This window comes from Podarcis filfolensis (assembly GCF_964270895.1).
Source record: "Podarcis filfolensis genome assembly, chromosome: 1".
Classification (NCBI taxonomy): domain Eukaryota; kingdom Metazoa; phylum Chordata; class Lepidosauria; order Squamata; family Lacertidae; genus Podarcis; species Podarcis filfolensis.
Window position 1 is genome coordinate 52,308,613 of NC_139604.1, and position 268,243 is coordinate 52,576,855.

The 268,243-nt window shown below is 46.9% G+C and overlaps 5 protein-coding genes and 2 long non-coding RNA genes across 18 annotated transcripts in view; 5 read left to right on the top strand and 2 right to left on the bottom strand.

Moving 5' to 3' along the window:
* The first annotated feature begins 17,397 nt into the window (after nt 1-17,397).
* Nucleotides 17,398-31,953, top strand: DES (desmin). Its single transcript, XM_083591100.1, has 9 exons — nt 17,398-19,564; nt 23,870-23,930; nt 25,253-25,348; nt 25,584-25,745; nt 25,897-26,022; nt 26,823-27,043; nt 27,831-27,874; nt 29,836-29,918; nt 30,612-31,953. Exons 1-9 carry the CDS (start codon nt 19,014-19,016, stop codon nt 30,651-30,653), a joined length of 1,386 nt encoding a protein of 461 aa, XP_083447226.1. The 5' UTR covers nt 17,398-19,013; the 3' UTR covers nt 30,654-31,953.
* A 2,295-nt stretch (nt 31,954-34,248) lies between these two features.
* On the bottom strand, nt 34,249-46,665 carry LOC310751728. The gene is made up of 3 exons (XR_014542652.1): nt 46,545-46,665; nt 45,771-45,959; nt 34,249-36,161 (listed from the first exon to the last, which is right to left on the bottom strand). It is a non-coding gene; the product is annotated as an uncharacterized lncRNA (long non-coding RNA).
* Nucleotides 42,637-147,835, top strand: SPEG (striated muscle enriched protein kinase). Of its 6 annotated transcripts, XM_083590769.1 has the most exons (43): nt 72,259-72,454; nt 75,551-75,590; nt 77,375-77,404; nt 79,936-80,025; nt 81,938-82,112; nt 85,988-87,381; nt 89,051-89,194; nt 90,315-90,497; nt 94,179-94,387; nt 94,684-94,772; nt 95,416-95,591; nt 103,579-103,839; nt 108,014-108,172; nt 109,007-109,196; nt 111,314-111,543; nt 112,562-112,681; nt 113,927-114,031; nt 115,025-115,231; nt 116,201-116,324; nt 117,969-118,141; nt 118,547-118,659; nt 119,284-119,452; nt 120,969-121,062; nt 122,007-122,207; nt 122,395-122,455; nt 122,866-122,943; nt 125,542-125,714; nt 126,885-126,911; nt 127,266-127,418; nt 128,890-128,932; nt 129,227-129,295; nt 129,682-131,905; nt 132,716-132,871; nt 133,572-133,688; nt 134,238-134,405; nt 134,939-135,061; nt 136,010-136,174; nt 136,711-137,482; nt 138,587-138,826; nt 142,262-142,485; nt 143,685-143,760; nt 144,032-144,181; nt 145,750-147,835. In XM_083590769.1, the coding sequence occupies exons 1-43, from the start codon at nt 72,422-72,424 to the stop codon at nt 145,952-145,954; spliced, it is 9,933 nt and encodes a 3,310-aa protein (XP_083446895.1). In that variant the 5' UTR covers nt 72,259-72,421; the 3' UTR covers nt 145,955-147,835. The 6 variants fall into 6 exon arrangements, with proteins under 6 accessions (XP_083446893.1, XP_083446892.1, XP_083446897.1 ...); XM_083590770.1 differs by lacking the exon at nt 77,375-77,404; XM_083590767.1 differs by lacking the exons at nt 72,259-72,454; nt 75,551-75,590; nt 77,375-77,404 and adding an exon at nt 42,637-44,437.
* LOC310751734 lies at nt 63,749-73,139 on the bottom strand. Its single transcript, XR_014542653.1, has 3 exons — nt 72,702-73,139; nt 68,742-68,854; nt 63,749-66,058 (listed from the first exon to the last, which is right to left on the bottom strand). It is a non-coding gene; the product is annotated as an uncharacterized lncRNA (long non-coding RNA).
* A 1,751-nt stretch (nt 147,836-149,586) lies between the features above and the next one.
* SPEGNB (SPEG neighbor) lies at nt 149,587-162,039 on the top strand. 2 transcript variants are annotated; one of them, XM_083591266.1, is made up of 5 exons: nt 149,587-149,874; nt 155,114-155,247; nt 158,527-158,834; nt 159,795-159,936; nt 161,865-162,039. In XM_083591266.1, the coding sequence occupies exons 2-5, from the start codon at nt 155,114-155,116 to the stop codon at nt 162,001-162,003; spliced, it is 723 nt and encodes a 240-aa protein (XP_083447392.1). In that variant the 5' UTR covers nt 149,587-149,874; the 3' UTR covers nt 162,004-162,039. The 2 variants fall into 2 exon arrangements, with proteins under 2 accessions (XP_083447392.1, XP_083447391.1); XM_083591265.1 differs by lacking the exon at nt 149,587-149,874 and adding an exon at nt 154,315-154,425.
* A 2,399-nt stretch (nt 162,040-164,438) lies between these two features.
* GMPPA (GDP-mannose pyrophosphorylase A) lies at nt 164,439-178,779 on the top strand. Of its 4 annotated transcripts, XM_083591056.1 has the most exons (13): nt 164,461-165,007; nt 165,780-165,877; nt 166,638-166,741; nt 167,419-167,611; nt 168,224-168,283; nt 168,613-168,743; nt 168,885-168,899; nt 169,281-169,415; nt 171,709-171,806; nt 173,371-173,417; nt 173,605-173,697; nt 175,996-176,164; nt 176,316-178,779. In XM_083591056.1, the coding sequence occupies exons 1-13, from the start codon at nt 164,590-164,592 to the stop codon at nt 176,414-176,416; spliced, it is 1,662 nt and encodes a 553-aa protein (XP_083447182.1). In that variant the 5' UTR covers nt 164,461-164,589; the 3' UTR covers nt 176,417-178,779. The 4 variants fall into 4 exon arrangements, with proteins under 4 accessions (XP_083447184.1, XP_083447185.1, XP_083447182.1 ...); XM_083591058.1 differs by lacking the exon at nt 173,605-173,697 and having other exon boundaries at nt 164,439-165,007; XM_083591057.1 differs by lacking the exon at nt 168,885-168,899 and having other exon boundaries at nt 164,468-165,007.
* A 41,784-nt stretch (nt 178,780-220,563) lies between these two features.
* ASIC4 (acid sensing ion channel subunit family member 4) overlaps nt 220,564-268,243 on the top strand; it is a 212,603-nt gene continuing 164,923 nt past the window's right edge. For all 3 annotated transcript variants that reach the window (XM_083590949.1, XM_083590952.1, XM_083590954.1), the window contains exon 1: nt 220,564-221,211. In XM_083590949.1, coding sequence (XP_083447075.1) covers nt 220,579-221,211 — 633 coding nt within the window. In that variant the 5' untranslated portion in view covers nt 220,564-220,578. The remainder of the gene's footprint in view (nt 221,212-268,243) is intronic.

The window sequence follows — 268,243 nt, forward strand, 5'->3', positions numbered from 1 at the left end:
GCTTTTTTCTAGGGGGGCGCATACTCCTAAACATTTTGTGACTCAGTTTGGCCTCATTGAGGGGCAGTATTTCAATATCAGTAGGAAAATGAGAGTACCCCTAAACAATTTTAAAAAAACAAAAAAAACACTGGTCCTACCCATGACTTTTAAGGCTCCGTTTTCAGCCCGTCTTTGAGTGTTCCACCACTGTAAGGTACGTGTGTCGCCGTCAGCATCGCCAGCGTAGAGAGTCTTGCACCATATCCTATGGCGCAGGAATGGGGAACCTGAAGCCTAGGGTTCATATGCAGCCCTCCAGGTCTCTCAGGCTGGACCCTTTTCACCAATGCCCTCAAGTGCTTTTGCCTTCCAGGAATGTGTCTTTGAATCGTGGTTGCCTAGAGGGAGGATGCAGAGAAAAATTTGGGGAGTGAGGAAACCTCTGGTTTTTGCATTACTGGAATGTACCCTCCTACACAAAGGTAAGAATCACATCTGTTGCCCCACATGTGGTCCCCAGAAAGTTGTCGATAAGAGAATATGGCCCTCCAGCTGAAGATTTCCCATCCCTGCTGCAGCCCATAAGCCAGCACAGCTTCAGTGTAGGATTCTGCCCTAAAGCATAGGACAGGCAATAATCACATTTGCAGGTGAGATCAAACTCTGTGATTCTATATTCTCTGCATAATGAGGCGTTTGTGCCAGGGCAGGGAATTAGAATGTCTGTTTTCACGAGCAGGCTGCAATCCTATGCCCACTTACTTGGGAGAAAGCTCTTTTGAACAAGATGGGGCTTACTTCTGAGTAAATATGCATTGGCTTGCTAGGTCAGATTCTCACTTTGCAATTCTTGTGGTTGTAAGCAGACCTGAATCTGGTGTGGGAACTTGCTTCCTGACACACTCAGTTTTTTGCTGTTTTTCTTTAAGATAGAAATCAATTTTCCAGTTGTCACGGTTGCAGAAATAGTGCAGCACAGTATGTGCGAAAGGCTGGGGAAACAATACAGAGATGTTAGACATGGTGTACCTACATAATGGCAAGTGGCCTGCCTGACTTTTGTTCTAAACGCGGCTCTCTGTTTAGTTTTGCCTTATCTTAATATCTGTTCCCTCTACTTCAGCACGTATTCCTCTGGCCTTTATAAGCTCATATGAACCTCTCTTTCCTTGTTTACTATCTCGGCATTTGTGAAAACATTGTGCACCCTGCTGTCAGAATAAAATTCATGTGCTTTACCAATTAAGTCTATTTCTGAGAAAATGATTCAGCGCCACAGGTTGAAGTGAAGATGAATACTGGATTGAAAATACATGCAAATTACTTCAGAGCCCTTATTTTATTATCACTGTTGCATATAGCAATTGAATCTAGATGTGATGTACAGTATATTGTTTTTACCCCCCTTGTTTCTCACAACATTCCTATGAGGTAGATCCTTTTCAAAATCCCTATTTTGCAAATAAATAACTTGTTTTGAGCAAGTTGGTGCCTAGAGTAGAACTGAAATCCAGGTTTCTCCAAGGTTTTCATCTAGCTCATATCTGCCAGCTCTCCAGCTTTAATGAAGTCACAACACATGTAAGACACGCATGGGTTTCCTTCCCTAAGCAAATGTGCTGGATAGAGGGAGTACCCTTCCCTCAAAGATTTTGACTGATATTGTGGGGCTGAATACTTAGGACATTCTGCAGCTATTCCAGGGGACTTTTCCTATGATGCGCTTTAGTTTACAGTCCCTCTGAATTGTGTTCTAATAGATCTCTGAAGACCTGGCATAGCTCAGTCGGCAGAGCATGAGACTCTTATTCTCAAGGTTGTGGGTTCAAGCCTCACATTGGGCAAAAGATTCCTGCCTTGCAGAGGGTTGGATTTAGATGACCCTCATCGTCCCTTCCAACTCTATGATTCTGTGGTCACAACTACAAGTACCTGATTTAACTCTTTACAGCTATTGCATATTGTTTCCTCTATGACTCTTGGTTCAGAGCCTCGGACTGAGCAAAAAATTTTCATATCCTGCCTTTCTTTCAAAGAGCTCAAGGCGGTGTGCATGCAGCCTCACAAAAACCCTGTGAGGTAGATTAAGGTGTGTGAGAGAGAAAATAAACAGCTGAAGACAGCCCTGTTCAAGGAAGTTTTTAATGGTTGATGTTTTATTGTGGTTTTTAATATTTTGTTGGGAGCTGCCCAGAGTGGCTGGGACAAACAAACAAACAAATAAAAAAAAAAGTCTGGGTCCGTGGTGACTCATTGAGCTTTGTGGCTGTGTGTGGATCTGAACCTGGCTCTCCAAGACCTAGGGATTCTTAGCCACTGGATTGCCTCTTACAATGGTCAAGTGAACTGCAAGCCATGGCGCTGCAGAGTGCTCTTGAAGAAAAACTCCTGCTGCATACAGGCTCCTGCTCTTCTGCAGCTTTGCTGCTGGTGTTGGTTGTTCTCCCACTTGGGGGAGCTCCTGCAGCAGGAATCTCTTGCTAATAAACTCCAGGGACACTACCCTCTTGCCTGCTCTCTAAATCAACCTAATTTTGATTTCAGATATGTTATTTGTCTAACACACACACATACACACAAAACCTATGGAAGGACACATCAATGACCAACTCAGGCAGACAGAGCACTGTCAGTGGCCAGAGCAGAGGAAGGGAGCAGATTTACACCAGTGGATCCTGCAAAAACAGAAACAAACAAAAGTCAACAGCAAAGTAATTAAAAAGAAGAAGAAAAACAGCCAGCAGGGCTCATACTTTTCATAGCATCATAGATTGTAGAGTTGGAAGGGATCGTGCGGGTCATCTAGTCCAACCCTCTGCAAAGCAGGAATGTCAGCTGTTGTTCTCTTGTGAAACTGATGTTGCATATGGAGTCAAAACTTACTATGCTTGTGTCCAGTGCTTTGGTCAAAAGTGTGGCAAGCTTCAAAGGGTGGGCTGCACAGATGGAGGCTAACAGCAGTTTCCATATGGCTTGGGTTTTCTACACGGTGCAAGGCAATTCAGCCATTACTATAGGTACATTGGTTTCTCTTCAAAACCCTTTCTGATATCTTCAGCATCTGTCCAATTCCCTTTTTGCCAGGCCACTTCAACAGTGTCTCTTTTACATTTCCTTAAAGTATCCTCATAAAACAGGGAAAATCCGGATGTTCATGGACATAGGCGTAGACAGGATTTTTGTTAGGGGGGACAGAAACTCTGTTTGCTATGTATTTTTATTGATTTTTATTGATTTAGGGGGAGGGCAGCTGCCCCCCTACTCCCCCCTGGCTACCCCCATGATCATGGATGTTGCTGCCATGGCCTCCACCCCAGCATAAGATGATAAAAGTTACTACAGTGGCCTTGTGCAAAGCCTTTATCGCTTTTGCAGTAGATCTCAGTTTTAAGAGAAATAAATAAATAAATGCACCCCCCTAAAAAAACCACAACCCTCTGTTTTTCCTCATTTTAACGCAAGATAACTGTCGTGACTGCTGAAAGGAACAGAAAAACACAGCCCAAATACAGTCTACCAAACTTCACCCACTGGTGTGTGACGGCCAGCGGCAAAATAACAATGAATATTATAAATGAAGAAGCTGGAATGTGACGAAGCTAACTTGTCAAATGGTCACACAGAAAAATCAGATCTGAATGACCCACCATTTGTGGAAGCCGCCTCTGTTCACTATGACTTGCCCTATCTAAGTGGTTCTTTCTGTAGCTTACAGGAAAAAATATTTGCTCAGCCAACAGATCAGTGCTTCCCCCGCCCCCAGCCAACAAGATCAATGCTTTAAAAGCTCATGGTAACAGTTTTTTGCTACCAGCTAATTTTAAATGATATGCATGTACTCTCTGTAAAACAGTGTATAAAATAAGAAAGTACAAAATGTGTTTTTAAGCTGATAAGACAAAGATATTATAAAGTAGGATCCTTGCAAATATATACAGAGTACCGTATTTTTTGCTGTATAAGACTCACTTTTTCCCTCCTAAAAAGTAAGGGGAAACGTGTGTGCGTCTTATGGAGCGAATGCAGGCTGCACAGCTATCCCAGAAGCCAGAAGAGCAAGAGGGATTGCTGCTTTCACAGCACAGCGATCCCTCTTGCTGTTCTGGCTTCTGAGATTCAGAATATTTTTTTTCTTGTTTTCCTCCTCCAAAAACTAGGTGCGTCTTGTGGTCTGGTGCGTCTTATAGAGCGAAAAATACGGTAGTTTTGTACCTTTGCCCAGTATCCTAATGCAGCCATATTAATCCTTTGCAGCCATACAAACTCTTTGTTTGTATAGACAAAAAAGCCTTTTTCCTATATGAGGCTACATTTCGGGAAATTAGTAAATTTTGCCCTATTTCATATTCTCAGATTATGTGATGCCCATCTAATGTATCATTTGTATGGATATGTTGTATTTTTTATTTTTTTTAAGATTGCAGATATGACAGGAAAAGAAATATGTAACATCAGCTGACATTAGTGATAAGATTAACAAAAATTATATCTTAAAGGTATAGCTTAGTATAGGAACTCCATGTGTCCAAACAGGTATCTAAATGAGAAAGCAATGCATTTGAATGCATAAAAACTAGTGAGATCTTCAGACCACTTAGTAGGAGATGGTGGGTGTTTATCTTTCAATTCTTGTAGTAGAAGCATCTTTGGAACCATAACGGCTTGCTGGATTCACTTTTGTTGTTCATCAATCCCCACACCACAAAAATATAACTAGAGAGTGTGTGGATATCTGCAAACACCAAGGATTTTGCAAAAGCAAAGTTAATTTCTGACCAGAAAGAAGACACCATAGGGCATGGCCGCATCATATGCCTCAAAGTGGTGTTTTCAGCATTACATTTTATAATTATTTTGAACTACAATCTGTTCCCAAAATTATACAGTGGTACCTCTGATTGCGAATGGGATCCATTCCGGAGGCCCGTTCGCAACATGAGCAGAACGCAACCCACGTCTGTGCATGCACGGGTCGCAATTCACTGCTTCTTCACATGCATGTGATGTCATTTTGTACGTCTGCACATGCGCGAGCGGCAAAACCCTTTCCGGTACTTCCGGGTCGCTGCAGGACGCAACCTGAAAATGTTCAACCTGAAGCAAACGTATCATGAGGTTTGACTGTATTGAGATGAACTATTCTTCTTTTATACAATTCTGTGGCTTCGTTGAATTCTTTTGCACTTGGTTACTGTTGTAGAATACGTGGATTATGGCCTGATATAGGTATACCCTAAAAGCAAAAGCTAGGAATATTTTCAACAAGAAAACTGCCTATTTGGGAGAAAATATGATATAAATTCAGCCATAGGAGTAAACAATCAACTATTGTGCTTCTATTTTAAGCACTTGAATTTTCATCAACCTGAGCGGAAGGTGGCATTGAGTTTCCACTTGGAAATTAGTGTCACTGCTAAAAAGAAACATTTATCATAATTGTCCTTGATAACTTTGTTATTAGGTGGCCTAAAAATGCAGCAAAATGAATAGTTATTTCATCACTTTTCTGATCCCACTTAAGGCTGTGTATACATAACACAGCTAGGTTGTTCTTTTTCTCAATTCAGATTGAACCAGTTTGGGGAAAATGCATCAAAATGTAGACAGGGTAGATATGACTTATGACTAATGGTGTGTGTATGTCCCACATTACTTCCCAATCCAGTGGTGGGAGCACATTAGGTGCAGGGTAAATAGGCCTAAGAATCATGTGTTGGGTACATTAGACTACAAGGGGATTAGTCACTTTACTAAGGCTACATCCTTTTGTGGTGGTATGGCCTATCCAATATGGTAGAACTGCACTATGAGGACACCCAATTCAATTATATGTGTGACTAGCTCAGAAAGGCTAAAACGCAATTGCCCACTTTGATCCTCTGTCGACAGTGAAAACTGCAATTTGGGATGGGTGCCAATGACAAAATGCTAGAGAATATGGAGAACCTTTGTCCATTGGCATTAACTGGGAGCAGCTTACATGGAGCCAGCAATGCTTTTCTGTACCCAGTAGTAAAGGAAGGTTTCATGTGACATTATTCAAGGGCTTATCATCTGGCTTTACCTCCCAGTTCCCTGGCTAGGTTGAAAGAGGCAGGCTGCAGCAGGAAAAGACCAGCAGGACCCTGGACCTAGGAGCAATGCAAGGGGCAGATGAACTAGTTTCAGTTCATCTGCCCCTCTCCATCTCCAAGCGCCAGTGACATGTTGTGTGCCACACAGAGGGGAGCGATGCTCAAAAGTGCTTGAACACCCCATCAAGAATTCAGACTATCAGACCCACCCTGAAATCCAAGCCCTTTCAAGCGGAGAACTGTGAATTCTCACATCAAATGCTGGAGACAGTACCCCCACCAGTACCTCTCAATCTCTGGGACACCCCCTGCTGCCACTCAAAACATCAGTTCAGCTGCCAGATCTCCATGACAACCATAGACAGTCAGGGCAAACATCAAACACCGACAGGAATAGGTCAAGTTACCGTCATTACCCAAGCAACAACTGATATCTCCTCCCTTTCTAAGAAGTAGGGGTGACAGTGGCAGAAGCCAGAGCTCTTGATAGTAACGTGGTAAGCACTGAAGGGTAGAAAGGCACACCTTATTTCTTCCTCCCCTCCTCTTTGAGCATTTTTGCAGGTGAAGCTAAGAACTGTTTTTAAGTCTTATACTACTTGTAATGAAGACTCATTTTAAATCTGAGGGCCCAGTTGTAAGGTGAATTTACACACAAAGTATAAATGTTCTCAACCACATGCCAAGCACACAGTGAAGAGTTCTGCTCAACTGTGAATGAATGGTACCTTGAAGAGATGTTTTAGGTTCAATACAGGAAGTGATGCACCTGGGGTTAAGAACTTAAGAAGAGCCCTGCTTGGCCAGACCAGTGACCTACCTCACTGAGAATTTTGTTCCTATGGTGGCCAACCAGATGCCTAGAAGAAGCTCACAAGCAGAACATGTGGAGTCCACCAACTAGTATTCAGAGGCATAGTGACTCCAATATTGTATGTAATATACAGGGGTACCTCAGGTTAAGAACTTAATTAGTTCTGGAGGTCCGTTCTTAACCTGAAACTGTTCTTAACCTGAGGTACCACTTTAGCTAATGGGGCCTCCCACTGCTGCCGCGCCACCATTGTGCGATTTCTGTTCTCATCCTGAAGCAAAGTTCTTAACCCGAGGTACTATTTCCGGGTTAGCAGAGTCTGTAACCTGAAGCGTCTGTAACTCGAGGTACCACTGTATAGCCATCATGACTAACAGCCATTGATTTGCACCCTTGATGGCATGGCCTCTTTTGAGTTATTAAAAAAGGCGAGAGGTAGCTGGGGGATGGCCATGCCAGCTGAGGAAAATGGGAAACAGGCTCCTCTGCTGACAAGAATTGGGTTGTCATGCTAACTACCCCTCCTCTGCGGAGATGATAATCAGATGGTTTTCTTGTACAGCTGGAATATTATTTTTTTTTTAAATCTTTAAAAATCCATTTTGCATGCATTTTTCCTAAACTGCTTTGGAAACCCCAATGGGACGAATGGTAGATTTAAACAAAAAAAAGCAACTTTTAAAAATGTGTGTCTTTCCCCCATGCTTCAGTTCCAACCTTTGAGTGAGAGGTTAAATCCATTTGGGCTGTGTCAGTGGCAGCACCCATACTAGAAGCAGTTGTCATCTAAAATGTCCTTGAAACTGATCGCTCTGTGCGGGAGGGGACTGGAAGGGTGGGAGAGGCCTCCCGTGGACCTTCGAGAGAGAAAGGGGGACCGAGATCTCTCTAAAGGTCTATTCAGTGAAAAGATGGACTGATTCCCCAAGTGTAACAATCCCGATGGGAAATTCTATTTCCGGGACCGTCTCCCATCGTTGTAGGGTGATTGGCAGCAGCTGCTGCAGCCCCTCCCTAGACGCCCACACGAGAAGGCCAGGGTGGTCACGGCAGCAGCTATTCTGAGCGCAGGCAACGACAGAGGGGCTGCCAAAAACAGATCATCCCACCCTCACTATCTACGGCTGTTTCCCATCTGTCACTGGTCCAGAATCAGCTACAGGCACTATCACCACCCCACGTTGCGATTGTCTGAAGAAACTAAGTTATCCAAAAAAGAAAAAAGGGAGTGTGTGCAGGGGGAGACACTTCAGAGCTTTAATACGCCTGGAATAAAATAAGCAGCTTCCATTCTAATCTATGGACTTGGTGAAATGAAGAGCACCCGCTACAGTCAATAGGAAGGCAATGTCCTGAAATAAGGGGATGAGCCTGAAAAATCAAGTGGCAACTCCGACTGCTTATGTAACAATCCCACATAATATATTAAGCAACCCGCTTCCCCACGCCATTGAGTCACAACTTTCCCCTGCTCTCCCCACCCCCCATAGGCATTATGCTTCCAGGAGTTCTATACACCATTCCCCTAAAATAAATATATCATTGTTTCGTTTTGCTAATGCGTCACTGCCTGCTGGCTGCGGCTGCTTCACCGCCTGATGTCTGTCAACATGAGGAGAGAAAATGTGGTTGACACCCCGCCTTCCCAGACATAATGTGGAATGAATGACAGATATGAAACCTGTATAATTTCTCCCTTCTTGCCAACTACTCACCCTGCCCATAGTCTGCCTCTTGTACTAACTGGGGCAGTGGGGGAGCATTAAACTCACTTGCCATTGATTGCCTAGTAATCAGTAGTTCAGCTAGTTCATTTTAGACCTTTGGTATCATAATGGAGTTACAGAAAGGGGGGGGGCTCCTTTAGAGGGCCATGTGTGTTACTTCAAATATGAAGCACACAATTAACATTTTCCCTCTCATCGCCACCACTCCCTGCATTACTAATGCTTCCACATTCCCAGTGCGCTGGCACAAAAATGTTTTGCCAGCCCTCTTCTATCTATCTATCTATCTATCTATCTATCTATCTATCAATTCATAGTGCCATAAACAGGAGCAAAAGGGGGATTGCTTCTGTTGTCTTGGTGGTAAACACATTTACTTGGGAATAAGCCCCATTTTGTTGTAGAAAAGGATATTCCCTCCCTTCCTTTCTGAATGAACAACATTTTTAAAAGTAAAAATAATGAAATTACTGCCTATAGTCATGTAGATGCCTGGGCAGCCAGTCCAGTTTATAAAATGTTATTAAGAAAAAAATGATTCTGCAGAGCATCATGCCTGTGCTGGTGTAGATGCTGATAGGAAGCCTGCTTGCCACTGAGCTCATCCTTTGCCACTCTCTGCCTGGACTTTGGCCTGAAGATCCAGCTCTAACTGCCCCACTACTGGCACTAAAAGCCTCCATCTGTCCTTGCAGCTTCTACATATCTGAGGGGCACACATCCTTCCCTTCTCATCTCAAATAGCATTGCTGAGCCCTGGAGATGCTTCTCTGCCTGCCGAAACCTTGACTCCCTCCACACCTTGCAAATCTTCCAAGGAATGAATGGTTTTTCTCTCAGACCAGACCCATCCAGGTTTCCCTGGAAGCAACATTCCTAAGACCTGTCAGAAATATTTAGGATTTATTGATATCTTGCAGGTCTTGGAGAAAGCAGATTAGAGCTTAAAGCACAGAGGAAGTGGGGTTTAATATATAAAGTAAAAGCCAATAGTTGCACTGAGGAAATACAAGCTGTAGATCACCACTGATCAGAGAATCTGGTCCAAATGGAGTAATTTCTGCTACTTTGATCAAGCCTGGCTGTGACAGCATAAAGCAGCAGGTAGAAAAGACAGAGTTGAGAGCATTTCTTCCGTAAAGGGCCACATTCCCTTAGGGGTAATCTTTTGAAGGCCACACCAGCAAGGAGCAGGGCCAGAACCACACCATAGTCCTCTCATCCATGTGCAAACACCCACTCACCATTCATTCTCTCACACACCCAGGCAACAACTATTATGGAATTATATTTTTAAACAGCGTCCATCTGGGACCAAAAACGAAACCCAACCCTTCCTCATCATGGGAGGTGGCTGTGGCTGATGGGAGTTGTAGTCCAAAACTTCTGGTGGGCATCAGTTTGGGGGAAGGCTGTGTCAAACCATGGGGACGTCACTCGCACAAGTGCCTCACTGTGTGGAGTTCCATGTTGCCTACTTGCACTGAAGGGCCCTGTTCCTATGGCTGCTTGCATGTAGAAAATGAACCTGTATGTCAGGTGGAAGACAGAATTAAAGATCTGTTTCTGCAGTGGAGTTTCGCTGTGGATTCTCCCGAGGATCTTCACTGGGATTGGCGCTGTTTAGTTTGTTCATAAATGATCTGGAGTCAAGAGGTGCTATTGGTGAGGTGACATCCAGTTCTCCAGGGTGCTGAAATCCTAAGCAAAATTCAAAGAGATTTAAATGTACCCCTCCAAGCAGTGTGATGGCAGCTAAACATCCCATGAGAGTCAATAATAAAGTGAGAATCCTGTTCCTTCTTGGCTTCTGACCACTTGGTTAATATCAATAATATTATGATATATTTATTTATACCCTGCTTTTTTCCTTGATGGGACTCAAGGCAGCTTACAGATAAGAACAAGAACTGGTAAAAACACAAGATAAAAACAATTATTTTAAAACAATTAAACATGGATAGAATTATATACATGTATTAAAGTTATATGCTTTGTTACTCAAAAAGAGGCTGCTGGTGTTACCCAAGGGCCTAGGCATTAGCCTGAAGAGCCAAAAGGTTTCAATGTCCCATCCCTGGCCATATTCCCTGATGGGGCTTCCTCTGCCTCATTCAAGCTGTATGCATAAGATCAGAGAGGAACACGGGGCATCACTTGCCTCCTTTTCAGCTTCTGACTCCCGCTCCTTTTACAGACATGAAACTCCAAAGAAAATTTCCCTAAGTTGGAAGTGTCTCTGCTGCCTTGCTCCCTTGCACTCATTGTCTAAATATGAGATTGTTTGGGGCTAGGCTAGGCCAAGCAGGCAACGTAGAACATGGCCTGGCCATTCTTCCCTGCTGGGATAGTCATAAAGGATACCAACCCCACATAGAGCTAAGTGAATGAAAGCAGTAACCACCTTGGAGGAGCCAATAAACACAGTCGTTGAGGAGTGACGTGGGAAAGGCATGCTATAGTCCTGGTTTAGAAAAGGATGGTGGCACTGAATATTGTACAAATTATGAAGGCAGTTGCGTTCCCCCCTCCCCAATAGTTTCTGTTATTGTAACCTTTTATGTCGTGCATTGCTTTGAACTATTTGGGAAATGTGTGCATTTTATACAAATCAGATTTATATTACTGTACTTGGTTTGATGCCAGACTGTCAGTATTTTGTAGGAGGGGAGCTAATGCATATTGGAGATTTAGCTTTGCACAATTGAAGTGAATTAAAGCACTCTCTCTTCCTGGCACAACAAATACACTTAGGAAAGCGATAAGGTAATGCACTGAAAAGTATGGGGTGAACAGATGAGAACCAGAAAGACATATAACCACCACGGCACAAGCAAATCAGGACAAATGCTCATTTTCATATAACCTCCCTGCAAACGAATCAGAATGAATTCACAATGAAGATCAGACTTCTTTGTATAAGCAAATCAGGATGAATGCTCAATAAACAGGGCATCTGGAGGAGCCCATTGTCACTTCTATATTCTTTGCACATTAAACAGTTCATACACGTGGCTTAAATCACAGAAGATGTTGCAATGTGAAATACTGCAGCAGGGTCTGTAGAAGGGTGTAGCAGCTGCTGCCAGAGATTGCAGCGGGACCCCCAAGTTCCACTGCTTATGAGAGTGAGTGCTTGAGTAACCACTAGAGTGAACAGCTAGATGCACACACAAAATCAGAGAAATGTTTCATAAGAGACTCATTCTTATTCTCTGCCCTGCACAGATGAAATGACACTTTAGACAGATGCTGCCATGGACTCCCTCTTCTTCCTTGTATGTGAGTATTATCAGGAACTTGCCAAGGGGCAACTTGGTTGTGTAGGAAGTCCTTTTATATATTTCTCACATCACATTTGTATCCTCCAATGAGCTCATGGCAGGCTGGTTTGTCCCATTTTATCCACAGGGGGAATATTTAGGATTGCCATACGCCCGGAATTTCCCAGACATATCCGGAATACTGCAGTCAGAAGCAGTGTCCAGGAAAATCCGGACATATGGCAACCCATGTTGGCAGTGTAGTTTTTGGTGATTTCACATAAAATTAGCTCAAATAAATATGAAGTATTTATTTTACACACACGCGTATGCGCGCGCACACACACACACACACACACACAGGGTTTCAGCTGTTTTAAGCATACTTTCTCTTACATTCATATGCTGGCTATGACTCTCCCTCCAGATGGCTCCCTTCCTGGTGCACCCATCCATCCACATTGGGGGGGGGTGCGGAGATGGAATGATGGGAGTCAGGAGAAGTGACATGAGTGTAATTAGGGCCCAATTTGGGTCTGCCTTAGGGGAGAAGTCAGTTCTCTTGAGTACATAGAATAGGCTTCTGTCTGGCAGGAAGATAGAGAAATCTTGCAGCAGTTAACACCACAATAGCCCATGTCCCAACTTCCAAAAGACATCAAGCCATCTTCCTGATGGAGGTGACTGACTTGTGACTGGCTGGCCACAGTCTCCTGTCAATCAAGGCACAGCTGGGTCAGATACTCTAAAAGATGGCTGTTGCCCAACAGTTCTATGTCCCTCAAATCGCCTGCCCCCCCATTGACCATGTGCAGTGGTGTAGATGGTGAAATGAAACAATTTCTTTCTTTTTAAAGTACCATTCTGGTTTTACCTTTGTCTTTTTATTCTAAATAGACATAACTATGGTGTTTGGGGGTCTTGGGTGCATTTCTGCCAGACTGAAAGCAATTTCCCCCTATATCAATTTGGTCCATGGTGTGTGTGTGTAAAATAGGTTTGGCAGAGAAAAGAAAGCTACCTTGGTCTCTGGGGAGGGACGGGTAAGCAGGATGCTCTCTCTCCTTCCCATCCTAAGGATTTGCCACAGAAAGCACTCTTGAGGTGAGTGTGGAGGCAGCCTATTTGAGAGCCCCTGGTGTGACTGGCCTACCCAGCTGGCAAGACCTATTCCTTACAAGAAGGCTGAAATGAAAGCCATGTAGGCTCTTAGGAGATGCTAGTGCTCCACACCCAGGCAGTATTGGCCACCTCTCATTTCATTCCCTTCCCCCCACCTGACCATCCCCAAGATGAACATATGTGGTTTAATCCTTCTCCATAAATCACCCCCCACCCAAACTCCTGGCAGAAACCAGCTTGTCTGCCCCATGTCTCCTTGGCACTGGGATGTACTGCTTGGATGGGGTGTGGCTGACGCCAGCTGTAATTTCAATTCCCCCTTCCCTTCCCCCTGCTCATAACTTGCCCTTTGCCACATATTGAGGTCTCAGCTTTCTAAAACCCAGCAGACAAGGGTGTTGGTAGGGGGTGGCCCATGGCTCCCAAGCCCCAGACCTTTTTGGAACTTAGAAGCTGCCTTTATACTGAATTAGACCATTGGGCTAGATGATACTGAACTATCATCTAGCCCAGTATAGATGATCAGACACTTTCAGATGTAAAGTAGCAGCTTGCAAGTCTGCTGAAGTCCATATTAGACAATGCAATTAATTCCAAGAAACCAAGTCAAAGTCTCCCTTCATGTTCTCAGTACAGTGGTACCTCGGGTTACATACGTTTCAGGTTACATACGCTTCAGGTTACAGACTCCACCAACCCAGAAATAGTACCTCGGGTTAAGAACTTTGCTTCAGGATGAGAACAGAGATCGGGCTCCGGCGGCGCGGCAGCAGCGGGAGGCCCCATTAGCTCAAGTGGTGCTTCAGGTTAAGAACAGTTTCAGGTTAAGAACAAACCTCTGGAACGCATTAAGTACTTAACCTGAGGTACCACTGTATATTAAATTCTGTACTTACAATTAAACTATTTTTCCTTTAGTCTGTAGGTCAGATTGGCCTCCATGGCCTGAACATTTGCAAAGTTTCTCATATAATTAAACAAATACAAGAGTGTGCCATCATCCAGAAGCTTGTGCATGCAGAGCAACGGCGCTCAGTAACATCACAGACAGTTCTTATTCTGCCACTCAATCACCAGCCAACACTGTCATGCATAAATCATAGTGAGAGCTGCAGCAGACGCAAATTACCACCCATCAACAGTATCTCCCTTGCTTTAGTTACATCTCTTTTGCGTCTACAGGCTCCATTTATGAAAAACACAAGGGAACAAGATTGCTTGTAACTATATAAGGATGCATTTTATTCTAAAGCAAGCAATAAAAAACCCCATCCTTTCTTCAGCTCCCACGTCTTTAACTAGAACCCGAGCTGGCAGGTCTTCTGAAGGATCCATTTTGTTGTCAAAAGCCGTATTAAAAACAGTGTCAGTACACTATCTGGTCATTCAGCCCTATACTTCCTTATTAGGGGGGCTTGTGTTTTGGAGGCTAGAAGTGGGAAGGAGAGGAGAGGAAGGGTTAGGAAGGGAGCAAGAAGAGGTCAAGGCTGGAAGAAGGCTGTGGAGGAGGAGGCAGGCATCATGGATGAATGGGAAGGAGGAGGGGAGAGGGAGGGGGGAACGGTGGTTGCTTTGGAGCCTGTGCTTTGTTTTCTTCTCCATCCCCATTATTTCCACCTCCCGCACAGCATTGGGATGAGACAATCCCCATCTGGAAATACCTTCCCTTTTACAGTCAGGCAAGAAGGCGCAGGCTGCAGCAGTGGGATGAGCCCCAGACTTACCCTCTCCTTGGAGGTGCTCCATTTGTGAGGGAGTGGAGGAAGGGAGATCCAGGATGTGAGGAGGCACTGGCAGTCGCAGAGAGGGTCATTGCCTCCAGGGCCACAGCTCCAGGGATGGGGGAAGAATGTGAACCATGCTACCAAGGTCAGGCTGATGCACAGCAGCTTCACTCCAGACTTTTCTCCTCCTTGTGAAAACGGCAGCTTGCAAGACAGAAATGATGGCTGCTCCACCATTGACTGTTCCACTATTACAGTCCGTTCCCTTTCCCTCTCACTTCTGATTGTTGGTTTTATTGGGCAGGGCAGCATGCTTATCCACTTCCTCTGGTCCCGCTGCTTTCCCCTAGGGAAATCTGCTCTTTGGTGCTCAATTGGAGCAAATGGCAATTGTATCAGCTTGTGATTATTCCTTAGTCAATGTGACAGAGATAATCGAGGTGCTTCCCCATGACTCATGGAGAACCTAGTGCCACTCCACATTCTGTTATTTACCATGGGCATTCACTTCTGTACTTACAAAGCGAGAATGAATACTCAGCATCTCTTAACATTAGAGGCATAAGAAAGCTGTGTTGAGCAATCTGGTGTATGTACTCTTTCTTAAGAGCATGGGGGCCTTGCTGGATCAAGCCAAAGTGAACCTCATCTAATTTTCTTTCCAAGAATCCCAGCAACCAGAAATCGAGCAACGGATCAAGCTCTACCTTTTGCTTAACCCTGGTCCACCATACCTCTTGCAGCATAGGTTGTGGGCTGTGGCTGGCCTTCCTAATCTGTTTCCATCCACTCCCTAAAGACATGCAAAGGGCTTCTCCATCCCAGGCATCCCCTCTCTAATTGCAAGTATTTGGATTCTCATGAGCTTCCTGCTGTGCCAAGTACTGGAATGCACTGTGATGTCATTGAGGGGAGGAGGAGTGTAACACAAAGGTAGAACTGAGTTTGGAAAGACAATGAAATATTACGCTGTCACTTGGGTAAAGGAGGGTGATCACCCAGAAAGGAAATCAGGGCCCCTACAGTGGTTCAGAATATTGCAGGGGTAGCATTGCACTGTGTGGAAACCTGAACCACACAGTTGGATCCTTGTCCATTGATGTCAGATGATTGTAGGTTTTGTGGGTATGTAAGGAACTGCTTTTCAAGTGTATGTGTGAAACACACTTACACACATATTTTAGTGTTACAGTGGTACCTCGGGATGCGAACAGGATCCGTTCCGGAGCTCCGTTCGCATCCCAAACAGAACGTAAGACACGACAGCACGTCTGCGCTTGCGCGGGTTGCGTTTTGCCACTTCCGCACATGCACGTGATGTCATTTTGACCGTCTGCGCATGCACAAGCGGCGAAACCCAGAAGTAACGCACACCGTTACTTCAAGGTCGCCGTGGAGCGCAACCCGAAAGCGCTCAACCTGAAGCGTATTTATCCCGAGGTATGACTGTATTCTGACTCTTCATGCTTCTCTCTCATATGAATTTCTTTGCATGTTTAACTTTGGGCTTGTCCACATTGCCACTTGTCCTGTGCCTAGAAAGCGTGGGTCCAAGCGGTTATTGTGTCAAGCAAATATTCTCCTCTATTTTTTCTAGTGCATTTCCCCATCACTTTCCTTATCGTAAAAAGTCCAGTCTTATGGGAGGGTAAAACAGGTTTGTTGAGCAAAAGCACCAAATCAGCTTTAATGACACAACCTGAATCAGCTGGCATGTGATTGCATCTCACCTGAAAATGGCAATACCATATATTCCAGTAGTTCTCATAACCTTTTCACCCCTGACTGTGCATTGAGAGATATGAATAGATGCTAGGAGGGGATTTATTTATTAGATATCCTTCCTTCCTCACATTTGTGAGTTCAGCAGAGTGCCATCCCTTTTGCAGCTTAAAAGGGAAGCTTAGATAGGCTAGTTTTAGACATTTAGCTTAAGTAATTTAAGATGTTTTAAAGCAGACTGTATTCTCCTGGTATTTCCCCCTTTTCTCCCCCTTAAAGCAATAATCACATAGTCTTGTAAAAGGTAAAATAATATTTGCACACTCAGAATACTTGCTGAAGAGTAACACATACAGCAGCTTTGTTCAGTTAGGCTTAAAATGGTAATTCAGTTATAATGAATACTTAAGTCTTGCTTAAGATGGAGTCTGAGCGTTGGAGCTCAGCAGATGTTCTCACATTTCTGGCAGAGGGGAAAAAGATGGAAAGAGAGGAAGAGGGTGTGCCCAGGCAGGTAGGAAAATAAACAGCTTCCCCTGTCAGGGCACAGTGGGAATGTCTCTCACAGAGTTCTCTCTAGCAAGTTTACAGGAAAACCTTGTGAGCTTCAGTTCCTGTCTTGTGCCTATCTAGCAAAAACATGAATTGTTGGTTTGACTGCATTTTAAATACCACGTGAAAATTGCTGAGGGTCATTAAGTAGTCTACTAACTTTTTATTAATTCAGCAGTGGCATTGAAATCATCATCTTCAGAACCATGGCATCACAGGCCTATAGGTCAGGGCCTTGTTAGCAAGGAAGGGGACATGACAGAGGTGCATTAAATTATGCACAGTGTGAAGTTTCCCTATTCCTCAGGTCACTTTAAAAGGGGATTGGCCAAATTCATGGAGGATAAAGCAATCACTGTTTCGCCATTCTGGCAATATTCTACCACCAAGATCAGAGGCATTGTGCCTCTAGATATGAGTCACATGGGAGAAGGCTATTGGGCTTATGTCCTCTTTGTGGATTTCCCATAAGCATCTGGTTAGCCATTGTAGGAAACAGGATGCTAGACTAGATTAGGGCTTTGGCCTGGCCCAGCAGGACTCTTCTAATACTCTTATGTCCGCAAGGGCAGAAAGGGTTAATTTCACTTTCACCAGCCCCTCCTCTTCCCCCTGGCTCTGAATAGCACTCTGACAGGCAGGCAGCATAGCAGCAGGGCTATTTAGGTTTAGTGGCTGCCACCTGGGGAATGCAAAGGGGGAGGAGATTCAGGGAGCATAGGTTCTGACATCACTGGCTGGCTCCATTCTGGGCACATGGACAAACAGGGTGATTCACTGCAGGCTGGTATTATCTTGCAAGGAGGTTGCCAGTGACTCAGCCCCCAAAGTGGGAGGCAAAGGAGTACAGGCCAGGATACCCCAGTCTTGTTGGGCATATAGCTTGTTTTTGGTTTCATAATCTAAGCCCAGGAGATTGCAATGCCCTTTGGATTTTTAGTTTTGGTTTCAAAATCTAAGCCTAGGAGACCGTAATTCCCTTTGGGTTTTGTATGAGGTGAGATGAAGGGCACTAGAAGCCTGTGGACATTACAGGCAGTGCTTTTTTTCTGGGGGTACACATACCCCTAAAAATTCTGTGAATCTTTGTACTTTTGTCCATTTACTATTTATTTTTCCCGATTTGAACTATAAAACGGTGATTTTCTTGAGTCAAAATGAGAGTATCGCTAAACATTTTTAGGAAAAAAAGCAAACAGGCTTATTGACTCCCCTCACTCTCCACAGCTTGGAACTTGCCTGAGGAAATATATAAAGACTAATCCCTGGCATGATAACTGGCTGCACTAAAACCCATAAGTAGGAAATGGTATCCAGAACCCATCTAGTCCATTAGCTAGGAATAAATATCAGGTTAAATATGCTTCAACTACTCTGGGAAAGATTCCTTTTTGCCTCTTTTTGCAAGTTATTTGGCTTCATTCCAAGAACTTGCTTCTCTGCCAAAACCTTTAGGGTTGTGTGTGTCTGTGTGTGGTTTTGTACTGAATGTTTGCATTGTTATGTTTCTCATTGTGGTGGGATTTCAATGTCCTAATATAGCGTTTGCTTCTTTCCCCCTATTCCCAAACCATGGTCCTGGCATAGCTGTTTACATATCCGAAAGTTTTCCCCCGTCATCAAGCCTGACCTATTCTTTCAGTGATCTCACATCCCCTTTCACTTTCCAAAGCTGGTACTTTCCACTTCACCCCCTCCTTCACAGTATCCCTTGACCATCGTCCTCAGGGCCCACGGGCATGATCTGGGCCCACTCCCAGATGAGGCCTAGCCGTTGCCTAGCAGAACGGAACTGTTGCATCCCATGACTGGCTTGTTCCCGCCCCACAAGAGATTTCTCACTGACAAGAGGAATCCACAGCTGTTCCAAAATGGGAGCTGGAGGAGGGCAAGGGGGAAACGGGGAGGGAACAGTGGGATGATGTCAACACTCAGGGATACAAATAGCCAGAGCTCAGATTCCCGTCCCGACTCTGACTTGCTCACCCAGAGCAGCTGTTCTCTCTCTGCCTCCGTCCTGTCCAGCCGCCACCATGAGCCAATCCTACTCCTCCAGCCAGAGACTCTCTTCATACCGCCGCACCTTTGGTGCTGGCTCAGCCTCACCTTCCTTCCCGCGCGCCTCCTTCGGTAGCAAGGGCTCTTCTTCCAGCTCCGTCTCCTCTCGGGTCTACCAAGTGTCCCGCAGCGCCGCACCACCCAGCCTGTCCAGCTTCCGAGCCAGCTACTCGGCCCCACTGCGCTCAGCCTACCAGGGTGCCGGCGAGCTCCTCGACTTCTCCCTGGCCGATGCCATGAACCAGGAGTTCCTGCAGACACGCACCAACGAGAAGGTGGAGCTGCAGGAGCTCAACGACCGCTTCGCCAACTACATTGAGAAGGTGCGTTACCTGGAGCAGCAGAATGCGCTCATGGTGGCCGAAGTCAACCGGCTCAAGGGCAAGGAACCCACGAGGGTGGCCGAGATCTACGAAGAGGAGCTGCGGGAGCTGAGGCGCCAGGTGGAGATGCTGACCAACCAGAGAGCACGTGTTGATGTGGAGAGGGACAATCTGCTGGATGACCTCCAGAAGCTGAAGCAGAGGTGAGATTAAGGTGCCAGCAGCCCTTGCTGCCATGGGCTGGTTGCTAAGCTCATCCCCTCCCCATGCTTGCTTGAGTAGCTGGGGCTCTTTCCTTGTCCTGAGCAAGAGGCCTTCCTTGACCAGAAGCAGAGTGAACAGGGCAAGGCAGGGCATATTCACTTTGCGGTTGTCATCATCTCCCATCCCTGGCCTTTCAAAAAGAAATACAGAGGCTCGGCTACCTTTTGCCACCCTTGACCAGGGCCTTGGCCGGTGAGAGTGCCTTGCCTATGCACTGGGCATCCTTCACCCTGATGCTGTCCTTTTCTCCATACTACCCTACTCTGGCCCAAACTGCCATGAACACTCACCCCAGTCCTTGCCCAAGACTCCAATCCCTTTCATGGAAGGTATCTAGGTGTTCTCCTTCTTTGTAAAGTTGATCTTAAAGGCCTTGACACCCGAGGGCTTCTAGATAACTGATGCCCCAGGACTGTGCTCTATCTCAGACAAGTGGGTCATTTTCCTAAGGCACAGCAAAACCAAGCATCTCTTCCCCATATAGGCTCCAAGCCCCCATGCCAAGTTGCTTATTCTTAGAACAGGGTTTAGGGTGTGTCCAGTGATGGTCCAGACTTCTCTGCCGCACCAGCCCTGCCTCTCACTTTTAAGCTTCTTTTAAATCTTTATAAACACAAGAAGCCCAGATGGTTTGGTAAAACGTAGACATTTGTTGTAAAGAGGCACAATCAGGTTTAAGTGCAACTATTTCTGTCTAAGATGAAAGGGTCTTCAGAAATTTTTACACTCGTTTAGAGAGTTATATATTTTAAAGACACAGTGTGCTGATGAGACTGTGCCATCTGTTCCCAAGCCAAGAAACCCCACCACTGCTTTTATTGAGCTAAGGGGACTAAATTGTGTTCGTTAAACACTTGTTTTGATTTGGAAGATGTGGATAACTGAACACATGTATGCCTGTACCAGATGCACACACATGCAGGTAGTGTTTAATGCTTCAGTATTAGACACTGAGGTTTGTTCTCTCATGAGAATAAATCTTGCGTAAATTCCCAACCAAAAGTGACTGTTATGCCCTCACTATTTGAGATGAAAACCATTTGACACTTGGCCTGCAAATAGCTGCTTACACTTCTTATCAGATCACCTCTTGTCCTCTCTTTTGATAAGCTGAAGAGACTGAGCACCTTACTCCTAAGCTTATCTCTCATTCCTAAGGTCACTCTTAAGCCTTTTCTCTGTCTGTTGCAAACTGTCCATTTACATCCCAGCTCCAGACAGGATCTACCAATCACAGGCCTATAAAATGGCCATAATAGTAGCCTACCTCAAATGATTGGTGTAAGGACTAATTGAGATAAGAAAACATTGCAACCTTTATCCTGGTCCTTAGGAATAGGGTAGGCTTTAAAAATAACCAACTCCAAGCTACGTGCCCCAAACATGTGCACAGATATTTGTGGGATGGTCATAAGATCTTGTTTCCAGATTTTGCTCTCGTCCTTCAATTATTATGCTGAAGTGCTGCAGCAGGTACAGTGGTGAGGATGCTAACTTACCCAGCACATCATTAATTGTCTAAGCCAGGGATGGAAAACCTGTAGCCCCCCAAATGAGTTTTTTCTTTCATAGAATTGTAGAGTTGGAAGGTACCACAAGGGTCATCTAGTCCAACCCCCTGCAAGACAGGGATCTTTTGCCCCACATGGGGCTTGAACCCACAACCCTGAGGTTAAGAGTCTCATGTTGTACACCCTGAGCTATATGGGTTGTTGGACTCCAGTTTCTCAGTCAGTATGGCCCATGATAAGGAGTGATGGGAGAATTTCAACAACATCCAGAGGACCACAGGTCTTCATCCGGTGCCAAAGCTGATTTATTTCCTTCTCAGCAATCTCTCTCCTAGCGCTTCAGTGGCAAAGCATTACTAGTTATTGGGAAGGGCACCGTTCCCTGCAGCTCATCCTATTTATTCGGCCTAGTTCCCATCCGTACCAGCCCCCAATACCAAGGGTTGGCTTTGCAAGTACAGGAGCAGCTGCCCCTGGTGGGACTTCCACCTTTTTCTCCTGAGGGAAGCTCCATGCCAGCATTCACCAACACCTTTCAGATGTTTGGACTACAATTCTCATCTGCCCCAGGGAGGGTAGTCATGCTGGCTGTGCCTAATAGGAGTTGTAGTTCAAAAATTCTGGTGAAGGATGCACTGTTTTAATTCAAGACCTCTGGTGAAGGTTGCACTATATCTTTAGCAGCTACATAGGACACAAGAAATGCAGCTGTTTCGGTGGAGAGATGCAATCACTGAGAAAGCCAGACTTGCTCAGTTTCTGCCTGCCATGCCGGTTTTACACTGTTGCAACCACAAACCATAAATTCCAGGTCAGGGCAAGAAGAAGCCTATAGATCACTAGGTACAGGACTTCTGAGCATGAGACACAGTGAAGAAGAATAAAGTCAACTTCAGGCCTGCAAGTGAGTCACAAGCAGCACCAAACAGTGAAACAAGGACTCCTTCAACACTGCCCCCCCATTAAAGCAGCCTTCTAGGTAGCAATGGATTCTGGGTAATAATTCAGGGCCTGAATTATTAATAATTCTGGGTAAAACTGGGTAATAATTCAGGGCCTGAAGTTTAAGCAGCCTCTTAGAAATGTAGGCCCTTGAGGGGGAAGCATCTTAGTGTCTTCCTTTCATGAAGGATGAGGCCTAGTCCCCCGAAACCATGGCCAGCTTGAGGGAATCGGACACTCTAGATTTTCTCCTCCTGATTTAGCTCCCTTATGACAGACAGGGCACAACTGGGCACAGCCGGAAACAGGGAATGCTGAGCCATCAAAGCTGGGCACGTTGACAGGAAATCCTGGCATTTTAGAAGGATAAAGAAAGGAGAAATCATGATAGAGAGTCCCGGGGAGCAAAGACCTCTCCCAGGCCACACCGGGGGAAGTCTGCATGACAAAGCTATGCCCGCTGAACTGCCCTCTTTTGCGCAACTTTGAAAGTTGCAAGAGCCCTGCTCGTTTTGGTGCCCCAGTTGTGGTCACATCCACACATATTTAGAGCACACATACCACTTTTAACAGTCATGGCTTCCCCCAAGGAATCCTGGGAACTGTAGTCTGTGAAGGGTGCTGGGAACTGCACCTCTGTGAGGAGGTCTCTTAACAACTTTCAGCACCCTTAGCAAACTACAGTTGGGGGAAGTAAGACCTGCTAAAGTAGTATGAGAGTGCTTTAAATATATGTTGCAGGTGTGGCCCGCGATGGAGCACTTTTGCAGTGAACTGTGAACTCCATGGCCCTTTGTAACCACAGGGAAGAAGCTGGTCCCTCTGCTTGAGGGTTAAATGCTCTAACAGAGCACCCACTCTAGTTGGAAGTATAGTAAATCAGCCACATTAGGATAGTACTACACAAAAAAGAGTACTACTTACCAAGAGTACTACACAAACACTGATGCTGTAGTAGTCTTAGGTAGCTTTTTCCAGTCTGGTCCTGGATGTCAGAAGCTTAGAACAGTCTGGGGCCAGGGCCTTGCAGCCGCCACTGTAGAGTATGTGGGGGCTTAGTGTGTGGAGTTCAATAGTAAAGGGGTCAGTATTTGCCAGAAAGTGGATCCCAGTGCTGTCTGTGATCAGAGTTTCAGATGCCCACAGTCGGCCCTTAGTGTCCAAATCCCCCCTAGGTGATGTCACGCATCTTCCATGTCAAAATGCCTGGAAGACCATCCCTGGCATTCTGGCACCTCAATGGCATTCCACCTGTCCCCATATCTTTATAGCTTGTGCCATGCCTTTGCCATTTCCCAGTACCCCAGGCTGGGGGTCCACATTATTCCCTGGAATCCCAGGCTGGAGACCCCTCCCCTCTCAGCACTTGTTCCATGATTCTTCTTTGTAGTCTGTCCTGTCCCATGCTCCAGGCCCGCCTCTGTGCAGCCAAGCACTGCTACCCTAAAAGGGAAGGGGGAGTGAGCATTATCCACGAGTGAGCTCATGCCTTATGTGCCTGGGCCTTTGACTATAACAGGCAATGAGAGGACATGTTCCAGCTCCTATCCCTGCCTGGCTCCCAGCCAGATCCCACTCCACCCCCTGGAATGCAAGAGAATAGCTCATTCCAGACGCACACATTACTCCTGCTGCTTGGATGGAGTCACAGGTCACGGGCTCTGAGGGAGCCACGCACAGGCTTTAGCCCCCTGGGATGTGTGTGTGCAATGCAGTGTTATATATCCAGGCCTTGGAGGGCCTGGTTCATCTGTCAGTCTGACACCCCTCCTTTCTGCCTCACTCTCCCAGGCTGCAGGAGGAAATTCATCTCAAGGAAGAAGCGGAGAACAACTTGGCTGCTTTCCGAGCTGTAAGTCCAGATCTTACCTGGGTTGCCTCTAGTGTGGTCAGTTGGGGGTGGGGGGTAAGTGGGTGTGAATGAGAAAAATGCTCATGAAATAACAGAGCGAGTCTTGCTCCGTCGAAAGTCAATGGTCCCACTGTCTGACAGAGGCTGTTTGGGCACCATATTCCAAAGAGCAAAGTTTTCCTTGTAGGAGCATTCACAAGGTCTGGGAAGAATGTATTGTTTCTCTCGCCCCTTCTGCTCAGCTTCTTCCTAAAGTTTAGTGCCACCATTAAATTGATGCAGCGCCCTCTACTGTTTTACATTCTCTCTCTCTCTCTCTCTCTCACACACACACACACTGTGTAGTGCAACATCAGTTAACAATCCAATATGTATAACCTTTGGGCATGAAGTTTCGTTCTGGACTGATATTTTCAGTCACTCTGGGGTACCTATAGCAAAATGGGTGTTGAGGGGCTCCCTCATTGGTATAGATCATCAGATTAAGGGAGGTATAATAATAATAATAATAATAATAATAATAATAATAATAATAATAAGAAGAAGAAGAAGAAGAAGAAGAAGAAGAAGAATGTATCAGCTCCCTTTAAGTGGTGTTCAGCAGGGTCAGGCATGAGTGCCAGAAAATGAGTGTCCTGCTCCTAGTTCAGGGATCGTGGATTGGCCCTGAGGGACAGCTCGTCCCACACATTTCCTAAACTTACTTATTGGCTAAATTCCCAGATGATGTTAGTTAGCGATTGGAGGGGCAGCTTCATGGTCTTTTCATAAGCAAATAGTTAAACATAAGCATCATTTCTCCTTAACATATTTGTGCCACAGTAACAGTGAAAAATGACCATGAAACTGGGAAAGTATCACTGAGAGGAAGGAACTCCAAGTGCTTGAATAAAGATTTATTTCAAGCTCAACACATTTTGGAATAATCCTTTTGGAGATTTGCACTCCTGATCAAGTACATAAACCACTTTAATAACTTGTATTGGGGAAAAACATCCAAAATGACACCTACACAAATTACTAGAACCAGTAGCCTTTGCAGTTGGGTGTTGCTTCTATGCAGGCACCTGACTGCACAGGCAACTAGTTCTAGTTTATAAAAAAGATGCTTTTTGGAAGAGCTACTATGGTGGTTTGATGCACTTCATCAGATTCAGAATGTGCCTCCAAATAAGCATTATTCCAAAACATGTCAGGCCTGAAATAAATGTTTCTTAAGGACCTGGAGTTCCTTCCTCTCCACCTCACCCCCTAAAATAGTGGCCAGCCTCTACTGCATTTATTACCCTTGAAACCAAGTCTCCTTTTTTCTGCCATCGCAGGATGTTGATGCAGCCACTCTGGCCCGCATTGACTTGGAGAGACGTATTGAGTCACTGCAGGAAGAAATTGCATTCCTCAAAAAGGTGCACGAAGAGGTAAGTGTGTACCTTTGTAAGGGCCCTTGCAGCTCCTTCCTTAAAATGACGGCTGCCATAAGGGGAGTGGCAGATGGAAAGAGGGGGAGTCATTGAAGGGGATGGTGACTAAGTAGGAGTGGATAGGGATGTGGGTGGAACATGGGGTTGTATGGGAACATTACTATGCTATAAGACTTTCAGTCTAGCCCTACTTGCACTGGTCCTGATCTTCTGCTGCCATTGGTTCCTCCAGGAAATCAGAGAACTGCAATCACAGCTACAAGAGCAGCAAGTCCAGGTGGAGATGGATGTGTCCAAGCCAGACCTGACAGCAGCACTGCGTGATATCCGTGCCCAGTATGAGACCATTGCTGCAAAGAATATCTCTGAAGCTGAGGAATGGTACAAGTCCAAGGTATGGGACACCCACTCTCCTAGGAAACAAGTTGCATTGGCAGTGGGGTCAGGGGAGCTTTGTGCGGGCTGTTGCTTATGGTATGGTAAAGGTTTGTTTCTTATATTAATCTGCACACACACCTTATCTTATCCCTTCTCTCTGCATACAGGTGTCTGACCTGACCCAGGCGGCAAATAAGAACAATGATGCCCTGCGCCAAGCCAAGCAGGAGATGATGGAATATCGGCACCAGATACAGTCATACACCTGTGAGATTGACGCGCTCAAGGGCACGGTGAGGTGCCATGCCAAGTTGGTGGCAGAGTCAGATCACATATTCAAGTATTTCCCATTGAGCAACATTTGCCCCCACGTCAAATGATGTTAATCACTCTTTCCTAATGTCACTAATTAGTGATAGTGAGGCGTAAGAGGCGTAAGAGATCTGTGCAAGACACAAAAAGGACTCTTGATTTTACCAGGCTGCATTTCTGTGTTGATGGCTGATGTGATTGCCATTCGCAGCCCTTTTGAGAGGGCCTGTAGCTCAGTGATCAAACACATATTATGCACAACTGCAGTCCCAGCTTCAATCTCGGGCATCTACAGCTAAAGGATCTCATGTGGAAGGACTAGTAAACACCTCTGGATGAGATACTAAAGTCCCTGCCAGTCAAAATAGAGATCGGGGTAGCCAATATGGAGCCCTCCAGATGTTGGAATCTACCTCCCATGTCCAATGGGATATGTCATCCCACAAAATCTGGAGGGTCTGTTTTGCACTTCCTTGAAATTCAGCATACTGGAGGTGGAACAGAGTTGTTCTTTTCTGGGCTTTTGTGGAAGCTCTGGCTTCTTGAGTCCTGCCTCCTTTCTTGATTGCCAGTCCTGTCCTCCCACTCTGCAATTTCCCCTCATTCATCAAGTTTAGTTCTTGCTCCTCTAAAATGCTGTAACCCATCCTCATCCTGCTGCCATGATTTTCATCGGATAACTGTAGCTAGAGAACAAAGAATCTGAGACGTGACTATTGTTCTCCTACGCAGACACATACAGAGGTTCTGAAGTGCTTATTTCCCCATTTTATGCTTCCAGAATGACTCCTTGATGAGACAGATGAGGGAGATGGAGGAACGTTTTGCTGGCGAGGCCGGCACTTATCAGGACACCATCCAGAGGCTTGAAGAGGAGATCCGACACTTGAAGGATGAGATGGCAAGGCACCTGCGCGAGTACCAGGACCTGCTCAATGTCAAGATGGCCCTTGATGTTGAGATTGCCACTTACCGCAAGCTGCTGGAGGGTGAAGAAAGCAGGTGAGTGCTCCCCCCCACCTGCAATTTTTCAGGCCTGGGACGTGCATTTGGGCACTGTCTGACAGTTTAATCCCAGATATATTTGCTCTGAGGAACTGCAAGCAGCAGATTTTGAGCAGCTGACCCTGTGGTCCTAGTGTGGTGGTGAGGCAAAGGCCCATTATATTCCTTGTGTTTCCTAACAGCAAAGAGGTACTGTAGTTGGGAAGAAAATTTGCTCTTCTATGGTGACATATGATTTAATGCTCATCCAGACTTCTACTTGTCCCACCACGTCCCCTGGGAAAACTTGATCTTTACTGTTGAATCAAAGCAAACGTCAGTTGGGTTTTCCTCTGATTCAATGCCAAAGACAGGTATTCCTGGAGAAAGCTGTGGGGCAAACAGAAAACCATTCGGACCCGTGTTTTCTAGGCATAGGGCAAGTGGACATGTGGACAAGCCATAAGCTAACCTTCAGCTGTGAAAGAAAGAGGCTAGCTAGTATCTCAAAGGTCAAATTGCACCTTGTTTCCCTCCCCCCTTTTGCTAAATATGTTGGTGTACTGATGACCATGTTTTAGAATGAAGCTGGATGATGTGAGAAGGAGCAGGTTTAGAAACCATGACAAGAGAACTGGAAACGATCTTCTAGTAAATGAGCAAAAGGCACACAATCTGTTCAACTTCATAAAGAGAAGTGGAAGGTGGAGCATAGTGATTGTTGGTTCAGGGCTGTTAGACCAAAGGGAATCTGAGTAGGAAGAAGTCTGTGGCTGAACTGACTCTCCTCTCCTTTTCTGTGTAGAATTTCACTGCCCATTCAGACTTTTTCTGCAATCAACTTCCGAGGTAAGTTAAATAATCCCTGTGTGCATTATGCATTTGGTAAAAGAAAGAGGGGGATGGGGAATGTTAATATGTTCACTTAAAAAGAAAAAAAGAGAGGAGCAGCAGTTGAAGAATCAGTCCCAATTTAGGGAGCATCAAATGGTGGTGAGTTACATGCTAAATATCCCTGCTAGCACCAGCATATGCAAGGGAATGGAGCCATTTGGAGGGCAAAGTGGGGAGGGAGGGGTGTTTTTCTGTTAAAAATTGTGCCTCTCCCAACATAACCCCCCCCAAGTTCCAGACATGCATTTGCAAGGGTAAATGTGGCTGTACCCAGCAGATGGACTGAAAGAAGTACCTTGGTTAAGGCTAGGCGTTAAGTTTCAGCGGAAGAGAAGGAGGTGGAGGAAGGATGAAGCATTTCCTTCCACCCTCCACTTCTGGATTTCAAATACACCTCCAAAACGGATTTGCCCTACAGCTGAAAATCCTACAACTAACACTTGGGTTATGTTACATGCATTTGTACACAACAAGTAGTTCCACCTGGAGATGTTCTGACTGCCTCCTGAGCTGAACAGACCCCATCTCTCCCTCTGAGCGTGTCCTTCTGACGCATTTGTTCTGCACTGATCCCAGCTGAGATGACCACTGCTTTTCAAATAATATATCAAAGTAACAACAACTCCGCATGTATAAAACTAAATTATAAAGGCTGAAATTCAATGCAATACAATATTTACTCAATACCATGACACGTTATTTTAGCTATGTAACAAACTGTTGCAAGTCCATCACATATCATCATCCAGTTCTGTTGGATTCTGTTGGAAGACTTCTGCTTTTCACCCAAATGCATGTTCCCTTAGAAGATTATTCAATCAATAATAGGTTATTCAAACAGTTCATTTGGCAAAAGTTCAAAGTCAAATCAGTATCATTGTTGTTGTTTCCAATTCTGACTCCGACCTTGGCTTGGAGCTGCTGCTGCAGCTGAGCCAGCAAGCTGGGTTTGGAGATGGCTTGCTTTGCCACAAGTGCGTAGTGTTATATTTGGTTGGGAAGGGAAAGAGGAGGTGCACAATGTGGGGGTGACGTACGTTCATGCCAGATTTTTGGACAGTCATGACTTACCCCTGCAGTCCCAGACTTCTGGAGAGGACATCCTTGGGGAAGACTGTGCTAGAGCAATGCCAAAGGTGGTCTGTGGTTAAATGAATAAATGCACTGTGTGCCAAGGTGGCAAAAGAGTGTTTGCATCTGTGCGTGTGCATCCATAAGATGAAGCTGGGAGAGAACAGGGAAGGAAAGGGACTCCTTTTTGTTCTGCAGTTTCCATAATGTGACCATCTTCTAAGTTAATATACAGTGGTACCTTTGTTCTTGAACTTAATCCGTTCTGGGAGTCTGTTCGACTCCTGAAACCGTTCAGAACCGTGCAGCTTCCAATTGGCTGCAAGAGCTTCCTGCACTCAAGCGGAAGCCATGTCGGACATTCAGCTTCCAAAAAACATTCGCAAACCGGAACACTTACTTCCGGGTTTGCAGCATTCAGGAGTCAATTTGTTTGGCAACCAAGCCGTTCGGGAACCCAGGTTTGACTGTACGGGATGAGTGAAAACAAAGGCAGGGTTAAATGGGAGAACATGCACACATTCACAGCTGAATGTGCCTATGCCTACAGAGGCATGTGCCCATGTGGACCGGAGGAAGGTGTGCCTCTCTTAGTGACTTTTGAAACCACAGTGGGAGATGGAACTTGTAGAAAGTTGAGCTGGTCTAGGGATGGAAGCTGATACTACCGCCAGGAAGAGGAGGCTTGTGCAAGGACTGGCATGTTATGAAAGAGGGAAAGGTGTTCTAGGAAGAAGAGGCTCTCAGCCACAGCCTGACGCTTTTTATTGACCGTGCTCTATCTTGATACACCAACCTGAGCACAACCACCACCAGCTGATACCTCTTTTCTCTCCTATGTACAGAGACCAGCCCAGAGCAGCGAGGCTCTGAGGTCCACACCAAAAAAACAGTGACCATCAAAACCATTGAGACACGCGATGGGGAGGTGAGTGGGCAGACCTGGAAAAGCCAGGGAGGTAGAATGGGGGAGACATGCAAACCAATGGTCAAAATGGGCTTGCATTCTTGTTCTCTCTTCCTCCTCCCTCTGGAATTGGGACAGCTGAAGTGAAATCTGCTGAGGGTGCAATATAGGGTAGGGATGGAGAACATATGGCCCTCCATAGGATGTTGAACTCCCAATACCCATTAGTGCCCTCAGCCAGCATGGCCTGTTCTTAGGAATGCTGCTGCAGTTCAGCAACATATAGCCATTCCCAACATAGGGAGATATGGGAGTTAGCAGGGACATACCTCTAGCTAGCTTTCTCTTTCCCCAGGAGCTATGGATGCCTAGGCTTGCAGGGAGAGGGAGGTCTGTATGCCAAGGACTCGGTGGGGGTGGGGGGAGCGGGCTCAGGACCTAACTGACTATAAGAAACATGTGAGGTAGCCAGGCTTTTCCTTTGGGCAGATCCACACCATACATTTAAGGCACACCGAGTGCACATTTAAAGTGCACGACTTCCCCTAAAGAATCCTGGGAACTGTAGTTTAAGGATGCAGGGAATTGCAACCCTGTTAGGGGAATACTACAGTTCTCAGGATTCCTTGGGGGAAGTCGCGTTGAATGTGCTTTAAATATATGATGTGCATCAGGACTGAATTCCTCTCTCTTTCTTTCTGTTCCTTTGTCTAGGTGGTGAGCGAAGCCCTCCAGCAGCAACATGAAATGCTGTAGATCTTTTCGTCCCCAGAGAGGCAACTGGCCCATCTCAAAACCCTCTCCCCTACCGCGTGCAAAGGCCCGGGGTTGCTAGCTCCCACGCAGTCTCCCATTCACCCATTCTGTGACGGCACCACTTGGAAAACCTCACACACCCAGCCGCACACATACACATGTGTGTGTGTGTGTGTGTGTGTGTGCGCGCATAGCTCTCCCTGCACCCCGTTTCCCAACGCCTCTCTCTTTCTGCTCCCCTTCTGTTTTTCCTGTCCCAGAAGCTGCAGGTGGATGTGGTTAGGAAGACTGAAAGAGAGGGGCAGCTGTGTATGTGTGTGTGCATCAATGCATATGTTCCTGTGCCCTTCCTGTGTTGGGGGTGGGGAGGCTTCTTGCTACAATAGGGTCTGAAGCTCCGGCCGCCGCCTGCAGTGTCGATCTCTCACCCACACACCATGCAGCCACTGACTCCCCAGCCTAGACGACAGCCATGTGTGAAGCTTCACCCCCAGCCTGAGTGCCGCCACAGGCCCCCTGTCCCCTCAAGGCCCGTCTGCTGCAGCGGAAATGTCTGCAGGCTATGAGGGGACAGGGGAAGGAGGCAGGGGAAGCTGGCACAGCCTAGAGGACGGAGATGAGCCAATTGCCCAGCCTTGCCTCTGAGACCAAAGCCACAGTGCGCCTCTCCTCACCCCACCTCCTGCAGTGGAGCAGGACTCCTTGCCTGGAGGGTTGTGGGGAGGGGCTTGTTATCTCTAGCTTCAGTGAATGCCAGTCCCTCCAAGGAAGCAGCTCTCCTGATATTCTTAGCTTGCAGTTTTGGCTTCAGACAAGCGCTTACCCTCCCACCCATGCTGGGATTTCCTGCCACGGCAGCGGGCAGAAGGTTGGGAGGGTTGGGCCCCCTTAAAGGAGGAAATGAGTGGGACTGCTTAGGGTAAATGAACCCACACCTGCTGCAAAGCAAAGCTCCTAGCCTTGGGGTGTGAGCTATGGGAAACACCGAGGAGGGGAAGAACAGCACGGACAGGTGCCAGCTAGAGGCATCCCTGTCTTGAGTGTTATCCCCATCCTAGATCCCAATCTCTCTTGTAGGGGCTGCTGCATACAAGGGGCCATTTACAGGATCTGGAGAAGATAAGAGAAGGAACTGGCAGGTGATGGATTTGGGGGGGGAGAGAGTGAGAGTGTGAAAAAAATGGTGGGTGAGTGAGTGAAAGAGGAGGGAGGAGATGGAGAGATGCTGTGTGTCCCTGACCCTCCCACCCCAGCACGCCCCTGGCTCTGCCAAGTGATTAATAAACTATGGAGCACAAAATTGGTGGTCTGTGTCTTTTCCCACCCTGTTGCATGCCTTTGGCTGGGCAAGTTTTTTCCCATGTGATCACACACAATTCTTTATCAATAATGATGATAAAAGCCTTGTCTGGTCAATGTTCAATCAAAACTGGGCTTCTGTGCCTTCGAGAGCTGTGTGACACACAATGGCTTGATCGAACCATCTCCTCCGTTGGGAGTGCTACAGAGATGGGAGAAGCAGCACCCAGCTAGACTTCTCTCTGCCATGCAGCTGTTACAAGCACATGAATGTGCCTCAAAGTCAGACAGGAGCAACCGTACATGAACCTACACTCTGTACTGCAGCCCAAGGTCTCCTGGATATCCCCATGCCCAGGAAGAAAGGGGTCCATCCACCCATCAGCCCCACAATACTGGCTTACTTTACAGCAGGGATGGGGAACCTGTGGTCCTCCAGGTGTTGTTGGACTCCAGCTCCCATCAGCCCCAGCCAGCAGGGCCAATGGTTAGGGGAGATGGGAGTTGTAGTCCCGGAACCTAGGGAGGGCCACAGTCTCCCTGTCCTTGCTTTACAAGGCTGTTGGAAGGATTGCTGCTAAGATAATGCATGGGAAGCACTTCCATTCTTCAAAGTGCTATGCAAATCTTAAGGACTGTTATTTATAACTTCAGGTTTGAGGGTGCTTCATGGCATTCCTGAAATGGGCTCTCCTGTGTGACAAAAGGAATAGTTGGAATACTTCTGTGCATAAAAGATTAATTTAGACGTAACCCTTCCCCTCCTGAGTAATCTATTTGCTGATTTTAAAATACGAATGCAGCCCAAGCAGTGGGAGATTTGACTTCTATCTGCAAACAAAAGAAAAGTGGGCTTCACCAAAAGCAGGGAAAACGCAACAGGCAAAGCCAATGGATGCAGTTACAATGTAATGAATAATAATTCCCAGGCTGCTTTGAACATCTTTGTAAGACATATGTACTGACAACCATATAATTAAAAAAACAACCTTCCAGCATTAATCATCAACAATAAAAGCACCAAATACTTATCATACTGTAGTATCGCTACATTCCTGTAACAAACATGTTCGTTTCTGAAATTGGTCTTGCAATCAACAAGTTACCCTTTCACGACTAACACATAAATATACATCTGTGACAGAAGGCTGTCTCTGCACAGAAATTGTCTTCCTAAGTATTTAGGCAGTACAAAAATTCATTTTGACAGTTGAAATATTATCAGTTGCCACTCTGAGAATATTAATAACATGTAATGTTTGTTGATGCATAATATAGTTGCAAAAACTAATGTGACTTTACTTTTGGTGAGACTTCTGGAAATTCAAGAGCAAACTATAAGCTTGTCCACTGGCCTGTTGCAGGCCAATGATTCACGGAAGGCGGCCGTCACTGACCATGAGCTGAAAATACTCAACAAGTATATGTACATGTGTCAGAGCTACCCTAGGTCCCAGCTCACAAAGGACCAACGCTGCTTCGTTGTTAAGTATATAAGTCTTTATTGAAGTTCAGATTCACTTCCACAGCCGCAGCGCGCAGCTCCACGTCTTAAGTGTCAGACCACTGATGCTCCGTCTGAGTCTCCTCCCCCTTGACACCAATTTAAGATTCTAGCCTTGCTCCACCTTCTCCGCTGCTCCTTCCTCCTCTGGGTCCGCCTGCCCGCCGGGGTTCCGCCCTTTCTAGCCTCTTCTCCCGCTGATTCCCCTGAGCCTTCTCCCTCCCTCCGGCGGGCTTTAGGAGCTGGTTCCCCATCCGGGTCTCCTGCTGTTCCGCGCGCCTGCACATTTGAACTTGGCGCGCGCGCGCCCAGCCAGCAGCTTTCCTCCTGACCGTTCCACTGCTGCTGTCACTGCTTCCCCCTTCGGGGGGGCTAGCTGCAACTGACCTCCCCTCCGTTGGAGGCGTGGTCAGCCCTGACTCCCTCTCTGGAGGAGGCACTGCCCCTGACACATGTGACTCTTCCCCCCCACTACGCTCTGGTGGGGAAACTGGTCCCGATCCTCCACTGCTGCTTTGGGGTTCCCCTCTGGCTCCTTGTTTCTGGTGCGTCCCCCCTGGGACCCCCCTTGCCCTGACCATCGGCACCCCCTTCTGGGAATCTTCTGATTCACTGGAGAAGCTCATGGAATCTCTCGGGCCACTGTCATACTCCCCTACGCTGCCCTCGGATTCTTCCCCTTCGCTCTCCCAATCCTCTCTCCCCAGTGCTCCTGCTCCTGATTCCCTGATGTGTTTATGCATATATATATATATGGATACATGTGTATGCATATGCTCTCTGTCTCACTCACACACACACACGGGGCCAGAAGAGCCACAGTTTTAAAATCAATAGATCACCTGGATTTTGAATCAATAAGAGTCCTTGTATCCATAACTCTCCTGTCTTGGATCAACATTAATTTGATTATATGAAATACTACAGATGTTGGGATGCTGCATGGGCTGAGCAGATAATGTTTAATAATCTCTCATATTCTTTATTAAAATGGGTGTATCTTTTGATGAAGCTTTCTTCCCTCCACTTAATATTGTCCGCTATGTACATGAACTAATATATGTACTGACAGCTGTGTTGTCTTCTGGATCGCTCACCAGATACTTTATAAGCACAAAACGTCCACTTTGTACCCAGGAATTCTACATCTCCCCTCCCAGCCCAATGTTGTGCACAAAGATGTACCACCGGCAATTGTCGGGTGAATTACACAACCGCATTGGTACCCAAAGAAGAATTCTGAGTTCACACACTTGATATTTGCCTTCCCTGCTCTCTTTTGTTCTCTGAGTATGCCAGCTTTCCATGAATGAACTTCCCCACGCTCTGGGGATTTTCACTAGCATCCGTTAAGATGGCAATGGCTCTCTAGGGGTTCAGGCTAGGAGTTTTTCCCAGCCCTACTTGAGATGGGTAGAGATTGAGCCAGGGATGCAAAGCAGAAGATCCACCGCTGAGCGATGACCCTTCTCCATACACCAATGGGCTTTGTCTGCAATGAGGGAAGTGTTGGGGAAATGCACCAGAAGTATGAAATGATACTGCTTTGGTGCAAAGTCAATTAACCTCCCCACAAACAAATCAGAGTGAATGCTAATTAAATAGCTAACATTTTCTAATATACCTGCAAGCAAATCAGAACGAACGCTCAATAAACAGCTTGTCGGGAAGGGCTGATGTTCTGTGGATTCCCTGTAAACGAAAGGAATGAACCACAGAGAAAAGCTATAAAAGGTCCATCTGGCGACACCCTTAGGCACATTGATCTTTTATGCTGCTGCTTTTCTGTAAGAGAAGATTTGTCATTCTTCCCAGAATTGTTGGTTTATAAGATTAAACACACACACACCCATTTATACTTCTATACTTCTGCACACTGCCTGCATGGGAGAATACTGGGTAATGACACAAACTTTTGTGTGCCTCGCACTATGCATAGGTGTCTTTATTACGAGCATGTGTGGAAGTGTGGCTTCCTTTCAGAGTAATTGTATCATGTGAACCAGCACGTGGTTCATTGCTCAGGGCTAAAAAAGAATATTTGGTAGTTTTTCGTCCATAATAGAATTGCACAGAAACAGAGAATTGTAGAGTTGGCAGGGTCCCTGAGAGTCATCGAGTCCACCCCCTGCAATCATAGGATCGCTTTATTAGCTAAGCTTCCTTTGCTGGTGCAATAACAGCCCCACCAAACACAAACTCTCATTAGCCCTGCATGTAAGCCCGTGATTTCTATCATCTTTATCTAATTTGCCAGAAGGCTCTTTTTCCTCATGTGGAATATTAGCTGCTCTTTGTTAAGAAAAAATAGGAGGGGTGGCTTTGCTCTTAGCATTTCTTGTGGGGGTGTTTGGAATTCTGAAGCACTGTTCAGTTTCACCATGGTTCCCTGGGCCCTACATAGAACTAGAGATGGAGAAATGCATTCATCATTATATTATTCCTTGCTCTCTCTCTTTTTATTTGCTACACCATCTTCAAAGGCTTAAAGCCCCTGAGATGTGCTCATTTCCTTGACAAGGCTCAATAACAACTTTATTATATAGCACCTTTTGAGTGTTCAAAGCCCTTCACATACATTAGCTCAGAAACCCTTACAAGTCTACAAGGTAGGGTCCTATTGTTGGCATCCGTCTGTTTCAAGAGACAATGGAAGAGTGAGCCATCAAGGTTAAAGTCAAACTACTGGAGAGTTACAGCGCCTGCTGTGGAGACCAATATGGGAGAGACATGTTTTATCACAGGTAGAGTAGATGAAGGTTTCACTGCTACAGATGCACCCAGGACATTTCTTCATTCTGTGCTCCTCCCAGCAGTCCTTCCTCCTGTGGCCACTGCTGTGGACGCACAATCTGACTGTTTCAAGGCGCTGTGGTTGTCTGAAAGGGATGTTGTCAGCCTTCATGCCATGTTTGCAGACATCTTTGTAATGCAGAGTTGGTCTGCCAACTCAGCTCCCTGTAAAGCACCTCCCCATTACTTGTTAAAGTTTTTGTTAGCCTACTGTACAAAAGTAAAATTCACCCTTTGCTTGTGGCCCTGCTCGCCACAGGCATGTGGCCCCCAGAAGGTTGCCCAGGTCAGAATGTGGCCCTTGGGCTGAGAAATGTTCCTTGCTCCTGCCCTAAATAGATTGCAGGAAGGGCTTTCACCAAGAACAGAGATGGGAAGTCATTCTGCCCCCCCCCCCCCGCAAGTCTCTTTGACAGAGACAAGGTTCTTTTTGGGCCCAAGCGAATAACTTTTAATGCAAAAGGAGTGCAACATATTCAAAGGATCTGCTTGATCCAATGCAGCACATCCTTTTTCCTTCTTTCATGAGATCAACTGAACTACCTGGCACTCTACTTTGCAGTGAAAAAGGCAACCGATATCCAGCAGGTGGCAGCATAGTTCAACCCTTCCCCGGGCCTGGCACCAGGCTATGCAATAGTTCTCCACAATGGATTGAATCCCAGAGCAGGAGGGGCCTTATTTTGATCCTTTGCTTTCATTGCGTTTTATGATTGTTGATTATTGTTATCCATCAATTTCTCTCGGGCTGGTTTTTTACAATTATCCTACATAAGGCTGTGGGCTGCTCCTGGCTCCTCCACCTGTCAGAGCCTTCTGTAGCAAATAATGTAGCTGGAACCTACACTGATTTTACCACTCTGCCAATGTTCCTCCAGTGCAGAGTTTATCCTTCCTGTTTTCTTGGCCCTGGGCTCCCCAGATTTAGCAGATGTCCCCAAAACCTTGAGCCAGCACTATTTGGCTCTATGCCTCCCCTATTCTGTCTCTCTCCCTGCCTCCTTTTTCTTGCACTGTCAGGTCTCTGATCTGGCTTCATCGGCCTGTACATCCATAACCTTCCTCTTCCTCCCTCCCTCCCGCCTCTCTTCCCATCCTCTTTACCAGCTCTTGCCAGCCTCCCTCTCTTAACTCATTATGTTTATGTCATGCCCTTCCTCCAAGGAGCTCATAGTGATGTGCATTGTTTTGCCCCCTCCAATTTAATCTGAACAAAAACCCTTTCAGCTAGACTGAAAGATGACAGCTGCCCCAGGTGAGCATTATGGCCGAGTGGGGACTTGCACGTTCTCTCCATTCCTTCTCCAATGCCCTAATTCTTTTTTTATCTTCCCTGGCTGTGTTTCTTATTTCTCCTCTCCCCACCCACTCCACAAACACAAAACCAGTGCTATCTTCCTTTCTGCCTCCTGCTACAAACCAGATCATATTACCTCCCACTTTTGCTTCTGGCAGTGGTGTAATAGTAAATGCTGACGTGCAAGCGTCCTGAGTCATTTGTAAACCACCTTGCGATTTCTGGATGAACGGTGGTATAGAAGTTTAATAAATAATAACAATATCAGTAATGATGATGAGGATGATGATGATGATAATGACAGACCCCTCCATAGCCACCTACATCCTCAAGAAGAACCCCAAAATGCAGAGAGATGTGTTGATCAGTTATTATAGGTGTATATAATCACACTCACCCCCCCACAAAGAGCAGCAGCACTCAGCATGAGGCTCCATTTATTAAGATCAGCATGGTTGCACTCAAATGCATAGTTTCCTAGGAGTAAGGAACCCAATGGTACTTATTTCTGACGGCAAAGGTTTAACTCTTAAAACATACTGAGCTTTGACAAAAAATTGTCAGCCATGGCAAACTAAAATGCAATTTTGCAAGGACAATATGTGTTATTGTTTAAACTGCTAGTGTGAAGTAGGAACCCTATCTAAGAAAAGGAAGACCATATCTAGCATCTAATTTTGTTCTGCATTCACTTTCTTCTTCTGTGCTAATCTGTTACAAAACTCTAACACCCTGGGTCCACCCATCATCCAGGCACTCTTACATCATTGTTCTTGGATTTTGAATAACTTTACAGACAGCTTTTGGAATATTTCTTTTTTTTAAAAGTAATATTTATTGAAATTTCAAAGAATTACAAAAATAATAAAAAATAATAAAACAAAAAATACAAAATACTGAAAAATAAAAACAATTAAAAACAAATCAATTTTTCCATATCTTATCTTTCATTTACTTGTTTCCTTGACCTCCTCACACCTCCCTTTTTTGTATTCCAGTTCAGTTAGTTAATTCAGCAAATCCTTTCCATCTTTGTTTTTATCTTAATCATTTATCTTAATATATTGTAACTTTACATTCTCACCTGTTAACAACCCATTTTTACATACTCCTTTATAACATTACTGCTAAAACCACATAACTTCATTCCAGCATCCTTCTAACATTCCTTAATTTTACAATGTTTCTGTAGATAGTCTTTAAATTTCTTCCAACCTTCTTCTACCAATTCTTCTCCCTGGTCTCGGATTCTGCCAGTCATTTCCGCCAGTTCCATATAATCCATCACCTTCATCTGCCATTCTTCCCAGGTGGGTAGATCTTGTGTCTTCCAATACTTTGCGATCAGTAGTCTTGCTGCTGCTGTAGCATACATAAAAAAAATTTCTATCCTTCTTTAACACCGATTGGCCGACCATGCCCAGGAGAAAGGCCTCTGGTTTCTTCAAAAAGGTATATTTAAATACCTTTTTCATTTCATTATAGATCATCTCCCAGAAAGCCTTAATCCTTTGGCACGTCCACCAAAGGTGAAAGAATGTACCTTCGGTCTCTTTACATTTCCAGCATTTATTATCAGGCAAATGATATATTTTTGCAAGCTTGACTGGTGTCATGTACCACCTGTATATCATTTTCATAATATTCTCTCTTAAGGCATTACATGCCGTAAACTTCATACCTGTGGTCCATAACTGTTCCCAGTCAGCCAACATAATGTTGTGTCCAACATCTTGTGCCCATTTATTCATAGCAGATTTCACCGTTTCATCCTGAGTATTCCATTTCAACAGCAGATTATATATACATCCTTGACAGAGTCTTAGTTTTGGGATCTAACAGTTCTGTTTCCAATTTTGATTTTTCCACCTAGAAGCCAATTTTCTTGTCCAAATTGTATGCCTCCATTATTTGATAATAATGAAGCCAATCTCTCACTTTGTTTTTTAGTTTTTCAAAGCTCTGCAATTTCAATTTATCTCCCTCTTGTTCCAAAATTTCCCAATATTTCGGCCATTTGGCCTCCATATTGAGCTTTATCTGAGCCTTCGCTTCCATCGGTGACAACCACCTTGGGGTTTTATTTTCGAGTAGGTCCTTATATCTTGTCCAGACATTAAACAATGCTTTCCTGACAATATGGTTTTTAAATGCTTTATGTGCTTTAGCCTTATCATACCACAGATATGCATGCCACCCAAATACATTGTTGAAACCTTCTAAGTCCAAAATGTCTGTGTTTTCAAGAAGCAGCCAGCTTTTGGAATATTTCAGTGATATCCCTTACAATATCAAATAAGAGTTTGAAGACAATGTGAATGATAAATCGTACTGTTTATGTAGTATGTTTTTAGTGAGATAGTTCATTGGTATTTCAACTTAATTCACTGGGATGCTCATTGTAGATTGATAAAAACCATATTACGGATGTTACGTTATGTTATGTTGTTATGTTATAACATTGTGCAATAAAAAATTCAATATACGGGGAAGTGCAATCTATGGAATTAATGGGCAGAATTCAACATTGCACTGTGATGGACGTTCTCTCTGTACAAGCATTGCAGCTTGCAAGCTGGAACGATAATCTCCCTCTTCTCCCTGTGCTTTATTTGTGGGGTCCCCCTACCCCGCAGCCAATTTTGGGGGGCATGAGGGTGTGCAGGGGGAGAAGTGGGAAGCCCTGTTGCATGGGGCTCATTAGCTAGGGTTGCCATATTTCAAAAAGTTAAAATCAGAACACCCCCAAAAATTGTTGAGCTTTTTTTTACAAAAGCGCCAATTTTTCGATTGACTTGCCCTAAGATCCAGGACGTATGGCAAAATCCAGATGTATAGAAGCCCTACATTAGCTGAATTCCCCCCCCCCCCATACCCAGTGTGGCTGGGGAAACCCAGTCAGATGAGCGGGGTATAAACAACAACAACAACAAGTATTGCAATGTATTTTAGAAATATTGGAAGCAGATTAAATGAATTTATATAAATTATTAAAGTGAGATTTTGGTGATTTTGGGGGTATATGACTATGTCTAAATAGTAGTGGGTTATATAGATTAAGAAGAGTACTATGCATACATGGTTAAGTAAGTGTGAAGCGTTATTATATAGAATCATAGAATCATAGAGTTGGAAGAGACCACAAGGGCCATCGAGTCCAACCCCCTGCCAAGCAGGAAACACCATCAGAGCACTCCTGACATATGGTTGTCAAGCCTCTGCTTAAAGACCTCCAAAGTAGGAGACTCCACCACACTCCTTGGCAGCAAATTCCACTGTCGAACAACTCTTACTGTCAGGAAGTTCTTCCTAATGTTTAGGTGGAATCTTCTTTCTTGTAGTTTGGAACCATTGCTCCGTGTCTGCTTCTCTGGAGCAGCAGAAAACAACCTTTCTCCCTCCTCTATGTGACATCCTTTTATATATTTGAACATGGCTATCATATCACCCCTTAACCTCCTCTTCTCCAGGCTAAACATGCCCAGCTCCCTTAGCCGTTCCTCATAAGGCATCGTTTCCAGGCCTTTGACCATTTTGGTTGCCCTCCTCTGGACACGTTCCAGTTTGTCAGTGTCCTTCTTGAACTGTGGTGCCCAGAACTGGACACAGTACTCCAGGTGAGGTCTGACCAGAGCAGAATACAGTGGCACTATTACTTCCCTTGATCTAGATGCTATACTCCTATTGATGCAGCCCAGAATTGCATTGGCTTTTTTAGCTGCCGCGTCACACTGTTGGCTCATGTCAAGTTTGTGGTCAACCAAGACTCCTAGATCCTTTTCACATGTACTGCTCTCAAGCCAGGTGTCACCCATCTTGTATTTGTGCCTCTCATTTTTTTTGCCCAAGTGCAATACTTTACATTTCTCCCTGTTAAAATTCATCTTGTTTGTTTTGGCCCAGTTCTCTAATCTGTCAAGGTCGTTTTGAAGTGTGATCCTGTCCTCTGGGGTGTTAGCCACCCCTCCCAGTTTGGTGTCATCTGCAAATTTGATCAGGATGCCCTTGAGTCCATCATCCAAGTCGTTGATAAAGATGTTGAATAAGACCGGGCCCAAGACAGAACCCTGTGGCACCCCACTAGTCACTCTTCTCCAGGATGAAGAGGAACCATTGATGAGCACCCTTTGGGTTCAGTCAGTCAGCCAGTTACAAATCCACTGAGTGGTAGCATAGTCAAGACCGCATTTTACCAGCTTCTTTACAAGAATATCATGGGGCACCTTGTCAAATGCCTTGCTGAAATCAAGGTAGGCTACATCCACTGCGTTCCCTTCATCTACCAGGCTTGTAATTCTGTCAAAAAACGAGATCAGGTTAGTCTGACATGACTTATTTTTCAGAAATCCATGCTGACTTTTAGTGATCACAGCATTCCTTTCTAGGTGCTCACAGACTGTTTGCTTAATGATCTGCTCCAGAATCTTCCCTGGTATTGATGTCAGACTGACTGGGCGGTAATTATTTGGGTCCTCTCTTTTCCCCTTTTTGAAAATAGGGACAACATTTGCCCTCCTCCAGTCTGCCGGGACTTCGCCTGTTCTCCAGGAATTCTCAAAGATGACTGCCAGTGGTTCTGAAATCACATCTGCCAGTTCTTTTAATACTCTTGGATGCAGTTCATCTGGCCCTGGAGACTTGAATACATCTAGACTAGCCAAGTATTCTTGTACTATCTCCTTAGTTATTCTGGGCTGTGTTTCCTCTGCCGAATCATTTGCTCCAAATTCTTCAGGTCAGACATTGTTTTCTTTATCAGAGAAGACTGAGGCAAAGAAGGCATTGAGGAGTTCAGCCCTTTCTGTGTCCCCTGTTTGCATTTCACCATCTTCTCCTCTGAGTGACCCCACTGTTTCTTCCTTTTGCTACGAACATACCCATAAAAGCCTTTTTTGTTGCTTTTAACTTCTCTAGCAAGCCTGAGTTCATTCTGTGCTTTAGCTTTTCTGACTTTGTGTCTACACGTAGTGGCTATTTGTTTGAATTCCTCTTTGGTGGTTTCCCCCCTTTTCCATTTTTTGTACACATCCATATGTAGATATGGATTCTGCAGAGGATGTGAAAAAACTGTTACCAAAGGTTTTCTATTTTGGGGAGTGGGGGTGGATAATGTTTTAAAAGATGTGTACTTCAATATTCTTGTGGCCACTGGGCTACATGGGGAAAACACACTTCCAAATTGTCACTATTTTGAGGGTGAGATCCCACCATATAATCAAGTTGCACCATTAGAGTGAATGGGGAGCTCTTGCACTACAAACCCATTTCCCCCAAAGATTGGATTTTTTTTTACAGCAGGGAAAGTGGCTGGGGGAAATGCACTGGAATACGTGTGGGATCAAATGCCAGTGATAGCCATCAACCTAGATGGCTTTAAAAGAAGAATAGACAAATTCAGGGAGGAAAGCGCTACTGAGGGCTGCCAGCCACGACGGCTATGTTGTGCCTCCACTAGTTTCCAAATGCTAGTTGCTGGAGACCACAGTGGAGGAGAGAGTGCTCCTGCGCTCGGATCCTGCTTGCACTTTCACCACAAGCATCTGGTCAGCCACTGTGAGAACAGGAAGTTGGACCAGGTGGGTCATTGGTCTGATCCAGCTGGGCTCTGCTTCTGTTCTTAAATCAGGACAAACGCTCAAGGAGCAGGCTGGGCCTGGAATCTCCCATTGTCTCCCCAGCCAGTCTTCCAGGTGTCCCCAGCATGGTTTGCGTTGGGACAGGTAAGGGAGGGCTGGGCCTGAGAAGCCCCCAAGGCCTTAATATGGAAAGCCCCATCCTCCCATGTCTATCTTTGCGAGGAAAGCTAAGCCGCCCCAGTCATGCGCTCTGCTCTTCTCAGCTTTGGTCAAGGAATGTGACACATCAGATGGCAGCTGCTATTTGGGAGGAGGAGGAGCAGGGGGAGATGGGGGGGGGGCGCATGTTAGAAACTGCATAGGGGCTGGGGACTCATTGGTCCTGGGCTCCACAGAAAGGAAAAAATAGGGGGATCCTTTTGGATAGGGGAGGCACCAAGTTTGCTAAGAGGTAGGGAAAGTTTTAGGAGTTGTGGGTTGGGGAGAAGTGAGTGCTGGTGAGCAAACTCAGGAGGGCCGTCTCAGCCTGCACCAACCAGCCCGGCTCTCTTGAAGTGCTGGGATGGGCTGGCTGCAACCTGAGAGCATCCTAAAAATAACCCCCTGCCCGGCAGAGGAATGACCTTCTGGGACTTTGTCCGGCTGGGTGGGCAGGCACCTGGGGCTGCAGCGTCCATGCCCCCTGGCAGGTACCCAGCAGCCGGGGGTGGGAGGTCACACGCGCGCAGAGGGTGAACATCAAGCAAGGGGGACGGCTGCTTGGGGAGCGCTGCCAGGGCCCAGGTGGCCGGTGGGATTCCCAGCCTGCTAGAAGAGGGGCTTTTGTTATGGACTAGATCTGCAAGCCCAGGCAGTACTTGACGTGACAGGGTGTGCAGGCCCCACCGAGCCATGCAGAGATCTCAGGGGCAGAGCAACCTCCATCCGGCTGGGGGGACAGGACGGGGCTCAGGGAGAGCCCCCCCAAGCCCTGCCATCCCTCCCAAAAGAGCCAAAGTTGCGACGACTGAGCAGGGAAGCCCTGCTGCTGCTGCGCCGGTCTTCCTGCAGGAGCTGACGGACACAACGGTCAGCATCGGCCACAGCATCCTGCTGAAGGTTGTGGTGGCAGGCAGCCCCCAGCCGCACCTGAGCTGGTACAAGGAGAAAGTGCCCATCGCATCCACCAAGGAGCAGGACGGCCAAGAGGAGGAGTATGGCAGCCTCCGGATCTGCAGCTGCAAAGCAGCCGACGCCGGGGTCTACAAATGCATGGCCAAGAATGAACATGGCGAAGCGGTCAGCAGCGCCACCGTGACTGTCGCAGATATGGAAGGTACGGGCAAAGTGAGAGGTGGTGGTGGCGGTGGGCAAAGGTGCTCTGCCTGGTCTCTGTACCGGCAGCAAGAAGGTTTGTGAAAGGATCCATGATTGCTGCTCTTCTCAGAGATGGGTGGCTGCAGGTCTTCAGACCTGTTGAGGGTTGAACCACAGCTAGGGCTTCTCCCTCTTTCCAGCACAGCCCTAGAAGTGGTGAAATTATGCCTCAGACCATTCACAGAGTGAGTCAACACAGCAATTTCCAAGGAATGCCTCTGGGATTAGTAGTGCAAGGGGTCCACTCTGCTTGTTGGCTCTTGGGCAGGCTTGAGCCCCTGCACCTCTTTAGAAGTGTATCAGAGGCATGGAACAGCCCTCTGCCGCAGGTAGAGGCATTGCAGGAAGAATGGGGGCTTCCTGCAGGCCGTGTTGAAGACTTGTCACCCCGTAAGCATCTGGGCCTTTTTCCTTGGATAGAACTGGGTAAAGCAGTGCTGTAGCAGCAGCAGCTATTAGATAGATAGATAGATAGATAGATAGATAGATAGATAGATAGATGATAGATAGATGATAGATAGATAGACAGACAGACAGACAGATATTAGGACTAAATTGGAAGCAGGCGCCCCAGAATCTGTGCACTCCCCATACTTTTTGTCATTGCTGGGGTGCAAATTAAACATAAGGAAGTGAGTGTCTCTGAGCACATACAGAGCGGCAATCCCTATTTACAGAAGGGCCGTAGCTCAGTGGAATTGCACTTGCTTTGCATGCATAAGGTATCTCCATGTAGGAAAGCCCAGCCTGAAATCCCGAAGAGCTGCTGCCAATCAGTGTAGACTATACTGAGCAAGATAGACCACTGGCCTGACTTGTTATAAGGCAGCTCCATGTCGTTCCTAATAACCACAGCTTTCTCTTACATGTCTGCGATAAGGCTTCCCAGCAGCTCTGAATCTGGCTGCTGGTGGAATTTTGATGTTGAAATTAGGTAGCAGACCCCTGGAGGACCCATTAGGGTGCTTTGAAACCTTGCAGGAGAATTCAGCTTGTGGCGCAGATAGTATCAAAGGCTGTGTTTTTAACTGCAACGCAAACCTGGCAAAGATAAGGGGCTCTAGACAGGCACATCCTTCCTCCCCACTACGTGAGCACAGCAATCCGTAGCATCTGAAAGCTGAGTCCTTTCAGGAAATTAAAAATGCCTCACACTCTGCCGGCACCCTGCCACGTAGGTTGCTTCTGGCACCATCTTCTGAATCATCCTTCCCTCCCAGCATCCTCCATAAACTTAATATGATCTGTGGTTCTGCAGTGGTGCTGGGTGCGTAATAGAAGCTGAAGCTTACCAACCGAAGATTCCTTCATCGCGGCTTGCGTCAGAGATAGGGGAAGGTGGCGGTTTGGGTTGAAGTGGGCCCACTGGGAAGGTGGTGGCAGTACATAGGCCAGGACTGGCGTGTGCAGAAGCGATACATCCTGTTTTTGCATCGCAGTTCTGTGATCTCTGCTCAGATTTAGGGTTAAAGTTGGGGTTCCTGGGTTAGAAAACACAGAGAAAACACCCTTTTCCCTTTAACAGTATTAAGAGAGGTGTAGAAGGGAAAACACTGCTAGGTGTGGTTTGTTTTTCTGAATCGGCGTCAAGGACAGGAGAGGCAGAGAACAACTCTTTCAGGCTTGGCAACTCTACTGTTAATGTGTTAGGGAGGCTCCTGCCATCTTTGCAGCCTTGGGGTCCCCACATTCCTGAAAAATCCCATATTTGTGTTACAAACGCATTTGGCGCCATCTCTGGGTTGTGTATTCTGAGCATCGTCCAAACCACCAGAGAATCACATGGCAGCTGTTCCTCTTGGGGAATTGATGGCACTGGCACCCATTTTGTCAGGGAGGTGAAGGTCATAACCTGGATGGATACAAATACATCTGGGCCAGGGGGAAAACAACCCTGGCCCTAATATGGCCCAAAAGTTTCACGGGGAATGTGTGGACGGGAGCCTTGTAAATTTACCCCCCCTCCCCCTGTCCCTTGCCCTGTTCCACATTCAGTGTCTGCAGAGAAAACAAATAGGTTCAAATCCTCAACCTTTGTATAATTTAGACAGTCTGGGGAGGCCTACCTTCTTCCTGGGCCTCCTTTGTTAGACACAGGGCCAGAATGAGCATCTGGAACACTTAGGTAAATGCCAAGCTAAAAAGGCCATGGTAGGATCTGACCATGCTGAGGCAGATGCCCCTTCCCTGAGTCTGGGAAGCCACCGGCCATGTTAAACTGCCCAAAATGCACCAGTCCACTCCAAGGCATTCTGGGAAATTCAATAGGGCAAGGGATTCCTCAGAGCCAGGTAAGCTGCAGCTTAAGAAGCCGACTGACCAGGGGTGGGGATGATGGCACTCAACTTTGCAGCTGGCCTGGATAGGTGAGTAGCAAATGTTTGTAACAAGGCCTAACGGTTTCGGTTCCAGAGATACTGGTAACAGAGAAGAAGCATAGAGGAGTTCAGTCTTACCTGGTTGAGGCAGCCATTTTTCTTATGCTGAAGGGTTCCCCACTCACCACCATATACTATGATGTGAGGCTAACCGAGCATAATGTTGCTTTCCTCCATGTAAGAGGGAAGGATCGCATGGATTAGGCCTCGGGGTGGAGGGCCCATCTTTAATGTTACCTTATGTGCTTGGTGATGGAGGGTATGAAACCTTTTCCTCCATCACAGGGAGACAACTCCTGCTACTCCTCTGGCTCCCACCCATTATGTTCATTTGTTTGTGAACTTGAATGCAGTGTGCAAGGAACAAATGAATGGTTCTTATGGGGAAGAACCTACAGCAGGGAAGGGGAACCTGTCGTCCTCCAGACACTGTGACTATAATTCCCATCAGTCCTAGCCAGTACAGCCAATGCCCAGGGTTAATGGGAATTGTAAGCTAACAGCCTCTTGGAGACACTGCAGACCCCAGGGCTGGTGAGATTCTGCCCACCCACCATCCACATCTCTACATACAATTCGGCATATAGGTGTTTGTTGTTGTTTGCATATGTGTGTCATGGGCCTGTGCCCTGAGTCTTTTAAATACCGCCTAGCAATGCCCCTGCTTTCAATGTTGCTTAGCAATTATCCCATTCAGGTATTCTCTATGTGTAGAGAACCTACACACAGAGGAAGAGAGCAACAGGACTGCACTGCTGGCCTCAGCCCCAACATATTGCGTGGCTCTGGCCATGCCCTCTGGATACTCGTTCATGGGCTGTCTGCATGGGGAAAGTTCCACACCGTAAGAAACCCTGCGCAACCAGGGTCTCTGATCACGTGGGAGCCTATGTGTGAACAGCTGTTTGCACATAGACTTTCCCTAGGCAGGTGTCTGGACTTCCAAGACACATAGAAGGTGCCACATGGATGCTGGGCGTGAGGCCAGCAATGTCGTCATTCTCTGACCTCCATGTATATGTTCCTGCATGCAGGCTTCCTATAGGCATCTGGTTGGCTACTGTGAGCCTTTGGCCTGATCCGGCAGGGCTCTACTTAAGCACGCACAACGTCTGAGGGGGGACAATAAAAAGCAAAAGTGTTGTTGTTGCTGTTAGTATGTGGGTCAATTCAATTCCCACCTCATGCACAATCCTCCCAGGACTGGCCCTGGACATCTTGCCAATTGCAAGTTGCATGAGGTGGAGTGCATGAGGTGGAGGCGGTGCTGCCACTCAGCAGGACCAAGGTGGGGTGGGGTGGGGTGGATTGATGGTGGTGGCAGGCATAAGTGTGCACATACCTGGACCCACAGCTGTCAACTTGGGACATGCCTACCCCTACTGCTGCCCTGCCACATCCTGGTCCCAGCAAGCAGCATAGAATCGTAGAATCATAGAATTGGAAGGGTCATCTTGTTCAATCCCCTGCAATGCAGGAAGATTTTGCAGGCAGTGGTGGCTGCTGTCTATTGGGACTGCAGGAGGCCAGCAGTAGGTGGAGCTAGAGCCAATGACAGGCAGAGCCAGTTAATTCTGTTTTGGACTCCACCTGCTGATTTCTACAAGGGGCAACCATAAGACCAAGGAAGAGGATGGCGATAACCAGACCCCTGGACTGGTTGCAAGTAAACGCAGGCGAGTGCGAGCTCGATAAGGGCAGGCTGAGGTTGGGGGCAGTTGCCCATTTGACCTAATCATGGACCGGCTTCCACTGGCACCAGGCTAGCTTTTGGGTGCAGGGCAGGACGCAAGGTACACACAGCTCTAATACCTAACCTCTGCTCCCTGCCCTCAGCATCCACTGCTTGGGTAAACCACCCCACTTTCCCACATCTAATCCTCAAAGTTAGAAGTTGCCCTTTCCTGCCTATTTTCCTTAAGAACAATTATTGTTCAGTGCAGAAGTAGTAATGTAGAACTAGGTGGTGTGGTGCAATGGGTCCGTGCATCTGGCTATTAACCAGAAAGCTGGCAGTTCAAGCCCACCCAGGGATGGCTGTGGGCTGGATTCCAGCATTGCAGGGGGCTGGACCAAATAATGACCCTGAGAATCCCTTCCATGATTCTATGATACTAATCCAGGGCTTCTACTAAGAGTATCCCACGGTATGAGGTAGGGGTCTGGTTGATACTGATAAAACAAGAGTCTTCTGGGGGTGGGGGGAATCCTACTGCTGATGTCAATTAGACCACCTTTAACCAAAATGTACGAGTTACCTTTCTGGATCAGAACCTTTTTCGTTCCTAACCATGACCAGCCAGATGCTATGGATTGTAATAGTCTGAGGAAGAAGAGGATGGACATCTCATTTTGTTTATGCCACCAACCTCACCCCATTTTCAACCCAAAGGCAGGACCCAAGCATGAGGAGGAAAGAAGCACTTTATTGGGGATCAGAGATCCAGGGGACCCCAGCCCAGGAAGCTGAAGCTAAATTGTAGATAACGCTTGGCAATGTTTGTGCAAGCTTATTTTCCTGTAGCTGTGCACCTACTGTCCAGATCTTTTGGGGTTTTTACTGGAGCCAATCAGAAGCAGTGCTTGAGCAAAACAAGTAATATTCTGAACAGCAAGTCATGGCCCCATCCCTTCTTTAGAACCGAGTGTCTGCTTGTGCAGTTAAACTAGGAATTCTCATTTGCGAGACAGAGAGATCTGTGCCCTGTGTGAAATGCGCTCCCAGGGACTCCCAGTCCCAGAATTTCTTGTTTATCAGCAGAAGGAAGGTGCAGCAGAAAGGAAAGACCAACAGCTATCATGATCAGGGACTACATTGGTCACATTCGCACCGTACAGTTTAGGGACACTAATAATTCCACATTTGAAGTGATACAATTAAGCTTCTTCATCATGATTTGGGCTGGGTGGGAATGAGTTTTCATCTAATCTGCCTGCTTGAAAACCTCCCACAAAATACTGACAGTCTGGAGGCAGCCCCTGTTTTCCCAAAACACAATGCCTCCCCCCCAATGCAATTGTTCTGCAGTACAGTGGGGCAGAAGAAGAAAATTATCTGATGGCCACCATGTGCTCTTTACCTGGAATGCCACAGAATGACAAAACACTTGGGGCATCGCGATTTGGGAAAATTGCTATGGTGGCTGCCATTGTAGGTGCAGAAACAAAGGTACTCTTGGGCCTCGGCTGGCATCATTTGCTGTGATGTGGTGTCTCCAGGTGGAGAGAGATGATGGCTTAGGGAGACATAGGAAGCTGCCTTCGACCAAGGCAGGCTATTTGTCCACCCAGCCTGTCTATGTCTGATAATGACTCAGGGTCTCAGATGGAGGCCCTTCCACCACTACCTACCCCCTGATCCTTTCCAATGGCGATAACAGGGCCTGGACCTAGGACCTTCTGCATGCAAACCAGGTGTCCTGCCATGGAGCTGTGAGGCCTCCTCTTGATTCAAGCCACATAAACAAGATCACTGCCTGCCCTGAAATTCAAGCCATGGCCTGCTTGGCTCCAGCTGACACTCCTCACCACATTGCTACGCCACCTCTATTCAATGTGGCCAATACCTTATTGGAGTTTTCAGCCAAAGTCCCTCTCTGGAGCCTGGTTTTAATTTTTATTTTAAGCCAGCCCTTTGTGTCCTTGCTATGTGCACCCTTCTCCTTCTGCCCCTTCCCTTTGGCAGCCGTCAACAGTGCTCTCATTCTACTGCCCTTCGCTCTCCTCCTCCTCCTGCAGCCTTTCCGCACTAACTCTTCATTTGCCAAGGACTCACCTGGTCCTTTTCATCTCTCTCTCTCTCTCTCTCTCTCTCTCTCTCTTTCTGACTTGGTGCCCAGCCTTTTTGTATCCATGCTGCAGTGCCATCCTTGGGGACAAACCTTGCAAGAACACCTAGTCCTGTGCTCTGCTCTGCCTTGCCAACCTTCACAGGTGCTGACTTCAGGGCTGATTAGCTTAACAAGGGCGGCAGGGAGGGGTTGGCATGCTGGCACGACTGTCCCCTTCATAATTATAGGATTGAGGGCCCACTTCCAGTGCCCCTATACATGGGACAAGACTGCACCATGGCTCTGCAGGAGCAGAGAAGAAAACGTAGCAGTGAGCAACATTGCTGGTGAGGCTCAGAGTTTCTGTGCCAGGTGATGATTGATCTCCCGGTACCTTTGCCATTGTCCTACGTAGTTATATTGGGTGGGTGGAGATCCCGCATCTGAGATAGTTACTCTTTTAAGGAGGGTGACATAAGGACCTGAATTTTTCAGGTGTCAGCACTGGGAGAGCATTTTTTTGGGAGCACAGCATCATAGGCAAGTCATTTGCCTGCCTCAAGAGGCTCTACGGAAAGAAGAGGTTTGAAACTGGACAGCTGCCAGGCTGTGGACCACAGCCAGCACAATAAACTGTGCAGGTATTTGCCTGGAAACAAAGGATCAAAACCACAATGCTTTAACAAACCCGTACGCACATTTGCAAATCCATACATATCTATGCACTTGTATTTTATGGCTAGCCATCTTTATTTGTTCAAATGTACATGTGAAAACAGGGACAGAAGGGCAGAAAAGGGGCCTTAGGTTGCATTAGAACAGGTGCCAAGTTCTCATTTGGAAAAAAGTGCCTCTGCCTTTCAGTGTTCTGAGGCACCAAAACAGGATGCAGCTGCAGGGCCTTCTGCCCTTTTCCCTCCGCAATCCACATTGCCTATGCCCTGCTCTTCCCTTTCTTGATGTGAGGTAGAATTAGGGTTGAAGCAAATGTGGAAGATCTGTGTGACTAGGTTTCTCAAGCTTTCCCTTTAAAGCAAATGTGTATGTACAGGGGTATGTACACATGCACACATGCATAGTCTGACTGGAGCAGTTTTAATGCTCCCCTTTCCACTGTTTCCCTAGCCTAATGACTCCTCAAAACCCGTAATTGACTCTACAGGGTGGGGGAGGCACACAGCCAACCAGGGATTGCTGTAGCAGCAGATTTTCCGCATTGGCCGGGGTTGGACCTTTGATGTCCCTGCCAACTCCATGATTCCATCATACAGGTACTTGCCTTGTTTCCTTCTGTAGCAAGGGAGGGGGGTGAGGTACATATGGGAAATAAGACCAGGGAAGAGCTTAAAGATCCCCACCACTGCGCTGATTGAAAACAGTCCCCCACCTAGCTGTTTTAAAGAGGGTGTGTGTGGAGTGGGAGATCCAATTTCAGATCCTTCTCGCCACAGGTGAGAAGATGACCAGTAGGGGAATCCTGTGAGAGGTACCATGGTTGGCACCTGTCTCAAGCATCTTAAGGCAAGTTTTCTGGTCAAATGGAAACTGGTTTGAAGAAAAGTGCTTTGAGCTAGAGGATTCATAGGGCTTGTGGCTAAGGTCTTGTAAGTGCAGCTTCACAAACTAGCAGTCGGAGTACAATGGAGGCAGAGTAATATTAACATGCTCTCAGAAAGGAGGAGAAGGAGCTGGCCAAGACATTCGCTGAAAAGATGAGACAAGGGGCTCACCCACACATTTGCTTGACCTGTATTTTGACTGTATTGTGTATTGATCACTTCTCCCAGCTCGGAGCGCGTTTCTCATTGTTCTGAAGCTATGCGTTGTGAAAATCCAATCTTGCCCGCTAAAGTGGATCTTATCAGATGCATAGAAAATCTGAAGATTTTGCTTAACTGAGCTTCAGTTCAGCAGCTAAGGTAGGATTTTAACAAGGAACAGCTGTGGAAGAATGAGAAAAGCTTTTATACCTAGGAGAATTGATCAGTACACAAGATGGTCAATATATGAGTCAAGTGATAGTGTGAATAAGTCAGATCATAACGGGGGGAGGGGGGGAGAGATAAGAGTACCATATAGTGAATGTGAGGCTAGTATGGCTAAGGAGCGAAGTCTATAAGGTGCAAGAAGTCTGCACTCTGCTAAAGAATGGAAAGATTATTTAAAGACCAAAAGGGGAGTGACCAATGTCTAATCCACAATGGGTGGAGCAAGACTAAGTGCCAGTAAAACTACCTGGACAGCCTATTTATGTTGTCCCCCTCCAGGAATGTGGTGAGTCCTCAGATCCTCAGCTTTGAGTTCTCCACACCTGCTTGTTCTGAGGCTTTGACATGAATCACTCACCCACTCTCTCTGCAACAAGAGAGCTGCTAATTGTGAGGAGAAAGTTGAGATTTGCAGGTTTCTGAAAAGGTAGGTCTATTCCATGGTAGGCATGGTGTGCTTTTCTAAGCAGAGACCCCCTCAATTGCTTGGGGGCAATTAACATCAGAATAATGAAAACAATGGAATAATCCAGTCTAATTAGTGTTTCGGTCAAAAGTTAGGTGCTGATACAGATCATGATAAAAGGGTTGTAGGCGCCAGCACAAAATGACTGCCAGAAGCAGGGGGGCGGGGGAGTGGCAGCCTTCACAGAAAAGCATTGAGTTTAATCCAGTGCAGGTCATGCCTTCTCTAGGGCAAACTGAGACAGTGGGCCTCTAATGTAGAATGACCATGTGAAAAAGAGAAGAGGACAGTGGCACTCTTTAACATTTAACTTGTCAATCAAGCTACACCTGTTGAAGATCCCTATGCCTATTTAAGGTGTAGGAGCCCCACCCTCTTTTGCATCTGGCCACTCTGGCATCATGTGATGTTGGAAAATCCAGTGCTTGCTTTTAAATCCCAGTCTCCTGCTTCCTGATTTGCCCTTATGGATAAACCAACAAGTGTGATTTACAGGGCAATTCTATATATGCGTGTTCTCAGAAGTAAGTCCCTTTGAGTTCAGTGGTGCTTACTCTTGGTTGGGAAGGTATAGGATTGCAAAATATCTGTAATCGACCAATTTGAGCTCTGCTTTGTGGGTAATAGCACCAGCCATACCATCCATTAAGTTACATTCAGTGGACATTTAAAGCACATGACTATTATTATTAATTTATTGTTTAGGCACCTTCTAAACAACTGTCTCAAGGTGAAATACCCTGAAGATAATTAACAACACAAATAAAGGAAATACATTTAAAGCAAAACTAAAACTTCCTCCAAAGAATCCTGGGAACTGTAGTTTCGCCCTCAAGGAGCTACAATTCCGCACACCCTTAACAAACTACAGTTCCCAGGATTCTTTGGGGGAAAGCTTTGTTCTTTAAACATGTATTGAATGTGCTTTAAATGTGTGGTGTGGCTCTGCCTGAGTTCACCCTGCTCCCTTGCTGACAAATAACCCCCACCAAACTGTCACTAGAGAATTAAAAGAGAAAATTGGAGGGGTACGAGGTGACAAACTTTCCTTTTCCATCAGAAGGGCCTATCTAATAGTAAAGGGACCCCTGACCATTAGGTCCAGTCGTGGCTGACTCTGGGGTTGCGGCGCTCATCTCGCTTTATTGGCCGAGGGAGCTGGCATACAGCTTCCAGATCATGTGGCCAGCATGACTAAGCCGCTTCTGGTGAACCAGAGCAGTGCACAGAAACACTGTTTACCTTCCTGCCAGAGCGGTACCTATTTATCTACTTGCACTTTGGCATGCTTTTGAACTGCAAGGTTGGCAGAACAGTAGATCTCAGTAAATGTGTACCCCAATGGGTGTGTGTTTGTGCCTGACCAGGATGTAGGGATCGGGTGGGGGAAGAACATGTGTTTATGTGTGGATATCCTGGCATATGTGCACTGTAATTTTGTGCAAGAGTGAGCGAGTTGTGTGCGCATGTGTTGAAGAAAGGATTAGATACAATGAAAAAGAGGTGGTGGGTTTGTTGCCGTTTCTGTTACCAAATTTGTGTGTGTGTGAAGATTCCCAAATGTAACATCCTCTGCCCTTAGAGGCCATGTTTCCTAATCCTAAATGTGTATGGGCTTGTTATAATTATTTATTATATGAAAGATGCCATATATGCTATTTCACATCCCATTGCAGACTGTATTCCAGTGTTGACCCATGCTGGCAGTCTCTACATTCTTCTCGGTTAAATATTTTTTTTTTATTTTAGTACCCAGGACTAGCTGCCTAGACAGGAGATTAGGGTTAGCTCTTCTTTGATCTGCTTTTCCATTCTACAAACACAGATAGGCTTCCCACACGCCTTAGATTATCATTGATCCTCTCTGCACCTGCTGTGCTTGATCACTTTTCTTTGTTTCATATGGCTCGTACTGTTAAATGCCAACTCAACCTCTGAGCAGTAAGAGACTCCAGGAGTTCCACCACTTATCCAGTGTTCAGTTTCCATGGAATGAAGGTCAACTGTGGTGTTTTTAGGCTATATGGTTTTATTTGCACGTAGGTGCAACCTGAGCATAAGATGGAGGAGCTCACAGCATTCACACTTGCTTCTCAATTAGTTACAGCTCTGAATCCAACACAGAGCAAAAACATGTCTCTCTCTCTGCCTCCAGCTCCCAGCTCAGCTCTCACACATTTCTCTGGCTTTTGTTCTTCTTTGTTTATGGCACTTACCTTGACAAAGCTTGCTCTTATGCATTCCACCGAATCGCTGCACCCAGATCCCAAGATTTGGAAGGAGCCCAGACCGATCCCCCAAACTACTAATAATATGATTCATTATGTGTTCCCAGCATTGTCCCTACTCATATAATCAGCTCAATTTTGCTTTTGTTGACTAACCAGCATCAGGATGTTTTTCTAGACTGGGTGCTCACAAGTGTCAAAACTCCCCTTGTGGAGACCTCTACTAATAACATGCTGACTTTGATCGAAGGTGGGCAGGAGTATGTATGGGCAAACTACACTTACGCCCCTGCTGCAGATGTAGCCTCACTTCTAATGCCCCAGAGGTGTTGCATGTGATGTTGTGTTGAAACAGTTCGCTTTCCTTCTTCCCCAAGAGAAAGGAAGCTCCAACCACAATTGGGTGGTATTTAACCTGCTTCACAGGTTTGATGTGAGGATAAAATGGGATAACTCCAAGGTTTCCATTCTCTTTCTTTTAAAAAAAGAAATCAACTTATTACCAAGATGCACAAGGAAATGACATAACAAGAGTGATGATAGATAGATGTAGACAGACACACACACACGTATGCACACCCCTTCCCTCTGAGTGTTGTAGACTATAATAAAATCTGCTATTTTTCCCCCTCTTAGATATCCGCAAATTAAAAATAGCAATTTAAATCCTAAACACTTTGGGGAAAGAGTCTGGATTAGAAGGGACTGAGCCCCAGCTTTTTGCATTGTGCCCTGAATCGTCTGCCTCTTCCTCCTCTTTTAAAAAGCCAGCAATTCATGTTTTTACTTTGCTTACAGGGAAGCTGGGTGCACTGTGAAGCACAATGCTGGGGATGCCTGAGCAGACAGAGGTAGTTATGCATATGCAAAGGTTTCGGATCCATCAAGATTCATAGTTCAAAAGGCACAACCTCTTTCCAAACAAGTCACTGACAGAACTTCTATTCTACAGATGCGCATGACTGCCAGGGAGCTATTAACATAGCTGGGGAGCAGGGTTCGGATAGCCTGTTTATTGCATCCTATTGGACACTGAACCCATTTGAGTTCCCACCCTATCAGTTAGGGATCTAATAGCATGGCTGCACCTCAAGACCAAGACAGTCAGAAAGCATGTGTTTTACATTATTGCTCTTTCTCTGCTTTTAAAACATCTTTATGCCATAGTGCAACCCCCATTTCTCCTCCTCATCAGAAGCACAAGCGGATAAGTGCACTAAAATCTGGCATAAGTGGTATTCAAAATGGTTTCCTTGCCCCCCAAATGTGTCAAGCTGAGTGACTTTGGCGCTGTCCAACTGGAAGCACCCCTGGGCCAAGAACAACCCCTCCACATGCTGCCGGGGGGAGGGGGCGGCACGTCCCAAATGCATTGCTAGTCCCAGTTTCTGTGTGACGGCTCTGTCTGTTGCAGCTGTCCAGTCAGTCAGCCTCTCGCTTGGGGTTTGGTGGCTATTTTTGCGACGGAATGTGCCAGCCCCTCAGATTCTAGCGGGGCAGCCAGAGCTTGTGTTACACACCAGGCAGAGGGCAAGTGCCAGGCCCACAAGGGGAGTAAATATAGTGCTTACACTAGAACATTGCACTGAACTTCCTCAGGCATCTAGGCTTTTCTCCGAGTGTTGCCGTCTCATGCCTGAGAACATGGCCGGCTTCTTCTCTCTCCCCACTCCCACTGGCTCCTGACATGTTTCACCACCTTCAGGGCAAGGAGGGGGGGAAAGACGAGGAAGGGTGTCTCCACCAAACACACCCAGTGAAGCTGGCAATACTCAGAGCCAGATATTATTATTATTATTATCATTAGTCAACTTTCACACGAGTCTCAAGGCGTCTTACAAACATATACTAAAAACAATTCAGTGCAGTTTGAATGGGATTTCAATCACATGTTGGCAAATCCAGGTTGCACAATTCTAGTTGATTGAGAGGCCTTGACCCAGAAATCCGCTTGCCCTAAAGATAAGAGTTTTTCCATCAGAAAAATTGTGGGGGGGAGCCCTGGAAAGTGTTGTGTATCCCTTGTTTTGATGCAGAGTTGCCTAACCTCCCTGTAAACAAATTTTAATGAATGTTTATTAAATGGCCAACATTGCCTAATATGCCTGCAAACAAATCAGGATGTGTGCTCAATAAACAGGTTGTCTGAAAGTGCCTTTAAAATGGTTTTTAAAACTATGCAAAAAGCATAGATAAGTTTAAAAACAATGCAAAATGAACACCTTAGACCGAGAACTTTTCACGAAAACGCTGTGCAGTCAATTGACAGGGTAAAATAAAGTTACATCTCTTGAGTTTCTGAAAAGGAGAATCTGGAGAGATTTTGAATAGCAGACAGGGAAAGTGAGAGCTGAATGAGATTCTTGTTATAACTAATTATACTCAGAGCATTTCAGAAGTGCAGCACAGCACTCTGGGGATAATCCTTCCCATTCTGCTCTCCAACTCCAAGGTTAGAAAGGTTTTGGTGCTTTGCTTCCTGGGAGTGGAAAAAAAAGGCTTCCTCTCTGGCTCAGAAAAGAAAAATATTGGGGCTTGTAGTTCTGGTTCACAAAGCATATTAGAAGCAGAGCAACCAGATGTGGAAGGGGAAGGTGATCCTGCACATTTAGTAGTTGTGTAGAAGAGGAAAATTCAGCAGTACCAGTCAAGATGCAGGAGCCCTGTCCTATTTTTCCATCCAGGGCCAGTCCAAGACATTTTGCTGCCTGAGGCAAAGGACAAGATAGTTCCAACTGCCCATTCACAGCTGACTCATAGCAGTCTGGCATTGAATTCTACCTCAGCACTGGTGATGAGAGAGAGAGCGTCCTTCACTGCTCCTGAGAGCAACAGGCTAGTTTCTGGGCCGTGGGGTACACCACATGGCATACATACAGCTTAGCCCTCCAGCATCTTGCCATCATTCTCCCCACTCTCTCAGCATCCACTGTCTGAAATGGCTGCTTTTCTCAGCCTAATGGCAGGGCAGGCGCTGCTTCCCACTGGCCACTCTGCTCAGAGGTGGAGCTTTCAAATAAGCTCCAGGACTTGAAAGGGAGGTGGGGATTGTCCAGAGGCCCTCTGAGTACCTCCAGGGAAGAGAACAACTGCGAGGAAAGGAAGCTGCAAATGGTCCCTTCATCTGAAATTACACTTCAGAAGGGCAGTATGAGGTCAGGGGCAAGACTCCAACCCTGGGAGGAGGAACAAGGTCCTTGCAGCTAGACATTTTAACTAGCTAACAAAGCAAGTCAAAATTTGCCGACTGGGGTCGCCCCTACAAAGGTAGCAGAAATGAGTTGGGGGCATTGAAAATCTATTTTTTTTTTAAGTAATTTTTTATTAAAGGTTTTTATAATAATAACAAACATATAACAAATACATAAACAGACAAAAACAAAAACAAAACAAAAAACATGTACCATTTCATTTCTTAATTTCTTATACCTTTCTTCCCCGACTTCCTCATGCCTCCCTTTTCTGTATTCCAAATTCTTATCAATTACTCAGCAGATCTTCCCTTATTTTAATTTAAATTTAATCTAATCTTCCTTATTCTCCTTGTCTTAACCCTTGCTAATAGTAACCGTTTACTTTCCAGTCCAACATCATTCTAACTTTCATTAATTTTGTAGTATTTCTTTAAATAGTCCTTGAACTTTTTCCATTCTTCTTGCGCTGCTTCTCTTCCCTGGTTTCGGATTCTGCTCGTCATTTCTGCCAGGCCCATGTAGTCTATCACCTTCATCTGCCATTCTTCCAGTGTGGGTAGTTCTTGTGTCTTCCAGTACTTCGCAATAAGTATTCTAGCTGCTGTTGTAGCGTACAAAAAGAAAGTTATATCCGTCTTTAACACCCCCTGTCCGACAATACCCAAGAGAAAGGCCTCTGGTTTCTTAGGGAAAGTATATTTAAATACCTTTTTAAGTTCATTATAGATCATTTCCCAGAATGCCTTAATCTTCGGGCACGTCCACCAAAGGTGAAAGAATGTACCTTCCTTTTCTTTACATTTCCAACATTTATTATCAGGCAAATGGTAAATCTTTGCAAGCTTGACTGGGGTTATGTACCACCTATATATCATTTTCATAATGTTTTCTCTTAGAGCATTACATGCCGTAAATTTCATCCCGGTGGTCCACAACTTTTCCCAATCAGCAAACAAAATATTATGACCAATGTCCTGAGCCCATTTAATCATAGCTGATTTAACCGTTTCATCTTGTGTATTCCATTTCAGCAGCAAGTTGTACATTTTTGACAAATTCTTAGTACTGGGTTCTAACAATTCTGTCTCCAATTTTGATTTTTCCACCTGGAAGCCAATTTTACTGTCCAATTTAAACGCTTCATTTATTTGATGATAGTGCAGCCAATCTCTCACCTTCCATTTTAGTTTCTCAAAACTCTGCAATCTCAATTTATCCCCTTCCTTTTCCAAAATTTCCCAGTATCTTGGCCACTTCGATTCCATGTTTAGCTTTTTAACTGCCTTAGCTTCCATTGGCGACAACCACCTTGGAGTTTTATTTTCCAGCAGATCTTTATATCTAATCCAAACATTTAATAATGCTTTTCTGACAATATGGTTTTTAAAACTTTTGTGTGCTTTAACCTTGTCATACCACAAATATGCATGCCACCCAAAAATGTTATTAAAACCTTCCAAATCCAAAATGTCTGTGTTTTCAAGAAGTAGCCATTCTTTCAGCCAGCAGAAAGCTGCCGCTTCATAATAGAGTTTAAAGTCTGGCAGGGCAAACCCCCCTGGGGGCATTGAAAATCTATTGACAGGAAAGAAAAGCTGCTCCATTCTTATATTCTATACGCAGCCAGTGCGTCATATCTGTTGTGATTCTACATAGGTCCAAAAAAAAGAGGAAAAACTACAAAATGTGGAATTGATCCAAAAGAATCTTGAGGGCCACAGGTTCCCCTTCCCTTTACTAAGGAAAACCTTCCCTCAGCCTTAGGTCAGATGCAACAAAGAAGGACAGGGTCCCTGCACCTTTAATAATTGTGCAGAAGAGAGAATTCAGTAGATGTAAGCTTCCACGATAAACCATGGCCACTGAAATTTCGTCTTGTATAGCACTATTAAAGGTGCAGGAACACTGTTTTTCTTGAACAGAGTTTTAGAGATCACGGAAAAATGGTATGAGGGCAAGGCTCCTTAAAGAGATGGCTTCAAAGTAACAACCAGTAATATATAAGAAATGAAGGGGTGTGACTAGCAGTAGAAAACAAGTTGAAAAGATAACACAGATGCAGTGGTCTTGCACTACATCAAGGGTGGGGAACTTTTTCAGTTTGAGGGCCGCATTCCTTTCTGAATGACCTTTCAAGGGGCCACATGTCACTGGTGGGCCGGGCCCGAGGCAAACATGGGTGGACCAATGTTTTTATTTTTTTACCTTTGTATAGTAGGCTACTTTCAACACACACTTGCCTGCCCTGCTCTGCCTAAGCAAGTAAGAGTACCTTCAGTCTTCAAAGATGCATGACAGCCAGGCAAAAACACACACCAAGGATGTGCATCAAGACTGGTGAGGGGTGTGTCTTTTGGAAAGGGGGTGTGGCTGGAGAAGGGACGTGGCCTGGGGAGAGTCTCTGTGGCTAGATGGCAAGGCCTAGAGGAGTGAGTGCAATTAGACCTGAGCCTCCATCCCTGTGCTATTTGTTTAAGCATTGGCAGGGCGTTTTTTTTCAGCCGGAATTCTTCAGAACCCAGTTCCGGCACTCTCAGGTGGGCGCCATTGCCCTTATAAGAGAACAAGGGAGGCGCTCATGGTAAGTTCTGGCATCTCGCGTTGGTATTCTGCCACTCACAGCATTTGAAGACAATGTTCATTGCAGCTAAAGCAGTAAAACAACAGGAAAGTGTTATAGCAACAAGGGACGGTGCAAGCGCTAAAAGTCCCCTTCCCCACTGCACCACTTGCTGGGGGGCTGCTGTATTGTACCATGATATGCAGCACCAACTCAAGGTAGCTTTGATCCTGAATGTATGGAACAGCCAGTACTGTGCTCTCAGGATGGGGGTGGGTGGATGTCATGACCACCTTTTTGGGCTGGGCAGGTCCCACTTGACAGGAAAGGAGAGATGCCGCCTAGCTGCTCAGCTGTTCTTTTGTGTATTGTGTTTCACTGATGTTGTCTTGGTGGTTAGTAATGGTTTGATGATGGTGTTTTTTGTTTTATTGCTGATATTAACACAATATGCGAAATGGAGGGCATTTCTGTGGTGGTTAAACTGCATCGAGCACAGTCAGTGTAGAAAATGGCCTGGATAGTTAAATGCTCCCTAACAAAGAAAAGGAAAAAAATGGCTCTGCACACAGAAAATATGTTTGTTTGTTTGGGAAGCAGGCTATAGGCTGAACACTTCTCCTCCAGTATTTTCCTTCGCTATGTGCAAAAATTGAAGTATTTTAACAGGAGGTAGTGAGTTATTAAACATGTGATTTCTCCGCTTGCACCCTGTATGTTCCTGGAAAAAGAGAGAGAGAAAAGATTTACCATTTGATTATGCCGAAATCAAATGTATAAATTGGCCCCAACACAAACCCCATGGCAGTAGTTTGTGGCAGAGGCTGGCTGAGTATGCTCAGGCAGCAATCGGCGCTCCTGCTGGTTTGATTGAATGAGAGCACTTAGCTTCGCATTCAAAATTAATGAATTTTTTAAAAGCCTTTAAAAGCCATTCAGAACTTTGTGTGTGTGTGGCCTCTGGTAGCTTGAACTGTTTTGTAAGTTGCAGGCTTGCAGCTGATGAAATTGGTCTTGGTTATGGAATAATAGATATAGGCCATAATAGATGTAGGCTGGGCACACGGCAAAGAGGACAAGCTGCCTGCACATTTGTGCATAAAAATCTCACTGAAATTCACTCTTCTGCATAGTAATTAATGCTGGGGAAATCTTGCCCATTCTTTCACCTGGCCACCCTGTGAGATGTATTGGTCTTTAGTGTGTTGAAAGACAACTTGTTTAGAATGTGTAGTCTTATGTGCACTGTGGCTAATCTTCTGGTTCTAGTGTTTTGTGACTGGTTTGCATATTATATTAAACCATAGTCTAAAACAAACTATGGTTTTATGGGAATAAGGAGCATGATGTTGCATACTGTTCAGAAGCTCCCACGGAGCTCCTTCCCTGCTGTTACTGCTGCAAAGCCATGAATGAAACAGGCCAGAGTCTGCTTTTTTGTGTCATCTGAACCCAGGCTCATGGTTTGTTTCTCTCCAAACAAACCATAGGTGGTAACCAAGGTTTGTTCTTCACTTACTGACAGTTGTTTGTTTGGGAGAAACAAACCATGAGCCCAGGTTTGGACGATGTGATGAGCCATATTGTGACTTGTTTCATTCATGGTGTGGCAGCAGCTGGAGTGGGAGAGTAGCGCCATGGGAACTTCTGAGCATCATGTACCAGCATGCTGTTCATTCACATTAAAATTATGGTTCATTTTAAGGTTGCCTCTTGTGCAGGTGTTTGTGGCTGGGGATCATTAGTAAATGATACATGCTGGTATCAGGGCTGTCCAATTTCCCCACCCCTTGTGATTTTTTAACTGCTGCATGACAGCCAGTAAACCAGCACGTAAAAGTTTTTACCTGAACGGGCTGAGCTTTTACTAGCTGAATTTTCACCTACCTGCAGCTGCTAAAGCAGGGATGGGGAGTCCCAACAACAGCTGGAGGGCTTCAAGTTCCCACCCCTGTGTTAAAAGCTCAGGAGCTCTGCCAGAAAAAACACACACAGAGGTGAGCATTAGTTGGCACACTCCATCACCCTGGTTCTTGTAAAAGCAGCAGGACAGCAGGCTGTTTCTTATAGGCTTGTCTGTTGAACGAAATCTGGTGCCTCCCGGTATTTTTTGTACTTCTACTGTGCTAATGGCTTTCACCTTTTGTTCAGCTTGCGCATATACATGTGTTATCCATGGAGCTTATGCCTTTCTGGGACTCTGGCTCACTCCTACGCTTCAGTGTTTGACAGATGCAAATATGTACACTTTCTTTTACATTACGCAAACCATGAATGAAGCAGCAAGCAAGTGGCATGAGCAAGTACCTAGGCGGTTCTGGGGATGCTGCATGCGCTGCATGCTGAGGAATTTTGGGTACCTTTTCATAATAACATAACCATTTTTGCATTTTCAAAGTGGCATTCAGACCTTAACACCATAGGCTGTGATTGGAGCAGGAGGTACATTTCAAGGCACACTGTTCATTGTAGGTACACATTTGGTAAATGTACACTAGGCATTATTTATATATAGTCTTTAAGTGCAGATAGGAAGTATGCAGACACTTTGCTACACGTGAGGCTTGGGACTCAAAGAGACTCTCCCTTAATGATTGTTGTTGTTATGTCATTTATTGACTTATATAGTGCTTATATTCCAAAATGGCTTCTAAGTGGTTTACAGCTATAAACTCAATACATAATTAAAATGCACAATAACAAAGCCATTGGGGGTATTAAAGCTTCCTCAGTTAAAATATAGAATAAAACAAACAATTGAAAAGCATAACAGTTAAAGAGTTAAAACAATAAAGTCAGGAGCTTGCTGCAGTTCCCCTTCCATGTTATTGTTAAACTGCGGCTGGGAAAATGCCAGGCCAGGCCCGTGTCCCTTGAAGGTCATGGCACTGCAGGGAGGAGAAGAGGCTGTGCTGTGAATGACACAGCCTATCTTAAGCAACTTAGCCTTGTGGACAGACACCCAGAGAGCTAAACAAGGGGGGTCAGGTTGCAGTTTGGTCGCTCCCTTCTCCCCTCAAGGCTTCCTTGGCACAAATAAAGCTGGTGATGTCATAGTCAGCACCCTGGCCGGATCTTTCTCCCCAAGGTGCAGGCCTGGGTACAAGGTGGGACAGGCCACAGCCAGTCTGGGGTCCTTGCCATGATGATGATATCAAAGGAAATCCTGGTGAAGGGAGTGTTCTCCCCGACACTAGTGCTCTCTGCATTAGGGCCTTTTAAAATTCCTGTCAGCTTAGAAAATGTCAGCTGCTTCCTTTTTTAGATGAAAAAACCATGTTCCCCAAAATGTGGAAGGGTGGAGGAAATGAATATCTGCATCCTGTGCACGAATGTGTGAAATATACAGCAAATGTTCCAACTGTTCTTATTTATCAAGAGCAATCTCTGTTTTCAGGTCCCTGGTAAATCGTTGTCACTATTTTGACTGTTTCTGGAGACTGAGGGATGTTTCCCCCCCCTTAAGAATTGAATAAAGGGGTTTGTGACTAACAGGTTTGTTATGGCACCAGCCTTCGTGGATCGGAGCCCACGTTTGACAGCTGTATAAAATATCTACGGGTATAGACGGGGCGTGGGGGAGGTGTCTTGTGAACAGCACAACAGCGGGGTAATAAAATACAAAAAGTACAATCTATGTAAAGCTTAAATTATGCAAAATGACCACATTCACAACAGCCGTGACTGGTGATAATTCCATCATCATAGCCGAAGAATAAAAATGTAGTCCATGTACGTTGGCCTACCTTCCATTCTGTAGGGTTCAGCTCTCCTCAGGTCACTGAAGGTTAAGCTCTGGCTACATACACACTCTACATTTAAAGCACATTACTTTCTCCAAAGAATCCTGCCCATGTACGTGGGGCTGCCCTTGAAGACGACTCAGAAACTTGAGTTGGTCCACAGTGCAGCAGCCAGATGCCGGCTGGGGTTCCTTCTAGATGCTGTGTTTTAAAACAGCTGCATTGGTTGCCGGTTCATTTCCAGGCCTGCTTCAAGGTGCCAGTGTTGGTGTTGAAAGCCCTAAAATGACTCAGGCTCCAAATAATCTGATATTAACTGTTACAGCTTTTGCACCCATAGATCCTGGGGTTCGATTAAAAAACCCAAAGTGGTTCCAGAAAGTCTGGCATCTGCCCACTCCTACTCTAGGGGGAAGGAGTGTCATTGATGGGGCGCCACCACAAATAAGGCCCTTCCCCACATCACTACCCCATACGCTATGCTTGGTGATGGGATCATGAAGAGGGCTTCCTCTGCAGGCTGCAGCTAATAGAGAAGAGTTTTAAGTGTTTGGGACCAAAGTCATTCAGGGATTTGTAAGTGAGTGACAAAAACCTTGAACTGGTCCCAGTAGCATATTGGCAAACCAGTGCAGTTTGAACAGGACCACTCACAAAAGTGGCAGCCACCTTCCACGCTAGCTGCAGGTAGCCGTGCATGGAATGTGTTGCAGCCATCTAAATATGAGGTTACCAGAGCACAGGTAACTGTTGCTGAGCTATTCTAATCCAGGAATGCTGGAATGGTGCTGGAATGCTGACTGAGCATTGAGGGAGGAACAAAACTGGGGAGATGAGAAATGGAATGGCTGGAATGCCAAACAGGAAAATCTCCAGGCTGCACCATTTTGTTGTACTTGTTAACCCACAAAATGCCAGTGCGCTTATTTCTTTGCGCACCCAGCCTCCGCGACTGGGTAGCAAGTGTGTCCGGATGTGCTGCTGCTATTTTATAAATTCAACCAGACATATTCTGAAACTTAATATTTCATTCCAACCTCTTTCAGTTTTCAAAACTATTTCTGGTTATGTACTACAGCATATAAAATCTTCTGGCTGGTTTAGTTTCTGATTTTCTGTGGCTTCTCTTTACTGGATAACCTGGAATCTTTCTTTTTTCTTTGGTGTGCTATATAACGTTGCTCCATTTGGTGCTGCATTGTGGTTATTATTGTGGGAGGGGTTCTTTTGTCGAATTTGTGATGTTGCATAACCTGAAAGAAGAAAAGCGATCAAATGAAAATAAAATGAGAAACTATTTATAGTCAGTAAACTCTTACAATTGGGAAACTGTTGTGTTCAGTTTCTGAAGCTCATGCTCTGCTTCAAAAACCAGTACCAGGAAGTTGTTTTCAGGGTAAATGAGTCCAGCAAGTCAATGTGTAATGGGGGGAGCACGGGGGGGGGGGCTGTGAGAAGAGAGGTGTTAGTAGGTGCTCCTGCCTTCCTCTGTGAAAGACTGGGTAGTACAAAACAGGGCAAATGAGGGTTGCTTGGATCTGACGCTGCGCCCATATTGACGTCTGTGTGGAATTGAAGTGAGCAAGGAGTAGCACAGAGAAGAACTAATGGGGTCTAGACAAACATTGATCATTTGGCTTTATCCCCTTTCCAATTAGTCTGAAAGTGTTGCATCTTCAGCCCCACTGAGCATTCTCTTGACGGTAGTTTCATCCAGCCCACATTTCTCTTGTGAACATATAAAAATGTCTTATGCAAATGGTCCCCTAAAAGCTTTTCAGCCTGCACCGTTGCTTTCGCCTTCTCCAGTATACTAACTGCCCACAGTTAGGAAAAAACAATGAATGCGAAAAGGATTAGTTTTGCGGATGTTTTCTTTTTAACAAGTCCGTAGGGATTCCACTGTATGTTATGCTATCTCCTTCCACCCCCATTGCTCCTTAAGAATGCTTCTAGCATCAAGACACTGGCCCAATAGCAACCCAACATGGAGATTTCTGAGACATTTACTGTTATCTTTAAAAGGCAGCAGCAACTGCAAATTTAGCTTCCCAGAAAAGAAAAATCACCCACAACCTAGCCTAACTAGAAGATCGGTGAGCATTACTGCCCCGGCATTTCCTGGTTTCCTTTAGCTTGGAATGAACTTGAGTTGGGTATCAATCCACTTGCTAGATTTGTGTAAGTGTGTGCCCCCCGTTTTTTGCAGTTCTTTTTATTTTTAATAAACCAAAATTGGCTCGGGCATCTGCTGTCATTGTGCAGATGACAGCTTCATTGAATAATAATTTGGGTGCATGTTAGTGGTGGGGGCAGATGGAGAAATAAACCAGGTCATGATGTGTACAGCAATTTAAAAATGCTACTTTGAACACAAAGGGTGGGAAGGGGGAACCAACTGCTGTGTTTTAAGCTGCTAATCTGTATATGCCTTGAGCCTAATGAGAAGGAAGCTGGCAGGCAGTGCCCCCACCCCCTGGTCTGGCTGTAGGTAAGGAGGCAAGCAGGTGGGGGCTGGCTGAGAGCAGACTGAGGTTGGTGGGGCAGTGCCCCATCTGCCCTAATAGAGCAGACACCACTGGGAATGCACTTGGATTTAGAGGCTTCATCAGCTCATAAATGACCTCTTTTAAAAAGGGTCGCTTTCAGACCTCGGAGTGGATCCATTGTTAATGGACCAGTTATGAATTGGACCCAGGGGAGCCTATGCAGCCATTGGTTTTCCCCACCTCTGCTTATTCCCATTTCTAGCTTCAGAAATGCATGTTTTATATGAATTGCCTGCGTTCTTCCATGAAATATTTTTAAAGAAATGCATATCCATTTAAATTATAGTATTTTTTTCCTAGCTTTGCATCTCTCTCTATAAATGAGCATATGCAAAATGTATGCAAATCTGCCCCTCCTTTCTCTATTTTTTGTGATGTAGTTCCGCTCTTTTGGTGTTTGCAGAGCTGAAATTCCCTCTTCAGTGCAACTATTAAAGGTGCAGGAGTTCTGTCCTCTCTTTTTCTGGTGCTAGAAAGGCTCAGAAAGTATGTTTTTAGCTAGATCTTGGCCTATCTTATATCTTGCCAACATGACACTTTCAGATAGGGATCCCATGTGTCCAGGCTCTGGACTGATGTGAAATAACTATTCCTTCTTTTCTTTTGGAAAGTACAAATTCCTTTTCATTCCCTGTGAGGACTGCACAATCAGCTTATCAAAAGCTTGAAGCTGTCGCTGTCTGTCTGCACAAAAGTATCTGAAACGAGGAAGATATGTTTACCCCCCTGTGTGAAATGACGCAGTCAGCCCTCAGATTCTCATATCCCACAGAGTGAAGCCTTGTTTATATTTTCAAGTAGAATTTCCACCTTAAGTGTGCACCGTTTGATCCATTTCAAACTAATGTTCCTTTTCTTTATCTGCTAGTACCCAATTCACACTATTTTTTATTTTTTTACTGATGAGAGGAACCATGTTGTGTGACTATGTGCAGCAGGCATATTGTTTCATGCAGACTGCCACTCGCTCCATGCAATTTCAACCCCCCACATCTAATTATGGCCTGCTTTGGTCCTGCAAATCTACAAGAATATTTATTTATATGAAGCTCCCAGAATGTCTTAGTAAGGCCACCTCCTGCCCTCAGGCTTATGAGACCCAGTGTGGTATAGTGGTTAGAGTGCTGGACAAGGACCAGGGAGACCAGGGTTCAAATTCCCACTCAGCCATGAAGCCTAACTCACAGGGTTGTTGTGAAGATAAAATGGGGAGGAGGAAGAATATGCACATCACCACCGCCTCTCTTTAAAGCAAATACATCTAAGTGGATCCATTTTTGGAAGCAGCCTTTCACACACTTGCAACATGCTAAATATGTAACTGAGGGTACACATTAGATGTGTGTAAAGAATACATTTGAGGGTGGAAGCAGTCTATCCACATTACCTTGCCTTCAATAGTGCAAACAACAAAGATTCTTGAGGCATCTTAAAGACTATGGTAACTTTTGTAGGCTTCTTGTAGACCATTGTCCACTTCATCAGATGCAGGAATCTTTGCTGTTTTTGAAATGTTGAGAGAAAGAGAGAGTCATTTGAGGGAAAAGTAAGTTGGTTGGTAGGCTAGAGGGACAACCGAGGGAGAATGAGATGAAGGTGACACTTGAGTATACTTGTCAGGGCTACCCTAGGTCCCAGCTCACAAAGGACCAACGCTGCTTCGTTGTTAAGTATAAAAGCCTTTATTGAAGTTCAGTTCCACTTCCAGAGCCGCAGCGCGCAGCCCCACGTCTAAAGTGTCAGACCACTGATGCTCCGTCTGAGTCTCCTCCCCCTTGACACCAATTTAAGAGTCTAGCCTTGCTCCACCTTCTCCGCTGCTCCTTCCTCCTCTGGGTCCGCCTGCCCGCCGGGGTTCCGCCCTTTCTAGCCTCTTCTCCCGCTGATTCCCCTGAGCCTTCTCCCTCCCTCCGGCGGGCTTTAGGAGCTGGTTCCCCATCCGGGTCTCCTGCTGTTCCGCGCGCCTGCACATTTGAACTTGGCGCGCGCGCCCAGCCAGCAACTTTCCTCCTGACCGTTCCACTGCTGCTGTCACTGCTTCCCCCATCGGGGGGGCTAGCTGCAACTGACCTCCCCTCCGTTGGAGGCGTGGTCAGCCCTGACTCCCTCTCTGGAGGAGACACTGCTCCTGACACATGTGACTCCTCCCCCCCACTACGCTCTGGTGGGGAAACTGGTCCTGATCCTCCACTGCTGCTTTGGGGTTCCCCTCTGGCTCCTTGTTTCTGGTGCGTCCCCCCTGGGACCCCCCTTGCCCTGACCATCGGCGCCCCCTTCTGGGAATCTTCTGATTCGCTGGAGAAGCTCATGGAATCTCTCGGGCCACTGTCATACTCCCCTACGCTGCCCTCGGATTCTTCCCCTTCGCTCTCCCAATCCTCTCTCCCCAGTGCTCCTGCTCCTGATTCCCTGACAATACTTATAAGAGAGTTGATAGTTGTTAGATAAGCTAGAGTGGACACACTGGCCACATTTACACCATTCATTTAAAAGCACTAATATACCACTGCAAACATCCATGGTTCCCTCCCAAAGAATCCTATGAACTGTAATCTTTTAAGAGTGCTGAGTGGTAAGGAACACCCCCCCACACACACTCCCACAATCCCCAGATTTCCATGGGAAGAAGGATTGATTGTTTAACCACTTTGGGATGACCCATAGCTCAGTGATCCATGCCTTGCACAGACAGATCACAGGTTCAGCATCTCCAGGGGGAGCTAGGAAAGAAACCTTGGAGAGTGACTGTTAGCCCATGCAAGCAATTCCAAGCTAGATTGACGAATGGTCTGATTCAGCACAAGGCATGACAACCAGAGATCCTCATTCAGGGGAGCTCACAGGTTGGGTATTGCCATTCTGTACTGCTTGTAAGCTTATAAACTTCTCATCTGGAGTCTGTCATTGCACAAGGCAAAATGCTGACCAAGGTGAACCAGCATGAAGTAGTCTGAGTCAGCATGGTGATCCTTCTGTAACAATCCTGAAGTGCTCCCATTTCTCCCTAAGTTTATGCATCTTATGCTGGAGTTAGAGTGTCCTGATTTGACCTTCATTGCACTGCTTGAGCTGAGCGGCTGTGTTGGTAAAGGCTATCGCTGGAAAGAGGGCCAGGAGTGTCGGCAGAGTTCTGTGTGGTTCTGCTGGGCCCCCGAAGAGGTTGCACGAAGTACCCTCTATGGTGGGATCTTGGTCCGCTATGTTTGGTTCACCATTTCTGTTTGGAGGGATTGCTAGGAATGAATGGTTTAGTGGATATGAGGAGTACAATTGACTGAAAGTGGGGATTCAAGGTGTGGAAATTTTGAGCAGGAGGCAGTGAGAGGAGGCATTGTTTGTGAAGCTGGTAGCCTTATATTAGCTGCCATCTGATAGTTAGCCTCTAACCCACACGCTGGCAAACTAAAGGCAAGGGGCTGTGTACAGCCCCCAGCCCCATTTTATGTGCTCCCCACCCCATGTCTTCTGAAACTGTTACTCTTCCACTCCATCACAGATGCAATCTTCCTATTCGTTTCCTTCTTATCTTTCCTGGATTGTTAAAGGGTCAGTATTTTGTTTGATAAATGTACTTGCTTTCTCCCCTTGTTGCATACCTTGGAGCAAAGAAGGTTTCTCTTACCCCTTCCAGAGGTCAAAGAACAAATTTGTAGTCTTCTGTTCTATGTATCAAACCTTGTGGGGTTTACTTCTGCATAAATCTGCACAGGACTGGGCATTTTAATTTGAGGTAGCCATTGTGAAAATTGAAAAGGGTGTTTTCTTGATTCTGGAGTAGATAATCCCAAACACCTTTGTCTCTGGCTCATGAGGGCTCCAACTGATGACCCCTCCACCAAGGGAATGCAGCCCTTGCCCGCAACCTGCTTTAGCCCTTCTACCCATAAGTATTGTGTGTGTGCGCGCACGCAAGCGCATTGCACACAAACACACCTTCCTGGTCTTTCCCACTCAACCTAAATTGAGCAGAAGTTTTGCTTTTTCTGTGTTGTTCTGTGCTGCACCTAGAGCAAAACTCTTACTACACCCACCCACAAAATGGGGAAGCGTAGTCCTGCTCAGAGTAGTGGGCAGTGTAGTGTGTTTGCATGTGAATGTCACGCTGTGTACTGGCAGATTTTATCCATGGATGGGGAAGGGAGAGAGGGGATGTTGAACCTCAGAACTTCAGACAGGAGGAAACAAGGACTGCCTTGTAGAACAGAGGAAAACTGCATCTGGTCCAGCATCCTGCTTTTAACACTGGTTATCTGGATGTCTGTGGGAAGCTCTCAAGCAGGGCAGGAACAAGGCAACAGCCTTTCCTTGTTACCTGTCCCTCGCCCCCCCCCGCCACTTCCTCACTGGGGGTATGCTGCCTTTGAACGTGGAGGTTCTCTTTAGGTACCGTGGGAAACTCCTGCCGAGAGACGCCTCCCTCTGCAAGGGGCTTTCCTCAGGGCGCTCTTGGGATGTAGCCGGGAAGCACCGGGGCAGTGCCGATGCCCACTAGACGGGACCCACGTCCCGATGCCGAGCCTTGGCTTTGCACCGCGGCGCCCTTTCGCCCGTCCCTGCCTCGATCCTTCCCACGAGGCCACCTCGCCATCTTCCAAGATGGGCAGAAACCCTCGCCTACCTCCAAGCCCTCCATGGCAACCGTGGATTGATGGGCGCTGTCGAGGGTGGCTCTGGGAGGGGTAAGCTCCCCACCCCGCCAGGCTTAGAGGGGAGGCAGCCCTTCTGCGGGGTGGGGGGCCACCCCCTCTCATTTCTCTCCCCCCAGCTCCTCCCTCCAACCCCTCCCTCCCTCCGGCCCCTCCTTCCTCCCAGCCCCCCCCCCACCTCCCCGCCTGCGCTGTCATTGTCTCGGGCGGGCGGGCGGCGGGCGAGGCTCCGGGCTGGCTGGCAGCTCTGCCAGCGCAGGCGAGGCAAGGAGCGGAGAGAGGCCGGCGTCCGCTTCCCGCGGAGGGATGCTCCTTCTGCCCCGGCCGCCCCTGCGCTCCAAGTCCGGCCCCGCCGCATCGCGCTGACCGCCGGGGGGTGGGGTGGGGTGGAGGGCGCCCAGGGGGCGACGGAGGGGCGGACATGAAGAAGATCTGGGTGAAGAAGCGTCTCCAGGTAACGGGTCCGGGCGTGGGACGGGGGAGGGGAGGAACGGGGTGCCCAGGCGGGGTGCCCAGCAGGCATCAGCAGGGCGTTGTGGGCGCCGGAGGGGAAAGTGAGAACGCGCACCCCTCGCGGAGCCCCACCCGGCTTTCCCGGAGTAGGATTCCCCGCTGGTCTCGGGATGTGTGCCACCTTGTTGCCGGGGTGGGGTTGGCCACGTCAGGATGGTGGTTGTAGATCGGTGGTCCTCTGCGCTCACCTTCCAAGCCCCTGGGCTCGAGGTGATGATGAGCAAGGTGCTGTCTGGGGCTTTTAAGAAATGCCCGGGATGGGATGGGGGGCGATTAGAAGAGCCGTGCCTCTTCTTCCCCTAAGATGCCCGAGGCGATGGATCCTGGGGGTCGTGGCTCTTTTTACTCTCCATCGCCAAGCCCGGTGGCCACGGAGGCTGAGCGCCTCTGCGTCATGATCCGGCACTGCGCGTCAGCACCTGGCAGGAGCGCAGCTCCTCGTGGCCTGGACGTCACTCGGGGGCCTCCAAGCAGGGATGATCGAAAGGGGGGGGGGAGGCTCCCCGGTTCAACTAATAGGGGGGCGGGAATCATTCACAGCAGGCATAGCTAGGGCATGTCATCACCCCATCACTGCCTGCTCCAGTAATAACGTACCCCACCACTTTTCCACCCCATCCCACCCTACCCCTCCAGCGCTGATCTTCCAGCCAGGATGCCCCACCAGCTTCCCTCTCTGCAGGGGCCAGACTGGGAAGCAAGGGCACCAGATGAAATAAGGAAGGGGGGTGGGGGTGGGGGTTGTCATCCTTCCTGCCTGGTAGCTGTCCAGAAGCATCTGTCTGGGCATCCTTGGAAACAGGATGTTTCATCTTTGATCAGATGGCTCAAGGCTTTCCTCCTCTGTTTCTACAGAGGCCTGCGGCCTTGGCAGCCTGAGGGGAGATGAGCTTTCTAGACCTGAGGACAGGGATGCCAGTCTCTCACCTCTGCAGAGCAGAGAGCAGTTGCATCCCAAACCAGGCAGGCAGGAAACAGACTGACACACATGGTGGAGTGGAGAGCATACAGCCATCCAAAACATCTCTCCCTCTCCTCCTATATGCAGTTAAGAATGGAGAGCGGCAGAAAAAGAAGGACCCTGGCCGGTAAAGAAGGCTGGAGTCCGGTTAGGCCGTACACCCTAGTCAAGGCTATTGTATCCCCATTCATTGCCAAGGCAACAAATCCCCATTGCTAAGAAGGGATTTGCCTCCTGGCAGCCTCCAGCTGCAACACCATTCTTGCTTGGTACTTACCTCTTTGTCCAAATGCCATTTCCCCTTTTTCCTACCATCCTAGTGCAACTCATATTAAGCAGGATGTCCAGCAAGGTGGCCACCTTAAATTTTGGGCTGCTTGTGCTATTGGCCACGGAGCAGGGATGCACTTTGCCTGCCCAGATGCCTCTTTGCCCAACGTGCCACAGTAGGAAGCTGCTGGGTATGTGATCCTGGAGCCAGGGCTTGCCCATTGCCATGTGCCCGACAGGGGGGATGCCAGCCAGGTATCCATTACTGCCGTTTTATTGCATTTCCGTTTTCTTAATGGGGGAATTATCCACCAACAGCATAGCTAATCTATTCATACATCTTTCTGGCCTGGCACATGGGCTGCCCGCCAGCGCCAGTCTTGTTTGGGCAAGCTGGCTTGGCTGGAATACAAATCCACCTGGATCAGTTGCTGTTGGGAGCATTTGTTTCTTCTGGCTGGAGTTTATGCCTCTGATACCTCCCACCTCAATGATGTCCAGTACAAAAGAGAAAAGGCCAAACTGGGTGGTGTGGGTGTGTACATCACCCTCTCTCTTGTGCCAGCACCCTGCATCACCACATCTCTTACTTATCACAGAATGATCCTGTCACCTCCATTTATTGCTGCACAAGGTGTTTCACCTCACTATTAGCATTGTGGAAATCTAGCTGGTAGAGCAAATTTTCCGGGAGATGGGACAGCAGGAAATCTGGGAGTGAGGGGTGGGCGACTTTGTGCATCAGATGCTCTGTGTGTGCGCGCGCACGTATCAACTTACACACATACACAAGTGCATCTGTTTCACTGGTCCTGAATTCAGAGAACCGTCCTTCCCTGATGGATAGTATGACTGGCCTGTTCTTGGGCAACCTGTCACCTAGGAAGCCAGTTGTAGCTGGATGCATGTGCCAGGAATGATTTCCCACATGGATCCCATAAGTCTTGATAGCTGCTCAGAACCACATAGAAGAGCATGACGGAGACGAGAGAGTGAGCAGAGGGGAAAGCCATTGCCAGTGGCAGCACTTCAGCCTGTTACTGTTAGGTTGCTGCGCCGGCGTGTGCCTGCGCATTTGGGGCAACTGGACTGGATCTTCATCTGTGATGAAATGCGCAAGATGTGCCTCTTCTGAGGGGACTCACCAAATGTTGCAGACTCCCAGCTGCCCAGGGCTCACCAGAGGGCAGCAAGATGAGAATTTAAACAGTGGAACACTTATCTTTGGGTGGGGGGCAATCTCTCTGAGGATTTCCTCCCAGGAAAGGGGCAGAAAGTCAGCCTCTTCTTTCTTCTGATCTGCTTGGATCACCACAAGCACTCAGGCTCCTGTCCTTCTGACTTTTCCTGACTTTTGGTGGAGCCGGCAGCACATGACCTTGGGTCGCACCCACGCCTTATGTTACATTGCTTCCTCCAGAGACTCCTGAAAGCTGCAGTCTACCTCTCAGAGTGCTACAGTTCCCAGTACCCTGATCAAACTACAGTTCCCAGGAGCCATGCACACTAATTGTATGGTGTGGATGTGACCATTGTGCTTGGCTCTGGTGGATCCCATGCCTTGCAAGGCTTGGTGTAGATGGTAGAGTAGGGGGCTGATACCCTTTTTGCCCTGGTGGCAAGTTCAGGAGTAGGTGGAAGGCCTTTCCTCTGAAGCCTTTCCCCTGGTCTCCTGCTGGGGTTCTGGTCTCTGTGGTGACTGATGACTATATCCCGTGAGCACTGCCCCGTCACCATATTTCCACTATCTCCCTCTCTCCATCTCAATCGGAGGTAATGCTTTTTCCTTTTCTTTTTCCTTTGCAGAAAGGTGGCCACTCGCGGCGTTTTGGGCGCTTCACGCATGGTGCGTTGTATTACTTCTGCCCCTTCCTGCCAGAGACTTTCCTGATATGTTGGGGGCTGGGGGGGTGCGAGGGAAGAGAACAGGCAAATAGAAAAAGAGTCTAGCTGGGGTTGAGGGGGGTATGACTAGCCTATCCCAGGTGTGGGGAACCTTTGGCCCTACAGATGTGCTGAACTACAGCTCCCGTTATCAATAGCCTAGGGCTGATGGGAGTTGTAATTCAGCTGCATCTGGTGGGCCAAAGATTCCCTATGCCTGTCCATAGCATCTCCTCCTGCACCCACTTTGGGAGGTAGATTGTGGGGGTGCGAGGAGCTTAGCTGATAGAAGTTAGAGCTCAGTTTGTAGACCTTGGGAGCCGTACATATTCTACAAAGGCAAAGGTTTCTGTTCCGTTAACAAGTGACATTTTACATGTATAGTTTCTCCTACAAGGTTGCAATGATGGGAGAAACTACACCTTCGCAAAGTTGACCTGTCTCAGATCTCTACAAGGGATATAAGCCCTGCCCTTTTCAGAATAAGGAGGCAACATTGCCAAAAGGGGGGATCCAAAGGGAAGCTGTGCACTGTGATACGGTGGCATGTTGTGTGTGTTTTATATAAAGAAGGATCAAAAGACAGATATTTCAGACAGGTTGAATTGCTTTGTGCAGAATCACATTTATGACATTTATGACATTTGGATTACCCTGTCTCAGCTGAATCCTATCTCTTGCTCACACACACAGCCTCTTGGCCTCTCCCTTTATGTTTGAGCAAACAAGCTCGCTACTTAAAGCATTGTTTCCTATTTTGTCCAAACCAGGAAACAATGGTTACCAGCTTTGGAACAAGTCAGGATATTAAACCATAGTTTGAAGTTGGTTTAATTGCCTGCATTCTTCTGACGCTGGAAACTTGATGCCACCCATTGGTAATATATTTAGGACAGGCAAGATGATGTCCATATAGAATTCCCTAGGATGGTACATAGTGCTGGTCCGTAGCTTAGGTGGCTTTAAGATGCATTCCATAAATTCAGAGAGGGTAGGCCTATCTGTTGCCATTAACTATAATAACTAAATATAAAATGTGCTTGTTCAGAGGCAGTGTATCTTTTATTACCAGATGCTAGGGACAAAATACAGAGGTTGGCCCTCAAGTTAATGTCCTGATTGTGAGTTTGCTGGGGGTGGGTGGTGGAAGGGGGGGATTTATGGTTAGCTACCATTTGAGAACCATAAATGCTGGTGTAGGTGGATCTTGATCTGATCCTGCAAGTTAAGCTCTACATAGTCACATAATAGGGGGCTTTTGTTGCCACCCAGCAAGGTTTCCTTTCATCATCTGGCACTTCAGTTGCTGTGACATAGGTGGAGGCTGCAGCTTGGGGGAAAGGGAATGAGAGGGTCGTGGCTTGGGGGAGTGGAGAAGATATTACTGGTGCTGGGTGTTTTGAACCCAGGTCTTGAGACACGTGGGGATTATTAGAGAAATGGCTGTTGCAACCCCACCCACCCCAGCCCAAGTTTTTAATTTAGTTCCCTGCTAGATTTCACTCCCCAGGCAGGTCCTTATGAGTTTCAATGGCAGAGCGGCACTTTCTACCATTTAGGTTATGTCCGTATGCCTTGCCTTCTTGTCCACTTGCATTCTCCCAAATTTCAATGGGTTTCATGGGCCAGAGGCTATAAATCCCCCCTTCCATCACATGTTGGAATATTTGAGGGCCTGGGCTGATTTGGGCGGTAACGCTTTGTTGACGTGTGTCTCTCTTTCTTGCTGCCCCTATGGAAGCGAAGTTTTCCGCTCCTGCAGAAAGCAAAGTTACGGTAGGAAATTGTGCTGCCTCATGCTTTTCTCTTCCCAAGCTGCGTCTCATCCCACACCCCCTCCCAGCCTACCCTCCTGGCTCTCTCCATGCCTCGTCTTCATCCTGCTGCTGCTTCTGCTCTCTTCCTTTGCGGGGCTCATCCTATTCTAGCAGAATTTGGTGGGCATCCTTTTGCTTCTCTGTATGACTGGCCTGAGCATCTTCCCTTCCCACGCTGCTGCCAGCCCTTCCCTGCGCTACTAGTACATGGTGGAAGGTTCTCTCTGCCTCTCCCTGCGAATCTTGCTCTTATGGGCTGACTCGATTTCCCATGGAGATGGACATGCAACGCTGTACATGGATCCCCTCCTGCCCCCAACATTCTCTCTTTTTAACAGAAAGCAGACTTTGAGGAGGTACAGTTGTGGGAGCAGCTTGACACATTCCCTTCCAGCTATTATTCTGCTAAAATAAAAATAAAATAAATCTCACACACGCACCAGCACTTCAAGTCCTCCCCCAAAAGGAGCAGGGCTCTCAAAGGCCCAATTTTTTTGTTTGACTTCCGTTCACCTGGCATGGCTGTGTTGTTGGCCTTTCTTCAACCTGCCAGTCGATTTGCTGCCACACTGATCTGTCAAGCGTCACTCACGACTCTCCCTGTGGTTTTCTTAGCTGTGGGGTAAAGGCTCCTACGGAGAGCTGCAGCTGCCAGAAAAATGAGCTTCTTTCTGTCTCTGTCTCTCTCTCTGTCTCTCTCTCTGTCTCTCTCCCTTTCCTTTCCTTTTTTTATGGAGGAGCCCCCATGCCCAAGAGGGGCAGACTCCTGGAGTCTCAGTATTTGACTCCAAAGACTTACTAATTTATGTATATTTTTAGCCAGTCCTTCTTTGGGGATGTGCAATCCAGGCTGTACTTGGGAGCAATCTGTCATGCTTCCATGGAATCTCTCTGAGGTTGCTGTTGAACCAAGGGGGGCAGAATGATAACCTACATGTTAATATGTAGTGGCATGTAACTTTTTCAGATATATATATATTTAAAAAGCAATTTCAGGAGGCTGTAATTGGGCGTAAAGGAATGGTGGCTTGGGAAGGCTTAAGGTATTCCCACCAGCGTGTTTTCCCACTCAGATTAGTTCCCATTAAACTCCTCTTTCCACCTGCAGGGAAGAAGATACGGCCCCCCTCCCATATCTTTCTCCCTGTGGAGAGGAAAGCAGCAGGGGGAGGGGAAAGGCAATCATAAGCAGAAAAATGGCTGCCGGGAAAAAGCACCTCCTTCCCACCCACAGGTCTTCTGATCCAGATTGCAGCCTGACTTTCATTTTTTAAAAGAGAAAATATGTCTATAATATGAAGTTTTGCCATGAAAGCCCATTTTCCCTTGCAAAGTGTGGCTTCTGAGGCAGTAATTTGCGTCTAAGGAAATGCAAGAAGAAAGGGAGGGAACCCCCCCCCCCCCCGTTCCACTTGCCTCTTCCAATGTTCAGGGCCCTTGTTTACCTAGCAGACAAAGTTCTGGAATTCCGCAGAGGTAGAATCACAGAGATACAAATCACCTCCTCCCTTGGGCTCTTTTCAAGGGAGAAGGAATGGGCCTTCCAGGCTTCCTTACTTGCAGCTTTGGTATTTGTTTTCCTCTAGGCACTATGGCAGCCCTGAGTATCTAGATCCTGAGAGGGTGGCAAATTATTGAGAGTTGAAACCTGCACTGCAAGGATGCCACTGGTTGTGCAGGGCCCTGGATAATCTGCATATGTTCTTGCACATGGCTGAGTCAACACAGTTTGCCATTTGATGCCTTTCCCTGAGTATGGTAGACTCCAGGTCATTGCTGTTGGGCATATTGCAAATTAGGGGAGCCCTGAAAGAAAATGGAAACTCCACAAAGAGAATGCTTCTTAGAATCAGATTCATTTCATTGTATTTAGTGACCAGCCATCATGTCTTTCATTACATTCAGAGCATTCAAAATGATCCGTGATAAGCCTTAGCCCAAAATAAAACCATACTAATGTATAAAATGACCTAGAATGCCACAAATACAACCCTAAAACAAATATTGTTCAATGCTTTTCCAATGCTACAACAATAAAACTGTGAGCATAACAGAGCTCTGCTTCAGGATTCTCTAAAATTGGGCATTGACGGTGGTTTAAGAGCATCTCTGCTGGAGCAGCACATCTGATACTATTTTGTATGTTTTTCCTCTGTGCCCCCCATACTTTAGTAAACACTTATGAAAAAAGAATCACCAAAAATATAGACAATTATTTCCAATAATGAGTAATTATTTTATACAATTCAATTTTTATATTGTACCTTCTCTTCATAACACCAATAAAAGAGTCAATTTTGTCACAATCCGGCCACCCCTTTACTGAGAGCTGAATTTTCAAGATCTTACTTGGGACTTCTGAGTCATGCAGGATCTGTTTGTGACTCTGCCATACAGTTTTGATGGATGGGTACAAGCACCCAAGGCGAAGGTGTGGACTGACCTGTCGATCAAGGTCCTCCCCTCACCTTGTCCTTTCTCTTGCTTCAGACTCGGAGACGGGAGAAGATGATGCCAGCAGCACACAGGTGACCCAACGCAGCCAGCTCCAGGATGAGACCACCTATAGCTCCCCGACAGGTGAGGAGAAGGCGGCAGGTGAATGGAGAGGTTTGGCAAACATTCTGAGCAGAATGGGCAGGAAACTATATTTCAAACCAAAGATGTTGCTGCTGGTGCCCCAGCAATTCTGCCCCCAAATCCCCTCATAATCCTGAGACTGTAGCCTCCCTGCTGCCTGGCCCTTTCTGAGGCAAGAGTGGTATGTCACATATACCATGCCAACACAAATAGCCCTCCCCCCGTGATTTGTTCACCATGAATCCTATGAGCAGGGTCTTCTTCTGTCCCTGAGTGTCCAGCTTTTTTGGATCATTGGCCAAAGAGTTTAACTCTCTCTTCAGAGTTCCTTTTTGCAGGCAGCTACCATTGGAGCATGAGAATTACTGCTCCCCGGAGACATAGCCAACCTGACATCACCTTTTCCTGGAAGAAGGGCACATATTAACCGACGCAGAACATTAATTTAATAAAGAGGGCAACTTTATATCAGAGGAGGACTCAGCAAAGCATAAAGGTCATTAGATTCCACAGAAATAAAACTGAAAAATCGCAGGCTTTAACTATAGCCTCCTCATACTAGGTTCCTTCAGTACCCGGTCACTTCAGACGGTGCTCATGCACCTTCCACAGAATGACTAGGCAAATGGGGCAGGGGGAGATAGAGCCCTTGGTTGATCATGCATCCCAGTTAGCAAATTGTGCTTAATTGGGGCTGTATTCTGAATTGAGCAGCACTTGGAATCTTTAATGAGCAGGGTTTAAGTGTCGATGGGCACATATATATCTATCGTTCTGCATAACATTATACTGTATAAAAAAGCCAGTCACACTCCCGGGTGACAAAGAAACAGAACTCAGGATGGAGCTGTGCACATGTTTATGCAGATAGGAGCAAGCTGGATTCTCAGAAGTCAGCAGTGTGGGGAGTCAGGTTTATTTCCCTGAGAGCACCCACCTAAGCAGGTGAATAGTTTCCATTCATTCTTTTGAGTAAATGTATGAGATTATTCCCCATGCACTTTTCACTGTTAGCAACCTTCTTTGGCTTTCCAACCTCAGTTTTTCATTGGGCAACTTTTAGCCACCTGTTTGCCTTTCCACAATCTCCTTTAGTTTAAATCGTTCTTTCCTCTCGAAGAGTCTCTTTAAAAAAATGCAGTCCTATTCTCTCACATTCTTTTTACTGAACAAAAAAACAGGTCCGAGTTTTCCATCACAAAAGAGGTTTCCCATTGTTTTGATCATCCCAGTGCCTCTTTTCTGGTGGTTCCGGGGACAACAACACAAGGCATAAGCTCCCATTTTCAGTTTGGGCAACTTTATCCCCAATGAACTTGTCTTCAGTGCCTGGCACAGAGCACTGCGGTTCTGGCCTTCCATCGCTGCTCTTCCTTCAGTAGGTAGTCTTGGGTAAGCTAGTCTCTAAAAAGTTGGGGGAACAATGATCTACCTTGCAAAGCAGGATAAACAAGTCAATGATTGCAATGCACTGTGCATGTTAAAAGAGCTACATGAATATTCATTTATATCATTGCAATAAGAAATTGTTCGTCTCTCCTTCCTTCACTGCAAATGCCTGACCTTGTGCGTTGCATAATTGTGTTTCCCTTCACTCTGGCCGCATCATCTTGGTGGCTGAGTTGAGTTATTAAGTGACCAACCTGGCCTTGTCTTCTTTTCCTTCTTCGCCCCTCTTCTTTGTCCTTTCCAGCTGAGAGAAAAATGCTTATTCTTAGCCCTCAAGAACACGACCTGACGCTAACCCATGATATATGCAGTGGCACTGCACGCTCCAAGAAACTGATACTTTACAGCCTCCTAAATTAAACAATATCGATAGAATCTTGGGTTACCAGGCCCCGATCTGATGCAAGGGAGATGGGGGGCTTCCCAGCCCCCTCGATCAGTCCATGTCTGTCTTTCCTTGCAGGGGAGTCGGACACGCTGGTGGATGCCTCCATGAAGACCACGCCGACCTCAGTGCCAGGCCTGTCCCAGACAGATGAGCACTCCAACTGGTCAGGGAGCCAGACCACGGTGTTGGAGAAGGACCCAGAGGCTGGCCCCACGGTGAGGGGACCCTACCTGCACCCCAGCATTCCAAGGCAAGCACCTGCCGAGGCCCGGCACCTGGGGGTGGAGCCGCTGGTGCGGGCATCACGGGCGGAGCTGATTGGCGTGGCCCCGGGGTCCGAGGACAGCCTGTCTCTGGGGAGCGACCCCTACGGCAGTGCCTTCAGCCTGTACCGGGGCCGTGCCCTCTCCTTGCACGTGTAAGTAGCCGTGGGGCCGTGGAGTGGGGTGCAAGGGCCATTATGCTGGGACCATCTCTTCCCCCCTACTCTCCAGTCATAATCCCTCGCTGAACCCTCAACCTCTTAAGTCATTGATTCCGAGGCACCACTGAAACTTCCCCGAGCCCCATCATCACAGTCCCGATCCCTGATGTCATGGCACCCTCCATCCACAGCCCCCACTGCACTCTCTATACCCTCTGAAGCCACCCACACTATCCTGCCATTGTCTCTCCTACTGCTTCCTCTGCTGCAGTATCTTCCCCCTCCCCATCGCCTCCTGCCTTCGCTCTCCTAAAATGTTGCTATGAGGACAATGGGCTGCATAGGTAGGTATCTGCTGCTGCCCCAAGCTTCCCACTCCCCAATCAGCATAGAGAGCAGAGTCTCCATAGCTCCTCCCCTCCCCGGGGTTTGCTGTTTTCCTTTGGCCTGGAGCTGACCCTGTTTCGCATAAAGCCAATGGCATCAGTAATGGGCCCTCCAACACCAAACTCTGAGAGATGCCCATTTAATTGGGACATCAATTGTGGCACTTAAAAAAAACACAACCCAAGCACAGTGGGCTGCACTCACTCTTCTGACGCATGGCAATATTATTTAAATTGTTATTAAAATAATGCCTATATCACCTTTCATTTCAAAAGGAATATCAGTCCTGGTATGGGCTTGCGAAGAAATTGCCATGACCAAGCGAGTCATTTAAGCCCTCCGAATCCTGGATAACCCAAATCCAAATTTATAACTTATGGGTGCAACTAAGCTAATATTAAGTACTTCTGAGTTCCATTTACTTCAAGGGAAGATTAAGCACCTGCTTAAAACGAATCCTTTTGAGATTAGTGGGACATAAAAGTGCTCTACTGAGGCTTGATTGCGTTTTATGTAAATTAGCCAAACCGAGACAGGACCATTGGATGGGAAATTGCCGTTTCATCTGAATGTTTGATTTCACCCACACAGAGACGAGACCCCCATGGCTGTCTTGGTGTAGGTAAAGGTGGAGACAGTCACAGGAGGTTGTGATTGTCATATAGACAGGGGCCTATATTGTTCCCACCAAGGCTTAGATTAATGGGGAGAAATAGCAGGGTTTCAATGCCACCATCCGCGTTTGGGGATTTTAGTTTAGAAAAGTAAAGTAAAGGGAGTGCATCATTCAGGAATATATAATTATGCATGGTGTAGAGTAAGTGGATACAAAGATTTTTTCTCTCTAGCTGGCTACTGTGGAGACAGAGTGCTGGACTAGATAGGCCATTGGTCTGACCCAGTTGGGGTCTTCATATGTTCTTATATTCCCCTATTCCTGAGGTCAGTGCATCTGACTGTTAACCAGAAGATCGGGGGCTCAAGACCTCCCAGGGACGGCTGTGGGCAGGATTCCTTCATTGCAGGGGGTTGGACTAGATGACCCTCAGGATCCTTTCCAACTCTATGATTCTATGATTATTAAACAACTTCAGGCAGGCAAATCTGGAGAAACTATAGGATACGGAAGCACAATCGGAGGTAGGTAGTTGCCCTCATCCATAAGGATTAAAGCAGGGATTTTGGGGTTGTTTCCCCTCCTCCCCACTCCGATCAGTGTGAAGTCACAAGTTAGAAACTAGGCAAAACTTAGAAACCAGGAGAAACTTTTTGTCAGGAAGCCAAGGAATATAATATGTAATTTGTTATGCACTGCCTCAGCTATGTTAGCCCCATCCCATCATAGCCTGATGTTCAGAGATGATGGAATTTGTAGTCCAGCATCATCTGGAGGGCCACAGGTCCCCCAGCCCTGATATCTGGGAAGGAATGCTACTATTTTTAAAAGAAAGCTTCCATGACGTGAAAGAGAGACTGGTTGCTGGTGATAAGGGAATGGTAATTAAGAACCCAGAAATGATGTAAGGATGGTGATGTGATTATCTCTTTGGTAGTGGTGCTTTTGGCTACACTAATGCGACTTTTGTTAAATTCAACACACACACATATTTTAAAACCCCCCGTTAAGAACCCCTTTTATTCTAGAAATGTAGCGATGCAGGGAGGCAAACAGGGAGAGATGATAAGCCGTGTTGAGTGCCAAATCTCTTCCTCATACCATATATAGATCCATTTCAGTTTCTGAGCCATTAGCAGGCACTGCCCACACATTTTTATTATTTCCCCCCTGTAATAATGGGAAACTGGATACCAGCGGTTTTTCTTAAAAGCGAAAGCTGAAACCCGTCATGCTGTGAAAATGGCAGCACACTCCATGTTAACTGCAGAGGCAGTGAGTGTAGTAAGGATCTTTGAGAAGGGTGGGTGCAGAGCTACGTTAGATCACTTGAGACTCCCTCATCTCCCTTTTCTTTCCTCCTGAGTTTGCTTTTCCAACTTTATCCTCACGCTTATCATCCTCCGGCTATGGTAGCTAACTAAGTATACACTTGCATAATTCTCACTGTGTGCGTGTGTGCATGCAGCTGGACACGCATGCCCATTTGTTGTAAGGAACTGAGTTGGCCTTGGAATTAATGTATGTGTGCCAAGTATGTATCTGTTCATATGTACACATGAATTAGTGTTTGTACCTGTGGGAAACAGCATGTCTGTGTACAGGATGCAGCTCTCTATTCCCCTATCCTCTGCCTTCTGTTGCGTTTCTGGCTGCACCAGGGCCTCCCCTTGTCTTCCCCTGCTTCCTCAAGCCAGGCCAGCCTATACTCATCTACCACTGATGCACAGCCCGATGAACTCCCCCCAATCTCTTCCTTTGCCCTAGTGCAGCATCTGGCATGGCTCATTCAGCAGATAAGACCAAGAGTTGGATCTTGCCAGGAAGAGTGGGTATTTTCCCTGGACTTTTGGCGGAGAATCCCAGTTCACCCATCTGGCCAGTCTTGGAATCAAATATGATGATGATTTATTTATATATATGCCACCCATCTGACTGGGTTGACCCCCAGCCACTCTGGGCAGCTTCCAACAAATTAAAACCCAAGTAAGACATCAAACATTTAAAAAATTCCCACATTTTTATGAGGCAAGACCCATCGCAATGCAATCCAGACCACAGTATGCCACACCGCAGAGCAGGGGCACTGTAGAAAGGTCTAGGTGGGGCAAACAGCTTGAGGAGATTCAGATAGTAAGCCAAGCCACACACTGCTGGAGAAGGCAAAAACAAACACATGCCCCTGTACACATGCACACACATCTTCATCTAAGGACAGAAGTACACGACTGTTGCTCCTTCTCATTGCCTCACCTCTCTCTTCCATGGGTAATTTAAACCCCAGGTCTGCCACTAGGAGGAGTTGGCCACGTGCTTGTTTAACCGGGGGTACTCAAGGGTACGCAGTACCGGCACCCCTTTTGTTGTGAGGCACTTACGGTAACAACTTCATGGTGAGTACCAGCACCTATTTTTCTAGAAAAAGAGCACTGGTTCTCCTTATTTATTTATTTATTTATTTATGTATAATCCACACTTTCATAAAAACGTAGCAAGACGGAGTAGGAGGATAAAATCAACAAAAGGATAAAATCAGCAAATATAAGGATAAAAATCAACAAAAGTTCCGTAAATCAGCATTCAAAACATCAATAAGACATCAGCATAGGCACCTGCTCCCTTGCCGCTCACCTTCTTTTGAGTTTTTCAGGCTGTCCTGCCTTAGCAAACTATGCCATGTCTTGCCTTCCAACTGCAGCAACCTCCCCCATGGTGGGTACCGGAGGGATGATGCCAACAGCAGCAGCAAAACCAGCACAGATACCCTCCACCCACCAGCACAGAAGCCTCCTCTCCAGCGCCCAGTGTCCCCCAGAGCAGGGCAGTGCCCCGTCCAGCCGCCTGGGGCTGGACGTGGCCCCACCCCACCCGTGGCTCCCCGCAGGAAGCTGCTGATGCCCCCCGAGTTCCAAGATACGGCATCCGAGGAACTGGACGAGAAGCTGAAGCGCCCCAAGTCATCTGGCTACTCTCAGGCTTGCACAGGAGAGTCCCGGCCCCAGACGCCGCTGAGCGAGGCCTCCAGCCGCGTCTCCGTCCTCCGCCCATCGCCCAAGCTGCCGCGGACGGGCTCCAAGATCTTTGACAAGCTGAAGTTCTTTGAGGAGCGGCGCAAAAGCCTGGAGCAGAACGAGAACCCTTTCGCGGGGCACACGTGGCTGCCGCTACGCAAGACGCGCTCTTTCGACCAGCCCGGCTTTGACGATGCCAGCCCCTTCCTCTCGGCCGTCTCCCACGAGGACCTGCAAGAGGACACCCGCTCCGAGCTGGGCGGCGTGGCGTTCCGGCGCCGGGCCTTCCACCAGAAGGCAGCCTCCTTGGATGAGCGCGGTCGCTTCTCCAGCCGTGTGCACGACATGGAGCACAAGTTCACGGAGGAGCTGGGCCGCATCAAGTGCACCGTGTCTCAGCAGCAGCTGCGGCGGTCGCAAGAGCTCTTCAGGTCACCATCGCCACGTTCCTCCACCGAGCCATCTGCTCCCAGGGTCCCACCACCACGGAAACTCAAGCCCCTTAAGGCTTTGCCCCTGGCAGAGAATGCCCACGGCGTGCAGCAGCTGGTGTTGTCCAGCGTGGTCCTGGTGGGGCCCCGAGACGAGACCAAGGGGACGCAAAAGCCTCTGGCGAGGAGCGTGGCCACATCTGAGCAGGTGGCAGAGCCCAGCAGGGGTCAGAAGGAAAGCGAGCTGAATGGGCAGGATCTGCGGAGGAAGGTGGAGCAGTGCCCGCTGACTCTGGCAGCCCCCTTGGGAAGGAGAGACCTCCTGCAGGCTGGGCGTCCAGAGAGCAATGACTGCATGGATGGAGAGTCTGTGAACGCGGCAAAAGGGAGCCATGAGCCCAAGGGTCCAAGTGCAGCCTCGCATGCCCGGAAACGGGAATCTGGCCAGAACGGACATTCCCTGCCCTGGGCCAAGACGGAACCAGGAGCAGATAGAAGCAGGGCAGGGACCCATGGTGCAAGCAGAGAGTTGGAAAGAAAGACTGGGAAAGTGGCAGAGAAAAAGGACAACGCATTGCAGCCTCAGGAAGGGAAGAGCACTCGGAGCAGAGGCAAAGGGCGCCGGACGCGGCGAACGTCGCCTGAATCAGGTATGGAATCAGGGCAAGTGCTGCTGTCTCCTTGGGGAGGAAGCTGGCAAGCTAGGCTGTGCTGTATGCCGTGGGGAGAACTCCACCCAACTTCCCACAGAAATGGAGAGGCCTGTAATGTCCTTTCCTCCACTGTAGGCAAGACCCTTAGGATTCAGGCCAGAGCATCATGCATGCCTGGGATTGTATGAGCTCCTCGAGAGGGTTGGTAAGTGCTCAGTCTTGGCTTGTCCTTATCTGTTCTGACTGCTTCTCACATTTCTGCCCATGTCATCAGCATCTGGGATGTAATCTCAGCCAGGCCTTGCCTGGAAGAGTCGTTGGTGCATTAGCTTAGCGTAGGGCAGGTGTGGGGATCCTTTGGACCTCCAGATGTTGCTGAACTACAACTCCCATCAGCCCCAGCAAGCATGGGGAAGATGGGAATTGTAGTACAGAAACATCTGGAGGACCAAAGGGTTTCCACACCTGGCACAGGGTGTGGGGAAGAGCAGGTTTTTGCAGGGAAAGCTCTGGAGCAAATACAAACAAATGGTTGGACATGGAGCTTTTAAGCCCAGATCTGTGCCTGGAAAAAGTGGGGCAAAAGCTAAGTGTGGATAAACCCCTCCTCACTGTCCTTGGCCCTCTGTCCTTTTTGTTCCTTTCCATAAAACAAAGGGACAGCCTCTGATCAATGGGAGTTGGAAAGAGGAGCATGAACTTGAGATCCAGTTTCTGAGGCAGCCGAGTGAGTGTGGCAACTTCATCAGGGCCTCCAAGTAGCTGGCAGATACAAGACATGGTGCTACATGTACAACAGTTAATTGGTTCACAGTTCACTGTGGTTATGTGTACGTTACAGAGAACTGTAGTCTCCTAATGGCTAACACAGGTTTTGTGACAGGATTTTCAGTGCTTCGGAGTCAAGAATGGAAATATGTGCTCTTTAGTGCAGGTTTTGTTCATTTGCTTAGCATTTAGGTACATTCCTCATGCATTCTTGCTACTGTGTTGTAAGGTAAGTAGGCTGGCCTTAGTATCCCCATTTTACAGACTGGAAGTGAGGCTGAGAAATGCACGCATCTTGAATGCACAGAAGTAGTGTATATACCAAGGGGCTGCTGTACTGGGTCTACCAAATTACTGACAGAAAAATAAGTCCTCCAACTTCCTTCCCAGGTAGCCTGACTCAATAAGTGATCATAAATTTAGACACATTTATGACTAGTGTCAGCTTTGAATGCATTGAGCTGTAACAGTAGTTTTATGAGGGTTCTAAATTTCCCCCCTCTCTAAACAAGTGAAATGAAGCTCATCCTCTTTAGTTATTCTTAGAGACCTGTGAAGGTGGCTATCTGCGTCAAGGCAGAGTGAACTGTGCCACTCAGGAGGCTCCTCTAATCCTTTGGACTCAGCTAGGTAGCAATAGATCAAGAATCCACACTGTGCTAGAGAGAGACTTGGGGAGATTAAGGATTTTGAGCAAACTGTAATCATCAGCACATAAAAGGGCTCTCACTCTCTCGGGGCATAACAGAACCAGTGCATGTGAAAAAGAGAGCTAAGATTTAAACACATTCCTTCCCAGAAGGCAATGCAGAGTTTTATATCCATGCAAGTTATGGACCTTTCCCCCTTCTCCACATCACCTCTTTTGCAGCTGCTCTTTCTCCCTCTCTCTGCACAGAATCTTCTGATGATTCCTACATCTCGGCGGGTGAGGACCCACTGGAACGCCCCATCTTTGAGATCCCTATCCAGGATGTAACGGTTGTAGCTGGAACAGAAGTGCTGTTCAAATGCATCATCACAGGCAACCCTTCCCCAGAAGGCAAGTGCATGGAGTACCAGGAAGAGTGTAGGATGAGTGAGGATGAGCATGCATAGGCAAACCTGTGGGGTGCCCAGTGCAAGTCAGAGTGAGAGGGGCCAGGAGATGGATGGGGGCCATCTACTCTACCTTTGCTGTTGTCTCTTGGATAACACAGGTGTCTTCGTTTCCACAGATCTCTAGGGATCATTGGTTTTATTTGGTTTTGTGTATGTTGCCAAGCTCACATCAGTAAGGATTCTGCTTTGAATATGGTCCAGAGCCATGTGGTCCTGGTGGCAACACTAGGAGGAAAAACACAAGGCTGGGGGAGAGAAATGGTTGTAATTCCAGCTGCCCAATAGTACCAAGTAATGTGACTGGCAAGTAATGTTGCAATTAACTAGAATGGGTGGGGGGTGGCCTAACCAGGTTTTTTGCTTTTGTTGCAAGAAAAACAAAGGGCAATGCTATTTTATTTTTAGCTGCAAACCTTTGATAGGCAGGCAACAATCCTGCTAGACTTTCCCTCCCTTCGCCTACCAGGTGTTTGGGCTTCACCACCAGCTCTGCTTTCATGCAAATAATTCAACCCTTACCCCTGCACCAGAATGTTCTATTTCAAAAGTTGATAACTTTTACTGTGATGCAGTTTTCCAGCAGTAACACCTGTGGTGCTGCCAAACTGTAGTCCTGTATTAGGGCTGGGAAATAACCCAGGGGAAATAACCACCGTCCTAGGGCAATTACCCTCAGTGGCCCTGTTGCATACCCTCTTCAAGTGTTTTTGCCTGGCTGAAATGTGTCCTTGAATTCTGATCTTGCTTCTTATCTGGATGGAGGCCAGAGAGGGGAGTGTGAATGTGTGTAGAAACTAGCCTACTGTACAAAGTGGGGGAGATGCATTTGTTTGGCTGTGGCCCTGCCCACCACTGCCATGTGGCCTCCGGAAGGTTGCTCAGAAGGGAATGTGGCTCTCAGGTTGCAAAAGGTTCCTCACCCCTCCTCTCTGAAAAGGACACAGTTCCAGCAGTCAGTGGATAAAGTGGAAAGTGCCATGTATGGGGGGAGGTGCTGTATGTACAGAAGTGAGATGTCCCCACGTGCTCTGATCTCCTACCCACTTGCCCCTTCCCCACAGTGTCATGGCGAAAGGATGGCGTCCCCTTTCGGAGCAGCACCACTCGCCCTATCAAAGCAGAGGGAGAACGCCACACCCTGCTGGTCAGGAGTGCCCGTGCGGCTGATGCCGGCCTCTACACAGTTTGTGCCACCAATGAAGTGGGCGAGGCCTGCTGCAGTGCCATCTTGACTGTGCGGCCAGGTAAGTGGCCGGGGAAAGCCAGCCAGATGGGTGGGGTACAAATAATAAATTATTATTATATTATTATAAGTGTGTGATGAAAGCAGTGGAGACAGCCCAGAGAGGACCAGCCAAATCCCTGAAGGCCAAGGGAGGGTTGTAGAGTCATATTCCTTCCCAGGCCAAGTTTGGGGAGAAGCAGCTTCCTGCCTTGGGGCTTAGTTAGCATCCTAGGCTAGGTCTTTTTCTGTCAACCTTGTGGTGCCTCAGGCTGCTGCCGCTGCTACTGCTGAAAGAGAGATGAGGCTGCCTTTACCCTACAAGGCTTGGTTTAGGCCAGCCTGGCTGACAAACAGCCAGCAGCAGTCTTGAATGCGGGGAAGAAGGGAGAGACGGCCTGGACTGCTGGGCTCTCAGCACCAACCCCACGAGGTGGCGGCGGGGGAGGTCGAGCTGGCTGGCGGACCGACTCCGATTCCTGATCCGTGTTCCGGACCACAAACTCCGCAGGGAAACCCGTGTCAGCGGCGCCTGCAGTTTGCAAGCGTTCCTGGGCACGTGCAAATGAATTATCCGAAAGGATGCAAATGAGGTCGCCCGTCTGTTGATCTGAAATGTGAGCCCTGGAGGGGCTGGGGTCGGCGTCTGTCTGGAGCGCAGATGCCTTCCTCGGCTGTGGCTCAAGGGAAGGCGGTTCCGAAGAGGCTCCTGGATTCTGCCCAGCCTCTGGCGCCTCCGTTGAGGATCCGTTTGCCCACTCGTCTCCTCCGTGTCGGACGCTGTGTTTGAAAAGAATCGGGGATTGAGAGAGAGAGATCATCCTCGGGAAATGGCTGTAGAATCCTCTTTGCCGCGCGGATTGCAGGCTCGGGAGGGGCGCGCCGTTTGTTCCCTGCGTTCTTGCGCTGCAATCCTATGCATGTTTACTCGCAAGTAAGTCCCGCTGCGTTCAATGGAACTTAAACCCAGGTAAGTGTGCATAGGATTGCAGCTTTAGTGGGTTTGGAATTGGGAACTCGGCAGGGAGAGGAAACGCAACTTTTCAACTCCTAGGTGGGCGTTTTGAGGGGAACAGAGATGGGTGAAGCGGAGAAGGGAGCGTGTCTCTTGCTCCCATTAACCCTTTGTTTGTACAACTGAATGGTGTGAAGGGATGAGGACCCTCCAACTTCACCACATCTGCCCTATAGGTAGGAAGAAATGGGATTCTGCTTTGGGTGCCCCTCTGGGGGCTGAGAATTTATTGGTCTATAACCTCCCAAAGCAATGGGGCTGCAGAAAGGGAAGCCAGCCTCAAATTCTCTCTAGGCCTCTTACCTTGTTGTCCAGAAACTTGGAGGTGAGAGAGACTCTTATACTAAGGTGTTTTACCTTGTCTTTGGGGATAGGGGGAAGCAAGGAACTACAGGGCAGGCCATTCCCATCCACACAGGATAATCTTTCCCTGCCTGCAGCAGAGCATGATGGAGGCCTTTGAAAGACTCACCCTTTTGTCTGGATCGAACACACCTCTGCTTCTTCCTCCTATTTTCTGCAAAGGGCTAAGAAACCTATTCTGTCTCTTTAGATTTTCTTGTAAACACCCCACCCACTCCTACTCAGCTTGAAGGGCAGCATTGCCACAGAAATTGCCACAAGACTATTTCCACTAACTGGCCCCACAACAAGGCCTGCTCTTCTCACAATGCATACACTGCAAGTTGTAGTCGTCCCAGCTACTAATGTCACCTTGGCCCCTTTCAGGGAGAGCAAGCCAGGAACGATGCTGCCAGCGAGAAAAAGAGTAGTGGTGCCCATGATTGGAGTTGCCTGATTCATGACTGTTTAAAGTCTTTCTTTTTCCCAGATGGAGATGGCATAGATATATATCAGCAGTGGGCTTCCCATGGGACTTGGCAGGGTTACAGGCAGTGTTGGATTTGATATCTTCTAAAGCAGTACTGGGAAATTGACTTGTTGTTTCTGTTTCTTCACTCTGCCTCTTTCTGGGTAAGAGGATTGGATATAGACTAACTGCAAGAAGGGTTTCACAACCCAGATGATCAAATTATTTACATTTATTTATTATAAACAATGCACTATGCAGATTACACACTAATAAAAATGTTGTTTGTGCAGATTCATATATGCATATTTGAGGTGCCAAACTTTTCACCTCATGACTTTGCCACAACAGATTTACACAAAGAGCTGTTTCTCTGAAATGGCCCCACTATACACACATGCATGAAAACCAGTTAAAGAATTGTAGGTCATTACTACATTTATTTATTTGTTAATACACTTTAATCTCACCCCTCCTCCAAGGATTTCAGGAAAACATAATGGTCTCCCCTCACCCCCAATTTTATTTTATTTTGTCCTCACAATGACCCTTTGGAGTAGGTAAGACTTGAAAGATAATGACTTCCCCAAAGTGAGCTTCATGGCTGCTGAATATCTGAAAACTAACATACTATCTTGAACTGATAGTTGTCATATGGGGGTGAGTTTGGATACAAGCCTCTCCATAGAAAACTGAATTAATAAAATCCTTGCAGAAGGATATTACTATCTCAGTTATGAAGACAAACATAATTCAGAAATGTCACATGGTACAGTCTACCTCTTCAGAATGCAAGAGGAGGAAAGTTCACATGTTTGTCATTAAAAGAAAAAAAAAAACAAAACAACCTCCATGTCTGTAGAAAGCATGTCAGGAAGAAGGAGGGTTCTGACTTAGTCCCTCTTACTTTTCTACTTTCAGAGATAGTTAATTTAATTAAACGGGTAGCATTCAAACATGTGATCCTTCAATTGCATTTGGAATGATACAGGCCTAGGAGGGCTGTCTACCATGTGATGTTTCTGATTGTGTGGTTCTGTTCTAAATCAGCCTCTAGGCTCCATTCCACAGAAGCAGCAAAGGTCTATTTGAGATAACAATGTTCATGCTAGGCTAAGTGCAGTGTCCTAATTGCAAAATAGGGCATAGTGGAACAGTCAAGAGGAAGGATGGAAAGAACTAATGGGGTGTTAGTTGGCTTAGGTAGGGGCAGGAAACTGGAAACTTGCATACATAAGAAGGAGCAGGGAAAGCAAAGAATGAAAACACTCTAACCATTGCACACCCTTAGGGCCAGTGTTTTTGTTTCAGGGCCAGGTCCACTGTTACATTATATGCTTGCCACTTTCCCAAGTTTCCATCTGGGGCTGCTCTAGTAACATTTGAATGATGAAAATCACGTAGGAAGAGTTGACAATGTGTTACGTCCCACATCAGCAGAGTGGGATGGAGCCTGCTAGGAAGCTGGTAGCCATAATGCCCCAGTAAGGGTATCTAAAGATAGCATAAGCAACCAAACATTTCCTGCTGCAATGCATTTCTATTACTATTTTGAAGGAACCAATGTATTCCAATGGTCAATTTGTGTTACTACTTTTTGTATGTGCCCCCTCTTCATGTGCTATTTTTTTAAAAGCAAATGGAAACCTCATCCCTTAGAATACACTGTAGGTGCACTGGGCTATCATGCAGAAAGCTTGATTATATCATTTACCCTGTGCTTGTGGCTAAACCGTCAACTAAAATCCCTGTATATGAGCCCTGCCTGCTAGGTGGGCGGCTATGTCCTGGTGCTGCTTTCCCCCTTGAGCTGGAGAGCTTTGCTGCTTCGATGTGATGTTCACAAGCCATGCCCTAACCCTCTTCTGCCTGTCTAGCTCCTGCAGAGTCCCACAGCCGATTGGTACCCCATCACGAGCTCAGCAGCCCTGTCACATCAGATGAAGAGTACCTGAGCCCCTTGGAAGAGTTCCCTGAGTCTGGCACCCCGCGGCACCACCCTGTCATGAAAGTGCAACCCCGATCTGAGATTGGCCCACCCCCGGTGCATGTGGGCATCAACTTCAAGGCTGCCCCATCCTTTGAGGTGAGCAGGTGGTGAGACTAGCGCAGGAGGGCATGACAGTGGAAAGTAGCCTATGGCTTTTGCATACTTGAATAAGGATTCAGGTTATAAGTCGGCACTTCCTTGGATTGGGGTTGGGGGCCCTGGGCTTTTGACATGCTCAGACCTTTGAGGCAAAAGTAAATTCCAGCTTTTACTCTGTTGAAGGTATTGCACCTAGCAGAGCTTGCCCTGCACTCTGCTTACCCCTGCCTTAAAGAGAACTTGCTTCCCATATCCCTTTGCAGTTGGCATGATCCTGATGCCCTCTCTTGCAGGTGACACTGAGTGACCAGGAAGTACTGGAGGGGCAGGATGTGGTCCTGCGCATTCGGGTACAGGGAGAGCCAAAGCCCATTGTACACTGGTGAGTGGGTTTTATGATACAGCATAACTTCACAAGTAGCCATGTTGTCCTGGGATGAGATGGGTGGCAAAGCTTTCCCAGTTTTGCAAAATAAGAATCTCTCTCAGGCAACCAGTACTTTTGTACATCAAGAAGAGAGTTGGGTTTATTTTATTTTTCCTGTCTGGCCTTCACTACTCCACAACTAACAACTGTGTGATATGTAGACTGGCAAAATATTAAACAGACAAGGCTGGTCTTTGATTTCCAAAGGGCACAAGACCCATCCAACCTGAGAATGGTTTGTTTTGTGTGTAAGTGGTGGGATGGCAAAAAGAAAGCAGGTCCTCAGCCAGAATGTATCAAGAATCAGACCTGAGACTGATAGGCCTAGATGTAATGGCAAAAAAAAAAAAAAGGGATCTCTGATCTTATGGTTTGAACTGCCTTGACTATATTGTACCAAAAGCTATGTTTGTAGTAGCAACAAGGTTGGGGGAAGGCCAATGCAGAATTGACCACCCAGATGAAGTATGTAGCCTCTTCCTGAGGCATGCTGCTGTGGAGGAGGGATGGTGAGATGAGATGACAGAAGAAGCATTTTGTGAAGTTGGATGGAGTTGCAAGCACTGCAGGCTCTCAGACCCTCTCCTCTGTCCTCTAGGTTGAAGAACAGGCATCCCATAAAGTATGGGCGGCGCATTTCTGCTGTGGAGGAGGACGATGGATCTTTCTGCCTACATATCCGCATGGTGGAGTGCACTGATGCTGGCTATTATGCCTGCAAGGCCATCAATGAGTATGGCACCAAGCAGTGTGAGGCCAAGCTTGATGTACAAGGTACCTTTGGAAGCCACAGAGCATGAAGATTAATGCTTGCCTGCCATGGGCTGTCCCCAGAATATCCTGCTTGCATGCCTATTTCCTTGGTTTACTCACTCATGTAAGCATGCTTCTGACTCCCCCCCCCCCCACATCCTGTGACCTATATCAATCCTCTGCCCACGAGTAGCCTGTGGCTCTATGGCTGCTTGTTTCTGGTTGTATTGTAACTCTGTCTCCTGCCCCTAGAATTCATGACAGCCCTTGACTGAATTTTGCCCTTTTTTCATCATGAGTCTAAGAAATTTAGAGCTCCAGTTTAGAACTTCAGCCTAACACCAGATTATTGAGAGACACAAGCAATCAGGTTTCTGTGGACTACTATGGTAAATGGGGCAAGGAGAGGAGAGAGGTTCAGCTGAAAGCAAGAAGGTATCATGAGTTCCTGAACATAAATACTACTTGGGATATCTTTAACACTTTTTGAGTGTTGAAAGCATTTCAGAAATCCTTACTGCAGACTTGTATGGTGGTTATATTATACCCATGTTGCCAAGGTGGGCTTGAGGTTAAGAAGATAGTGGCTTGCTGAGGGCCTCCAGAGTAGTGTAGCAAAAGGCAGATTGGAACTGGGGACTTGGCTATTTATTTATTTTATTTAGCAAAATTTACATACAGCTTTATAGTAATAAAACCACAAAGCTGTTTGACAAAAAAAAACATTAAAAGTATAAATAAAAGACAGTTAAACAGGTACTTAGAAAACATTCAGAACTAATTAAAATCTACAGTAAACTAAACCATTATTCTATGCTACAAGCTTATATTGGTTTTTCTTTCAATTTAAGTGGAATGGACAGGGTGAGGTGTGCCACCTCTGGTAGCAGCTATTAAGTAATGTTAAAAAGCAACAAATTAATTAATCAATAGATTTGGATTTCCTGCCTCAGGCACCAAAATGTTTTGGACTGTCACTATTCATGACTTTCATTAGAGAATCCTGGGAATTTTACTTGCCTCCTTAGAACTGGGGACCCCTGGAAGGAGGGAATGGGGCCAAGCTAGATGAGATACTTCGTTTTGGAATAGTGGATGCTTATGATGCTGGGATTGAGATCAGCCTTTGATGCTGGGATTAGGGGTGCTCCCAGTCCATGTTTGGGTGGGATTCAGTCACATACTGGGAAATTCAGGTTGCACAATTATAGTTGGTTGGGAGGTCTCTACACCCCCAAAAGATAGGATTCTTTCCAATAAGGAAAGTGATGGGAAAACACACTGGATAGTAAAGGGTAACACTTGCTTAAATGATGCAACATCATTTAACCTCCCACAAACAAATCAGGATGAATGTTCATTAAATAGCCAACATCCTCTAATCTTCCTGTAAACAAATGAGAGTGAATGCTAATTAGCACCAGTCATCTGAAAGCACCCTAGTAAGAGCAGCAACAGGAAGGGGATGCTTCTTCATTCTTCTCCATTCCATTTATTTGTACACTCAAAATTTCACCCACCCACGGGTGGGAAAGCTGTGGGTGGGGACAGTGTGTGTGAATAAACAAAGAGGAAAGGGCTAAGTGGGCCACCCACTTCTCTACTCTTCAGCTCTGTGGGCATGCTCTGAGCCACTAGCCACTAGGGCAGTCCAACACAAGGCCGTTTTTTGGCAATCCTCGGCAACATTTGACACCCTCTCACCCTTCCAGCCCTTGCACTGCCTTCCCAAAGGCTCTGGGCTTTGGGAAGGAGGTGTGAGGGCTCTGACAGGGTCAGAAAGTTAGCACTTTCTCAGCTCTGAGAAGAAGCTGGAAGGGCCTTAGGACACTGCCCAAAGCATTGCACCTCCTTCCCAAAGCCCAGGCAGCATGAGGTTGTGGGGGGAGGTGTCAAATTTTGGCCTGTCGCTCTCCCCACCCTGGCGCAGCATGCGGCCCACGGGTTCCGTATTGAAGTAGGTAGGAAAAGTTGGACCGTCCCTGCACTAGGCTAGGCTCGTTCTCCTGGATAGCCCTCCATAGGTAGCTGCCTTCTCCTGAGCATGGCAAGCGCAACTGCCTTGAAACCCTTTGGAGGCCTGTTCCAGATGGGAAGAAGAGCATTCAGCTGTTGCTTAGCAACCGAGCACCAACTGCCAGTGTGCTCCCAATCCTCCCCCGTCCCACCTTGAGCTGAAACAGTGGCAGCTGCTGTGGAATTTTGGAGAAAGGAACCGTGAGCCTCAGAAAGGAAAGAGATGAGAGAGATAGCCATTGAGGGGGCCTGATGGCTGTGTATACCAATGTACTGCTCCCACATTCCCATAAAAACAGCCTCTGTCTCTGCCAGTGGCTTCCATGCTAATCATTGGGGCAATGAGCAGCAGCAAGTTTTACCGCCAGCTCTCAGTACACTCCTCCCTGACCCCTCAATCCTACTATGCCTTTTTCTTCTTGGCTTGGTTCCGCCTTTCCCCCCACCCTGTGGTACCCAGAACTGGGTCCCAGTGGTGCCACCTTCTTTCCAGTTCATTTCCAGCAGAAACTAGGGCCCATCTGCATTATACATTCAAAACACTTTAAACAGCCATGGCTTCCCTCAGAGTATCCTGGGAACTGTAGTTTGTCAAGGTTGCTGAGAGGTATTCGGAAAATCTTACTCTCAAGTGAAATACGATTCCCAGAGTTTGCCAGGAAGAGGACTCAATTGTTAAGCCACTCTGGGAACTGTTGCTTTGTGAAGGGAATAGAGGTAACAACTTTGAGCACCCTTAATAAATGACACTTCCCGGGATTTTGTTTAGGGAAGCTAAGGCTTAAGTGTTATGATACTGCTTTAAATGTATAGTGCAGATGGGGCATGCGCCAGGCATCGTCACTACCACCAGGTGAAGGAGCAACCCAAGGCATTTTGCTGCCTGAGACAAAAGGCAGGATGTGCCTCCCCATTCCATGTACAGAATCTGACCACTTACAGTAAAATTACTTCTTCAGTACTGATGCCGGGGCAGCATCCTCCACTGTACCTGAGGGCTGCAGGTTGCTTTACAGGGCGCAGAGCAGGTTAGTTGATAGAACTCAGGCAGAATGGTTGTAGTGGGGTTGTTGCCACCCCAGCATTTCCTGCCTGACGTAGCTGCCTCACTTTGCTTAATGGTAGGACTGGAGCAACCAGCTCCTGTCCACATGGGCATCTCTTTACAGTGCCTGTGAGCCTAAATGGGATGCTATCCCCATGCTGGTTACATCTAGTAAAAGGAGAGGCTCGCTTCTCAGCTTCTGTTACCTGACCCCATAATGCCTAATATAGGCCTGAGTGGGATTTGTGTAGGGAGGAACTGGAGCAGGCTGGAAGGAACCAGCACTGTATTTTTCCCTGTCATTGATAGCTGAGGGTATATGCTAGTATTGGCTCACCTCAGTCTGGCGGGACTTTTGGTTCTTTCCCCTATACCCTTTTAAAAGGTGCCCTTTCCACTTTGATCAGCCTCTCTTGCTGCCTCCTTGTGCTGAATGCAAATCCCTCTGATTGGCCCATTGCATCACCTTTTAGGGAAATAGAGGCAGGGCTGTTTTCAGGTCCTGAGTGAACAGGACTTGCAGGGTCTGTTCCTAGGATCACTGGATCTGCAGAATGTTCCCAGGTGGCATGTTTTACCTAGATAGGAAGAAGAGTCTGAGACTTCCTATAATGGGTTCTGCCTGGCTTCAGTGTTGGACTGGTTGGCTTGGGAAGAAGGGGACACTGTCAGGCAAATGGGAGTGTGTGTCTGTGTGTAAATGCACTGTGCTTGCTCTTTTGCTTTGCCAGACAGTGTCTACATCTGTGTATCTGCCAGGCAAACCCTTTGCTTTGACCAGGCATGTGTGAATTTGTCTGTGCTTTGCCTCTGTGTCCACCATGCTACACTAACCCTTTGCTTGCTGACTGTGTTTTTGTCTGTACAGGGGGAGTGAGCTAAGGTACTGCTTGGCCCCTGGGCCGCTCTAGCCAGACAACTTGGGCAGTTGCCTCTGCTCCCAGCGTTGACTGAACAAACCAGACTGGCAAGGCTTGGCTCCTGCCCCCACCCACTGGATGGCCAGCGCCGAGACTCACCTGGACCCACAGGGCCTGGCTGCAGCTGGAGGAGTGAGCCACTGTGGGTGGGAGAGTAGTTCTGGGCTGCCCTTAGTTGCGTGAGCTGAACCAATCTGTGGCATCTCCTTAGTGCGTGGGCAGGAAGCCTCTCTGTACAATCGAGTCTCCATGTGATCCACTCTAGGGCATATAATCTCAGTGGTGGGCACTGTGCCTGTACCCAGGCGTTACACCTCTAGGTGCTGATGGTGTTTAATCCCCGTGCCGGCATCCATTTCTGTCTGGCCTGAACTGTGGCCAATGTGTGGTGCTCTCTGTTTCTTCCATGTGTCCATGTCTTCTTGCCCCTGTTTGCACACTCCTGTTTCCAGGGGCCTGGGGCAGAGCACTAACTTGTGTGTTCCCTGGCCAGCTTCTCTAGAGCCTTGTGCTGCTCACCCACGGACCACACACACTAAAATGAGGCAGCTTTGGAAGGAGGAGGCCCAATCTAGGCCTTGCTTTCCCTCAAATCCAAGAAGGTGTCTGTGGGCAGAAGACTACATGCTCAGCTTTACGCAAGGCAGCGTCCTTATCTGCACGAAGTCTGGACAGCACAAGCTCACTGGGAAGGGACCTTTGCCCCTGAGTTGTGTGGGATGGAGGAGGGCTCAGGGAAATAATGGCACCCCACTAGACTTGAGCCTGCTGGGCTATGGAGCATCTTTAATGAAGGAGGCCAGAGATGCAGTCTCTTACTACCATTGTGCCCACCCCACTCTGGGAAGGTCTCACAGGGGCTGGGCTACAGTGAACCCCTTTTTTGTAGAAGAAATAAAGTCTGTTTCGTTTGGTAAAAGTGCTGTGTGGTTTGTTCCTAGCGCAGACCCCTGTCTCCCTCTTCCCCACGTCCCCTTCTTACCCCAATATCCTGCTCTTGTGTTCTCCACACCCCATCATTCTTTCATTCACATTTAATTTGCTTCTGAATATGGCTGCCTTCCTCTCTCCTGCTACTCATTCCTGGTTGCAGTGGTTAACGGGTTGCCAGCCTCAAGTAGTATTTTGTTGAAGTATTAAACACAGTACACACAGAAGTATTTGCTCGGATTTGTCTTAACTTGGTAGTTTGAAGTGTGCAAAATTTACAGGCCGTTGGTTCCCTGATGTGTGGAGGAAAGATGACACTGGGCCATGGGGGAAGCAACTTATTCCTTCTCCTTAGTTCTTTGTCTTGCATCCTGGTTTAGCACTAGAACTAGAGTTATTGCATCAGGTTTTTCCATTCAGCATTTATCGTGGCTTTGGGTGTTTGAGATGTAGGGGAGGAACAGGCAGTGCAAGATACATATGCTTCCTCCTCCTCTGCATCTTGAGCAGCTTAAAGTTATTTCTCTTTTTTAAAAAATAATATTTATTAAAGATTTTTTAAAATTATAAAAAAGAAAAAACAGAAAAAAAGACAAAACAGAAAAATAGAAAGAAAAAATACATCCATCGTTCTCAAATTTCTAACTTTCATTACCTTCTTTCTTTGACCTCCTCCTCCTCCCCTTTCTTGTATCCTGGTTAATAATTATCACAGCAAATCCTTTCCATAGTTCATAATATTTTGTCCTTACATTATCTTAATCTATTTTCATCTTCTCTTATAGCAAACCTTAAAACTTAAAACTTAAATCTTATTTTTACCAACTTCTCATAACCATATCATTAACCTAATTCTTTAAACATTTTTACTAGAACCAAGTAGTTCCATTTCAACATTTTTCTAACATTCATCCATTATTTTAAAACAGTCCTAATGATAAAAGAAAGAAAAGTAAAACAATCCAATCTTCATCCAGCGTCCCTTCCTCCTGGTCCCAGATTTTGTCAGTCCTTTTTGTCCCATTAATCTAGCGCATTAACCTGGTATCCTTATATCCGAGGCCCTCAAGTCTCTTCCATGTCCCTTCCGTGGCTCTTCTTCATATTTTCCTTTCACTTGTGGGAACTCCAGCTTAGTAATATTTTTGACCCTTTTCAGCAGATCAGCCCCATTTCTATAGTCCAGACTAAACTCCATGTGATATTTAAACACCTGTTTCAGATTCCCTCCAAAATTAAAAGCCCCCACAGCTCCAAACATCTGACGGCCCATTACCAGACTCAGAAAGTCCAAACATCCCTGCATGGGAGGGTCAGTCCAACCCCCCATTTCCAAACCAAACCAGACTTTATCTTTCTAAATCTGGTTTTTTCCAAATTCATTTATCAAATCCAAAGGCTCATGATCCTGCAGGGCCGCAACTCCCTCCATTTCTGGCACCCAGGATTCAGCAGTATCCTCTTCTCTCATCTGTGCTGTCATAGCACACTCCTGTTTTAGTTCCTGGGTAGGCTCCATGTAGTTTCCTGCTGCCTGTTCAAAATTTCTGGTCGCATTAGTCATCAAATCCATCTTCTGGCTTAGCTGATCCAATAAGGCATTTATTTTACAGAAAGCACCCAACAGAGCTTCTGAAAACATTGTCCTACAAGGTCACAAGTCCTTTCCCACGATTGTAATCTGTAACAGCTGCAAGCTCCTGAAGTTGGTTACAATTTCACAGTCTCCCTCTAGGGGGAAAACTTCTGTTTATTCTTTCTTTTAAGAACAATAGCAACAAAGTTTCTTTTTTAAGATATTCAGTCAATATTTGTTCCTTTGAAATGTGAAAGGAAACAATGGAGTCACTATGTTACTTTTCTTTTAGCTGTCTGTCAAAAACATTTGTCTCTGGTCAATGAGCTTCAAACGTCAGTCCTGACACTCCGCTCCAGGATCAGGACGGTGGAAAGTTACTTTACTTTAAACTCACTTCTGCAGGTTTAAACAGTCCAAAAAGAGATCCCCCTTCTTCTCCTGCTACCGAAGGGGGGTTCCACGATTTTAAATGATGAAAGCCAATCCTTTAAAAGTAATTTTCTAAGCTCTAGTTACGTTGTCTTTGCTTTATGCTGACTACAAAGAAACGGAAGGCTGACTTCCTGTTTAGACCTTCCCGTTTCAGTACCAAATTGAAGTAAATTTTAAGTCCAATTCCTCTCTATTGGCCAGTCCTTATTTAAAGTCCAATTGTTCGAGTTTTAAGTACTCACGGGTGATTCTTTAGATGCCAAATTGTCCCAGGAAAAAGGCAGCGCTCTCTGGCAACGGCTATGCGGCTTCGCTCCACGGAAAAAGCAGTAGACTCACAGCACCGCGCCACTTCCCCCTCTTCGCTTCGGAGCCCGTTAATGGGTTCCTTTGCGGGTTGGGGGGGCGCTAAAGGTGCCCGCTGAGTCCCATGGTCACAGGCTTCATCCGCCTGTGATTTTTTAAAGGGTCCCCGCTTCGCCGTAGCGGAAACGACCCGTTTCGCGCGGAGCTGGTCCCTCCGGTTCAGAAGGAGTCCGCCATTGCCGATGGCGCCACCCCGGAAGTCCCTTAAAGTTATTTCTCAAGGTGATGGTATTAGTTACCCCCAGTGAGTTGTGCAGCTCTTGTAGAAAGTTAGCCATGCCTCAGAGCTACTCTGGGAGAGTGCAGAAGCCCTAGGTTTTTTTGTTCATTATACTTATACAATTGAAGAAACTAATAGACATTGAACATAGCCAGAAATGCAATGAGTGAAGTTTCAGCATACTGAAGTCAGTCATTTCTAGTTTAATCTAGCTTAGCATTATTATCCTTATGAGAATATTGAACGAAAGGAATCTGAGTACTGCATGACACTTAACAGTAGGGATGGGGTAGGGATCGCGCCCTTTACTCTTGCTGGCAATCAACAAGATGTTGGCCAGCTTGGCAATCTCACTTAGCCATGAATACTCACTACATGCTTCCCCCACCTTGTGCCCTGCATCTTTTCCTGTTTTTGTTCCATTGCTCAGAGACGCATCTTTCTTTCTCTCTCTTTTTTTCCGTTTCCTCCTCCCCTCCCCCTCCCCTCCTTTTCCCCAGTGCACCCTGAGACCCAGTCCTTGGCAGTGCTGGCCCCCCTGCAGGACGTGGTGGTGGGGGCTGGGGATGCAGCTCTCTTCGAGTGCCTGGTGTCTGGCCCACCTGATGTGGATGTGGACTGGCTATGGCGGGGGCGCCTGCTCCAGCCTGCTCTGCTCCAGTGCAAGATGCATTTCGATGGGCGCAAGTGCAAGCTACTGCTTACCTCTGTGCATGAGGATGATAGTGGTATCTACACGTGCAAGCTTAGCACAGCTAAAGGTAAGGAAGGAGGAAATGCTGCACTGGGAGAAGTCAAGGTGGTCCAAGAGCAAGAAGGGGATGCTTGTAACTGGCTGCTCATCTTCAACCAACCATTGTAACAGTGCCTTTAATAGCAGTGTGATGAACATATATAAATAGGTGATGTTTATCTCCATCCCTTGAAACCCTTAACCTGCTTGTTCCTCCATATTCAGGTGCTCTAACAGACAGGAGAGCAGGTTGGGCTCAGTTTTTTTCTGGTCAGCTGGCAACCCTATTTTCAACAGGGTCATCACTGCACTGATATAATTGGGTGGGGGGATGGTGTCTCTGTGATGCTGAAGTTTTAAGATTCCATAATTATTTGACCATTCAAAATAGGCACACATGTTTAAAGTGTTACCATTCATTCTTTATACTAAAGCAGGAAGCATGAATAGCCTGCTGCCATAGGCCTTGGGGGCTGGCATGCCTCATTAAACCAATGTAAGAACCTTCACTTCACCCTGTCTGCTTCCCTGCCACCTAGAAAACGCATTGAGACTGCAATCCTAGGCACACATTACTTGGGAGCACTTTCTATTGAACTTTATGGACTTTCTTCTGAGTAGATTTGTTCAACTGGATAGCTCAGTTGGTTAGAGTGTGGTGCTGATAATACCAAGGTTGTAGGTTTGATTCTAGTAAGAGACAACTGCACATTAATGCACTGCAGGGGATTGGACTAAATGACCCTCCAGGTCCCTTCCAACTCTATGAGTCTATGTACCCATTTGAGAGAAGGTCCTACACATTAAACTCAGTGGGACTTGAGATATATATATATATCTCAAGGCTGGGGAAAGACAACTGGATTGGATAGGGGCAACTGCAGAACAAATTTAGTTTAGTTTACTTATGGACATCCTGTAGTGACTTAAAATACAACAACAAATTCAATAAAAAGAGTACAAATATAAGAATACTAAAAGTGTTCATGAAAAGTGGGTAGTGGGAGTGGAGAAATCGCCTAACAACATGAAATATGTCCCCACTGCCATACGGGGTGAACAGCAGCAGCTACCGGAGCCCAGCCTGCTGTCCAAATGGCCAAGGGTTATACAGCACAAGTTAGAGCCAATCCACACTTTTCTTTGTCCCATGATTTCTAGTCACAGGTCTGAGATGTTTCTTTTTTGTCTTGCTACTTTCCCTGGGAAAACCCGTTGTTTCCTGCTGAATCAGAACAAACGTCAAACGACAGAAAACCAAATAAACAGCACAAAAAATATAATGGCATGTTGTGGGAATTCCCTTGCCAGTCTTATTTCTATGCTACTAGTGCATTACAATTCTCGTGCAAGGACCAAACAGACACCTGGTTGTTTTTAGGGTGTGGAGCAGAGAAGAGCTTCCCCATTTCCTTTCATATGCAGAGCTATCTAGGACTGAGTAGCCACCATACATTTAAAGCACATGTATTTCCCCCAAATAATTCTAGGAACTGTAGGTTACCCCCATAGAGCTATAACTCCCAGCACCTTTAACAAACTACAGTTCCCTGGATTCTTGGTGGGAGAGTGAAGTCATTTGCTTTAAATGTGCTTTTACTGTAGAGTGTGTGCTCAAACACAGTGTACTTGAGTTGGCGTTAGATAAAAAGACATTCTAGACTGGTGAGCTGAGATAAATTCCTGGGCAATTTATGGGTTGGGGGGCAGGAAGTCAAAGGGCCAAGAGGTATAGTAAAGGATGCAACTGTGTGCCAGTCCTTTCTGGGTTACAATCCTGGATTTGAGTCCCTAGCTAAGAGTTGCTTTCTGGACCGGTATTAAGGGACAAGAAGCTTCAGCAGAGAAGGAAAGAAATATATTAATATAGTAGACCTTATACCTTAGGTATGTACTGAGCTTCTGAACTGGCAGGGACAAATAATACAGCCAAGAATAACCTCCACAGACCTGCTTGCTTGCTTTTATGTGGCCAGGCTGAAAAGGTCATTTCGTGCGTGGAGAGGTTACATGCAGAGCAGCTAGCTTGCAAAAGTGGGCAAAGGGAAAGCCCCCACCCTATGCTCATATGAGCACACAGTTCACATTCAGAAAAGAAGGCTGTGTACAAACCATACTTAAAGCACATTTCCTTCACCCAAAGAATCCTGAGAACTGTAGTTTGCCAAGGGTACTGGGAATGGTAGCTCTGTGACGGTTCCCTGAATTCTTGGGATGTGCTTTGAATGTGCTTTAAAGACACGGCGTGTATGTAGCAGAAGACATCCAATCACTTTTTTTTTCCAGGGAAGGGGATAACCATACCCCTAAGAGTTTGCACCCAGTCTTGAACTTGTTTGTCACTCAGATGCTATGTCATTGTTGTGCCCTCTAGCACCCAAGGCCATGCACAGCTACTCTGCTATCAAACAGTTGCAATAAGGAACTCCACTGGTGCTTTTAGCTAGGCACCACAGTTCTAGCCCCGGGAGTTCCATGAGAGAAAGAAGCTGAGCAGTCCTTTTTCACTTGCCTCAGACACACCCCAGACCCCTTTGGAATCTGTTCAGTGGCTTGGAAGAATTCCCCAAGTGGTGTGGGATTAGTTAGGGCCTGCTTGTTACCCATTTCTTGCCACAATCACCTCTCTTTCTTGCTTTGTGGCAGGAGCGGTGGGGCTGGCTTTAAAAACAGCACCTTGTTTGAGTGCAAGCAGCTTAGCAAGGCGAGACAAGTTACAGTATATTGGCACCTGAGGGAGAAAATCCCCATAAGCAGTGGAGGGTGGTCCAATAGGGTGAATGGAGCACTGGGCTGCCAGCCTCAGTCTGTCCTCAGCCAATCCCCACTGCTCACTGTCTTGCTTGTCCAGGGGGCAAAATTGTCTGTCGGCTTCCTCCTCCTTAGTCTCCTCCTCCTTAGTCTTAACAGGGTTTCCCTTGCAGAAGGAAGCAGGGAGGATGATGGGGGATTTGCTGACTCTGCCTGTTATTGGCTCTGGCTCCACTTTGCTGGGCCTCCTTCCCGTCTGCCCCACCAATACCAATGGGAACCAGCCAACACTGCCCAGAAGTGCTTATCACTGGCAACAAAGAATACAATTTTACCTTTCGGGGTTGTACTTATTGCCAACAACCTGTTTGCAAATTAAACCCACCTCTGGTAGTGCCCAGTGTCTTAGTAATGATGACACTACAGTGGCTGTCAATATTAGAGGAGGCCTGCACAGTAGTAGTGGCAACCTGATTGGGGAGGCAAATGACTTTTATTTACACTCTCCTCCCTCCTGGTCTCAGACATGCTCAAGTACATCCTCTGACAGCCCTGTCAGATGACAGATTCAAAGCCAATGAACAGATGTTGGAGGGAGTTGCAGAGGAGGGGAGGGAAACTGGCAAACCTGACGCCTACCCATACAAAGGGGCTTAGATTCTGTTACCTTAGTGATTTGAACAGAGGCTGGCAGCTTTTGCAGGAATGCTCTAAGGAGGGTTGTTGCCACTTTCTCCTCTTGCCCACACCCTAGCCTGGATCCTGTGCCTTTAGCAGCAACCTGACATGCAGAAATTCAGCAACTGAGGATTTTTGTGGTTTGGAGATAAAGCAGTGTGTGTGAGAGAGAGGGGGGGCACCTTTCCCTGTTTCATTTCTGTGCATCAGAAAGAGTGGCATTCAGTGCAGAAGAGCAGAACCATTTAAAAAGTTGGATAATTCATTAATTTGCCTGCTTATTTGTATGCTGCTTTCCCACAAGATATTAGCCAAACTGGCTCAAGGTGTTATCAAAAGATTAGCAAGAATTTTCACAAGGAAGAATAGCAAATAATTATATTGCATTAATAAGTAAATGAAACATAAAAATAACCTACCTCCAAGCATTAGGATCTAATGGTCACAAGGAGAACTGGAAGCCAGGGTCAGCTTTAAGACAGTGCCCAGAAAGAAGCAGGAGCAATTAGCTTATGAACTCTCCTCTTCCTTAATAACTCCAACCCTATGCCCAAAGAACTTCCTTCCTGCTCTTTTGCCCCCAACGTTTCCTTTGCTCACAACTTCTCACAACCATCCCATGCCCAAGGGTATGGCAGTCCAGTCACACAACCTGCTGCCAGCTGCTTCCCCCACTGTGCCTTCCATCCATGACACTGAGGCTGCTTTCGGAAGGGAAGGGGAGATTTCTCCAGGGCCCTCCACTGTAGCTGACCCTTCGCTGTGCCTTGCAGATGAGCTGACATGCAGCGCCAAGCTGACGGTCTTGCCCTCGCAGCAGCCACTCTTCACCCGCAAGCTGGAGGCCGTGGCTGTGGTGGAGGGGCGGATGGCACGGTTCGACTGCAAGATCAGCGGCAAACCCACACCAGTTGTCACCTGGACACGCTTCGGTAATAGCCTCCATCTCCCATTACAGGAGGCTCTGGGTAACAGGGAATTCAAAAATCAGCTTTTGGGGGTTTGGGAGGACAATAGAGTGTGGGATTGGTGCCCATCTATTCATGGTGGCCTTGATGTTGCAGAGAGATCAGGCCGCAGGGTCAAGCTGCTCCCCACTCCACGTTCCTTTTTGACAACTGGGAGGAGGGGGCAGGGGCAGACCATCAATCAGCTTCTTGAATTGAAACCAGCACATCTGATTATGGTCAAATGTGTCCACCTAAAGACTGGGCACAGAGTCCCTCTCTACCTCTCAGTATCTATGGCGTTTGGCTGGGGTTGCACCCATGTATATGCCTCTGTAGCGTTCTCTTCACTGTCTTGTTGGAGTGTCCACAGTTCTCAAGTGCACAGCAGGCCTTTCTGCATACTCTGTTTCCAGCTACAAACTCGGCCGCTGCTCTGGATGACAAAGTTGATCTACAAGTTTTTATTCAGGATCCTGAGCTGTGCTGGATGCCGCCCTCTTCTTCAGACTGGGAGCCGGTTGCTGGCAAAAGAGCTCTCCCACATTTGTAGCAAGACTAGCATGTGTAGGGCAGTGTGGCCTACCTACCCCATGTCATAAATTTCAGTACTGTATAGCTACTCTTCTGGGGTGGGGCGGGGCAAGGCCTCTCCCTCTTTATTTCCGTTCCCTATCGTGGCCCAAGGGATAGAGGGATGCCACCTCCACGCTCCAGGCCCTAAACCAGTGGAAGGCTTGGTTTCGTTCAGGATAAAGCCTGCCTGGGTTCCTCTTGCTTTCGGACCAGGGCTCTCTGACTGAGGTGTGTCTGATGCAGGCCAGCCTGTGCAAGAGGGGGAAACCATGCGCCTGCAGCGGGACGGTGGGCTGTACTCGCTGCTGCTCCTGCACGTGAGCTCCGAGGACGAGGGCCAGTACGGAGTGAGCGCCAGCAACAAACATGGCCGAGCCGAGTGCACTGCTGAGCTGTACGTGGAGGAGCCGAGACCAGCAACCAGCTCTCAGATGTGAGTATGAGGAGAAAGGAAGGGCTGAGGATGGGGCCTAGAGCTGGATGCCAGGATATCCCATTAAATCAGGGGCAGGGAATCTTTTTTCAGCTCAATGACCACATTAGCACATGGATAACCTTTCAGGGGGTGAAAGGTTCCATGGGTGGTAGGTAACCTTTCTACAGCAGGCTTCGTTTCAGCCACAGAAAAGTCTGAGAGTGTTCTCTCTCTTTCTCTCTGCACCCCCAAACACACACCTTTCTCCATCTTCTCTCCAGGCAAGCAAGGGGCATTTCTACAGTTCTGGAACATATTCCAGTCAGAGGGGAAAAGCACTTGGGGCCTGAGGAGTGGGGTGGTAGTAGTCTGGGGCGAGGTAGAGAACCTGGAGGGCCACATTTGGACCCTGGGCCTGAAGTTCCCTACCACTTGCCTTAGGTGTTGGGTCACAGTCAGTTGTGGGCATTTTAATATTTCTTACAGCCAATGTTCTGGCACCAGCTATCTTCCTGTGCTAATTTGCTTATGTGAATGTACCCATGGCCTCCTAATTCGGCTTGCACTGTGCCCTGGCACTGCATCTTTTTTTGTGGGGAGGGCACATTTAAGCCTGGGACATTTTTAAACCATCCTGACCAATGGATAAATGCTGTTTGTTTTCTTTGGCTTTTGACTACACAGTGTGGCTTCTCCCCACCCCCAAGTTCCATATTAATGTCAGGCAATAAACAGCTAGAAGTTGTTTGTCTGTGATATTAACTTCTGTGTTTCAAATGCATTGCCTTACTGACATTTGTATATGAGTGGTGATAGCTGCTCCCCGGCCCGGCCCGGCAATCCTAATATGAGGGGGAAACTCCTCAACCTGGGAGTAATTCTGTATTCATGAGAACCAGACCCAGCCTCTGTTCTCACTGACCCAAGCTCACAGGAAGCTCCCTGGAATGCAGGCCAAGTCACAGCCTGGCTCGTTGCCCAAACCAGAGTGGCCCTCAAACACAGTCACTCTCAGAGGGCTCTTGTGAGAATCAGCTTTGCCTATGGCCTTACCAGTCTTTCCCAACATACTCCGCTCTTGTATTCCTGTTCCAGGTCTTATAAGTGCACATACTCTTTCAGAGCACAAATCCTTCGATGCATCAGCAACTATAATTAGCATGCTTAAAACGAGGGACATTAGCCAGACAAAATAGAGGCATTTTATATTAAGGCCAATTGAACCGATTACATGTAATATAAAAAAGGACCGGGAGAGTCAATCTGTTGTAGCAGAATAGCATATATTCCTGGCACTGCATGCAAACAGGCAGTTATCTGGTTATTCCAGGGCAATGAAAAGCATTATCCCTCCCCAGAGCCAAGCTGTTGGGTTGATTGCAAAGACATCTCAACTTTAGTTAAAGGCAAATGTTTTTCCATTCCTCTTTAAGCGTGGACAAAACGCTGAAGCGACTGAACTGGGTTGGGTTCAGTACTGTATATTATTACCCAGTTTATTACCCAATATATTACCTATTTCATACAACCAGCCGATTTTCCTATGGCTATCAAAAACTGCTCCAAGAAAGTATGGCGTTTCCTGCCTTATACACCTACGGTTTTCTGTTTGTGAAGCAGGAGGAAATATATTCGCCAGCTGCTTTTGCCTGGTTGATTTCTCTTGACATGGTTCCTTATCTCTGTATAGTCACTATCAAACTCAAGTAGTTAGGGATCCTCATTTCCCAGCCACACACTGGATGATATTGATCTGTTATTTCCCCCTGCAATCACTCCATAATCCACATTTGTTTCATACTTCCGCAGCTCCTTTGGGATCACTTGATCTCCCTTCTGTAACAATGGAAGCTGTTCCAAACCCTCATTTGCCTGCTGCTTGTTTTCCCTGGGGAATGTTTGCAAGAAATTCCCCTATGGCTTTTCTCCACCATGCCTGCATCTGTGAAACCTGATCATGGCTTGCCTGCAGAGATGGCTTTTCCTGTTCCAGTAGGATACCTCCGACTTATCACATCTGTGGCTGTGATCCTTTGTGAGATGTGGCTGTAGAGTCCCATGAGCAGGGCAGCCCTGCGGCTGGGCTGGCTGCTTCGATTGAGACCTCTCTTTCCTCTCCCTTTTTGGCCTTGCAGCTCCAAGCTGGAGAAGATGCCCTCTATCCCCGAGGAGCCGGAACAAGGGGAGAGCGAAGTGGAGCGCTTCACCATGCCTGACTTTCTGCGGCCGCTGCATGACCTGGACGTGGTGGAATCCAAGGAGGCTGTGCTCGAGTGCCAAGTGGCCGGGCTGCCCTACCCAGCCATCACCTGGTTCCACAAGGGCCGGCGCATCGAGAGCACTGATGATCGCAGGATGATGCAGTGTAGGCTTCTCCCCTTGCATTTCCCCCATACACATAAGGGAGCTGCCTCATGAAACAGGGCCAGATCCAGAGCAGGGAGGCCTTGGACTAGGGAGCATCTGTGCACTGCCATCACCTCTTTCTTCCTCCTCCTCGTTGTTGCGGTGATTGTAATTTATCTCATCTGTGAGCTGTTTTGCACAAGAAACAAGGCCCCTCCAGATTTTTTTTTTGGTAAAGAGCTGGAGGATAGGTGGCTATATGAGCAGCTTCTTTTTTTCTTTCTTGGCACCATTGTCCCCTTGCTCAGCCACCCCCCGTAGGGCCAGAGGAAGGTGGCTGTGGCAAGGAGTCAAAGGGGAAGGGGCCTGAGTCTCTTGGCAGTGGAATCTCTGCAGAGCCATAGGTTGCAGCGGATGCCCGACTGTGCCAACCTCTGACACTGGCCTTGATATAGAAGCACCAGCTGGAGCTGGGGGGGGGGGCAAATTGCTGAGCCCTTCCCAGTGAAAATAAGGCAGGGTTGAGCCAAAACATACTGGTGCTTGAAGTGGAAAATTGGATGATCCCCCCTCTCTTGACAAATTAACATGAGGACGATCCGCCAGGAAGTTCCCCATCTCAGGCCTCACAGGAGCTGTGCTGTGACTTGCACAGTTTCCCGTGATTTCCAAAGGGGCATATGCAGAACTGTGTCCAGGTTAACTCGGATCTCTTTGTCTCCCATTCTCCTCCTCTTAATGGTGAAAGGTGGCTGGGACCACAATAGGTGGGTGTCATTGCCCCTGCGTCACACTGGCTCTGGCCCCTCCTGCCTGTGCCCATCACACCTGTAAGGCAGCACGTCCTTACCCCAGCAGCACCTGCAGGATTCTACCTTCTCCCCCCCCCCCATTGCTACACCTTCCCTCCCCATGTCCCTAATATCATTTCCCTAGCAAACATGTCAGTACCTGTATGCTTTGGCTCTCACTGGTTGTTCCTTTGTACAAAGATTGTAACGTGTTATCTGTTCCCTTCCTTCCACCGTCCATCGCAGACAAGGATGTGCATCGCTTGGTCTTCATCTCTGTCAGTCACGCCCACGCCGGGGTTTATAAAAGTGTCATTGCCAACAAACTGGGCAAGGCCACCTGCTATGCTCACCTCTATGTCACAGGTAAGGATGGGGAAACAGTGGGAGGAGCTGCTGTTCAGCATCAGCACCCCATGAGGTGCTTTGCCTGGGCCCAGGGATGGTGAACCTTGGGCCTGAGGGCTGACTATGACCCTCTAGACGTCTCCTTCCAGCCCTTGGGACACTTCCCAGGCCACAACCCTCACTTGCCCTGCTCCACACCCTCAAGTGCCTTTGCATGGCTGGAATGTGTCCTTGAACTATAACAATGCCTGTCATTTGCCTGGAGTTGTGAGGGTGGGTTGGTGTAGAAAGTTCCGACTTTTGCACGGCTGGAACACAGCCTATTTGACAAAGGTAAGAGCCACATCTGTTGATCTGTCACTTTTGACTCTAGTCCTGTTCTCCTTCTGCCTCTGGTCATGCCCATTGCAGGCATGCAGCCCCACACATCTTCTCAGTGCTAGTGTGGAATGCCCCTCTGTAATATTTTGAACAAAAATTTTTTTTTCCTTCCAGTAGCACCTGGAAGGAACCAACTAAGTTAGTTCTTGGTATGAGCTTTCGTGTGCATGCACACTTCTTCAGATGCATGCACACAAAAGCTCATACCAAGAACTAACTTAGTTGGTCTTTAAGGTGCTACTGGAAGGAATTTTTTTTTTTTTTTTTTTTACTATGGCAGACCAACACGGCTACCTATCTGTAACTGTAATATTTTGGATCATTCTCTCCAAGGATGGCAAATGTGAAATCTAAGGGCCTGATTCCAGTCTTAATTGGTCATGGAGCTATCTTCTGGTGGAGCAAGAAAGTCAGCTATAGAGGGATTCAGATGTCTTCCAGCTCTCTGCTGTTTGAACCTTTAACATGTAGGAGACCACATAATATCATTGAGACCTGGAACTCACTCTAGAAAGAGTGACTTAAGCACCCGCTAATTAAAAACATAGACTAGTACCCAAGCCTCAGAATCCCCTAGGGAAGGGGGCAAAGGTGATCCTGATCAGAAAGCAGAGCATACTGTCTGTGTACACGCAATATTTTTAAAGCACATTTGAAGCACATTTCCCTGCTCCTCAAAGAATTCTGGGTACTACAGTTTACCCCTCACTTTGTTACAATTCTCAGCAACCCTTAACAAACTACAGGGCTCAGAATTCTTGGAGGGAAATAACATGCTTCAGATGTGCTTTAAAGGAATAATGTGTACATATACCCCTGTCTCCTCATCTTCCCCTGTGTTCTTGATGGGTCCTCACCCACCTCCATGCTTGCCTTTTACAGATGTGGTGCCCACACCCCCTGATGGCCCGCCAGCCATAGCTGCTGTCACTGGCCGAGCAGTCACTCTGAAATGGAACAAGCCCAAGTGGCTGGATTCAGCTATTGGTAAGCAGGGCCAGGAAGGCAAGTGGCAGTGTAGTGGCAGCCGGGTGGAGAAGGAGCTGGGCTGTGAAGAAATAGCTGCTTGAGGTACCAATTGGGAGAATTTGGTGTCAGATGCAGGAGCTGGTGCCCCAGTCTCTCCTGCTGTAGGGCAAATGCATCTTAGAGGGCAGGCCATTCCACATAACTGGATTCCTCTGCTGGGCAGCCTGGCAGTTGTCACTGGGCAGGTGGGTGCACAATCTGGTGCTGCAATTGCAAGTGAGGCCCCCGCTCTCACTGACAGCTGCCATTGATGTGTTGTACAGCCCACTCTCTCTGCGTGCTGCTGGCAGGCAAAGGGGGCATTACACATTTGCATACACTGACTGGAAAATGTGTTCACATTAGCACTGGTGGGTTGTTGTTAGGGGTGTATCTGCTTATCTCTCTCTCTCTCTCTCTCTCTCTCTCTCACACACACACACACACATATATACACACAAACATCCCACACATACATAGCTGTGCCTCAGAAAAGCTGCATTTTGCAAATTAAGCCAATTTGCACAATTGCTGTTATTTTGTATACTTTATGGTATACAAAATATGTGCAGGCCAGTAAAACAGTTTACCACAAATCTTATTCAGCTACCTGAAAATTTCAGGTGGTGTTACTCACACACTTCCAAGCATATGCTTCTTAGCCCATAAGGACTAGAAACTTACTTTGTTGTTTTACTTCTGTTGTTGCTGACCAAAAGCTGTTGTTCATGCGAACCTAAAGGGCATCAATTAGCTTTAAGGGGGAGAAACCATCCAGAGGGTGAGTACAGTATTATCCAGTTTCCCCAACAGCCTGCCATATCCTTGTTACTCACAGACAGGTCCTTGCCTCCCCAATACTGTAGTATTGAGTGGGGGTGGCATACAAGCATAGCACAAAGTCCTGACTCTGGACAAATGATGCATAGCCTCACTAGCTTTCTGCTGGAAGTTCTCTTCTTCTGTTCTCAGACCCTGCATCTGTGACTTACACCATCCAGCAGCAGGTCCTGGGTAGCAGCCACTGGACTGTGATTGCCACGGGGGTACATGACACCAGCTACACCGTCCTGGCTCTGAAGAAGGGCATCCGCTACATGTTCCGTGTACTCACAGCTACAGCCAAGGCGAATAGCAAGCCCTCTCCACCCACTGAGGCTGTGCAGCTCCTTGATCGTGGTAAAGCAGCGTCAAAGCAGGGAAAGGGGAAGAGGACATGTGGGGGGGGGAGGGACTAGAAGGAGGGAAATGGAAAAGAAGCTGACACTATGGTAGTCTCCTCACACACACATACCCCAAGCCGGAGTGATGATGCCTGAGGGCAAATGAGATTTTCCCAGTCTCAGTCTGATGCTCTGGTGGTTAAACAAGAAACATATTTAAATAGAATCAGACAGAAGCAAATAGCCAAAGGCCCATAACAAAACAGAAGGAAAGGTTGCATTTCTAACTTTCTGCTCCTTTCTGGTCTTATAATTAGGCCGCAGGGTTTACTCAGGTTCTAATCCTAAATATAAAGATTCTGATATAATCAATGCCATTGTTTCTCCAGAGCCCATGGCAGAAAGCCATAAATGCTTTCTCCCTTGGGAGAACTGCTTGCCACCTCCAGCATCTTTGAAGTAGCTCCTTTGTTGAAGTAGAGTTGCTGAATCCTTTGCTTGGCATGTTCTCTATACACTTTGAAAGTCCCACGTAAGAACTGCTAGAAGTGGGTTTCCCCCTTGCGGCCAAGAGCCCATATTAGAGCACTTTTGGGATAATGCTTATTCTGGGCTAGAGGAGATTTGGCTCCGGGCTCAGTGTCTGGCTACAATAAATCAGGAATTATTCAGGAATGGCCTCTGGAATGTGAACTCCCAAAGTCAGGATTCCTGTTTGATGTGTCAAAACAGGAATCTAACCTAGCTAGCTGAGAACTTGGATATCTGTCCACTCCCCTACATACTGATGGTCCAGGGTGGGGTACCTGTGTCCCCTCCAGAAGTTGGCCTCCAAGTCCCAATAGTCCCAGCCAGCATTGCCAATGGTGAGAGATTATGGGAGTTGTGGTCTAGCAACCTCTGGGGGACCACAGGTTCCATATTCCCCATCTAGAACAGCAAACTGACCTCCTTGTGTTGTCTTCTATGGTGGCTGTGCTTGCAGGGCCTTACCTAGCGGAGGCCCCCATGATCCTGGACAAGCCGGATGTGGTGTATGCGGTGGAGGGGCAGCCGGCCAGCATCACCGTAACCCTCAACCACGTAGAGGTTGCTGTCACCTGGAGAAGGTAGGGAAGCTCCCAAGTCACACTTCTATAGAATCCAGCTCACAGACTTCTTGGTAGGCTGTTGAGTCAACTGCATGTGCCATGATGATGTTAAGATCTGGAATGAGAACAGCTGCCTTGTATCTTTGGGAAAGGGAGGAGGATGGTCAAAGGGGAAGAAAAAATAAACGACGGAGGGACTTTTTCTAAGAGTGGCCTGCAAGGAAGGTATTTCGCTTTTGCTGTGTTTTATTTCATTGCTTGTTTATAGCCTGCCCTAGTTTCCAGGCTCAAGGTGAGGTAGAATAATTTCACCAGAAAATCTGATGTCGCTGAAGGACTCACAATTTAAAGGCCATTTTGTCCTTAGCTTGGAGAGCAAGCCTGGGTTTGCCATCAAATGTTGAACTCAGCAATGGCAAACCATGCCCCCTTTGGTAAGTCCACCTGTCTGATACAGGTCTTTGCAGTGGAAGCTGGTCCGTTAGGAGAATGGGATGCTGCCCCACAATCCCAGATTGTCCTCAACCCCAGCCCCTACTTGCCTGCCTTTGTAGTTAGAAACAGTCCAGGAGACGGTACTGGCTCTCAGCTTCTTCCTCCTTAGTCTTTTTAACAGGAAGGATGGGTACAAACTGGGATTAGTTAGCGCTGTCTGTCATTGCCTCTGGCTCCACCCACAGTTTGGGCTCCCTGCTTTCTCCCCTAACAGTACCCTAATGCGTCTCTGCAAACACCTGTGAGTCTCATGTTCCCACTTTCAGATATATAGCTGAAATATCTTAGGTGGATGCCAAGGATGAAATTGTCACAATTTAAGCAACCTATGGCACTGAGGCGGTTATACAGTGTTTGGCTGAACATTCATTCTCACCATGCATATTTATTGGAATATGCATGAAAAGGAATTATAACACATTTTTTATATTGTATAACTTTAGTTTCAGGTGTGACTCAACAGCTCCTCATGCTGCTAATGTTTATGTTTCAAATTAATCAAAAGAGCTGTGTTATGAGTCACCCCCATGAAATATGTCGTGCTTCTCATCAGGAGCTCAGTGTTAAGATTCTGAACAGAAGCAAGAGCTGTGCTCTTAATTGCTGAGGAACCTGGATTTGGTATGAAGCCACAGAGGCAGTTGGCGAGGCAAGGTGACAAGGAACTGCTAGTGGCAAAAGGGGTGCAACAGAGGAGGCTCCCTTATGCCGAGTCAGACCGGCAATCCATCTGGTTCAGGGTTGTGTATACTGCCTGGTTGTGGATCTCTGACAGGGAACATTCCCAGCCCTACCTGGAGACACCAGGGAATGAACCTGGGACCTTCTGCATGCCAAGCAGATACTCCACCACGGAACTATGTCTCTTTTCCAAAGTAGTGGGATTTCTTCTACTAACTCCCATTGTGCAAGTGGAAATCCTTGAGCTGTTAATAGAATCCCACCACTTTGGGGAAGAGACATAGTTCAGTGGTAGAACACCTGCTTGGCATGCAGAAGGTGCCAGCCTGGGGGAACCCCTAGAACAGATTAAGGGTGTTTGTGCAGGGGGGATGTCCTTTTGTACTAGCAGTAATCCTTGTGCTGCTGGCAGGCGCCTGACTTAGCGCTATGTTGAATACAACCCTGAGCCTCCCATCCCATGCTCTTTTGCCTTGTCCCTGCCAGGTCCGGTGTGGTGCTGAAGGACAGCGATGCCAGCTGGGAGATGAGCATGCCCGATGATGACCAGCACGCCTTGCGATTCTTCCGGGTGGGCAGGGGGGATGTGGGGGAAATGACCTGCGAGGTGAGCAACCAGCATGGATATGACCACTGCTTCATCAGCTTGGAGTTGGCAGGTATGGGATGCCCAGAACCCCTGACATGCTCCAACTTCATCCCCAGTCTTGGCTCTCAGCCGTGTCTCCACTGACGACCATGCCCCACATCCTTATATATGGAGTCACAGCCTCACCCATTGGGATAGAACTTGCCTTTAAGCTCTTTCCAGAATCTGGAAGCAGACTTAGGGCTCACCCAAGCCACAGCTAGGTATCACAAGGGGCAGCAGTCTGCTCTCGGTCCTAGGCTTTCACATAAGCTGGATATCACAAGGCCAGAGGAGAAGGTCTTCCCCAGAGGGAGGGAGCAAGATAGGCAGCTTCTTTAGTGAACTAAGCTGGGAAATTTATTTATTTTGGGGTCACTTAGGGAGGGGAGGGGATCTTCCCTTGCTTCAACAGATTGTGTGTTTCTGTCCCCAGAGGCACCCCGCTTTGAATCGATCATGGAAGACATTGACGTTGGGGTGGGCGAGACGCCACAGTTTTCTGTGGTGGTGGAGGGCAAACCCCTCCCGGACATCATGTGGTACAAGGTGAGTGTGGGTCTTGGTCTTGGGGAGGCTGCCTGTGACTGAAGGATGTTCCTAAGCTTCAGTCTATGCATCTACTGTGTCCACCCTGTCAGTGGCTCTCAGTTTGGACTTCTAGGGCCCATGATATCTCAGCCATGGCCTTCTCCTCAGCGGAGCAGATTCCCCTCAATCCTAACCAACTCAAGGGCTTCTTGGCCCGACATGAGATAGTCAGGAGTCTCTGAGTGGCTAGGTGCTTGGAAGCAGGGCATGTGCCTTCTGTCCTTTCATCTGAATAACCAAGGCCCAATGGTGTGGAATTAAGGCCTGCCTAATATTCTCTTTCCCTGCATCTTGAGTAGTACAACTAAGTAGAGACACTTGGGTTTGTTCAGAAAGGGAATCAGTTGAGGAAAGGGCCTTGGACAGGGAGTCTCAAAGAGAAGCTTGATCCTCTTACAGTTTCCTGAAGAAAACTGGGCCTGTAGCAGCACAGTAAGAGAAAAACATTAAGGAGATTTCCTCAACCTGTGCTTAGGGATGATGGGAGTTGTAGTCCAGGAACATCTGGAGGGCAACAGGTTGAAATGATTCTGCCTTCCTGATGTTTGCAAGTGGCTTGTCTTGATGAAACATCCCCAATAGGATGAGGTGCTCCTGACGGAAAGCAACCACCTGAGCTTTGTGTACGAGGAGAGCGAATGCTCGCTAGTTGTGCTGAACACCACAGAGCAGGACAGTGGGGTCTACACGTGCATCGCCCGCAACCTGGCTGGAGAAGTGTCTTGCAAGGCCGAGCTAGTCGTCCATGCAGGTACGTAATATCGTGCTAGTCATAAGAGCTGCTGGGCTTTAGTTGGGTGCCAGGACTGCAAAAGCAGTGTTGGCTGTGGGTCTCCTACTGGACCATGGTGGGTGTCAAGGCAAGACTAGAATTGCAACTGGCAATGCTCAAATCTAGAGATGGCATGTGTGCTGCCCAACCCAGCATCTCTGAGGTCAGTTGGTAGAGCTGGAGGCTTTAGTACAACAGGCAGAAGATTCCATTGACTTGACTAGGCAAGGGCAGAAGGCTACGCTCCTCTCATACTGAGAGTGCTCCTGACCAAACCAGAGACTACCTGCCCATCACAAGAGCTATATTGACCATCTCTGCTCTGTTCCAGCCTAAGAACCCTACAAGGAACATTGGTAACTGGTTTATACAATCAAACCAGTTTATAAAATCCAGCACAGTATTGTCTACAGAGTTCTAAGCAGGTGTCTTCCCCTGAGGGAAGATGCCAGGAACTGAACCTTGGACCTTTTGCACGTGGAGCACATACTCTACTGCTGAGCTACAGCGCCCAGTTGGCCACTGTGAGAACAGAGTCCTACCCCAAATGGTCCTTTAGCCTGATCAGGCAGGAGCCTTGTCATGTTCTTACGTTGTCAAATGTGAATTTGGAAACACACCCAGAGAGTGAATGAGGATGCTCATCCCCTCCTCAATGATGTTTAAGCCAGGGATTCACTCATTCAGGTGTGTCTGTGGATTTGAGGTTGAAGATGGGGAATGGCGCACCCATTGCATTAAATAGTGATATTGATTTTTAATTGTATTTGTACTGCTTCTTTTATTTCTCATCTTGTATTGTATTGTATTAAAGTTTGAATTCTATGGAATAACAATATCTAAGAACGACATCATAATTGCTACATGAGGCAGAAAAATTATTAAGTGGTCCAACAAGACCAGGGATCAGCGAAGTTTTTGTGGCTTGGGCCGGTTCACGGTCCTGCAGATGCCGTGATGCGCCGGAGTGCGTGCAAACGCTATTTCCGGCACTCCTTCCGGCACGGAGGAGGCGTGTGCAGCTTCCCATTGGCTGCAGGAGCTTCCTGCAGCCAATGGGAAGCCGGCCAGCATTGTGGAAGGCAGTTCCCACTCTGCTCTCTGCTGGTTTAGCACGGCATACAGGAGCCGACTGAGCAGGCAGCGAGGGTCCATGAGCCAGTTAAATGACCCCCATGGGCTGCTTGTGGCCCATGGGCCTTAGGCTGCCGACCCCTGAACAAGACCCTCTGAAATTTTCAAGTGGTCCATGGGGAAAAGATTTGGGAACCACTAATTTAAACCCAAGTCCATAAAGGAGTCCCTCATAATGGACTTCCTGCTAAAGATTTGCACAACTCTTATTCCTCTCATAATATTGTACCAGTGAGGATGATCAAGCTTCCCAGGTGAATGTCAAAGGGGGGCAGGAAGAGTCATGGTCTTGTGCTGCTTATGCTCCCCCCCCCCAGTACCCCTGATCTATCACTGCTGCTCCCACTGTTGCTCTTTCTAGCTGTGCCAGATGCTGACGCCGCACGGGCAGAAGAAGCCGCACACACAGCTCGTCGCCTGGCTGAATATTACGATGTCCACGAGGAGATTGGCAGGTGAGGGAGTCCTCAGGGAAGATAAGGCAGGTTATACTGGGCCTTCCTCCTGGTGTGAGGTGGCTCAGGCTTGAAGGCTCCTTAAAAAGGAATGGGAAACCTGTGACCATGGAGATGTTGTTGGGCTCCATCAGTCCCAGCCAACATGGTCAGTGATGGAAACTGTAGTCAAACAACGTCTACAGGGCCACAGGTCAGTCACCTTGACATGCAAAGGCACAGATGCACTTCTTGGCCACAGGAGTTTTGTTGGACTTACAAACACAGGTCCACCAATGGGTTGACCAGGTTTGTCTCCCTGGTGTACAGTTTGCTGATCCCTGGGGTTCAGTGCAGTTGTCAGAAGCTCACACAGTAAGGCAGTGGCAGCATCTTGCTGCTTTTTCACCTTTGCTCACATATGGGGATTTCATCTGAATCGATTCTTCTGGGGGGGGGGAGGGGGGCAATTGCCTCTCACTCCCAAGTACGTGGAAGGATGCAGCAGACACCTGCCTGTACTACCACCTTGTCCCTGAACTGTGGCGAAGCCTCCCGGCCTCCAGAACACTCTGCTGGTGATAGTGGCACAGCCTCAACCCTGGAAGTTTGCTCTGGGATTAGATCCTTTCACCGAGGCTTCTCATGTTGCTTTGGTAAAAGCCTGTGCTTTACCAGCATTTAATTGATATATTAATTGGAGGCCTCTCCCTTCAGGTTTAGAACAAGTTTTCTAGAGAGGACTAGAAAACAGCAGGGGCTGGGCCTGTTCTCTCGAGATCACGCTTTGCTTCTCCACCACTCCTCCATCCTCACAGGAGAAGTCACTTTGCCATGCCCTCTGACCTCTTTCCTTGACCAGCTGGGCCAAGGTCAAAACAGGATGACCATAACTCAGCAAAACAAGGGAAAGAGCAGGGAATGGGTCTGGGTGGTGCCTCATGATGACCTGTGCTGTTCCTCAGGGGAGCCTTCTCGTACGTGCGGCGAGTGACCCAGAAGAGTTCCGGTTTGGCCTTTGCTGCCAAGTTCATCCCATGCCGTGCCAAAGCTAAGAAATCAGCACGCCGTGAGCTTGGCATCATAGCTCAGCTGGACCACGAACGCATTGTCTACTTCCATGATGCCTTTGAGAAGAGGAATGCCATCATCATTGTCATGGAGTTGTATCCTCTATTTGGGAGATCTGGTGGTGGTTGGGAGACCCAGTATCCAGGGCAGTAGGCCATTTAAAAAATATATATTTTATTTTTTGGTCATGGTTATGAGGGACTCCTAGGAGGAAACTGCTTTTAAGAAGCTGGCAGGGTGAGGCCTCTACTTACATGACATTTCCCTTGACGGACTATACAGCTGCACAGGAGAAGAACTGCTAGAGCGGATCGCGAGGAAGACCTCTGTGAGCGAATCTGAAGTAAGAGCAGGCTGCTGTCATGGGAACAGGCCCTCAAGGCCATCTTATCTTCATTGTCCTGGAAGGGCTTCATTTCTTAGAAAATGTATTAACACCCCTTTTTCAGCCTGTATGGCTTTTCTATTAGTTTACATGCAATAATAAAAAAACCACAGCAAAAGAAAACAACTGTATAGGCAGTGAAGCAGCAGGTAAAGTAAAATCATAGAGTTTGAAAATGATTGAAAAACAATAGATCTTAAAAATAAAAACCTAGCTAAACAAGTACCAGGGACAAGGATGAGCAAATTTCCATAGCAATGACAAGTTGGTGGTTTGAGCTCCAATCCTTCCTTCTGTGTGTGTCTAATTGGATGTCTCTCTGCTTGACTGTACCTTACTCTGACTGTTGCTGGGCTACTCCCCTGCAGATACGTTGCTACATGCGGCAGGTCCTGGAGGGTGTCAGCTACCTCCACCATCATGGCATCTTGCACCTTGACATTAAGGTGAGTGCTCCCTGGCGTCTCCTGCTGTGGTCAGCCTTGGCCCTCATCTGTATTCCCTGAGCATTTGGCTCAGCCCAGTTGGGATTCAACTCTTTCTTTGTACAGACTGAAATCATGGGACCTGTCATACATTTAAAGTACTACGATACAACTTTAAACAGTCATGGCTTCCTTCCCGCAAAGAATCCTGGGGAATGTAGTTTGCTAAGGCTGCTCCCCTCACAGAACTATGATTCCAAGAGTAGTTTAACAACCAGCCCTTCTTCCCAAGGAAACTAATGTGGTGCACAAAATTATTATTCTTTATTATTCTTTATTAAATTTATATACCACCCTATACCTGCAGGTCTCAGGGGGTTCACAAGATAAAATTACAATATAAAAACACAAAATACATAATCAAAATATCAACAGAAACAGCCGAATAACACACAGCCCAACATATAAAAACAGTTAAAAACAATTTACTTTTTAAAACAAAAATAAAAAAACACAATTAAAAAGCAGTTTAAAAGCAGTTTAAAAGAATGTAAACAGTACTCTCTGTTGGGCAGCAGCAGTTCTTTTTTCGGGCCCCGCCCTAGGCCTGGTGGAGAGGGGCAGGAGCAGGACCCTCAGACTCTCAGCGGGTGTTCCTTCCTTCCTGGGCAGCAGTCCTTTTGTTGTCTGTCAGGCCCTGCCCTGACAGGGAATGGCTAAACTAATATGATCTTTGATGCTGTGGAATTAGACTTTGCTCTAGAAATGTGTTGGTGAGAGCTGTTATCCTGTATTGCAGAAACAATTGGAAGGTTCCAGGCTTGTCTCCCTTGCTTTTCAATTCCCTAACATCCTTGGCTTTCCACCAGATCTCCACTGGGCTAATGAATGGGCTGCAAGGAGGTTCTGGGGAGCTTATGGAGTAAGAACCAGCTTGAGTAGCCAAAGGTGTGTCACTGCCTTGTGAGAACAAAAATTCCAAATAACCTGAGGTTGATGGCAGAACCCCCCTTATAATACATGCTTGTTAAATAGAGAGTGATGTTCTCAAGGTACCTGTAATCTATAGTATGTTGTTGTTGTTTTATACCCTGCCTTTTCCTCTGATGGGACTCAAGGCACCTTACAGATTAAAAATAAAAAACATAGGAAAAAATCATTTAAAAAACAACTAAACATTGATAGATTTTATATATGTGCATAGTTTTAATTCTATTAAAACTACAGTAAGGGTGAGCAGAAGGGGACTGTGATCTACTAGTAGATTTCTGGGTGACTTGATGTAGATTGGCAAGGATTTCCGACTCCCCAATTGTTCAACAATGACAGCAACAAAATTATTATTGTCATCATTGATTTATCAGTTGCCTTCTGAACAGCTGTCTCAAGACGATGTGCACTAAAGATAATTAGAAACAGTTAAAAACACAAAAAAGCAAACACATTTAAAACAAAACTAAAACCGTAAATTGTAGACACTTGTGGTAAAGACCCATTTATCCAGCTGGGAAAGCCTGTCTGAACAAAAATGTCTTCAGTTGTTTCCGGAAAGTGCAGATAATGGGTGCCTGTCGCATCCCTCCCTTAATTATACTGCTGAAATGAAGAAAAAAACATGTTTAGGGTGGGAGGATAACCAGGAGTGGATTTTTGTGTGAAAGGATTGTGAGCTCTGTTTTGTTCTCTTACTCAAAACAAATTATTGGGTCTGGTTCTTTTATTCTGTGAAACACATCTGAGATTTTTCAAGAACCGTACAATAAAACCAAACCAACATGTAAACCAGCACACATAGTACTTAAATGTACAGAATAGTATACAGAGAACAACAAACAAAGGAGAAAAGGAAAGAACGAACCTTTCCATCCCCTGTCCAGAATGGGAATAACACCAGGAAGGTGACACACCTTGTATACAATCACCATTAGGACACATATATCACAAAACAATGAAAGAAAATGGGGGCAGGAGGCATGCACATTCTATGGGAAACGATAAGAAATGATGCTGCCCCACCTATGATATCACACTTCACCAAAAGATTTGATGGCAGAGAGATGGCCTGGGCTCCCCCACCCTGTAATTATTATAAGAGGAAAAAAGGAACCTGCCACTTTTTATTTCACCTCTGGCTGGGTGCATTTTTCAAATAAAGCTTCCTGCCATACCTGGTTGTGCCACCTCTGGAGGGTAGGTTGTGGTTCACTTTTCCGATCTCCATCCATGCATCCTGGAGGAGATGGATCATTAGCATGGCGTTGAAAATTTTAATGTGACATGCTGGTACTGTTCTCTGGATTTGTGCAAATCTAAGGGATCAATAAACACACACGCTCCTTCATTCAGGAGATTGCTGGAAATAGTTACAAGCATTCATGGCATTGAGGAAGTAGTGGACATGAAAAGGGGCTAGACACCTTTCTGAAGACCACAGCATAGCTCACTGGTGTGAATAATGCAATGTTGGCTGTAGGGAATCCCTTGGAGAAGGGAATGATTTCTGTAATCTGTGCCTATTGTGGGTGAGTGTCACATTTCACAGTTGTGAATTATTTTGCTTGCTTAGCAGCTTTTTCTCGGGGCACCTCCTTAATACCTCTCCACTTTCCTTTCCCACAGCCTGAAAACTTGCTGCTGGCTGAACCCGGCAGCGATCAGGTGCGGATCTGTGACTTCGGCAATGCCCAAGAGCTGATTCCTGATGAGCTGCAGTACTGCAAGTATGGCACCCCCGAATTTGTGGGCCCTGAGATTGTCAGCCAGAGTCCAGTCTCCGGTGTCACCGATGTTTGGTAAACAGATGCACCTGCACAATATGATGTATGTCTGTGCACACACATCCCTGAAATGAGCACCAGAAAGGAGAAATTAAAAGCTAAAGGGGAATTCCTGAGCTTGAGTATTGGGCAATTTCAGAGAGGAGGAATTACTGGGATAGGCCCTTGTTTAACCTGCAGTCCAGTCAATTGGACCTGGGCTTGCAGTTGCTGGTTTGCATGGGGCAGAGTCTGCACAAGAGAGGCGTAAGGGTTGCTCCATGTCATGGACTGTGCAGCTTGTTTTGCCTTGACTCTTGCAGATCAGCCCATGCTGTTTTCCCTTAAGGACAGTGCAAAACACTTTTTTGTATAAGTCTTACTTGGGGAGTGTGAGCATGATGCACTGGCTCATTATTGCCCATTCTACTGTAGTGCATTTGTTTCAACCTTAAGTTGGATCCCGACCTCTTGAAGACTGTTACAAATCCAAACACTGCAGACCCTAGAATGGCCTAGTGCTCTGGACTCCCGGATCATGGAGCCATACCATTTGCTAGCCAGGGGCTAATCTAATCTATCTATTGTTACATGCACCCCAAGGCTCCAAGTATGAGCACTCCAGGAGTGTGTCGTAAACTTGATTTCTGAAGGCTTGCTTTTGTTTTGTGACATATGGTTTATTTTCACATGCATACAGTACAAGCTGAACATAGGTGGAGTTTCACAGCATTAAACACACACCAGCAGATACTTCTCCCTCATCAGATTGGGGGGGGGGGCACTAGCAACATAGTATTCTTGCAGAGAGCAAAAACAGAGGCATATGAGTTAGCACATTCCACAGCTGGGAGAGGGAAGGTAAGCCCCCTTCCCGAAAGGCTCTCTTCTGGCAGAGGGGTCTCCAGCCTTTAGCTCCTGTAGGAACAGATCACTTCTACTTGACCATCTATTTTGCAGAACAAAGCTACCACACCTTATCTGACAACTGAAACAGCCCTTCTATTGTCCAGACCCTAACCTTACAATCACAGAATCACTGAGTTGGAAAGAACCTCAACCAGCTCAACCCCGGATACCATCATCCCATTTAATCCATCTATCCTTAAGATCATTAAGTATAGGTACCACCTGGATCATATAACTTAACTCCTCCTAGAGATGTCCTGTCAAAGCACTGAAATTTTGTCTGTTCTTTTTTTACAGGCCAGTGGGAGTAATCACATATCTATGGTAAGCCTCAGGTTGGAGGACTATGCTAGGACTGTTCAGGTTCCTCCCATCTCCCTTGTAGCTCTACCATATTATGGTAAAGAGAAGGCACAATGAGAAATACCAGGGCTCTTCCTTGTCCTGGAAGCAGATAATTCCACCACTATGCTTTGACATAGTGTTCCCATTCAGCTCTCCAGAGAGCCATGCTCTACTGTCTCCAGGGTGTGAATTACGGCTTGGGGAACCTTGAAAAGCTACCCCAGTACATTTCCTCACCCCATCACTACATCCTTGCATGCAAGGGCATGGGAAACCCAGAAAGCTTGCCCCAAGCCTGCCACCCAATGATTTTCTGACTATTCCATCTCTCAGTCTCACAGGGATCTCCCCGTTCGTGGGTGAGAACGATAAGACCACACTCATGAACATCCGCAACTACAACGTGGCTTTTGAAGAGAGTATGTTCACAGGACTGACGAGAGAGGCTAAAGGCTTTGTTATCAAAGTACTGGTTAATGATCGCCTGTAAGTAATGGGGTATATTAAGGGTCTCCCTGAGGATTAGATAGAGGCATTTACCTGTGTGGGATGCAAAGAGGACTCCCCACACACATACTCCCTGCCCCCATGGCAGAGAGAGGGGAAAAACAACTATAATTATTCCTTCTCTGAGAAAGGGAAAGCTATGTGTCCAGAGGCACAGAAAGAAAAGCCACCTTAGAGTTGGGGCCAAAGAGAGTTCCAGGCCTCCCCTACCTGGGTAAGTCACCAGCAGGCTGCCAGGGCTTTGCAGCAAGAAAATATGCTCTAGAGCCCCTCCAGACATCCTTTTTATTGTGTATTGATGATGATTTGTGCTCAGGATGCTCTCAGGGTGGCCACACATGATCCTGTGGCTTCCTGCTGAAATCCTGCGACTTTTTATACCACAAGGATTCTGGTATACTTTTGTTCAGCTTTTGTAGCCGTATAGCCTCTACAGGTGGCAATAATGTGATACCATTGAGGAGGCATTACAGAAGTCAAAGGAAACCAAAATAAATCTCTTTTTTTATAATAAATTTTTATTGATTTTCCAACATATATTAAAACACAATACAACTAACAACTAACAACACATAAACAAACAAACATATACACACGTATAATTTCTTAACCTCTTTTTCTTGAACCTTATTTCAACGACTTCCCCATACCTCCCTTTTCTGCATCCCTGTTTTATAAAGGAAACCAAAATAAATCTCTAACAGACTGTTATTGTACCAAGAACATATTGCAGAACACACACACAATAAAACAACTGCCCAAAGGGGCCAACACGCACTACACCCACTTTAACACACCTTTTGCACTTAGGAAAATTACAGAGAAATGCACTGGAAAGTGTGGGACGAATGAATGGTTAAGGAGATATAAGAACCCCAAACTAGCAAATGAGGATGAACGATCATTGTTGTATAACCTCCCCACAAACAAATCGGAACGAATGCTCAATGAAGACCAGACATGGCATAACCTCTGTCTGTGTAAGCTTTGTTTAAGCAAATCAGGATGACAGCTCAGTAAACAAGTTGTCTGAAGGAGCCCAAAGACACACAATGCTTGGGGACAACTCCCACCCCGCCAAAAAGCAAGAATAGTGTGTTATTTATTTATTTATGTAATGTATTTTAATCCTACCTCTTGGGGGGGAAAGGGTGATTGTGCAAGAGTGATCTCACTCTTTTAAGCTGTGAGGTTTGTTAGCTGTTCTAGAAAGCAAGGAAATGCTCTCACAGTCCTTTGATTCAAGCCTGGGAAGAAGGAGCATTGGAAGGCAAGTAATCAGAGGAAGCCATTCTGTTTTTGGTGGGAGAGAGGAGAGTGATCGGAGGTGGGTTGGAGGAAGCAGAAGGAAAGGAAGAGGACATGCTGAGGAGCAGTGTGTGGTGTGTGGGCTTTAGCTGCAGCTTTCCTCTACACTAGCATATTGACTCATTCTTGTTTTCCTTCCCAGGAGACCCAATGCAGATCAGACCCTGGAACACCCCTGGTTCAAGGTAAGTCCATTTGCTGATGCCTCTTTAGAAAGAGAAGTGGGGCCCATGTTGGGTGGTGGTGCCTTTCTCTAGGCAGGAGAAAATCTTGGTAGCTCAAAGTGGGAGAGGTTCCTTCAAGCAAAGGCTTCTGCCACACATGCAGGGAGCAAAAGCAACTCTTTCCAGCTGCCTGAGCCAGAGGCATCTCTGTGGCCACTGTGGGAAACAGGCTGGACTAGATAGGCCTTTGTTTTGACCCGGCTACAGAGCTCTGCTTGTTCTTCTGACCCTGCCTGCTTCCATCCTTCCTTTCAGACATTAGCCAAGGGCAAGAGCATCAGTACAGATCATCTCAAGCTCTTCATATCTCGCCGGAAATGGCAGGTAAACGTGGTACCTGTCAGCGTGCTGGCAATTTATTGATTGGTTGATTTGCGGTTGTGAATTCCCTCGAGCAGCAAAATTAAGGAGGGGGTGGATGGTAAGGTGGACACCATTGTGCAGAAAATGCTGCCGTGGAGCACAAGTGTGTGTGTAATTGTGAGTGTCTGTGTGTGCATATGACCCTGACAGTTTTCCATGGTGCTCTTCAGATGTTGTTGGTCAGCCAACGTGTCCAATGGTCAGGGATGTTGGGAGCTACAGTCTGGCTTCATCAGGAGGGTGGGCAGCCAAGCCTGTGAAATGAGGTGTGGGTGGAACAGAGGCTGTCTGGGTCGTTGCTTGAGCTCCATCCCATTCTCCCCTCAGTGTGTGCTTTCTTTCCCCAGCGCTCCCAGATCAGCTACAAGTGCAACATGGTGCCACGGCCGATTCCTGAGCTCCTAGAGGACACATCCAGCCACTTGTCTATTGCTGTGCCTCGCCTCCTCAAGGAGACCTCGGTGTTGTCCTCCTCTTCGGATTCTGATGACCCAGAGGAGTTGCCCTACATTCCCATGCCCCATCAGCCCGAATTTTCCGGCTCCCGCATGTCCCTAACTGAGATCCCAACAGATGATGAGCCTCCCGGCCCTGAGGGGGCTCCAGCAGATGAAGAAGGCACATTGATGGAGTGGCAGGATGATGAGGGGCAGGGAGCTGTGGTGGATCCCAAGAGAAAGGAAGAAGCGGAGCTCTCTTTCAGGAGGCAGAAGGGCACGTTGCCACGGAAGCGCTCCACAGAGGCTGAGGAGCCTGGCTCTTCCGACGAGGAGGCTCGCGAGGCCCAGAAAAGGCCAGAGTACCCCAGGAAGGCCCTGAAGAAAGGCTCCAGCCTGGATTCCCCAGAAGCATCTGACAAAGCCTCGCGTAAGGGGGAGCTGCGCCGCGGCAGCTCTGCCGACAGCGCCCTGTTGCTTAGTCTCCCCTCGGATGAAGCGGAGCCCCACTCCCGCAAACGCCTGACCAAAGCAGCCTCCATGGAGCTGCCCCGTCGGAGCCCCAGCCCCGGCACATTGTACCGCAGGAAGGGCGGGCTGCCAGAGGAAGAATACACCCAGCGCCTGGAGGTCATGCGGCAGCGCCTGCTGCACGGCAGCCCCGTGGACGGTAAGCTGAGCGGCTTGCGGGGGCCGCTGCTGGAGACCCTCGGCCTTGAGAAAAAGGGCTTGAGGCCTCCCAGGCTGGAGAAGCAGCTGTCCCCTGGGCACAAGATGGTGCGCGCAGCCTCCATCGAGACGGCTCCGCAGCACATGCCCCCTGAGGGGCGCCTCCTCCAAAAGAGCAGCTCCTTCAGCCAAGGCGACGGGGAGCCTGTCACCCTGCACCGCCGCTCTGGAGCACCGCTGGAAATCCCCTTAGCCCAGGCCGAAGTCCAGAGGCTGAAAGAGACACCGTCCCTCTCCGCTCTGAATGAATCCAGGCCCCACACGCCACACGAGGTTCCCTCCAAGCCACCTACCCCTGAGGCGGAGGCGGGAACAAAGCCCATCAGCAGGGCTAGCTTGAGGAGACCAACCGCCAGGGGACCTGAGGAAAAGGCGTTGGTGAGATTGTCCAAACCTGATGCTCCAGAAGCTGTGAAAGCCATAGGCTCTCCAAGGAAGCCAACAACTCGCACACCCATCTCACCCACCCCAGGCAGCTCGGCCCCCAAGCGTTCGGCCTACGCTGATGTCATGCAGAGCCTGGCTGGCGAGTCATCCCAGGTCCCTCACAGGGAGGCTGCAGAACCTTCTGCGGCTGCCTCAGAAGGTATACCTCAAACCTCTCCAGCTACAACACAGTCCCACCCCACTGCTGCCTTTGCCAAGAAGGCTGCTCAGACCCCCAGCAAGGAACTCTCCCCCCAAGTTCGCTCCTCCAGTGCTGAGCACATTCTGGACATTGACTCCGAAGAGGTCTTTGAAGCCAAATTCAAGAGAGGCAGGGAAGGCTCCCTCAGCAGGGGCCGCAAGCTGCTCTCCAGGTCTGAGGAGCGGCAGCTGGCCGGGCCGCGGGAAGAGGGCATCTACCGGCCAGGCCCTGTGGGTGCCCCACTGGAGCTGTCCAAGTCTGGGGTCTCTCGACACCTGGGCGAGCGCTCTCGTTCTGTGCAGGACCTGCATGAAGTGGAGAAGGAGGGCGGCTTCATCCGCAGGATGTCGATGCGACTCCGACGCACGCCTCCCGTCGAGAGGAGGAAGGCCAAGGAGGAGGAAGGAGGGGGAGCGAGGCTGTCTGGGGGCCTGGCTTCCAAGGACAAAAAGGACTCGGACAGCCAGCTGTCGGAGCCTGGCTCCAGTGAGTCGCCCGTCATGGCTGTGCGCAGGAAGATCGGGACCACCATGGGGCGCCTCTCCACGCATCTGCGCAGCCACTCGCAACGTGGCGAGGAAGACCAGGCAGCTGCTGCGGGTGGCGACCGTATCAGGCAGCCTGAGAAGAAAGCTCCTTTCCTCTCTCACCTGCGCCGTGCAACTTCTGAGGGGGAAAACCTGCGTCAAGTGGGTATCCCGCAGAACCAGCTGGCAGCCCAGTCTGCAAGTGTCCCTTCCACAGAATCCTTCCAGTCTGACACATCCACAGGCAGCGGTGAGCAATGGTCTACAACCATTTCCGACCTGGGAAAGCGGGTGTGTGTGTTATGGTTGATGTTTCTCCATTGAGGGATCATGGCTCCTCTGGGCATGTTTAAAGGCATCCTTTATAAGTGCTGTATGACTTTTAATGTGGGGAAGGGAGTGAGGCTTACAAACTGTAGTTCCACCAACTTGTTGGCCACTTTTTTGGTTGTGGTACAAGTTCCAGGAAAATGCTGGAGGAACTAGGGATCAAGGAAGAGAGAGAAAAGAGAGAATAATAAGTTGGATATTTTAGAGCATGCTAACACGGCTGAGGTGGAGGAGTATGTGTGATCTGAGAGTGACTAATCCTGCTCTGAGCACACCACACATCCAGTAGAAGCTTCTTCTTCTTTGGCGATCACTCATAGCCGAGTAAGATTGTCTTCCATAAACACGGTTTTAACAATGAGTCTGTAAGTGACTGTGGAGGCCAATTCTGGACCCACACATCCTTCCACAGTGAGGACATTGGTTTCCGGGTGGGAGTTGATCACGGTGTGGATTTGCCAAGCGTGCCTTCCTCCTAGCACGTTTCTCCCTTGCGTGCTGAGTTCGAGTGTCTACAAAGCCCATGACACCTTTGGTAAAGGCTGTTCTCCAACTGGAGCGCTCGCAAGCCAGTGTTTCCCAGTTGTCATTGTTTATACTACATTTTTTTTAGATTTGCCTTGAGACAGTCTTTAAAGCAAGCACTGCGTCAATCAGGGCCCCCAAACATTTCCCAAGATTCTCTTGGCTTGTGCAAGAAAGAGCCCACCCATATCTGTCATTTTCACAGGTCCTGGTGAAAGCCAGCGGCGCGGTTCTCGCTGGGAACGCTGGAGCTTGTCCAGATCCAAGAAAGACAAGGTTGCTTCACAGCCCAACATTCCTGCCAGCCTGAGAGGGGACGGTGTTGTCATTATGAGTCAACCCTATGTGCTCAGCGAGTCAGGTATGCCCATGAAGGAGGGTGGGGCCAGTGCTGCCGTTGAGATAAATTCAGCCTGGTGTGGCTGGCCAATGGAAGCCTGAGTTGCTCTCACCTGTTCAGCTGTGCTAGAAAGTTCCAGCCGCCGGGGCAATTAGAGTGGGCCATTCTAGGGAAACATGGTGGTGAAGGGCTGAACTTGTGTCTTATCCACTCCACTCTATAGGGCAGGGGTGGGAAACCTTTTTCAGTCGGAGGGCCACATTCCCGCGTGGGCTGCTTGTCAGTGGTGGGCGCAGCCAGGGGCAAAACTGAGTGGCAGAGGTGGGACTCCTTAGAGCAGGCCAAATTCCAGTCATGCAAAAGTCAGAGGTTACTCCTCACATCTCTAATGACCAGGCAAGCAAGAGGCATTATTACCATTCAGGGACACATTCCAGCTAGGCAAAAATGCTCAAGGAAACCATGGAGCAGGACCAGTGAGGGGTGGAGCGTGGGAAAAAGGGGTGGAGCCTGTGGAGAGAGGCATTGTGTAGAATTCTGAGGGCCAGGCAGATAGTCCTGTGGAGCTGCAATTGGCCCCCAGACCTGGGGTTTCCCCAACCCTGTTACAGGGGATCATTTCTATGCTGGGGATGGAATTCCTGCTAAACCTTTTAGCACCATCTGTGTGGTACTTGGAAGCAGCCTCGGATTTACCCCTTTTATTCCTTGTCCAACGCAGACTTCCCTCCAGTTTTCCACATAAAATTGAAGGACCAGGTACTGCTGGAGGGAGAGGCAGTGCAACTCTGCTGCCTTCCTGCAGCCAGCCCTGCCCCTCGCATACTGTGGATGAAAGGTAATTGTGTCACAAGGAGCATGTGTGTCTGCATGTTGGGGCTGGAAGAAGCAATATAGTTCCTTGACTCTCAAGATCAGAAAGGTGGAGCCTGATACCTGCTGAGTTGTTTCCAGTGTGTGATTCCTAACAGGTATCCTATCAGACAGCCATGATGCAATGTCACCCAAGGGAGGTTCAGCCACAGAGCTTAGGAGAGGTCAAGCCCAGAACTGAGCTGCCATTTGGGCGTCCATGCAGACAGACCTAGCTGCATACCCCTGCATCGCCATGGTGCAAATTGTGTATCCTTGCACTGGTTGCCATCCAAATGGTTACATCCTCTTGGAACTCAGAAGTGCCGAACTCTGTTGGGATAGGGACCCCTTGGGTTCAGCCAGGAAAAGAGGTGCTCCGACTTCTGATGAAGCTCACATGTTTGAGTAACTGAGTATGAACTCTGTGGCAAAGATGCATTAGAGCACAAGCTACAGGAGGAGGATGTAAGGCAGTGTGCAATATTGATATACCTAGAGTGGTTGTACGGATCAGTTTTCTTGTCCTCTGCAGATAAGAACACCCTGGTATCAGAGGGTGTTCTCAACATTGTGGCATGTAAAGATGGCCGCCAGCTGCTCACCATCTCCAAAGTCTCCAAGAAGGATGCAGGCTTGTATGAATGCAACGCTACCAATGTGCTGGGCACTGCCACCAGTTCCTGCACCCTGGCTGTAGCAAGTAAGGATAGAAGAAGAGTGTCCTGAGGTTCCCCAACACCCCAACCAAACATCTATGAGCCTGTTGTGGCAATATATCTCATGTAGCAATGGAAGAGAAATATGATTCAGTGTGCATTGACAACCAAATCTATCAAATTCACCTATTCTGAAACAGCTCTCCCTTTACATTCACACTCATCTGAATTCTGAAATGCAGTTCTCCAACCAAATAATGTTTACAAAAATGCATGTATTATAGGAATATATGCATAAAAATGAAGATATTTGTGTAAATACGTGTACATTAGTTTTTTAAAAAATGCATGCAGAAATTTATCAGGAGAAATTTGTACTAAAATGATGGTACATGAGGTGTATATATTTTTTTAAAAATCCACAAATTCCTGCAAAATTTGGGGAATTGAATTTAAAACTGGGGGGAAAAATAAAAACTGAGAAACGAAATTGACAGATCCTTCCATCCCATATCTCATAGGTTACTATCTCAGGCTCTTCCATTCATTTCTCTTTTCTCAAACCTGTTCCTAACAGAGATTCCTGGGAGACCAGGCACCCCAGAAATCCCCCAGAAGTACAGGAACACAGTCCTGGTGCTATGGAGGCCAGCAGATACTCAGGCACCCTGCACGTACACGCTGGAACGGAAGATGGATGGTATGAACTGGTGGGATGTGGAAAATATTGCCAGCTGCTTCCTGCCCTTTCCTTTGCAGAGGCTCTAGTCGTCACATGCATTCCCCTGGTTCTTTGTGGACCTTCTGGGGCTCCATATCCACCACCTCCATGTTCGCATGTGCAGAATTTTTTATTCTTCTAATAAGGCTACAGTGCAACTGCAGTCATCTTCTCATTCCTACTCCTTTAGTTGCCTGCCCATTCCCAAACAGCTGGTGGTACAAGACTGAAAAGTATTGCTTCCTAGTAGTCTCCCTTCCCCATCCTCTTGCATTATATGCAGTTCAGTTACAGATTCAGCCCAAATCTGAGGACAAGATGTGGAGTTCATCACGTTTCTGTAGAGATGGGTGTTTTAAAGACTAGATTCAATCTTCATGCAAGGCACAACCTCTTCCAGTGAGCCCCTCGGAGGCAAAATCCAGCCACTGTCACACATGTTTTGGTAACATGATCCAGATTAGCAGATAGGGTGCACGCCCTATGTGGAGTTGAAACGCCCTATGTGGAGTTGAAAAGGTTCAGAAACTTCAGCTGGTGCAGAATTTAGTAGCTAGGATGGTGCTTATAAAAGCATATGACTCCAATATTGTTCATTGGCTAACTGTTCCCAATTCAAAATCCTGGTTATGACTACAAAGCCCCAAAACAGTTTGGGACCAAGCTATTTACAGTCCTGTCTCATTTGCATTCTTCCCCATGCTTTGTGGAGCTCCCTGCCCTGCCCTAATCAACCCTCTCTTTACCTGCGTTTCAGTCTGATGCCAAATCTTTTTTTCTTGTACTGCGTTTTCATTTTGATTTTTTCCCCGCATTCTGTGGTTTTATTTTTTTGTTTCTGGTTTTCAGCATTGGTTTTGTTTGGTCTTTAATGTGTTATATTTACTGCATATAGCTTTAATTCATTTATTTCTTCCCCTGCCCCAGGAGAGCATGAGTGGAAGTTGGTCAGCTCAGGCATCGCTGACTGCTACTTCAATGTGACAGATCTCCCCGTTGCGAGCATGGTCAAGTTTCGTGTTGCCTGTGCCAACAAGGCCGGACAAGGCCCCTACAGCAACCCCTCAGGGAAGGTCTTCATTGAGGGTGCAGGTGAGGACGAGGGAGGTGCTCTTAGTCCTGACAGTCTGAACCAACCAATAGGTTGCCGTGGCTGTGTACACACCATACATTGAAAATACATTCCCACCACTACCAGGAATCCTAAGAGCTGTTGTTTACCCCTCCAGGACCTTTAACAAATTACAGTTCCCAGGATTCTTGAGGGAGAATTTGCTTCAGATATATGGTATGCTTCAAAAACTGAATGGTGCGTATGCAGCCATTGTGCTTGCAAGTACTCCACAAGCCATGTCCTAAATTCTGGCTGCAAGCCCACCTCATGGTATCAAGGTGCAGCTGCCCTCAGTAGGGAGGATATTTCTTTTATTGAGCTGGCTCTGCCATAGTTGGGATTCCCACTGTTTGGTAGGTGAGAGGGGTTCCCTCTATAGATTTGGTAGCTGAGAGGGGTTCCCTCTATAGATTTGGTAGCTGAGAGGGGTTCCCTCTATAGATTTTCCCTTGCCTTCTGGAAAAAGGCAGGCCCTCCTCTTTTGAGCCTAAATCAGCCTCTTCTCCTCTCCCAGAACCCAAGACTGCCTTCTCAGCTCTCACTGCCAAAAAGAGTACAACTGCCCTGGAGAAAGCCGCTTTCACCAGATCCACCCAGACCCTCACTGACCAGTCTCCCCAACCCGTGCGCAGAAATACAGATCCCCTGCCATCCTCCCCTCCCAGGAAGCACAAGGGGGCAGTGCCGGCACAAGGGGGGAAGGCTCCTGCTGCCCCCAAAGTGACTCAACCTGAGGAAAAGCCTCTGGCCACGGTGAAGGCCAAGCTCCCGATTGCGGCCCTGGTTCCATCCTCCAAGGAGGCCTCGTCTTCCGAACCTCCAGCTGTTGTGCCATCCACCTCTCCAGAGCCAGACTCGAAGCCTTCCAGAACAGCATCTTCTCTCAGCACCCACAGTGCCTCAGTGCCCACCAGGGTCTCGCCTGCTGCGGCATCCTCCCCTGGCTCTTCCATCTCCAAGTTTTCGCCCATCTCTCCTGCCTTACCAACCCCCGCGGCAGACTCGCCAGTGACCGTCTCCCCGAAAGCTGTTCCCTACATGGCCACCTCTTTCATCTCCATCCCACCAAGGGAGCCCAGCACAGCGGAAGGTGCACGCAGCCAGCCAGTTACCCCCAGCCCAGAAGAGGGGCCTTCTCACACTCGCTTTCTGAGCCGCAGCACTACCCCTGGCCGGGACGCTGGGAGTGGGGCTCAGGGCAGGCTCACTTCAACTTCCAAGGACGAGTCGTCGTTGCGCCAAGGGGTCCCTCAAAAACCCTACACCTTCTTGGATGAGAAAGCAAGGTAAGAGATCTTTAATAGGGACATAGGAAGCTGACAGCCCGGTGCAGGAAGTGGTCATTCTGGTCCACTATTTTCTAGCTGTTGGTGCTCCAGGTTCAAAGGAGAAAACCTTGTTCCCTGCCCTGCACCTGGATATGTCAGGGTCTGAACCTGAGACCTTCTCCTAGATAGCGTGCAAAGCAGCACAGAATGATGCCTCCCTCTAGTCCATTTCTGGACCAGGAATTTCTCAGCATTGGGTGCAGCAACCGACCTTCTCTGATCCTGGATGTAACCAAGGCCTCTCATGTTGTGGCCATAGCATTAGCAGCCTCCCTTGCCCCCATCCACTGCCTCCAGTGTATCTTCAGAGATTTATACCCCACACCAGAAGCCCTCCTTCTCCTCTGTGCCCAAGCGATGCTAAACCCCCTTCCATTCCCTTGTGGTACATTTCAGTCATGCACTTGACTCTCCAACTCTCATCTCCACAGGCCCAATCACACAACCATGTTTATTGCATGAAAGTGGCAAGAATCATATGGCAGCGGTTTCATTTCAACTAAGCTGACGGAGATTAAACCTGTCACACAAATTCAAGAGCTCTTTCTACGCATTATGCAGTTTAAAGTAGTAGACCAAAGTGGTGGAATTCTGGATTGCACTACTTCATACTGCTGTGCCTGGGAAACACATATCTTTGAATGTTCCCTCCAGTGCTTTTAAAAAACCTTGTATGTACTAAACTATCTTATCAGAAACATTTAGTTATAAACTCTCTTCTTAATGTTCTTGCTTACTACATGGAGCATTCAAAAACGTGACCCCCTTCGCAGCTGTGATCTGGAGTGGTACTGTCCAAAACTGTACTATCACAGTCTTATAGTCTCACTCTGTAAAGCAGATGGGGAACCTCCAGCCCACAGGCCAATCTTGGCCCACTCTGTCTCAGCCAATCCGGGGTGATTTAACTATATGAAAACTGTTGTCATATCCATTGAACTCTGTGGTTACATGTGCAGTGCTGTGTAACAGAAGCTATGTACACTGTGCCTTAGCTTTTGTTAGGCAGGTCTAGCAAGCGTCCAGACATGCACTTAGCATGCTACATGTATATATGTGCAGGGGCCGGTTTGGAGTGATTCGGGAATGTAAGGAGAATGCCACGGGCAAGCGATTCATGGCCAAGATTGTGCCCTATGAAACGGAAGGCAAGCAGAGCGTCCTGCAGGAATACGAGATCCTAAAGGGCCTACACCACGATCGCATCATGACTCTGCACGAGGCCTACATCACCCCCCGCTATCTGGTGCTGATAGCTGAACACTGCCCTGGGAAGGAGATCCTCTACCACTTTGTTGACAGGTTTGTTGGGGGATAGGTTGGGAGGCAGGAGGGGGTTAGGGGTGGGACTCCAGGATGTTAAGAGGAGAAGCTCTGTGTCTGAGAGGGCCAAGCATGGGGCCACAGAGGGGTGTGGCTAACTAGCAAGTAACAGAGAGTTGCAAACATAAAAACCAGGACAAGACAGAAGTGTTGGTCTAGTCACACGCAGTGGGGGCATGAATCAGTTTGTGGGCCTGAATCAGTTTTAGTTGACCAGAAAATCCATGGCAGAGGGATAACTGGACCTATTCACAACAGGGCAATTGAAGAGGGCAAACTGTGCCACTGAGTCAGAATAGTAGAGCTGAAGGGAAATAAAAGTAACACAGTCCAGATACCTCCACTCGACCCAAACATTTGAACCTATTCCTTGTCATCTTCTGCTTTATAATCTGGAACAGCAAGAGGCAAGTAAATATGCTATGCTTTAAGACACTGCAGGACACCTTTAGTAAAATACATCTAGATGGTTCAAGGAAGGGCCTGGCTTGAATGAAGAGTACTTAGTGACTGAGGACCATCTTATACACATTATAGTTAGTGACTGAGGACCACAAAATACAGAGGAATTTTTTTCTGCAATCTTACTTCTGTGAATATGTAAAAGATAAATGGATATAAACCTTTCCTGCGCTTTGATGTTCATGAGATTGACATGAGCGGATTCCTGTGAATGTGCAACTTGATGGGCTTACAGTCATTAGTTATTAACCCTTGCCTCTCCTATTCCTCTTGTGGCTGAAATGCATAGTATATGTTCCTTGAGGCAAAGACCTTTTTTGTTGTTGCTTTGCATAAGAAAAGGGGTGAGGGATTCATGGTCCTCCAGATGCTGTTGAATTCTGCCTCTCATCAGCACAGCCAATGGCTGAGTTGGTGAGAGTTGGGAGTCCCAAAAACATCTAGAGGGCCACTGATTCCCCACCCCTGCTATAAAGCGCCATGTAAATTGATAGCACTGCCATCATGATCATATACTGGCAGCAACCTCAGATCTCTGAGTGCCAGTCCTCATGTAACCAAAACAGTGCCACCCTTGAACAAAAGGCTCAGGGAAGCCCCAAGGTTTGCAAAAGTACAAAACATTTATGGGGGTGGGGAGACCTAAACAGCCCAATAAGAACTGAACATGCTCAGTGGGCATAGAATGCAGACCGATGGGTAGAAATGGAATGCAGTATCCTGACAGGAGATACTGTATTTTCTCACGTCTCACATGTATAATTAAAAAGGTAAAGGGACCCCTGACCATTAGGTCCAGTCGTGACCGACTCTGGGGTTGCGGTGCTCATCTCGTTTTATTGGCCGAGGGAGCCAGCGTACAGCTTCTGGGTCATGTGGCCAGCATGACTAAGCCACTTCTGGTGAACCAGAGCAGCGCACGGAAACGCCGTTGGAGCCTATTTATCTACTTGCATTTTGACGTGCTTTCGAAATTAGTAGTATATCATGATAATAATGATAATAACAAATTATTATTATTATTATTGTTTCATCGGATCATAAGTAGCTTTCTGTTGTGCAACTGATACTCCTTGCAACACTTTTAAGTGGAGTTTCTTTTTTCAGAACAGTCTGTATAGAGCACAGGTTTCCAGAGCCTCTTATTTTAATTTTAATTCATTTGGTGTGTTTTTTAGGTTGGCAGCCAAAATGTCTATGTCTCTGTCCTGGATCTAGCACTGCTCAATATTATGATTAATGACTTCAATAAAACATTAGATTTTGCTGATGATACAGAACCAGAGTGGGTGGGGGAAGGAATTACAAAATGTTTAGGCTATGATTCAAATCAGAAAGATCACAATCAGTTGGAGCATTGGGTGGGCTGGGGGTAAAACAACCAAACCCAACAAATGGATAAAACACAGGACAGAAAACCCCAAGTGGACACAAGACAACTAGAGGTAACTGCTGCCTATTTCCCTAAAGGGTTGAGGGGCTGCCTCACCCCTATGTTTCAGACTCCATGTGATTCTTCAAACCCTCCTGTGGTTCCAGCAACTTGATAGCCCTCTCCTTCTCCATGAATTTGTCTTATCCTCTTTTCAAGCCATCCAACATGGTGGCCTTCACTGCCTCCTGTGAGAGCAAGCACCATAGCTTGACTGGTGCTGCGTGAAGAAGTACTTTGTTTTGTCTGTCCTGAATGTTCCAACATTCAGCTTCAGCGGATGTTCATGAGCTCTAGTATTATGAGAGAATGAATCTGGTGGTGGCATTTAGTCGCAAGAAGTGGAACCTACAGCAACATGTTGCTGTGTGGAGTGCTTCTGTTCAGTCAGCCCCTCGTGCCTTTGTCCCATTTTCCATTCCACCCATTTCTCTGATGTCCCTCCAGCTGTCAGTCAAAATTCCATGGCTGCTAAGTCTGTTTAATCCTCACTGGGATGTCCTTTGGGGCGTCCCTGTCCTGTCCCTGTCCTCCCTCCTGTGTGGGGGCGTGCTATTTTGATTGCACATGCAAAGCCTAAGCAGCAGGAACAAAGGAAATTGCAAAGTAATGTAGAACAGAAACAGGGTGGTGGTGAAGTGACTGAAAGTAAAAATGAAAATAAAAAAATAAGAAAATAACATATTGACCAGCCCTTGATCATTTAATGTCCCCCGTTGTCACACAGCAACACACAAGGATGAGGTTGGGGTGGGGTTAAAATTTTAACTTCCGACCACTGTCAGCAAAAGACATCATAGGTGGGCCTTGAATGGGGTTGTACAGATGGGAAAAGTTTTTAAAGAAAATATCAGTTTAACAAATGCATGAAACAGAAACAAAAATAGATGTATAAGCTGTTTTTAAAAAATAGAAAATATAATCATGGGTTTGCACTGTGTATAACATAAAGTTACCAGTGTGCTTCTGTAATGGTTCCTAAGGGGGTTGCTCGTGCGTAAGCAGGTGCCTATCTTCCTGGCTGGGTGCAAACACCTGGCTGGGCTGCCAAAGTGAACCTCCTCTGTCCGGACAGCCACTCGCCCGTGGCTGACTCAATCGCTGGCAGAATCCGTGAGTGGGCGTTTCTTAAACTTTTTCCAGCAAAGAAGTTCTTTGACGCCTAGTCTCCGCCTACCCTCTCTGCGCGGAAGCCTCCTGCGCAGGGAGGGCATGGGCAATGGAGGACCCCTACTCTCCCCACTGGTCCCAGGCAAGGAGTCATGGGATCGCCTCGCCACTTCCCCCACCAGCCCCCCTTCTCCACTGGTGCTACGCTGATTCTCTTCCCCAGAGAATCCCACTCTCTGGAATCCCTCTGGCTTTTGCTCTCCCCCTCCAGTACTGATAGCAGTTCCCTGACAGCTTATTTAGGAGTAATGGTACTATATTGTTTAATTGTACCAGTACAAGTGCAAGTGCAAGGGAAGGGTTCTTGTGTCCTTCGCTCTATCCTTTCGATAACATGCTTTACTCTACAGGTTCCGTTACTCAGAGGATGATGTGGTGGGGTACGTAACACAGATCCTTCAAGGACTAGAATATCTGCATGGACGGCGCATCATTCATCTCGACCTGAAGCCTGATAACATCATTGTCAGCCCCACAAACACATTAAAAATTATTGACTTTGGCAGTGCCCAGACCTACAACCCACTGGTGTTGCGCCAGCTGGGGCGTCGTGTTGGCACACTGGAGTACATGGGTGAGTATCTTTATGGAATTGGCATACCAGAAGATTGGGTAGGGGAGGATGTGCGTGAGATTTTGTGGGCAAGGCAAACTGCTTGTGGAGTAAGTATGCCATGGAATTAACATACGTGGTACCTATAGGCTGAGCTATACATGTGGCTAATGGGTTGGAGTTGCATACTATTTAACTGACAAAGGGACTAGCACCAAAGAGTGGAGATGGCAGAAATGGGGGAATTCCTCCCTCCCCAGAATGTTAAGTTCTTGGTTTCCTAGACTACTCTTTTGCAGGACTCACACTAGGAGATGAGGACAGAACTTTAAATCATAGAGTTGGAAGGGACCATAAGTATCATCTGGTCCAAACCCCTGCAATGCAGGAGTATGTAGCTGTCCCATACAGGAATCGAACCCACAACCTTGGCATTATCAGCACCATGCTCTAGGCAACTGAGCTTTCCCCAGACACTTTACTGCTAGGGTTGTTTTGTGTGTGTGTGTGTGATTTGCTGCTCCAGGCTTAGAACTGTTTACTTTACACAGTTCTGTTCCCCTCCCAGGCTAGACCACAGATGATTCACTTGCATCTTAACCATAGAGCGGCAGAGGATCAATCAGCTTAATCCAGTGGGTCTCTCTAGCACAACAAACAGAAGCCCCTCTGGGCTCATTATGGCAATTTATTTATTTATTTTTGTATAAGATTTATTGCTCACCATTTACCATAAGGTCCCAGGAAAGCTTATAAAAATATAATCACACAATTATAAAAGCAAGTAAGGCAGTTTATACAACTATTAAAACAACACAAGTAAAACCAGCAGTGAGGTGGTATGGAGGGGCAGAGACACCTACCTGACTTTCTGGCATGTGATCCACTGCCGTTTACCAGGAGAGAAAAGGGGGATGGGAGGGACACTGGCGTGGTGCAAACACACCAACAGGAGACCAGAGTGGCTCTGCCAGTGTGTTTTTTCCTGTGCCAAATTCGCAACCAGCTCACCTCTCCAAATAAGCAGTAGTGACTGACCTATCAGGAGGTCAGGTAAACACTTCTCCCCCACCCCACCGTCCACCCCTGAGTAAAAGAGTTCCAAATAAAAGCAGCACAGTATAGGTTAAACAAAAAAACCTTTAACTGTCAAAGGCCATGGTAAAGTGGTGAAGCTTCTGTGCAGGGAAAGAGATGATCCTTCACTGTTTCCTTTACAGCTCCAGAAATGGTGAAGGGGGATCCCATTGGTTCGGCAGCTGATATCTGGGGCTTGGGAGTCCTCATATACATCATGTAAGTATGGCTGAAGAGGGTGAATGTGGGTATCTGACAAGCAGGGGACAAGAGGTGGAATTAGAAATGGATGTCCAGAGCCTTCTTTTCTGACTCACCTGACCAGATTCACTTGAAGGACAGGATTATCCTAGACTCCTGCCTGCAGTCATATATCTCTGATGCACCATAAAAACTTCTCCATAAAAACTGCTGGGAGTGCTGGTTTGATGGACGAGTGATATTGTGCATGTGTGTGCCCTGCACTTTTATCTTCTATTTTGCTTGTCAGGCTCAGCGGACGCTCCCCATTCTTTGAAATGGATCCCTTGGAAGTAGAGAGCAGGATCCTGGCAGGGCGTTATGATGCCTTCAAGTTGTACCCCAACGTCTCCCAGAGTGCTGCACTCTTCATCCGCAAGGTTCTCTCTGCCCATCCATGGTGAGTGAAAGAAGGGTGAAAGGCCTTGGAGGCAACGCCATGGGATGGGTGGCGAGGAAAAGTTGCCTTCATAAAGAGCAGTGGAACAGACAGACCTAGAATCTGGGGGAGCTTCAAGGCAAGACTCAGATTACGGAGGTTTCTCTCTCTGGTGGCATTTGAGCCATGGGAGTGGTGCTATGGCCACAGCCCCTGTGTCAAAAAAGCAGGTACTGCTTAGTCTTGGATTAATCTGGAGTTCAGCAATAAAGTCCTGAGAGCTAAATGAGCTGCTTAGGTTGAGAAATTCCAGAGTAGATCTTTTCAGCAGTAGCAGAATGCAGTCTGAGTCCAGCATCCCTGAGATCACCATCACCCTTGATGTTTAAAGCGTTTGTACCAGGGATGGGGAACATCTGGCCCTATAACTGTCCTTTGACTCCAACTCCCATCAGCCCTAGCCTTAAATGGCCAGTGGTCAGGGATGGTGGGAGTTGCAGTCCCTCTGGACTAACAATACTAGGACCTGTAATTCCAAACCAGAGGAAGCTAGGTAGGACTGTACTCAGTCTCTAAAGCAAACTGACCGTGCAATCCTAGGCATGCGTGCCTGGAAGTAAATTCCACTATGCTCAACATGGCATACTCCCAGGTATGCAGGACTCCTGGTGAGTGAAAATGGGCTGTTCTAGGAGATGAGAGTCCTGAGCTATGTCCTCAGTCCCCAAATTTTCTGCTACAAAGTCTGGGTGTGGCCATGTTTGGGGAAGGACTGTTGCCCAGTGATGGAGCTTGTGCTTATGTTCTGCATGCAAAAACCATTGGCTTAAGGAAATATAGGTACAAAAGGGAGAATTCCTGGTTGTCAAGATCCAGGTTTGAGGCAAGTAAGAAAACCCCAGCAGAGATTTAAAATCACAAAACATGCAGCAAATTAAGGCGTGCCAAGATAGGCTGTTAGACCTTTAAAATGTGCATCCTTTAAAGTGAGTTCCAAACTTTCCCTCTTCCCCTAACATAGAAAAGGACCACATTTGGTATGTTAAAAATGGTTTACATATAAACTCTTCAACGGTCAGATTCATGTGCTTCAGAAAACTGCACAGGCAGTAAAACTTGGCTTCGTTATAGTGGTGATGGTTCCTAAATTATTGGTATAGGTAGAAGTCAAGAGTGGCTTGTGAGAGCCATTCAGCTAAGCTGGAGCAACCAGGTTAGCCTCTTCTCAGGTGGACTGAAGGAGAACAAAGGCTTGAATGCCCAGTTCCTCCCAAGGTGAGCTAAGCCTGGCAGGACAGCTTACTCTATGATCTTAACCCCTTAAGGCATTAATTAGACTTAAGCACATTGCCTATATGAGGCTGGTTGGCCCGCAAAAACTCCCAGGTTCAGTCACCTGAGTGTCCAGGTAGGGCTGGGAAGGGCTGCTGCTCCTGAGCTAGATGAAGCAATGGCCCAGCTCAGGGTAAGGCAGCTTCCTATATGTTGTCCACAGCTCATTCCTCCAGTCATGTTCCTACTTCCTCCTTGTTCTTCTGGGTCTGGGGAGGAAAAAGGCAGCCTCATCCTAATATCTCTTGGCCTTGCAGGAGCCGCCCAGCTCTCAAGGACTGCTTTGCTAACCCTTGGCTCCAGGACGCCTACCTGATGAAGCTGCGTCGGCAGACCCTCACCTTCACCACCAGCCGCCTGAAAGAGTTCTTGGTGGAGCACCAGCGGCAGCGCAATGAGGTGGCCACCAAGCACAAGGTCTTACTGCGCTCCTACCATGGCGCCAGCAGCCACATGCCCTAGCCGCCTGCCCTGCCGGAGGAGCCACAGAACATTCCAGCAGGGGGCGTGATGGGCCAAGCACCCAGCCAGCCAGCCAGGGTGGGACTTGTTGATATACCTCATGGATCAAGAAGAGTCGTCAGCACTGGCCGCTGTTCTTCGCTCTACCTACCAGTCCTGGGGGTAGCCTGGCCCAGAGAGAGGGAGCCTGGGGGCCGAAAATGGCAGATTGACAAGATTCGCTGCCATGGGGTTGGGTTGAGGGAGGTATGAAGCGCAGTGGGCCATGAAGCCATGCTGTTCCCAGGCCAAGGTCAAGGGGGGAGGAGAAAGCCTTGACGTTTCCTTGTCTAAATAAACTCCTCCTCCCCGTGGGGATGCCAAGGGCCCTTCCTGTATTGTGCCTCAAGGGCTGCGTCTGTACCCTGCGTAGGTCAGGCGCAACCAAGTGCTCCCATTGACTTAACAGCAGATGCAAAACATGCCAGCTGCAGCCACTGAGCAATGGGGCATCTCTTCCTTACATGCCAAGCTGATCTGGGAAGAAGACAATGAAGGATCAACCCCGAAGTATTGCAGAGAAGGCATTTCAGCAATGGAAAACTCCAACCCCCCACCTGCATAGCCAACATATGCAGTATAGGGAGTATAATGGATATTTCTGGTCCCCAAGGCAGGGGCTGGGAGTGGAGGTGCACATTAAATCCACAGCACCCCTACACTTAAGACAGCAGCTAATAACAAAGACTGCTGGAGTCAAGGGCTGATGGTACTTTCCCTGGGGTTCCTCGTCACTCACCTCTGCTTGGGTATCCAGAAGAAGCCAATCATGTGAGGCACCCACCAGTTTTTCCCTGTTTACATACCTACCATCCCACAATGCCTCTTCTTTGCTGCTGCCTTCCTTGTGTTTTTCTGACACGGATACACTCAGCCCAGTCCTACCTTAAGCTTCAGAACCAGTGCAGAAGATAGATGCCTTCTCTCCCTGCATGCCTTTCTGAATCAAGGACATGCTTCAGATACACCACCCCTTCATACGTTTGCCTACATGAACCCTCCTCTCTTTCAGTGCTCTTTTGCCATAGCCCCTTCTGGCACCTACAGATCACTCACGATGGCACAGAGACAGGCAGAGGTCCTCCAAACATAGGCACCTTCTCCTTTTGCAGTCAGGCACACATGTGACCTTACATGGCCTCTGGTGGTGGGTGGGTTGAAGAGGACAACAGGGTTGGTTCTAAGTCTTGGGGTGGGGGTAGTGGCCATTTGTTTCTCTGCTCTTGACCTGTGTAGTGTCCATAGCAAACCAGACCTGACATACCCCACTGAGAAGGGTGGAGGCCATTTTGAAACTGAGAGTCTACAAGTTTTCACAGCTGCGCCTTAGGGCAACCCAGGAAGGACAAACCTGGATTTCGTATGGGTAGGGAATGAAGAGAATGTACCACTGGCACAGAGTTGAAAGCAGACCTACCAAATGAAGCAGACCTACCTAACCACCCTCACCTTGGCTATGTGAATCCATGACCATGGTTCCCCATCTCAGTCTTTTCACCCCATGCCCCAGTGTGTTTTGATTGTGAAGATGCTCATTTCCCTGTGGCATGGAGCAAGCAAAGCAAACCAGGACTGCTTCCAGATGGGTGGCTTCCTAGCGCTAAAAAATCATTGCTCTTCCATCCACTGTAAGGTACAAGAGGAATTGCAGTTGAACTTTGCACACTATCAGGGATATTGCACTTTTCTGTATGTTCATCCTGCTATGTCCCATCCACACCAGTGGGTGTGACAGAGCTGCTGGGTGGGGGAGGGGGAGGAAAGATCTAATTCACCTAAGTGGCCATTTGAAGAAGAAACCTGAGTGATTCTTAAAAAAATAAAATAAAAATCAGTTATTTATTTAGCGCTAAGCACTTCTTCATTAAAGTGTGATCGCCCATGATTGCTATGAAAGTGTTTCATGTTTGTTTTGAACCAGAAGTGAAGATTGGAAGTGTATAATTAGGGGGGAAAGCACATTGCTAAAATGGTGGTGACTAGAAATATTTTCCCCCTTTTATTTTTAAAATTAGTGTTATAGCACTGTAGCACTCTTTAAGAAGCATGCCAATATTCACATCCCTATCCTAATACCCCAACAAACCAATAATGTTGTTAACAATACTGACAACATTGTTTAAAAACCTTATGCCCAACACAAGCGCCACGAAGGCGCTTGACACCATCTCACTGACCCACCCCTATTGCAAGCGAAAGGGAAGACGGCCTGTTTTCAAAGAAGGACCTCCATGCCAGCTGAGATGCAGGACCAACTGGCTGGGAGCCAAATGGTCCAAGCAACCCCAAACACCTATATAACTGCATGTATGCTACTTTCTATAACCTACCTCCCAATCTTCAGCCCACCCCTAACTCTAACCCCACCCACCACACTATATGTCATCACAACACCCTAGGTTCGATAGACAATATAAGGTGAGAGACACAGGACAACCCAGACGGGTTGGTAGGGAATCATCCTAAAAAATAAACATACCAAATGGCTAGCTTAAAAGCAATTACACTAAATGTGAGGGGATTGGGAAACCCTGTTAAAAGAAAATGCATCACCTCGTATGTAAACACCATGAAACACAACCCCCACCCAAAGGAAGCAAACTCCTGAGCAAATCCCACTTCAGTCATGGGTGGCACCTCGCTCAGGAAAGGCCCGCAGAATAGCCATAATACTTAGTAGAGACCTAAATTTCCAAGTCACAACAGTGCTAAAAGACAAAAAAGGCAGATTCATTTTTGCTAAAGGGGTACTAGATGGCAAAACTAAACTGACAATTGGCTCCATAAATGCCCCAAACACAAAACTGGAGTTCAAACAGAAAACACTAAACAAATTCCTCTCCTCCTCCGAAGGGGAAGCAATCCGAGGAGGTGACCTCAACCTAAATATGAGAGGCAACTTCCTAAAAGACATCCATCCTACAACCCCCTGGGAACCTTGTCTCACTGCCAGTCACATCTTTCCCTCCAAGTGAGAGGCAACCTTGCTGCCACTAAGGTTGTGGGAGTGTGTACACATCCTAAGACATGCCTTATTCCACGGTACAATTTATATTTTAATGTCTGGTGCTGAGCAGACAAGCTTCAAGCCTGCCACACAAAACACACACTTTGCATCTGATCTAGTACTTACCAGAAGCCATATTTTAAAATAAACAAGGAGTGAAGGGATATCAATCATCCGAGATGAAGCATCAGCAAAGCGCTGCTTAACCTTAACGCCCTCCTCCCCAGCATGGACAGCAAGAGAAGCATTAACAATTCTCTCCTGAAGCACTTCAGCAGTGCTCAGCTTTGTAAGGGGCTTTTCCAAAGCCTTCCTTCTTAGCTGTTCACAAGGGAGTGGGAGTGGATAAAGAGCCCTGTCTCCTTTTCTTTGGAGAAAGGTGTGTGTGTGTGTAAATATATAAAAAACCTCAACCCTCATCCAGTTAATTAGCTCCACTCCTTTCTCTAAAGAAAAGGAGAAGGCTCTCTCTCTCTCTCTCTCTCTCCCTCCCTCCTTCCCAGATATTGCTGGACTACAACTCCCATCACTCCTGACCAATTGGCCTCCAGCTCCCACATCCAACAACAATATGAGGGGCGCCATTTTCCCCACCTATCCCTGACACATCTGTCTGCAGCTTCTACTCTTCCTGAAACTGCCGCTAGAAATTCAGCATAAACCTCAGATAGGGATAGAAAGATTCCTGACTGAATAGGCACTGCCCTAAAAGATTGATAAAGTCCCCTCCCTGGCAAAGGGGTGAGGGGGTGGGGAATCGACGCCTTCAGTTTTCACTGACTGACTCACCGGTGCTAGAGTCAGGGATGGCTGTACTAGTAGGCTGAGCGAAACTTCCTCTCAGGCAGCTGTTTGCTGAAAGGGCAGCACATTTGTAAGTTCTATAATTCATTATTGCATTTATTTATTTTTTTTACTGCTAGGGAAGCAGGGAGGTGTAGGGCTGGAAAAGACTCCTGCCTAAAACCCTGGAGAGCCACAACCGCTGCTGGTCAACACAGAGAATTCTGAGTTACATAGAATGACCAGTGGTCTGACTCTGTATAAGGCAACTTCCTGGGTTCTGTTGTAATTTATGTTGCAGTACTGAGGTCAGAACTGCTTGCTCGTTTCTTCACAAACATGTGTGTGTGTGTGTGTGTGTGAGAGAGAGAGAGAGAGAGAGAGAGAGAGAGAGAGAGAGAGAGGGAGAGAGAGAGAGAGAGAGACCCCAAACTACTGGGATAAGAAATTGGAGATACTTCTCCCAAGCCCAGGTTGCTGCTGTTAGAACATTCTCTCACATTCTGGGATGGATGCCATTCTGGAAACTGTAGTGCACTTGACACCTCACTAACTCCCCAGGGACACTCGAGCTACTACTGTACGTCCTTCAGGTTTCTCTTTTAAACCAGACATCATACTAGCGAGTACCAAAGAAGCTATGCAGAAGCTGTGAGACTAGAATACAAATTTGAGCATAATCCAAATTCTTTATCAGGTTAAACATGAAGGAAAATGCATAATCGATCAGATATTTTAGCCAATCGGCAGTCCAGAGATGTGGCCATGCGAGTCTGTTGCACTCTTGTGGCACCTTAAAGACTATCACTTTCTTTATGGCATTGGCCAGCTATGGAGAACCTCGTATCTGGGGATTGAATGCAATCCTTCAGGTCTCCCTATCTGCCCCTCCTCAGGCCACTCCCCTTAGGCCACTCACCTCATCTTTCTTGTCTGGCTGGAATGTGTCCTTGAACTCTGACCATGCCTCTTGACAATGGATGGTCTTTCCCTGGTTACTCATCCTCCATTTTATCATTTTACTGATAAGAAATACATTGGAAAACAAAAAGAAACAATTCCTAGCAGTGCTTGAGTTATGCACAGAACATAGACAGTTGGGGCCCTGACCTGGACTCTGTACCCCCCTTATTGATGGTGCTAAGTGAATAAGAAATGTGGTATCATCAACAACAATAATAGTAATAATAACTGAGCAGAATATTTGGGTTTATACAACTGTGCTCCTGCTCTGAATAATCCACATTCAACCTACTTTCCCTATCAGGACAACTGGGCTGTGGTTCAAAGCACATCCACCTTTGGCAGCCAATTGTACAATTGAAATCAACAGAAGTAGCTGCACAAAGGTGGTATGGAAGAAGCTTTCCCAGGCTTGAAACCAGGCAACAGAGGAGATCTGCTGTTGCTGCAGCTCTATAGCAGAAGTTAAATAAATCCTAAACTCCAAAGCAAGGCAGCAGTGTTCAGAAAAACGCAATGTGGAAAACCTGCTATGACGATGGAACCCTTTATAAGAATCTTGAAATAAACAGGGTTTGGGTTGTTGTTTTTTAAAAAAGATTTAATTAAAGATCAGATCTAATCAGGACATAATATAACCCATGTTAACAAGGAAATTAAACATTTAAAAAAGAAGCTACAGGGAGGATCAATATCTACAACAAAGGAAACAGATTTCCTGTCTTGCATGTCAAACTAGTATTTTAATAAACTAAAATTTTAATTAACTAACATTTTAATAGCATTGGGACTTTCCGTGGTGTAGTGATAAATTCTGAACTGCAGGAGCTCTTCATGATAACCACCATAGCCACATCTCTTCAAGATTATACAACAAAAATGAATAATTGGCCAAAGCAGACATAGAATCATAGAGTTGGAAGGGACCACGAGGGTCATCTAGTTCAACCCCCTGCAATGCAGGAATCTTTTGCCCAACATGGGGCTCAAACACACGACCCTGAGATTAAGAGTCTCATGCTCTACCAACTGATTATGGTTGCAATACCAAGTCTGCCTTTTCTCCTCCTATCCCCCCCACAAAAATACTACTTTTGCTCAACGTCTAGCTTGAAGATGAGTTCTTCCAGTGGACTCAAAAGCTAGCTCACTATTTTGTGTCCTTTTGATAGCATAATACAGTGGTACCTCAGGTTAAGTACTTACTTCGTTCCGGAGGTCCGTACTTAACCTGAAACTGTTCTTAACCTGAAGCACCACTTTAGCTAATGGGGCCTCCTGCTGCTGCCGCGCCGCCGGAGCCCGATTTCTGTTCTTATCCTGAAGCAAAGTTCTTAACCTGAAGCACTATTTCTGGGTTAGCGGAGTCTGTAACCTGAAGTGTATGTAACCTGAGGTACCACTGTAAAGGAAATCTATTTCCCCCCCAAAAATTGAAATGGCCTTTTAACCCTCAGTCATGCATGCTAATCAGTGTGACCCACCTCATTCTCTGCCCAGCTCATTTGGTGGGTTTCTCTCAGAATGGGAAACGCTTATTTATTTGGCACGCAGAGGACTGGCAAATAGAGCCTGGGTATGGATTAGAGCCCCAGGAGGTGACATCATTGTCCCTGCTGCGAAACAAGTGGGCAGCAATTTCTGGGGATGTTATTATTTTATTGGTTGCAAAAATAATAACCAGTGCCACCTTTTAATTTAAATTAATAGCATATCCTACCTTTCCATTCAGAAATGAAACGAAGATGGATAACAAGGCTAATCAGCATTCTGTCTACTCCTGAGCATGTCAGTGCAGTTAAACTGCTTCAGGACCTCATGGTCAAATGGGCCTATTTGGAATATGGATTGAATAAATCCATAAAGATTTCTGTACAGTAGAGTCGGCCGGCATTCTGCGGCCTGTGGACATATTTGCGAGCTGGAGAAGGTGAATGATATGTTTAAATTGAAATGTACTATGTAAAACTTAATAAAAAAATATTTATATAAAAGAAGGAAAGGAAGTGTCTTGGGCACCACACGCACACACACCACCACCAAGACAATGGAAAGCTTCTTCCTAACCTAATTTCAGTGGGGGGGAGGATCCTGCAGTGCCACGGAAGGCCTCTGTGGGCACCTGAGCATTGGCAAGCACCACACTGGCATCTCCTGCTGTACTGTACAGTCACATAACTGCTTCAGCACAACCAGGGCTTCCAAGTTGTCCTTGGCCTTGATCCTTTGCCAGTAACTACCACCGGAAATGCAGAAATCAAACAGGTGACTTCCCCCCGTTATTCTCTTTTCACAGGCCCCCTTTTCTTCTCTTTAAAAAAGTGCTAAATATCTTCCATGCTATGTAGGACAACTGTGTGTCAGAGGTATACATAAATAGTTACATCCGTCTCAGCAAAAAGCAATCGAATCCAGGGGCATTTTAAGGATTAAGAGCTTTATTTTGGCATAAGTATTCATGGACTATAGTCCATTTCATCAAAAAGTGATAGTCATGCCTGAGGTAAAATGTTTTGCTGGAGAATTCCACAGGAGATATTGGGGAGTGTGTTCACCAACAACGGACATAACTGCTTTTGGTGGACACTCCTACTTTTCTGTGTGAATCCATATGTAGTCTGCTTAATTTCACTCCTTATTATATGATTTGGAGATGTGTGCAGCATTAGGTGAACTACTGGCTGGTGTCATAGGGATAGGGGAGAATTTTGCTTCTGTTTGCATTTTAAGACAAACCTATTTAATTTGCATTTCCTGTAACAACATGCAAAACAAAACACAGCCATCTTTCCATGAACTTTGTGGTGAGGTTCTCCACCCAAAAGTGATGTACAAAAATGCCACCAGTTAGGAGAAAGTATAAATATGCATATACTCAGGGATAGTGTAAAGAAAAATGCACGTATTAGTGAAAAATGACATATAAAAACACAGTAGCGGAAAATTGTATGTTAGCCAAAATTGGAAATGAATCAGGCGTTAAAATGCCGTTGGGTTTTTTGCGAGGGGAAATTCATGCACTGATACAGAAAACGTGGCAAACTGAATTTAAGATAGTGGAAATGAGGAACTGAGGGAAATTAAAATGGATAGATTTGTTCCTCCCTGGATGAGGGTGTTTTGGGTATACCAAAGGGGTTCATGATGACGACTGTGGATGATCCACTGGAGCGGCTTGTCCTGACAATACAATATCCACTCATCCGAGCAAAGCTCCAGCTCTTCCCAACTCTTGGGATATCCTCTGATCCTGTTGCTTGCTACTCCAAACTGTTCTCATCCCTTCCAGTCCTCCTAAGGCAGCGTGTGCGTTGGGAACAGCCCAGACAGCGGAGCCTTGCCCTGCCACTCTGTCTCTCAGCCAGAGGGCAGGAATGGTTGCAGCTGCTCCATCTGGGTCCCTCTGGGCTGGTCAATGTGATTACACAGCACCGGGCTGCAATCAGTGCAGCCCCAATTCTCACAGGTAGCTGGCAACAGGCTATATAAGGGAGCGCCCAGGATTCCCGTCTGGGCTGGGGGGACGCACCCCCCCGGCCAAAGAAGGAGACGTCAGGGCAGGAATGCATCTGTGGGCATGGGCAGACCTGGCTTCTCCCCTGCAGAGATATAAATTTGGGTGGGATGAGGGGCCTGTGGCCTTTTCCAACACAGCGGAGCTGCATTGGTGCTGTCTACGGTAAGAGAGCTCAACCTCATCAGCAGAGAAGGGGACCCCTGAGAACTCATGCCCTGTCCCAGCCCTACCACATGCTCCAACAACACCCTACCTTGGGGATTGGGAGAGCTGCCTCTTAACTCTCCTTATCTGAGGTGCCTCAGCCTTCCATGAAAGACATGGATCAAAACAGAACGGCTCAGCTGCTCACCAACTGGACAACCTCTTCCATGGCTCAGTTGGTAGAGCACGAGACTCTTAATCTCAGGGTCATGAGTTTGAGCCCCACATTGGGCAAAAGATCCCTTCATTGCAGGGGTTGGACTAGAAGACTGTCATGGTCTCTTCCAACTCTACAGCTCTGTGATGCTATGACCCTCATCAGGGTGTGTCTAAAACTGGAGATATAATAATGAGGGTGTGGGCGAAAGCACAACTTTATTCTCATCCCACTTAAGTGGGTCTGGACTGATTTGCCCCATAAGAGTAAAGATGACACTCAGTGAGGTGTCTTTGCAGTTGTATACATGGAGCAAGACAGCATGGGTCCTCTTGAGATGATTGATGTGAGCCTCGTGTTAGAGCGGTACTGGCGTTGGGTGGAAGCAGGAAGGAAGAGGGTTGGACTCTGTGCTATGTAGGAGCCTGTTTCTCTCCCTCTCTCCCCCGCCCCCAATATTGAACCTGCTACTCCTCCATCTCCCCACAGATGTCAAAAGCTGCACCCAAGAAACCAGCAGCAGGTGGTGCAGCCCCTCCCCCTGCAGGATTTTCCTTGGACATAAATGACCCTCAGGTGCAGAATGCTGCCATCCGCATCCAGGCTTCCTATCGTGGGCACAGGTGAGGGGGATAGCAGGTGGGAGGATGGTACCATTATCAGGGCTGGGCTGAAAATGCACCTCTTTTGTCCCTGCTTTTGACACCCAAGAATGGGTCCACTCTGCTCTTCTGGTGGTAAATTGTTTTAACTGGTTTTCATCTTGCATGTTCATATTGTTGCAACCCACCCTATGGTAAAGGATGGATAAAAAAATCCAAGTATTATTATTATTATTATTATTAGTAGTAGTAGTAGTAGTAGTAGTGTCCAGTAGTGTTGAGAGCAGGAGAGCTTGTAGAACTGAACATCAAGACTGATTATGTCTCCAGTAGTATGTGGTATGGCTGTGCAGAGGGGCTCAGACCCATAACATCTCCACCCCATCTGCATACACTATTCACACTTCCTCTTGTTCTGCTGCTCACGCCCCCACCCCTGCTGCTGGGTTTCCCCCAGATTGCTATTTGTTCCAATATATCACTTAAGAGCAGCTTTTCCATCAAAAAGGAGCAAGGCAAGCAGAAAACTTGGCACAGCACAAGTGGAAGGGTTAATGAGCCCTGATCATCAGAGGGAGCTCCCTTGGTTGTTCCACTGGTCCTCAGAAGTTCAAGGGGTGGTGGCCTGGAAGAGGACATTTTCTATGTGGGGCATCCCTAAATTTTAGAGTTCCTACTCCACAGAGGTGTGCCCAGCACCTTCATCGCATTCTGAAAATACACCTCTTTACCTTGACCTTTGAATATATCTGTCTCTCTGTGCTTCTGACAACCCACCCTATTCTTGTGACTCTGATTTGTTTTAAACTGCTTTCAATATTGTGTTTTTAAATTCCTGTGGCTCATCCCTGGGCACTGGGTAATAAATCAAATAAATAAGGGTTAGAGTGTGCTCATGAAGACAAAGGGCAACCTGAGCAGTATTTTGAGAAGCTGTGGTGGTTCCAGAATATAGTTGTGCAGTGGAAGAGGGTGCAAGAGACAGCAGTCATGAAATGGATGAAGGAGAAGGGCAAAAACCAAGCAGGAGGTGAGAGAAGCAGCCAGAGACTTTGGGGAGGCAGCAGGTGATCTGGGAGACAAGGCAACAGAGGACTGGCTTCAGGCACGTAGCAATGAGGGGAAAAACAAAACTCCAGCACATGTGAGAACTGCAGGTTCGGACTCTGCCATTCTTATTACAGCCCAAAATGTTGCCTGGAATTGGGAAGTTTGGCTGCATAAAGATTCCAAAACTTTCATGGGGAAGGGGAATTTTGGAGATGGAAAGAAGATGGACGGATGCCTTGCTTCACTGGGATAGTTTCTCCTTTGCTCCATTTAACTAAAATACTTAAAATGTGGCACTCCTGGTAGCACACTTAGGGCTCATCCACACTTACCTTTTGCCCTCACCTTTCTAGGCACATGTCCACATTTTAAAACGCCGCATGCGAGAGTTGTTGTGGGGTTCCCCACCCCCTGCTTTCCCCAGGAATACTTGCTCTTTAATGTTGAATCAGAACAAACAGCAGTTCAGAGTTTCTGTGGATTGCTGTTTGCTCCAATTTAGCGCTAAAGAGCAGGTTTTCACAGGGGAAGAACCACAGCAAAAAAGGGAGGGCTCAGATATGGAGGTTTAAAGCACATACATGTGACTAGAAACATAGCACAAAAGGAAGTCTGGATGAGCCCTGACTCAGGTGGCCTCAAGACAGTCAGCATCTTGCAGGAAGGATTGAGGCACATACAGAAGTTTGCACAATGACAGTGCTATGTTGCTATAGCACAACATATCCACTTTTTAAAATAACTGTCTTTTTTGGTTAGGAAGTACACTGTAAAGTGTGGGCTTAATGTATTGTTAACAGAAAGACGCACACACCCCTCCAAAGTAAATCAGGATGAATGCCCATTGTCATATAGCTACTGCCACAAACAAATCACCTCAATAAAGATCAGGCATAAGCATTAGTACCTTCAAATGCAGTGAAGTCATTCCCCTTGCTGCGTTTCAAGCCACTTCTGCACATTGCTGTACACCCCAGAGTGTGAAGGGATGCCTTCACCTGATGTGCATTACCTCTTTGGTTTTCCTGCGTCTGCAACACACCCATCCTTCACCACCAAACTCCAATTCAACGAAACAGTCATCTGTGCATGCCATTGGGTGTCTCGCATGTTGGTACCTCATCTTAACCTTGGCTTATGCTTGCAAATCGGATGGAAAATGGTTTGAGGGAAAATGCATCCAACAGCAGAATTTCTCCAGAAACTACAGGATAGACATGAATTGTGGCTAACATCATGTGCTGAGGGTTTCAAACACCAGCAGTGGGAGCGCACTGGAGCCAGAAAAAATGGTAATGAGTACACAGCCACAGTCTAACCACCAGGTGATCTTTGTGCAAGAAAATCAGGTTCACACCTCAGCTCCTCCATTCAATCCAGTTTCTGAACTACTAGCAACCTCTTCATTGAGGATTCATTCGGATTTGGTTCCACAAAGTTTGTGAGCAGCTTATATGGCATTGGGCTGTTTATTTAGCATTCATTTTGATTTGTTTGCTGGGAGGTTACACGATGCCATGTCAAGGAATTGTTATCCCATGCTTTCTAGTACGTTTTCTTGTCACTTCCCTTACAATAATAATAATAACCTGGTTTTATTTTATTGGAAGCGGGTTTGTTGCACCAGAGCACTAAATCCACATCAATTGCACAATCTGAATTTTCTGGCACGCAGTTGACTCTTGTGTGCAAAATAGCGACAGCCTTGGAAGTACCCAAAACTCCCACCACTCTTGCTCACCACTCTCATTTGCCTTGGAACTATTGGCTCAAAAAAGGGTGCAGCAGCTATTCAGTTTAAGGAGGTAACTCCAACATCAAAATATAAGCCAATGACTATGTTTTGCTCACAGATTTTACTTGTTTTTATCAATTCTGTGGAGCTGAGAAGAGGGATTGAGTAAGAAGAATTCTGCTGGAATGTCCCATTTCCCCAGTCAATCAGATTCTACCCATTTAGCCACAGAGCACTTACTATCATAATATTGTTCATTAATTAGCTGCAGCTTGATAAAGTGTGGTTCTGAGTGATTGGCAGGCTGGTCGGTGGTTGGCTGCTCCTTCCAGGCTGCCCAGTTGTGTCACAGCTGGCGGCTGCTGCTGTTATCTCCTGCTGTTCTCCTGATCTCTGCCTGGTTTGGCCCTGGGTACCATTAGAGGCAGAGCACTTTGCCACCTCATTCATGGGGGAGAGGAGCTCCAAGAGGAGCCTTAAAACCTGCTGCTTAACCCCCTCCTCTCCACTACCAGGTCCCGCAAGGAAATGAAGGAGAAGGGCCCCCCACGGGTGCTGAAGAACCTCACGGACGTGATGCTGATCGAGGGGAGCGCAGCCAAGCTGGAGTGTCGCATCAGTGCCTTCCCCGACCCCTTCATCCGCTGGTCCAAAGATGGTGCGGAACTCAAGGACGGGCCCAAGTACCGCTATGTCTTTGAGGACCCAGACATCGTCGCCTTGGTGGTCCGTGATGCTGGCCTTCCTGACCTGGGCAAGTACACCATCTCCGTGAAGAACCCCTTCGGAGAGTGCTTCGACTCGGCACGTCTCCTCGTGGAAGGTAATACGGCCTGCCTCCCTTCCTTACATAGCCACACACCCCTTCTAAACTTAGCCACGCACATCCCCTGGGAAGCCAAGCCATTCTTGCAAAGTTCCTCATTACGGGGAGATCTCAATTTGGCACATCTCAGGAGGGGAAGGTAATAGCACTCTCTGCTCTGCTCCTTCAAGTCACTCCCCCCCATTCCCTGCCCATTTCTATTCATAGCCTTGTGTCTTGCATAGAGAAAACCAAGCCCCTTCTAACTTTAGCCATGCTTCTGCCAAGACGTAGCCTTCTTCCTCCCTTCTAGATCTCATCGTGGCCCTACCTAGCTATGATGCCAGACCTGAAGGAAGAGAAGAAAGGCAGGGGGAACCCTCATAGTTTACTCAGTCATCAGGGAAGGAGGCTAATCCCTGAGACTGGGGCCCAAGAGGGCAGCCTCCTTTCACACCTACCACTTCTAGGCATGGGTTGGAAGAAGATGCGTTAGTCAGAAATAGGGGTTGCTTTTTGTGTGTGATTATTCAATTAATCTAATCCCTGCAAATGAACGTGTACTGCTCCCCGCCCCCAATCCCTAAACCCCTACACAGCAGCTGGGGAAGCTGCAAAGTCTACATCCCTGCACAGTATACAAAAACCTGCATAACAATAAATTGTTCTGACTCTCAACTTCTGTTCTACAGTGAACCTGGTACCTGGAGAGCTCCTTTGTAGGAATTTATTTACCTCGTTTCCCCAAGTATACCTATGGTGCAACAGGGTTTGCCAAATAAATAACTGCAAGATATCCCGTGGCCATCAGACAGAAATTCTAGAACACCTGGAACAGGACACGGCACCATAACAAAACTCGCACCCCCAGCATTAGGTCCTGATGCTCTAGCAGAGGATTCTGTCGCCTGTCCTCTTGGCAAAAGATGGCTAAGCAAGGGCCCTTGCTCTGATCTCACCTGCTCTCTCCCTCTGCAGTGCCTGCCAAGATTCAGAAGGGCCCAGACAGCACAAAAGCCAAGAAAGGCAGCACAGTCAACCTGACAGCCCACATCAGTGGGGAGCCGGCACCTGATGTTGGCTGGGCCAAGGATGGCGAGGATATTGAAGAGGACGATCGGTGAGTGAGATTCACCACTGGTGCAATAAGCATGATAGCACCAACACTGCTTGGGCAGGTGGGCAGCAAGGGGAGCCCAAGAACCAGGTCCCCCACCCCTTTCTTTCCTGATTCCATAACCACTACTAGATCATGTTCAAATCAACAGGGCTGATGCCATAGCTTGAATTCTCGCATGGGGAAAGTGATAACATACCGTATTTTTCGCTCGATAACACGCACCTGACCATAACACGCACATAGTTTTTAGAGGAGGAAAACAAGAAAAAAAAATCTGAATGAAACAGTGGCTGTATCATTTTTGTGCTTCATGCTGCGGCCACAGACGTGTGATTTGACGGTGACTTTGGGGTAGCCCAATGCAAAGATCCTGAGGATCCATGTGGATCCATGCTTTGTAACCACGTTTTTGCACCATTGCAGCCCTGTTTTTGCATCAGATCATTGCTATGTGATTTGATGGTGAATTTGGGGTAGCCCAATGCAAAGATCCTGAGGATCCATGTGGATCCGTGCTTTGTAACCACGTTTTTGCACCATTGCAGCCCTGTTTTTGCATCAGATCATTGCTATGTGATCTGATGGTGAATTTGGGGTGACTCAATGCAAAGATCCTGAGGATCCATGTGGATCCGTGATTGGAACCACGTTTTAAGTGGGGAGGGAAGGAAAAACATAGAAGGGACAAGGAGCACCGAGAGGGGTGTGCGGAGAAGCAGCTGGCTAAGAATGCAGGAGAGGGGTTTTACCGGAGGGAGGAAAGGAAGGCAAAAATTCCCCCCAACCACCCACCCAAGCCAGCCAGCCAGCTCTCTCTCTCTCTCTCCCCCTCCCACCTGCATGTTGCCTGCGAGTCCCTAGACACACGGAGAGGAATTAGAAGGAAGGACACTCTGCTTTCCCCTCTGCTTGCCTGGAGGGGAGGGGTTTTCTCTGCTCTTTGTTCCATTTGAGCAAATACAGTAAGGAAACAGAAGAGGGTGGGCAGTAAGACCCTGAGGCAGAATGCAGGAAAGCAGCAGCTTCCTCTTTTCAAGGCTTCCCTTCTCCGGACGATTTGATATTTGCCTGATTTTTGCCTTCACTCGCGCCTGTCAGCTCCAGGGACCACACATTCGCTCAATAACACGCACAGACATTTCCCCTTACTTTTTAGGAGAAAAAATCTGCGTGTTATAGAGGGAAAAATACGGTAAGCTTACCTTTTTGAAAGAAAGAAGAAGGAAGCACGTAGTTCTTCTGGTTATTATAGAGGACCTTAATGTGTAGGAATCAAAGGACACGTGTGTTGAGTCAGGATAAGTGTGTTTTCTTCATTTAACACAAGTCCTCTTGATTCCTGTGTTCTCAGTTGTATTGGACCAGGATGGAACTGACCTGGCAGAGCTAAAAGCATAAAGATCAGGGGCTTCCTTGCCTAGTAGTTAATGGGGAGGAAGTGAGAGAAAGATCAGCATCCGTAATTGCAGTCATTCTGAAATTCTTCAGTTTTGCAGCCCCTCAGCAACTTTTTCCCCCCTGCAGCATTGGTACCATTCTCAAAGCCAGCGCCGCATTTTAAAAACAGACTTTATGTCAGGCCAGCAAGAAAGGTGCTTTTAATTAGTATTTTGTTATGGGGGACAGAATTAGTAGACTGTTCCAGTGTCATAATATAAAAATCATGGGCCCTGGGCCAGAGTCTTCTTTTGATAAGTCCAGCCCAAGTTAAAACAGCCTTGACTTCCATTGTCAAAAATAAAATAAAATAACTCAAGTGCAAGGCCGTATTTTTGCTGGTTCTGCAGCCCAGTTTGTCAGCCTCACCCGAATGGAATTGATGGACTGCCAGCGGTCCATTGGTCAGTTTAGCAGTTCTGCTTTGTGTCCCAACACCAGCTGTCTCTAAGGGCCCTGACTTGAGATTTCCACCTTTCCCTTCCCTGCAGCATATACTATAACATCGGCAGTGACTCAACAACTCTCACCATCAAAAAGGTGTCGCCGGCGGATGCTGGGAAGTACGAGGTCTTTGTGGAGAACAGCCTGGGCATGGACCAGTCTTTTGCACGCCTTGATGTGATCTGAGCTCCTGCCTCCCCCTGCCTCCTGTACAGTTCCCCCCCCCAAAAAGAAACTCTCTGTCATTGCAAAGTGTGGTCCAGGGCCATTGTCCTGGAGAGATGGCTGGGGAAAGCAAATTAAGCCCTGCAATGGCGCTGTAGGGATATCCTGTCCTGTCCCCCCTAAGATGCAATAGGGAGTCCTTCTCTCATTGCCCCTTTGGCTCTCGCCAATGTCATTCTGCCATACCTTTCCTGGCAAGAGTTCCCCACTGTGCCCCAGGGCTGAATCCATTTCTTGGGCAGGTGGGTCCCTTGCAGGCTAATCATTTTGTGCAGCCATTGCTGAAATGCCTCCACTCCAAGGACGCAGAAGGGGCTGTGCAGTCCTCCCATCGGCAGCACCCGCTTTCCCCCAGCACTTCAGAGATTGTGAACCATCCCAGAAGCCTCCAGATTCTTCCTGACCTGTTTTCTTGCTATATGAACTAAATAAAACCAGCTGGTTGTACAGAGGACTTGTGTGTGCTACATGCAATTTATCAGCAGGAAATTAAAATCCTGGGAATCTCATTTGTGTGCTGCAAAGGTGGAGTGTGGGAAGAGTTTCTAACTTTTTTCTTTCTCAGATAAAACCTAAAGTCAACAAGAGGGTTCTGTTGGTTCAGAGAATAGGGGCTCATCCAAACTTTCGTCTGTGCCACGTCATCTAGGCACCGGTTTGTAATTTCTAGGTCTGGGTCTGAATGGGGTTTTAGTTTGTTCCACCACTTTCCCCAGGAAAATCAAGTTTACTGCTAAATCCGAACAAACAGCAATCCATGCAGTTTGCTCCAGTTCAGGGGTAAACAGAGGGGCCAGACAAAAAAACCCTGCTCCGACACAGGCCTAGAAATCAAAGGCCTATGCCTTGAAAGCATAGCACAAATGGAAGTGCGGATGATTCCTAGGATTGCTGCAGACTAGAAGGCCCCGTGAGTCAAGCTGGTCCCCTAATGGGTCCTGCTATAAAAAGAAATAATAATCTTATCCCACGAAGTCCTTCCTCTCTCCCAGGACCATGTAATCACCCAGCTTCAGGTACAAAAGACTATTTGTGTTCCTGTTCCATATTTGTATCAAGATGGTGCTCGGATGGCATCCAGCAATCTTTTCAACCTTTCCCTGCAGAGAACATTAGCTCAGGCGTCTTCATTCTGGGTACCTGGCTGAACTGAACACAGTTTGGTCTCTCTCCTCTCACATTGTGTTTCCTGAAATGTAGTTCTCCTCAGTAAGTTCTGGAACCAGGACTTTGCCCTTATTCCCTTGGCAACACTGCCTCTTGCAGGCACTAAAGGGCACTGCAGGACCCCTTTCCCCTGCCCCACAAGCAAGCTGTTCTGGAGATATAAATAGGCCTTCCTGACCATATCAGGGATTGTTTGGGCTGCACAGCTGCTCATCTTATTCACATGACAACAGCACACAACGCTGTATGTCTATCTCTCACAAATGATGCCATGCCTGGCAGGGCATGTACTAGGGAATAGTAATGAAGAGTGCTTCTGGGTATGTGCAGAGTGCTTTCTACAAACGAGCATCTTGTAGTGGATCACAGTCCAGCAAGTGTATAGTAAATTTTGAAGTACATCAGCTTATCACAACGGCCCCACTAGCAAGACATCCCAGGAAAAGTCAAAAAATGGCAGACAAATGTGTTGGTTTTGATGGATTATTGTAACACAAACACCAATATAGAACATAATGCTAAAAGTTATTAGGATTAGGGTGCAATTCTATGCAGAGTATCCTGGGACCAGCTCCATTGGATTCAGTAGTGCTTGCTTGTAACTGCACGGGTTCAGCTTGTAAAACCACAGAAAGCTTTAAAAAAGATCCTCAATCAGCAGTCCATCTTTTAATCAGAAGTGCAAATCATCCTGCAAATAAGTAAGAAGCCACATTCACCTGCCCCACACCCACCGTGTATGCCAGACCTGGCTTAAAATGTGCTTGTACCTTGCAAGCAAGGCAGGAATTTGCACAAGCTCCAATAGGGTTGGCTGCCATTTGAGCTCCCAAGTGGAGCCGCTCTCTTCCGAAAGGGTTTTTTTGCAGGCTTTGCCGATTGGTGGCTAATCCTTGCACTGCATTAATGGTGAGGGCTGACTGCACTTACTCAAATGGAGAGAGGAAGCCGTCTGCCCATGCTCAGTAATCTGCATTCTCTCTAGAATCACTTCGCACGGTTCAAGCCTGCAATCTGAGAACTGATTCTTGGTTCCGTCCTCGAAGTACCATCCCTTTTAGCCTGGGCAGGCAGAGCAGCAATTCCTGTTTTGCAAAAACAGGCTTGGGGCAGGCTGGCGCATAGCTGTCCACTTTCCCCTTTTTTTTGCGGGAAATTCCCTTATTTCAGCGCCGTTTCCCGCTGCTTCCCACTGCTATCCCGGATTGTTAGATAACCCGTAGACTGTCCCCGGGACAGGTGAGGCTGCTGATCCCTTATTTTCGAGGCTGCTGATCCCTTATTTTCAAATCTGAAAGTTGACAGCTATGGGCTGGCGCAAAGTGAAGCAGCCTACGAGTCCTGTTGGAGCAGGCCAGTGGCCCATCTGCTCTCAACCGGATGCCTGTGGGAAGAAGCCCGAAAGCAGGACTGCTCTTCTTGGGGCAGCGAGGAAGGGAACAAAACCGCCCCACGGCTTGCAACTTCCTCCCCACCCCAAACGCCCTAGCCTTCCCGGACAGCGAAAACAGCCAATCCGGGAGGATTCGCGTCAGCGCGGCCGGCCGGCTTCTGTCGCGGCGACGCGCCGACTGGATCGCTCAAGGCCCGCCCTGCGCGGACCCGGCCAGCGGTGACGTGGCATTCTCACGTGCTCGGAAGCAGAACTCGGCGAGGAGGGGACGCAGGATCGGCGCTGCGCACGGCTGCCTCTCTCGCCGCGATCCTTCGCGGGACGCCCTGCCTTCCAGTCTTGCGCGCCCCCAGACGAAGAGGGCGATGCTGAAAGCCGTGGTCCTCATAGGCGGCCCCCAAAAAGGTGAGGGCCTCCAGCAACCCTAAAGCGGCCGGCCGAGCTTTGCTTCCCTCCCGCCCGGTGCACCTGCCCATCAGAGCAGACCCGCCGCCCCTCGCTTGCCCCACCTGCGGCGCCCATGGGGCTTGCGGGGTCAGGCGGAGGGACGTGGCCTGAGCCTGTGTCTCGAGGGGCGGGGGAGCCGAGTCTAAGGTCAGGGAGAGGAGAAGGGGGGGCAGGCTTTCCTCCTGGAAGCCGGTTCCCCACGTGCTGTGGGTGTGCGAGAGGGAGTTGACTATGTCCTCAAGCCTGGGAGACCTGTTTTCGAATTTCCATGCAGCTCACTGGGTGACCTTGGTCCAGTCACTTGCTAACCTACCCCACAGGGTTGTTGTGAGGATAAAATGGAGAGGGAGGGAACCATGTATGCCGCCTTGATTTCCCTGGAGGAAATGTGGGATAGTAACTTGGTGAGGGACTGACACCCTGTGTGTGTTCAGAAGCCTGCTTGTTCCTTATCCCTTCCTGTATGTGAAGGGTGAATTCTGCCCTGCTCTCACATGAATATGCCTTCTCTTCCCCTCCTCTGGCCCACCTGGTGTCACTCCCATTTCTCAGCCTTGGCTTCAGTTGCCTGCTGCTCTTCAGGAGCCTCAGAGTGACATTGGCTTCCCTTGTTCCTCTTCTGGTGGCAGCCATTCCTCTCAAGGCAGCCCATGATTTGTGTGTCTCCTGTCTCATTTGTGAATTTGATGAGAGACAGCCTACAATTCTGTGGTAACCTTTTCTCTTGCAGGGACCCGCTTCCGGCCATTGTCCTTTGAGGTGCCCAAGCCCTTGTTCCCTGTGGCAGGAGTGCCTATGATACAGCACCACATTGAGGCATGCACTAAGGTATGGAAGAGGAATTAAGCTGACACCATGAGGAGGGAGTTCATAAAAACACCAGAGGAGCCCGCTGGATCAGGCCAGTGGCCCATCTGGGCCTCTGTCCTCTTCTCCCAGTGGCTGACCAGATGCCTGTGACAAGCCTGCAAGATGGACATGAGCACAACAGCACTCTGCCCACCTGTGGTTTCCAGAAACTGGTATTCAGAGGCATAATGTCTCTTGACAGGAGAGGCAGGACACAGCAGCCATTGTGGCTGGGAGTCCTTGATGTCTTTTCCATGAATTTGACTAATCCTGCCTTAAAGTTGGTGGCTATTACTGCTTCCTGTGGGAGCGAGCACCGCTGTTTTAACTTTGTGATGCATGAAGGACTTTTGTCTGTCTTGAATCTTCCAGTCTACAAGTTTTAGTGTTAAGATATGTTACAAAATGTTTCTCTGTCCACTTTCTCCATGCTGTGCAAACTTTTCTAAACTTATTTCAATTCACCTCTTATTCGCCTTTTCTCTAAAAGAAAAAGAAAAGGTCCGTAACGCTGCAACTGTTCTTCATAGGGGAGTTGTTCCACCCCCTTGGTAATTTGGGTTGTCCTTTTCTGAACCTTTTCTCACTTTAAAATATTGCTTTTGAGGTGAGCTGACCAGCAAGTTGCCTTGTGCTCTAACATGCAATAAACTGAGCAAGTAAGAATATTTTAGCTCTCCTGCTCTTGGCTTCATATGCCAACCAGTGGTTGCTCCATCTTCCTTTCCCTTCTCTGCAGGTGGCCAACATGAAGGAGATTCTCCTGATTGGGTTCTATCAGCCCAATGAGGCCCTCAGCCGATTCCTGGTGTCAGCCCAGCAAGAGTTCAAAATACCCATCAGGTGGGTGGTCACAGTGCTGGCTCAACCACTAGACATAATGAGGCAGCCACTTCAGGCAGCTGATGTTGGGTTGCATGAAAGGGCAGCAGATTGTTTGGGTATTTAAATGCATTGATTATTTTTTTTCATAATAAATGCAGTGGTGGGGAGGCTTTTGCTGAGGAGTGGTGGTGCTTGTGGGGTTTTTCTGCCTCAGGTACCAAAATAATTTGCTCATCCTTGGATGCTATGCAACAGGACAGAGGAAGTGAGATAGAGCCATTCAGTCTTCTGTCTTAGACAGCAAAATGCCTTGGGCTGGTCGCACTGCTAAAGAGAGAGGAAGGGGCTCCATCTTTACAACCTGCCATTCAGGTCCTGATTCTACACAGCCTTTGGAAAAGGGGGGTATAACTCTGGTAGAGCATCTGCTTTGCATGCAGAAGATCCCAGGTGCAATCTCTGGCATCCCTAGATAGGGCTGGGAGAAACTCTTGCCGGAAACCCTGGGCACTTGCTGCCAGCCAGTGTAGGCAGTATTACGATCGATGGACTAGTGGCCTGACTCTGCCTAAGCCAGCTCTCTGGGTCCCTATGCACCTGTTGAAACAGCCTGGCGCATTTGGCCTAGTAGACCTTGGCACAAGCAATTCCTCCCCCTGCAGGGAAGGGCCTTAGCAGCCTCCTGTTTTGTGTAGGTATCTGCAGGAATATGCTGCGCTTGGCACAGGCGGCGGCATCTACCACTTCCGGGACCAGATCCTCTTGGGTAACCCTGAAGCCTTCTTTGTGCTGAACGCTGACGTCTGCTCCGAATTCCCTCTGGGCGAGATGCTCAGCTTCCACCGGCAACTTGGCAATCCAGACAGCTTCCTCATGCTGGGCACCACGGTAATGGCACAGCCCTGGCCTCTCATGCTGACAGCGCTGTGGGCTTGGAAAGAGGGTGCTGCTTGGCACAGGATTGTGTTTGGATTTTGGATTTGGATTTGATATCCCACTTTATCACTACCCTAAGCAGTCTCAAAGCGGCTGACATTCTCCTTTCCCTTCCTCCCTCACAACAAACACTCTGCAAGGTGAGTGGGGCTGAGAGACTTGAGAGAAGTGTGACTGGCCCAAGGTCACCCAGCAGCTGCATGTGGAGAAGCAGGGAATCAAACCCAGTTCACCTGATTACAAGTCCACTGCTCTTAACCACTACACCACACTGACCTTTGGCTCTCTTGATACTTGGTGGGCTACCACTCCTATCATCCCTGACCGCACTGATTTTGCTGGTGAGAGCTGGAGTTTGGTCGCTGATGGAGAGGTCCCCCTTCCCTGGCTTTGGGAATGCAGTTTGAGGGCTAGCTGCAGGTTCCTAGCCTTTGTGGGGCAAAATGGTTGCCTTGCTAGGATCCCAGTCCCAGTGCTCCTGGCAACCCTGTCCTGCAAATTCTTCTCTAATCCCTCTCACCCCCTGGTAATGCTCCTGTGACCATTTTTCTTTTTTGTCCCTAGGCCAACAGAAAGCAGTCCCTGAACTATGGCTGCATTGTGGCGAACACTGAGACGCATGAGGTATGTGGAGGTCTGGAGGGAAGACTGGGCAGCAGGCATGCCCCAGTAGAGAGCTGCTCCACCTGGGATGAGGAACCTGTGCCTTCCAGAGGCTATCCGACTACAACTCCCATCAGCCTTGAGTGTTGGCCATGCTGGCTGAGGCTGATGAGAGTTGAAGAGCCAAGACTGTCCACAGTCTCCCCTATTCCTGTACCCCGTCCAGCACAACCTTCCTGCCTGCTGTTCTCTGGAGCCTGGCTCAAGCAGAGCAATCCCCAGCACTGGATGGTGCAATTCCCAAGACTCTTCCTTCTCTGCCCCACCTACGTGTCCCCTTCCTTCTCCAGGTCCTGCACTACGTGGAGAAGCCCAGCACTTTTGTCAGCGAGCTCATCAACTGTGGCATCTACTTGTTCACGCCGGCCATCTTCCATCACATTGGCGCTGTCTTCCAACGGAACCAGCAGGAGCTGCTTCTGTGAGTGTCTTTCTTAGCTGTTCCTTCCTGCTTCCTGGCAGCAACATCTGGTCACTTATCATCTCTCTCTCTTTCTGTTTCTCTTCCCTCTCTCTGTGTCTCATCCATCTCCTCCTCGTGCCACCCCTTGCCCACATTTAGGGGCGCATGCCTTGGGTAAGTGTCCATCTCCTCCTTCCTCCTGCATTCCTCGTCTCCTGAGTGCTTTTGTGCTTCTCTGCTCCATGGGACTTGGGCGCTTAGGCTTAGAACTGGCTTTTGGCTTCCCAGGGATGGGCAAACCTCTGTGGCCCTCGGGATGTTGTTGGATGGACTCCAATTCCCAGCATGGCCAAGGGCCAGAGATGATGGGAGTTGTAGTCCAGCCACCTCCAGAGTGCTTCAGGTTCCTCATCCTCAGTAGCAGAAGGATCTGCTGTTGCTGTACTTGATTGGTTGTTTTCCCTGACCTAGAGAAATGCCTTTTCTTGCTGGCCACACATCACCTTTCCAGCGAGTCATGTGGCCCCTAACCCTTTGTATGCCTTGTTCGCACAGGGAGGAGAGCACCAATGGCTGGCAACGAGCTGAAGCCATCAGGCTGGAGCAGGATGTCTTCACAGCCCTTGCCGGGCAGGGACGCCTCTTTGCCTACAAGACGGAGGGGTTCTGGAGCCAGATCAAATCCGCTGGGTAAGGGGAAGTAGAGGGAGGTACAAGCCTGGGAGGTGGTTGTAAGCCTGCCTGTGAGATAGCCAAACATTGAATCACATTTTTCTCTCTGTGGATCTGAGCTTTTCTTACCTTTATCAGATACCTGCATGCTTTTTTTGGAGGCAGGGGACCGTAAGAATATGGTGACAACACAAAAGCCAAAGAGAAACTCCTGAGAGTTATTTCTTATATTGGGAAATGGATGGGTTGGCGGGGGGGAGGGGGCTGACCATGGACCCTGATCACAGCCTCTCTTTCTTTCTCCATGACTGTTTTTTTTTTTTTAATAATATTTTTATTTTTCCATATAAACACAATACAACAAACATAAACATACAAAAACAAAAACAAAACAAAAAACATGTATCATTTCATATCCTAATTTCATATCCTATCTTCCCCGACTTCCTCATGCCTCCCCTTTCTGTATTCCAAATTCTTATCGATTGTTCAGCAAATCTTCCCTTATTTTAATTTAAATTTAGACTATTCTTCCTTATTCTCCTTGTCTTAACCATTGCTAATAGTAACCATTTACTTTCCAGTCCAACATCATTCTAACTTTCATTAACTTTGTAATATTTCTTTAAATAGTCCTTGAATTTTTTCCATTCTTCTTGCGCTGCTTCTCTTCCCTGGTTTCGGATTCTGCTCGTCATTTCTGCCAAGCCCATATAGTCTATCACCTTCATCTGCCATTCTTCCAGTGTGGGTAGTTCTTGCGTCTTCCAGTACTTCGCAATGAGTATTCTAGCTGCTGTTGTAGCATACATAAAGAAAGTTATATCCGTCTTTAACACCCCTTGGCCGACAATACCCAAGAGAAAGGCCTCTGGTTTCTTGGGGAAAGTATATTTAAATACCTTTTTAAGTTCATTATAGATCATTTCCCAGAATGCCTTAATCTTCGGGCAAGTCCACCAAAGATGAAAAAATGTACCTTCAGTTTCTTTACATTTCCAACATTTGTTGTCAGGCACATGGTAAATCTTTGCAAGCTTGACTGGGGTTATGTACCACCTATATATCATTTTCATAATGTTTTCTCTTAAGGCATTACATGCCGTAAATTTTATCCCGGTGGTCCACAACTTTTCCCAATCAGCAAACAAGATATTATGACCAATGTCCTGAGCCCATTTAATCATGACCGATTTAACCGTTTCATCTTGTGTATTCCATTTCAGCAGCAAATTGTACATTTTGGACAAATTCTTAGTACTGGGTTCTAACAGTTCTGTCTCCAATTTTGATTTTTCCACCTGGAAGCCAATTTTACTGTCCAGTTTAAACGCTTCATTTATTTGATGGTAGTGGAACCAGTCTCTCACCTTCCCTTTTAATTTCTCAAAACTCTGCAATCTCAATTTGTCCCCTTCCTTTTCCAAAATTTCCCAGTATCTTGGCCACTTGGACTCCATATTTAACTTTTTAACTGCCTTAGCTTCCATTGGCGACAGCCACCTTGGAGTTTTATTTTCCAGCAAGTCTTTATATCTGTCCCAGACATTTAGTAGTGCTTTTCTGACAATATGATTTTTAAAACTTTTATGTGCTTTAACCTTGTCATACCACAAATATGCATGCCACCCAAAAATGTTATTAAAACCTTCCAAATCCAAAATGTTCTTTCTCCATGACTGTTGTTCTGTAGTCACAAGCCCAGGGAGGAGGAATTTGTGGCCTTCCAGAGGTTGCTGGATTCCAGCTCCCATCGCCCCTGGCCATGCTGGCTGAGGCTGATGGGCGTTTGAATCAAACAGCATTGTGGCGGGGGCACAAGTCCTCCAGCCTCGCTCTCGTATGTGTGGATCCAGACTCGATATTCCTCCCTCTTTCTCTTTTCTCAAGTGTTGTCCCAAAATTGGCAGGGGGCAGGGATCCAAACTAATAAATATGTAGATCCCTGAAGCAGAACAAGTGCAATTCTGATTTCCCACAATTTAGCTTTTGAGCTTAGAATTTGTGTTTCTGTCACATGGATGGCCAGAGTCCAATTTTTCAAATGAAAGGCAAGAAAATTTGAACTCCCTGGGAAGGTGCAGAATTGGGTTTACAGGAGATACTGCCAGCTGAATGAGGCAGGATAAAAATGTCCTGTGCTCCATCCCAGGAAGAAAGGATTCTTCTTCTTTTGATCATAGGCTTTATTTTTTTGGTGAGGCACTCATTCATTTTCCTTTGTCCTCAATAGGACAAAGGCATTCACGGACTTGATGCTACATTTGGAGGCAGGTGCCAGGTGTAATTTCTGGCTTGTTCTCTTTGCCAGGTCTGCAATCTATGCCAGTCGCCTGTATCTGGGTTGCTACAGCCAGTGCCACCCAGAAAGACTTGCCCAGAACCAACCTGGTGGACCCACCATCCGAGGTACTGGCTCCCTCTTTCCCCATGTGGGAGACGAAAACCACGAATGTATGATGTTGGTAGGATGAGATAATTCTGCTTTTGTTCCACAACATAAAGGGGCCGTAGCATCTGAAAACAGGTTTGCTGGGTAGAGGCCATATTGGTGGTACAGTTTCCAAGGGGCTTGGGTCATGCCTGCACGTCGCTAGACTCCAGCTACCATCAGCCACAGCCAGCATGGTTAATGGTCAGAAATGATGGAAGTTGTAGTCCAACAGCTTCTAGATGGCACCGGGTTCAGGAAGGCTGCTCCAAAGCGTGTGATGTGCCTCCTTTAAGTGTTTATCCCTTTTGCATTGCTTTTGAATAGGTTTAGTAAATTGGGAAATGTTTGCCTGTTTTCTGTGTGTTTCATGCAACCGTCTTCAGCCATCATCTTCTGGTGGCTGACTTGGAGCTCTTAGACCTGGTTTTAGAGCCTGCCAGAATTGTACTTGATAAAACATTGAAGGCTGTGACAAATACAAAGAACAGCAAATCAGTGCAATAATACAAAGCTAAAATTCCAAATCCTGCATCAATACATAGAAAGATAGATATATAGAGAGAGTGAGAGTCATATAAGTACTCCTCCAATGACTCATCCCCCGTTGGGTTATATAGACCCATCTTAAAAAATTTGCTATGTAGAACCACATCTCAAATTTTATGTTGTTGTTTTTGTACTGAATGTGCTATGTGTGTAGTTATTTTATTGTTCGTATAGTTATATGTTATGTTGAATCAGTAAAAATTAGTAAGAAAAGAGGAGATTGCAAGGGTACAAAGGAAGGGGCTTGAATACAAATTAAACATCTGTATCTCCACAGCAATTTTTTCTATCTTGCTCCTTTGTGCTTTACACTGGAATTATTAGAAAACCATCAGTTTTCACAAGAGCACTCCTTCTCTCCCCATAATTGTGCTTGGTGAGAGTCTTTAGTTTTCAAGCTGCGCAGCTTGCAGACTTAACATATAGAATAAGAGAACAAGAAGAACATACATTTAGAGAAAATTGGAAAACGTTCATTGAATATATGGGGGAAATTGTGTACACTTGAAAACGTTGGCAGCATTAAGATAAATTCAACTGTGTAAATAAGTTTTGATGGATGTAATAATGGAATACTGAATGGTTTAGTTTTTGTAAAATATGCAGGGATTTATTATATGCAAAATGAACCTTGGAAAGAGAAGAAGGGACGTTATTGATATTTTAAGGATGTTTAAATGAGTATTCTAAATTGTAAAACAGAATATTATATACATTATATGCTCTCTCTTTAGTTTGTCCCAAGCTACTATGGCAAGGCAGCTATCTGTCTTTGAAAGGAGTTTCTACCCATCTAGGCAGCAGTGTGTGTTTGGGTTATTTGCTTTATAGAGTCTAACGTGCACAGAGGTATTCAGCATTGCTGCTGGAAACCCGCTTTGTTGTAGAAAAGCAGAATCTCTGCAGTGATGCTTTCAGATGGGTGGCAATGAATCTTCTCCATTGTGGAGTAAGGAGAAGAACTAACTCTGTTGCTGCTTCTTTTCTATGCAGGGAATGTTTATATCCATCCTGCAGCCTCAGTGGATGCCAGCGCTGTGGTAAGTGTAATGGGCAAGGTGTACTCTGTGCCTGCCTCCAGCATGTGTGGGATAGATTTTAAGGATCTGTGCATTTTGGTTTAATCTCTGGGCCCCTGAACATACCCTGGACTTAAGAGAGCATACAGATTAAGGGGGCTATTGGCCTGCGCTGGGCCACTGACCACCCTGTGCCTTTTCCCTGTAGCTAGGTCCCAATGTGTCCATCGGGAAGGGGGTGACGATTGGCGCTGGCGTGCGTGTCCGTGAGTCCATTATTCTGCATGGGGCTTCTCTCCAGGTAGGTATTGCTCCCAAGATCCAATGGGTCAAGTTCTAATGTCTTGCATCACCTTAGGGGACTACTCAGACTATTGTTCTTAGTATAACAAATGTGTGGTTTTATTGCTCATTTGTTGCTTGGGATCGAGACACCTTTTCCACAAAGCAGAATTCAAACAGTGGTGTTTCATCACAGGGGGAAAAATAACTTCCTTTCTGCTCTAGCTGGTGCTGCCTGTTGCAGCCATGACAGTGGTTGGATGACTGTGGCAGCCCACCCATTGGATGTTGTCTGTGACATCACTTTGATAGGGCTTCCTCCCCATTGTCCAGTTGTGCCATTTTGATTTGATTCCTCCCCGATTTTAGAGATCCACCATCCCTCCACTAAATGTAGGAATCTGCATGAAACCGTTTAAAATGCTTGTTAAAAGTGACAGCCAGCAACAAGATCCCTGCAGCGATGCCTAGCAATTTTAGGAACGTTTTTCTTATTTTCTCCCCACCCCTCTGCAAACTGCACTTTTTACTTAATTATTTTGGCACTGTGTGTAGGCTCAGCCCACCATCACCCGTGTTTTACACATTGGTAGGATCGTTGTACTACTGCTGCTGGATTGGGGTTGGCACTTTGTAGCTCTAAGACAGGGATGGGGAATCTGTGGCCATCCAGATGTTTTTGGGAACCCCATCAGCCACAGCCAGCATGGCCAGTGGTCAGGGATGGTGGGAGTTGTCATCAGAGAAGATCTGGAGGACCTCAGAAGTCTCATCTCTGATCAGAGGCAGGAGGCTGTTTTTGGCTTAGGTCAGCTCTTGCTTTGCTTCTCGTTGTTTTGCTAATGCCCTGCAGGTGGCACTAGTGCACTGCAAAGTCTGGTATTCCCCTGCCCGGCCTGGCCCCCACTTACGGAGGTAATTTCATTTATGTATTATCAACGAAGACATACAAATGCAGCTGAAGCTGTGGATTCATGAGAAATGTAAAAGATTTGTAAATCTGTAGTGCTGCATCATTTATAAAAAAATTTAGCGGGGCTATTAAGAATTTAGGAGGGGAAATTATTGATGCCCTATATCCTCCCCCTTTATTTTCTTGGTATGTTCCATCTCTAAAAGCACCCAGCATCTTGAGGGCTGCAGAAGTCCTGACTGAAATTCTGAAGAGGGGTTGCTAGTCAGACAATAGCTGGATCAGTGGCCTGATGTGGTACAAGGCAGCTTCTTCCATACATTTCCCATTAAATGTGCAGTACAACCCTAAGCATGAAATATGTCCTGCTGAATTGAATCGGATTTACTCCTTCGTTAAGGGCCAGAGTAGATGAGAAGTTAAGTGTGTGTTTGCATTTTTCATGTGCTTAAAAAAAAGAAAATGAAAATATCCATGGGAAGGGGGTGTAATAACGGTTATTGGCATTGTGGCAGGCAGGGAAGTGGAGTTCAGCTCTTTCCCCCCCTGCTGTGGCCATGATGAAAAAACCCACTCTTCCACAGCTGCTCTTTGCACTGAGAGGGAAAGCGGGGCAGTTTGGGAGGTGCCATTTCCATCACAACCACAGCAGGGGGTGGAGAAGGTCAAACTCTCCCTCTGTCTCAATAAACTTTGTTTTTTAAAAGTGCACATTAAATGCAGAGATGCATTTAACACCGCTTCTAATTTGGCCCTGTGTTTCGGAGGGCAGTTTTGATATTTTTATGGTGCGGCTTTTAAACGCTGAAAGTGCTCCTCCACACATGCCTCCAGTAATCCTTGTTTAACAGCTCTACAAAGTTCCTGAATAAATAGAGGAGTTGTTTGTTCCTGTAGAAAATCAATTGAGCCAGTAGCTGGGGTTGTTAAAAGTGGAAAAGAAAGTTTGATGAGTGTCTGGGAAAAGCTACACCTTAGATTTCCCCACAGTGATTTCCACATTCCTTTTAAGTGTTTTATAAGCACCATTTATGTCCTGGACTGTCTGAAGGATTAACACCAGTCTTAGTAGCATCCATGGCAAGATTGCTGAATCCCAGGGTGATGCCACCTGCAGCATACAAGGAATGCAGGAACTGTATTAGAGCAGTTGGCTTCTCCTTTAAGTAGGAAATGGTGGGGGAGAGGAAGAAAAAGCCAGAATTGTACAGGCTCCTTTGTCCTCTCACTTAAAGGAGAAGGTCCTGCCCTCCTTCATCTGACATCACGGGTGGGTGTGGTTTGGAGGACAATGGCCTTGTGGGCCAAATGGGAACCCTTGGCAGGCCAGGATTGGCCCAAGGGCTGGTGGTTCCCCACCCCAATGTTAGTGCCTGTTCTTTCTTTCCTGTCCCCTTTTCCCAGGACCATACATGTGTGCTCAACAGCATTGTGGGCTGGGATAGCACCATAGGACGCTGGGCTCGCGTAGAGGGTACTCCCAGCGACCCCAACCCTAACGATCCCTACGCAAAGATTGACAGCGAGACTCTCTTTCGGGATGGCCGCCTCACCCCATCCATCACCATTCTGGGTAAGCGTCTGCCCACTTTAAACTCTCTTCTTTCCCCTGTACCTCCCTGCAAAAGAAGAATACTTTCCTTCGCTTGTCTCTTTTGTGTTGGCTGCATTTTCCCTCTCACCCACCCACTTGCTGATGCCTCTTGCTGCTCCCTCCTCGACAGGCTGCAATGTGACCATCCCTGCTGAAGTTGTCATCCTCAACTCCATCGTTCTGCCCCACAAGGAACTGAGCCGCAGCTTCAAGAATCAAATCATTCTCTGAAGGCGGCAGGCAGGAGGGGAACCTCCAGTTGCCCCCAGGTGGCGGAACAGAAGGAAGCCCCGGACGCTGCCCCCACCCTCAAGCCATGGCCTCTTTGGACCTAGCATGGGTCACCACAGACTTCCCTCCAGGTCTGTTCATGGAAGCGGCAGGATGGGGGATGCAAGCTTCCCTCTTGGGCTGCTGCTGTGTCAGGTGGCTTGCCTACTCCTTCTTCAGCTGCCGCAGAACCTTTCCTGGAAGCAGGAAGCCGCCTCATCCCGAGGCCGCAGTGCTGCCTTGCTACCAGCCAAAGGCAAAGGATATGCTGGGGAGCCTTTATTAAACCCGAGGGCTGCATTCTCTCATGCGCAGTCTTACGGAGGCCGTATGCCAATGGGTGGGGTGCTGGAGCCCAAAGTGGGTGGGGCAACAGAGTCTTGCCTTTTGTATTCCAGCCACGCAGTAAGAGGTTTTCATATACAGTACACACGCCTGCCTTTATCAAGGCAAGGAAGAGGCAACATCGCAGTCAAAGGACCTATTCCAGCTGGGGAAATGTGCTGGTGGAGAGAGCAGAGCAGGGCTGGTGTGCTGTGGGAAGAGTCCCAAGGGATAGAGATACCTGGAGGGTTCCCTACCCCTGGCCTAGGTCACTGAAGGACCCAGGGGTACATCTGCATGCCATTTGGGCCTCGGATGCATTCGTTCAGCACCCCACATTTCCACTAGCTGCAGTGCATTTTTCCTGATTTCCCCTTAGTACAGTGGTACCTTGAGTTACATACACTTCAGGTTACATACGCTTGAGGTTACAGACTCTGCTAACCCAGAAATAGTGCTTCAGGTTAAGAACTTTGCTTCAGGATGAGAACAGAAATTGTGCTCCGGCGGCAGCAGGAGGCCTCATTAGCTAAAGTGGTGCTTCAGTTTAAGAACAGTTTCAGGTTAAGTGCGGACCTCTGGAATGAATTAAGTACTTAACCTGAGGTACCACTGTATGGCAGTGTGTGTCTGTGTGTATCATTTTCCTGCTTGTGCACAAAGGCACCAAACTGGGATTGTGGGGATCTGCCACGGAGACATGCTCTAATCTATTTGCCAAGCAGCTGCCCCATAGTATGTGCACGCAGCCTCATGTTTCTTCCAGAAACTGGGTGGTGGAGCCTAGAAGCAATTTGAGTGGGCAGCAGCGTGGTGGGGCCGGGAGGACAAACTTACTGCATAGCTTAACCTCTGCTGCAAACTGGAGCTTTGATTTTAAAGCTCCAAGACGAATGAGTAGATATTGGTTGAGGGATCAACTGCAGCTTGTTAGAGTGAGTGCATGTTGAGGAAAGTGCTTGAGTCTGTTAGTTTTTAAGCTAATGGGAACAGCTTTCCACAAGGGCTGGAACAGGAGCCTGCATTGAGCAAGGAGCTCTGGAGATGAGATGCAACAGGGACTCTGGCACATGCAAACTCCCACACTGCTGTTGCGGTTCATTTGCCCTCAGGCTTTACCTTTCCGTGTACAAGGGCTGAGGTTGCAAGGAGAGGGGTTGTCTCTTGCAGAGGTGAAGAACTGGCAGCCCTCTGGGTGATGCTGGACTTGATCTCTCATCACCTCTGACCCTGGGTCTTGCTTGCTAGGAGTAATGGGAGCTGAAATCCAACAACAGTTGGAGGGTCAAAATGTTCCTCTATTGATACAAAGTGCCCTGATCTGATTAGGTTCCGCTAACCTGTTTTCCTTGCCTTAATGGTAGGATTCCAACTCGGGGCCTGGGTGTTGGGGGATGCACTAAGCTGCACCTAAGGGAGGTGAAATCCCTGCTCCTGATATAATTTAGCACCAGAGAGGAGGGTTATGTGTTTACATTCTTGCTGTTTGTGAAGCACTTTGAGAACATGTTGGAACATGGACGTATCAATGTAAACAGCTATGGAGGATGTTCAGTTTCCAAAGCAACTCACAGCAAGTTTCCTTTCCAAGGTCTAAAGACTGGCTAAGGTCTGCTGCCACTCTCCCTTGCCAAGTTCAGGAATTAGGACCCTACAGTGAACTGGTAAAAGCATCAGAGGAAACAGCTGACCCAACTCCAGCAGGTAGTGGGGTAGGGGTGAGGGTTATTTGAAACAGGATCTATTGCCTCTCTGTGCATCTTAACATTGCAAAGGACATATTCTGTGGCTGCAGATCCCTTTCTAATTTGTATTTCTCCTGCCCCCATCAGATTGTGACCTGGGTAAAATTCATACTAATAAAGGCATTAGCAATTCAGCATTTTGTTGCTGTCTGGGAGGGGGGCTGGCTGCATTGGTGTGCCTATTTTATCTGCTTGTTTTTTACTTGCAGCTTATTACATTTAAAAAATGAAATAAAGAGATCATATTTAAATATATATATTAATTATTCTTGAGCTGCAGCTTTCTGTAAAGTAGGATGGGTGGATTGTGAGGATGAAGAAGAAGAGGAGGAGGAGGAGGAGGAGGAGGAGGAGGAGGAGGTCGAGGAGGAGGAGGATTGTAAAATGTGTTGCATACTGCCAAGATTCAAAGTGCAGGTGTTGTTCAAAAACAGCATCCTTGGCTGGGCTGAGGGACAGGTCCAGGCCCCTCTTTCTCTGAGATGTGTCCTGCATGTCAGGCAGCTTGTTCTATCCAGTGGAACCACCCTGGCTTCTGTTTCTTGGTAATGCTAGAAAGAGATGGAAAGTTGGTTGCTTTTATATATACATGCAGCAGATACTATTTCAGGAACAGAATCAGACATGCAAGAGAAATGCTAGCCTACCTCCCAACTCCGCAAAAAAAATCGAGAGAGAGAATGTCAGTAAGTAAACGGAGTAAAGATTTGTGTAATTAGACCTTTTTATAACACAGGTTGTAAAGTCCCCAATCAAAGGCTCCTGCAAAAGGTTAAGTAGTCGTGGCATAAGCAGAGACATCCTTTTGTAGATTAGCAAGTGGCTGAGTGATAGGAAATAGCAGGTAGGCATAAATGGTCAATTTGCACAGTGGAAAGAGAGAAACCGCAGGGAGCCTCAAGGATCTATAATGGGGCCGGTGCTTTTTAACATATTCATTAATGAGTTGGAAAAGGGATTGAACAGGGAAGCAGCAAAATTTGCAGATGATAAATTATTCAAGGTAGTTAAATCTAAAGCAGATTGTAAGGAGTTCCACGGGGATCTTATAGCAGTGGGAGAGTTGGGTAATGAAATGCAATGTTGATAAGTGCAACAAAGTACATTTGGGAGAAAATAGCCTCAGCTTTACGTACTTGACTCGCTAAGAGTACAGAATTCCATTCAAAGACAACAGTCAAGCAGACTGGCACTAGGCATGCCAACTGGCAACTCTGTGGCTGGCTCCAGAAGGCAGCAAGGGAGGACATTTGCCAGGGACCCAAGACCAACAGGAGGCCACTGAGGAAGCTGGACAGACCCTTCAAACAAAAGCACTGCTCAATTTTTGCTCTCCATAAGGAGAGGGCAAGCAGGTCACGGAGTGGACAACAGCAACTGCTGATCTCTTGGCTGGCTTTTCTGCCACCTCTGGTCATGATGAAGGGGATCCACCCTGAGCTGGGCTGGGGGAAGGGACACAGGCCCCCCAGAATCCTGGAGCTGGCCAGCTCACTATTTTAACATTACAAAGGTACAGAAAAAGCAACCGTGTGGGTCCAGTGTGAATTATGGAAGTCAAAATACATACCAGGGATAGCTAACCCATGACCCACCCCCCCATCTCCCATCTTTCCTGACTATTAGCCATAGGGGTTGGGGCTGAGGAAAGTTGTAGTCCAACAATGTCTGAGAGGGTCACAGCTTCCACAGCACAGATAATATGTGGCACAGAGGCCTGCTGTCTGTCCACCTCCCTTGCCATCCTGCCCCAATGCTGTGTTGACTAGAGTAGGCCTGTTCTGCTTGTGACCAACCAAGGCAAACTTAGCCCATCTGGCATTGTACTGTGGCACACTCAGAAATTTTAGGAGAGGCAGGGTGGCCATCTTTCAGGGCTGCTATAGTTCCAAGATTCCTGATCTGCTCAGAGGGTTGATCTAATCCCCCTTCCAAACTCAAATGCTTTGATTCTGAAATCAGGTGCTCAACAACCAGCTTTGCTTTTGCAGACTCAGGCAGGCAACCAAAACAGGAAATGCCGTGAGCCTCTTTTAGATGTTCAGCTTGGTGGGTCGCAAGTTGCACAGGACTGGACTAGCATCAAAACTACGCCAAAGATTATGTGGCTTTGATTTCTGGCACGATTTCCAAAAATGCCTGCCTGCCACCGCTTTCCAGTAATGACTGTGCTTTGAGATGGGACCTGCCCGTGCCTGGGTGAGAGCTTCATCTTGTAAACTGCTCTGAACTTTATAATGAGAGGAACCGGGTGCAATTTTTAAAAAGTCAGTAGTTAATCATGGTTGTGGGTAAGGTGGACTGGACTGTGACTTTGAACCACAGTCTTCAAATATATTTTTAACTTCCTGCCGCATTCACAGGCCCCCTTTTTGTGGGCTGCCAAGTTATTTGTGTGTGCGTATCTGACCTTGTCAAGCCGGTATTGTCAGTGTTTATATGCCTATTCAGAGGCTAGAGTTGCTCCAATAGTGTCTCGTGACTTGTTGTCATGTTTAAGTAAATCTAAATTAAAAGCTGGAGGTGGGATTCCCATAGCAAAGGGGATGTTTTTTCCATGTGAAATTCAAAGCAACTTTTAAGAATTCTGCCTCTAGGGAAGATAATATGGTGAAAATTGCAAGATTTGGAAAGAGGATGGCTGTGTTGGGGAAGAATTAGGACTAAAGGGCAAGTCAGAGTCTTCCAGTAGGGGGCACCATATGGATGAGTACAGAGGCATTGCTTGGGGAAGGCAGACAGGGCTCTTGATGGGGGTCTGCATGGAATAGGAGCTGCAGTGCCCAGCAGGCTGGGCCATTTATTTCCTCCTTTGCTGAACTTAAGATACAGTATTGGTTTTCCGCTTGTGCAAAGGGTGGAGCTGAGGGTGGGAGCAGTGGAGGAGAAATGCAGCCCGGAAATCACATTAGATGTGCAAGAATCCATTAGTCCAGCTCTGAGTCTGTGCCTGGCTTCTGGTACCATCGTCATGCTGGGAGCTGAGTGCCGTAACATGATTTGCTGGTGCGTGACTGAATTGCCTTGCTGCGGCCTGAGAAGCTGCTGGAGATGGTTTGCAGGCAGAAATTCAATAGGTGAAGCTTTCCTCATTGCTACTTCTCTGTGCCAGCAAAGATTGCGCTCTTGAATTCCTGTCTCTTGTGCAACTGTTAAAAGCACTGAGCACTTTCAGTAAAGAGGCTGCAGGAGTCATGCTCAGAAAACTGCAATGACCGTTCATGTGAACTGGGTTTTGTTTGTGAATTTCTCCCTGCCACAAAATGGGAGAGTTGAATGGTGGACCTCACCAGTACCTTCCGGTGGTGTCAGTCTCACTTAGAGGAGTGCATAGACATGGTTTAAATACTTCTAGCAGAAAAGAGCAGGGTGGAAGAGGCGTGATTGCATGGGTTTCTCATGACTTCAGTTTCGCTTTATCCCATCAGAACTGGGGAGCTGGGCGCCAGACTGAGATGGTGTTTCTTCATTTCATTCGCTTTCTTCCACCTTCAAACGAAAGCAAGGAAGGGTATCATGCCACACTTGCCAAGCACACCAAGTTTCAAGAGCCACCCTAATTTTTCTAATTGTAAGTTTAACAAACTCTTTAAGTATTGCCTCCTAAATTGTCATAACCCATCCTGGGACTTTAGGGTGAAAGGTGGCCTTAAAAAAATAAATTAAGAATAAATAAATAAAATTATTTGTTAATGAAAAACAGATTTCCTCCCAACTTAGGCTTTAACAGATCCTTATGGGGTCTTACTCAATCAGTTAAAGCCTTCGCTGGCTGCTAGGCACCACTGCCATCGCCATGTGCTAATGGCACAGGAGTGGAGAACCTCAGGCGCAGGAGCCCAGTGCCGCCCTCCAGCCCTCTCAGTCTGGTGCTTGAAACTCTCTTCGGGTCACACTGTTCCCTGGACCTGCTTTGCATCCTGTGGGGGTTTTTTTCTGGCCCGAGACTGAGAATGCCTGGATGGAGGACAGTTAGCACGTGAAGAGAAAACTAGCCTAGAGTGCAAAGGTAATGTTTAAATGTGTCGCTCAACCTGCTTTTTGCCTCTGGCCCTGCCCACCTTTGGCAAGTGGCCCTTGAATGATTTTCCAGGAAGGAATGCGGCCCTCGGGCTGGAAAAGGTCCTCCAAACAGCAAGGGGTGTATGGGAACAAGAAGAAAGAAGGCCCTTCGGCCTAAGTTGCTCCCCAACCGGTGAATCCTGATAAAATTATTGCTGCCCCTTCAGCCTGCACCTTAATTTAAGCCTGATCTTGTTCCCAAATCACGTGCCCTTGCTCAGAGGGGTTGTTTTCATGACCTCTGGCAAAGAGCTCCAGGCAAATTTAGGTCTTAAGCAACACAAGCCCCAAATTGCTTTGCCTTTATGGCTAGGTTACCAGATTTTTTTCAATGAATCTGGGGACACTTTTGAACTTCAATTGATTTTGTATGGGGACTGATTTGTAAATCTGGGGACTGTCCCCGGGAAACGGGGGTGTCTGGTAGCCTTACTTTATGCTTAGCTTGTTCCTAGCTATCTGCTCCTTGCCCCCTTAGGCTCAGTGCTAGCTCTGGGCTGGATTTGGGCTTCCAGGACTGCTGCACACCAGCAGAGGGCGCTGCCACCATAGCAAGCTTTTTCGCTGCCAATTTGCTAAACATTGGATTTCCTGTTGAGTATTGAATTTTACTTACACACTCGCCTGGCACAAACGCCCTGCTTCTCTCTCTCTCGCTCACGCATAGAACACACCTGCAGACAACATTGCTGCTTCTTGACCCTCCCCCTGGTCATCCTCTGTGTGACAGTTTTCTGGCCAGGGCCGCCACTGGAACATGCTGTCCAGAATGAGAGACAAGGACGCACATCCTTCCTCAGGGACATAGCCCCAAATCTCAATACAGATTAGTCACCCCTTTACACACTTTAACCAGCCCGTCATACCCACAATCAAGGTGATGAAAAGAGTGCTAAAGGATTTTCCCATCCTTTGAGCATATGCTTTTCAGTAAAATTGGAGGTTTCAAACTCATGTGAGTGATTGAGAGTATAAAACCAGGGGGTGGAAGTTATTCTGGATTAATTATCATGGAGGAAAAAAACCTGCCACTTTATGTGTATTGTGCTAGGATTTGGGGACAATGTGCAGGGAGCTGTCCAGTGCAATTTGTTGCTTTGCTTCTTTGCAAACTATTTCCACACTGTGATTGTTTGCAGGGAAAAGCATCAAGGTCCAGCGTAGCTTGGGAATGCCCAGCAGAGGCTGCGGGGGCAGTGAGGGGCACAAGTTGAGCCGGGAGGGAAGAAGCATGACGCCAACCCCAGAATCTCCCAGCAGAGGGCACTGCAGTGTGTAGGGGTGTTTCTTCCCCCACCTGGGTGCAATGTAAAGAGACAAATGCCCTTGCCTGGCGTCTGGAGGAGATGATGTCCTTGGAGCTGAGTGCTGCCTTGGCTGCTGCACAAAGACAGTGCGTGATGTCCCGTGTGAGGCTGGTGTCTCTGGGACAGGCACCCCTCTGCATGCTAAGTGGGCAGGTTGCGTGAAAGGATGGCAGGGAAGTATAATAGCTGTAGCAGTGGTGATTGGGGGGAGCTCAGCAAGGACCCTTCCATCAGATCCCAACTTCCTTCCGCACATTGCAGGTTCCCCTTTCACTTCTCTGCCAAAACCTCATCCCGCTGAGGCCTGATAAGTACTTGCACCAGAATTTAGAAGGGGGTGTTGTCAAGCAAATAGAAGGCCACGTGCATAGGCTTGCAGGCTTTGTGGGAAATTTAGAAGTGCAGGAGGTCATCACGACAGCTCCCATAGCTACAGTCCAAAAGTTAAGGCAGCTGTGTGGCTCCAGAGAGAGAGAGTTTACAAAAGAGGAAAGAGGAATTGCACACAGCATCATACACAATTTACTAGGATCAAGGTGACTGCAATTTTATGCACAGTTTCCAGGGTGCAAGCTCCATTGAACATGGTGGTGCTTATTTCTGTCTGCCTAGGTTCAATTTATAAAACACCGAGCTTTAACAAAAGGCATCAGCAAGCAGAAATGCAACCTTCAGCTTTTAACTTGAAATGCAAAACAATACTGCAAGAAAATTTACCATTTAAAACTGATAGCCTGAAGTAGGAGCCCCAACAAAGAAAAGAAATATCCCAGCCTCTGCTTATTTTCCTTATGCTCCCTTTATGCTAATGCATCATAAAATTGAAAGCCTTGTTATCGCCTCATTCATTTGCCAGAGCAAGGAAACACCGTTGGTTATCCTGACACGCCAGCATATGACATCACTGATCATGCTCTGAAAATGCCCCGTACTGCCCAGCATTCCCCCCCCCCCACACACACACCACTTGGGGATACAAGTTGTGCAGGCCTATACTGTCTCCTGGATGACAATCTTTGACCCCAACTAGCCACGGAAATTGTATACTATTAGCAGGCAATCCTGGGGGCAGCAATCATGATCCCCACTCCTCTGAGATATAAGTGCTTCTGCCCTCCTTTCAGATCTTGCACGCCAGTTCTCTGTCTCTGCAATCAGACAGCAGGCTTCAATTCCCCCACCCGACTCCAGCTTCAAATGCACCTTCCTGTTTCTCTCTTTCTTTCCCCTTCTTTGGTTTCTCTTCAAGGGATGAACCCAGCCAACCCCCTCTGTTCAAGCCCCTTCTCAGTGATGGGCTCATCGGCTGCCTCTTGGCCTCAGTTCCCCAATTTGTAAAGCGAGGCTATTAATAGCCCACCTCCTAGGGATGCCATCAGTATGAACGAGATGAATGATCTCAAAGATCACAAAGCACACACCGCACAGTGACAAAAAACGATAGCCCAAGCTATAAATAACGTATCACCGGGTGGAGACTTCTGGAGCGAGCCCGAGGCAACCATCTGGAGACTGGTGCTTCAGTTGGGGTTGTCTGAACTTGAGGAGAGCTCTGATGCCTCACCCATTTTCAAGAGGAGTCCTGGCTCTCTTATGGGATGTGGTCAGAGTGGGGCTGAAGGCCTACAGGCAAGCGAATGGACTGTAGCAATATGACACAGGCTGGGGGCAGAGGTATCTCTGCTCAGGATAAAAGCTCTTGTCAGTCGGGGGTCTTCAGAATGTGAGAACTTGCTCGAAAGTGGGATTTCAGAAGATGGGACTTGAAAACCACCATATCCCTTTCCTCATCTCCCTCCTTTCCATCAGCTCACTTCGGCTCCAGGAGTACTCTAATAATATCCTCCTTAATATTGGGAGAGAGAGGAATTCATTATGACTCTGTCCCCCCTGGCAAAATATCTTTCCTGGGCTGGTGTTCCTTGTTGCTGCCTCTCAGAGCTATTTCACATGCTACACAATCCCTACAGATGTAGAACATCCTTTTCATAGGCGCTGCTGAGGAATGACGTAAGAGAACATCGGGTTACGGTGACCAGGCACCGTGACATGCTGCTTTCTCACCACTTTGCAGCTGGTAGGCGCATCCTGGCACACATGTTACAGTTAAGTAGGCGATGTGATAATGTTGGCCTTGAGCCAGGAGGCATGATTTCAAAACTGGCCATGACCTTGGGCAAATCAGTCTCGCCTACCTTACAGGGCTGTCGTGAACATAAAACTGGGAATGATTCTAGGTTTGCAACCTTGAGTTCTGCAGAGGGTGCAAATGCCATACACAGACCTGAAGCAGAATTGCTAAGCACAACACACTGTAACATGTCGTAGGTGCCATTTCTCTAGACTAAATACCACCACCAAAATTTCCTCTCTCATAACACTAGAACTCGTGGACATCCAATGCAGCTGAATGTTGGAAGATTCAGGCCAGATAAAAGAAAGTACTTCACACAGTGCATTGTTAAACTATGGAACTCACTCCCACAGGAGGCAATGACAGCCGTCAGCTTGCATGGCTTTAAAAGAGGATCAGACAAATTTGTAGAGAAAGCTATTGATGGCTACCAGCCATAATGGCTATACTCTGCCTCCGCAGTCTGAATACCAGTTGCTAGGAAGCACAGGAGTGGAGAGTGCTCTTGTGCTCGGATCCTGCCACGTAGACATCTGGGTGGTCCCTATGAAAACAGGATGCTGGATTAGATGGGCCCTTGGCCTGATCCAGCAGGCTCTCCTTTTGTTCTTTACAGGCAGTGAAACAGAAGTGTGCAACTGCCATGCATCTGGATTGTATGCTATTTCCTACACAGAATCTATGGGAGTACATGGGCAGAGAAAACCTCAGTCCAGGAGGACAGGGAGATGAAACACTTCTTCCAGCCCACAGGATTCAAGTAGCAACAGGAATCGTACCCAGCAGCCTGTCCACCTGTGCCATACTAGGGTTTCCCCCAACAGCAGGAAAAGGCTCCCAAACCTCCAGCCTTCTGCCTCAAATCACAACAACCGGTCTGTGTCCTGAGTCCTAGGAACTGCCATCAAATCCCCAAGAGATGCGAGAGACTCACATGGTCAGGAGCTTGCCTGTTGCAGCTCCAGAGAAGCCCAGGCCCTGGCACACGGCCTCCCTGCCTGCAGGCCCAGGGTGTTTCTCACACACACCACACTCTGCAAGGTTGAATTTGAGTAGGAGTTTGGAGCGACTTTAATTACTGCCCAATCGATAGGCTCTGCTCAGCAAAGCAGAATCCAATAGGCAGCCCCAGAGGGTTGCCGAGGCTGCTGCTAACTGGAGTTGAAGGCTCTGGGGAGCCAAGGGGGGCCGTCCCTCCCCACGGCACAGGCCCTGCAGTGGCCGCTCATGCCAAGCGACAGGCGCTCGCAAGGGCTCCCAGGAGGAGGGACGGAATCGCTCCTCAGCCCCGTTTACTGCACCCACAGACAAATGTGCTCATGGTCAGGACTAAAATGTAATAGCACGGCCCACTGTTCTGAGTGATTCCCCAATGCTTCCAATACTTCTTCCTTCATCTGCTGCAGTGGCGAGAAGGCAGTGTGGTACAGTGGTTAGTGTTAGACATGGACTGCGGAGAGCCAGGTCCAAACATCACACTCAGCCATAAACCTCAAATGGGTGAGAATGGGTCAGTCACCATCTCTCAGCCTACCCTATCTCACTGGTTTGCTGTAGTGGGGGTAATGGAAAGTGAAGGCAGAAAATAAATTGCTAGAAGCCTTGGCCTTCCATTCCATTACTGACAAAGGTCTGAGCCTCTTGGGCTTGCCGATCAGAAGATCGGCGGTTCGAATCCCTGCGACGGGGTGAGCTCCCGTTGCTTGGTCTCTGCTCCTGCCAATGTAGCAGTTCGAAAGCATGCCAAAAATGCAAGTAGATATATAGGTACCGCTCCAACAGGAAGGTAAACGGTGTTTTCGTGTGCTGCTCTGGTTTCGCCAGAAGCGGCTTAGTCATGCTGGCCACATGACCCGGAAAAACTCTGTGGGCAGTTCCCTCGGCCTGTAAAGCGAGATGAGCGCCGCAACCCCAGAGTCATCTGCGACTGGACTTAACTGTCAGGGGTCCTTTACCTTTACCTTTTCAAACTTTTGAGTAGACCAGGTTATTATTGTAGCCTAAATTCAGCAATAGTAGGAACCTGATCGATAGTGGGCCCATGTCCAAAGCAGAGTCCAGAGTGCCTCCCACCAATGGGTATATCTGCAGGCCGGTAACAATAGCAAACCAAACTTCCGCCTACTGGGGTGGGGAGGAGAGCGCGCTCCTCGCTTTGTTCCGATTCCCCTCCACAATCTGGGCCAGGAGAAATGGCAACTGCGAGAAGGGGAGGGGCTGCGGCCTGTTAAACAAGGAGGCAGCAGGCACGAGGTAAGTAGTTGCAGTGGGGGCCGTTGTTAAACTGCACTTGTTTTACCATCACTACAGACGGGATCGAGTCCGGATCAAGATACGGCGCGCCCGCCTCCAGGCACTCGTGCACCTCTTTGGCTGACCCGCCCTTGCGCGTGTACATATGCGTGCCCGCCCTGCTCGTGTGAACCTGATGCGGCCGGACAGTGGGCGCGCGTGTGTGCCCGGCTCAATCCGTGCGGGCATGTTGCTTGCGCGCGTGTGTTTACATAGCACCGAGTGTAGCGAATGCTGCGTTTCCCAGCTGCTTTCTTTTATCAATACGCCGCACCAGCGAGCTCCGTCTAAGGCTGCCTGGGCTGGGGAATGTTAATGAGGCACCAGCCACTGCGTTTATCTCCCCAGGAATAATAGGGGCGCTCGCGCTCGCTCACAAATAGAGTTCCCAAGCCCAATTCAGCACTGCCGCCACCGCAGGCCGATAAAAGTGCAATTCCCGGCTGGCGCGCGGCACAGAATGCAAATGAGTTTAACCCTTTGGGGCCGGGCAGGGAGCAACCGGAATCCCTGCCCTGAGAGCTCCCTTGACACACCGACGGGTTGGGTGCGTGGGGAGCCCTGAGGGGTCGGGGCGTTGCAGAGGCCCCATGGCTCTGGAGTTACCAGGCCTCTGCGTGGAGAAGAAACTAGCGTGGGCTTTCCTCCCTTCGGCTCCCCCACCATCAGCACGACGAGAGATTTGCAGATGTCTCTCGGTGCTGATGAAACAACGGGCCCTGCGGTGGAAGATCACCCAAACTGGTTTACGGGAGGAGATGCTCGCCATGGCGCCCCCTGATCGATGGTCCTGCGTTGACCCCATTTGCTGGCAGAGGCCCGTTGCCATGACAGCAGGCCGGGGGCATCCGTCTCTGCCTGGACGAGCTGTGCTCACCAGGTGATTTAGCGCGAGTTGCAGCCGCCAATTTAGGTGCCAGGTCAATGAGCCCAATTAATGAGGGACCGGAAGTGACAAGCACCCCCCCCCCAAGAAAAAACCCTTGACAAAGGCGGGGGGCGGGGTAGGTTGGTGTGAAAGGAGAATCCATCCAGGGAATTGACACGTGTTTCTGGAGGTGCGCTGAGGCCATGACCTCGAGGAGACCTGGGAAGGGGAGCGATCTAGGAAGGAAACCGAGCGACTGGAGGTGCAGGCACGAAGAGCGAAGGTGCCACGGCTCGGGGTAGGAAGGAGGAGAGGAGAGGCGCTTAGCAGAGACTGGAAAGGCGGCGCCCGCAGAGAGCCCGATCCCGGGAGGTTCTTCCGGAGCGCTTAATCAGTGGATCAGCGCGGGCTCTCCAAAAAGTTCTCGCCGCCCAGCTGCGCGCCAGCCCGCCTCTCGCCGCGCCAATGCGCCCGCGTGGCCCGTGCTCGCCGCTCGGCCGAAGTCGTTAAGTGAAGAGCTCTCGTTTAATGCTCGCCCGCCTGGTGCCTCCTTCCTCCGCGCCGAGACTAGGCAACGGCCGTTGCCAGGGCTGGGCCGCGCAGTTGGAAGGCAAATGAGGGGGACGGTGATGAAGGGGCAGGATTAAAAGCGGGGAGTGGGGGGGACGCGAAGCCTCGCTGGAAGGGAGGGACGGCTCCCGCCTCGGCGCGCGCCTCTTATTCGAGGCCTGCGCTGCTGCTACTGCGATTGCTGAGGACTTTCAACAGGCAGAGACTGAAATCAGTCGCTCCTGAGGGAGAGCGAGCTAAGGAGCAGGGGCGTTGCTAGGCCCTTAAAAAGACTAAGGGCACAGCGTGAAATTTGCACGTGCCTATTTACAATATGTATACAGTAGATGCAAAAAGCCACCCTGCAAGCAGAGCAAAAGAAAATTGTTCTATTTTAAGGGGTAGGAGAGAGGAAACAGAAGACCCAGAGTCTGGTGCAAGAGCTGGAAGATACATAATATTAAAAGCACCGTCCTCCCTCAATAATCCTGGGAATTGTAGTCTACCCGTCACAGAGCTACAGTTCCCAGCACCCTTAACAAACTACATTACCAAGGGCTCTTAGGGTGGTTGTAGAAACAAAAGAACAATCCTTACAAGCTCTTGCTACCTGCAGCCAACAAAAAAAACTCTGTCCCCCACAGCATTTGATTATGCCAGTTCATTTCGGGCTACTTGGACCATGCAGGATTAAAGGTGGGGAAAGGAGTAGCATACTGTACAGGTTAGTTAAGCCATCCTTGCCTGCAGCTCCTCATAAAGGTCACACCAGGAATTAAGGAAGGGTAAGCTTGAAATATATCCCATTCTGCCCCCCCTTTTTTATGCAAGGCCCTTTAGCAGCTTAGAAAGCCTAAATATACAATTCCATTAGCACACACAACTGCTAATACCGTACCTGTGGTGATTTAAGACCAGCGTCAAATTAAAATGCAACATCCTCCATTTACGTAAATGTAATTAAAGTCTCCTGAGATAAAAGTGTTTTTTAAATCTTTTTGCTGAAGATTTGCAGCACTTTGCACAGACAGGCTTTCCCATAGCAGGAGTTCCCATAGCAGGCACCACAATCTAGAAGGCCCTGCTCTGTATTCTCCAAGTTTCCCTTCCAGGCTAGGTGGAATGTAGACCAAGTCCTCACCAAAAATTATTTGTGGGTAAAGGAATTCATAAGAGAGATTCTGTTCCCTTGTGCAAAGCCTTCTGGGCCATATATAAGGTTTGTGCCTATATGCTGCCACATTCCCTTCCCAGGGGCCACATGCCAGCAGTGGACAGGGTCAGGGGCAAAAGTAGGCAGAGCAATAAATTGGCAATTTATCATTGTACAGTAGACCATTTTCTTCACACACACTCATACCTCACTCTCAATCCTCTTTCCAGGCAAGCAATAAGCATTAGCAAAGTTTGAAGACATATCCCAGTCAGAGGAACACACCCAAGAAAGGTGCAAAGAATCCAGAGGGCCAGATGGTTATGCACTTTCCTTGCCTGCCAACTAGAAGAGGCACCAGTCCCCATCCCTAATGCCTTGCTGAGATATAAGAGCCCAAAACTAGGTGTGGATTGTGGTATTATTGGTGAAGAGCTGGGCATGGCAGGGCTAGGTGGGTGGGGGATCAAGAGGGAGAGGCATCCACAAAGCCAGAGCCAGAGGAGCCACTGGTGGCAACAGTGAAGGAGAGGGAAGTGGATTAAGACATCAGTGTGTCTGCTGAAGGATTTTAGCTCCTGCCGTTTCTTCTCATTGCTTAACAGACAGGTTTCTTGGGGTTTTCTGGTCTGCCTTTTTGATGTGGCACCTGAGACTGTGATGAAACCATTTGAAAGGCAAACGTTTCCAAAAGGAAAACCTTTCCAGTGCCACAGCTGGAGCTGCTCATTGTGGTGTGGCCTAGGCCTCCCAAGGAGCGTAGGAGAGCCGTTTTGTGCCCTTTTGGGACAGAGTTGTCTATTGAATGTCCCTTCAGCTATACAACAGAACACCTTAGCAAAGAAAACATGCTTTCAGGGAGCGTGGGATGGGGAGAATGATGTAACTTCAGGCATACGAGTGATTTGCTGACAGTTGAGTGTGTTCATAGTGACTTAGGCAGATCCCCAGTCCTTTGGACACATCGGCTGGATAAAGCAGAGAGGGCTGAGGACCAGGACTCCACACCAAGTTTCCTGAAGTCTCCTTGTCTGCAGAGCTCTTTCAGCCAGAACCTGTGGCAGGGAGACCTATGCACCTTCGTAGAAGGGTGGAACGGCAAGTGTTCCCTGCGTGAATACGACACCCATCCCTGAGGTTGGTTCCACATGCTCCCTTGGGGCTCCACCACCCCCCCCCCCGGCCCCTGTGGCTCTGTCTCTGCATCAGGAACCGCGCTGGGAAATGTCAGCACTTGACCTTTGCAGCTTCTGGATTAGCCTTTCTAAACAGCGGGAATGCGTTTTAGCAGGGAACAATTACCGCTGCTATCGACTGATCCCAGCGGAGTTAATGGAGTGGCAGCCAGAGGCGGGGAGGGGAGGGGAGGAAGAGAATGAGACGTGGGAGCTCCCTGCTTGTTGCCACACGTCACATGCTCCCTCGCTCTTGCATGACTAGAGCCCCTTTCACACGTACCGGCCATGTCGAGGAAACCGCTTCCCCAGGGCCAAAAACGGAACTGCATCGGAGAGGACAATCACCCCACTTTATCCAGCTGCCTCTTAGGAACATATGATGGTGCCATATTTGGAGTAAGACCATTGGTTCCTCTAGCTCAGTATGGCCTACACTGACTGGCAGCAGCTCTCCAGGGTTTCAAAAGGGGTCTTTCCCTCCCTGCCTGGAAGTGCTGGGGATTGAACCTGGGATGCAAGGCAAATGCTCTGTCACTGAGCTATGGTCCTTCCTTATTCCTTATGCTCAGGGATAGAAGAATATTTTACCTCAGGACCTGCCTCAGACCTCCTAGCGCACTCTGATGGATGTTAGAGCCACAAAGCATCTGTGTGTGACAAAGCATTGAAACATTTTCAGATAAACTTGGTGCTGTTTCCCCGTGGGGGTGATCAGTATTAGAAACTGAGATATGAAAACTAGGAGCTAAATGGCACCTTAAGCCTAGGTTATGGGCTCAACAACAGAATGCCTAGGCATACTTTTTTTATAACAAGAAGACAAAGCTGAAAATGAACCAACTCAGCTAAAATATTACATTCATTTTTCACATAGTCCTTCCTCTGCCCACCCCCCAAATATTCTTAAGAGGGTCTCTTCTCCAGTCTTCTGAGAGTAGTTGGAAGTGGGGAGGCAGAAAAGGGTCCTCCTTTCCTTCCACTCCACAAGTTTAAACTGAAATTTTAGGCGCAGTACTATGCCCCAAGCTCAGAAACTGCTCGCACTAATGAAATTCCCTGTCACAAAATGCACCTAGAACAACTGGAGTTTCGAACGCTGGGGGTGATCTGTTATTGTGGGCATGTGTGTGTGACTAAAGCAACCAAGTTTTTTGGGGGGGCAGTAAATCTGATTCTGTCCCTTCCCCACTGTCATTGGCTTGACCTCCTTCGCATGCACTCACTTTGATGTAGAAACTGCTTCCATATAGTCTGGTACCCTTCCACCAGGGAATATTGAACCTGGGACACCCATTGCACATTGCATTATCAGAACACTTACGGCTGCTTCTGGTGGCTGGTCTGCAGTGGTCGAGGGATGCATACAGACAAGTTCTGCTCAAGTGGTTGCTCCCAACATACCAGTTTCTGCAATGTATGGCCTCCTGAGCCGTGAGCAGAAGCCTGCACACACTCTCAGACTAGTGTGGGAGGAGCAGCTATGGAGGCAGTGACAGCCGCACAGATAAAAGGAACACCAGGAAAAAGAGAGGTCCTTTCTGCTGACTTTCCCTCTTTCCTACATCAGAGGTAAGCTCACAGAAGCAGCCACACACAAGGGGATTTTGCTGTGGGCAGAATGCAAAACCATTTGATCTAGCAGCTCTGGACAACATGGGTATTCTGTTTGATCCAAGGCACATAGGGGACAAGGGGCCTTGCAGGCATACAATCATATTGACTTTGAGTCCTGAAATACCTGCTCCCTGCCTTGCAGGCCTTTTCCACCTGGCCTGGGAGAAGGGCAGGGCTCTGATTGACTCTTGGGCTAGGGTATTTTTAGGGTTTTTTATAGCGGGAGTGGGATAGTTGCTGTTATTGATATTATTTTGTGATCTCATGATTTATGCTGAAATTGTTCAATCTGGTTGTGTTCTTTTTGATGTTTTGTTTATTGTTTATGTCTGTTTTGTTACACTTGCAATTACGTGGTTTTTATATGCTGTAAGACGCCTTGAGCATGGTTTTAACTTTGGAAAGCTGGCATACAAATAAAATGATTGATGGGTTGGTTGGTTGGTTGGTTGATTGATTGATTGATTGATACAAAGCTGCCTTAAGATGGAGACAGCACTAATGATGTCATTGCTCCTCTCAGAATGGGTGTGGATGAAGGAATATGGGAACGATTTCTCGTTCCTGGATCTGGGCTGCCACTTCATGGCAGAACAAGGGCATCTGAAGCTCCAGAGTTGCAGAGCCGGCTGTCACTCCTGGAGGAAAGAAACATTCCATGCAACAAGCAACTGAGAGCACAGAGGAGACATGCATGGCAAAATATGGAAGCTGGCCATGCCTATGAGATCACTGCAACAGTTTGTTATGCTCTTCCTGTGTTGAACAGGTTCTCTGGACACCTGGAGAGGAGGAGATCCATGTCTCACCTTTCAAAAGAGGGTTAAGAAAGAATGTATAGCAATGTAGCTTCCCATTCCAGCATAGTAAGGACAAACCCTGTAGGGGTTTCTTCTGCCCTTGCCCTCTGGGACACTGCATCCAGCAGGAAAAGGCCATAAAGTTCTATAAAGGCAGAGGTGCGTGTTGGGCAGGAGGGAATGTCTCATCCATCTTTTCTAGTGTGATTTCTCTTTTGGGCCTGGAGTATATCAATGTAGATGAGGCAACAGGGCCGATCCCTTTGGGCTTATTGCCTCTAGGAAACATGTTCTCCCTGCTCCACAGGGGCTGGCAGCTGGCCTAGGGAAGTGGCTATATATCATGCCAGACAGGGGTGGGGGGTGGGGATGTGTACAAGGAACTACAGCAGCAGGTTTGTTAAACAACTTGGCTACTGGTGCTTGGAGAATGAGAGCTTGAGGTGCCAAGGAGGCTGCTGATGGGGAATAATGGGTTTGGGAAAAGATAACCCTCTTAAAGGATAAGAGTTGAGTTTAGATTGGATGGGATGATGAAAACAGTGGTGGCTGGTGTCCATTGAGACTGGCAGGCCAGAAAGCAGAGAGACCAATAGGAGGTGGCACCCAAGCCAAGGAGAAGCAGAGCCAGCTCATTCTAGTTTTGTTCCCATTCTTCTCCCTGCTGAGTTCTACAGCAGCAACACTTAAGACTACGGGGAGGAAGCGGACAGGGAGCATCACTTCCTAAAATGCTTGTAAGTAAGAAAGCAGGCAGGTGGAGGCTGGCTGAGGGCAGACTGAAGTTGGTGGGACAGTGCCCCATTTGCCCAAACGGATCAGCTTCTACTGATGAAAAAGTGCCAGGGTGTGTGTGGCTGGCAGATCAGAAATTAGTATTGTGGCACACGTCCTGAGCATAGACAAGATTGGGTGCCAGCCAGTATCTGGGAATCTCCCAACTCTTTCTTGTAGGGTAGATCTCCATTCTTCTGTATACTGTTTGCAACCTGCTGGGTTGACCTGTGGAACATGTTACAATTGTGCTATGTTCTGCAGATCCTTGGCCTCCCATTGGAAGGAAAGCCCATGGGCACATGACTTCCCCATAGAATCATGAAAACTGTAGTATGTTAAGGGTGCAGGAAATTGTAGCTCTGTGTGGGGTAAATTACAGTTCCCCAAACTCTTTGAAGGAAGTCATGTGCTTTATGACATGTATGCAGCCTTAGCTAGTTTGTCTCTGTTGCAGTGGTGCTGTCCTTGCAGTATTCTAGTTTATCACCTACATAGACTATTTTAATTCTCCCTCCCTGCTTCATGGCCAGTCAGAAGAGTAGAGTCATGCAATGTTTCCAGTTCCCCTAATTTAATAGATTTTTCTCCTCTACCCAACTTTTGTCCTTAAGTTTCATTTTCTCCTTCGCTACCAAATCAAGCCTTGGGCCCTACCGCCTCTAAAAACCACACAACCATTTTATAACAAAGAGCAAAACATAACATGGTAAAACAGTTCCATTTCTTCACATCTGGACAATCAGAGAGAGAAATAGAGGTGGTGGTGGGGGGAGAGCAGAAACACTGCAAGTTTTTTCAAAAATTATAAAAACATTTTGACAAGTTTCGTGAGAGCAACTAAAAAGAACACAGGAAATTTCATCCAGCTAAACTGAGAGTAGCCTCTTTCCCTGTTTCCTGTCAACACTTAACAGTTTCCAGCCATCTCAAGAGTTCTTCTGATTCCATTTGCACCCTTCTCTTCTTTTTCTCCAGGGGCTCCGTCTGTGCTCTCCAAATGCTTTTAAAATAAGGATTGTGCTTTTTTAAAAGACAAAAAAACTCATTTTCACAAACATTTGTTATCTTATTGTTACCCTGCAAAAACCTTCAGTAAAAGTTAATCTCTAATTGCCTTACCATGCTTCCTGGTATATGGGTGGTTGGGTGGGCCAGTTTAGAAGTTGCAGAGGTTAAAGCACCGCTTGGTGATGGCTGTAAGGTGAGGAGGGACTGGGTTTGCTACCCTTTCTTTCCTTCTCACTCTGTATGCTGCAGTAGCACACATCATCACGGCGTATAGGGACTAGAGGGGGGTGCAGCTTTAAAGAACGAATACTCAGATCTTTATGCTAGGTTAGAATAGCAAAGCTGATAACATGGCAGTCTTGGGCAACCTGTGCTGGCTGAGGCTGATGGGAGTTGTAGTCCAGAACATCAGGAGGGCACTAGGTTGGTATAGGCTGGGATATGGTGATGTTTTTATGGGAACCATTTTCTGGGGTGCAAAGAATTTTAAAAGTGAGGTGTACCAGGCTGCCAGCTCACCTGGAGGCTTTTAAGATATCAAGGGCAGGCAGAGGGATGGGAATGGGGGAAACCTAATGCTTATATTTTTGAAAATCAATAAAAATCTTTAAAAAAAAGATATTAAGGGCAATCTCTTAGGGCGGCATAGGGTCCTAGTGCTAAAATGTTCCATTTGCCTGCCATCCTGTTCCACCACTTCAGCTAGAACACCAGTTATGTCTGCAACTGGGAGAAATGTAAGGAAATGAGTATAAGGGACAGAGGTGGACAATCGAAGCACTAAAGAAGGTGGCGGTTTGCGCTGCATTGCCTTCTGAGTGACTGGTTTAATGTTTTATATATTTTATATAATTTATATAGTAAAAAAGACCCACCTCAAGGGGCTTATAAAAATAAAATAAAAATGATAAATGCGGCTATTTAAAACATTCAAATAATGAAATCAGCAATAAGCTAAGAAAAAGATTAAAACACATGTAATCATTCTACATATCTGAGTAAGCTTGTCTAAACGAAAATGTTTTTAGCAGGTGCTGAAAAGAGTATAGCGAAGCCGCCCACCTGATGTCAACGGGCAGGGAGTTCTATTTATTGCATACAATGCAAACCCTACACAACTTTATATATTCATCTCTATCTGTCTAAACAATACGGACTGAAACCATCTGACAATTTAAGTTCCAGCTTAAAAAACAAGGCAGGGAATGGATGGAGATGGATTGCTATTATACACGCACACGGACTCTCAGTGAACACGGTGCTTACAGAGCGGCATAGACAGAAAAAGGGGGAGTGGGAAAGCCGCGTCTCTTTCAAAGGAAAAGCAACAGGGGAAGAGGGAAAGCAGCAGGAGGAGCGCGGACAGTTGCAACTGTAGGTACTGTGAGGGTACTTTAAACAGTGAGAATGGGAGAAGGAGCAATAAGCCTGGGACGAAGGGAGGAAGAAATCGAATACAGGGCAGGAGTGGGGGAAAGGGGGTGATGCAGGACTACGAAATGCGTGGCGCTGGCTTTTGTCTTGCAATTGTCCTGCTTGTTTCGGGTTGAATAATTCATCCGGTTCTCTCTCCCACCAGCGTTTTAGCAGGCTCCTTCGTTCACGTCACGGGCACATCGTTGCCCTGGGTGGGAAGCTACTAGGGTGGGGCTCACACCCCCACCCACGTTTGCCTCGGGCCTTCCTCAGCCGCCTATTTCGCCTCATTGGCAAATCCTACCCCGCTACTAGGCTGGGGGGAGCGAGCATTGGGCCCCCATCTCTCTTTCCAGGAAACTGAGTGCCAGATGAGCCCGAGAAATGTTTGCAATAAGGAAAGCACTCGATAAAACCGGAGGCAGGTGAATTCGCATAGGAAACAGATGGAGTAATTAGCGGCCGAGCGAGCCCTTCTGCAGTTGAACCAGCCAGCCATACAGCCAGGCAGGCGGGCGGGCGACTGAGGTGAAAGCGGGCCCGGCTTCGCCAAGGGGAGCTGAGGGGTGCGGCGGGAGAGAGAAAAAGGCAACTGCGCTTCCCAAAGCAAAGCGGCGGCAAGACGCCCGGGAGCTCCGAGCACCTCCTGAGCAATGTGCAGCCAGCCGTCAGCACGAGAGAGCCGGGGAAGCCCCGGCGGGGAGAACATTTGTCTACAATAAACACGAACACGAGCAAAGCCCCCCGAGAAACCTCCCCCGGGAACTCCGCCGCTTCCATGGCGGCTCTGGCGCTGACAGGATCCTTGAAGCCCCACTGGAAGACGTCCGTAAGAAACCGCCCGGGGCCTCGGCCTCGGTCCCCAAGGACTGAATTTTATTCTGTGTTTTATTATTATTATTTCAAGCGTTTACGGTCCACCTTGTAGCTGAAGGTCTCAGAGTGGGGGTATGCACAATATATTATAACGAAACAGGGAAGGTAATACAGTACCTACAACAAAACCAGTAATAACTTAAATCATCTGGGGCGGGGAGCCTCAGGCCTAAGGGCAAAATGCGGCCTTCAAGCCTCTGTTTCTGAGCCTCAAGACTCTTCCCAGGCCTGGCCCCTGGGCAGGCCTGATCCGTACTCTCCTCCTCATGCCTCTCCTTTGCCTGAATGGAGGATAGACAGATGCCTGGGACTGCATGTTGAAACCTCTGGTTTTCACCGTGCAAAGGTAAGAGCAGAGGCAGATTTAGAGAAATATGTCTGGTGCACCCTCACTGGGCGCTGAGCCAAGAGGGTGCTGCAACAATGAGGAACAACGAAAGGTGAGAATTGGGGTGCAATGAATTTTGGCTTGTTGCAGGATGCCGCTGGAATTTTACAGCGCAAAGTCTGCCACTGGTAAGAATCATGCCAGTTCCTCCACCCACTTTTGCACCTGCCCATGCCTATCACTGGCATGTGGTCTCCTCTTGGGCTGAAGAAAGCCCCCGCACCCCACCCCACCCCTTCAGTTATTATTGATGCTGCAGTCCAAATAGCAGGAACTGAGTTTAAACACACAAAGCCCAACATCTGGAACTGCAAGAGCACAAACATCAGAGATGTTTGGTTTTTGAAAAATCAATAACTTAAGAAAACTCTATGCTCTTTCTAGGCACCTGCCTAACCCCGGTTTTACCTGGCAATCACAGCACGTGTTCAGCTTAAAGGCCTGCACATGTTAAGCTTGCAGGCGGGCAAGTGTGTTTTCACACAAGTCAAAGGCACTTTGAAGGAGGGCTCCCTGCTGCTGGGGGTGACGTGTTGAATGTACAGCCATCACTTTAAGTTAAAAGGTTTCAGTGTTGTTTTTAAAAGTGGCTTGCCCTGTTTAACTAGAAGTGGCGGTAGTACAAAAGAAATGCGATGCCCATTTCAAAATCACTTGCAACTCTGAGGTGTACATGGCCACACCATTACATGCTTTTAAGTGGGCTGTATTTATTTCAGACTGCCTTCTCTTAAGGGAGGTCCCCTAGTGCTGCTGGTCTAAAATGGAGCTGTTCTTAAAATGCTTTTAGTATCATTGCTTTTGGGGGAGGGTACATTGCTGTTTTGGTAATGTTTTAATTAACTAAATTAAATATATCTTTCATTATTACGTGAGCTAACTTGTAAGTGCTATGCCCCCAAAGGTGGTCTCTCTCTCTAAAACTGTTGTCTTTCCATCCTTTTATAGAGTACCTCCATTGAATTCAATAAGATAAACTCCCAAATAAATATGAAATGAATCTGGGAGCTGTTAATGTGGAAGGAAGTTTACATTCCATATCTTGTTCAGCTTTATAATGCAACTTTGAACTAGGCACAGTTCCTGTTTTATAAATGGGAAACTGGGGCTGAGAGCCAAGGCTCCCAGAGTGAGCTGGAATACAAAGTCAGAGCACTTACTGGTTGAATGACTCTGCTCATCCAGTGTCACATCAGATGTATTGCAGGCCAGGTACAGGCCCAGGCCTTTGGGACTGAGGTTCCTCTATCTTCCTTTCTCATACTGAATTATAACTGATTGGGGCCTCGTGCCTCCGCATGCAGCCTAGGAATCTTTGTTTTGTATTTCAGCAATGCCGTCCCTGGATCCTACTCTCAATACTTAATTGATTGCTCACTGGGGAAAGATGCATTCATCTTGACAGGTGGAAGAAAAGTGGTGTAATGGGTCAGAGGTTTATGGGATGAGTGGGTGGAAACCAATCCTGGGACTTTTCTGTCGTTGCAGCAAAGAACAGAGAAGTCAAAATAGAGAACAACTGCCAAGCAGTTAGCCCAATGTTTCTTGAACTTTGTAAAATTGCATCTCCCTTATAACTTTTCACAGAGTGGGGAGCCTGAAAGCAGGACCCAAATGCAACAGTAGTCTTCCTTCTTGTGAGTCCCAGGACCTGGTATCCAGATGCAAATTGCTTCCAACAGTGGAGGTAGAGCACATTTACTCAAATGTTAGCCCGCTGACTGCAGTTGACTTACTCTCAGGTGTTTATATGATTGCAGCTTTATTTGCTTTTACCTGCCCTGGGACTTTATGGTGAAGGGTAGATAAGGAATCAACTGAATCATTGTCACTATTGTCATCATCTGTGCAACAATACTGCAACCTGGAAGCTGCATAGAGGATATTCACTCCACTATTTCATAACATTTTCTACTTTGCCCAGTTCGTACACTTGAACATTTCCACCTCTCCCACCTGTAAATCTTGCTCCTTTCTTTCAGCAATCATCCATGCGTTATGACCCACCATTTGGAACCCCCGAGGACTGACTCTTTCAATACCTTTTGCCAATGAGACATCCAAAATGGTAAGTACAGTTTTGTTCCCACAACATGTCCAGCTGCTCTGGTTGTCCCTTGTCTTCCTGGGCTAGGGAGATTCCTTGCTTTGGGAAACAATGTAGTAGTCAGCACAAATATATGTATCTCTGGGGAAAATGCACATTGAAGAATATGCAAGAACACATTTTTTTTCTACAGAAAGACACTTCTTGATATGCTGATGAGAACCTGATATTTTGCAATTTTTATGGGTAAGAACAGAAAGAAAGCCCAGCTTTCCCATGGTGTCTAACCAGATGCCTCTAGGAAGCCCAGGAACTGCACGTGTTCCCCAGTGACTGATATTCATTCAGATACATGATGTTTCTGAAGGTGGAATATAGTTATCATGACTAGTAGCTGTTGATAGCTTTCTCCTCCATGAATGATCTAATCCCCTTTTAAAGCTAAGAGACAAACTAGACTTGATCATTAAAACGTGTATTTGCATTTAATGTGCAGGTCCAAATAACCTCAGCTGGTAGGGGATGATAATTGCTGAGATAACAGCAGACACCTCAGGAAAACTCCTTTTCCAAAGCTAGTGGTTGTACTGGGAGGAAATCCCCCTCCCCCAAATTTGTGACAATGAGGAATTTCCTCCAAAAGTAAAATGAGGGTTTCTGCCCCCCCCCCCCGCTCAGGACAGCAAGGGTGGAAAGGGTTAATGTCTTCCTCCATGCTTGCTGTGATGCTGCTAAATATCAGCCAACCCCAGTTGATGCTATTTGCATTTTAAAACAAACTCATACCTTAAATTTGGTGCCCTTCCCCAGGACTTGCTGGGACAACAAATTCCATAGTTTGTAGCTATGCACTGTATAAAGAAGTACTTTCTTTTGGTCTGTCTTGAAATCTCCCCCCACTCAGGTTCATTGGAAGACTCTTCAGGTTTTAGTATTATAAGGGAGAAATTCTTTACAGAGGAGTTGCTCCACCTTTTTGATCATTTTGGCTGCCCTTTTTCTGCACTTTTCCCAATTCTATAATACTATTTTTTGAGTTGAAGCAACCAGAACTCTATGCAGTACTCCAAGTGTGGTCGCGCCATCGATTTGCATAATGGCATTTACAATATTGGCAGTTTTATTTTTCGATCCCTTTCCTAATGATCCCTAGTGTTAAATCCACCGCTTTCACAGCTGCTGTACACTGGGTTGACATTTTCATTGAGAAATCTTCCATGGCCCCAATATCTTTTTCCTTATCAGCCACCACCAGCCCAGATCTTCGCCTCTCCCAAATCTACAGGAGGGTCAGAAGAGCCTCCAGTACAGCATGTGGGAGGTAGAAAGGAGATATTGTTCTCTCTGGTGAGCAGAAGTGTGTTTGTTGATGGAATGATCTCCGTAGCATGACATTGGATTCTGCCCAGGTTTAGGAGTATCCATATTCCTAAACCCAGGGTGACCTTATGTGCTCTGTTTGAGGTGGCACAGGACTATTAGGCAGAGTATGCCTGAGGCCATGGATGCTCGGGAAGGAGAAGTGGCAGCAAGATAGCACCAGAGAATTGTAGAATCATAGAACTGCAGAGTTAGAAGGGACCCTGAGGGTCATTTAGTCCATCCCATTGCAATGCAGGAATCTCAGCTAAAGCATTCATGACTGCCATTGAGGACAGGGCTCTGTGTGTATGCATGTGCCACGTGGCCTGCTCTGCATTCTTTAAGTTGACCTGCTGTCCTGTCACCAGTGTTGAAGGAAGATTCAGCTGCCAGTCTGGTCGGCTTCTGTGTATGGAATGAGGGAGGTTACTATCTTGCCATTAAAACAGCCAGATATCTTACCAGTTCTTAGATGGGGAAACAGGAGAACAAGTTCTAATCAATAAGGAATTCTTGGTGGTGTTCCTGGATGAAATTCAGCTGGTGGCTACAGTGCCCTCTCTGATTACAAATGTCCTCTGAGCTGTTGCCCAACTGGTCACCTAAATCAGGTCTCTGTGGTCTTTCTTTGCTTGTTGCCAGACTGTGCAAGCAATGCAGCTGTGATCATGGCTGCCAAATAACATCAGAATAGATGAAATATGTTTGATGCAAAACCTGGGTTTTCTTTGCATGCAGTGCACACAGCCCTGATCAGAGGGCTCACCTTAATATCTGGAATCTCCTTCTGCAATATATAGTGATGGCTTTAACAGAGGACAGGATGTTGGACGAGACGAAGTTCTCATCTAGCAGAGCTCTTTTATTTTCTCATTACAGCAGTGACTCCTCCTACAAGTCCTTTTCCAAAGTACTTTATCCTGACCAGGCACTCCAAGTATTGTTGTAAGGGCACTTTGACCTCTGCTTTCCCAAAGTCCCAGGGAGAATTCCAGATTTTCCTGTTATGGTGCCCCTTGAAGAATGCACATTGCATCTCACAGGCCTTTGTACATGGATGTAGAGAAATAACAGTCCCCAAACAGGACGTGAGACATGGGCTCTCTGGAATAGCTTTTGCACAGGCTCAGAGGTGAACTAGGGCCTGAAGCGACAAGTAGATGGTGGGGTGGGGCAGCTGTCTCAGCTCTTGTGGGCCCCCTGGGACTGGGCCTTATGTGTGCCTGGGCATTCCTCACCCCAGCAGGTGCTGGATTAGCTTTGACAGAGACATGCTGCCTCTCTTGTTCACTTTGGCAGCTCCAAGACAGGCAGCCTCACGGGGGAAAGAGTCCAGTTGTTTGTGTCTGCCTGATATGTCTCTTTGCGAAGGGCACCCGGCCTTGATTTGGAGCCTGTGAATCACAGCAAATCCTCCCCTCCTCCCACAATTGAAACAGCCTCCCTCTCTGTTGAACAGCCAGTAAAGTATGTGAATGTGTGTGCGTGGCATGTGGTGTGTGTGTTGAAATAGATTGTTTTTTAATGGAAATATCTTCAGCTTTTGGCATTCCCTTCCAACCACTGCACTTCCCTTTCTCCCTCCACCCAGAGCTACTAAGAGTTGGTGGTTGTAGATGCTGGTTAATCTGGGGCTTTTAATGGATATATAAAAGCAGGATCAATGTTCCCCTTCCAACCTAATCAGTTGAAGCATCCTTCAAAGGCTGACTTTGTTGGCAATTCTGGCCTCTGCCAGCCACGAGGTATCCTACGAGCTCCCCCAGCTCAGAATTGTCAGGACGTGCTTCAAGGCTCTGAGTCTTTTGATTCAAGCAGAAGGGGCCCGACCCTTTATCCTTGGTGGCTCCATCTCTAGATCCCTGCCAGGTTGCCTCTGGGCTGAAGAGGAAGCAGGACCCTTTGATCTGCAAGTCCCAGGGAGGATTTGCTCAGTGCTGTGGCTGCCCAGGGAAATAGCATTTCTCAGTGCACAAATTTGCATCCCATAGTAGCAGTTTTACTTTTGCAGGTTAGAATGCTGTATCTTTAACGTTTCAGGGTGTGTGTGTGTGTGTGCACAAACAAATGCAATAGAAGGAAGGCTTTGGATCCATGGGTCGCAAAAAAGAAAAAGCATAGTGTTAATAGATAAACGAAGGAGTAGTGCTAAGGAGAGCTGGAGTAATAGGAATGATCTACCCCAGTTCTACACAGTTTGACAACTCTATAGGTGCTTAAAATAGATGCTCTTGCAATTCCATCCTGTGGTCTCAAAGATCCAACTCAATTACAGGGAAAGTGTAACCTTTTAATGTGCTATCTTTGCAGCAAAGCTTCCAGCTCTAGGACAACAGTGGGATTTGGGCTGTAATGCTACACATACTTACCTGGGAGTAATTCCTACTGAGCTCACTTCTAAGTAGACTTGTATAGGATTGCACTGTAAATGGGTTTGGGTGTATATGGGTGTACCTCCACTTTGGCTGCATACAGACATACCTAACACTGTAGAAACATGCTTGCCCCATTTTGTTTAGATTAATGTAGTGTCTGTCTCCCCTGGAGGCAGTTCAGGGGAAGAGAATTTATTGAAATATATTTATTGAAATATTTTAAAATATGTATATGCTGCTTTTCTGGGCAAAGTCTATCCCAATAAAAACTGCAAGTACAAAAATCAGTATTTCTAAAAACAGAAATAAAATAGATTCACAAAGATTGAATAGATTCAGAACTATAACAACATAATAATATCACAGCTTCTATCCAGTGAGCAGCATAAAAAATATTGCACAGGGAAGGCCAGGTGAAACAGTGAGTCTTTAAGGCCCTCCAAAAAGCCTGAAGTATAGCTGCCCAGTGCTGTTCTACTAGGAGGGAGTTCTAAAGGTGTGGAGCCACCACAGAAAAGGCCTTCTGTCTTGTGGTCACCCATCCTACAGACCTAGAAGGCAGGCACACCAAGAGGGCCTCCAGTTATTTTGATTGATTGATTGATTGATTGATTGATTAAGTGTACTGTGCTATACCGTCAGATCTCAGGGCAGTTCACAGGATAAAATCACAGCATAAAAGTACAAAATACACAATCAAAATAAAAACAAAAAGAACTCAATAACACCCCCCAACGCATTTTAAACAGGCATCGGATGTCAATCAGCCAAATGCCTGGTTAAAGAGGAACGAGTTGAGATCTCAGTGTGTGGGCAGGATGGTACAGGAACTGGCAGGTAATTTGAAGGCAAACTGTTTAGGTTCCCAATTGGTTGTGTGCAGATCCCAGAGGGTCCATGTAACCCACACAGTGGGTCTGTGGGACCATTCACATAACAAAGACTACCATAGAGATAGCAACATTTTGAAAAGTAGGGGGTTCTGCAGGCTCTGAAGAGCCTCCCAGATTCCAGAAGGTGGGAAAGAAAGATAGAACTGCATGTTATCAGCACACTGGCGACGCTGCATCCCTGACCTTTGGATGACTCCCCCCCCCCCCCCCAGCAGCGTCATGCAGATGACTAAAAGGCATGGGTGAGAATATAGAAACAACTCCCCCAGCCTCCATAAACCAAAGGCTATGCGGTAGAGCAATAACCCCCGCCCCGCACCACCAGCTGAGGATGCTCATACCAGAAGCACTGCCCAAAAAAATGTCCCCGAAGATCCAGATAGTTGGTATCAAAAGTTGCTGGGAGGTCCAGAATAACCCTACCCCTGTTCATTTTTTGGCATAAGGCCTCCATCGGTGCAATGGAGGCCATTTTTTTTCAATGAATCCGGGGACACTTTTCAACTTTAATGGATTTTGTATGGGGACTGATTTGTAAATCCGGAGACTGTCCCTGGGAAATGGGGACATCTGGTAACTTTACCATAGCTGGGCTTGGATGAATTGAGATTAATCAGATAACCAACATTCTCCATTGTGAGGCCACAACCCACTCTAAGCCCTTGCTGCCAAACGGCAGATTTTGCATGTTCATAGGAGATGCTGGCTGCACACCATATTGATTTGCTTGGAGCTGGTGATGCCACTGACCAGCATCTCCAGTCCCCCTTGAAGCTGTATTTTTATGCTAGTGGATAATGGTTCCCCTGGCTTTGCCAGTGTTATGATCCTAAGTCATGGAACACTGACCATGCACACTACTTACAAAATCCTATGTATGATTTTTGCATTTATTTATTCAAAACATTTTTATTCTGAAATTTGCTTAAAAGACCCTGATTAGTGACCTATAAAACATCAGTAGTAAGGTAGTCCTTGCTTACCAGTCAACAGACATGACACATAAGGAAGAAGGGAAGAGGAGGGAGGAGTGGGGGAAAACCAAGCTCATGCACCAGTTCTTGAAGTTGCAGTTTATTGCAGCAACCAACTGGAATGCAGTGGCTGCAGCTACATCACAGTTGAGACAGGGCCAAAGTAAGTCTCTCCACAGAGGCGATGAAATAGCCCTGCTTCTCCTCTGTACCCAGATGGAAACAATATGAAATGGCAGTGTATAAATTCTTTATGTTCAATTTTAAAATGTGGCATTCATAAGGATTGCATTGGTAACACTGATAAAAGGTTCTCCCTCCTCATATGTGTATAACCAGCTGTCCATCAATACTCCCCCATCATTCCTTTTGTTTACAGTGTAGCCTTTATTTGCTAGTGACTCTGATGGTACTATGGAGGAGCAGAATTGTTCAAGCCATCTGCTCCTTTGGAAGACCTTGCGAGGGCTGGCATGGAGGGGTCTTCCTTGCTGACAATGGAAACGCTGGCATTGTGGTATTTTCTAATAGCAGTGAAGCCACTGCACCAGCTTCTGAAGCTGCCTCTCCTCTTCTGCTGCACCTAAGGGATTGGAGTGAATGGCTCTCTCTCTCTCTCTAATAATAATAATAATAATAATAATAATAATAATAATAAGTAAAGCTCTATGAGATTTGCATTGCTAGTCCTACTGTTCAGATAAGCTAATATACTCTTTGATCCTATGGAAATATGGCTAATTTCCATATGTTGCAAAGGCTTTAGGGAGGGAGAGAGCAAGCACAAAGCTGGCTTTAATACTTCAGTCAAATCATTCTTAGCAGGCTTGAATTTGCAGAAGCATAGATTAGGACAACATGTTTCTCTTTCTGCAACTTTTGTTCTCACTCTAATTACAGACAATGCACTTAATGATGTTGCTGCAGCTACAGCAGGCTGGCTTGCTTGAGTTCAGTGGAAGCTTGTTGCTTCTATACTACCTGCCCTGCCTCAGCTAAGGGAGGGGTGAAATTTTTTAGATCTCTGAAATACTTCAAAGAAAAGAAGAAAGGGCGGGAGAGTTGATGGCTCTGGTCCTGATCTATGCTTTCTCTTGCAAACAAATCCTGTGGAAAATCAAGGCAGCTGAAATGAGCTCTTTTTATATTTTTAACATCTGTGGTGCACAGTAAAGTCAAAAGAAGACAGCAATCCTAGCAATGCTTACTGGGAAGTAAGTCCAATTGAACCCAGTGGGGCTTTCGAATAAGTATGTTTAGAGTAGGACTGTAAATGCTGCTCACAACCAACACATCACACAGCCTGTCTCTTCTACAAAGTCCTCAAGTCCTGCCCTGTGATCTCAGGCAGACTACACTTGCCCATCTACCTCGCATTTTTTAACTGCACACAGCTACTCTCAGGTTGCCCAGGTGCTGCACCCTTTGCTTAGTTTTTGGCTAATTACCTGCTTCTTATTTCATGAAATTGTTCCCTAAAAAACAACAACAAGGAACAATCCATTTTAATTCTAAAAAGGGAACCATTCCTTGAAAGAAGGTAGAAACAGGTAGAAAGCCCAAGAGACTCTCCCAATCTTTCCCTCACTTAAGATCATTAAAAGCCCTTCTGGATCAGGCCAAAGGCCCATCTAGTCCAACATCCTGTTCTCACAGTGGCTGACCAGATGCCTGTGGGAAGTAGGCAAGCAGAACTTGCCTTTGCATTTCAAGCAACTTGCTCAAGTTGCGAGCCAAAGAGAAGGTGGATTTCTGCACAAAGGAGGGATGATTCAACTGCTAGTGAAGTTGCTTCTGTAACATTGGAAGGTGGTGGCATCACCTTGTCCATCAAGCAGCAAAATGTCTTGACGGCCAACCCTGCTCAGAAGGCTGGAGTGCTCTATTTGCAGCTTCTGCTGTTTACAGTTTCTTCAAGCTCTGTGACTGGCATCGACCCAGTAGAACCTCCTTTATGTTCCCTCCAAGTGTCCCTATTTTCCAGGGATGTCTCTGATTTAGAGAAGCCATTCCAGTTTTTGGATTTGATCCCGGAATGTCCCACTTTTCCTTAGGGTGTTCCTATTTTCATTGGAGAAATGTTGCAGGGTTTGGAGTTATCTGACCCGAGTCATTTGAAGGCAATCCTATATAGGGTTTTATTTTATTTTATTTTTTAAAAAAGTTTAATGTTTTATTATGTTACTATATATGTTGGAAGCTGTCCAGAGTGGCTGGGGCAACCCAGTAAGATGTGTGGGGTATAAATAGTAAAATTATCATTATGGAATGGGATGTTCCTATTTTCGTCAGAGAAATGTTGGCGGGTATGGGAACACAAGGCCCTATAGATGTTGTAGTACAACACTCATCATCCCCAACCACTGGTCATGCTGGCTGAGCCTGAGGGGAGCTGGAGTTAACAACATATTGTGGATCACCCCTCCTTTGTGCAGATGCCCACCTTTGCTTCTCTTTGAAATACTGGCAACAAGAGCGGGTGCTCCACCACACTTGAGTGAAGTTGGTTAGTTATGGGGTGAAGACCAAGCCACAAGGCACACAGCTGTGTCCTTCAACAGAAAGATACAGTGTGACAGAGGGAGGGATTCAGGAGAAATCGACCAGGAGCTGCCCCTGCTGCCCTCACCCCCTGCCACCTGAGGAGGTTGCCATTGACTTACTCTGACTTCTGGTAGGGCTGGCCCTACTTTTGGCAGGCTGTTGTTGTTTAGGGATCTGTTAAGAAGCTACTGAGGGCTAGGTCAATGAGAGAGGGGGCCAGGAGCTCCATTTGGTTTGGGTCTCAAGCTCAAAGAAGACCTGAAATGTAGACAGGTTAATTTGCTGGCATTTGATAAGTTTTGCAACTTACCCACATCAGAACAAAATGTGACACACAAACTCAGCTTTGAGCTGCAAATTTGAGCAAACAAGATGTGCTTGGGTAAAAGACTTCTTTTGTTGTGGCCTTTCTGTTAACTGAGACTGTGTATGCATTGCTGTTTACTCTGGCTCCAGGGCACTTTCACCGCTGGTGTTTGAAGCTGAGTATGCACGATGTTAGCCACAATCCATATGTATGCTGTAGCTTCTTGAGAAATGCTCCTGTTTGACGTGTTTTTCCTCAAATCACCTTCCATCCAATTTAAAAACATAAGCCACGGTTAAGCTGAAGTGTGTACGTTTGGGACAGCTGTTGAACCTGTGCAGATGACAGCTTCACAAACAGAAGTTCTGTGGGAGGGTGCTTGCAGGTGTGGAGAAACAAACCAGGTGCTGTGTATCAGGTGATGACATCTTCGCCTAGACTGTGGTGTGTGTAGCAAAGTGCAAGTGTGACTTGAAACGCAACAGGCAAGGAGGCAGGGGCTCGCTGCATTTTAAGCTGCAGGTGTATACCCAGCCTGATACAGGGTTGTATCCAATGAAGTCTTTCTGCAAGTACTTCCACCCTCAGGAGAGGGAGAGAAAGTCCTGTTGAGCAGGCAGAAGTCCTTGTGCTAACGGGACGGCTTCGTTAGATACAAGTCAACCCATTGATTTTGTCATATTAAAGAGTTTAAAATGTTCATAAATATTAATAAGAAATATTGATTCTGATGGCACAAGATTAGACCATGATTAACATGTTCTCTCATATCAGCTGATTATATAAACAAATCACTCACGCTTTTTTCTTTTTCGGTGCCTTGTTTTTGGGTGTTGTCATTAAAATATACATATTATTATGGCTAAAGCCCTCAAAAGCTGGAAGTGGCCTGGGCTTCTCTGAACCTCTGAGAGGGCTTGCCTGAACAGCTTTAAAAATCCTCTACATTTTTGTGGTACTCTGGGGTTGTAGCCCATCCTGCACTGCTTTCTAACCACATGCAGGATTACAGCCTTTATGAACTCATTTATATTGCTGGCCTTCATCACTTTCAGGCTCTTTTCAGGCTTTCAGTTTTCAGCATGAAGAAATGCTAAACGTTTCCCATTTGTTGAAGAAAGTCCAGACATCTTCCCTCGAGGCGGCACTCCTGTTGCTGGAATATCACATTTCCCAAGCACTCAAGCCTTAATGTTTTTCAGTGGGAGCTTGTGGCTTTGTCCACAGAGAGAGGACATCATTTGCAGCTCCTGTATGGTGTGTTTCAGAGCAGAGGGTGGGGAAACCTGTGCCCCTCCCGGATATGCTACACTCTAACCCCCACCACCCATAACCAGCATGGCCAATAGGCAGGGATTACGGAAACTGAAGCCCTGTAACTTCTGGAAGGCACCAGGCTCCCTACTTCTGTTTTAGCACATGAGAACTCCCTGTACAGGGCAGTAGCAGTCACCAAAAGGCCACACCCTGGCCTGGCCACTGCTGCAATGCCACACCATCTCATTACGCATTTGCTTTTATTTTATTTGAAGGTTGTGCATTCCTCTCTTCAGCATGGTACACATTTGCCCTGATATATGTATATGCATATGCATATTTCAAGCAATGTGAGTGGCAATGAACTCTCCCCATCCATTACAACCAAACTGGATATTGCTCTATTGCCCTTGAAGGGGAAATAGCAGGACTACAGTGAAAGGACTAGTGCAGTTGAAACACACACTGATTAATGCAAGAAGAGGTCCTACCTAATTCATCATCCTGCTTCTACGCAGTGGCCAGCCAATGCCTCTGAAAAGCCTGTAAGTATGGCATGAAGGTAGCATACTTGTCATTTGGTATTCAGGGTTACACTACCTCTGGACCTGGAGGTTCCACTTAGCTAATAACTGTCATAGACCTGTGCTCCATTATTTTTAATAACCCTTTTAAAAGCCACCCGTTACCACTGTTTTCTGCTGTCACCATCTACAGTGATCATGGAGCCCAAGAAAGTAAAATCTCTCACTGCCTCCATTTCTTCCCCTTCTATTTGCCAGGAGGTGATGGGACCAGTGGCCATGATCTTAGTTTTTTTGATGTTGAGCTTCAGACCATATTTTGTGCTCTCCTCTTTCACCCTCATTAAAAGGTTCTTTAATTCCTCCTCACTTTCTGCCATCAAGGTTGTGTCGTCTGCATATCTGAGGTTGTTGATATTTCTTCTGGCAATCATAATTCCGGCTTGGGATTCATCCAGTCCAGCCTTTGGCATGATAAATTCTGCATATAAGTTTTATTGCAGCAGCCTAATGGTACAAATGCAGCAGCTGGTCCATATGCTCTTACAAGGGAAAGAAGTAATAACAAAAAATGTAGTACAAGAGCAAGGGCACAAGGGTCAGGAGTTCATGAGCAGCAGCAAAAAGATTGCATGGGCTCTACAAAGTTGTCCCAACAAGTTTCCCTGCCTACCTGTCAAGGTTTTGGGCAGAGGCAGAAAAAAATCAGTTTTGTGCAAGAATCCCTCTCCTGTGGGAATTCCTGTTCTGCATTTCTCCTGGGATGATGAGGGGACAATCTCTCATCTCTTGATGCCCTGCCTCTCCCTGGGCTCCTTGGGCACTCCTCCTGCCTTTCCCCAGCTGGCTGGACCCCTAAGCCTCCCACACAATCCTCGATAGGATGGGAAGGCATAGCCTCTGGGTCTCAACCAACAGCCTTGGAAGAAACAACATATAATGGCTGAAAATTGCACTCCAGAGTTAAAACAGGTAGTTTTGATCATAGAATCATAGAGTTGGAAGGTGACGATGGTCACCTAGTCCAACTCACTTCATTTCAGGAATCTTTTGTGGGGCTCAAACCCACCACCCTGAGATTAAGAATCTCATGCTGTACTGACTGAACTATCCCTTGAGACTATGATGGCATCTCCCTGTTTTTCAACCCTTTTCCAAATAATTCCTAATGTTTTGTTTGCTTCCACCCCCAACACACACACATTAAAGCAACTAAAACCAGCAGGAGATGCACAATATATGACAATCCTGCCCGCAGGCTTACAATCTAATTGAAGGTGGCACACATTAAGCGAAAGAACGCAAAAGGTAAAGAACGGTCAGCCCCAAGAAAAGCCAGGCTGAAGAAGAGATTTGTCTTTGAGAGGTGCTGGGAAATTATATTATAGGAAGGTAGTCCGATATAGGAAAGCTTTCTAATGGAAGGGTGCTGAGAGACAGGGGGGCACTGATGGGGCACAGAGGCAATAATGAGGATTAAGTAAAAGATTGACATTTGGCTTGTCAGTAGAGCACAGAACCCGGGCAGGAGTACAGAGCAGTGTTTGAATCATGGAGGAGAAGGTAGGGAGGCCTGTGCAAAAATCCTCAGGACTCACCTTCCACCCAACCCCACATTGTGTCCTCTTGTAGCCTTCTGGAAATAGAGGCTAACAGGGTTGACTGGGGCCTCCTCTGCTCCCCACTTAATTCAAGCACTGGCAGAGGAAGAACCAGGGTGGGGTGGGGTTTGAAAAGTAGAGGGGCGAGATCTCATTTGATCACATGGACAAAGACTTAGAAGTGGAAAGTTTCACAAACAAACTCTGTAAAAAAATGTTGCATTTTGTTGGTTTCAATCAATCTTGTGGCATGCATACTAATTTCACTAGGTACCCTCCTGTGCCAGCATTAAGTGGAATGGTAAGCAACGATTCCCTCTTCATTATATAATTATGCATACTTCAATCATATCCCTTCTTTTTGGTCTGTTTACCAAGTTGCCATGTTAAATGTTTTACTTTGTTCTTGTGTGGATGGAAAATCGATTCATATACCACACTTGTCCATATGTCTGTGTGTTTGTGTGCTTGTGTACTCACCTTCCCCACCAGATTTTTGAAATGGGTGACACAAGCTACACAGAACATTCAGTATGGATGCCTATAGATTTATATACATCCCCCTCCCCAACTGTTTTGAATGGTTTTTTACCTTTTCCTACTATTTCTTACTAGTTCTGTTTCCACTTTCAATGGCAGAAGCATATTATGCTGACATCTTGCAGGAGCTATCCATTAATAATAAGAACTCTCCCTACCCCATGGGCCCAAAAGCATCCTCCGCCATATGCTATTTTCAATTAAGGGTGCACTGATTTGTTTCCTAAGGATACAATATTTTTTTTGGCAGGTGGAGGGCATCCAGAAAAACAATAGTAGTTGAAGGGAGGGTGAACTGTGCAAAAGTCAGTTAGGAAAGCACTGCTTCCATTAGCCATTTTCCTCAGAATCGTTTGCTTACTCAGTTTTTACAAATAATCAAGATGAGATCATTGCCAAACTGTTGCACAATGCTTGCTTTCTGTGTTGACCAACCTTTTTTCAGACTCAGTGGGTTTTTAGAAAAATGTAAAATGCAGTCACTGTGCCAGCCTGTCTGGGGACTGACACAGCGCTAGTGAGGCTTCTCTCAGCTACTGGCCCTTTAATTGAGGAGTGGGAAACCTCAAGCCAAAGGCTTTTCTGTCTGGCCCTTGAGGTGTTCCCCAGGCAGCATCCATCACCCAGGAGGCCACAGTCCTTCTCAGGCCACACGTGTGCTGGTCCTGCTTTGCACCTTCTTTGACTGTGTTTGCCTAGCTGGAATGTGCCCTTGAGCCCTAATCATGCTTCTTGTTTGCCTAGGCCCTAGAAAAAGGAAAGAAGGTGTGTGTATAAAATAGCAAATTGCACAAATGTAAAATTCACATTTGTTGCATCACCCATTTGTTGTCTCTGGTTCCACCCCCCACTGACATGTGGCCCCCATAAGGTTATCGGGAAGCGACTGAAAAAGTGCCGCACTCCTGCTGTCATTAATCAGTTCCTCATACCTTCCAGCCGCAAGCTGCTCTTCAGTTTCTTACATGTAGCCAGAGCAATCCCACTTGTTGGATGATGATGATAATGATGATGATAATAAATTATTTATAAATAATACAAAATTATATGTTATATATTCGTATTAGTAGTTTAGTTTAGTTTTATTTTACAAGCAAACAAAAATTGGGGTGGTGGTGATTATGCTTACTTCCAGCCATTGACCAGAGGAGGAGGAGGATCTGTGGGAAGCCCTTGAGAGAATGCAGCCCTCCCACCTGCACAAAACATAATGGGCATGGGAAAGACCAGCCTGACCTCAGCCATTGGCTAGAGAAGCAGCAGCTGCAGGGGAAAGAATACTTGCTGGCAACAGCCACTTACCCCTGGGACTTCAGGAATTTGAGGAAGCCTAATCTGCTTCCAGCCAGGGGCGTGAAGGGTCCTGGGTCAGGCACAACTGCCTTGCTCTGTCGTTGTCAAATCGGCCTCCCTCCCGCGTCTTTCCTCTCCACCCTACTCTTTTGTATGCCTTCTTAAGTTTGTAATCTTGAGGGCACGACCTCTTTTTGTAGGAGGGAGAGAATTGCTGTGAACTGCTTGGGGAGATGATATCTGTCTGAAAGGTAGAGTATAATATAGTAAATAAGTAGATATTAAGGGCTGTGTAGAGCCACCGTTATAATTCTGCTTCCAGCTGATTGCAGAAAAGCAACACCCTCAACCTCTCTGAAGAGCCTTAAGACTGTGTTCACCTTCCTGGATTACGATGCAACGAGGGCATTCTTTTTTCCAATTTGGATTGAAGCTGGTTTGTGGGGAAAGCACATCCAAGTACAGTATTTCCTTTAAAAAGTGCAGGATAAATATGGATTGTGGCTAACATCACATATACACTGCCTCCCGAACCAGTGCTGGGTGTGCACTGGTTGCAGAGTGCACCGAACGGGAGTGTAGAAGCACTGGAATATGATAATGGCAATTCAGGGGGAAGTCTTGAGGCTGTAAGAATAGAATGACACAATGATTTATTTGTTTTATGTAAAACATTTCTACACTGCCCTTCAGCAGTGTTTCCAGGGCAGTTTACGAAAATGAGATGAAATACAAATAAAACATGTGTCCCTCCTTAAAGCTGCAATCCTGAATGCATGTATTAGGGAGTCAGCCTCATTAACTTCAGTGGGACTTGCTTCTGAGAAAATATGCATAGGAGTGTGCTGCAGATCTACTTTCAAGATCAGCAAATGAGCACTGATCATTCTTTCTTGCACACTTTAGAGAAGCAGATACATTACGTGTTTAGTAGTTCCAACTATGTTGTACTTTTGGTGAAATGATCACACAATACTTTTCTTTTAGCTGTTTTCAGAACTAACCATTAATTTGGATTCTGGAATTTGCACTGGGTTTAGTAGAGCCTTAGAATTATAGGTCAGTTATGCCTATGTTATTTTGATTATCTTTCTACTTCTGTGCAAGCCAGCTGCCAATGGTTTGGGCAGCGTATCTATCAACCTCTGCTCTGCATGCACACATGCACACACATTCACCCTACTCACTCATGCGCGCGCACACACACACATTCCATAAGCATGTGCTTGCTTATCTTCTTACTAGTAAATAAACAAAAATAACCAACCTATACCTCTTGACCTCTTGTCAAGGTTATTTATTGTATTTTGTAACCACTGTGTCCTTCTGAGGAAGCAAGAAAGAGCTGGGACCTGCTGGAGAAGGGTGGGTAAGAATAATAATCAGTGCTTTTTTCTGGGGGGATGCAGGGGTACGCATACTCCTAAACATTTTTTGAATCTTTGTACTTTTGTCCATTTACTGTATGTTTTTTCCCGAATTTGAACTTTAAATGGTGATTTTCTTGAGTCAAAATGAGAGTAACCCTAAACATTTTTTTAAAGAAAAAAGTACTACTACTACTACTAATAATAATAGATGAGTCGTGCATGAAGTGACTAGGAGACAGAGTAGGCTAGATGGCACTGACATAGTGAAAATCTGTAGCTAACTGCCTGCACTGATTGTTTCTTGTGACTGGTGCTGCAACATGCATTCTTTCGATCCCCCAGTTGTCTAAGTTCCAACCAGTGGCTAAACGAGAACGATGGAGCTAAGTTTGGGTTTGATTTGTATGTGTGTTTTGAAAGAGAGGAAACCTTTAGAAGAATCCTCATAACAAACAAGTTGTGCAGGTGCATCTCCCACCAGAGCTCTGCTGACTAAAGAACAAGAAAAGCTGCAGCAGTGTGAGGACTGGGCTCCACTTTGCAGCACACAGTGCTGCGAAGGATCCCAGAATGGCCCATGCTAAAAGGACAGTGTGGAGGGCAAGAAGATTGCCTGAGTGTACTGATGGGAGCCTCTCACACTTTCTCCCATGTGTTGGTCTCCTGGGATTGCTCTATATCACCACCTCTAGGGTCAGAGGCAGTGGGCTGGGAATCACAAGTGGGGAGAGTGGTATTGCACTCAGGTCCTTCCTGTGGGTTTCCCATATTCATTTGGTCGGCCACTGTGGAAATGGGCTTCTGGAATAGCAGAGCAGGTCTGTGACCTGACCTGGTCCAGGAGGGCTCTTCTCATGTTTCTTAAGATAGTTAAGAGGGAGCCGTGCGGTGTGCCCAGGCAAAAGCCGTTCTTTCTTATCAGTCAAGTGCCAGGCCAAGGTGAGTGTCGGCTGCACAGTCTCTTCTGGTGGAGTCTCCTGGCTCGTCTGCCGGTGCCGACACTCTCACTGCTCCAGCGACACAACACAGCACCTGGCTCGTCTCCAAGTGCAATGATACCGGATTATGAGCTAGCTGTTACAAACGAGCCAGTAATTATCATAATCTGGTAATTGAGAAAAATCTAATTATGCAAAGCTAATGGATTTAAAGCCTTGCTTGAAAGTGTGTGCCTCTGTGTGTGTGTGGAGAGAGAGAGATGGGGAGGTGGATCATGCTGAATCTGAGCATTGCTGTCTGGGAGCCTGTGTCTAATGGAGGAGCCTCGTTTCCCCAGACCCAATAAGTTACCGTCTGCTGAGGGGTAACAAAGGGTCTTCTTCATCAGCTTTCTCAAGCAGTCCTGGGGGTTGAAGGATGGGAGGACATAATTCCTTTCAAAGGTGTATATGGGAAGCAATTCATAAGACAGCATGGTCAGTCCTAATCCTCTTGCAACCCCCCATAAGTTGTTAGTAATTGAATCATCTATCCACACCCTCATCCCCAGAACGTGAGTGTGAATGAGCAGCAGGTTAAACTGTGGCCAAAGGGAGTATGGGAAGGTGAGACGCAGTTATTGAAAACAGCGTCTGTGAACAGTGGTACTGTAATAGGGCAGAAGTCCAGGCTACCACTCAGCCCACTCAGCAGGAGGGCTTCCAAAACAGCTGAACATTTGAACATTTGGAAGTGTGAAGTAGTAGACGTTGCCATCTAAAAAAAGGGAAGCCCCTCTGCCCTCCAATACAACCATTGCATCCATTATCTAAAGCAGGCCCTTGGACTCCAACTCCCATCAGCCCCAGCCAGTAAGACCAATGACCAAAGATAATGGGAACTGAAGTCCCTCGACATCTGGAAGATCACAGGTTCCCCATCCCTGGTCTAAAATTCCCTCACTGAAGCACTGTCAGTGAAGTGGGTGTATGGTTGGCAGAACGGGCAAATGGTGTGGGGACAGTGACTGGCACCCTTGAGTGGGGGGGGGGGGGATGACTCCTGAAATTGCAGCCCTTGTCCAGCCCTGCCTCTCTCCCAGGAGACTGCATTAAAGGATCCAGGTAAATCTGGCTTTCTCCCTGATCTGCCTCAGCATGCCTGCACTGTATAATTCTATCTCTGTTTAAATACTTTTCCTCTCAAAAGCTTTTAGCCGTTCTTTCCCATCTCTCTCCTAGGAGACGTTCCTTTACCCCCCACCAGCTCCTAGTTCAAATCAATTACCCTTCACCCATCAAGTGAAAGCTTGTTTGTTCATTCAATTACGGTATATGTCTAGTCCACTGTGAACTAAATCAAATATTCATGCCTTCTACTTTCCTTTATAATCTCCATACTCTGAGTAAGATTCCCAGGTTCATACCCTCATTTCTGGGTCCCTCTAATCTGATGCAGTGAGACATGTGTTTGGGGCTGTTGGCAACCCACCCTTTCACTTTTTAACCATCATCATATGCATAGTAGACTGTCCAGAGCAGACTTTGCCCTCTAGAATTTTTGGTGTAGAACTTCCATCAACCTGGGCTGGTGTAGAGGTCACATCTAGAGGGCACAGGGTTGGCAAAGGTTGATCCAATGAATCTGGATTTCTCTCCCAAGCATTTTAAACCCTGCTGTGATTACTCCCAACCCCATTCCTCCTTTTTTCCTTTTTTTCAAGAGAGAGCCCTGCCCAGACATTCCCTAGTCACCACAACTGTGGCTGTCAGTTTGAATGAGCATGTGTTAAGCTGCAACAGTTAGAAGGGATTTCTTCATGTCTAAAATTGAGGGACTGAATCTATTTTACCCCAAAGCTTGAAAACATCTGTCCACAGCAGCCTGTACTTACCCATATATTGTAGTTACCCACATATTGACCTTGGCCCCATCTGCACTATACATTAAAGAAATATCCTGCCACTTTAAACAGCCATGGCTTACCCCAAAAGAATCCTGGGAACTGTTGTTATGTAAGGATGCTGAGAGTCGTTAGGAGACCCTTACCCCTCTCACAGAGGTACAGATTGCAGAGTTCCCTGGAAAGAGGGATTGACTGTTAATCCACTCTTGAGAATTGTAACTCTTTGTAGGGGGAATAGGTGCCTTCTAACAACTCAGCAAACCACAGTTCCCAGGATTCTTCGGGTGTGTGGGTGTGTAAAACTATGACTTTTTAAAGGCAGGATTCAGCTTTAAATGTATAATGCAGCTGGGGCCCTAGAAAGGCTGCTGGGGACCCACACTCCTGACACTTTTCCACAGGGGCTGCTATGAACAGGGCTATAAGCTGCCTAAGTTCTGAAGAGGTCAGTGGGTGGGTATGGATCCACTTAAGGGGACAACTTCAGAACTTCAGGGTGTAATTTGTAGAGTTGTGCCATTCACCTGAGTCCTGGTCTGCTCATTAGAATCCCTCAGGCTGATGTTCATAGCCCTAAGGGTAGGTAGGGCTCACACAGAAGTTTTATTTTTAGGTACTGATAACATTTCATTTACAAATTCCTTCCCAGGAAACATCCCAAAGTGATTTAGCAAAAACATGTATAAGAACAATGTTAGTTCAAAAGCAGAGTGAAATAATAATAAAAAAAACTCTACTTAAAATGCTTGTTGAAAAGACTAAGGTCTTCAGTGAGCCTAAGAGACAACAGAGATGGTACCTGTCTGGAATGTAACAGGAAGGAGTTTCAAAGGGCAGGTGTATCCACACTAAAGGTCTAATTCTGACATCCTAGGGAGGGGACCTTCTTGTGAAATGGCATCAGCAGGAGGCCTTCTTTTGCAGAGCACAGTGATCATTTGGGTATCTAAGGGGTGAGACGGTGTTTTGGGTATCCTCACCTCAAGCTGTATAAGACTTTGTATATCAATACCAGAATCCTGAACTTTGCGTTGTAGCTGATTGACAGCCAGTGCAATCATTTCAGTTGCAGCACAACATGGTGGCGACATTCTGCCCCATGAGCTGCTGCATTTTGCCTGCAGGCCCACCTTGGTTGGTTGGTCCCAACTCCTTCCTGATTATGGGCATATGGCCCAGGAGGCCATTACCTTTCCCACTTCCAACTCAAGTATTTATTTTCCATTATACACAACCACACTGAAAGAAGCAGAACGACCTAGCCCTCCATTCTCCCTGCTGGACTGTTCTTCAAGGGCTGGATATGCTTGCTTACCTGCCCTGTTCACTAAGTGCTGGAGTGAATCAATGATGCCTCAGGCTAATTAGCAGCCCCAGTCCCAGGAGACAGAGATGGACTCAGCCTGCGGTTTGCGAGGGACGCATTTGCTCCCCCTCATCTGGCACAGGCTCTTCCGGGATCCGGCAGTGCTAATTGCCCTGGATGAACATGTTTACTGTCTTTCAGCTCCCAGGAGGGGCCCTAGGCGAGGCATGAGGCCAAGCTCCTCCCCACCCCGTGGCTGTTAATACTACGCTGCTGTAAGTGAGCCCTGTTGTTAGACAGAGAGGGCCGCTGCAACACTCACCAGCCCATCCAAACTCCAGAGCCTTCTGATTGTTAACTGCATGCCTTTGTGGGGCCTGTACCTATCCTTTATTTTCAAGAGGGCACTGCAAGTATGCCAGGGCCTACATGGACAGAGGAGATACCCTCCTGGCACAGTTGCTCCCCTCTGCCCAAAGCAGTCCGGCATACTGAGGAAGTTTCCCATGTGGTACACCCACCCACTTCTGCCCCCAGCCTGGAAGAGTTTGCCAGGAGTTCAACGCTCCATGGCATCAGCCACATCTTCCGCCATGGGTGCAACACAGGCCGCAAATTTCTGTGGATCGTGGCCTTCCTGGGCTCCCTTGGCTTCCTCATCCACGTCTATGCAGACCGAGTGGATTTCTACTTTCAGTATCCTCACGACACCACGCTGGAAGAAGAGACCCTCCCCAGTCTGACTTTCCCAGCGATCACCATCTGCAATCTCAACCCTCTTCGCTTTTCTCAACTCTCTGGCCATGACCTCTACTGGGCTGGAGAGTACCTGGGCTTCCTGGATGGCGATGACAAGATTGCTGTGTCCAAGGGCGAGGACGGGGACATTCGGGAGGTGCTAAGTAAGAAGCTAATGCAGAGCAAGGGGGAAAGGAACCTCCCATTCAATTTCACGGAGCTCCATGACCGCGCTGGGCACCAGATGGACCAGATGCTGGTTCTGTGCAGCTTCGGCAATGAGTCGTGCAATGCCAGTGACTTCGAAACAGTGAGTCTACCGCCACATCGCTGCTCTGCTGAGGATAGTGGGAATACCTCATGGTGCTCATGGAATGGGTAGCATAGATTCTTAGCTAGGCTAGGGACAAGCAAATAACTGGTAATTCTGTTCCTTCTGTTAAATCAGGGCTGAGGAACCTGTGGCCTGCCCAATGTTGTCAACAACTCCTATTATCCCTGACCATTGGCTGTGCAGGCTGGGGCAGGTGGGAGTTGGAAGGGCCACAGCTTCCTCATCACTGTATTGAGGGGAGAATTTGATCCACACCAAACCTTTCAAATGACTGAAATGCCATATTCAGGCCAAGCTCTTTTTAAAAAGCTCACTAGTCTCTCTAGGCCAGCGCTCCTCTCACAAACCGGAACTAAGTTCTCTCAGTTCTCCTGTTCACCCTTGTTTGTGTGCTCTGTAGCCTGTGGCCATTGTGGGGATCAGGCACATTTCCCTATAATCGCTAGCTAATGAAACATGCCAGACTCTAGTCACTCTGAGGTTGTATCTTTAAAGTGTTCTTCCAGTGCCAGGGGGTAATCATGCAGATCACTTCTGCCTCCATCTCCTTTTGGCTACATAGATATTGCTGTTTAGGATTTCACTCAGAAAAGGCTTCAAAACCTCAGATTTCTACATCTCATCAGTGTCCCTGACCCTGGGCTTAGAGAGAACCTGCATTACTTTTCTCATCTCACTGTGAAACAATATTTGATGCTGCAAGTCATTCTTTGGGTAGGGGGTTGTGAAGAGTTGTTCTAGTATGACAATGAATCTGAACATTCTTGGATCCTGGTTCTGTTCACAGTGATAGGCAATAACAGCAGAGCGGCAGGGAATGGGGTTTGTGTTTGGTTTTCAGTAATGGGCTTTGCAGTAGTGGGAAGAACAGACTGCTTTGGCTGGGATGAGCCAAGGGTCCTGTGTGTTGATGTGGGAAGAAACTTCATGGCATGGTTAGATACCTCAGGCTATACACTGTGAGCAAAGTCTTTTTTCAGAGTTTGGGCCCACAGATTGTGTTGAACCACTTCCTTTCATCCTAGCGAAACAATTAGTGTTTTTAATATTCTGTTGGGAGCCACCCAGAATCACTGGGGAAACCCAGCCAGATGGGTGGGGTATAAATAATACATTATTATTATTATTACATTATTATTATTAACTAAATCTGGAAAGGGTTCAAACTCATTTGGGATCCTAAAACTGAGAATCTTCAGCTCCTTGACTTCGCAAGAGATCTAGGGAAGCGGATAACTGTGCTTCATGCCCTAGCATCAGCCTTCCAGCTACTAAGACAAGGGGTGGGAAACCATTTTTTCAGCTTAATGGCCACATTTAGGGGTATGATTTGCTGGTGATGCAAAGGACCAGAGTAAAAAAAACGGGCAGAACAATACATATGATTTACTTTTGGACAGTAGACTACAGCTGTGTACACCTTATGCCTTAAAAACACGTGCAAACTACGTTTCACCCATTATTATTGCTGAGCCACCCACTCCAGAAAGAAGGGCAAGAAGCCCAAGGAAGTAGTCCTGGGTGTGATGGATCTCCTTGCCTTGTCTGCCTCTTCTGCCTGGGTTGGCCCTAGGAGCTCCTCATTGCCACCTGTGTTCTATCCCTTAGTGTTGACACTGGAGCGAGGATGTGTCTGTGTTCCTTTGGATAAATGGTAGGTGTCTGCCTCCTGCTATCTTCATTCCCATTTGGATGAGACTCTCCCCCCCCCCCCCAATAAAATGGAATTAAGTTCTCTCTCTCTCTCTCTCTCTCTCTCTCTCTCTCTCTCTGTGTGTGTGTGTGTGTGTGTGTGGGGAGAAAGACTTGATCTGGCCCTGCAGGCAGCCACAGCCTGCTGCAAAACAGCCGTTTCATTATCTCTGCTTGCAAAATCAAGAATGCTTTGGAAGGTGCAAATCTCTGCCAGCATCCGCCAGCCCCCTTCCCAGCTTCCTGCCAATCAGCACTCCAGGTCAGTTAGGCACCACTGGTATGGATTGTGGCATAGCCTCCTTGGCCATTTCTATTGCACACCCCTTCATTTTGGGTTTGGTGTATATAGATACACCTTTAAAATAGGTTCATACTTTTTTCTTCCGTTACAACATAGTTAGTAGATGTGCTTAGCTAATCAAATGAAAGTCTCTGATGTCCGTCTTGTGCTAACCCCCAGTCTTCAGGTGAATGTTCTACTCTTTTTCTTTAAAGCACAGCATGAACATTTAGTCAGGGAAACATTTTTTTGTCATTTTGCTGTTTGTTTGTTTGTTTCTAAGGAAAAATAAATTTTAAAAAGAGTTCCAAAGCTGTTTCAGGGAGGAGGGGTAGTGGGTTTGTGACATCACAGGGCCAACCAATCCACTCTGTTCATGGCCAGATTCTTCTGAAAAGTGGCTGAGATCAATCCGAGTCAAGGAAATGTACTTTTATATTACACAATATGATATGCAAACTTCCATAGCAAGTTGACCACTCAGATATGCAGTTTTTGAGTTGGATGTGGACACCGGCTGGGTCAGACTGAGATAGCATCAGATTGCCCTGGGTCAGCCCACCCAGGTCAATCCAGGGCTGTCAGAAGGTGGAACAGCTGGGCAGGGGCAGGGGGAGGGAGGAAGTAGAGGAAGGCAGCCTCTGCAGTTTTAAAGAACAACATGGGGCTGTTTGCAAAAGGGCTTTTAAAAAGCTCCACACTGTGCCTTAGCTGTGCATGGCTGTTCTCAGCAAGGGAACACACACACAACCCTAAAGTTCGACTATCCGCTTGTATCCTTCTTGCAAAGTACTGACAGTCTGGAGGCACCCTGAAGGGTAAGAGAAATTCTTAAGGGCAGGAAGAGGATGTGGTTCTGCAGATCCTATCTGCATATAGAATGGAACATCGTCTATCCTGACACTGGGGGCCAGTTGGGCTAAGGTGTGGTTGTGACTGTTTTGTGTGAACATGTCTTTAAATGGTACATCCCAGTTGCCTCTTTTCTAGACATCAGAGTGCAATGGTTCTTCTTCTTCTTCAGGGTAACCTTTGTGAGCTACAAATCAGGGGCTTGAACACTTGGCAAATGGCAGGGAGCTGGCAGAGCCTAGGAGGGCCCGTTGACATGGGTGCATATCAATGTGGCCAACTAAGTGTTGGAAATGTTGGGATGCAACTTAGCTTGTTGAGGGATTTGCATGGGATTGAAGCAGGAAGAAAAGGGATTCTCTGAGATTCCTAAATTGCCTTACTGTCCTTTTATCTCTATGCTGACCTTTCCTTGATGCTAGACTGATATTCTCAGGTTGCAGCACTTGCTTCCTGCCTCTCTCACTCTTCTCTCTCTGACTTTCTTGGAGAGAGGTCATCTTGCAATGTATATCTGCTGACTGCAAGGACCAAGCAGGACTCCATTGCATCTCAAACTTAGCTGTAACTAATAACTCTTTTCTATTCTAGTATGCATATCCTGTAATAAACCTAAGCTTTCTTATTTTCCATACCAACTGTCTCTGTGTGTGATTGCAACTAAAGTAAGCCTGCTCTGCCAGCAAGGATTCAATACACAGACAGCTTTCAAGCTGTGTGCTAACTCTGCAAAGTAATTCAGCAGTGAGGGCAGGCAGAAATCTTCTCTCCCCCCTCCCTCTTTCTCCCCCCCCCCCGCAGCCTATCTCTTAAAGGGCTAATTTGGGGCTGGTACAGCACTTGCAACTGTATGGGGATTTTTTTTTTTTTTTGCCCCTAAACAGCACAGGCATGTTATCTCCCCTCCCCTGCAGTCCATTCTATCCTTTGCCTGAATCTGGGGCTGTTTTTTCTACATACTGACCCATTTGTATCAAAATTTGGATCTCATTCAGGTATGGGTTCAAGCTGGGTTTGAAGGGTTAAGCTGGAATGGAAGCTTTGGTCACTTTTCTCTGTGAAGGGAGCTCTTGCTCCTCTAGAGTCTTGGCAGCAAAGCTGCGATGACTGTGAGCTTTCCTTGGGGCCGTGATCTAGGGTCATCAAGTCCAGGATCTTGCACCTTTAAGAATGCCCCCAGCTCTGGCTTTCCTTCATCACACAGATCATGGGGTGGGGTGTGGGTGTGCGCAGTGTGTATGCATGAGAGCCCTGTTTCCCAGGTTCTGGGAAAGACATATGGCAAGACTCGCTGCTGGGCAGTGGAGACAGCGGCTGCTGCAAGCCGAAACTCAGAGCCCTTGTGGCTGGTGGCTGCTGTGTGCTCAGTGGCTCGGAGCTATGCACAGGAAGGGCCTTAATTCAGTGTGACGGCTCCACTCATTGCGATAATGAGAACAAAGTGAGGCTGCCGTGTGGTACAGTGCACAGGTGTCAGCCGGCTGGCGCTCATCGCATCCCAGCGCTTCAGAGGCAAAGCAAAGGCTGTGGTGTGTGTAAGGGGCGATCAGCAGTTATTTTGGGCGATCAGCATCTAAGGCAGGAATCATCCTCTGAAAAACAATTGGTCTTTAAGCCAGGAGGACCCCGGGATAACACCACCAGCCATAATGTTTTCCTAAGGGCTCAACTACAAGGAATCTGGTGTGCTCAGGCTGACAGGCATGATTCAGCTGGCACTGACTCTGAGACCTGGCACAAAAGGGAACAGTACCATCAGACCCCTGACGCACAGCATACCCCATGTTGCCACTTCAGCACTGACCCAGATGGAACCCCTCAGCACGTCGCAAACCTGTTGATGCCACAACCATATTCACGCATGCGGGTGCTGCCTTTCTCACAGCATTCGTCCAGGAACATTTCCGGGATGGAGCCGCAGAGAACTTGCTAGCTTGATGGTGCTACTGCCAAATATGAAAGAAAAGGGCACTGCCAGTCTGTTGCTGCCAAGTCTGACTTGGTGGGACACACATCAGAAGGTGGAAATTGGGGGGGGGATGAACATGAAAGTGTCCTTATGAACTTCCAGTGCCTGTGGAAAGAAACACTTGCTTATACATCTTGCTGCCAGGAATGGTGTATTTTCATGTCAGCCCATCTCCTGCCCCCTTTGCCACACAACCAGGCACCTGTCAGGCTGCTAGGAAAGTGACCCTCTTCCCTTCACCACTGGCTTCCCAGAGAAGCTGCCAGGGTAGGAGGAAAAAGGAGGAAGGGCCCCCGCTCAAAGTGCGTAATAACCGAGAAAGGAGTCCCACATCCTGCCCCCTCCTTTGCCTGCCTTTCCAGAGTCAATGGGGCGAGGATTATGAGCCATAAAGCTAGTGATCAATGGATGCTGATGGGAATGTTTCCGGTGAATAAAGCTGGCACCTGGGAGAAAGGAATGGCTCTGTTTCTTTCTCTCATTTTCACTCTCTCTCTCTCTCTCTCTCTCTCTCTCTCTCTCTCTCTCTCTCTCACACACACACACACACACACACACAGCACCATTTCACTAAGGGAAGCTGGAATATGGCATGGCTGGTGGGTATTGCAGGGTTAGACCAGAGGAGGGTAGAAGCATGGAAGGCCTTTGCAATGGAGACCTATGTCAGTGCCTGCACCTGAAGAGGGAGGAAAGAATGTAAGTAATACGATTTATCCTGCTGAGGTGCTCTGGTACCACAGGTCAAAATAAAGGTGATTGCCACACAGCATAGGAAACCTGCCATACTGAATGCAGTTTGCTAAAATAGATCCCTCTGGGACATTGTGCTTGAAGTGTCTTTGGAGCAACTTCCTACAGAATGCCTGTGTGGGACATTCCTCATGCCCCAGGCCTGTATACTTCTGGCTAGCAGACAAAGAAGGTATGATGTGGCAAGGGGATTCTCCACGTCTGCTATGCAGAGAAGTGTGGAGGACATGATGGGTTGTGTGTGTGGCTAATGGCTGGGTAGTTGAAGTAAACTGGTCAGCTTTGTGGAGCCTTGGCCATGTAGAAACACAGGTGCATATATCTTGGCCCACATGTTCCTGAAAAACATTCCCTCATGTTGACAGTTCAGATGCATGATTCCACATAATCCAGTCTACAGTCTGTGACATTGCTCTGTGTAAAACTTAAGCTGAAAAAAGTGAAGGCTTATGCCACAATAAATCTGCTATCCTTTAAGAGGGCACAAAACTCTTTGTCGGTTTGGTTCAGCTGGTGTTGAATGGGAAGCAAATCTCCAGCCGCTTGGGCCTCACAGTCGTAAACGCAGTCCCTAGTTAGGGTGGTGGAGGTGATAGCAAGGCAAGAGGGAGGGCTGATTGAAGGGGGCTCTTTGAGGAAGGGTTTTATCTCAGGTTGGTGACAGTTAGATACCTTGGAGAGAGGTGACATGCTTTATGTCCTTCATAAAAGCAACAAGGGCACCTGTGTTTTTGTGTTTGTGATACCTTAAAAGCTAACAAATTTATTGTGTCAGAGGCTTTGGTAGGCCGGAGCCCATTTTAGCAGCTTCGTGAAGCACTACCTGCAGTGGACAGTTTTCATCTCTCTCTCTCTCTCTCCACACATATATGTGGGTCCAGACAGATGCGTTGGGACAGTGACATTACAGACTGAAGCTGGAAGGCCCAGCAGTGTTTGAGGGGGGTTGTCACTTCAGAGCAAACCCAAAATGGGATCCACAAACAGAGTGAAAAGAATTAGAATAAGTAGGTGTGCCCCACTCCCAACTGGCATAGTGAGGTGAATGGCGTACTGCAAGTGTGGAGAGCTTTTCTATCTGTTGAGGGCTGCTTTCCCTCAGGGTCAGCCTGTTAGAGCTTTGCATTCGAGTGGTGGGCAGAGGCAGGGCCAAAGGTGGATAGAGCCAGAGACAAAAGTGGACAGGAGAGAGCAGAAACACCTTAAGGAGTACAATCAGTTTGCATACACACCATACATTTAAAGCAACCCCCACCCCTCCCTGATAATCATGGGAACTGTACTTTACCCTTCACAGAGCTACAATTCCCAGCACCCTTAACAAACTACATTTCCCAGGATTCAGGGTGAGCGGGTGAGCTTTAAATGTATGGTCTATATGCAGCCTTGCTTCCTGTAATGGGTTGGTCAACCCATCTTTACTGAGCTAAGGTGTGATAGTATCAAATCAACAAACAAATGCCTACTGCTTTTTTGCTGGAGTCTTTCTTGGAATCCTTTCTGTTGAATTAGTGACTTTCAAGGCTCTTGCAGAATGTCCAGGAAGACTGAAGTGTTCCACAACAAATTTCCTTCATGTTTATTCAAGACCACTCTGCCTAACAAGCTTGGTGGGTGAGTGAGGCCTCTAAGCCATTTCTGACCCAGAGATTGCTCCTCCTCTCCTCCCTCCAGTACGCAGCAAATGAACAGAAAGGAGCTGGGTGGCACTCACAAATCCCCTGAAATCCGAACACAATCTTATTAGGAACCACTTAAGAGGTATCACAGTGAGCTGTGATTCAAGCAATCGCAGGCTCATCACCTTGACAGAGCCTGCCTTCCACATAGCCCTAATGGTGCCAGCATGGTCCAAATAGCAGCTCATTCCCAAGGCCAACTCATGCCATCAGCATTGTCTCCAGCTCCATGCAGTTGATTACAACAATCATAAAGCTCTGGGGAGAGGAAGGTGGGAGAGAGGAATGACTCAGTGATGTCCCCCCCCCACCCGCCCCAGCAGTTTTCATAGAAAAATAATTTAAGGGAGGGAAAGTTAACAGGTTGCTCACCCATTTCTGGTTGTGTGAAGGGTGTGTGCTACACACTACTGGAGGAAGTTCCAATTTTTTCACTGCAAGGGCTGCATCTGTCCAAAAGCCTGCATGGGGGGAAACGTCAGTACTTCAGCTGCTAGGCACAGAGCTATGAATTCCTGTTGTGTGAGCATAAGTGTCACAACATTTACACATCTTCACTCAGGCACTGCTCAGGCATTGCTCAGTGGTGGCAGTTAGGAAATGCAGCATGCCCATTTATCTGTGCCACAACTGGCCCCTTCCACCTTGCTTAGCAACATGGGAGCATAGTTAGCTTAGTCAGGTCAATGGTGCTGCTGTCCAAATCACCTGGCGAGCATCAAGTTGGGGGTTGTTGCTTATACATTGGCATAGAACAGCCTTCTCTAACTTGATGATCCTCAGCTGTTTTGGACCACAGTTCCCATCAGCACCAACCAACTCCGTGACACCAACTCAGACTCAGCTAGGAGTCTGGGTGGTGTGAAGAAATCCTGGCAATGAGCTGGCTGGTTTCAGAACACACAGGCACCATTCCCCTTCTTCCATACATTCTGAAGCCCCAAAATGGTGAGGAGTGGGAGGGACTTGCTTGAGAGCAGTTTGTGGCCCCATCCCGTTCCTCAGAGTGCAGGCATTTGGCACTGACATGCTCCCAACATGCCACGGTGCTTTCTCCAGAGCATGTCCAGGCTCTGACAGGTAAATACCAGGCTATTTTTAGCTGCTCCCCCTGCTGCGTGCTGCAGCTGTTCCTTTCATTCAGATGAACAGATTTACCTCAATTTCACGTCCCACTGAGGCACAAGCCTAATCTCCCTGAAATTAACCTTTCCTGCTTCCCAGAATACGTGTCCCCTGGGCCAGGCCACTTGGGATCAGGGACTAATCTCCTAGTAATGAGCCAGAACCAAAGCTGACTGTCCCTATATTCGCTGGGGCATGCCTGACAGCTCTGCCAGGGGAGTCACTTCCTTGACCATTGCTGATCCCTGGGAGAAAGAGTCACTTTTTCTAGAGGGTACAGAGCCTCCCCAGATCATGGGTGGCTGGGGGTTTGGAGGATAACAGCAGTGGGTGGGTGGATGGGTGGATGGGTGAGGGGGAAAGTGTCGGGTAGTTGCTGTGAGATTGGATCAAGCCTCAGTTCCACCCACCTTAACCCCCTGCTTCATGCAATGCTGCAACAATGTGAACTGAACCTGAAAACTGGAGGAACACAAAGGCTTTTTGTTAATTTCTGTCCGTGAAAATGTAGTCTCCTGTCAGAAGCAGAATGGTTTTGAACCTATCAAGACTTTGCTCACCATGCCTAGGCATTAATGTGCCAAATATTGGGGACAGTGTTGGTCTTCTGGCCACCACCCACCCACAGTGAACACAGAAACTGCTCCTCTGATAGCAGGGTGCAATGGTAATGACACCTCCAGGATGTGGCTGTGTATCCTTGTAACTATTTTAGGATGCTCATGAGCAATGCATTGTAATACATTCTGTAATTCAGTCTTGGAGACAGTATTATTCCACCCACTCTGCCACTGTAAGAATAGGTGGGTGACAAGTTTTGGATGACTACTTTGTGACATTTTTAGTTGGTCCTAATGAATGTAATTTTTGGATACACCCCTTATTGGGTCAACCTATTTCTTTTGTTATGTCCAACTTTTTTCATTCCTTAAGCATATAGCTTAAGGCTTAAGCATATAGCTTTATCATTCTGTAGCATATGGCTAATGTCGCTGGAGGGCACTGTGTTGATTTGGAGATATATACTGTATATATACTCCTTTTTCTGTTTTGACCCCAATGAAGCCAAGTTCTTTGTTATTTTATTTTATTTTAAATGAAATCAAAAGGTTAGCAATGGGCACCCATGCTCATTTGGTCACTGGAGGACTATAAGTGGCATTCCCGTCACCAATCCATCATAGCATCAGTGATTTATTGGGACTGCATACAGAATATGACACACTCAAGTGCTGAGAAAGATAGGACAAGGCCTGCATGCAGCACAAAGCAAGGCTTCCATTTGAGATGTACCGGTATCTATTCTCCAGAATATGTCCCTTGCATCAGTCTTAGATTGGAGAGAGGCACCTCTTTCATTGTTTGGAGCTGCATAATGGTGATTTCTGGGGCCTCCAAACCTAAAGTGAAGACACGGGTGCTGTCCTTGGTACTGTCCTTGTTTTGTTCTTCTGGTACTGTCCAAGGTTCTGAATCTCATCTCTTTTGGTGGTGCTAGCTAATCTATTTGTTAGCTATATGCATTGGATATAGGTGTATGCCCGACTTTAATGCCCAAAAGAAAACTCATGGTGGAGAAGAAGAAGAAGAAGAAGAAGAAGAAGAAGAAGAAGAAGAAGAAGAAGAAGAAGAAGAAGAATGGACAGGATTAAATACCAACATTCCATTAAAACAACCAATAAACACATCTCAGTGACCTGCAGCATACTGTAAATAAACACATCTGGCCTGCATGAAAGCTTGCTGAAATAGGGATTTTCTAAAGCTAAAGAACACCAGAGCTGAAGGGCCTCCCTTGGAAGGAACCTCACATTTACAGTTCTGCTACATATATATCAATCTCTGACTTTTGTCTTCTGGGTTTCTGGGGGCTTTCCTGTTGTTATTCTGTCTCTCACAGCTACAATAAACCTACCATTAAAATTATGGACTGGTCATTTCTTCTTCAGAGGGCAAACTGGCAAATTTAGCAGAGGATCAAATACTTTCCCCCCCTCACTGTAGCAGTGGAGATACGATAGTCCCCTGTGACACCCCATAACGTAGCCACCAGGGGGCCGAAAGGCTTTCTCCCAATACTACTCTCTGGATTTGGTCCTGAAAGCAGGATTGCAACCACAGTAACACAGTGTCCCCAATTCCCATTCCCCAGAGCCAGTCCAGGGGGATATCATAGTCAATGGTATCAAATGCCAGTGAGAGATCAAGAAGGAGGAGCAGGTCGCATATAAGGAATTGCTTCTTGACTGACACTGAGTATGGAGGCATTTTAAGATTAAGACTAGCATCTTGACTCTTACCTGGAAACTGCTAGCCAGTGCAATCTCATCGGCACTGAAGTAACATATTCTCCCTGGTAGCTAGCCAGGCAGCAGTTTTTTTGTACCAGCTGCAATTTCCAAACCATCTTAAAAGAGAGTCCCACAGAGAGGGCATTCAGTAATAGATCTGAGAAGTTCTGAAGGCATGGATGACTTGGGCCATATACCCATCCTTGTGGAGAGGGGAGAGGTTGTGGTTGGCATCTCAGCTTAAACAGGTAAAAGAGATTTGGCCTCTTTGCTTTTTAGCATAGTCTAAGATGCTGGGCCATCTCTTGGGTGCTGTATGAAGTGCTGGAGCTTGACTTTTGAATGCTGTCATGCTTCCCTATCTACTGTGCCAGCTGTGGCACTTGCTGGCTCTCTACCTTGCTGGAAGTTGGTGAGGTAGCGATGGATTTTTACAAGAGTGTCATCACAGGGTAGGATAGATCAGGCTTCTGTATCACAGAAGAGCAGCAATAATTCATTACTAGCACCTGCTCCTCAAGTCTTCAGAACTGTTTCACTCATTGAAACTTCCTCTCTCTGTATGTGATATTGGACTATGTGTGTAGGTACAATAGATGTTCCCTGCCAGTTTATATAGTGGCTGAGAAACTAATGTTATGAGTCAGAATCCTCTGGTTGAAATCTTGTATCTGCCATAAACCCACCACATAATTACTTGCTGAAAAGTGCTGTCCCAGTTTGCTTTCTCCACATGTAATAGGAAAATGCATCTAGGTTATCTAGATCCACTCCAGACTGGTTTCAGGCTCAGTTTTGGCACTGAAACAGCTTTGGCCATTCTGATTGATGAACTCTATCAGGAGAGAGACAGGCAAGTGTGACCCTAGTAGTTCTCCTTGATCCCTCCTTGGCTTTTTACACCATTGACCATGGTGCTCTCCTGAAGCAACCTAGGGAAGTGGGAGTTGTAGGTACTGTATTAGGATGATTTTTATCCTATCCACAGGATCGCCACCAAAAAGTAGTACTTGGAGATTATTGTTTGGTTTCATGGCTTTGGAGCTGTGAGGTCCCACAATGGTCCATTCTGTCTCCTATGCCATTTAGCTTGGACGTTAAAAACAGCTGGGAACTGTTGTCCAGGAATCTGGAGCATAGTGGCATCAATATGCTGATGACATATTCCTTCTTAATCGAGAGAGGCTGTGGACCAGAGTCTGGAGGCAGTTATGAACTGGATGGGGGCTAATACAGTGAGGCTGCATCCTGATATGATCGAAGTACTGTGGGTGGGTGGTTCCTGTGTTTGGGAATTAGGTGTGCGATCTGTCCTGGGAGGGGTTGCACTCCCTTTGAAAGAACAGATTCATAGCTTGGGAGTACTCCTGGATTCCAGCTTGTCACTAGAATCCCACATGATTCCTGTGGCTAGGTGCTCTTATGCCCAACTTAGGCTGATTTGCCAGCTATAGTCATTTGTGGGTCAGCATAGCCTGGCCTCACTTCTCCATGCCCTTGAAAATAATCAGGAGGCTGCAACTGGCACAGAATGCAACTGCTGGTCTGGTAAGTGGGGCAGTGTAGTTGGGGCCTGTCTTGAAAGTGCTGCACTGGCTGCTTGTGAACTACTGGGCTAAATTCAAGGCATTAATACTAGCATAAAGGTAAAGGTAAAGGGACCTCTGACAGTTAAGTCCAGTCGCGAATGACTCTGGGGTTGCGGCACTCATCTCACTTTACAGGCCAAGGGAGCCAGCGTTTGTCCACTCTGCAGACAGTTTTTCTGGGTCATGTGGCCAGCACGACTAAGCCACTTCTGGCGCAACGGAACACTGACACCAGAGCAGCACACAGAAACGCCGTTTACCTTCCCGCCGGAGCGGTACCTATTAATCTACTTGCACTTTTTGGCGTGCTTTCGAACTGCTAGGTTGGCAGGAGCTGGGACCGAGCAACGGGAGCTCACCCTGTTGTGGGGATTTGAACCACCGACCTTTTGATCGGCAAGCCCAAGGCTCAGTGGTTTAGACCACAGTGCCACCCGCATCCCTAGTGCTAGCATATAAAGCCCTAAATGGCTTGGAACTCAATCACCTAAAAGAGCACCTTCCCCGATATCAACCATCTCAGACTCTATGATTGTGAGGCAAGTGAGGCCTCATTGGTGGTGCCCCCACTGGGGGCTGCCTTTTCAGTGGTGGCTCCCCATTTGTGGAATACTCTCCCTGGTGAAGTGCACTTGTTTCTCTCATTGTTGACTTTCAGAATAAATTTTAAAACATTCCTTGTTTACTCAACACTGAAAGACACTGTATGTGGGTTGTTTTGTTTTTTTGCAACCTTGAGATCACTGGTTGAGCTACTGTTGTTGAACTGTTTAAAGTGTTTTAAAACTGTTTGGATTAATTAATTTTTTTTAAAAAAAAGTTTCATCACGGCTCTGTCTTCCATCCTTGGCTCCTTTGCGTTTAAGGGCATGGTATAATGTATGAATGAATACAATAAATAAATAAAACTAACCCACTTTGCAAAGCTCTTATAAGGGTCATCCAGATAATGCAGACGTGGCATTTTGAACACTAATGAATATGGTGTAGTGGTTAGAGTGTTGAAACTAGAGCATGGGAGACCAGAGTTCAAATCCCCATTTGGACATGAAGCTAACTTGGTTACATTGGGCCAGTCACTGTCTCTCAACCTAGCCTGCCTCACAGGATTGTTGTGAGGAGAAAATGGGGAGAGGGAGAACCATGTATGCTACCTTGAGCTCCTTGGAGGAAAGGTGGGCTATCAGTGTAATAATAGTAATAACAATAGTAATAATAGATTATTATCACTATTATTTATCATGTTCACCATGCAAGTTCTATCATCTGCAATATCATTGGCATGCATTCAGCAGGGAAAATGGCTCAGAGCCTCCCAAGAACCATAGCTCTACAAGATGTTCTCCTCTGTGTTGCTTCTCTTCCCCACTCCCCCCCCCCCCAGGCAACACCCCTCAGCTCCCCACCAGCTGGCAGCTCAGTAGAATTACCCCCATCCTTCATGCCACCCCAGGAACACAGCTGGCTGCAGAGTATTCTGGCACCCATCCACTCCTGCACCATTAATGTTCTCTTTCCTGAGTTTTCCCAGAAGCTTTCTTTCTTTCCCTCCACCCCCCTGCCATTGGCAGGCTCCTGGCAACCAGATCTGCGTGTGGGGAGGGGAGGGGAAGAGGAGCAGGGCTTTCCCCCTTCAGCTTTAGCCACAGCAGGAAGAAGTTGCTATGCAGAGCTCCTGCCGGACACTGTTCCCAAATATAGCTGTCCTGACAGACGCTAGAGGCTAGAGCACAAAGGCCCACTTTGATCCGCTGTCAGCTGAGGCTCTTGTGGGGCTCTGTGGGTCACCTTCCTGTCACTCACATTCTGCGCAAAGAGGCAGGCGAGGCAGAGTTTAGATAGTTTGGGTTCTTCCCTCAGGGGGGGGAAAGACGAGTAAGGGGTGCATGATAGAGATATACAAAATTATGCATGGCATGGGGAAAGTGGATAGGGAGACGTTTTTCTCCCTCTCTCATAACCCTGGAACTTAGGGCCATCTTGATGTTGGGAGAGTCTGGACTAATGCAAGGACTTCTTCACGCAGCACAAAGTTAAGTTGTAGAATTTGCTCCCACAGTCTCACCTGGGCAATTCTAACTGAACAAAGGAAACAATTGTCCTGTCCACCTTCCTCCAGCAGAGCAAGACACATCAGCAGCAAGGGCACCAATACTTTTAGATAGAGGCCAAGACACTAACCTCAGTGTTGTCCTGTGGCCAGACTCTTTGTTGGGCCCTGTGCCTGGAGCAGAGCTGGCTCCTTCTTCTGACATGTTAACCAACAACAAGGAGCCACTGGCCCATTTGCTGTGACTGCTGCCAGCAAGTGAGTGGACAGTCCCAGAGGCCGCCTCGTACAGGGCTGGAAATATAAAAGGCCGTGGCTAAGAGACGTATATGTCTGGCATTCTCTCCTAATCGCATTTACTTGGGAATTAGCTCTGTTTCCTGAGGGCTGCAGTGGGGGCACTGTAGGGGGAGGCCATTGCTTGTGGCTTGTACGCTGACAAGGGGGTTGGCATGGCAGGCAGAGAATGCACTGAGCGATCACATTTATAATTGCAGGGATTGCTGCGAGGGGAGTGTGGCCTGTCATTACAGCAGCACTGCCAGACCATCAATAACCCACTCCCCGGGCTCATAACACAGCCAACTTATTATTTACGCTAACACGTTCCATGCCAGCGACTGCTTGACTACCAGCACCACTGTCCAAAAATGGTGTTATCACAAACAGCTGGCTTGGAACGTACCCTTCTCCATTCGGCACTGACTATGCCTCTGGGGGTTGCTGTCCTTTTAGGTGAGGGATGCTGCTGTTTCCCATGGTGCAAATGCCTTTCTCTTCTCTTTCTTCTGCTCTTTTCTTAGCACTTTTCAAATTTTCAAACTGTGCTCCATGCAAGTTTATCAGGACGTCTTCCATGAACAAAATAGTAATGGCAGACAAGTGGCCCCACAGAACAGGTGGCCCACCACCACCATCTTCCCCCTGCCATGTGCAGCTGCAGGGACATGTTGGGTGTTTTCTAGAACACACTTTCAGTCAGTTGAGGTGACAGCAAGTCCCAGTAAGTCTGGCCAGGCCCAGTACTCTGGGCAAATTAAGTGTATATACCAGACTAGAACATCTCCCAGGATCCTTTGCAGTATACAGTGCTTCTCAATGATACTTCAGCAGGCAGGCCCTGTGCAAAGGGTTCTTTCTGTGTTGAAAGTCTGAAAGCAACTGTCTCACCCAGAAGGCCCTTTATAGTAGTGTGGAATTCCTAGCTCTGCCTACAATGGAACCCTCACAAGCTCCAGCCTCCAGGATGTTGCCTTCTGTACTGGCTAACATGGAAATGGATGGAGCCATAAGGTTTTGTCTGCTTTGCTGCCACCACTCAGGCACAGCTCTCAGGCCCAAACCACAGAGCCTAGACAGAGCATACTCACATCTCGATTAGGGACAATAGATAAACCCAACAACCCAAGACAACAGAAGCTCTTTGGTCTGTGGATGACCTACAAAGTGCCTTGCCTTCATCCATTCACTGAACCCACTCTCATTATATAGGGTTGAACCTTTCCCTTGATACATACAGAGCAACCCCCAATTCTTCCTCTCATCACACACCACTGATCATGTTCCAAGGTGACCTTGGCTGTGACTTCCCCATCTCTCCGGTGAACATGTTTTTCCCCCTCCCCCTGTTCTATTAATAGTTTTTACCCCCTTAAATTATTGATCTGTATTTACAGCCAGAGCAAGCACCAGGCGAATGGTGCTTTGTCTGGGAATAAATCTATTTTGACACAGGAAATACTTGAGGCTGAAGTGGTGGGGGCGGAAGGGTGCATTTCAGGGACAAGGAGCATCATCAGCCAAGCTGGGAGAGGAGGGGAAAGCCCCGGGCTGGGAGCAGGGAAGTTGTGTGTTTGGACTGGGCAGCATCAGGAGACCTGAGAAGGAACTTCCAGTTCAATAGCCCTGAGTATTTGGGAGGGGTGTGAGTCTATAAAAACCCTCATTTTTTCCTCCTGATCCAGAACGTGTCCTGAGCGCGCACACCCACCCCTCTCACTTTCCTAGCTCCTATGTTTACATCTCCTATCAGGAGCTAGTAGTTATTGGAACCTCCAGTGATTCCATTTCAGGGCCTATGGAGATACTGCCCATCACTGCAAGGTGCCAGAAGGAAGCAGGTTGGTCCTGGGCAGGCATGAGTCAAGTCCCAGTAATGGCAGTCAAAGGACCCAGAAAGGCAGGTAACATAGTCCAAGAAGGGCAAGAGGTCAGGTTCCAAAGGCAGCAGTGGAAGGTCTGGAGGCTGGCAGCACAAAATATGACAAGGGCCATATTTCAGAGGCAAGTGCCATAGGTCAAAATGGCCAGAGGCAGCTGATTTAGTCAGCGCAGAGACTAGGATCCAAAACAACATAAGGGAAGAGAGCAGAAACTTAGTCAGGTGAGCATTTATCTTGTGAAAAAAGATATTCAGACTCGAGGAGCAACTTCTGAGAATCGGCCTTTGTGGGGCCTGGTGGACAGGGATTGGCCTGACAGAACACTTTTAGGTGATGGAACCAGGACTGGTGCCTATGTGGCACCCTTAGAGCACAGTGCTTACTCTGCAAGGCACAGGGCACTTGTGGTGTGGGAACCTGACTGCTGGGAGCACTATTTTGAGACGTCTTCTTTTGCTTCTCCACCAGCCAAGGCTCGTGCTTCTTCCTCCGACTCCCTTGGTCCTTGTATACCAAGGGTCTCTTCAGAAACAGCACCATCTCTCCACTACTCTCTTTCCCACTCAAGACAAATGTCTCTCTTTACCTTTTGATTGATTAGTCATTGCAGGACTCATGGTTGGCAACGTAGGGTAAGGAAAAGCTTGTGTTTGATGTTGGGAGCATTCAAGAGAGCTGAGGGTAGTCCGTATGGGTGCAGCTCTAAGTCTGGACCCATGGGCTGGGTCTACATGCGTACATCTCGCCTAGATCTGAAGGCTACCTCTCCTTAGCCTCCTTTCCCAGGACATACAGAACCTCCCACTGCTTCCCACCAGAACACGTTTCTGTATCTCACTCTCTTTCCTTCTTCCTTTCCTTTACTCACTGCCAACTCCCAGCCTTCCATCTTACTGTCAGCAACATTGAGCCCCATTATTCCAGAGCAAATGTTCCATTCATCCATCCAGTCAACAGGTTTGCCCTGAATGTATAGCTGGCTCATTAGTTTGAGAGGGAACAGGGGAGTTTGGATGGGGTGTGTGTGTTGTATTAGCACTAAGGGCTGTTGGAAGAGCTAAGGGAGCAGCGCTGAAACAGCCAAGGAAGGATTCTAGGACTTCTGCTTTGGCACCCCACCCTGGATTTGCAACCAATGATTTTGTGCAGCTCCAAACTCCACTTTTCTTCCCTGCTGAGATCTGTCGTCCCACAACCCCCCGCCCAACACTCACACACTGGAACAGCCCCAGCTTCGTCAGCCGGCCCCAGGGAAGCTGCTATCTCAGCAGCTCAGACACAGCCTGGTCTCCACATCCAGCTGCCTCCGGGAACATCTGTGTCGGGTTCACGTTGGTGAATTATTTAAAGCTTTCTCTGGTGCGGCGTAAAGATAATAAAGCCGGAAATGAAAGAATCGATAGCAAGAACTGAGGCAGAGCTGGGGACTGCTTCCCTAGTGGCTCCAGGGGGAGGTGGAATTTTTGGCAGGAGGGGAGTGACTGGACTGGCACAGCCTTCTATTTGGAGAAAACAGGAAACTCCCTCCTGCACCACACAGTGACCTCTCTCATACACTGAGATCTATCGAAGAGAGAGCTTCTCCTTCTACTACTCTTCATCTAAACTGCCACTAGGACAGGGGAGGACAGACACGGCATTATAAAGAGCAGTGGGGGCAGTCTGAAAGTGGTGTCACTGCCATCAGAGAAAAATATACCTTTCTTCTGTCTTGGGGTGAACTCTGGGGAGAGAGGGGGGACAGTTCTGCAGTGTTTCAGTATGAAAAACAGGACTCCTATTGGCTAGTACCTATGTCAGCACCAACTTATCTTAGCAAATCTTATCTTGGATCCAGAGAAGGATCTGTGTGTATATAAAATCTAGGGATGAATACGTAAAAAATGCTTTTAAGTGGACAGGCAAGACTGATAGCTGAGCCAGGATTTCTCTTTCTGGTGTGCAGATGTGTAAGGCAAGCTGTGGTGCTGGAATTATACCGCAGCTAGGATTCACCTTGACCCTCAGGATCACATCACATTACGTCCATCTTCACCCTAAGAGAAGCCAGCATTATGTATCCTCATATCTTCCTGCCAGAAAAGCCTTGGGTGGCAATGCTCATCCATTCCTACCACTGGGGGATTAAGGCTATCGGTGGCTATTAGCCATGATGAATATGCTCTACCTCCATCACTGGAGGCAGTATGTCTCTGAATACCACTTTCTGGCAATTTCAAGTGGGCAGAGGGCTATTGCACTCAGGTCCTGTCTGCAGACTTCCCGTGGTCATCTGATTTGCTTCTGTAAGAATTGGATGCTGGACTCGATGGGCCTTTGGCCTGATCCACCAGGGCTCTTGTGGTCTTATTACTACCTCACAGGCTGTGTCTGGTGCTTTTTCCAGAGCATAACCTTATTGATCTGGGCCAATGTCATGACCCGATCAACAACTTGCAGTGCCACAGAAGGAGGTTATGAAGGCTCTCACAGCACTAATCAGTGCTTTTGATTCCCAGCAGGCTGCTTTCCTCTGAGCCATCTAGACTTCCTTTTGCACAGCTCCAGGGCATCTTTGCAGCCAACACTCACAGTGCCTTTGAGCTTCCGGTGCACTATTTGTGTGCATGTGTGTCAATGCTGGGTACAAGCAGCAATTTTTGACAAGACAACATATTTTTTGCCAGTGTGAGTATTATATTTGTGCTACATTGGCAGGAAATGAGAAAAGTGCTTTGGTGTCGTACTTGGGAACAACCACAGAAAGAGGAACTCTGGTTCAAAAGTACACAGGAACATAGGAAGCTGCCTTATAGTAAGTCAGACCAATGATCCATACAGCTCAGCACTGTTTCCAGATAGTGACTGGCAGCAGTTTCAGCCCTTCCTGGAAATACCGGGGATTGAACCTGAGACCTTCGGTATGCAAAGCAGATGCTTTAGCACTGAGCTACAGCCCACCCCTGTAAAGTAAAACCAAGGGATAGATAAGAAGGTTCTGCAGCCTTTTCTTCTTGGGATGTATTATTCTCCCACTTGAATAGCAAGGGCCTAGGGTTTGGAATATAGCCCAGAATCAGGGCCCTGAATGTGCACCTCTAGGTTCTCCTCCTAACCAGATGCCAGAAAAGGAGACTGGAAAGGCCCTTTCTCACCGCACCATGGGAGTGGAGAGCCTGACAGGAGATGTAGTGCTCTTTCATATACACATCAAGGTAAACTGTGGATGATGAAGTAGCTCCAATTCTCATGGGTTCACGGGGCAGTGGTTCCTGGATTTCTAATGACTTTGTGTCTGGAGTTAGTGTGCAGGCAAGGTGTCCAAAAGGAAGAAAACAAATAGTATACCAGAATCAGAAAATAGTGTCAGCTACTCAGCTGAGAAGGCGTCAGGTCACATGCTCCCTTTCTGGGGATGTGAGGGGGTAGTGGAGACAGATGTCAGAGCCACAAACCCACCTTTACAATAACCACCTACAGTACACTTTTCATAACAAAGAATTCCAAGCAGAAGCAACCTTCCCGTGTCAGACGCAGCACGTAGCCGACACTCCAGATGTCACTGTTGACACTCCAGATGCCACAATGGTAACTAGGCAGGTAAATCCAAATCATCATCTCTCTTAAGTCACTCAAATGAGGTCATACAGGAAAAGCATTATGTGTCTGAACAGCTTGTCACCCAGGAGTGAACTTTTCTCCTAATGTTGCTATTCTGCCTTAATGATGGGCACCAGGACTACATAGTTCTGCCCTGGAAAAGAGACAATGGACCCAGGCTTTTCATCTTGGATAACCACCAAACCTTCCGCCACCACCTTTCTATAATACATTTTGTACTCTGATAGCTCAAGGTCCACTTTCAGGTTTAGTATAATTGGTTTGTTTTGAGGGGAGGTGGGGGTCTGGTGACCAATTTGGTTTCCCACTGACTCAACTTCCTTACTGCATTTGTTCCTCCCCCCTCTAAAATAAAAATAAATATCTGAATTCCCTTCCCTGGAAGAAATGCCCTGTTGAGTTGCTTTACCCCTAAACTGCTTCCCAAAGAATCCTGGAAACTGTAGTTTGTTAAGGGTGCTAAGAGTTTTTAGGAGACTCCTCACAGAGCTACAGTATACAAAGTGGTATAAGAGTGCTTGAAATGGATGGGGTGGAATTCAATGACACACACTTCATTCCGTCTGCCCCAATGGGAACCATTCACCACTGGTAGCTTGCCTGCCAAAAAATAGGAACTGCACACAGTGAGCTGCTGGGTGACCTGTGTTCCTTGCTGCAGCCTGCCTTCTGCCTGCTGCTGGGTTTTCTCCCTCCTTCCTATGAATGGGGTATGGCAGGCAGTGAACAGGTGGGGTGAGGGGCTGGAGGGAGAGGAGGCTCCACCTCTTGCTGTTGGTCGCAGTTCCATCTGGCAGGAGATGTAAAATCCTCATAAATATTATAATTTAATTATCGCTATGAAGGCTGCCTGGGATCCAACAACTGGGAGGAGGGGAGGCTGCAGGACTTCACTACTCCCAAAAATGATAAGGGGAAAGGAGGCAGGGCATAAGCAGGGCGCTTCAGTATTTTGTGTTATCAAAAATAGTGTGTGACACCCTTCAGTTCTTCCCTCTGTTCCTCCCTCTCCCATCCAATAAACCTCCTCCCTCAAAGTCCAGGTTGCAAGAGCACTCAAAAAGGCATTGCTGGTTCTGCTGCTCTTTAATCTGCCAATGATCAACACTTCTATTGAACATCCGGGAGTTGTGGTAAAACTAAAAATCTAAGTATATCGATGAAATGTTTTGGATTCAAAGTAGAAACAAGTGAGCTAAAAGGAGACAGAGATGGTTACACAGACAACTGCAATGTAACAATGCCGTCTTTGGCCGACACTTCTGCTTTCCTAAGGAGCTTCCACATGACCTGGTTATTGAGCATTCATTTTGATTTGTTTGCAGGGAGGCTAGATGGCTTTGTGTCAAAACAAGTATTATCCTGCACTTTCCAGCACATTTTCCCCATCACCTTCCTTATCATGAAAACATGTGCTTTTGAACACTTTTGTTGAGACACGAGCACATCTAAAACTATCTTGAAGTTTCCCATCCACGCAATTGGGTGGTGCTTGATGGAAGGCATTCCTGTTGTGTGTTGTTGCCCCTTCCCTTCAGTTACTACTTCCCAGCCTTCCAGAAGGTCCAGAAACCTGAGATCCATTGTGGGCAAGCAAATAGGTATACTTGTTTACCTCTGCACACAGACTTTATTTTTTAAAAATGTTTTGTCCCTAGATTAGTGCAATACTGAGCTTTCACCAAAGTTCCACACATGTTTCACAATAGACAAATCTGCTGGATCTACACAAAACCTATTTTTGCATCATGCTTGGTACTGCTAAGTGGAGAGCCAGCACCTCATTGAGGACCATCTCAACAGCGTAAAGAACAGCTGGACAGTTGGAAGGCATGGGCACCTCCAGGAAAAAAGCGCCAGAGTCGTGGAAAGAAGCCTTCATCACACTTATACCGAAAAATGAGTCCGAAAAGACACAACTTAGAAACTACCGCCCCATATCCCTGCTTAATGTGGATTATAAAATTTTTGCTGATATTTTAGCGAAGAGATTGAAAAAAGTATTGGCAGAGATGATACATAAAGACCAAGCTGGCTTTCTCCCCGGTAGACATCTATCAGACAATATGAGGAATATAATTAATATTTTGGAAAAGCTTCAAGTGAATATAAATTCAAAAGCAGTTTTGATATTTATAGATGCAGAGAAAGCCTTTGACAACATTTCTTGGAATTTTATGAAGAAGAATCTTCAGGGGATGGGAGTGGGGGGAAAATTTGAAAATGGTATAGGTGCGATTTATTCAGAACAAAAGGCTAAATTAATAGTTAATAATGTGGTGACAGAAGAGGTTAAAATTGAGAAAGGGACACGACAAGGCTGCCCAATTTCCCCATTGCTTTTTATTTCGGTCCTGGAGGTGTTGCTGAACATGATTAGAAGGGACCAACAGATCCAAGGTATCCAGGTCGGAGATAAACAATATAAACTTAAAGCTTTTGCAGATGACCTAGTTCTGACATTGCAGGAGCCAGTTTCTAGCACTAAAAGGGCCTTGGAATTGATCCAGGAATTTGGTCAGGTAGCAGGCTTTAAACTGAATAAGTTAAAAACTAAGGTCTTGGAAAAAAATCTAACGCCAATTGAGAAAGAGAAGTTTCAGAAGGAGACAGATTTATCATTGGTAAAGAAAGTAAAATACCTGGGGGTGAATATGACTTCCAAAAATGTTAACTTGTTTAAAGATAATTATGAGAAGTGTTGGTCAGAAGTGAAAAAAGATCTTGAAATTTGGTCAAATTTGAAGCTTTCCTTACTGGGCCGAATTGCAGTTATTAAGATGAATGTATTGCCGAGAATGTTGTTTTTGTTTCAATCATTGCAGATCATAGACAAGTTGGACTGTTTCAAGAGGTGGCAAAGAGATATTTCTAGATTTGTCTGGCAGGGCAAAAAACCCAGAATAAAATTTAAGATACTTACGACACAAAAGATAGAGGGGGATTTGCCCTGCCGGACTTTAAGTTGTACTATGAAGCAGCAGCTTTTTGCTGGCTGAAAGAATGGCTACTTCTTGAGAACACGGATATTCTAGATTTGGAAGGGTATGATAATGTATTTGGATGGCATGCATACTTGTGGTATGGTAAGGTTAAAGCACATAAGGCATTTAAAAACCATATTGTCAGAAAAGCATTATTTAATGTCTGGATTAAATATAAAGATCTATTGGAGAATAAAACTCCAAGGTGGTTATCGCCTATGGAAGCAAAGGCCCTGAAAAGACTTAACATGGAGACTAATTGGCCAAAATATTGGGAAATTTTGGAGCAGGAGGGGAATAAATTGAAACTGCAGAGTTATGAGAAACTTAAAGATAAGGTGCGAGATTGGTTATATTACTTTCAAGTAAGAGAGGCCTATAATTTGGATAAAAAAATTGGATTCCAGGTGGAAAAATCAAAATTAGAAACAGAATTGTTAGAACCCAATGCCAAGATACTGTCAAGAATGTATAACTTGTTGTTGAAATGGAATACTGAGGATGAAACGGTAAAATCTGCTATGATAAAATGGGCACAAGATGTCGGACACAATATTATGTTTGCTGACTGGGAACAGTTATGGACCACTGGAATTAAATTTACGGCATGTAATGCCTTAAGAGAGAATATTATGAAAATGATGTACAGGTGGTACATGACCCCAGTCAAGCTTGCAAAAATTTACCATTTGCCCGATAATAAATGTTGGAAATGTAAAGAAACTGAAGGTACATTTTTTCACCTTTGGTGGACGTGCCCAAGGATTAAGGCCTTCTGGGAGATGATTTATAATGAAATGAAAAAGGTATTTAAGGATACCTTCCTGAAGAAACCAGAGGCTTTTCTCCTGGGCATGGTTGACCAACTGGTGTCAAAGAAGGATAGGAATTTCTTTATGTATGCCACAGCAGCAGCAAGAATACTTATTGCAAAGCATTGGAAGACACAAGATCTACCCACCTTGGAAGAATGGCAGATGCAAGTAATGGACTACATGGAAATGGCAGAAATGACCGGCAGAATACGAGATCAAGGAGAAGAGCGGGTGGAGGAGGACTGGATGAAGTTTAAAATCTATTTACAAAAACACTGTAAAATTTTTGAATGCTGATGACATTGAAATGAAATGAAGGGGTTCTAGTAAATAAGGATTGGGAAAGTATAATACGTGAGGGAAATTATCTAAGGATAAAACTAATAAGAATGAATTTGCTGATCAATTTTAAAGTGGAATACAAGAAAGGGAGGCGGGTGGAAGTCAGGAAAATAAGGTAATGAATGATAAGAATTTGAAAAGAGGTCTTTTTTTCCTTTTTTTCTTCTTTCTTTTTTTGTTAAATTTTTTAATATCCTTTTTCTTTTTAATTGTTGGTATTTGTTGGTGTTTTAATATGTATTGTTCTTTTTTGGTATGGTTTTTCCTTTTTTCTTGTAAAACTTAATAAAATATTATTATAAAAAAAAGGAAGGCATGGGCACCTCCAATCTTCAGATTCCCCCCACCAGCACAGAAAGCCACGGTTCAGCTTGGAGAAGAACAGAAACAGTATGTTTCACACATAAGCACACATGGCAAGGCAGGATGGGGAGAGTGATTTGGGGGAGAGGAATTTGGAGATGTGTTTTTATTTTTCTTTCCTTAACCTCCTTATGTGTTTTTTTTTGAAAAATATTTATTAAGGTTTTACAGAAACAAATATACAAAAACACATAATAAAAGAAACAAAAAAAATACGAATAAACACACAGAAAAAATAAGAAAAATTAAAAACAATTCCATTTTTTATAAATTACAATTCATTTGCTTGTTTCTTTGACTTCCTCACACCTCCCCTTCTTGTATTCCCATTTAAATAATCAAATCAGCAAATCCTTACCCTCTTTCATTTATCTTATCTCTATAACTTAACATTTTATAACTCTGTATTTTCATCCATTATCAATTCATTTTTGCATATTCTTATTAACTTTGTTGCTAATACCACTTATTTCCAATCCAACATCATTTTAATTATGTTTTTACCTATTTATAACCCTTTTTACATATTCTTAAAGCATTACAGCTGGAAACCACTTAATTTCTATCCAACATCATTCTAACATTCATTAATTTTACAATATTTAACCTCCTTATGTACCTGCAAGGGCCAATTTTAGTTTTGGATTTAATACAGCTGTTTAGTGCAAGAGCAATTCCACACAAAACAGTTGTTTTAAAAAAATAAAAAAAGATTGCTGTGAACATGCCTTAAGCAACAACTGGTGGAAATAGGCAAGCTATTCCTGGATGGGTTGAGCTCAGACGACAAGCAAATGGAGTAGGGGATACAGTGGTTGATGGCACCCAGCAAAACATTGACATGCAAAAAAACCCCCACAACCCTGCCAAGACAATGTGCTTCAGTGTGTCCATACTTGGATAGCACACAGTTGTATGTTGGTGTTATGTTGTTGCATTATCCAGAGATTAGGAAAATCAGAATTCAATGGGGGGAAGTGCAGGCTGCTAGTTGGGTGCAGACAACATTGTGTGGACAACACAAAAACCAGTTGCATGCAGTTGCATGTAGTCTGTTCCCATGCTTTTTTTTTAATTCCCTCTTCTCTCCAAAGCCATTAATAGTCCAGGAGTTCATTCCAACTCACCAGTGGCTGGATTAATGCAGGATATTTTCTATCTCTGATAAACTTCTTTGACAATACAGTTAAGCAAGATAACTGGCATAGCAGATGGAGGGGGAGCAATTGTGTGTGTGTGTGTGTGTGTGTGTGAGAGAGAGAGAGAGAGAGAGAGAGAGAGCGCATCAGTCTTTGCCCGCTGTTTACAAATAGATCCTGCTTTCTTGCTTGGCTTTTGGAAATCCGGAGCCAGAGTGGATCAGTTTGGGGAGGTGGGGCTGGCATGGGAATTTCTCCCAGATGGAGAGATTCTGAGGTTTAAGGATAAATGAAAGAACATTGAACTTTCCCATGGTCCACTCAACAAGAATATCAGCATTTTGGCAAGGAACAGAGTATTCTGAAAGAGAAAAATGCCACCAGGTACAAGAAAGCAGCTATTGCATTTTTAGACTCTTGAATTAAAGATAGCTTGAAGTTACGCACAGGCTTCCTTTGCAGCTGGTCCATATTCTCATTACTCTGTCCAGCAGTTCTTAAACATTTATGTGCAGTTCTACAACAGGGCGCAAAGTGAGATGCAGATACCAGGTAGAGAACTGATACGTGTAAGCTGATCAGGTATGAATTACTTCCTCAATATATAAACAATATAGAATATGTAAACAAGGCATAGTGGACATAGGGCTTGCCCACACTGGAGCAAAGTGTGTATTTGTGCTGGCCTGTCTCCCCATTAATGTATAGGCATCCTCATCCCAATGGTGAACTGGCCATTCCCCTTTTAAATGTGGGTTTTTTGATCCTTGGAAAGTCCACATTGGGAAAACCTGTATTTAAAGTAGGAAAGGTCTGAGACAACAGTGGAATGGGCGTCCAAATTTTGGTCCAGTGTGGAGAAGCCCTAACTCGGCACCAAACCAACCACCCATTGCAGGGATCAACAAATTACCCCTTCAATAAATTACCCCTTTTAATGGTGGGTGGATGATGTCTCTATAAGAACCATGTGCCCTGGAATAGGAAGCTTGGAGAGACAAGGAATCCTATTCCCTAGAAGCCCAGCCAAGTAGCATGTGTATATATATCTCTGTCCTGTGAAACACTGGAGCCTGCTCTCTAATCTGAACATAATTGCACCTTTTTTGCATGCATGACAGCTACTTGCTATGTCCTGGCTCAGAAGGGTACTTTCCATCAGGGTGGCACCCAGTATGTGATCACTACCTAGTGCAGGCAAATTGTGGAGTCAAGCCAGGCAAGAATGGGAGGGAACAGCTGAAATACAAGCACATTGTGCCTTGGAAGAGGCCCTCACAATTGGCCTGCTTTCCCATTAATACTGTTACAGATGGTGAGGATCAGCCACATGTGCGTATGGATGTGAGAGGGAGGGAGGGAGGGAGAGAGAATGTTCCTGTTAAGCACACATATTTACACATCTATTCTTCAACCAGGAACAGAAGGCACTTCCTCCTTCCATGGGCAGAAAACTCCCTTTAGCTGTCAACCTCTCTGTCAGTCCCAGTGGATAATTAATGTATGCCCCACAGTGCAATCAAAGGAAAGGAGGGCATAAAGTTTGTGAGTACTAAGAAGGAGGAAATCTGGTTGAAGAAATAACTCGGAGGCTGGAGCTCCTAAGAATGTTGCTTGGAGGAGGAAAAGTCCGAGGTGTCAAGAGGAAAACCAAATACCGCCAAGCCTGTGATCCCTCCACCTCCAGACTTGTACTCAGGCTTGCAGGAAGAAGGGCCTTAGCTCAATGGAAGGACATTCCCTGCAAGAGCTCCCACGTTCAATCCCTGGCTGGGAAAAACTCCTACCTGAAACCATTAAGAGCCACAGCCAGTCAGTGTCAACAGTTCTGAGCTAGATGGCTCAGTGGTCTGAGTAATAAGGCAGCTCCTAGTGTTCTCATGATAGTTTATGATGTTTTCTGACATTAACATATTTGGGCAACTCAGTGCTCCTTGCTCTTCTGCATACCAGGGTGAGGCCACATAAGTGCTTTGAGGACCCTCTTTGGGACTAATGCATCCCAAATATTTGTGTCAGATTGTTTGGGGCTCAAGGTGTAGCAAGGGGGAAGTGCACAAGAGGAGCATCAGGCTTGCTGCTCAGAACATCTGGGATGAGCAGTTCTTGCCCAGGTGAATGACTGTGGATTTATTCTGAGCCTTTTATGGAGCTTGGATCTTCGTTCATGCTGGTTTGGTGTTAAAAAGGGGGCCACCTGGGTCCAGGGAACCCCAAGGCAATGTTATCAAGTAAAAGTGCAAGAGAAGTTATGACCTGGTGCATGAAAGTCACCTGCTGAGAGAGAAAGTGAACTTGTGCTGATATTGTTACTAATATTTGTATTTCTCTGTGACTGAATGTGCAGCCATGTTAGGACATAACCTCCATTTTAAGTCAGGGGGAAAAACACAGCTTGCCTGCTAGAGTCAATGAGCTATCAGTCTCCTGATATGTTTTTCTTCCTTGGATATCAGGCAAAATCAACATCCTTTTGTTTTCTATTAGGGGGAAAACACCCTTCCAGACAGAGCAAATGTTTTGATTAATGAGTCCTTGAATTCCTCTCCTTCTATCCTGTAACTCCTGGGAAATCAATTAAAATGGTAATTTCCTTTGTCATAATGGGGAGTGTGTCCAGCCCAACCACCTGCCTGTGACATCACTGTGGTACTTAGGACTGCTATTGGTCTGTAGACCCTGGAGGCGAGGTCATTCTTTTCCTGTCCCTAGCCACATGATTTCTTCCCCCCAATAAAGCAGCTCTCTGGGCAGAATAATGGGTGTTGTTGTTTTTCTGCTTCCGGTTACTCTCTGGCTCTGTGGTGCTTTCTTTCTTCTTTTTAGAACAGAGAATTAGGAAGTGGGGGTGCTGCTGGCCAAGCTCGCCTGGCATTGGTCTTGCACAATGGCCTTCAAAATTTCTAGGCACTGATAATTAATCTTTTGCAGCAAAGCTTTCATTTTCAAACTGTTCTTTATCTTAGCCTAATTTCTGTTGACTAAATGTAAGTTTTTGATTAGGAAAGATACTCATTCTGCCTGGATGATTTATAACATGCTCAGGCTCAAACCCCATGGAGCCTGCCCATTTAGCCTTTGGTGATATTAAAATATGGAGGGGGAGGCAACTGCTCCAGAAGGATACCATGGCCAATGGTACTGGAAACTGCTGAGAGGTCGAGGAGCACTTTTTGGGTCAAGACCGGCCCTAAACCCTGATGGTAATGGATCTAGAAAATTAGTTTCCTCCAAGAGTGCCAGGATCTGGTCCATGGGCGTAGCCAGGGTTTTGTGGGGGAAGCAGACCTTTTGTAGGGGGTGCAGAACCTCAGTTAGCTATATGTTTTTATTGATTTAGGGGGGCAGCTGTCGCTCCCTGCCTCTCCTTGGCTATGCCCATGATCTGGTCCATGACCACCCACTCAGGAACCTTGTCCAAGAAGGGCAGATTGGCAACTGGCTGGTAGGTACTTAGATTTTCCAAATCCAGGAAGGTGTTCTTGAGTAGTAGTTTTACCACTGCCTCCTTCAAGCAAGCAGGGACCACCTCCTCTTGCAGAGCGGCACTGATCACCTCCTAGGCTCAGCAAGCCAGTTTTTATCAGCCAAGAGAGGCAAGGATCCAGAGTGCAAGTGGTTGCCCTGACCAATCTAAGCACCCTACCTATTCACACACTTATACATCCTATTTGACACACATAACAGTCAATTGGATCTTAAGTCCAACAGCACTTGCTATTCTGGGATCTAAGGAAAATGATGAGTATCTGCAGGACAAAAGCACTGGGATATGCTGTGCAGAGCAGGAAATATGTGCAGGCTTAAATTCATCCAAAATGGGACAGGGCTGGGATGGCAGTGGAATGTGGGAGCTTACGCATGGGGATATTTCCAAGGTGTGCACTCAATTGCCCCTTCCCTAAATGGTTTTTAAGACTGCAGTGCAAATGCACGTGGACTGCATTAGCAAAACACTTGGATTACCTTCTAGGTAGCATAAAGACTCTACTTAGTTGTAAATCAACATTTTTAAAATGTTTATATCAGCCAATTAGTATGCATGTTTGTTTAGGAAATAGCCAGAGTATAAATGGGAAACTTGATTTAAATCAATGATTTAAGCCCATCTCTTCTCTTGGTGATTTAAATTACTGATTTAAATCGCCTTGATTTAAATCAGTGCGGCAAAGCAATAATGCTGGGACAGGAGAGCAGGGTGGATTAGAGCTTTGGGAGCAGAGCTGACTGGGAAGGTGAGAGGAACAGAAGAGGAGATACTGGGATCTTGAGACCAGGCAGAGGCCAACTCTACCAAGGAACATGCCATAAAGACAAGCGAAGTAGTTCCAGAATCTCTGCTAAGTGGGAAGAGCATGCTGAGCCCTCTCGTAGGGTGCCACTACAATTGATATGAGACAAAACAGAAAACAATGAATGTAAACACCTGTGTTCATTCAGGTGTCCCCACTGTGAGTTGGGACAACTCCCTTCACCCAAACGCACTCAATCTTATCCCACTTCTAAATACCCCAGAGAGAATGTTAGTTTCAGCTTTCTGGAGAATGCAGCATAGGTAGTATGAACCTGGAGATCTGCTAAGACTGGTGCCCCATGTTCCCTATGCGAAGTGCAGGCAATGCCATGGTGTGTTTCCCATCTCCTCATCTAGCTTGGGAAAAAGAGGAGCTCATCCTTCTATGTGAGGTGTCCTTTTTTCATAGTTATAGACAGGTAGCCCCAGGTCTACCTGGGAGCTAGGGGTGGTAAATGGAGCACTGGGATCAAGGACAGTTCGTCTACTAATGTTTTCCTCTAGCCACACTCAGCTGGTAGATTGAACCATTCACAGGGATTCTGTGGGGAACAGGCATTCATTCAGCCTTGTCCATCTACCTGTGGACCTTTGGATACTACCATAGAAAATTGCTTCCACTATGTTGCAGTGATGTGTAAAGGGCATTCAAGATCCATGTACTGTACAGATTCTTTGCTGATAGACGGAGACATTGATAGGAACTAAAAGGAGTTGGAGCACAAGTCCATAGCACAAATTTGCATATCCTAGTTTATATTATAGGGATTATGATGATGAGTGGCTGGGGTCTCATCAGATGCCCACAAAAATCCCAGGGCTCAGGCCCTCTGGTTGAAAAATAACAAATATAAAAAGAGTTGGAAAATGTTAATACAACTAAACCTCATAGTAACCTAAAAAGTCATCACAAAAACAATATACCCTACCAACATAAATTCAGCATGTTATCAACAACCTGCTCTTAACACCATATCTGAAGCCCAACTGGTTGTCCTGGGTACAGGTACTCCTTCAGGCAGGTAACCCCACCCCAAACCATTCAGGGCATTAAATATATTTACAAGCAGTTTAAACTGGGCTTTGAAATGCACCAGTAAGTAATGCAACTGGTACCATATTGGCATAATATGTTCTGACTATCTGACACTGGCCAGAAACTGTGCAACCACTTCTTGTACCAGCTGCAGTTTCTGGCTGGTGGCTTGTTCCGAGCAAGCCTGGATCAGCCCAGGCAATTTCATCTGTGGAATTCTCCAGTGTCTTGTCAATCATCTCTGGTTTCCAGCAGGCTAATATTTAGCAAGCTCTGGAAAGTTGCCTGCCTGAAAAACTGAGCGCTAGCGCCCAGGGCCACAAGTGGAATGGGTTGTGTCACCCTCATGTGCACAAGCTCCTGAATTTCCCCTCCTGTCCGAGCCTCACTGCATGAAGCCACCGGTATGGCTTGCTTAAGGGAGTCCTCCCTGCAGTCTCCCCCCTTCTGCTCTCAAAGCCCCTTCCCCCCAGCCCCCCACCCCACCCAGTGCCCCCCTTGGCCTCCTCTCACTCACTCCCCACCCCCCAACTCTGCCCGTGTTTCTTTAGAATAACATTCCTGCTAAAGACTTTAATCAGATTAGTAGCAGTGTCTGCAGTGCTGTTAAATCAATGTTCCCCAACACGGCTCGGCGGCTGGAAATCAATTACTGTTTAAGCCGTGCCTTGGTCCCTGGCCTGCGATCAATACGCCAGATGTATTACTCTCTCCGAGTCTTTCCGACTAAAAACCTTTCATTTGTGTAACAGGAGCTTAAGAAGGAAGACCGCCCCACTGCTCCTACCAGGGCCGGCCCCCACTATCTCACACTCAGGCAAGGGGAGAGCTGGGGCTAGGGCGTCCCTGGGCCGAACCACTTGGGAATGTCAGGCAGGAAGAGCAGTGAAGCCAAGACAGCCTCAGGTTCTGCCTCCTCCAAGATTCACTCCTTGACAAGTCTACACCCTGCCCCTCTTTAGAAAATGGCATATTCCTTCAGGCACATATGTAGGCACAGAGAGAGTTCCAAATCTGCCTGCTCCCAATGGCTGCGTACACACCATACACACCCCACCGCAAAGAATACACACCCCACCCCATACACACCCCACCGCAAAGAATACTGGGAGCTGTACTTTGTTTATTTAACACAATTTATATACTGCTTGATTGTAATAAGGCCTCTTCTTCGGGTGTGGGGAACCTTTGGTTGTCCAGGTGGTGCTGAACTGCAAGACCCACCATCCCTGGCCATTGGTGATGCTTGCTGGGATGAGGGGAGTTGTAGTGCAGCAACATCTGGTTGGGTTAAAGATTCCCCACACTGCTCTAAGTGGTTTACAAGGGTGACCTGTGCTTCCTAGCATCCTTTACAAAATACAGTTTACAGGATTATTTTTGTGGGGGGGGGGGAGTGAGATTGAAATGTATTATGTGTATGCATCCACCTATTCCTAGTTCCTTTCCTTCAGGTTCAGTGGGCTGACTACACCTCATTTCACCACTTGGCTCTCTTCCGCTCACTCACTACCAGAATCACCAAGGTCCCCTCCACTACCATGCCCTGGCCAGGGCCAGCCCTATCATTAGGCAGGGTGAGGTGGCTGCCTCAAGCAGTAGATGCTGGGAAGTAGTGAGGTATTGAAGGCATGAGCCTGTATGTGCCATACACTGCCTGCCTTGTGCTTCCCAAGTTAGCCTTTTACCCTCAGATGTAGTGGAAGATGCTGTCCCATTGTGGGTGTTGGAAGTAAGATTCCACCTATCAGTCTGGTTGACTTTTGTACATCAAACGGAGGTCTTTGCAGGTTGCCTTCTTGTCTTTCATTTCAGGCAGTAAAATGCCTTTCTTGGACCAACCCAAAGCTTAGATCTGCCCACTGCATCCTTGCCCCAGACTCTCAGGCTGTGATCTCCATTCTGTCTTACTGTCCTCAGTTCCCAAGGGCCTGTGGTCTCTGATCCAAGTATGTAGAATAAGCTGAATTAGTCACGATAAGAATCTTTAATTAGCCGTGAATATTAATGGCTTGCTCTGTAATTAATCAGGCTCTGTGGGTCAGGGCTGGGAGGCTTCTGTGCATACAGAGGGACAAGTTCACAAGCTCCTTCACCAGAGGCTGATACCAGCTCTGACATCTGGCCATGTGAGGGGGGGTGGGGGCTTGGAAACTTGCAAAGGGAGGAAGGGAGGGAGAATCTACCAATGGGTGCAAAGCCATTGTTGTACACGTTGCAAGATATGAATTCTTCTCTAGAACTAGACAAAGCTGTGAGGTGGTAGGGTTGCCAGGGTGCAACTGTGCCCCTTGCTCTGATTTCCCTTCTGTGGGTCCTTGCCCGGCAACCCAGGGGTGGTGCTCATAGCCTTTTCTATCCCTGCACCACTTGTCCAAATGTTACCCTCTGTATTGAGTCTGTTGTACAATACATTGACTAGCAAGAAGTTCTCTCTCAAAAAATCCAAGATCATTAACTCAAGGTGATTACAGCTGCCTGTAACCCTGGCTGATCAATGCATCATAATGCGTATGAAGTATACAAAGGTCATTCTTTACCTGAAATGATGGAAATTAATACCAACACTTTCCATGATCCCAGAAGTATGCTTAGTTTTTAAAAACCACATCATATCTGATTCTGCATCGACTTGTGTAAATGGAAGACAACCCTCTTCTTTATTATAAAGTGCATGATGAATGCACAACAGAGCTGCAACAGGTTCAGATGGAAAGAAGCCTGTAAGGATAGCCAGGAACTGATCGAGCGTATGCAAATAGACTACAGATGCTGTTGGACTACAACGCCCATCATCTTTGGCCATTCTGGCTGGGGCTGATGAGAGTTCAACAACATCTAGATGGACCCATATTGACTACCCCTGGACTATAATATATAGAATAGCTGGATTCCTTTTGGTGCAGTCCAGGGTTCCAGCATAACCTACCTTGGCATAATTATTCCCTCTCTCAAAGAGCACTGAAGCAGGCCTCTAATGGGCTGTTTTGTTAGGTGGGGTGTGGTTCCCTGGAAGAGACAGGACACTGGTGAACCAATGTTACATGTCTTATTAGTAACTGATTTATGATCAAGACTATTGATTTTCCCAAGTGTAGACCCCATGAGGCTTGCTGAAAGGAGTGGGGTCATAAGTTACTTGTAGCAACAGGCCTAGTTATGAGAGCATCCTGAGTGGACTAGATTATAGGAGTCCAAGGGACAAGTGGCACAGGATCATGGTGGTGGTGAAGCTGAGCAAGAGGAGGTGAAGGTACTGGGGTAAGTAAAGGGCTGTGGGAACTTTCTCAGCTCAGGGGCTGAATTACCTTTTGGGAAGTCATGTGCCATTGGTGGGCAGGGCCAGAGGCAAAATTGGGCAGAGCAACAGAGATGAATTTTACCTTCGTACAGTTGACGAGTTTCTACTCCCACTTCCACACCTTCCCCATCCAAGCCAGTGAGAAGCATCACCAGAGTTCAAGGGCACTTTCGGGCCAGGTGAAAACACTCAAGGAAGGTCTGAAGCAGGGCTGGTGAGGGGTGTGACCTGAGAAAGGGGGTGTGGCTCAGAAAGGGGAGTGGCCTGGAGAGAGCCCCCAAGGGCCAGATAAAGAGGTCTAGAGAGCTACATTTCGCCCCAAGCTTGGGGTTCCCTAACCCTGTGTTAGTATATCCATAATGGTTTCTAGAGTGGGGGAGTGTGATATAGTGAAGCTAAAAAAGGAGCAGAATTTCATAAATTAGAGGAGAAGTGCTTTTAGGAATTTTAATTGATTAAAGCACCCATTTTCCTTTTCAAGTCCTCACTCCTCTGTCTCCAAGGACACACCTGCCTGTCTCCATTATACCTCGAGCAGTGTGTGTGTGTGTGTGTGTGTGTGTTTGTTCTGCTTCCTTCTTTCTAGTCTGGGTAAAGCTCTCGATTACAATCCATCCAACTAGCCTGCTGACCTTGACGTACATGTATCATGGTCCCCAGATCACAAAGATATTCACACGCATTGATTTCCCTCATGTCTCCTGCATGCTGTTGACAATTGTTAATCCACACTGTCAATCCTGGGCCCGTGGTGTGATTAGCAGTCTGGTGGTACCTCTCATGTGTCACAATGACTTTACACCATGAATCAGCATTTTATGGTCTGACAGAGTGCTAAGACATTCACTGTTACAACTGTCTATATAGAGGAGGCCTTTCTAGTCCCCACATCTATCACAGTGGACTGTTCCAGCTATATAAACTAAGGCAGAGCTGAGCAGACCTCAGACTTGCAAGTTCTGCTTGTGTTATCCACACATACACACACACTCCTGAACCACAAGAACGACCCGCTGGAACTGGGTGCGAAGGCATCCACTTAGAATGAAATAAATCTGAGTCCAGGAATTTGTTTTGAATACCAGAATTGAGCAGAACTCGTGGTGTAGTTGCCAAACAGAAATCTGCTCCTGGTCAACACAATCACATTCCCTTGCTGGCTGGGCAGAAGAGAAAATTATTCCTGGTATGATTTTATGTAATGAGAAAAGCTATACCAGGTACAATTTTCCCTTCTGTGCATGCTTTAGGGCCAAACTACATGGTACATACGACATGTTTTCATTTTTAATAAAACTCACTCAGAGGGTGAGTGGACTTCAAATCCCATCATGCCTAGGTATTGGCCATGATGGCTGAGAATGATGTGAGTTATAATCCAAAATATTTGGAGGGCACCAGGTTGGAGAAGGCTATGCTAAAGATAACAGACAGTGACTGTGGAGATGTAGCATCTGTTCTGTGCCGACCCTAGGGAAGGGTACAGTCTGTGGGGCAAAGATTAATCAAACAAGAAGAAGAATTGGATAGTCTTTCTGCTGAAGCAGGCTACCAACATCGTAATTTTGCAGCAATCTGACTTGTAGCTGCGTAACTGGTTTGACTTGTTTCCTCTCCCCTCCCCCCGCCATGATTTGTATACTTCTACATTGACAAATGTTAGTTCAATAAACAATATCACCTTGCCCATTTGGTCTCTCTGTGCTCTGGGACTACGACTTATTGTCTACACACCAAGCTATTTTAGTGGTTAGATTAGCAAATTGAGCATTACCTTGGATTTGATTGCTTGAATTAACTGCTCAGGGGGTCGTTTAGCCAAGGAGTTGAGAATATGTAGGATGGTATTGTATTTTGATTTACTGTTCCAATCTCCAGTGCTTTGTGGTGCAGGAAACCTTGGATTTTCTTAAGGTAGCACCACAAGTAGCGTGTATTTTCTCTGTGTTGAATAACAGCAAGAACAAGTCCAGTTATGGCCTGTTTATGTTTTCATAAAAATAAAAAAGCAGCCTGCCTGCCTGCAAGAGAGTGGATGTCAAGGTTCTTCATAGATTTTCTCTCACGTGGTGCAATCACTTGAGATGGTTGGTCCACAAGATTTGTTCCACTAATATAGAGCATGGTGGGTAATATATTGGTTGTTCAGCCTGATCCTAAGCCTGTATACTTGCTATGTTTGTCTCCCCTTCCCGCCTCTTGGTTTAATATCTTCCCACTATCAACATTTAGACTCTAAGATCCCAGGAGGCAAAGAGAAGCAGCCACCTCAGGCAGTGAATCCTGAGGAACAGGGAGAGAAGAGAGCTTTTTGTGCCACGTGGCCTGCCCTGCACTCCCTAAGTTAGCCTGTGGCCTTTAGTGCCATGAAGGCCGCTGTCCCACTGCCGGTGCTGAAGCAAGAATCGACTGTCAGTCTTACCTTACAAAGCTCTGTGTACATCAATGGTCCAGTATAAATAATACTTATGGACATAGGATTGCTGCCTTAATGGAGCAAGGGTGGAGGTGACTTCTGTATTCTGGAGCCCTCTGGATTTTGTGCAGCACCCTGGGATAAGGGGAGGCAGATCTCACCAATTCCATATTACAAAATGCTGTCAGAACATCCTGTTTCACACCCAGTGAGCTAGAGCTTGTAATATAAGTGGGATAAATGCATTCTAATAAAGAGCTCTAAAGTATCTGCCAGAGCATAAGAGAACAGCATCTAATCCAGGAAGTGTTCAGATCCCATTGATGGCTCTGAATTGCCTTAGACAGCACATCTAGCCAAATATTCCAAAGAAATGGAGGAGAACACTCGTAGAATACTTTAGGGCATGTCGATCCCTCATTTTGGCCAAACAAGGGCAAGGGTATGAGCAAGAAAAATGCCTAATTTAACAAAATTAGATTTTCTAGTAAAAGCAGCCACAAACCATTATGCTATCATCTAACCTCCTGCTTCAGCCTAACTACATTTATCTGTGTTCCTGAGATGCAAGCGGAATAATGTCTGTTCTCCTGGACAGGCTCATCCTTCTGTTTTACAGATTCCTTGAGAATCTGTGTGTCCTTAACAGCCTGATCCTAAATATGTTTGCTTCAAAACAAGTGGTGATGCTCGAGTATTTTGCTTGGCCTGTGTTTTGAAACAAACCTACTTCCGATTTGCCCTTCCATGCTTCTCCAAATCTTGCAATATGGTTCTTTATTTAAAAATGTACTGACATTTGTATTTTCATGATAACATAATACTAACATGCATATTTTCAGATAAAGTGCATGCAAAAATGTGTATTTTGTGAAAGATGTATGCAAACACAAAGCAAAATTTCATTTTGTCTTTAAAAAATGCAGATTGATATGTAAACAGGACAGGACAGGCTTATGAACATACATGTGCCTGGAAAGAGAGGGGCAAAAGGTAAGTGTGGATAAGCCTACCTTAGCCTATTATTCTCTCCTCCGACTGGCAGCAGCTCTCTGGAGCCTTCTGCATGCAAATAATATGCGGTACCCATTAATCTAGGCTCCCTGCCATTCTTCACTCTGTAGAAAATTCAGGCTTCTGTGACTTGCCATCCTATGTGTAGATGTGTTTGTGTTACAGCTCAATTGCACAGCTGACACCTTGGTCACAACCAATGCCTACACAAACTTGGCTCCCTCTTCTCTCCTGACCACTTGGCATTTCCCAACATGGCATACGTGCTGCAGTGACTTGTTGTTATTGTTGTTTCTTCATTTATATCCCACCTGACTTCCAAGGAGTCCAAGGAGGCATACATGGTTCTCCACTCTCCATTTTACGCTCCCAACAACCTTATGAAATAGGTTAGACTTAGAAACAGTGGCTTGTCCCAGATCACTCAGTGAACATTGTGGTTGAGTGGGGATAGACCAAGACTCTACCCATCACACCATACTGGCTTCACTGCACCATAGCTGTGGAGGTATAATATAAGAGGAGCCTGTTGGATGGGGCCAGTGGCCCATCTACAGTCCAGCATCCTATTCTCACAGATGCCTGTGGGAAATCCACAAGTAGGACCTGAGAATTCTCTCCTCCTGCAGTTCCCAGCAACTGGCCATCATTTCAAAAAGAGAATTCTAGAAAAGGAAAAATAAGGGTCGCAGTGAGTATGTCAGGGAAGCTTGAAAAGAGAAGACCTAGTTTCAACGTTTAGAAATACGTGATTCTGTCTGTATGGAGAGCAGCTACTGTCCCATGAGAACTTGAAATGGTGTTATGAAAAAAATCATGTAATGTTAGCTGTTGTTTTTATGTTGCTCAGTGTCTGGCTGGTAGTCATCAGCAATGTCATTCGATTCACATCTAATTAAGACATTTGTGTGGCAATTTGTGCAGTATATCTTGGTTTTCATACACAGGTATGCTGTGCCTGGCCTCCGGTTAAGTTTTGCCTTGGGCCTTCAGAACCTTTGGGCAGACATACAGAGCAGAGGCTCTGACACTTCCTATGAATTGTGGATTGCTGCTTGCCAGGTTGGATAAGTATTGTGTGGACTGACCTGTTCTGTTTCTGCAGTCACCGAGGGGAGAAATACTTTGTTAGATGGCAGGGCCTTTTTCTTTTGTACATCTCAGTAAATTCCACTGCTGGGAAAATCTGCCCTGCCCCAAAACTATTAGGGTGTTCAGTTGCTGGCCTGAAAGTTAGGGCGGGGGGGGGGGGCAGAGGAGTAACCCTGCTTGAAATGTTATTGTGGCCAAACAGCCAATTCAGCTATTTCCTCAGTATTACTTCCTTGTCTATAAAGTGCCTAAAATTGGTAACCACTGTGCAAAATTTGAAAGCAATGCAAGCTCTGTCCCCAGGCTTACAGTCAAGAAAAATGCCATCCAGTAAGCAAAAGGCACATACTTAAAATCATTTAACAAGGATTAGTTAACCCTGAACACTATTTAACTACCCTGTGGTTAATTAAATTACAACTACAATTAGATTTGTAACAGAATGTGCGTTATGGATGTGGTGGGGACTTTGCGTCAGCGATTATGATTAAGGAAACTGGGAAAGGAAGCAACTCCCACATTGTTCACATAAGACTTCTTCCAGCTGTGGTGCTCAAAAGGGCATTACAGCGCATAGATGTCTTCTCAGAAGTGAGGCCCACAGAGTTCAATGGGGCTTGCTGCTAGGTAAGTTGGTAGAAGAGTGCTCTGTTAGTTACTCTCCAGTCCTGGCCATGATTCTTTTTCTCAGACCAGGGCCAAAAATACATCTCAGTGCCGCGCTATATCCTCCCTGGGTGTGCTCATTGCACAGGATTACCTGCATAATCTCATCCAACGCCATTCAGGCTGTGTGCACACTATACTTTTAAAGCATATTTGAAGCCCATTCTTTCCCTCAAAGGATTCTGGGCACTGTAGTTTACCTTCACAGAGTTACAATTCCTATCAACTAGGGTGCCCAGAATGCTTTGAGGTAAGAAAATGTGCTTTGAACATGCTTTAAAGGTGCAGTGGGTACACAGCCTCCAAGGGTTACCACGATTTTGATTCTGAATGCAGAATCTGTGGTGAAAGTGAGAGAGTTGTGATGGTGTTGTCTCCCAGATATTGTTGGACTCGCAACTCCCACTGAGCCTGACCTTGGGCTAGGCTGGTTGGGACTAATGGGAGTTGGAGTCCAACAACACCTGGAAGGTGCCATGCCTTGGAATACAAAATGCAATTAGAGAATCACATCTTCTGCATAGCTCATAACATGATTTGTTTATTGCCATTTGATTTCTCTGTCTTCCTCTGCCCCACTCCCATACACCCATGTAAGAATATGGGGTAAGAGACGTTATTTGAATGCTTGTATTAAAGTGGTTGTTGTATATCCAGCAGATCCATAATGTAATACACGGCCCACTATTGAAATCTGTGCGGCTGTACAGTTGTGCAAAGCCAAGGTAAGGAGAGTGGGTGGGGAAGATACAAATCACAGATTAAAACAACTCCCCCTTGTGGGTTTTTCTTTTAAACTGGGGAATTGATCAGAAAAGAGAGGGAAGATCAAGGGCCAAAGGAAGTAACCCCAAGGGTCTCAACACAAAATAATTACAATTCCAGTTAATGAAATTGTCGACTGCATACACACCATCTGCTTAAAGCACATGACTTCCCCCAAATAATTCTGGGACGTATAGTTTGTTAAGAGTGCAGGGAATTGTGGTTTTGTAGGGTAAACTACAGTTCCCAAGATTCCGTGGAAGAAGTTATGCGGTTTAAACATTTGGTGTGCATGTAGTCACTTGTCTCATCATGTTTGTTGCACAGTTACATCTAAATTAGGAAATTTGCCCATCCAAACTGCTACAGTTTTCAAAATCTTGCTGTGCAACAGCTAAGCACAGATGTATTCCATACAGGTCAGGTGCACGTTACAAATGCCACAGCTTGGCATGGGCTTAGAGTGGCAGACGTGTGGGGATGCCAAGCTTTAACAAAACCATAACAGTGCCATGGGTGTGAATCAGGTGAATGGGGTCTTTGCCTCACTGAAGAAGCTGGAACTCCATAACCTGACTGGAGGTGGGGAAGCCCTTGGCCAGTGCCTGCCTCCCTAGCTGAGAAATGGGTCTGGCTGAAGAAAGCTGTGCCTATGTTGGCATCACAGGCTCCTGAAAGGAGAGTTTGCTTAAACTGCGCGACTTTAACAGCTCCCATTACCCTAACTGATGAGCCCCATAAAGTTTATGGCTCTGAGTGTGCGGGAGCCATGCTAACGGTCCTTGCCATCTGGAAAAGATGGCTCCGTAGGGGCCATATGCCCCCACCCCCCATTGCCCTGCTACAGCAGGGAGGAGAATGCTGAGCCAGCACCTTAGAGAAAAAGGCATCAGGCATTCAACCCCCCCTCTCCACATGCAGGGTGGTGGCGTCAGCATCCCCTCTCCTGGGGGTGGGGGAGAAAGAAAAGCAAAAGGGAGGAATTTGGCAAAGCTCAGGATCTGGAGGCTGGATGTTTTTCTCCCTGCCTAAATTGAGTGGGCCTGTTCACTGTAGGAGGTAGGGCCACCCCCCGGCTGCTTCTGTGTTTAGAACCAGACACAAGGACCATGCATGAGGATTGCCACTGGGCAGATTTTAAAGTACCGTAATAGATCAGCCTTTAGGCAGTGGGGACTTCTAACGTGTATAAATTGAGACAAACAAATGCACAACACATGATCCCCCCCCAGGACCTTTCATTAGGAGGACCGCCAACGGAGGGGTGGGGGCAGATGACAAAGCTGGCCTGCTCCTGTGCCTTTAACAGCAGCTTGATCTGCTACAAATGAGCAGGTAAGGCTTTTGAAGGCATAGAGCTCAAGCAGATCAAACTTGATAAGGCTGTGTAGACACAAACCTTTTGCAGCACGAAAACACCATTTTTCTCCATCCAGAATCATCCATGCTTGTCCTTGGCTGCGTGCACACAACATTTTATTCTTGAAGCAATGGAGACTGAGTACTTGTTGTTGTTGGTGGGTTTTTTGGGGTTTTTTTTTGCGTAGTCCACACACAATCGAGATCTACTGCATGTTTCTGCCCTTGCAATGGGCCTCTTGAGGAATGGGTTTCATTCCAAAAATAAAAGCTCATTTCAGATGGGTTCTGCATTGTTCCTCAATGTGTCCATTTGAAAACAGGTAAGAATAGATGCAGGTGGTCCCAGTAATGGAGGGTGTGTCCACACCTGCCAATTAACATTGTGGGTAGGTGCATACCAAGAGCTACTTGTTCATTCAGCTGGGGCATGTGCAGGAAGGAAAAGACATAAATAATCTAATTTAGGGTTTCTGAAACTTGGGACTCCAGATGTTTTGGACTACAATTCCTATCATCCCTGACCACCAGTCCTGCTAGCAAGGGATGATGGGACTAGTCCAACAACAGCTGGAGACCCAAGTTTGGGAAACCCTGATCTAATCAAAGGGAGGGGTTTCAAAGACCTATCAAGTATAGTAATCACACTCACCTTTGTGGGTGGCAGGAACTAGAATAAATCTAGATTGAAAGAAGCGTGGTGAGGATGATCATGAACGATTCCAGATTGAGAAAAACTATGTTTTTGTGCTACAAGCACAAAACAACGTATCTATTCCTAACATTTACTAAATTTAAGATTTTAGGGGGATCTGCCCCCCCAAACTCGTAACACTTTAGGGGGACCTAGCCCCCCCCAGCCACTGCCAAAACTCATCACAGTATGGTGCATACCCAGCAACAAATGGAGTGGTCCTGCTGGTGGTTGTTAGAGGGTGGAGGTTTTAGGCATATATATATACAGAGGTATGTGTGTGTTTCCCCTCTGTACTATATCTTCTGGATGGCTGCTTTTTATAATTTTTGAAATGTTTGCAAATAAATATACTGTTGTCGTTTTTTTTTAAAAAAAACCCACACTGATCTATACACTGTGAGCCATCTGACCTGCTATTATTCAGGGGCTATTCTGTGAAAAAGCAGAACGAATGTGCGCGTTTTTGCTTTAAACACAAATGTGCTTGAGTCTAGTGGAGGAGGACATCACTTTGGTCTTTTGCTTCAGGTGCCTTAAGTGCCAGCATTTTTAACTCCCCTTGCAAAGAAAGGCCTCTGCTTGCTGCCGTTTTTGAGTACATGCCCTCCAACAGTTCCAAGATGAAAACAGGGAGACTTGTAATCCCTCTTCTCAGTATCATTACGTGTTATACGTTGCTGAAGGCTCTTCCTTGCTTGCTGCCCATTGTATTCATTTTACTCTGCCACAGCCTGTCCTGCATCAGCTTCCGAAGCAAGGTCTGTGAGCAAACTGACCAGAACAGATTTCTTAGAATAGTGAATCTCACTGTGGATCTGGCTGCAACTGCAACTCAGACTCAGCAGCATTTATTACCTGGACAGGAACCAGGGGTAAGGAAATCGAAGACAAGCAAAGCTCGTTCTGCATGTATCTGCATGTATGTGCGCTGGAATAAAGTTGGATCATCACTCACTCAAGATATTTAGCTTCTAGAGACAATTTAGAGCACAAATGGAGAAGCTGTCAGCCTCTGGCTGTTGCTGAACTCCAGGCTCCCATCACCCCAGTCAGGATGGTTAATGGTCAGGGATGATTGGAGTTATAGCCCATCAGTATATTGAGTGTGGGCACAGGTTAGTCACTCCTTATCTAGAGAGCCAACTTTAAACCTGCAAGAACTTTGGTGTCAATGGAAACTTTCTTCACAGAACTAACAACAGGCTTTTTGGGGCTGAGTGGTGGTCATCAGGATCATGGTACGGAAGGGAATGGTTAAACCTGTGCAAACCATGGCTATGATGCTAATCACCCATCCCTCTGCCTGCCTGCCTGCCTGCTGTTTATACTTTTTAAAAAAGGTTGTTTGCATCCATGTTGTTTGCAGAGATGCTTTAGTGCGATATGATGTTTGGCTTCAACATTTCTTAAAATTCATTCCTGGCAGGCAAAATAAGGACATCATTTTACAAGGGACATATACCAGATAAAAGGTGATCCCTGGAAAATAGGAACAGTGAATGGCCAAAACAGACCTGATGTTAAATGCATCTTCACATTTAATATGCACATTTTAAAAAAATGCAAATAGCTGCCATTTGCAGGAGCTGACAGTTGTCAGGATTCCAGCTGGTAGGGAGGGAGAGTTTAACCCTTCCCTCCCATACTGTGGTCCTGCAGAAAATAACTCCTTTGAAGTTGCTATTTGCACTAGGAAGAAATCCCTCCATCAGTACCCTTGGGTGTTTTTTTCCAATACAAATAGCAGCCTTTAAAGGAGTGGCTTTTTTTGTCAGGACTGCAGCAGGAGAGAAGAAAGCCTCAGAACCCCCACCTTCTACCTATTGTGATCTTGAAAATGACTATCCCCTCTCCCGGCCATTACTATTTGCATTTTTAGCCAGCATGCACATTAAATGCAAAGAGGAATTTTGCATCTCTTAGTTTGGTCCAGAGTATAAGTGCCCATTTCCTGGAGCAAGGACCAGATTCTAAAGTGGTTCAAATACACTTTCCTTGTGAAAATGGAACCTGAAGTAGCCTGACCTTTAGGAAAGAGGAGCCAAAGCCTCTGCTTGAAACCAGATTGCCTTGGTCCATTGTTCATCCCAGGGTTCCTCCCTTCGCTGCTCGGTGGCACTTGCCCAGGGCAGGATTTTTGGGCTGGCTTCATGCTCAGTGTGGGCATGAGCAGCGCTCAAGCAACCATCCAGAATTCATGCAGCTCTCCACGCTTCAATGCCCCTGAATAGCCTCCGCTCACGCTCCTCTATTGTGCCCAGGGAGGGGGCGGTGTGGGAGCTTGGCATAGCTATTAATCCCAACAATGGGCCTTTAATTGGACTCTCCATTGCTCGTACAGAAACGCTGGCACGTGCCAGTTAAGGAATGTCTGAGGCAGCGGCGAGTTCTGTGTATGCAAGGGGGAGTGGCTCCCCAGGGCTTTGGATGGCCTCTCCCTTGGGACGCAGCTGTACACCGATTCACGTCCCATTCATAAATGCAGGCCGAGCACATGTGTACACGCAGCAGGCGTGCACTGGAGTACATCCCTTTCACATGGGATGCACGTAGGCTTCTCTCCCTTTCAAGCATACATGCACATATGTGCAAACATGACATGGACAGACAGGCACCTTGTAGGCCTATGCAAGATGTATCTGACTATTCCACTTAACATGCAAATTGAAATTGCCACAGGAACCCCCTTGCACATACATCCAGCCTTGCAAGCAATGCCCCCACATATTCAGCTGGATTGGGGGAGAAGCAGCAGTCATGAGTAAGGTATGTCTCTTTGGAGGTGGCTCCATAGTTTGGGGAAAACAGCAGATAAGGGCTTGGCAGGGTCTACTGTGTGTTCACTGGGCATAAAGTGCCACATTCTTCCAATGTGGGTGGATGCTTGTGGAGGGGCAATGACTCAAGGAGCCGAGAGGCCTCGGCTTAGTCCGCTTCTACTGGACTCCGCAGGGTTGTGAGTCAACATTCTCAGGCCCTTTGTTTAAAGGTATTTATACCAGTTCCCTTTCGGAAGAGGAATGAAAAATCCAGATAATGTGGAGGAAAGTGTTTGTGCACAGGCCCGTGGGCTGTTCTTGTTTATGTTCTCAAGGATTGTTTGGTTTCACCCACACGGTCGCAACAACGGGGATATTGTGCTAGGCACTTCATATGTGTTATGCTTGGCAAAAGTAGGTCCCTTGTAATTGAAGTTTGCTGTCTGAGATGTGGGTAATTTGCTTCAGTGGATATGGGAGTGTAGTTTTGTGCACTGGCTTTTCTGATAAGATCTTGTTCCACTTTAAGCTGTTGCATCCTGCTCTGCAGGGCATCTACTTTCGATAATTGGTTCAAGTAAGTTAGGAGGTCATTTTTTCTCTCTCTTCTCCCCCACCCCCACCCCAGTGTGTGTGTGAGGAGGGGCGGTATTTTAGGAACTGGCCTGACTACATGGAGTTGGTTTGTGTGCATCTGTTCCATGCTTACAGGATACACTGAACACAGCAACAAGCTGTCTTTACAAATGTTTAAGTGTTTGTGTGAAAGGGTGTACACTTGTTGATTTGTACAGTTGTATACAGTTTCACACACTTCACACTCATCGAACATTCCATGTGAGTAACTGTATGAGTGTACAGATCATCTATTGTGTACGCAGATTGCACACTCGTTAAACATAATGATGGGTAACAGCTAGGAATCTGTGGCTAGAGGAAATAATACCCATTTGAAACAAATTCTGCTATGGTATTTTTATGGCTTGTTTCATATGGTCATGATCCATGGTGGCTGCCGCCCATTGGGACTGGTAGGGTGGAAAGCAGGGAGCCCACAGTTTGTGGGTAAGAGCCAATGACAGGCAGAGCCAAACTTAACTCTTGACTTGTCCCCCATCCTCCTCCTTCTGATATCTACAAGCACTACTTGTAGAACTCGGCACTGCTGGGACTAAGGAGGAGGAAGCTGGCAGCCAAGGCCACACCAAGGACCGGTTGTTAGAGGAGGCAGACAGGTGGGACTGGCTGAGGACAGACCCAACTGAGTGGGGCAGTGCCTCCTTCACTCTAATGGACTAGCTTTCACTAGTCATAATGGTCTGTGTTGCAGTATGCTTATTTAGTGTTTTGTTTTGTTTTTTGTTTTGTTTTGTTTTGTTGCCCAGGGCAATAAACACATCACAGCTAAAAATAAATTAAAAATGTATTTGAAACATTTAAAAATAATTAAAAGCCTCTTAAAACAATAAAGACAGTAAAACATTAATCAAGATGAAAAACAGATTTAAAAAGAGATATAGCCAAGGCAGGGAGTTCCAGAGCACTGTCACCCTAAAGCAATGACTCCTTGCAACCAAATGTGGAATGTACATGGTGCAGCATTTGTAGAAGTTCAAGTTCCACAGACTGAGTAGATCGAGTATGTATGTGGTAAGGTGATCCCTTCAGAAAACTAGTCACAAGCCATTAAGAGATTTACATACTAATAGTAACACCTTGAAGTTGAACTTGGCTTGGTAGCCAACTGGAATTCCGTGCAAATTCTTGAGCACAGATGTAGTATTCTGACAGACTCTTACACCTGTCAGCAATTGTGCTGCAGTATTTTGCAGTTTCTGCATCAAGCACAAGGGAAACCCTGCTTAGAGTGCGTTGCAGCAACCCAGTGCCTGAACCACTGTGGTTAGACTGTGAGGATTCC

What these genes read in the sequence shown, in the direction of transcription:
- GMPPA (XM_083591056.1), top strand. Translation starts at nt 164,590, where the DNA reads ATGCCTGTGGGAAGAAGCCCGAAAGCAGGACTGCTCTTCTTGGGGCAG. An exon ending in TGGTGGACCCACCATCCGAG is followed by an intron (nt 171,807 to 173,370) that starts GTACTGGCTCCC and finishes TTTTCTATGCAG; the next exon opens with GGAATGTTTATATCCATCCT. An exon ending in TGCATGGGGCTTCTCTCCAG is followed by an intron (nt 173,698 to 175,995) that starts GTAGGTATTGCT and finishes CCCTTTTCCCAG; the next exon opens with GACCATACATGTGTGCTCAA.
- SPEG (XM_083590766.1), top strand. Translation starts at nt 44,014, where the DNA reads ATGCAGAGATCTCAGGGGCAGAGCAACCTCCATCCGGCTGGGGGGACA. An exon ending in TGGAACACCCCTGGTTCAAG is followed by an intron (nt 128,933 to 129,226) that starts GTAAGTCCATTT and finishes CCTTCCTTTCAG; the next exon opens with ACATTAGCCAAGGGCAAGAG. An exon ending in TTCTTGGATGAGAAAGCAAG is followed by an intron (nt 137,483 to 138,586) that starts GTAAGAGATCTT and finishes ATATATGTGCAG; the next exon opens with GGGCCGGTTTGGAGTGATTC.
- DES (XM_083591100.1), top strand. Translation starts at nt 19,014, where the DNA reads ATGAGCCAATCCTACTCCTCCAGCCAGAGACTCTCTTCATACCGCCGC. An exon ending in ACTTGGCTGCTTTCCGAGCT is followed by an intron (nt 23,931 to 25,252) that starts GTAAGTCCAGAT and finishes CTGCCATCGCAG; the next exon opens with GATGTTGATGCAGCCACTCT. An exon ending in TTGAGACACGCGATGGGGAG is followed by an intron (nt 29,919 to 30,611) that starts GTGAGTGGGCAG and finishes TCCTTTGTCTAG; the next exon opens with GTGGTGAGCGAAGCCCTCCA.
- SPEGNB (XM_083591266.1), top strand. Translation starts at nt 155,114, where the DNA reads ATGTCAAAAGCTGCACCCAAGAAACCAGCAGCAGGTGGTGCAGCCCCT. An exon ending in GGCACGTCTCCTCGTGGAAG is followed by an intron (nt 158,835 to 159,794) that starts GTAATACGGCCT and finishes CTCCCTCTGCAG; the next exon opens with TGCCTGCCAAGATTCAGAAG. An exon ending in GATATTGAAGAGGACGATCG is followed by an intron (nt 159,937 to 161,864) that starts GTGAGTGAGATT and finishes CCTTCCCTGCAG; the next exon opens with CATATACTATAACATCGGCA.